Genomic DNA, 288,358 nt, shown 5'->3' with positions numbered 1-288,358 from the left:
TGAGTGGCAGGCACTGGATCGTCAGGCTGAGTGGCAGGCACTGGATCGTCAGGCTGAGTGGCAGGCACTGGATCGTCAGGCTGAGTGGCAGGCACGGGATCGTCAGGCTGAGTGGCAGGCACGGGATCGTCAGGCTGAGTGGCAGGCACGGGATCGTCAGGCTGAGTGGCAGGCACGGGATCGTCAGGCTGAGTGGCAGGCACGGGATCGTCAGGCTGAGTGGCAGGCACGGGATCGTCAGGCTGAGTGGCAGGCACGGGATCGTCAGGCTGAGTGGCAGGCACGGGATCGTCAGGCTGAGTGGCAGGCACGGGATCGTCAGGCTGAGTGGCAGGCACGGGATCGTCAGGCTGAGTGGCAGGCACGGGATCGTCAGGCTGAGTGGCAGGCACGGGATCGTCAGGCTGAGTGGCAGGCACGGGATCGTCAGGCTGAGTGGCAGGCACGGGATCGTCAGGCTGAGTGGCAGGCACGGGATCGTCAGGCTGAGTGGCAGGCACGGGATCGTCAGGCTGAGTGGCAGGCACGGGATCGTCAGGCTGAGTGGCAGGCACGGGATCGTCAGGCTGAGTGGCAGGCACGGGATCGTCAGGCTGGGTGGCAGGCACGGGAACGTCAGGCTGGGTGGCAGGCACGGGAACGTCAGGCTGGGTGGCAGGCACTGGAACGTCAGGCTGGGTGGCAGGCACTGGAACGTCAGGCTGGGTGGCAGGCACTGGAACGTCAGGCTGGGTGGCAGGCACTGGAACGTCAGGCTGGGTGGCAGGCACTGGAACGTCAGGCTGGGTGGCAGGCACTGGAACGTCAGGCTGGGTGGCAGGCACTGGAACGTCAGGCTGGGTGGCAGGCACTGGAACGTCAGGCTGGGTGGCAGGCACTGGAACGTCCGGCTGGAAGGCAGGCATCGAGACGTCCGGCTGGAAGGCAGGCATCGAGACGTCCGGCTGGAAGGCAGGCATCGAGACGTCCGGCTAGAAGGCAGGCATCGAGACATCCGGCTGGAAGGCAGGCATCGAGACATCCGGCTGGAAGGCAGGCATCGAGACATCCGGCTGGAAGGCAGGCATCGAGACATCCAGCTGGAAGGCAGGCGTCGAGACATCCGGCTGGAAGGCAGGCATCGAGACATCCGGCTGGAAGGCAGGCATCGAGACATCCGGCTGGAAGGCAGGCATCGGGACATCCGGCTGGAAGGCAGGCATCGAGACATCCGGCTGGAAGGCAGGCATCGAGACATCCTGCTGGAAGGCAGGCGTCGAGACATCCGGCTGGAAGGCAGGCATCGAGACATCCGGCTGGAAGGCAGGCGTCGAGACATCCGGCTGGAAGGCAGGCATCGAGACATCCGGCTGGAAGGCAGGCATCGAGACATCCTGCTGGAAGGCAGGCATCGAGACATCCGGCTGGAAGGCAGGCATCAAGACATCTGGCTGGAAGGCAGGCATCGAGACATTCGGCTGGGAGGCAGGCATCGAGACATCCGGCTGGGAGGCAGGCATCGGGACATCAAACTGGGTAGCAGGAGCAGGTTGGGTTACTGGCAAGATGGTGTGGGTCGGGAAGAATTTTTGTTTCTTTTTTGGTTTAGCCCGTGCAGTTTTGCATTTAGGTGCAGGGCTGTAAGAAAAGAAAGTAGCTGGATCGAAGGAAGACCAAGGAACTGTAGCTAGAGAAGGGTTTTGTGGGACTGTTACAGGTGGAGGAGAAGAGACAGGTGGATTGAAGACAGGATAGGTACTACACTTGGAGACTGGGTGGTAGTATTTGGTAGGGGGCTGATTAAACTGGGCTGTAGCTGAGGTTGCCATAGGCGACGGGGAGATACATTTTTGGGAAGACAGATGATTAATGGCAGAGCTGGAATATTGTGGCTTAGCTAAAGACAGGAGATCTGACCATGCCTGCAGCACAGGTTGAACAAACGCTGATTCACACACAGCCTGACTAATCAAGGATTGCACCGACTGGATGCAATTAGACAACACTTGCTGTGAACAGGAGGAATAATGTTCCATAAAATAGGCTGGATCATCCTCTAACAACCAAACCAGGGATTCAACTTGGCCATAATTGAAGGGGGGCGAAAAATCATCACTTCCCTCGGGAATGCATGACAGGGCTGGTTTTGCACATAACTGGATCAGGGGCTGAACATCTTCAAAAGACATATACCCCTGATCCACTAGGGAATGAGCTGATTGGATAGTTTCCATCAGCTGGTCACTAGTCCACCCTTTTAAAATCTGGCGACAATATTCACCATCCTCTTCTGTTAGCAGAGAATAATAAATGATTTCATCGAAATCCATATTAGCAGACCCGATAAACCAGGATGGTTTCCTCAATGCAGCCACGTCTGGTCAGGGATGGCCTTGGTATACTGTCAGGGGATCTAATTGACCAGACTGTGTGGACTGCACAGAGGAGACCAGAAACACATGTAAGTGAAATAATGGTGTTTATTAAACAAGTGACAAGTAAAAGGAATATAAACAGTGCAAAACCAACACAACAAACCCACTACAAACAACAATATATACAAGTAAATGGAGATACCGGAATTGTAAACAAAGCCAGGCCAAGGTCATACACAGGGAGGTCAGCAGATGGGTAAGGACGGGAAACCAGCAGGAAAGGGAGAGGATGGATGGTAAAGCTGCAGGGCAGGGATCCAAGGGAATCAGGGGGGACAGGGACAAGAACAGGATGGGCCTGGGATAGGGATCAGATCAGAGCAGAGCAGAGCAGGACAGAACAGGTTCACAATCAGGATACAGGCAGCAAGGTCAAGGCACAGGGAGAAAGATACCAAGGCAAGCCTATGAGGGCTTGCCGGGTATTTATAAGGCTGTGGTAATTGACCTCATGTCACAGCTGAGCGCAGTGTGTGCTGTTTGCTCCACACTGCCAGAGTGCACCCGCTGGTTGACACCGGTACTACGGCCCAAGGATGCAACAGTTCCACCAGCAGGAGAGACCTCTTACTGCAGGTCCCAGGTGTTGGAAGGCACCTGCTGGTGGACACTGGTACTGCGATCCAAGAGACCGATAGCGCCACCAACGGGTAAACCCTCTCATGACAGCAGTATTCCAACATAACGACCCCAACACATCTCCAAGACGACCACTGCCTTGCTAAAGAAGCTGAGGGTACAGGTGATGGACTAGCCAAGCATGTCTCCAGACCTAAACCCTATTGAGCATCTGTGGGGCATCCTCAAACAGAAGGTGGAGGAGCGCAAGGTCTCTAACATCCACCAGCTCCGTAATGTCATCATGGAGAAGTGGAAGAGGACTTCACTGGCAACCTGTGAAGCTCTGGTGAACTCCATGCCCAAGAGGGTTAAGGCAGTGCTGGAAAATAATGGTGGCCACACAAAATATTGACACTTTGGGCCCAATTTGGACATTTTCACTTAGGTGTACTCACTTTTGTTGTCAGCGCTTTAGACATTAATGGCTGTGTGTTAAGTTATTTTGAGGGGACAGCAAATTTACACTGTTATACAAGCTGTACACTCACTACTTTACATTGTAGCAAAGTGTCATTTCTTCAATGTTGTCACATGAAAAGATATAATAAAATATTTACAAAAATGTGAGGGGTGTACTTACTTTTGTGAGATACTGTATATATATATATATATATATATATATATATATATATATATATATATATAAATGGCGGGACACGTTCTCCAATGCAAATTTTTTTTCTTTTTATCTATGAGTAATCTTCATATCAAGACAATAAAGTGCAATGCGCTACTGTACAATTACGAGCATACCATGCTCTTCATCAGGCTTTAAGCAATGATCCATACAAAAAATATATATAGACACACACACACATGTACATACTAGACTGACTGTATATATCTGTCAAATACACTGCCACTAACTGAATAACCTGCCTGCTTAATCTAACTCAAGCTATCTCTCTGTCCACATCAACACTACACACGGCCGCTATGTAAGCAGCCTTATGTAGTGTTGGGCCCTGCCTTTGGCCAATTATGGCTCTCTCAACAGAGCGGCCAAAGCATGCAGGTCAGGTGCATGCTTTGGCCAAACATCATACATCAATGCACTGCGACCTCGCAGTGCATTATGGGGCGTTCCGCAGCCCTCGAATTTCCCGCTAACATTATGCCGTTGCTGCGGGAGCTCCAGGAGAACAATACAGATGATTTTTCGGAATTATCTCCGGATGATGGACCCCTGCATTCACCAACTCTTGGCATTGTTGACCCCCATATGCCTTTGCTGCAGGAGCTCCAGGAGAATAATACAGATGATTTTCAGAATTATCTCTGGATGACGGACCCCTGCTTTCACCAACTCTTGGCATTGTTGACCCCCTATTTTAAGAAGCAGGACACATGCATGAGGCTTTTATTTAATTTTTTGGTTGAATAATGATTTGATTTGGTATATTTTCTATATTTTTGGATGCATAGAATGCACTTTTTGGATAAGTTCTATTGGCAGATAGCATGTCTAATTTTATTTGTTTTCTTTTTTTAATGCACAATAAAAAAAATTGTGTAGAATAATACTTGGCTATGTGTTTTACTTCAAATGACATTTTGGGAGTAGGCAGTTACATTTAAAATAATACAATGTAAAATTGACAAGGGACACCAACATAGTTGTATCTTTGATCTTAAAAACTACGGGATAATGGTGTTGTGGTAGCTTGCCCAAAAAAAAAAAAAAAAAAAAATAAGCATAATAATATTATTCTTGATATCACTAGAAAAAAAAGCCTTTAAAAACACTGTTTGCAAAAACTCCATCAGTATCACCAGCAAAGCAGCTTCATTATTATCCCATTAAAGAAGAAGAGAATTGTGCGCTGCATTTCAAGATTTCATAATTTGCCAAGTCACGAATGTTAATTCTCCATTATGTACGCTAGTTTACAAGACCGTCCTTGCTTCCGAGCATGCGTGTTTGTACTTTGGACTTTTGTCCGGCGGACTTGTCTCTGAAAATCCGACAACAGACATTTGTCCGTGGAAAATTTTAAAGCCTGCTATCCAACATTTGTCCGCGGAAAATCCAACAATTGTCCGATAGAATATACAAATGGTCGGATTTTACGCCAACAGCCTGTCATCATACATTTCCCATTGGAAAATCCGATCATGTTTACGAGGCTTTAGAAAGGCCCAGTCAAAGTCCAGACCTAAATCCAATTCAGAATCTGGGGCAAGACTTGAAAATTGCAGTTCACAGACGCTCCCCATCCAATCTGACAGAGCTTGAGCTATTTTGCAAAGAAGAATGGGCAAAAGTGTCACTCTCTAGATGTGCAAAGCTGGTAGAGACATACCCCAAAAGACTTGCAGCTGTAATTGCAGTGAAAGGTAGTTCTACAAAGTATTGACTTGGGGGGGATGAATACAAATGCATGCCACACTTTTCAGATATTTATTTGTAAAACATTTTGAAAACCATTTATCATTTTCCTTCCACTTCACAATTATGTGCCACTTTGTTTTGGTCTATTACATAAAATCCTAATAAAATACATTTACGTTTTTGGTTGTAACGTGACAAAATGTGGAAAATTTCAAGGGGTATGAATACATTTTCAAGGCACTGTACAGTGTCCCTGATGACCGCTGCAGTAGTGAAAGTGTTACCATAAGGACTTTTTTACATGTGCTCTCTGAAGAACTCTCCATGTTCAGATTGCTCTTCAGAGAGCATTTTAATGAAAAGGAGCATAAGTTCTTCACAAATACAAGATATCCCCGAGGGGTGGGATGTCACTGAAGGAGATAGATTAGCTATGATTATTTTTCCTCAGTATGGGGTGGCTCAGGCAGTGCAAATGCTGAGGAAAACGTCAATAATTATTGAATATGCGTTCAACAAAATGTTTGATAGTATTGATGCTCTTACAAAAGAGGTTAGGCAAATGAGATTGGTAGTACCACAAAATATCTGCTCTAGATTTTATTCTTGCTGCCAAAGGAGGGTTATGTGCCTTAATCTGGGATTATATATTTCAGATAGTAGTGAAAGCATTGAGTCAGAGCTTGTCAAGGCTTGGAAAGCTGTTAGTAAACTTAATTCTATCTCTAATGATGGAAAATTTGCTTGGCTTGGTCAATGGGGTCAACAAGTTGTTATATATATTGCATGGTTTATTTTATTAGCATTAGGTTTTTTTCATTATAGTTAAAATTGTTTTTGTATGTATTAATAAATGTACATTTACTTTTGAGGCTTTACCTATACATAAGTCTAATGCCCCGTACACACGGTCGGACGTTGATCGGACATTCCGACAACAAAATCCTAGGATTTTTTTTTGCGTACACACGGTCGCACAAAGTTGTCGGAATTTCCGATCGCCAACAACGTGGTGACGTCAACCACGTACGACGAGACTAGAAAAGGCCAGTTCAGAACCAAGCGCGGCACCCTTTGGGCTCCTTTTGCTAATCTCGTGTTAGTAAAAATTTGGTGAGAGACGATTCGCGCTTTTTCAGACTCGTGGCTTTCAGATCGTTTTCTGCAGTTCAGTTTGTGCTTGTGGGTTTGTATCTGCTCTTCAGTGCGTCATTGTGTTCTTGTTCGTTCGTTACTGTTTTTCAGGTCGCTCTTCACAGGCCTTGCTGTTCTTCAGTGCGTTCTGTTACTTCGTTCCTAGCAGCCGACCGTTTTCTAGCCATGTTGCGTATACATACTCCTCGTAGAGTTCGTGCTGTGCGGGGGCTTGGTGTTGGGGTCCTTACCTTGACACAAGTCCAGTCCATGAAGAGGGTGGGGAGGACTTCATGGACCAAGAATTGGTTGCTTCAGCGTGACCAGTTCTCTCATATGCCTTTGCTCCGTGAGATCCGTGAGAATAATCCTGATGATTTCAGGAACTTTCTTGGGATGACGGACCCCGTATTTCACCGTTTGTTGGCTTCGCTGACCCCCTATATCAGCAGGCAGGATACCTGCATGAGGCAAGCCATCACTCCGGAGCAGAGGCTCATCGCTACCCTGCGGTACTTGGCGACAGGGAGAAGCCTGCAGGACTTGAAGTTCTCAACAGGCATCTCCCCCCAGGCTCTGGGGATCATTATCCCAGAGACCTGTTCTGCCATCATCCAGGTCCTGCAGAAGGAGTATATGAAGGTAAGATTTTTATCCTTTAATATCACATTTTATTATATTGAATGTTTGCTAATATATTGTATTTCTTTCCTCATTCCCTAATTACCATGATTGTAATATGCTGTGAATGTCCCCTTTTTCCTCATGCATGCTGGATTTTTATGTAATTATTTTTTTGTCCTTCATACATATTTGCCTTCACTTACCTCCCCAGCATGCTCTCCTGCCCTATATTCACCTCATGTAGTCACTTAACAATGTATTTTTATCAGCTCCATAGTAGTGTTTTACCCCAAACAACCCCTAAAATGTTTAGAAATGTGATTTGTGCTTTAAATTCAGGCATAGTGCCAGAGTTTTTTTTGTGGTGTCCCCAAATCAGTATTATTAACCCTCCCTCCCCCCAACTGCTAAGTCAGCTGATCCCAATTCTCTATCTATCCTCAATCATCTATCTGCTGACTTTGCCAAACCCATACACACTATACCCATCTCTTTTGTGCTCAGATGTATGGATGAATTCCCCAAAGCATGTAGTGCAAGGGCCTGCCTGTATACTTTCAAATGGTACTGTTTCAAGTTTTTCTATCCTATTATTATCTTGATAGGTAATAGCAGAATGTCCAAATGTGCTCAAATGTTTACAGTGTGTATTTATATCTTTGTATTATGACACTTCTTACCTGTTCAGTGGGCTGCCAATAGTGTAACTAAGGAGGGGCTGTTCCAAGTAATACCCATTATTTAGGCATTCATCTCTCAATGAAGTGGAGAGGGTTACCTGTCCAAGATTACCCCCCCATAATGTTAGAAATGGCCCATGAGAGGGGGGGAGGGGGAATATGATAGGTGTACCTTATACTTTGGTGTTGTAAAATTCCCCTTAATAAATGTTATCTGGATGTTGGCCAAGAATGTTTGTGTCTAATCTGCTTTCCATGTTTATGTGCAAAAATACTAATTTTTTTTGTTTTCCTTAACAGTTTCCTTCCACGCCACAGGAATGGCAGACTGTGGCCTCCCACTTTGCCCAGCGGTGGGACTTTCCTAACTGCGGAGGGGCAATTGATGGGAAACACGTCCACATCGTCCCACCACCCAACTCGGGGTCATACTATTATAATTACAAAGGGTTCAATAGTATTGTGATGTTGGCGGTGGTGTCGGCTAATTAAGACTTCCTGTATGTGGACGTGGGGAAGAATGGCCGGATGTCCGATGGTGGAGTCATCGCCCAGACGGAGTTTTACAGGCGTCTCCAGAATGGCAGCTTGGACTTGCCACCTCCAGAAGACAATGTGGAAGGACTTCCATTCGTCTTCGTTGCGGATGAAGCATTTGCGCTGGGGGACCATCTTATGCGGCCATTCCTGATGAGGACCCTCACCCTGGAACAGAGGGTTTTTAATTACCGGCTGGCCAGAGCCAGAAGAGTGGTGGAGAACACATTTGGAATCATGGCCAGCCGGTTCCGCCTATTTCTGACACCCATCCATATGGCGGAGTATAAACTTAATCATATAATCCTGGCGTGCTGTGTTCTACATAACTTTTTACGCCAACATTCTGCCAACTATGCTGGCTCAGTTGGGCCTGAGGCCAGAATTCTACATGAAACAACCCTGACGGCGCTTGAAAGTGGCCGTCTTGGCTTGCCCTCCCTGAGTGCCCATGATGTCCGGTTAAGATACCTTGAGTTCTTTGCGGGTAGGGGTGCCATCAACATGCCAGACAATTTGTGAAGCCTTTATCAAATAAAAAAAAAAAGCTAATCTTTGGTGACATTTACTGCTTGTGTTTGTTTTAGCTGACCCTGACAGCAATGTGGGGAGTCCCGAAAATGGCATGATTGTGTAACCTTATACAAAGCACTGTTGGGTGTTATTTACTAAAGGCAAAGACACTTTGCACTACAAGTGCACTTGAAAATGCACTGAAACTGCACTTGTAGTGCAAAGAGGATTTGCCCTTAGGAAATAACCCCCATTTTCACAGAAAGCAGCAATTACATCACCACAAAAGTGTTGTAGCGTTGAGACAATAATCCACACATTCTTGATAACAATCTTTTTAATACCTGCACAATCACATGTGCATTTAGAAAAGGTTTTTAAAACAAACCAACATGTTTGTTGTATAACAATTTTTGGGTGGCATTATCAAAAATAGAAATGTCCATTTAAGATAAAACAGGCATGTGTAAAACCAACAAGAAAGACACAAAACTTGAACTTACAAAGTTCACATATGGTAAAACTTGAAGGCAATATCAGACATGAGTATTTAGGAACTGTGTTTGATATTGCCTTCAGATGGGGTGAAGTCACCCCTGGAAAAGCCAAATTTTGAACATGCACACCAATTTCCGAATGTCAACATGTGCTAGCTGCCATCACGGGGGATCAAGGGACGTGTTTTGGGGGAGCAACCCCTTCCTCTCAGCTACTTTATTATTGAGGAAGGGGTTGCACCCCCAAAACACGTCCATTGATCTCCCGTGATGGCAGATAGCACATGTTGGCACACTGTGTGCATCCTCAAAATTTGGCTTTTGGAGGGGTTTTAAACTCGCCCCAAAACATCAATGATGTTATTATTTTTTTGAATAACATCATTGATTTTTTTCTTGAGGTTTTCCAATTCTAAATTACACCCCATGATCTCCCCAATCAGGATCTGGGCACTTTGTGATGTGAAAGGATCTGGATCCACAACATCACGATCACCTAAAAAGAGAGAAACCAAACAAAAACAGGTATCAAAAATCTGCCGGCATCCATCTCTTACCTGAGTCTGTGGTCACAGACACTCACCTGTTGTGGTGTCAGTTTCCACCACATCTTCTTCCTCCTCCTGCTCAGCTTGGGTTGGGGGTATTTCCCCTTCTTCCAGAGGTGGGGGGTCTGTGGTCTCCTCGGATGGGGGGTGTCCTCCGAGTCTTTTCTCCCCTATGTAAAACAAAAATGGTATAATTAGCACACAGATATTTGATGGCCGAAATATAAAGATGAAACATTGCTTGGAAGTGGGGTACAATTGTCTATTTTGGCAGAGTTCCAAGATGTAGCATTTTTATTGTCCGTTGTCAAGCTTCAATACTTTACCTGTTTAGTACAAGCTTCACAGATGGAGACCCCCCTATAGTATACACTGGAGCACCTGTGTGGGCCCCCTAATAAAAAGGGTGTTCTTGTGTCCCACACTAGTGCTCCAGCATCCAGATGTGAAAACAGCTGCTGAGTGTCCTCTCATTACACAGAATCTAGTTTGCATTTCCTTCTAGTAAAACAAACCCATCTATACAACCAAATATTTTTTATACAAGTAGGCCCTAAAAAATGTTGGCAAATGCATATGGCCTAAACAGTGGTGTTTTATAGGCCGAAAGAAAAATGTTTGACACAAACAAATAATGGGCCCATGAACATGAAAGTTGCCATTTTAAACTGTACAACACTTAAGAAAAGCACATGGAGCAGCACGAACGTAATAAAGACAAAAAGAATAGGAACACAGCACAACTACTTTCTTTTTTGCAGCACTCTCCGGATCGTTCGGTACTGCTCGGGCTCTCTTAATTTCAGGTCCAACCACCGCTTCCTGAGCTGATCTTTCGATCATCGTACCCCGAAATTCCGGTGCAGACTCTTCACCACTTTCGCCATGATCTTGGCCTTTCTGATATTGGGGTTGGAGTAAGGTCCATACTTTCTATCATAGTCGGCCTTCTTCAGGATATCGACCATCTCCAACATCTCCCCAAAGGACATATTTGTGGCCTTAAATCATCTCCTTCTGGATCGGGACATTTCCGGATCCAGGCTTTCCTCCTCCTCGTTGCTATAATTAGCACGCACCTGCTCTGACTCCGCCATGTGCTCTTCACCCACTGCGCCGAATGAAAAGGGGCGGGGAATAGACTAGAAAGAACGTCAGGGGCGGGCGGAGTTACACGCATGCGCAGTGTGTATAAAGCGTAACACACGTGCGTAGTACGTACGATCTGTGAGCGGACGAAGGAGTATCGGAGGCGCCGATCGTGATAACGAAGGTAAGAGCCAAACTTGGGCCTATACTGCTTCTAGAATGAGGCCTATATTGTAAAAAAGATTAGGAGAGTTTTGCCTGACATTAGGGTTTGTTTTGTATTGTGTCTTGCAGTGAAAATGGATATCTTGAACGATACCGACTTCATGGCAATCTTCATTGACATGTTCAGGGAGCTGCCTTGTCTGTGGGAGATCAACCACCCACATTATAAGAACCAAACAAAGAGGAAGGCAGTGCTGGATCAATTGTTGGAAATTGTGAAGCAGGTGATCCCAACGGCAGACATCACCTATTTGAAGATCCTAATTGGTGGCCTGAGGAGCACATATCTAAGGGAGCGCAAGAAAGTCCAGGATTCGCAGAGATCCGGAGCAGCAGATGACATCTATGTCCCCAGGATGTGGTACTATGACAGGCTGCATTTTCTGGCAGGTCAGACTGAACCCAGGTCATCACTCTCCAGTCTTCCTTCCACGCTTCTTTCCCCCCCAGCTGAGGCTTTTGACGCCCAACCTGGGCCTTCCAGGCAGCAACATGTGGAGGAGCCCAGCTTGAGCCAGGTATAGCATTCCTCTAAATAGTTCAGGTTGTCCAATCAATGATGTTAACTAGATGTTAGTTTGGAGTACTAATTTATGATTGTGATTGATGATGCAAAAACTAAAACCATGTCCCTTTTTCATACACAGGGAAGTCGCAACCAGGAGGTTGCCGGGCCGAGCAGGCTGCCTGATATGCAGGTCCCTCCCCTACACCTGCAAAGAGAAAGTGGCAGGAAGAGGAGTACCCTAGAGGAGGCTGCCATAGGCCTCTTTTGGAAGGCTACAGAGGCCCTGGGAGCACCACACACTGTGGAGGAGGACTTTGCTGGCATAATTGCGTGTAAAATGCAGCGGATGGAGGAGGGCCAACAACTCATGTGTGAGTCATTAATTTTGGAAGCTCTCAATAAGGGGTTGAGGGACCAAATAACATCTGATACCCACATTTGTGACCTCACACATGGTCCTCCTCCTCCAGGTCCTACTCCTCCTCCTGCCACATCTCCAACAGCAGAGCCACAGCCGGGAATGAAGCGTGGAAGGAAGACCAGAAAGTGATGACCCTGGATCCTGGGACTTCTGGACCAGACTGCACTCCCTTAAATAAGGACTCCTCAGGCCACAAATTTTGATGTTCAAAAATTGATGTCTGCCCTGGGGGTCCAAGGCTTCGGTAATTTCTGCTGTTTCTCCAGCGTTGCCTCCCTCTTTGTTTGGTTCTGAGCCCTTAATAAAGGATTTTTGGTTTCAATTATACTTGCCTATGTGTTTTTTATTTCAAAAAAGACAGTTTGTTTGTGAGGATTCAGGTACATTTCAAAAATACTATGTGAAATTAACAAGGGACACCAACACCAAGCAATCTCCTTGAGATTAAATAATACAAGATAATAATGGTGTTGTGGTAACTTGACACACAAAACACACACAAAAATATTCTGGAGTAAAACTAAAAAAATAATAAAACAAAGATCTGCCTTGGAAAAAATACAAACCTAAAATATAAAAAAAAACTGCCTTTAAAAAACAAAAACTACATAATAAAAATATTTTTGTCAGATGTGACAAATCAAAATATATTAAGGGAATCTCGATAAATAATAAAGAAGTAAGTTTGTGAGAAGTCTGTGTGAATATGAGCAGCAAAACTACTTCATTCTTCTCACATTTTAAAGAAGAAGAGAGTGCGCTGTATTAAACCATTTTTAACTTTGCACCTTGACGAAAGTGTTGTCTCCATTGCGAACGCTAATTTTACCCGATCGAGCTGTTCCGTCTCGGAATTTCTTCTGAGCATGCGTGGCACTTTGTGCGTCGGAACAGGCCACACACGGTCGGAATTGACGCGATCAGATTTTGTTGTCGGAAAATTTTATAGCCTGCTCTCAAACTTTGTGTGTCGGAAAATCCAATGGAAAATGTCCGATGGAGCCTACACACGGTCGGAATTTCCGATAACACGCTCCGATCGGACATTTTCCATCAGAAAAGCCGACCGTGTGTACGGGGCATAAGTACGTAGGTCTAAAGATTATCACATAAGTTCCTTAGTAAATTAAAGGGTGGAATGTAGTATGGGTCTGTATTTAGTATTGATTTACAAAGAACTTGGTATTAGTTCTTATGTTATTAACTATGGTAGTTTGAGGCTGGATTCACACTATCTTCGCATGCGGCTCACAGCAGGGGTGTGGTGTGTCCTTGTTCACCGTTTCAGATCCAGTTTCAGCCTGAATTTTTGGCTGAATTCGGACCTGAAAACGGACTAAAAAACTCACAGGGCTCCTCTGCAAATTCACACCAGAGCCCCAGCGGAGATATGTGAACCGGCTCCATAGAGAGCCGGTCAAAATCTCCTGCTTCAGCTGACAGGTGGGGATGGTGCTGCACTAATCCTAAAATAAACTCTAATAAATAGGTGTACTAGATATCCTAGGGTAGGGGGCTTAATTCTTGCCTTCACTGAGGCATATGGTGGTGGTCTTAAACACAATGAAGAGTGTAACACTGTGTAAACGTGCAAACAGTATGTGCATAAAAAACTAAGGGGTAGAGCCCACCAAAAACAGACTATACATATATATATCTCAGCTTGAGTAAATAAAGTGAAACCATAATTAAATCTGAAATCAATTATAACAAAAAGTGCAGTAAGGCAGTGAATGCCACTAGAGCATCTAGTGCCAGTACAAAGTGCTGTATATTAATATACGAAAATTATTGTAATTAGATTGACCGTGATTCATACAGATAAATGAATTGCTAAAAAATAAATAACATTAAAGCGAATAGTGCCAAATAGTACAGTGTTACATTGAATGTCCAAAGTGATCTTAATAACTGTGCAACGTGCAGTACAGTGTCCAGGGGGTGCTCAAACTTAAAAGGACAATAATAAAGGTGACTTGGTGCAGCAACAAACAACTTCAATGCTTCATTAGTGATGGCAAACAATTGAGTCGTGCAGACAGCAGCTGGATTTAGATATCATTTGCTTAGAAGAGTAGTGGATGTGAAGTGTATAGCGAAATCCTCTCCGTGCAACAATCCTCCAGTGGTAGATAATGGCCCCTTACCTCACTATACTGAGGTTACAGCATAAAGCAGACAGCGCTTGTGGTGTCTCCTGTGCAGGGGGGTCCTGGGTCATGGGCTGTCATATATTAGACCTCAGATCCATGGGGAACATCATAGCAAACGGAGAGATAAAGATGCCATATAGTGTAGTATTTAAAGGATGTTTATGGCTTTTTTAGACAATAGCAACAAACAGGGTACTCACACAGTAAAAAAAGGAAAGGTACAGTGTATCCAGATGAGCGGCGAGCTCATACACTGCTGACAGTGGGCGGTGCCTGTCCCTATGCGTGGCGTCACGGGTCACGTGGCTTCATCAGGGGATGCTATAGGGCACATTCCACTGTCTTTAAATAGACCAGGTAAAGTGTATGGACGGCGGCCATTTTCTCGAAGTTGTATGGGGATTTGCAATAGCGGCCATTTTCCTGAGGCTCTGTGGGGGCCACCATTTTACTGGTTGTCAAAAATAATTAAACACATCAGAAAAACTACTGAGCGGTGTATAGGGATTTGCCATAGCGGACATTTTCCTGAAGCTTTATGGGGGCTGCCATTTTACTGGTTGTCGAAAATGGTTAAAAACATATCAGGAAAAATACTGAGCGGTGTGTACACGCTCGCTGCTATGTGCGCCTATTGGAATCTTGTCATGATTGGATATGAATACAAGAGGCATAGTATTAGCGAGAAGTACTTCAATGTATTCTTATTATCAAAGTACATAGCAGCTGATATCGGGGGTCAGAGTTTGATGTAAAACAGTGAGTGACAGATGGAGCAAGGGGGGGAGGATAATAATGCTTCCCCCTGGTCATGCGCCTCCCACTGTAAACAATGTACTCTCGTACAGTAATTACACACTTAAATATCCTAATAATTTTCGCCACTCATAATATATGCATAATAGTAATAAAAAGAGAGATCAGGTAAATTATTAAAATAATAAAAAAAAATTAAAAAATTGTTTTTAATAAAAACGATAAAATCACAGCTTAGAATAAAACGCCCATAAGTTAAAATCTAATATGAGATATAAAAACGGAATAGTCGACAGGTAGAATGAGGCCTAACTGCGGCCTTAGTAGTTGAAAAGATTAACTTGGAAACAACTACAGATCATGGTACCATGCATAAAGGTCACAGGTTTAAGCTGAATCCGCAATCGGAATATTTGCAATCTGGACTTGAGATAATGGAGTCAGACAGCGGCCATAATAATTAGAAAAAATCTTCGATCGCAGGAACTGGTACCATAAATATAAATGAGGGACAGGGAGCATAGCAAGAAGAGAGGGATTGTAGGGATAACTCGGGTATACTCCACCAAAGCAGATATATGTCCATAGAGATTTAAAAGTCACTCAGGAAGCAATTCAAATCGAATTCTATGTTGAGGCCACGAGGTGCAAATGTATCCAAGGTAAAGATCCATCTGGATTCGGCCTGACTAAGGGACCTAAGCTTGTGTCCCCCCCCCCCGCCAGTGTCTGATATAGGGTTCAATCCCCCAGAATCTCAAGTGAGAAGGATCCTTATTGTGACATAGTAAAAAGCGCTTAGAGACGTTGTGCTTATCATTGCCTTTCAGGATATTCTTCACATGTTCTTTTATCCGTACCTTCAATGGTCTTTTTGTCCGGCCAACGTACTGGAGCCCACAGGTGCATTCTAGGGCATATACGGCCCCTTCCATATTGCAGCTGATGAAATTATTAACTTTATATATGTTTCCAGTACTTGTTGATGTGAACTCGAATTTTCTTTCGTTTGGTCTTTTAGTTTTCAAGCAAGCAAAACACCTCTTGCACGGGAAGAAACCTTTCCTGGTAAAAAAGGTATAAGTTCTTTTCGGTGGATCAATTACATTTTTTACCACCTTATCACGAATGGTCGGTGCTCTTCTATAAATAAAGTGCGGACGTGCAGGTTGAGATCCTTGTAACTGTTTGTCTGCTAGGAGGATATGCCAGTGGCCTTTAATAATCCTTTCCACTTTCTTATGCTGCGTGCTAAAATCTAGAATTAAAGGTGCTCCCCCTAGTGGCTGTTTGGATTATTTGGTCTCCTTAATCAATTCTTTTTGATCCATCCTTGAGACCTCTTCCATGTCCTTTGTTAAGAGTTGACGATCATAGCCTTTATTTGAGAATCTCAGAGCTAGTTTTTCAGCTTGGTCTAGATACGTACCAAGCTGCGTGCAGTTTCTTCTTAATCTTATGAATTGGCCTTTCGGTACATTGAAAAGCCAGTTCTTGTGGTGGCAACTCTCGATAGGCAGGAAACTATTTCTGTCTACGTTTTTAAAGTGCGTTTGTGAACTGAGTCCTGATTTGTTTTGAATAACTTCAAGATCTAAAAATGTTACTTTACTATTGCTGATTTCCCAGGTCAGTGTAATGTTCTTGTTGTTTATATTAAGTCTCTCCAAAAAACCAGTAAGACGGTCTGTATCCCCTTTTCATAGGATGAAGATAACGTCAATATATCTTTTATACAATACTAATTCACTTGGTGTATTTTCAAAGACGCTATACTCCTCCCATTGGGCCATGAAAAGTCCAGCTATGCTGGGGGCAAATTTCGCCCCCATTGCAACTCCTGTATGCTGTCGGTAATACTTATTATTTAAAAGAAAAATTTGCACTAGGTGTGCAAAAAAAATGTGACTGGAAACTGTGAGTTCAAAACTCTATAACAGTGAAGTGTCCTGCAGCTGAACACTGTAACCCTGATCGGGGGCACAAACAAAATATATATACAAGAAAGTGCAGCGCTGGATGTCTACTCCACAGTAGACAATAAACTGTACTAAACGACAAATAAGACCATGAAAAACAAACAAATCGTGCACATGGTATAACTACCAATTAACCTAATAAGAATCAATGGATATTGTCCATAGGTGAAAAAATCCGTGACTTCCACCGCTGGTAAAAACCATCACCACAGAAAGATTAAAGGCTTACCAGACAGCCATTGAAAGACAGCATAAGATATCCTCCACTTTGGATGTTGTCCTCCCCGTAGATGGCTCCTATTTGAGAGCGCTGGAAAGGTGGTTTGCAGACTGCTTCTCAGTAGCAGAGGGAGGGGGGAGGGGAAATCCCCTCTCAACGATGATAAATATCCAAAAAAACGAAGAGAAAACACTCCAATAGTGTAAAAAAGTTTCAGCTTCTTTTTATTTTAGATCGCCATACAGGCATCCATAAAAGTTCCTTACAAGGAGTTTTAAAAACAGCTCTGATGTATACAGAAAGTCCGCACAAAACCACAAGGTGCTACAGCACAAGCGAAAATGCCTTACGTCATCTGATACGCCCTGCAGGTCGTGAATGCATGCAATTATGCACGCATTCCCAACCCACACAGGTCCTGCTAACCTAGGCTAAGGGAGAAACAGCAGGGCAGCAGAAAAGTAGACTGGATCTCCAGATGTAGTTAACCAATTTATTGAAAAAAAGGTCAAATAGGCTTTAGCAGGATAATGCTTGCTGCAATGAAGAAATGTAGACCGGTCTCCTATCCTCACACACAGGGTCTCAATAAATAGTGCCATCGCCCGGCACTGAGGGTAGAAAGAATGTCGTATCAAGAAGGCCCTTTGAACCACCTTTAGGGAAGAGAGCCTTGACTGCTGGAAGCATGGCATCACTGTGAGGGGAACCTAAAAGGGAAGTTATCTCCCATTAAAGCATTGGAAAAGTACTCAAGTGACTGGTTTCTACATTGTCCAATAATAAGCTCAACGGAACCCTAGACCTGGTACTGGTTAAATTACAGGTAAAAAGGTGACAGTAACAGCCCTCTAAAAATCAGCAGCTCCACCGTGAGTTAGTGCTAAACTCTCAAATCCAGTGTGGAGATGGGGAATCTTTCTTTCCAATGTCTTGGATGCTCCTCACAAGTTATGGCAGGCTAGGGAGGAGTCCCAGACATCTTGTTGGTACAGGGGACTGGGACCGTGGAAAAATCCCCTATTTTTGATCAACGTTCTGAAGCTCTGGATGGTTTTTTCCCCTACAATGCTGGAAAAACTGGTAGGTCATTTGATTAGTATCTAGTTGGAGAGCACAGCAGTGCATATTTCAACCATCAGAGAGAACCAGAAGTCTTACTATAACAAGGGAGATAGAAGGGATTTTTTCCTGGGCAGAATTTTACATTCTAGCCTTTTCCATTGCTTGCATTCCAGGAGTAGACAATTGGCAGGTGGACATCCTCAGCTGGCAGTGCCTGGATCTAAGGGAAATGGACCCTACACCTGAAAGTTTTCCAGGACCTGTGCGTGGTATGTTGGATGTGGACCCCCTGACCTCTAGATTTGATAACAAACTGGAAATATTTGTCTCCAACTACTGTATTTTGGCGGACACGCAAATGTTCTGGTGGCTCCATGGGATCAGTACAGCCTGATCTATGCTTTTTCCTCTCCTAAAACGTCTTCCTCATCTGCGCTTCAGAATTAAGATAGGTGTCATTCTGTGGTGATCCGCATAGCATTTGAGTAGCTCAGGTGGATGTGGTACTCCAACCCGATCAGACTACTAGCAGACACTCCATGGGGCTTTCCAGATTGTCAGGAACTTCTATCTCAAGGACCCGTTTACCATTCTGCTTCATGAGTGCTGGATTTAACAGCATTGCTGTTGTAGTCCTGTCCTTGAAGAACAGTGTTCTCTCTGAATCAGTGATTCCTTTAATGCTAAAAGCTAGGAAGTCCACTGATCTTTTTTAAAATCCGATCTGCAACCTCATTTGGCCCCAAGTATCATCAAGTGTCAAATCCTAGCCCTTGCTATCATGTTTCAGAGCCCCCTAGCCTCCCATTCATAATTACATAGGTTAAAAAAAGACACTATCCATTCTTTGATTAACAGTTTTAATTAAAATGCCAATTTGTTTTTACATTGTGTCTGTTATGCGGCCTCTCCACCTGTACCTTCACTTGTCTCTCTGTGGGATTTGAATTTGGTTTTCTCAGCAATTCAAAAATTGCCTTTTGAGCCCATGAGGGATATTCCCCTTCTAACTCACAAGGTTTCTTCCTTTGTCATTATCACCTCTGCAAGGCACATGTCTTGTCTTGTAACAAACCTTTTCTGGTCCCATATGATCCCTGCAAAGATCAAGGCACACTCTACTAGATTTGTGAATGATTTTTGTGCTTTTCAGCATCAAGCTACTGTTTCCCAGATTTGCAAGGCGGCAACCTGGTCTTCTGTTCACATGTTCTCTAGGTTTTACTAGGTGGATGTTCTTGCCTCAGCTGATAAAATTAATAGGATAAAATTGAAGGCCCATCAAATTGTTATGGAAATGATTAAGAGCTCCAATCGAGCTCAAGGTTATCTGCTGCTGTCTCTAATTTGAAAAGTGTTGATATGCATGCATATAAAAGTAAACACACTGAGACACGCTCAGTTTCGTTACTGTTACACTTCTAATTTATTCAAGGCGGTGTTAATGTTTTATACACACAAATACGTCATTGCTATGTCAGTCTAATAGGTACATCTCATTGGTCAAGATAGAAAAGAAGATGGATAATTTTCATAACGAGGTTTGGCTCTCTTTGTTCTTATCTCCAGTTCCGCGTTCTTCTGTGTGTGGGAGGTAGGGGGTACACGCCATTTTGAGAAAATATAGGAACAGAGCAAATCTGTATACTTATATAATGAGTAAGGAGAAAAATATGTATGCACATAAGAAAATAGACATTTTCAGATTACTATTATTATTATCTACATCACATTCCTTCACAATCCCCCCTAAAATGACTATTTTCTCTTTTCTGTCCCTAATACTAAAGGTCCTACTTTTTAGCCTGGCCCTTCTCCTCAGCAACTCTTTTAGGCTGTATATAGAATTGGGCAGCAACTGTTCACTTCCCTCCTCGATACAGCTGGAGAGGTGCAGTCAGGCGCTATCTATCCCTATAACCCTATAGGATTGTGAGATTATGGACAGGGAGTGATTGTAGAGGAGTGAAGGGTTTGTCATCTTCCATCATAAGGGGGTCCTCTTCTTCTTGGTGGAGAAATGTAGGTGTGCTATTGTCTACAGCCTTGCTCATTAACTTTTTTACAAAAGGTAGAATACAGCATATAATCAGGGCTAAAAGATCCAGGATTATTAATACCGTTACCCGTATCTGGGCGAGCACCTTCTGCCACCCACTCATCCAGCTAAAATATTGGTCCCATGGGTCTGTGATACCTGAGTTCTTCTTCAACTCTAGTGACAGATCTTCTAATTTCTTTATAGCTAAAGTAACCTTACCATTTGGGCCAGTATTATCAGGAATGTATGTACAACAGGTTCCCGGTTTTTCCTATGATTTTACAAAACACCTCCTTTCCCCACTAGCACCATGTCTAAGGCCATCCGGTCCTGGAATGTCATGTAGGAAGTGGGGGCTAACTGATCAGAAATTCCCTGGAGGGCATCTTTAGTGTAATTTACAAATCTCTGTTGGTTATAATATGTGTAGTGTCAGGTCACCTAGAGGCTGGGTGACAGATGCACACCGTTGGGATCAGGAGTGCACCGCAAGGTAGTAGACCCTACGGCTGACTGCTGCGGATTGTACCCTGGGAGGTTCAGGAATCAGGTCTACTGGATCACTGACACAGATCCCACTGGGAGCTAGAGCATAGATTCCCCAGGGCGCGGAGTCTAAGAGCCAGCGGGTGTTCACCAGAGCCTCTAGTGGTGAGGATGGACTGCGCTGCAGTCTGGCTCCAGGTCGCGGTCCCCAGGGTCTCACAGCTCACGCTCACGGTAGACTACAGGAGATGAGGAAGGAGGGAGCTGGCTGGAACATCAGGGTCACAGGCAAACAGGGATGGTCGGGAACAGGCCAAAGTCGGTAACAGGAATCAGATGTAGGAAACACAGCAAGTACACATAGAGGCTAACACACAGTGGTTGATCAGCACTGCTGGCTTGCAGTGCACAGGTTAATATAGGGTTCCCTGATAGGGCCTGGGGTGGGGTCATGCTTAGAGGGGAGGTTACAAAAGCAGTCAGGTGAGGGTCAGCTGGTCTCTAGAGATGAACACATGGAGACAGGTATGCTGATCGACAAACTCTATTGCATAACCATGACATGTAGTTAATCCAATCTACATTCTTGCTGACAGTTGTTATGGGGATCAAAGACTCAAAACCAGCTTTTACCAGATCCCTGGCTTTAAACTCATCAGGGACCCCCCTTGTAACCCCTATGACATGTATGTATACATGAGGATCAAAGCTTCCGGAGAGAGCTGCTCGCTTCCTCCTCTGACTGTGTGCTGGGTCAGTGTATGTATCAGGGGTATCTTTGGTTAGGATATGGGGGCTTTCTATTTTCATCTTTTTTGTCTAATGCACTCTGTGGTCGCCCATTCTGGCCCTGTGTTCCAACCCACTGGCCCCCACAGAAACCACAACTCTGTCCCCAGTAACTGTCTGTGTGGCATACATATATGTCCTTACCGTCAGGGATATCACTGTACCAATGGCATCACCATGAAGGGTCAAACGGACAAGGTACTATGTCACAGTAATCTAAGGTAAAGGTGGTCACATGTGTACCTGAAGAGTTACACCAAAACGTAATTATGTTATCATTTTTGTGATGGCCACCTCCTGGGCCCCTCCCCCCTAGATCAAACAGAAAAAGGATATGCAGCACCCGAAAACACGCTCTCCTGCAGTGATAAGCGTGCATTCAGGTGTTCTTCCTGGCCAACTTGACTGAGGTGGCTGTGGTCAGCAAAACTTGGAATGGACCATCATAACTTGGCTCAAGGATCTCCAGACAGTAGTTGGTGTGTTCCTGTATCTAATTCAGGATCTGGAATGGAAGAAAACACCTGGACATGCATTCAGGTTAATTCTCGTGATAATGTGGTTACATAATTAGTCAACACATCAGACTGTAACTGTAACTGTTGTGGAAAGTAACAACCAAGTCTGGGAGCTGAACCAAACAAAATTTCATAAGGGGATAGGGCATGTTTCCCCCGGGGGTGTGTCTGACACTAAACAGGGCAATGGGCTAACTGTCTGGCCAACTCATGTTAGTCTCTTGGGCCATCTTTAACATCCTGTTTTTAGTGTCCCATTCATCCTTTCTACCTTCCCGCTACTTTGAGGGTGGTATGGGATGTGTAGTGCCAACTGAACCCCCAGTGCTGCCCAAATCTCTTTAGTAAGGGTTGTTGTTAGGGCTGGTCCCTGATCTCTCAATATCACCTCTGGGACCCCAAATCTACATACTATCTCACTCAGTAATTTCTTAGCTGTGGTCCTGGCAGTCATGACCACTTCCACTAGGGCGTATTCGAATCTGCCACTTCTTGGCACTTGAGAATGATCAATTTGCATCCTCTGGAATGGGGTATAGGGCTTTTGCCAGGTGCTTCTTCTGTGCATTCTGGGTTACATTTGGTGCAGATAATGCATGATCTGCAGAAGCTGTCGGTCAGTGGAGTAACTCTTGGTGCAACACTTGTTGATAAGAGAGTTCATAAAAGTCTTTGTCAAGTGGGCAGCTCCATGTGCCCATTGCACCACGGCTGGGTACATACTCCTGGGTAGACAAGGCTTCTTGTTGCACTCGAATAGTCCATTTCTGAGAGTTGTTCCTCTCCGTTTCCAGCTTTCCTTCTTATCCGGACTTGCTGTTTCCTGTAGTTCTTTTAGATAAACTCTGTCCACTGGGAAAGTCTGTAAGGTAAGCACGGGGTGGTCTTCTTCTACCACCCTGCTGTCCACTTCCCGCGGACCACCAGCTGTCTGTTTGGCAGCTGTATTGGCTCGATGATTGCCTTAAGCTTCTTTTGAGTTCATTTTGTCGTGTGCTTTTACTCAGAATAGTCACTTGGGTTGGGAGAAGCAAGGCATCAATCAATTTTTCACAGGTGTTCCTGCAGCCATCAGGAATCCTCTGTCCTAGATAACACCATAATCATGGGCAATGCTGAAAGCATATCTTGAGTCCATGAATGTTGGCTCTTTTTCCCTCTGCCCATTTACGTGCTGTAGTAAGTGCTTATAGCTCTGCCTCCTGTGTAGACATCACCGGTGTTAAGGCTTCAGCTTGTAGAACAGTGTTTTCAGTGGTGACCGCGTGTCCTGTGCGGTCACGGGGGTAACAAGTCAAGACTCTACTCCTCCTCCTCCTTTCCCCCCTCGAGAAGTGGAAGAAGGGTGGTAGGGTTCAGTGTTTGACAACTTAATAGAGTAATGCTGTCCAGTAGGAGGGAACACAGGAGTCTCAAGTGTCTGGTAGTGGACAAGTGTTTCGGCTGGATCTTGGTTGAATATGGCAACAACGTCATGGGGAACAAGCAGAACGAGGCAGTGTCCGAGGACCAAGTTCAAAGTTTTGTCAAGCAAGTCTTGTGTAGCAAATCCAGCTCGCAGACACAATAGGCCTCCTCTTGCTACCGCATCCAGCCGACAGGAATAATATCCTATGGGGCGTAGGCTGATGCCGTGTGATTGGGTGAGTACACCTGCAGCATGTCCCAGACGTTCGGATACAAAGAGCTTGAGCGTTTTGTCGTAGGCTGGGAGCCCTAGCGCCGGGGGTGGCGCACTCAAGGGTTTCAAACTTTAGATATTTCTTCAGGAGACATCTGGAAGGGTCTGATTGCAGAGCATCAGTAGGAAGGCTTCTGGAATCCATGCTCTGCACTAGGAAATTAGTCCAAGGAAAATGACAGGTGTTGAGCACCACTGCAATTTGGGCTTTGAGGCTCTGCAGCCCTGGTTGGCAAGATAGCACAACAGGCTTTCTGAGGTGACTTCAAGAGGGGGTAAGTCAGCTGCACAAAAGAGAAGGTCATCAACATGTTGGAAGAGAATCACTTCCGGGTGTTCCTTTTGTCATGTGTCAAGGATGATAGCCATAGCTTTTGCAAACTGGCTTGGAAAGTTCTGTGCCCCTTGTGGCACAACTGTTTAGGTATGTTGCCGTTTCTTTCCGTGGATGAATGCGAAAAGGTACCAGCAGAAGGGGTGAGGGTGGACACTGAAGAAAACGTTTGTAAGGTCCACCTCTGTGAGGTATTTTGCAGTCAAAGGCATCCACAGTAGGTACCTGGTTCTCTTTTTAGGATTCTCTTCTTGGGGTTATTGTGGTTTCCGGGGCAATGAAGCGCCCTCTTTTAGCTTGACTGAAACTGGTGGCACCTTTAAGTTACCGTTGTCTCCCGGTCCTGTGGACCATAGGCACGCAGGGATTCTGTCAAGTACTTCCTGCAGTATTGAACTTGAAGTTTTTTTCTTCATTAAGTGTCATCAGGAGAGGCAGAGAACACAAAGCAGATGAGTCTTCTAAAGATAGGGGAGTATGTAACTTCACCCCCCTTCAGGCGTGTCCTGATTGAGGCCTGTAGTCTGGACAACACATCAGCTCCTAGTAGATTCAAGGGACATGTAGAGGACACCACAAATCTGGCAAGCAAATCAGGAAGTGGAAAGGAAAGAATTATTAGGCAGGTTCACCGCTCTCAACACACTTTTGGCTGCACCCCTGTCAATGAGGAAAGTGGTAGGTTTTTCGTCTGGGACATCTTGGGGCTCTGCATTCTTTTTTGAAGTGACCCCGTTTCCCACAGTTGTAACAGGTGATCCTTTCCCTGGTATTGGGCAGTGGTGGTGGACTAGTGTAGGTGGGATCTTCGTCATGGGTTACCATGAGGGGCGTTGGTTTTTTACCTTTTTGATTTTCTATACCTCTGGCCACCAACAATAAATCAGACATTTTCATTGAATAGTATTCAGGGCGGGCCACCATCAGGCCTTTTCTGATATCCTCTCTGAGCCCTGAAACAAAAGCAGTTGATAACATGTGTGTGTGTGCCTTTATGAGTCTAGCATGATACTTCTTCACAGACTCCCCTTTATCTTGGGTAATATCTTGGATTGTGGTCTTCTGATCCGTCAACTTCTCCTTTGCCCAGTCGTGGAGTTGTGCACAGAACTCCACGCCTGCGGTGTAGGAAGTGGCACTTGTCAGGCAGGCATCATTGAAGGCCATCTGCATGACTGGCCAAAAGACATATCCTGCTTTGATTTGGCATAGGCTGATCAAGTCTCTCCAGGCAGCTGAGTAAGTTTCTTGTATTTGCACTATCCTGTGGTAGAAGGGAATTGGCTGCTTCTCTGGGTCAGGCAGACTTGTCACTAAGGCCGCTGCTTGTGATAGAGTAAAAGCGACATACATCACTGGTGCCCCTTCTGGTAACCGAGACTGTTGTTGGGGCGGGGGCTGACAAGAGGCACTGTTCTTTACGGTTGCCAGCATGTGTTTGAAATCCTCTCGGAACTGAGAGTCTGGAGCCGGATTGGGGGTTAAATCAGTGGGTGGCCTTGCTGCCTGCTGTCGGGCTTCCCACTCAGATGCTTCTTCATCATTAACATATCCGGCCTGGGAATGTGATGCTCCCGTATTGGGGAAGACAGGTGTGTGGTATGAACCATCTTGGTTTAAAACAGCGAGGGCTGGGTACAGGCTGTTTAAGCTTACTGGGTGTACCAAGATGGCCGCCGGCAGGAAGTGCACTGGACTGGGTAGAAAGTGAAGGCATGGGTGCACTAAGATGGCCGCCGGGCTGAGTTGTCACAGTGGGTTGTGCTTGGGTAGTGAGAAAGGAGTGGTTGTTAGACGGAGGGCAGTGCTGTCCCTCCCCTCCTTTGTTTCAGGTTCCAACATATTATCAGTTTTGTGATAAACATACATAATACAATCGCCATCTTTCTTAACTTCCTTTATCCAATTTTCTTTATCACACAGGATTTTTTCTCCCTGTCTCTTCAGCAACATAACTTTCACCATTTCTTTCAACTTTGTTAACTATTTCAACATCTTCTTTGCAATATCACTTTCTTTTCCTTTTTTTAAAAGAGAAAAATCACTTTCTTTTTTCTCTCGTACAACCAAGGGGTTAATATTTTTCTCAGCGTTCTTATCAGCAAATTCCTTTGGTGTGGGCACATAAGACTAATGTACAGTTAATCTCAGAACAAGAACAAACACATCAGGGGTAGTGAGGAGCAACGTCCCGCGACCCAACAGATCCCCCGGGCAGCCCCCCTCCCCCTCTCGTGTATATCAAACAATAAACCACAAATACAATCACGACAGGACATTACACCTGCCACTCTTCGAACTGCAAAATTTCAGCAGGCTAAAATGACCACAAGGGCAGACCACCCTGCAAAATAAACACGTTTATAGACGTTTGCCACAAGGGAAACAATCTCATGCCAGAGGCCAAAAGCTCATCTGGAGATGAGACTACCCATTCACACATGTAGCACTTCAGGCTGCAAAGCCAGCAGCTGAAATTCCCCTCAAAGGTTCGTCGAACCTAGAGTAACAAGTCTACAACGTTTGCTACACGGGAAACAATCTCATGCCAGAGGCCAAAAGCTCATCTGGAGATGAGACTACCCATTCACACATGTAGCACCCTTAGACTGCTGAGTTTCGTAGCCCAAAGAATGGCAGACAGTGAACAAAGAATACAGTCAGCAGAAACCCATTGGCAGGTTCGTTAAAACAACCTCAGGCGAGGAAATACCTGCCTCTAAAACAGTCTCAGCATACCGACAGAATCCAGCCGTCAACCGAAAGATAAGAGAGTCGTACAGTGGTAAGAATATCAATCAACTCACCGGTACTGTTAGGGCTGCGCAAACCCCACTCTCATTAATCAGTTAACGCCCGAATGCTTGTCGCGGTATAACTTCGACCGTAGCCTGAGATCCCGGGTTTCGGCACCATCTGTTATGGAAATGATTAAGAGCTCCAATCGAGCTCAAGGTTATCTGCTGCTGTCTCTAATTTGAAAAGTGTTGATATGCATGCATATAAAAGTAAACACACTGAGACACGCTCAGTTTCGTTACTGTTACACTTCTAATTTATTCAAGGCGGTGTTAATGTTTTATACACACAAATACGTCATTGCTATGTCAGTCTAATAGGTACATCTCATTGGTCAAGATAGAAAAGAAGATGGATAATTTTCATAACGAGGTTTGGCTCTCTTTGTTCTTATCTCCAGTTCCGCGTTCTTCTGTGTGTGGGAGGTAGGGGGTACACGCCATTTTGAGAAAATATAGGAACAGAGCAAATCTGTATACTTATATAATGAGTAAGGAGAAAAATATGTATGCACATAAGAAAATAGACATTTTCAGATTACTATTATTATTATCTACATCACATTCCTTCACAAAATCATCCTCTAAGCATCTGCAGAGTTTGGCAGGGAGTGGTCGGTGTTGCACAGTAAGGCTTGGAAGAGGCTGTGATGGCTGTGCAGAGTTCAGCATGGAAGTGCCGCCAGGCAATGCAGAGCTGAAGCAGGAAGTGCCTATGAAAAGGGGATACAGACCGTCTTACTGTTTTTTTGGAGAGACTTAATATAAACAACAAGAACATTACACTGACCTGGGAAATCAGCAATAGTAAAGTAACATTTTTAGATCTTGAAGTTATTCAAAACAAATCAGGACTCAGTTCACAAACGCACTTTAAAAACGTAGACAGAAATAGTTTCCTGCCTATCGAGAGTTGCCACCACAAGAACTGGCTTTTCAATGTACCGAAAGGCCAATTCATAAGATTAAGAAGAAACTGCACGCAGCTTGGTACGTATCTAGACCAAGCTGAAAAACTAGCTCTGAGATTCTCAAATAAAGGCTATGATCGTCAACTCTTAACAAAGGACATGGAAGAGGTCTCAAGGATGGATCAAAAAGAATTGATTAAGGAGACCAAATAATCCAAACAGCCACTAGGGGGAGCACCTTTAATTCTAGATTTTAGCACGCAGCATAAGAAAGTGGAAAGGATTATTAAAGGCCACTGGCATATCCTCCTAGCAGACAAACAGTTACAAGGATCTCAACCTGCACGTCCGCACTTTATTTATAGAAGAGCACCGACCATTCGTGATAAGGTGGTAAAAAATGTAATTGATCCACCGAAAAGAACTTATACCTTTTTTACCAGGAAAGGTTTCTTCCCGTGCAAGAGGTGTTTTGCTTGCTTGAAAACTAAAAGACCAAACGAAAGAAAATTCGAGTTCACATCAACAAGTACTGGAAACATATATAAAGTTAATAATTTCATCAGCTGCAATATGGAAGGGGCCGTATATGCCCTAGAATGCACCTGTGGGCTCCAGTACGTTGGCCGGACAAAAAGACCATTGAAGGTACGGATAAAAGAACCAGAGTGGAATGTAAACAGCGGCTGGAAGCGACCTGGTAGCATGATTAAGTAAAAAAAGTGAGTGTGGCTACGCATTTTTTTACTTAATCAAGCTACAACGTCACATCCAGCTGCTATTTGCATTCCACTCTGGTTACTGCTAGCGAGTCTGCTCCCAGACGCTTCCTGCTTCAGCTCTGCATTGCCCAGCGGCACTTCCATGCTGAACTCTGCACAGCCATCACAGCCGCTTCCAATCGTTACTCTGCAACACCTGATGGCTCCCCTGCCAAACTCTGCAGATGCTTAGAGGATGATTTGACGTGCCTTTACTTTTCTACAAAGGTGAGTGCAATGTTATCCTTTTTATTGTGGTTTTATAAAAATCTACACTTGATGGTTTGTTAAAGGGGGCTTCCAGATTCCAATAAGCCCCCCACCCACAGACCCCGACAACCACCGGCCAGGGTTGTCGGGAAGAGGCCTTTGTCAACATGGGGACAAGGTGTTTTAGGGGGGGGACACAGGGCCCCCCCTTCCCCAAAGCACCCACCCCCATGTTGAGGGCATGTGGCCTGGTATGGTTTAGGAGGGGGGGCGCCCACTCGTCCCCACCCCCTTTCCTGACCTGCCAAGCTGCATGCTCGGATAAGGGTCCGGTATGGATTTTGGGGGGACCCCACGCCATTTTATTGGCATGGGGTTGCCCTTAAAATCCATACCAGACTGAAGGGTCTGGTTTAGTCTTGGAGGGGGAACCCTATGCCGTTTTTTTTTAAATTTGGGGTGGGGTTCCCCTTCAAGATCCTCAGCACAAGCCTCATGCAAAAGTCGGATCAGTTAAGATGATGATCCGACTTTGATCCAACTACAGTGATTTTCAATGGGCTGAAGTAGGATCAAAGTCGGACCAAGGTAGTGCAGGAACCTTTTTCTTTTTTTTTTTTCCAATTGTTTATTTAGATATGGTGATACATATTGTAAACCTCAACAAAATTAAATATACATTGGATCTTTTCCACATACAAGATCCCATGCCCATACATCCCTTTGGTATCAATGGTATAAACACATAAAATGTAGCTCATGCAGTTGGCTTCGAGGGCTAGGAAGGCCGCACAGTTTTTTATTTCTCTATTTTTTTTGTTCCCTTTAAGAAACGGTTAACATAGTGATATTAAGAGAATAGAGAGATCAGGAATACCCCGAGGTGCCAAACAGCAAAAGAGAACAAAGTCAAGAGTATAGTAGCAGAGGGGGGAGAGAAAGAAGGGGGGAGGGAGGGGGGAAGGGGGGAGGACGACCACCGGCCAGTTCCACAATCCACATCCGGGGGAGCCTTTACTCAGGACCCATCTCTTAGGAGACTTGGGTCACCAACTGGGCATGCTCCTCGGAGTAGACAAACTCGTGCCAATAATACCATTTTGTTTCCGTGGCCACCAGATCCTCCATTGCATTGATTTCAGCTACTCTTTTCAGCCATATTGCCATGCTCGGCGACTGTGTCTGCTTCCAGCACAGTGGGATGCAGCTCTTCACTGCTGTGAGCAGAAGAGGCAAGATGGATTTCCTATATATCTTGCTTGGAATCTCGTGGTGATGTAGGAGGAAGAACGTGGGGGTCCAAGGTAGCTCGCGATCTGTAAATTTCTGAACAATGCGGTGAACCTCAGTCCAGTAAGGACACAAAAGGTGACAAGACCAGAAGATGTGCAGGAGAGACCCCAATTCCTCCCCGCATCTCCAGCATAGCTCTGAGCTTTGATGGAACATCCTGTGGATCCTCTCTAGTGTGTAGTACCACCTCGTGAGTACCTTGTATCCTGCTTCCTGGTATTTAGCACACACAGAGGTTTTGCCAGTGAAGAGAAAAATTCTCTCCACTTGCCTCTCCGTGAACTGGATTCCCAAGTCCTGTTCCCACCTAGATATGTAGGAAGGTCTGAAATTCGGGGGTGGTGTCACGAACGTATGTCCCGTTCAAGAAGGCGTGCGCCTATGCGCATGCGCGAGTCACGGACCGCTCGTACGAACGTACGCATGCGCGTTCGTTAAGACGCGCGTTGGCGCCCAATGGCCTTTAAAAGATGCTCAGTGGCGCTGCCTCTTGCGGTTTGATCTGCTTCCATTCCCTGTGTTCCTGATTGTACCAGTACTCTGTTCCTGTGTTCCGACCCGGCTTCCTGACCCTGCTTACGTCTCCAATCCTGACCATGGCTAGTTTGACTCAGCTCTGTTACCTGCCTGATTGCCTGTTGCCAAGACCCAGCCTGGACTCTGACTATTCTCTGCTTGCCGTTTCTGCTGTATTCCCTGATGTGTATGACCCGGCTCGTCTGACTCTGCATCTGTCTGCAAACCCTGCATCTGCTGACCTGCATCCGCTGATCTGCAAACCTGCACCTGCTGACCTGCATCCGCTGCTCTGCAAACCTGCATCTGCTGACCTGCATCCGCAACCACCTCAAGCAGTAAGGACTCAGGCACCTTTACCTCACTGTGCTCTTACCGCCACTGTTCTCATTCCAGTGGTCTTCGAGCCAGGGTGGTACGGGAGGTCTCCCTCCACACGTCAGGCTCACATCCCAGGTACGTTACAGGTGGTGTTAGCAGTAACTGATAAGTCTGGGAAACCAAATGGCCTTCAGGGGACTGTTCCAGGCACAGGAGCTCGAAAGCAGTAAGGCTCCTCCTAAAAGGTTCTGGGGAAGGTAAGGAGCCAATGAAATGCGCTAGCTGTATTTTATGCCAGAAGGAAAGGCCCGATAACGACGGGTCATCCATGATTCACTGTCTGGACATCCACTGTCCGTTTATGAGGAAGTGTCGGACCTGGGATCCGTCGACCCCTTTTAGATTCCGTGGCATGCACCTTAGTGTTACTATCACTAACAAGTTCAAGAATAAATGCTCAGGCTTGTTGGGCTCTCAAGGCCCTCGCTAGGAGTTTGACACATTTATTGCTGTGTTCATAGAATGTCCGTTTGCATTTAGCAATCACAGCCTTGGCCCGCACCAAGGCCAGGGAGCGCAACTGGCTTCTCAGTTTTGTAAGTTCCGTTAGTGCCTGGACAGTTAACGATCTTTTATGAGTGGCCTCTAGGGATCTGATCCTGTCCAGAAGATCAACAGTTTGCTGAGTTCTCGCTTTAAGCCAGGAGCCTATTTTGATCAAGACGCCCCTAATATAGCTCTTGTGAGCCTCCCAGACCATAAAGGGAGCACTATCTGGGGCCACGTTGGAGGAGAAGAAGTTTCTCATCTCTCTGGTCACCCCCTCTATGACCTTTGGGGTCTGGATCAGAAAGTTGTTGAGCTTCCACAACCACTGCTTGGGGATGGGAGGCAGCAAGTCTATCTCCATGAAGACTGGAGCATGGTCTGAGAAGGTAATGGAGCCGATCGAGGCTGATGGCACCCTGGACAAGAGAGATGGGGGCATCATGAAAAGATCAATTCTAGTGTAGGAGTCGTGTGGATGTGAATAAAATGTGTAATCCCTGTGGGTCGGGTTCAACACCCTCCAGACATCTACCAGATGAAAAGCATAAAAACTCTTCTTAAGGCATTTCAGAGCCGCATAAGAGATCTGGGAAGTACCCCTGGAAGAGTCCAGGGTCGGGTCCACGGCAAAGTTCATTTCTCCTCCCAGGATCACTGCTCCCTCTGCAAAGTCCCCTAACATAGTCAGGATGGGCTCCAGAAATGGGATCTGATTCAAGTTAGGGAGGTAAAGGTTCACCAAGGTGACCGTAGAATTGCCCAGGGTACCCTTCAAAAACAGAGCCCGTCCGTCCGCATCGTTCCACTGATCCCGCACTAACCGGTTGAGCTGTGGATCAGGATACTCACCCCCTTTGACTTAGAATCCAGAAAGCAACCATGATCGGCCATCGGGAAGGAGCGATCCTGAAGTCTTGGTGGTTTATCGGCACACAACTGAGTCCCCTGCACGCAGCACACATGAGCTTTCACATGTTTCAAGTTGGAAAGCACCATTGATCATTTCTCTGGGGTATTGAGCCCTTTCACATTGATGGAGATGAAATGAAGAGGCTCTGGTTTACCCGCGGCAATTGCGGGGGCCAGTGGGAGTCGACAGAAGGAGAGAGAGAAAAAGAGGGAGAGGGAGGGGGGGAAGGCAAATAGCCTAGGGACACATCAAGACCCCCATTCCTATGAAAGGTAAACCAGCACCCTGGGCGTCTCACCGCCCACACACGACAGCAATCTCAGAGAGCCATACTGGCCCGACCAGGAGGGATTAGGATACATACCCCCTACAACACATATAGTACATTAGACACATTCCCCCCACCATCATGCCATCACCTCCCAACACTCCCCCCTCCTCCCATGGTGAGACCGTGTTAGAACCCGCTTAGGGCCGATTACTCTGGTGTAGGCAAGCAGTCCATTGCTTCACAGATGGAGCCTTTGTGGCCTCCGTCGGCATCTTGATGAGCAGCGTGGCAGAGCCGGGAGAGGTGCTCGATGCGCTGTACGAGGATCCCTGCCGGGAAGAGGGCACATCCAGTCCTATAGGGGGATTACGTCTATCCCCAGGAACCCGAACAGGTCCGGGAAATCCGCGTGGCGTCTCAGGGTGTACGAGGAACCTTCTTTGCGGATGGTCAGCTGGAGAGGGAACCCCCATCAGTATTGCAATTGCGCGCTGCGTAGGGACTCCAACAGGGGCTTTAACATGGCTCTCCTCTGCAGGGTTGCCCAGAATATGTCTGGGAAAATGGAGGTAGCCACCATGTCAAAGTCCACTGTTCCTTTATGCTAGGCAGCTCTCATGATCAGCTCCTTCTGAGCTTATCTGTGGAGCCGGCAGATCACGTCCCGGGAACAATCTCGTTCCCCGGGTCTGGAACCGATCGCCCTATGCACTCTGTCAAATTCCCAGCTTGTAGGTGGGTCAGGCTCCATTAACTTGTGCAGGATCACCCGAACGGTCTCCGGGCCGGTTCTCAGGACCCGTAGCCTCCAGCAGCCCCTGGATCCGCAGGTTGTTCCGGCGGCTCTGGTTATCCAGGTCCTCCATGTGGAGCTGTACCTCAGCAAGCTGATCTTGGCTTAGCAACTGTGCCCGCTCCAGCTGGGTGACCCGAGTCTCTAGGGCACTCACCTTTGCCTCACCGCTGGTTAGTCTGTCATCAAGACCGTGAACCTCCGCTCTAATTTGTTGGAAGTCACAGTCGTGTTGCTCTTCTACCCTCAGCACTAGGGCTTCCATATCCAATTTGTTAGGGAGGGCCCGCAGTAGGGCCCTGATGTCAGCTTCGTCCCTTAAGAGTTATGTGGATATCCTCGGGCTGCTCAAGGTGCCGGGTGAGGAGTCCAAGAGGGGCGGTAGACCCGCCAGTGAGCTTGGCACCGAACATTGCGGGGCCACCATTTGAGGGGAGAGGGTTGGCGAAGGCCTGTGGGCGTCACATGTCTCTCTAGTGGGTGCTGCCAGAGCGGATCAGGGTAAGTCTCTGAAGTATCGGCTGATCTGAGCCGCTGCAGCTGCTGTAGACAATCCCCTGTTCCTCCGTCCCTTACGGTAGCTCATGGCCGGCAAAGAGATTGCTGATGAAGGGCATATCAGCAGTGCTAATTTGGTCAGGAGTCGGAAGCTCTAGAAATGCACGTCTTTACTCCGCCATGTTCAAGCCACACCCCAGCGCAGGAACCTTTTTCAAAGACAGACCGACTTGTGTCGGACCAGTTAAAGGGGTTGTAAAGGTAAAATTTTTTTTTTTAAAAATAACAAACATGTTATACTTACCTTCACTGTGCAGCTCGTTCTGCACAGAGTGGCCCCGAACCTGGTCTTTTGGGGTCCCTCTGCGGCTGTTTCAGCTCCTCCCCGCAAGCATTAACCACCTTAATGCGAGCTCCCTCGCATGGTGGTTAGTGCTTGCGGGCGCGCTCCCGTGATACAGCCGGCGGCTATAGCCGCTCACTGTATCACTCGGCCCCGCCCCCAGCGCGCCACGTCATTGGATGTGATTGACAGCAGCGCGAGCCAATGGCTGCGCTGTTTCCAATCCATCCACTGTAGCCAATCAGCGGCCAGGGTGAGCGGAGGAATAGATGTCGGGAACGAGAAACTGACTTTCGAGGCGTCAGGTAAGTAAAACGGGGGGGCTGGGGGCGGCGGTATTGTCAGAAGTTTTTTCACCTTAATGCATAGAATGCATTAAGGTGAAAAAATTTTTACCTTTACAACCCCTTTAAGATGGCTCTCATAGGGAACCATTGATTTAGGCCGGGTTCACACTGGTATGACACAACAGTCATACCACTTTGGATCTGACTTTGCCTTGCGTCCGACTTCAATGAACAGGGATGTGACTTTGATCCCCGAAAATCAAAAGGGAACAGCGTTGGGGTCCCCCCCAAAATCCATACCAGATCCTTATCTGAGCACACAGCCCGGCAGGTGAGGAAAGGGGTTGGGCGAGTGCCCCCCTCCTGAACCGTACCAGGCCGCATGCCCTCAACATGGGGGGGTGGGTGCTTTGGAGCAGGGGGGGCCCTGCCCCCCGCCCCAAAGGACCTTGCTACCATGTTGATGTGGACAAGGGCCTCTTCCTGACAACCTTGGCCGTTGGTTGTGGGGGTATGCATGCAGGGGGCTTATCTCAATCTGGAAGCCCCCTGTAACACGAGGGCCCCCAGTTTCAGGCCCCCCACCCTTTGTGAATGAGTATGGGGTTCATTGTACCCCTACCCATTCACCTAAAAAAAATTTCAAAAATAAAACACATTACACATGTTTTATAGGAATTTATTAAGGCAGTTCCATCGTGTCTTCCGATCTCTTCTCCCCTCTCCGGCTCTTCTGCCTCCTCCGTTGACGTCTTCTGCCTCTGCTGGTTCTTCTCCCCTCTCCGGGTCTTCTCCCTCTGTCTGCTGTCTTCTGCCTCTGCTGGGTCTTCTCCGCTATCTTCTTGCTCTTTTGCTGGGTCTTCTTCTGCTGTCTTCTCCCTCTGTTCTTCTTCCGATGTTGACTCAATGCTCTCTCCCGCTCTAATGCTGGGTGCGCGGTGTGCCACTACTTATATTGGCATGGGGAGGGGTCACCGAGTGATGTCATCCAGAGGCCCCGCCCCTTATGACATCACCACCCGGGGCATGTTGAATGCATGCGGCCTGGTACGGTTCGGGGGGGGGGGGCGCTCGCTCGTCCCCACCCCCTTTCCTGACCTGCCGGGCTGTGTGGTTGGATGAGGGTCTGGTATGGATTTTGGGGGGCCCCACAGCTGTTTTTTCAGCATGGGGGTTCCCCTGAAATCCATACCAGATCGAAGGTCCTGTTATGCTCTTGGAGGGGGAACCCATTCCATTTTTTTTTAATTTGGCGTGGTGTTCCCCTTCAAGATCCTCAGAGCGCAATTTGCATGTCAAAGTTGGGTCAGTTAGGACAGCAATCTGACTTTGATCCGACTTCAGTAATAATCAATGGGCTGAAGTAGGAATACAGTTGGACCAAAGTAGTGCAGGGAGCATTTTCAAAGTCGGACTGACTTGTGTCGGACCAGTTAAGACAGCTCCCATAGGGAAACATTGATTTTCACATGTCATGCGACATGTGCTCCCAATGTCGGAGCGTTTGTTGTACCAGTGTGAACCCAGCCTTAGTTGGTATTTTTGCACAGTACAAAATAACAATGAGGGGGACTCTGCACTGGTCAGCAAGTTAAAAATATACAATGTATGAAAATAAATAAACATTTCACCAGAGGGAGATCGTTCTTTGAATGAAAGCACCCTAGAATGTTTTCACAGTTTCATAATATTTCTGTGTACATGTAAAAAAAAAGAAATTCCAAAAAACACCAAAAATAATGCTAAATTTAGGTGATAAATATTGCAAAACATAAATATTTAATGCATTCAGTAAATAACACATTTTTTTTAGTGAACTGACCTCATGAGTTATTTTAAAGAAATTCAATGCGGCAAGCATCGTGCAAATGTGGGAGTTTATGGGTTTTTTTTCCTCACCTGGTTGCCGCCATACACGCTTGACACCATCTGAACCAAATAAGTTTATCTTGATCTCATCGGACCACAGGACATGGTTCCAGTAATCCTTAGTCTGCTTGTCTTCAGCAAACTGTTTGTGGGCTTTCTTGTGCATCTTTAGACGAGGCTTCCTTTTGGGACGACAGCCATGCAGACCAATTTGATGCAGTGTGCAGCGTATGGTCTGAGCACTGACAGGCTGACCCCCCCACCCCTTCAACCTCTGCAGCAATGCTGGCAGCACTCATACGTCTATTTCCCAAGGACAACCTCTGAATATGATGCTAAGCACCTGCACTCAACTTCTTTGGTTGACCATGGCGAGGCCTGGTCTGCGTGGAACCTGTCCTGTTAAACCACTGTATGGTCTTGGCCACCGTGCTGCAGCTCAGTTTCAGGGTCTTGGCAATCTTCTCATAGCCTAGGTCATTTTTATGTAGAGCAACAATTCTTTTTTTCAGATCCTCAGAGTTCTTTGCCATGAGGTGCCATGTTGAACTTCCAGTGACCAGTATGAGAGAGTGAGAGCGACAACAACAAATTTAACACACCTGCTCCCCATTCACACCTGAGAACTTGTAACACTAATGAGTCACATGACACCAGGGAGAGAAAATGGCTAATTGGGCCCAATTTGGACATTTTCACTTAGAGGTGTACTCACTTTTGTTGCCAGCAGTTTAGACATTAATGGCTGTGCGATGATTTACAATTTTACACTGTTATACAAGCTGTACACTCACTTCTTTACATTGTAGCAAAGTGTCATTTCTTCAGTGTTGTCACATGAAAAGGTATAATAAAATATTTACAGAAATGTGAGGGGTGTACTCCCTTTTGTGAGATACTGTATCGACAGAGGGTTTCCACTTTTATATTTTCTATAATTTACAAAATAACCCCATGTTTTGTACAGGTGTATGTGGAAGTAAGCACTTTTGCTGCTCTCTGAAAAAAAACAACATGGGAATGCCCCAGGACACAAGCAGGTACATAATAGAAACAGGTGGTTATATGATTGCACTAAACTTATACATTCACTTTAAGATTCTTTATATTGTAGCCAGGTGCTTGGCTAAGAATGGAGAGTGAGAGAAACACTGGCTGCAGCTGTTCTCTGTGGCTTCTGCCCTGCATGCTAAACTGGTTAACAGCTATATCAGAAAGAGGAGGGAGCTGCTGAGCAGGACGAGTTCAACAGACTTGAGTTAGGCAGCACTGCACTGTGGGAACTGTAGTCCAGAGAAGATATTACTGTAATCAAGAACATTTCAACTGTATTTTCCAAAAAGAGATTGCCAAGAGGAGGGGAAACAGCTGCATTTTCTCAGTCCATAGAGGACACAGGTTCCTCTTGCCATGAGGGTGCACATCACTGTCCAGTGTGCACCATCACTGCTACATAATGGCAGCCTGAGCAGGATTTTGAGTGCTCAGACCAGGTGTGCCAACAGCCAGAGCCACCTGGATGCAGAGCGGAGTGGACTAATTGATGTCTGTGACCAAATGGTGAGCTACTGCTGTGGAGATTTATTATCTGCTACTAGAGAGGTTGAGCCCTTTATGAACCGACCATACAGCCATCTAGTAGCCTTATTGCTGTCTGCAGGCTTAACCGGGGGTCTTCTCATGTGCACCAATGGTACAACTGCATTCCAGGAGTTAGGACAAAAGACTGTTCTTTTACAGCTGCTACACCTATTGCTTATACTAAGAGATACCCCCTTAAGGTACATTGCACTATATCCTAGCCATTCTCCTAAACTGCACTCTAGACTAGTTAAAATATTATTATTCACAGTGCAGTTAATGCTTATATGCACAGTTCTCTGTTGACTTAGCTGATTTATGAGTTAATCCCAGTCTAGCAGAACAGAGCTCTATTCTAAGTTACCTTGGCATAGTGCACTGTGTAGTGGACTGCGTCTCAACCTACTTTCTGTGTGTTCATTTATGCTCAAGCCACCATTTATTCTAACCCATACCAATGGTAATTTACCACTAAACAGTAAGTGTGTATATTTCCTGGTGCTAATTCACAACAAAGTTATGGGTATCTACACTTGTGTTCCTGTGCTTTCAGTAACTTCATTCACCCAGGTATGTCAAAGTGGCTGAGGTTGTTCTTGGAGGTGAGGCACAGAACAGAGAACCCAAATTACCAAATGGCTCTTTGGGGGTACAGCTACAATACTACTCAGCATCTGCAGGGTCTACTTTAAAGTGAACCTCTCCCTACGAAACTCACTAAATTAACATTATATCAAATAGTTATATATGAAGTTTCTGTGCACTCTGGGAGGTATCCAACCTGTAGTTAAGGGCTCAAACCTTGTTTTCTAAGTTGGCATCTAGGCATCCCCTCCTTCCTCATGCCTAAATGCCAAAAAACCCAATAATTGCACAAAGCTTGGGGGCATTTCATAGTGATCCACAACAGCTGCACAACACTGGTAGATTGTGTACTCCTTGCTGCTATTTCTTTTTTACATCTCCTTCCTGGAATATGGAATGTGCTGCGTCCATACCATTTGCCGAGTCACTGACTTGGAACAATATGCATGCTTGTTCTAGCTCTGTTACTAAAAGTAACAAAGTCAGAAATTGCCAGCAACTAGTATTCTTAGGAGGAAGAATGACAATGACAGATTCAAACAATGGGGGTGATTTACTAAGAAGAAGGCACTGCACCAGTTCACGCATTAATTGGTGCGCCGGAAAAGTCATTCATTGAACGTGCAAACCGGCGCACATTGAGGCGCAAACAGAGATAATAACTACCCGCTTTCTCATTGATAATAGCGCACGGCCAATACAATTGGTTAATTTCATTTAATTGGATGTGTCTTGTTAGGCAATTAGTAGGTGTTCTCAGTTAATTAACCCTTTTGATGCCAAGCTCATTTCTAATATATCTTTGAAATTAGTTTTTTTTCTTTTTTTACCCAAATCTTTCAATACATTACAAAGAACAGAGAAGTGTTTCTAAACCCAATAAATTAATATTTTCCGATCTTGAAAGGTGACCATACACTGCAATCAGTTAGATCTTAAATAAATTACATTTAGTCCAAGAGCCTGTTTGATTTCCTATAATTTGAATGAACCACTTTAGCCCCGGACCATTTGGCTGGCCAAAGACCAGAGCACTTTTTGCGATTTGGCACTGCGTCGCTTTAACTGACAATTGCACGGTCGTGCAATGTGGCTCCCAAACAAAATTGATGTTCTTTTTTTCCCCACAAATAGAGCTTTCGTTTGGTGGTATGTGATCACCTCTGCTGTTTTAATTTTTTGCGCTATAAACAAAAAAAAGAGCGCCAATTTTGAAAATAAAGCAATATCTTTTACTTTTTGCTATAATAAATATCCCCAAAAATATATATAAAAAAACCTTTTTTTTCCCTCAGTTTAGGCCGATACGTATTTTTCTTCATATTTTTGGTAAAAAAAATAAAAATTGCAATTATTGATTGGTTTGCACAAAAGTTATAGCGTCTACAAAATAGGGGATAGTTTTATGGCATTTTTATTAATATTTTTTTTTTACTAGTAATGACGGCGATCAGTGATTTTTTATCGTGACTGTAACATTATGGCGGACAGATCGCACCCTTTTGGCGCTATTTTGGGACCATTCACATTTATACAGCGATCAGTACGATTAAAAATGCATTGATTACTGTGTAAATGTGACTGGCAATGAAGGGGTTAACCAGGAGGGGGCGCTGCAGGGGTTAAGTGTGTACTAGGGATGTGTTTTAACTGTGGGGGGGTGGTGGGCTATGTGTGACACGACACTGATCACTACTCCCGATTACAGGGAGCAGTGATCAGTGTCAGTGTCACTAGGCACAACGGGGAAATGCTTGTTTACATCAGCATTTCCCCATTATTCCTCTCTGTGAGACGATCGCGGGTATCCCCGCGGACATCGAGTCTGCGGGACCTGCGATTACACTCACGGAGCTCGGGGCAGGCGCTCATGCGATGACACGGCGGTAAATTTAAAGGGACGTACCTGTATGCCCATTTGCCTGTCCGTGCCATTGTGTGGACGTATATGTACATGCGGCGGTCAGCAAGTGGTTAATTGCTCAAGTGTGTCTTCCTATTACCTATTTTGCCTAAATATCGAGTTGTACAGAGATTGGCCAATCAGATTGCATAGTGCATGACCATCTTAAGTGCCAAATTTGGAATGTAGATGTGCCACGACCCACCTGTACTCAGGCCTGTGCTGGCCATCGGGACTACCGGGAGATTCCCGGTGGGCCGATTGGCAGCGGGCCACTACACCAATGACTCTCTCTCTGACTGTGTCACTGTCTCTCTCCGTCCGAGCGTCGCCGGGCGCCGGGCGGCTCCGCTCCAGCACTCGGCGGGCGGGCCGGCCGCCGGCGTCACAAAAGAACAGGCATTGACACTCCCCCAGGCACTCCCCCTAACAGCTATCAATAAAGCCATTTGGGCGGCCTCTTTGTCCCGGCACCGTGACGTCACTCACGGACAGAGGGCGGAGGCGGCCCGGGGACATAGGAGGAGGCGGAGCCAGGGCGATGTCACAAGCAAATGGAGATGGACAAGAAAAGAGGAGGAGGAGGGGCCGCCGGGGGGAGCAGCAGCAGCGTGACATGAGAAAGAACTTACTACAGAGGCTGCCTGTGCTACTCTGCATGTGAAGAAAACAACAAGTAAACGCTGTGCCCTGATGTGCCCTGATTGTACCCCATGTGCCCTGATGTGCCCTGATTGTACCCCTTGTACCCCATGTGCCCTGAATGTACCCCATGTGCCCTGAATGTGCCCTGATGTTCCCTGAATGTGCCCTGATTGTACCTCATGTGCCCTGAATGTACCCCATGTGCCCTGAATGTGCCCTCATGTGCCCTGATGTTCCCTGAATGTGCCCTGATGTACCCCATGTGCCTGATGTGCCCCATGTGCCCTGATGTTCCCTGAATGTACCCCATGTGCCCTGATGTTCCCTGAATGTGCCCTGATGTGCCCTGAATATGCCCTGATGTACCCTATGTGCCTGATGTGCCCTGAATGTACCCTGATGTTCCCTGAATGTGCCCTGATGTTCCCTGAATGTGCCCCATGTGCCCTGATGTTCCCTGAATGTGCCTGATGTGCCCTGATGTGCCCCATGTGCCCGAATATGCCCTGAATCTGCTCTGATGTGCCCTGCATGTGCCCTGATGTGCCCCATGTGCCCTATGTACCCTCATGTGCCCCATGTACCCCCATGTGCCCCATGTACCCTGATGTGCTGTACCCTGATCTTGCTGTGTTGTGTTGCCCCGATGTGTGCTGTGCCCCGATGTGCAATGTACCCTGATGTGCTGTGCCCTGATGTGCTGTGTTGTGTTGCCCCGAAGTGCGCTGTGCCCCGATGTGCGATGTACACTGATGTGCTGTGCCCTCATGTGCTTTTACCCTGATGTGCACTGTGCCCTGATGTGCTGTGCCCTGGGCCATTCTGGATAAAGTCCAGGGCCACATTTTTGTCCCAGTCCAGCCCTGCCTGTACTTTCCAAACGATATTTCTTGGGCATTATACAAGGCACATGAAAAACCACCTTTTTTCAAAGCATGCTAGAGTGATCAGGAATCTTCAAACTACGGCTCTCCAGCTGTTGCGGAACTACACATCACATGAGGCATTGTAAAACTCAGACATTCACAGACATGACTAGGCATGATGGGAATTGTAGTTCCTGAACAACTGGAGGGCCGTAGTTTGAAGGCCCCTGTGCTAGACCACTATTATGCCTCCAGAATTGGGAGTGTGGCATCTACCCAACTTCTCTCTGCAGGTGGACACAAGAACATACATCTATGGATCTATAGATATATATACACATGCACACACACACACACACACACACACACACACACACACACACACACACACACACACACTGAAGCAGGCAGCAATATACATTGTATGAAAAGAAGAAGCAAAAAATACTCTTGCGCACAGGTGTACTGGCTAAAAAGTCCCAAGGGTTCAAGAAGGACTATGGATTTCGGCCTTGCTGCTCTCAAGGATGGGATTGTCCTAGTGTTAAATGAAGAGAAGAAAAAGAGCGCACCAGCCTAGTGCATTATCCTTGACAGATTTATTAATTAAAAACAAGATAAAAACTACTCACAAAGGTCGAAGAAAAAATCGCATAGTATATGGCACAGAGGCAATTATTCCAGTGGTAGCAGTTTTCCAGGTCCCAGGAAGGAGGCATACGGACTTCTGCTGGCTAACGCGTTTCGAAGGTTACCCTTCTTCATCAGAGCCTTAGTAGTGTTGGTCTCATGCTGGCTTTTTATACACATGTCAAACTAAACCAGACTGGTCGGGTTGGTTCTAGGGCTCCTCCCTTAATTGATGGGCGGTCCTCTAGGGAGGGTGGGTCTTGGCTTGGTTGTCATTATTAAAGGGCCATAGTATATTAATTTATTTATTTATTTGATTGATTTTTATTTTTATTTTTATTTTTATTATTATTATTGTTGATGAATTTTGTTGTGTATAATAGAATTTGGGTTATAGTTATAATTTCTAGTCCCTAATTCTAGCTCTAGTATTAATTTAAAATTAAAATTGAAATTGAAATTGAACTTTAATTTTTAAGTTTTTAAGTTTTTGGTTTCTTGACTTCTCAAATATTTTTATATATGCATGTGTATGATCTGAAGTACAAACATCCCACAACAGGTAGGCTGAAAGGGTCATGCCAATGGTTATCTATAGACAAGCCAAGGCATCCCAGAGGATCTGCTCATCTCCCCTCTCATCAATACATTACAAATAACAGAGAACGCTGGACAATGTTTAGGAGTTTAGAATCAGGGATGTACCTTATGGTGTATGGATCAGATGGCATCTCCTCTGCTCGAGTACGTTGTCTCTGTGGGGGCATAGTTGCCAACATTGTAAAAAAAAAATGTGGGACACTTTTGTGGCTGTAGGCGGAGCTGTCCAATAATTAGGGGGCGGGGCATTCGTCAGCAGGCGTGGCCTGGCAAAAACAGACAAGCGCCGAAAAATGGGCGTGGTTTGCGCGAAATTGTGGGCGTGGCTTAGATGGGCGTGGCTCTAGAGGGTGTGGTTAGAGTCTGAAATGAATGAGGGATGGAGAGGGGGAGAGAGGGGGAGAGAGGGGGAGAGAGGGATGGAAAGGGGGAGAGAGAGGGAAATGACGGGACAGCAGCCCCAGATCCTACACAATAGAAATATGTGTATTCTAGAAAGTTTAACAATCAGCAGATAAAGATACTCCAAACACCTGGTGTTAACGCTTCAATCATCCCGGCACCATGGTTGTTATAGTGTCAGGATGATTGAAGCGCATTATTTCTATTATTATATTGTAATATAAAATGAAATCATTCAACTCACCATAATGCAGAATCAGTGGGATCCCTGAGCGTGTCACCAGCCACGTCGCCTGCCACCAGCCGTCCGTCCTTGCTTCAGATGTCCGAGCAGAGTCCGTCCTTGCATCAGGTGCCCCCAGCGGAGCCCCCCCTCACATCAGGAGTCCCCGGCGGAGCCCCCCCTCACACCAGGAGTCCCCGGCGGAGCCCCCCCTCACATCAGGAGTCCCCGGCAGAGCCCCCCCTCACATCAGGTGTCCCCGGCGGAGCCCCCCCTCACACCAGGAGTCCCCAAGGGAGCCCCCCTCACACCAGGACTCCCCGGCGGAGCTCCCCCTCACATCAGGAGTCCCCAAGGGAGCCCCACTCACACCAGGAGTCCCCGGCGGAGCTCCCCCTCACATCAGGTGTCCCCAAGGGAGCCCCACTCACACCAGGACTCCCCGGCGGAGCTCCCCCTCACATCAGGAGTCCCCAAGGGAGCCCCACTCACACCAGGAGTCCCCGGCGGAGCTCCCCCTCACATCAGGTGTCCCCGGCGGAGCCCCCCTCACATCAGGAGTCCCCAAGGGAGCCCCACTCACATCAGGTGTCCCCGGCGGAGCCCCCCTCACATCAGGTGTCCCCGGCGGAGCCCCCCTCACATCAGGAGTCCCCAAGGGAGCCCCCCTCACACCAGGAGTCCCCGGCGGAGCCCCCCCTCACATCAGGTGTCCCCGGTGGAGCCCCCCTCACATCAGGAGTCCCCAAGGGAGCCCCCCTCACACCAGGAGTCCCCGGCGGAGCCCCCCTCACATCAGGTGTCCCCGGTGGAGCCCCCCTCACATCAGGAGTCCCCAAGGGAGCCCCCCTCACACCAGGAGTCCCCGGCGGAGCCCCCCTCACATCAGGAGTCCCCAAGGGAGCCCCACTCACATCAGGTGTCCCCGGCGGAGCCCCCCTCACATCAGGTGTCCCCAACGGAGCCCCCCTCACATCAGGAGTCCCCAAGGGAGCCCCCCTCACACCAGGAGTCCCCGGCGGAGCTCCCCCTCACATCAGGTGTCCCCGGTGGAGCCCCCCTCACATCAGGAGTCCCCAAGGGAGCCCCCCTCACACCAGGAGTCCCCGGCGGAGCCCCCCCTCACATCAGGTGTCCCCGGTGGAGCCCCCCTCACATCAGGAGTCCCCAAGGGAGCCCCCCCCACACCAGGAGTCCCCGGCGGAGCCCCCCCTCACATCAGGTGTCCCCGGTGGAGCCCCCCTCACATCAGGAGTCCCCAAGGGAGCCCCCCTCACACCAGGAGTCCCCGGCGGAGCCCCCCCTCACATCAGGTGTCCCCGGTGGAGCCCCCCTCACATCAGGAGTCCCCAAGGGAGCCCCCCTCACACCAGGAGTCCCCGGCGGAGCCCCCCCTCACATCAGGAGTCCCCAAGGGAGCACCCCTCACACCAGGAGTCCCCGGCGGAGCCCCCCCTCACATCAGGTGTCCCCAGTGCCCCCCCTCACATCAGGTGTCCCCAGTGCCCCCTCCCTCACATCAGGTGTCCCCAGTGCCCCCCCACACTCACATCAGGTGTCCCCAGTGCCCCCCCCACTCACATCAGGTGTCCCCAGTGCCCCCCCACACTCACATCAGGTGTCCCCAGTGCCCCCCCACACTCACATCAGGTGTCCCCAGTGCCCCCCCACACTCACATCAGGTGTCCCCAGTGCCCCCCCCCAGTCACATCAGGTGTCCCCAGTGCCCCCCCCACTCACATCAGGTTTCCCCAGTGCCCCCCCCACTCACATCGTGTCCCACAGCGGTGCGCGCGCTCACCCCCCACCTAGAACCCCCGCCCCTTTCCATATCAGACTGGCAGCGGGGCGGGGGGTAGGCGGGCCGAGGCGGAGCGGGGCGGGCCGAGGCGGGCCGAGGCGGAGCGGGGCAGGGGGTGGGCGGCGACGCAGAAGCTTCGTCTAGCCTCCCCCCAGCCGTCTTCCTGAACTCCAACAAAATGGCGGCCGGCGGAGACAATGTCTCCGCCGGCCGCCGACCTCTAGCGGCGGCGGCGGCGGCGGCGGCGGCGGCGGCGGTTTCAAAAACCGGAACCGAATTTTTCGGGACATTTCCCGGGACACCACAAATCCGGGAATGAAGTCCAAGTCCCGGGAATGTCCCGGGAAATTCGGGACAGTTGGCAGCTATGTGGGGGCTGTGACTGTGTGGGCTTCCATTGCTGACAGGTCCTGGCCAGTAGCACGTTCCTGTGCCCTGTAGGACCTGGTGGAACGCACGCCGCTACTTTACTTTCGGGTTGCGGTCCACAGGGCGGAAGTGCGGTCGTGATGTCATATCCCGTGCGCCCTTCGGCGCACGAGATTGACTCAATATTGTAAACAGTGGCCTCCATTTTGCCGTAGGCATAGATAGAGGCCAAAGTCAGACAGAAACCGTCTGACTTTAGGCTAGAAGGGGATAGACTGATAAAAAATGGATATATGTATATAATATATGAAAAAAATAATAATAATAAGGGAATTAAAAGGGACCAGGGGAGGAGAGGATAAACTAGATGGCCCAATGCTTGACATGGTAGTCTAAAAAGGGACTAGGTGAAAAAAGGGGGGGCTGTTATAAAATCAGGTCTAGAACAATAGCTAGAAGGTGGCAGTATTCAGAACATATGTATTTAGAAGCCAGCAGGAGATACACTAGAATTGATAATAAAAAGTAGTAATATAAAAAATACATATAATACACATTGTATAAAAATATATATATATATATATATATATATATATATATATATATATATATATATATATATATAAAAGAAAACCCTATACACATCCATCTCATATACATATATGTGCATACAGTAATTTTTTAAAAGACAATATTGTTAAAATTAAATCCGTATAAAAGTACAAAGATCTGTGTACTTTGTCAGTATGATAAAAAGGGGGGTTTTTGTTGTAACCTCATATATAAATTACATATAGTGGTTTTGTACATTATTTCGGGTAACCCAAAGGTTACTTAGTAGACATCAGCGAAAGGGATATACAAAAAATATTATTATATAGAAATGAAAATAGAAATAAAAATAAAAACAACAATGAAAACAAAAGTACTAATGGAGATTGTATGTATTAAATATGATATTGAATATTAATGAAAAGTAGATTACGTATACTTAGAAGGATAAAGAGTCAGTCGATAAAAATTAATATGAATATATTATATATTAGATAGAGTCACTGCCTGCAGACCACATACACATACAACCTATGATTGCACGTGTATGTACACATGGGTGTACACATATATAATACCACATGGAGGACCTATATATGCTGTGATCTAGTCATAGGTTAAATGTATATTTTTACTTTTATTTTTATTTTTATTTTCATTTTCATCTCCATTGTCACTTGTATTTGGAATGCAAGATCTAATAGAATATGCCTTAGACAATGAAAATGTAATAATGATACCTTAAAACCTCTACGAAAAGAGTGATATATAGGGCCAGGTAATATATGACTGTCACAGCAATAATAGATTTAATCAATTGAATGCACATAGAATAGAATAAATATAAATATAAAAATTCCTCGGCTCCGAGGAATTCCGGAAGACACGGCAATGGAGAACTTAGGGGAGACGGTGAAAGAAATGTTCCGCACTGTGCTTGAAGACCCAGGCCTTGACATTGAGTTAGACAGAGTTCACAGAGCTCTTGGCCCCCGATCTGAAGATCCGAACAGACCACGGGACGTAGTGTGCAGACTACACCGATACACCCAGAAAGAAAATATCCTACGCCGAGCCTGGGAATATGGTGATGTGGAAGTGGGAGGCAAACAAGCTAAAATACTACCAGACCTATCGAGAGCAACGCTGAGGCGCAGAGCCTTACTGCGTCCTCTCCTAGAACTTGCCAAGCAAAAAGGCTTAACATACAGGTGGGGGTACCCTCTTTCCGTGTTATTCTGTAAAGACTCAAGCTCCTTCTCCTTGCAAAGAACAGAAGACCTCCCGGCGCTATTCAGGTTTATGGACACGGATCCAATACAAGTACCTGACTGGCTGCAGTTCCTGCCGCGGCCACAAGGAAGATCGGGTCCCCTGAGGATGCACGGACCCCTTCCTCCTCGCCACTTCAGGAACAGAAGGAGACGCAGGACGGCCTCAGAGGGAGAGCCACGTGAGTAGGCCTTTGGCCATCCATCCCCATTTAGTATCACATGCCCAGGACAGAACGAGAGGCTGCTAACCCCCGCACACAGGGTAATGAAACATAGACATTATTGCATGCCAGCAGGGAAGATGATCGGATAAACTCTAGTTCCATTTCCTCCAGCCCATCCTCCCCCCCCCCCCCTTCCCTCCAATCCTCGGGACATTTGCTGGACACACTATCAGACAGCGCTGAGAACTGGAGGTCCCTCTGAAGTGCTAGAGAAAACCCAAAGACCTATTACCTAACCATACCCGCCCCTATACCGGACATAAGTCACACCAGATTTAGCAGAGCCAGGGGCCCGGTACTTGCAACCTCCCGCTCATCAGTAAACATATAATTAAGGGGCCCAGTGCCATCTCCTCCGTGGGGGCCTGAAACCATTCATGCAATGCGGATACAAGAAGCTGAGTGGCTTGGAAGTAGCAGGGGACGAAACTCGAACGACACTCAATATCCCTTGCCCTGCACTTCTGGGAAAGCTCACCACGGACCCACGAATGCAACAGGATCCATGACAAGTGATATGAACAGGTCATCGTCAATGGTTAAGGGTACTTACCATACCGCATGTGCACCAGCGGGTACCTAAACGCAAACGTTTTGTGTTGGGGGGGGTGGAGGGGACTCCCCGTTTGTTGGTTTAAAGTGTTTTAATGTTCAAGACCATGATAGATTTTGATCACCTCCACACATCCTGAGGCGGGACTGAACACTGATAGACCTAAGCTTGGCCATGTGCAGAGACGAGCTAAGCCTGGGTTGGCTATGGGCCTCTTCTCACAGTTCATTTTCAGGCCACGTTAATTGGCTGGTCTGTTGGGTGTGTTGCTGGGTGGGGAGGGAAGTGTGACCTACTTTATTGCAATTACTGTGTTACTCTGCTTACGCAGATATGTTCCTCGAGCTCTAGTTATGAGAGCTCTATCTCAGTTTATTTCACTATATTTTATGTTAATTTATGCCTTTTTTGTTGGCTATGTCTTAGGCCGCTAATACATCTGTAACGTTGAAACCCACTAGCCTGCTATATTACTGTCATAGACACACCACATGCACATACAGTTGCCACAGATAGCCGGGGGTAGAAGGGGAGGATTGGGAGCTCACTTCCCAGCCCTGTCTATCCACAATCCCACATAGGACAGCACTCCATTCCCAGTATAACAACTGGGGAGCGTAATAGCCCATTTGGCTAACTTAGTACTTATACTAAGCTGCACTATCTAGTGACAGCTTCTAAGCTATCTCTCTTACTTATACCTGATCTTACTCACTTTTCGCTTGACACCCCCCCCCTCACTCCCCCTTACCTCCCCCCCCCCCCTACCTCAACTCCCTACCCTTCCCCCCCTTTTTCTACCTACCTACTGATTATTAATATATCAACCACCCAAGACCATGGCCTCTCTAAACATAGTCTCGCTTAATGTAAAAGGCCTAAACACACCAGAGAAAAGACGTATGCTGACTAATGACATGAGACGCATGGGAGCAGACATTGTTTCCCTGCAGGAAACCCATTTTAGGGAAGGCTCTCTGCCGACACTTCAGAACAGATTCTTCCCATTGGTATACCACTCCAGATACACAGAAGCCAAATCCAGGGGAGTCTCCATTCTAATTTCGTCCAAAATCCCGTGGACACTTACAGAAGTAAAGTATGATAAGGAAGGCAGATTCCTCTTTTTAAAAGGGAAGATTGGGAACTCCAAAGTAACCTTAGCTAACCTGTACGCTCCCAATACACATCAAGACACATTCCTCAAACGTCATCTAGACCTACTATCACACTTCACTGACGGATACTTGATCGTGGGAGGAGACCTTAATGTACCCCTTGCCCCTACGGAGGATACTTCCAATGGAACATCCTCAACCTCGCGAGACTTGCGTAAACGCAACGGAACGACGCTACACAATTCACAACTGATCGATGCGTGGCGTCTCCTTCATCCGGGGGAAAGAGACTACACTTTCTTCTCTAAACCACACCAGACGTACTCCAGAATCGATTATTTTCTGATCCCCCACAAAGACTTGCATGCGATTAAGGAGACCAACATAGGCTCAATTACATGGTCGGACCATGCCCCGATTACACTACGATACACCCTTCCAGACTTGAGGTCGACACAGAAACCACCGTGGCGACTAAACGAGGGACTACTGAAAGACCCAGAAATTTTAGCTGAGGTAACCAAGGAAATCGGTCACTATTTCACCGCTAACACCACCCCTGACTGTGACACTGGGCTAGTATGGGAGGCACACAAAACCGTAATTAGGGGGATACTGATCAAACATGGCTCACGACTCAAACAGCAAAGAATTGCACAACTGAATACCTTGCTGAAGAAATTAGACATATTAGAAGAGCGACATAAACAGACACCCACCAAACAACTAGAAGCAGAGCTTAACTTGGTCCGTACGCAGATCAATGACCTTTTACGATATAAAGCGAAAGCGGCCATACAAATTTGCAAAAGGAAAAATTATGAATCTGGTAACAAATGCGGAAGACTATTAGCCCAATCACTACGAGAACAAAAAATGGCTTCATATATACCCCACATCATGTCCCCTACGGGCCGGAAAGCCTCTTTGCCACAGCACATTGTGCAGGAGTTTAGTTCATTTTATTCCTCTCTATACAATTTAAAGGAGACACAAACTCCCCCTGAAAACACGACAGAATACATTTTATCCTCCCTTATGCCAACCCACCCAGACGATGCAAAATCCATATTAGAAGAACCTATCACGTTGACCGAACTGCAAATCGCACTAAAAAATACTAAATCAGGGAAAGCTCCAGGTCCGGACGGGCTTACAACCCCCTATTATAAGATCCTACTCCCCTCCCTAGGCCAACACCTGGTTAGACTTTATAATAATCTAGGCTCAGGGGGAAAGTTTCATAAATCCACGCTGCAGGCACAGATCTCTGTCATACCAAAAGAGGATAAAGATCCGGGCCAATGTGGGTCCTACCAACCGATTTCTCTCTTGAACACAGACCTCAAACTTTTCACAAAGATCATCGCCACCAGATTACAACAACACCTCACCACACTTATACACCTCGACCAAGTGGGTTTTGTCCCATCTAGGGAAGCTAGGGACAATACGATTAAAGTTCTTAACCTACTGCATATCGCTAATAGTACCAAATCCCCATGCGTTCTACTTGGAACTGATGCCAAAAAAGCGTTTGACCGAGTAAGCTGGAGGTTTATGTTCGCAACGCTGAAACACATAGGATTAGGAGACAAAATGATACACTGGATTTCCGCAATATATTCAGACCCAACGGCCAGGGTAAGGGCAAACGGGGTAATCTCAGAAGCCTTCCCAATTACCAACGGGACCCGCCAAGGTTGTCCCCTATCACCTCTGCTCTTTGCACTATCCCTGGAACCTTTCCTATGCCACATTAGACTGAACCCAGACATTACAGGGATAGAAGTAAACAAGAAACAATTTAAAGTTTCTGCATACGCCGACGACTTAATGTTCTCCCTCACAAACCCAACCATCTCTCTCCCCAACCTCATGAAAGAATTTCACACATATGGTCAACTGGCTAATCTGAAAATCAACTTTAGTAAGTCTGAAGTGATGGGTCTGGGAATTCCACAACCACAACTCACACAACTTCAAAATAGTTTCCACCTGAAATGGACCACTACAGCTCTGAAATATTTGGGCACATACATACCCCCAACATTTCCCCAACTGTTCAAGCTAAACTTCCCACCCCTTTTAAAAAAAGTCCAACAAATGCTAGACAAATGGAACGGGGGACTCCATTCATGGTTTGGACGTTGCAATATCCTCAAGATGACAATCCTACCCAAATTCCTATATCTCCTACAGACCATCCCCATACATATACCCGCAGGCTTCTTCAACCAAATACGCTCACTATTCATCAAATTCCTCTGGGCAGGGAAAAAACCGCGACTAAATAGGAAAACCCTTTCACTACCCAAACGTTACGGAGGACTGGCAATGCCTGAACTCCAGACCTACTATAGGGCAACACATCTAGGCAGGCTCATCGACTGGTGCCGGCACACAACCACCAAACTGTGGACGCAACTTGAACAAGCACAAAGCGCGACTCCTATACACAGAATCCCCTGGTGTTATGCTAACCTCTCAACAGATCTCAAACATCACCCGTTAATAGGAAACACGGCTCGTGTGTGCGCTCATCTGGTCAACTCATCTCCCCTCTTTTCTCGCGAGTCACCACTTAAGCCCATACTAGGAAACCCTGCATTTGAACCAGGAATGGGAGACGGGAGGTTCCGGGAACTAAGGGAAGAGGGAATCTACCAAGCCTCACATTTCAGTAACAGGGGTAAGTGGAAGACTATTGCAGAGTTGTCTGACCCAGAGGGTTGCTTCCGCCTAGACTTCTTGGGAGCACTACAACTTCAACACTTCCTTAGCAGCATAACACCACCTAGTTTTACCGATCAAACCCTCACATCAATGGAGAACCTGTGCTCGGGAACGGGGCCCATACTACACGCACTCTCTCTAACCTATAGTATGTTAATCACCCCAACAGAGGATTACAAAGTACAGGGCCTCACCAAATGGGAAAAAGAACTAAAATGTACATTTACCACCAGCAAAAAACAACACATTCTGCAGTTCACTCACAAGTCCTCTTTATGCATCAAGATCCAGGAAACAAACTATAAAATCCTTACTCATTGGTACAGAACCCCAGCACTGCTTAACACAATATTCCCCGCGTCGTCAGATTTATGCTGGAGATGTCGAGAAAGGAAAGGCACACTCCTCCATATTTTCTGGTCCTGTTCTCGGATCCAGAACTTTTGGAGAGAAGTCCGCCAATTAACGCAAAAATTCACAGACCGGGCCATACCAGATGACCCGGCATACTTCCTTTTACACGCTAATGACACCCCCCAAAAGATCTACAAGAAATCAGTCATACGTCATTTATTAGATGCAGCAAAAACTTGCATTCCACACTTGTGGAAGTCCACTCAAACACCAACCATAGCTCTTTGGCTCCAAAAGGTAGAAGAAATAAACCAGATGGAGGACTTAATCCTCACAAGCCAAAACAGACAAGAAACATACACCAAAACCTGGCAATTATGGAACACGTTCAAGTACTCAGAAGAGGGGCAGGCACTCCGAGGTTGTTGAGGTTAGAATGTAGCCTGTTTCTAGAAATAATCGCAGATAGACGCAAGTAAACACACATACCCCTGGATCACTAGCTGAACCCCCAACCCCCCCTCCCCCCCCCATGTGTACACCCCCCCTCCTCACACCCATTCCCTCCTTTTCTTCTAATTCTGTCTATATCCATCCCAACTATTCTGTTCTTTTTCTCACTAGATACCCTTCTTCTCTCTTAAAATAATAAAATAAATAGGGAACCGTTCAAACTGGGTTTATGTTCCCCTGCAATTCTGCATTCACATACAAAGCACACTGACAGCACATGCATACAGAAAATTAGACGCCATGCTTCACATTTTATATCTGTGTGCAACACACATACTGTTACTATAACCTATGTATGTACTGTTATTGAATACAATCACAATATTGTTGTATATCCCGGTGAACCGGTTTTCTGATATAAATAAATAATTTAATAAAAAAAAAAAAAAAAAAAAATTAAAAATTAATTAATTAATTAATTAAAAGATTAGCCCTCCACAGTGGCTTAGGGAGAGACGGGAGAATTCACCAAATTAAGCAATTCATAAACTGTGGAACAGAGTATGTGATCTACGGTATAGTATGTCCATGCGGGCGTCTATACGTAGGCCGTACACAACGCCCAATGCGAGTTAGAATTGGTGAGCATAAATGCGGTATCATAAATTTAAGAGACAAATACCCAGTCCCTCGACACTTTGTAGAGGCCCATCAAGGGGACCCCGCAGGCATGAAAGTATTTGGGATTGAGTCTATTGGAAGGGAGCTGGATACAGGAAGGAGACACCAGAGGCTTTGCAAAAGAGAAGCCTTCTGGATCTTTACCCTTGGTAGTCTTGCTCTAGAAGGCCTAAATGAGGACCCAGAAGTACATAAAATAGTATAATGCTGGCACTAAGCCACTGTGGAGGGCTAATCTTTTAATTAATTAATTCATTAATTTTTTAATTTTTTATATTTATATTTATTCTATTCTATGTGTATTCAATTGATTAAATCTATTATTGCTGAGACAGTCATATATTACCTGGCCCTATATATCACTCTTTTCGTAGAGGTTTTAAGGTATCATTATTACATTTTCATTGTCTAAGGCATATTCTATTAGATCTTGCATTCCAAATACAAGTGACAATGGAGATGAAAATGAAAATAAAAATAAAAGTAAAAATATACATTTAACCTATGACTAGATCACAGCATATATAGGTCCTCCATGTGGTATTATATATGTGTACACCCATGTGTACATACACGTGCAATCATAGGTTGTATGTGTATGTGGTCTGCAGGCAGTGACTCTATCTAATATATAATATATTCATATTCACTTTTATCGACTGACTCTGTATCCTTCTAAGTATACGTAATCTACTTTTCATTAATATTCAATATCATATTTAATACATACAATCTCCATTAGTACTTTTGTTTTCATTGTTGTTTTTATTTTTATTTCTATTTTCATTTCTATATAATAATATTTTTTGTATATCCCTTTCGCTGATGTCTACTAAGTAACCTTTGGGTTACCCGAAATAATGTACAAAACCACTATATGTAATTTATATATGAGGTTACAACAAAAACCCCCCTTTTTATCATACTGACAAAGTACACAGATCTTTGTACTTTTATACGGATTTAATTTTAACAATATTGTCTTTTAAAAAATTACTGTATGCACATATATGTATATGAGATGGATGTGTATAGGGTTTTCTTTTCTATATGTATATATATACATATATATATATATATATATATATATATATATATATATATATATATATATATATATATATATATATATATATATATTTTTATACAATGTATATTATATGTATTTTTTATATTACTACTTTTTATTATCAATTCTAGTGTATCTCCTGCTGGCTTCTAAATACATATGTTCTGAATACTGCCACCTTCTAGCTATTGTTCTAGACCTGATTTTATAACAGCCCCCCCTTTTTTTCACCTAGTCCCTTTTTAGACTACCATGTCAAGCATTGGGCCATCTAGTTTATCCTCTCCTCCCCTGGTCCCTTTTAATTCCCTTATTATTATTATTTTTTTCATATATTATATACATATATCCATTTTTTATCAGTCTATCCCCTTCTAGCCTAAAGTCAGACGGTTTCTGTCTGACTTTGGCCTCTATCTATGTCTACGGCAAAATGGAGGCCACTGTTTACAATATTGAGTCAATCTCGTGCGCACGGGATATGACATCACGACCGCACTTCCGCCCTGTGGACCGCAACCCGGAAGCAAAGTAGCGGCGTGCGTTCCACCAGGTCCTACAGGGCACAGGAACGTGCTACTGGCCAGGACCTGTCAGCAATGGAAGCCCACACAGTCACAGCCCCCACAGAGACAACGTACTCAAGCAGAGGAGATGCCATCTGATCCATACACCATAAGGTACATCCCTGATTCTAAACTCCTAAACATTGTCCAGCGTTCTCTGTTATTTGTAATGTATTGATGAGAGGGGAGATGAGCAGATCCTCTGGGATGCCTTGGCTTGTCTATAGATAACCATTGGCATGACCCTTTCAGCCTACCTGTTGTGGGATGTTTGTACTTCAGATCATACACATGCATATATAAAAATATTTGAGAAGTCAAGAAACCAAAAACTTAAAAACTTAAAAATTAAAGTTCAATTTCAATTTCAATTTTAATTTTAAATTAATACTAGAGCTAGAATTAGGGACTAGAAATTATAACTATAACCCAAATTCTATTATACACAACAAAATTCATCAACAATAATAATAATAAAAATAAAAATAAAAATAAAAATCAATCAAATAAATAAATAAATTAATATACTATGGCCCTTTAATAATGACAACCAAGCCAAGACCCACCCTCCCTAGAGGACCGCCCATCAATTAAGGGAGGAGCCCTAGAACCAACCCGACCAGTCTGGTTTAGTTTGACATGTGTATAAAAAGCCAGCATGAGACCAACACTACTAAGGCTCTGATGAAGAAGGGTAACCTTCGAAACGCGTTAGCCAGCAGTAGTCCGTATGCCTCCTTCCTGGGACCTGGAAAACTGCTACCACTGGAATAATTGCCTCTGTGCCATATACTATGCGATTTTTTCTTCGACCTTTGTGAGTAGTTTTTATCTTGTTTTTAATTAATAAATCTGTCAAGGATAATGCACTAGGCTGGTGCACTCTTTTTCTTCTCTTCATTCAGCAATATACATTGGCCCGGATGTGAATCTGTACACAGGAAGTAGGTGTGTGTTTTGAGGCCAAATCATTTAGACATACACTCATCACTTGCTCAGAGAACAGTGATCGGGACATGGTGGTGAGAAGAAATTAGCAGCAGTACAAGCAACTTCCTGGAGGGGCGTGATGTCATTTCTGTGTGCTGGCCACCACTTCCGGGAACCAGATATGCGACACGGGTACCTACCTCTCAGTTGCGCATCTCACATACACAGCGGTCACGCATCTAGATGCATTTGGCGCATCTAGCTGCAGGAACCCAGTTTTTATGGAAATTAATACTAAAGCAGATTTCCAGGACTGGACTAACAAAAGTTTATAGTGAAAAGGCAACCGGTGTTTTCTATTAAACAAGATCTAAATGGGCTATTGACATGCATTACAGTTGAACTTAGGAATGTGTCTTTGCAAAGTTAAACTAAGTGAAATCCTTTCTTATTTTTGCTTGGGGATAGAGTGCAGAGGGATTAGAAGTCTTGTCAGTTTTTGGGGATGTCTGCACCCGTGATAGGGTGAAGACACCACCCAAATTTTGCCAGTTTCTCCTTCAAATGTATTCACTTCCTGTCACATAGCCAAACAGGAATTGAGGGTAAAACCCTACCAATGTCTTTCCTTGGGGACACACAGATCAATCTAAATAGGCAGTCGGGGGTTCAACACACACAGTGCAAATAGTAGGGGTGAAAGCGGGCATCCCTGCCGGGTACCATTAGCCACTGAGAAGGGGGAGGAGAGGGCAAAGGGAGTTTCAACTTGAGATGAAGGGTTGGAATAAAGATGTTGAATCGCTCGCAGGAAGGGACCCCTGAACCCAATGTGATGTAACATGGCAAACAGGAAGGGCCACCCAAGGTGATCGAAAGCCTTTCCGGCATCCAAGCTATTTTATCCACTATAGACAACATTATCTTTAATGGCTTTTACTGTGGTGTGGTGAATGTTGCCTTTTTGTGGAAATCTTATTAATAAATATTTTCTATTTTGTGACTATTAAACTGCTGTGTGTTTACCTTTGGAGTTACTCTCTCGGTATATTTTTATTTCCAACTCCTCCCCTCCTTTTCAGCCTGTTACTGAACTCTGGGATCCCCCACCCCTCAATAGGGGTGAGCCAGTGAATTTCCACTTCCTTTCTAATTCAATCAAGTGTTGATTTTTTCCCTGTTTTAACCAATTTATATATATCCCATATCTGTAGGATCCTCATGAAAGATGGAAATTACTGTAATAGGAACCACTCCTATAGTGATTGCTGCTGGTTTCTGGGTCCTGTGCCTGAGCGGCTACCCTAGGGCTTACTGAAAACAGGAGGTTGTTTACGCGGCACGGGAGCCTTGCAGGGAACATTTTGCATTTTCTCAATGAATGCAAAGTGTTCTTTAATTGGACGCGTCTGATTTTGTCAAAAGCGCGTCTGCAGGATTTTGTCTAGCATACTAACTATCCGCAAATTGTCATTTGACAAACACGATTGTGGTGACGTACTATGAAGAGGAAGTTCATTTCAAGTGCCACCCTTTGGGCCTCTTATGCTAATTTCGTGTTAGTGGAAGTTAGTAGAATTGTGGTGAGCACTGATTCGCGATTTTCAGATCGTACAAAACAAATGCCTTTTAAAATATGTTTGGCATAACTACATCAGTACCACCAGCAAAGCAGCTTCATTATTATCCCATTAAAGAAATTGAAAATGTGCGCTGCATTTTGACATTTCATCAACTGCCGCGTCACAAATTCTAGATTATGAACAGTAGTTTACAAGACCAAACTCTTCCCAGTCGTTCCTTGATTCCGATCATGTGTGTTTGTACTTTTAACATTTGTGTGACGATTTCTGTACTGACCATCCGAAAATCAGACGAGTTCATATCCAACAAAAATTTTATAGCCTGCACATCCAGCTTCTGTCTAATGTAAAAGTCAAATCATCCATCAAATGCACCGTACTAACGATCCGAAAATCCACAGACAGCTTGTCTTTTTTCCTTTATTGGATAAAAGATTTACATAAATTGATAAAGGCTGATCATTGTAAGCACACTTCTTAGTAGTGAATGGTTTGTCTCAACCCTCTAAGGCTTCATGTACACGGGAAGTTGCTCAACCTCTCCTGAAAGATTTAACTTGACAGCTAGAAACCGGCGTCTAAAAACGGCCGTTTAGCCGCGTTTACATGCTGCGTTTAACCGAATTTAGCCACGTTTGGTCTAGAAGCGTTTGAAAAAAAAAATTTATTTTTTTCAAATTAGCCAAAAATAAGAAACGCCTGTAAACGAAACGCAGCTAAACGCGAGTTGCTGCGTTTAGCTGCGTTTGAAATGCCTCTAAACACAGCTTCTGAATGCATTTTTTTGGGTTCCAAAAAAAGCCTCTAAACACAACTGCCTAGAAAGGACTATAAATGAACCAGTGTACATGTACTGATAAGATAACATAGAGGAGGGTCCAGGAGCAGTTGAAAAAAATGCCCAACTGCTCCTAAACGTCCGTTTACCAGCAGCAGTGTACATGAGGCCTAAACTGCTATATCTACAGAACGGCTTATTCTGTTGAAAAACAACAGACTTACTGGCAGTATCACCAGGTGAAAATAAAGGAAAGAATGCCTAAAAAAGAAAACTGTCGCAGCCACCACATCGAAGCTGCAATATAATAAATGTTTGCTTTTGGTTTTAATACCGCTTTAAGTTTTATATATCTGCTTCTACTTGGTTGCCACTGTTTCCAACTCTTGTCTTGACCTTCTGCTTGCTCTGTGAATATATTTTTGTTTGCTATCGAGCTGAATCTCCAGCCATTCCTGACGTGACCTCCACTTTCCTGAGGGTTGCACATTAGTGCTGTCTGCCATGCAAGATCAGTGGCTTTGAAAAAGGCCAGACACTACTAGAGTCGCTTTATTAATACTTTAGAAGGAGGTGTTTACTTCAACACATTATAAATTCAAATTATCAATGGTAAAATAAAAACTTGGTAAACATATAGTGATGTTGAATTTTTTTAATAATATATTAAATCTGCAAAGTGGCACTTAGTAGTTCATTCATTTAATATGTAACATACTTTAATATCCACACTAAAAACACTGATTCTCCCTTCAAGCAAACCTTCATGTAAATATCCAGCCTTCATTTAACCTTTACATTTATATTTCATATTTTAGACCTGTCATACTTTTTCTTTAGTTTTGGATAGAGTGCAGAAAGATTAGAACACCTGTCAGTTTTTATTGCTGTCCACCCCCCCCCCCGCCCTCTTTATTTGTCCTGTTTACCACTGAAAGTAAAAGAAAATCCCAAATTTTGGGTTATCCCCAGAAAAGTAATAGAGGGATAATCTACCAATGTGGACACTAGTTCTGGTGACCTAGGGGTCCCCAAGGAACTCCCTTAATTTTCAAAGTTTACCTCTTACTTCCTGTTTGGTTATGCAACAGGAAGTGAAGGGAAATCTCTGCAACGGGACACAGATGGCCAGAAAAAAACCCTCCCTTAAGCCTCGTACACACGATCGAATTTTCCTCAGACAAAACCTTGGACTTCTGTCCGAAGGAGTGTGCCTGGATTTTGTCTCGCATACAAACAGCAAGGAATTGTTGGCCAACAAACACGAACGTAGTGACGTACTACGTGGTTTTTCAGCTCTTTAGCGCCACCCTTTGGGCTCCTTCTGCTAATTTTGTGTTAGTAGAAGTTTGGTGAGTGTTAATTCATGCTTTTCATTTTGTGCTTTTCATTTAGCGCTTTTCAGTTCGTTTCTGAATGGCCGTTCGTCAACCAGACATTTTGTGGAATCGTAGGAGATAACGTGTTATTTATTATTGGCCTTGGAGTTATTGCTTTGATCCAAGTCCAGTCCAGGAACAGGAGGAGGAGGATTTCTTGGACCAAAAATTGGATGCTTTATTAATCGTGACCAATTAAGTCATATGCCTTTGCTGCGGGAGCTCCAAGAGAATAATCCAGATGATTTTCGGAATTATCTCCGGATGACGGACCCCTGCTTTCACCAACTCTTGGCACTGTTGACCCCCTGTATTAGGAAGCAGAACACATGCATGAGGCTTTCATTTAATTTTTGGTTGAATAATGATGTGGTTTGGTATATTTTCTATATTTTTGGATGCATAGAATGCACTTTTTGGTTAATTTCTATTGGCAGATAGCATGTCTAATTTTGTTTGTTTTCTTTTTTTAATGCACAAAAAAAAATTGTGTAGAATAATACTTGGCTATGTCTTTTACTTCAAACGACAGTTTGGGAGTAGGCACTTACATTTAAAAAAATACAATATAAAATTGACAAGGGACACCAACATAGTTGTATCTTTGATCTTAAAAACTAGGTGATAATGGTGTTGTGGTAACTTGCCCAAAAAATAAATAAAAAAAGCATAATAATATTATTCTTGGTATTACTAGAAAATGAAAGCTTTTAAAAATACGTTTGCCATAACTCCATCAGTAGTTATGCAGCTTCATTATTATCCCATTAAATAAAAAAGAAGAGAATGTGCGGTGCATTTCTAGATTTCATAATTTGCCACGTCAGGAATGTTAATTCTCCATTACGAAGGCTAGTTTACAAGACCGACCGCTTCCAGCTTGTCCTTGCTTCCGAGCATGCGTGTTTGTACTTTGGACTTTTGTCCGACGGACTTGTGTACACACGCTCGGTAAATCCGACAACAGACATTTGTCTGGAAAATTTTAAAGCCTGCCATCCAACATTTGTCTGTGGAAAATCTCACAACAATTTTCCAATGGAGCATACAAACGGTCGGAATTTCCGCCAACAGCCTGTCATCACACAATTTCCGTCGGAAAATCCGATCATGTGTACGAGGCTTTACTTTATCCAAAATGGGAAAAAAAGTTTTGCCTATAGTTCTACTTTAAGTCATTTTTGATGTTCTTACAAAGGAGTTGTTTTCACCATGTCGCTTTTGTCAAATATTACCTTATTGGAGAAATATACAGCTACCAATCCAAAGGCTGCTGCAGAGGCAACATAAGCTATGACTGTTTGTGTCTTTTGTACAATAAAACCCATGAGAAGAGAAGGGACCACCTGTGAGAGCAGACAGGCACTGTCAAGTATGGCTATGTCCAGGCAGATCCCGTGGTTTGGTGCAGCTGATTCTCCAACTGTAAGAGACCCATCACAGGAAGGACCAAGACACAAGGAAGGAGGATTCGAAGAGAAAAGTGCAACACCATTGCTGTCTGTTGCTTCTTTGATGAATGCAGACTTTTTTTCCTTCTCTATTGTCTCGTCCTCTACCACATCCTTATATTTGGGGAGAAACACCTGTTGAATAGAACAACAGGGAATTTTTTCATTTGCATATTATAAATTAGCACAGTATAAGAATAACAAAACATTTTTCCTTGGCATTTTATACAGCAGTGTAAAATATATCTTCTATAATAATTTAAGCCAAGAATTGGGGAAGTGAGAGAAAGCTATCTCCTCACTTTCACTCACTTTTTGGGCTATTAGCAGAAAGCAGAGGTACAATTCCTGCCACACACTTTGGCGATAGCCCAAACAGCCCAAGGCAGAGCTTGCTCACTCTCATTTTATTGGTCTTTGTTTTAAATACAGAACATAGTATAAGGCACAGGCTGGACAGTGAGGTTTATATTTTTTGCCAACACATTGTCCCCAGTAAAATGGAGGATGACTGGGCTGTTGAGAGAGAAATGTCAATTACATAACCGCCACTACATCTATGCAATGCTTACTGACTGACATGACATGTCCCCACTTCACCACTGCACATGTGCACCACACTGACTGCCACTGTACCTATGCACTTCTCACCTGACCACCACTGAGTCTATGTACTTCTTTAATGGCAGCTACTGAATAGTACAATTTCCCACATCCCCCGATGCACTCCTTAATTCACCTCTGCGGCACCCTGCGCTTCTCCACTCACTGTCACTGTACCCCATGCACTTCAAATGACCACCATTGCACCCATACAATTCTCCACTGACCATCACCACTGTAACAGGTCACCACATATAACATATGAGCTGCGCTCTAATATCTAATATAGTGAACAATACAATTATTGCATAGTGACACAAAGGTGACAAAAGTGAACATAAATCAACAAATTTCACAGTGACACAATTATAGTGAGTGGCAATATATGTCAGCAAGTCCCAATGATTATATATAGAACTAAAGCAGATATATCCTTTGAGATGAATAATGTATGGAAAACAGTACACAATGTGTTTAACCCTTTCATGACTAAGCCTATTTTTGAAATTTGGTGTTTACAAGTTAAAATCCGTATTTTTTGCTAGAAAATTACTTAGAACCCTAACTTACTTATAAATTACTTATATATTTTTGCCTAAACGGACAATGGCTGCTCTCTCGCACGGTCCCCTCTCTCTGAGAGTGCGAGAGAGCAGCCATTGTCCGTTTAGGCTCTGAGGAAAGGGGTTCTCCCCTGAAACGCGTCAGACTTCGCTCGATTCACTTGATGTCAAGTCCTGGCTTGTCAGTATCCAGAACCGTGAACCTGCTACATTTTCAATGCCTGTTACCTATGCTCGTTTGTGAGTATGCAATTTGTTGTTTTATGCTTCAATAAAGCTTTACCAGGGGTAATGCACTAGGTCGGTGCGCCTTCCTTTCTCTTTTATTCCTATGGGAATGTTTGACCATTCTTCCAGAAGCACATTTGTGAATTCAGTCACTGATGTTGGACAAGAAGGCCTGGCTCGCAGTCTCCGCTCTAATTCATCCCAAAGGTGTTCTATTGGGTTGAGGTCAGGGCTCCCGTTGCTGTCAAAAGCCAATCGGGAGTGCAAGTCCCCGGAGAGTCAAGGCTCTTGTGAACATCTCTGGATCGAGAGGGGGCTCAGGTAAGTACCGTATATACTCGAGTATAAGTCGAGATTTTCAGCCCTTTTTTTTAGGCTGAAAGTGCCCCCCTCGACTTATACCCGAGTCACTGCCGTCTGCCTACATGATCAGCGTGTCATGCAGACAGACGGCAGCCAGTGTGTAATATTACCATTCGGCGGCCATTCCACTGTTCAAAAGCCGCGCCTCCTCCTCGTCTATGATAGGCAGAAAACTCCATTTCCCAGCAGTCAGTGTACAGCCTATCACAGACATTCTCTCATCCTCGTCCGTAGTATGAGGATGAGAGAATGTTTGTGATAGGCAGAACACTCCATTTCCCAGCAGTCAACAGTCAGCCTATCACAGACGAGGAGGAGGCGCGGCTTTTGAACAGTAGAATGGCCGCCGAATGGTATTATCACACGCTGATCGGTGCAGAGCGGCACACGGAGGCATGCACAGGACACAGGTAGGATGCACACATGCACAGGACACAGGTAGGATGCACACATACACAGGGACACATGCACAGGACACAGGGACACATGCACAGGACATAGGGAGGCATGCAGCTGCAGATGGGCATTGTTGACCCTCTTTTCCACTTACAGTAGCTGCTGCATTTCTCACCCTCGGCTTATACTCGGGTCAGTAAGTTTTTCCCAGTTTTTTGTGGTAAATTAGGGGCCTTGACTTATACTCGGATCGACCTATACTCGAGTATATACGGTATTAGGGGGGGCTGCTGCACACAGAAGATTTTTTACCTTCACGTACAGAATGCATGAAGGTAAAAAACCTTGTGCCTTTACAACCACTTTTACAAAGAATGTGCTGTACTTAGAATGCAGTAGTCAGGAGTAAGAATTGCACAGCTGCTCCATATTCTGTCTGCTCTAGTTTTTTACCTATAGAAGTGGGTGCACAGATCCCTATGCAGACAGTGGGGGTTATTTACTAAAGGGAAATCCACTTTGCGCTGCAAGTGCACTTGAAAGTGCACTGAAAGTGCACTTGGAAGTAAAGTTGCTGTAGATCCGCGGGGGACATGCAAGGAAAATAAAAAACAGCATTTTAGCTTGCACATGAGTGGATGATAAAATCAGCAGAGCTTCCCCTCATTTCAAATCTACCCCTTAGATTTAGAGCAACTGCACTTCCAAGTGCACTTGCAGTGCAAAGTGGATTTGCCTTTCGTAAATAACCCCCACTGTGTTTTCGGATACATGCATCCCTTCCTGGTTGCAGGTCAGATTTTGAAATTCGACTATGTCCAGCTGCTGCGTTCCAATTGACTTTAACTGGACTGCCTGCACAGGAATGCACAGAACATCATGCATTCCCACATGGTACATGACCATCACACTGGGCATGGACCCATATGCTCCATGGGAATGAGGCCTAATTGTCATGTGGGTCAGATGGCAGGAAAGAGGAGCTGTTGGGTAATTAAAAGGGAAGCATGGGATTTTTTTTTAATCATACTTAGCTAGGTGGATCTGTCCCCGCCTGCTCTCCAATTCATAATTTTTATTAACACCAATTTTAGTTTACAGCACTTAGGACAAAAACAACTAAATACACATTAAAAAAAATCAAATAAAATAAAACAAACAAAAAACAGTAAACAAACCAAGAGGCCAACACACATACACCGCCTTAGGCCCCATGTACACTGAGGCTGTTAAACGGATGTTCAGAGGCAGTTGGACGTTTTTTTCAACTACCCCTGAACTCATTCAATGTTATCCTATGTGACCATGTACACAGTTTCGTTTACAGTCATTTTTAGGCAGTTGCGTTTAACAGTCTTTCTTTGAAGGCAAAAAAATGAGTTCAGACGCCAAAGATTTCCACGTTTCAGGCGCCAAACGCGGCTAAACGCGGTACTGACATTTAGCTGCGTTTTCGTTTATAAGCATATTTAAAGGTGCCCTATTTTTTTTACATTAAAAATCTCAAAAACGATGGCAAATGATGAAAAACCATTAAAAAAATATTTTAAAAACTTGTAATTGCTTGCAATGATTCATAGACATTCTAGACCCAAACGAGGCTAAACGCGGCATGCAAACGCGGCTAAACGGGCGTTTTAAATGGCGGTTTCAAGGTGTCAAAAAATCGTTCAGAGGACTTTGCCTCAGCGTCCCGTGTACATGGAGCCTAACTTTCTCTTAATTACATCAACACTATTATTCGTGTAAATAACTTGTCCCTTTCCCCCCATCTTCTCTCCCCGTTTTATCTACCTGTCAGGAAAGTCCTGTCAGTATCAGACGCCCTGTGCGGGCAGTTGCGCGCATGCGCGCGCGCGCCAGGCGGGCTATTTAAACCGATCTGTCACATGACATTCTTGCTGTCTGCTCTACAGCATTACGTGTGCATTTCCTGAACCTGTTTCCTGTACTAGACCCGGCTTGTTCCTGATTATCCTAGCTGTCTGCCTGCATCTGATCCCGGCTTGTCTCTGACCATCCCTGTTTTCTGCCTGCATCTGACCCCAGCTTGTCTGACCACTCTTCTGCCTGACCCTTCGGCTCATCTACAGTCCGCTTGGCTATCGATCCGGCTTGTCTGACCTTCCAGTCTGCTGCACCAGTGTTCCAGTCTGCTGTCCTGTGTGTTCCAGCCTGCTATCCAGTTCCAGTCTGCTGTGTGGTTCCAGTCTGCTGCACCAGTGTTCCAGTCTGCTGTCCTGTGTGTTCCAGCCTGCTGCACCAGTGTTCCAGTCTACCTACCAGCTCAGCTTAATCTCCACTGCACAGTGTTTCCAGAGTTCCAGACCTACCTCCTGCTGTTGATCCTGCCAGGCACTCGTGCCACTCCTGACTCTTGTGCTTCCTGTATACCCTACCAGGGTCCTCGAGTCGGAGCCGCAAGAGAGGCCATCCCCTGCAAGTCGGGCTCGTCCACAAGGTACGTGACAGTAGCAGACAGCATGACCGAGCCCGAGCAGGGAGCCTCTCCTATGGAAGAACTTTGTATGCACCTGGCTGGCCTTACACAGGCTGTTAAGTGTCTCCAGGAAGGATATACACGTCTGGAAGAACGGGTCCAAGTACTGTCTGGTCCCACTGAGGCCCAGGGATCTTCTCTGCCATCTACCTCTGCTAGCAGTACTACTTCCCCTACAGTAGTGATGCTGCCCCCTGAACCAAGGGTTCCCACTCCTGAAAAGTTTTCTGGAGAACAAAGTAAATTCAGGGCATTCCGGAATGCATGCGAACTGTACTTCGCCCTTCAACCTCGCACCTTCTCGCTTGAAGCCACCAAAGTAGGTTTTGTGATCTCACTACTCCTGGGTGACCCCCAAACATGGGCTCACCGCCTTCTGGAACTGAAAGCCGAGGTGTTGACCAATTTAACCACCTTCTTTGATGCAATGGCCCAGCTATATGAGGACTCACAGCTTTCTGCAACCGCAGAAGCTGCCCTGCACACCCTTCAACAAGGGCGTAGGGCAGTAGAGGACTACGTTGCAGAATTCCACCGATGGAGTGCAGACACGGACTGGAATGATGCTGCCCTCCACTACCAGTTCCGTATGGGACTTTCCGACCCTTTAAAAGATGAACTGGCCCGAGTGGGAATTCCTCTGACTCTGGATGCCTTGATTAATCTTGCCATACAGATCGACCGACGGTTGAGGGAGCGAAGAGCAGAAAGAGGTGCTGGGCCTACTCGCCCAACATGGATATTGCCTAGGGTCCCCAGCTATACCCATCCTGCACCCACCTCTAGTCCTGCTGTTACACCTGATACCTCTGAGCCCATGCAACTTGGAGTCCTCCGCTCATCTCTCACGACGGAGGAACGCCAACATCGCCGGGCTAACAACTTGTGCCTGTACTGCGGGGAACCCGGACGCTATGTCAGGAACTGTCCTAACAAACTCCGTAAGTGCCTGTCTGTCTCCTCTGGTGATGTGACTGCTTGGCCTAAGACTTCTGCTCACTTGACTCTTTCTATATCTTTGCAGCTCCCAGGAAAGACTTTACAGGTTCCCGCTATCATTGACTCCGGGGCTTGCAGCTGCTTCTTGGACTCATCCTTTGCAGCTAAACACCAGATCCCACTGCGTTACAAGGCCCATGGACTCTCTATTCATCTGGCCGACGGGTCTGCAATAAAATCTGGGCCAGTTATGCAAGAATCCCCTCCCCTTCCAGTCACCATCTTCAGCTTGCACCAAGAACTACTTCGCATGGACATCATCGCTTCTCCTTTATTTCCTATTATTCTTGGCATGCCGTGGCTACAAGCCCATAACCCTACTATCAACTGGGTAACAGGAGAAATTACGTTTTCCTCTCAGTACTGTCAACGGTTCTGCACTTTGAAGGACTCTGGTGAATCCCCTGCTCTGTTATGTCTCAACACTGATTCTGAGTTATTCCAGGCGGCCCTCAAGGTCTATCATGACTTTTTAGATGTCTTTAGTAAAAAAGGGTCTGAAACCCTTCCTCCTCATCGGGCTTACGATTGCCCCATTGAGCTCCTTCCCGGAGCCGAAGTTCCCTTTGGCAGGATATTTCCTTTGACCGAGCTGGAGCAAGGAGCACTAAAAGCATACATCTACGAGAACCTAGAAAAGGGTTTCATCTGGCCTCTACATCCCCAGCAGGTGCAGGCATCTTTTATGTTGAAAAAAAGGATCACTCTCTTCGTCCTTGTATAGACTACCGCAAACTCAATAAAATAACTGTTAAAAATCGGTACCCTCTCCCCTTGGTACCAGAATTATTCCAGAGACTGGGGACTGCTACTATTTTCACCAAATTAGATCTCCGAGGGGCTTACAACCTAGTTCGCATCAGAAAAGGGGATGAGTGGAAGACAGCTTTCCACACTCGCTGCGGGCACTTTGAATACATGGTGATGCCCTTTGGACTATGTAACGCCCCTGCAACTTTTCAGTAGGTCATAAATGATGTTTTCCGGGACTATTTGGATCTATTCGTCATAGTCTACTTAGATGACATTCTCATCTTTTCTTCTTCCCTGGAATACCATCGCAGACATGTTAAATGTGTTTTAGCTCGACTCCGGCTACATGGCTTGTACGCTAAGGCTGAAAAGTGCGAGTTTGAGCAAGAGAGTATTCCATTCTTGGGGCTAATTATCTCCGTGGAAGGGATCAAGAGGGATCCCCATAAGGTTGCTGCAATTCTTGACTGGCCAGCCCCTGCTGACAAGAAAGGAGTCCAACGTTTCATTGGCTTTGCCAACTTCTATAGAAAATTCATTAAGGAGTTCTCAGCCATCATTGAGCCCATCACTCAATTGACCAAACAAGGGGTGCGTTTTCATTGGTCGCCCGAAGCTCAATCCGCCTTTGAATCTCTCAAAAGACTGTTTACCTCTGCTGCTGTTTTGAAACATCCCGATTCCTCTTTACCATTTGTCCTGGAAGTGGACGCTTCTGAGAGTGCTGTTGGTGCGATTCTTTCCCAGCAACAAGGGACCAAAGCTCTGTTATACCCTGTAGCCTTCTTTTCTCGCAAACTATCATCCGCAGAAAGGAATTATGATGTAGGAGATCGGGAACTACTAGCCATAAAATCCGCTCTGGAAGAGTGGCGGTGTCTTTTGGAAGGAGCTGCTCATCCTATTCTGATCTACACAGATCACAAAAACCTGGAATATCTGAAATCTGCAAAGAGGTTGAGACCGCGACAAGCCAGGTGGGCCTTGTTTTTTTGCAGGTTCTCCTTCCACGTGACCTATCGGCCAGGCTCCAAGAATATAAAACCTGACGCTTTGTCTAGGATGTTCCACAAGCCTCAAGAAACCTCACCTCCAGATACGATCCTTTCTCCTGGAAATTTTTTCCTGTTGCAAGAAGACCTACTTTCCCGGATTAAGCAAGCTTCAGTAGGGTTGGTACCTGCTATGAGAACAAAACTACAAGAAAAGGATGGTCTGCTTCGGTTCGGGAGTAAGATCTTTGTACCTGAAGGCCTACGGGTCACAATTTTAGAACTTTGTCATGATCACGCACTAGCAGGACATTTTGGTGTTACCAAGACGGCTGATCTTGTCCTGCGCACCTTCTGGTGTCCCCAAGTGCCTAAGGACTGTAAGAAATATGTGGAATCCTGTACCACCTGTGCTCGGAATAAAGTCAGTAGAACCAGGGCCTGGGGATTACTGAAACCTCTACCTGTCCCAGACAGGCCATGGAAGATGCTGTCTATTGACTTCATTGTCGAGTTGCCTCCGGCTGAAGGGCACACTGCCATCTTTGTGGTGGTAGATCGGTTATCTAAAATGGCTCATTTCATTCCAATGAAGGGTACCCCCTCTGCTCCTGAAACTGCACAAACGTTCATTAGAGAAGTGATTAAACTCCATGGAATTCCGGCTAATATCATTTCTGACCGAGGAGTACAATTCACTTCCCGATTCTGGAGAGCCTTGTGTAAAGCCCTAGGAATTGAACTATCATTTTCCACCGCCTATCACCCCCAGACGAATGGCCAAACGGAGAGGACCAACTAGACTCTCGAGCAATATCTTTGTTGTTTCTCTTCCTTTTCTCAAGATGATTGGCTCTCGTTGCTTCCCTTGGCTGTATTCGCCTATAAAAATGCTGTCCATTCTGCCACAAAGCAAAGTCCGTTTTTTGCCAATTACGGGTTTCACCCTTCCTTTTTGCCCAGCTCCATTCCTGAAAGTTCCGTACCAGCAGTCCAGGAAACAATAAATTTTATTACAGGAAACCATGACGAAGTCCCAAAAACGTAACAAGGTAACTTTCGACAGGAAAAGACGAGGGGAATTGCTACTCAAACCAGGTGATCTTGTATGGTTATCCACTGTAAACCTGAAACTGACTTGTCCCTCCAAGAAGTTGGGTCCTAAATTCCTGGGTCCTTTTCCTGTAAAAAGGAAAATAAATGAAGTAGCTTTTGAATTGGAACTCCCGGACTCAGAATTCATCCTGTTTTTCACGTTTCCCTCTAAATAAAAAAAAATACTGCGCTATCCCTCAAGTCAAAATAAACCTTCAAATAGTGCGTCTATGAAAAACACACAAAAAAAACGTTTCCTGGTTGAAACCTTTTGTCTCCAATCCTTTTCCTGAACGAAATCTGAATCCTCCAGATCCTGTAATAGTGGACGGAGAGGAAGAATTTGAAATTGAAGCTTGACTGCAGGAAAAGGAACAATCAAGCCCAATTCCTGATCAAGTGGAAAGGGTATGGCCCGGAAGAGAACTCGTGGGAGCCTGAGGAGAACATCCATGCTAGAAGCTTAGTTCAATCCTTTAAGAGAACCCATCCTGAGAAATGGGCCCGGTTGGGCATCCGGAGGCTGCCCCTTGGGGAGGGGCAATGTCAGGAAAGTCCTGTCAGTATCAGACGCCCTGTGCGGGCAGTTGCGCGTATGCGTGTGCGCGCCAGGCGGGCTATTTAAACTGATCTGTCACATGAGAATCTTGCTGTCTGCTCTACAGCGTTACATGTGCATTTCCTGAGAACCTGTTTCCTGTACTAGACCCGGCTTGTTCCTGATTATCCTAGCTGTCTGCCTGCATCTGATCCCGGGTTGTCTCCGACCATCCCTGCTTTCTGCCTGCATCCGACCCCAGCTTGTCTGACCACTCTTCTGCCTGACCCTTCGGCTCATCTACAGTCCGCTTGGCTATCGATCTGGCTTGTCTGACCTTCCAGTCTGCTGCACCAGTGTTCCAGTCTGCTGTCCTGTGTGTTCCAGCCTGCTATCCACTTTCAGTCTGCTGCACCAGTGTTCCAGTCTGCTGTCCTGTGTGTTCCAGCCTGCTATCCAGTTCCAGTCTGATGTGTGGTTCCAGTCTGCTGCACCAGTGTTCCAGTCTGCTGTCCTGTGTGTTCCAGTCTGCTATCCAGTTCCAGTCTGCTGCACCAGTGTTCCAGTCTACCCACCAGCTCAGCTTAATCTCCACTGCACAGTGTTTCCAGAGTTCCAGACCTACCTCCTGCTGTTGATCCTGCCAGGCACTCGTGCCACTCCTGACTCTTGTGCTTACTGTATACCCTATAAGGGCCCTCGAGTCGGAGCCGCAAGAGAGGCCATCCCCTGCAAGTTGGGCTCGTCCACAAGGTACGTGACACTACCTCATCCTATATCCATCCACGGGAAAAAATCCCCCCTGCAATAAGACCAACAGTCATATACAGTCAGGTCCATAAATATTGGGACATCAACACAATTCTAATCTTTTTGGCTCTATACACCACCACAATGGATTTGAAAAGAAAAAAACAAGATGTGCTTTAACTGCAGACTTTCAGCTTTAATTTGAGAGTATTTACATCCAAATCAGGTGAATGGTGTAGGAATTACAACAGTTTGTATATGTGCCTCCCACTTTTTAAGGGACCAAAAGTAATGGGACAATTGGTTGCTCAGCTGTTCCATGGCCAGGTGTGTGTTATTCCCTCATTATCCCATTTACCAGGAGCAGATAAAAGGTCCAGAGTTCATTTCAAGTGTGCTATTTGCATTTGGAATCTGTTGCTGTCAACTCTCAACTCTCAATATAAGATCCAAAGAGCTGTCACTATCAGTGAAGCAAGCTATCATTAGGCTGAAAAAAACAAAACAAACCCATCAGAGAGATAGCAAAAACATTAGGTGTGGCCAAAACAACTGTTTGGAACATCCTTAAAAAGAAAGAATGCACCGGGGAGCTCAGCAACACCAAAAGACCAAGAAAACCATGGAAAACAACTGTGGTGGATGACCGAAGAATTCTGGTGAAGAAAACACCCTTCACAACAGTTGGCCAGATCAAGAACACTCTCCAGGAGGTAGGTGTATGTGTGTCAAAGTCAACAATCAAGAGAACTCTTCACCAGAGTGAATACAGAGGGTTCACCACAAGATGTAAACCAATGATGAGCCTCAAAAACAGGAAGGCCAGATTAGAGTTTGCCAAACAACATCTAAAAAAGCCTTCACAGTTCTGGAACAACATCCTATGGGCAGATGAAACCAAGATCAACTTGTACCAGAGTGATGGGAAGAGGAGAGTATGGAGAAGGAAAGGAACTGCTCATGATCCAAAGCATACCACCTCACCAGTGAAGCATGGTGGTGGTAGTGTCATGGCGTGGGCATGTATGGCTGCCAATGGAACTGGTTCTCTTGTATTTATTGATGATGTGACTGCTGACAAAAGCAGCAGGATGAATTCTGAAGTGTTTTGGGCAATATTATCTGCTCATATTCAACAAAATGCTTCAGAACTCATTGGACGGCGTTTCACAGTGCAGATGACAATGACACGAGGCATACTGCGAAAGCAACCAAAGACTTTTTTAAGGGAAAGAAGTGGAATGTTATGCAATGGCCAAGTCAATCACCTGACCTGAATCCGATTGAGCATGCATTTCACTTCCTGAAGACAAAACTGAAGGGAAAATGCCCCAAGAACAAGCAGGAACTGAAGACAGTTGCAGTAGAGGCCTGGCAGAGCATCACCAGGGATGAAACCCAGCGTCTGGTGATGTCAATGCGTTCCAGACTTCAGGCTGTAATTGACTGCAAAGGATTTGCAACCAAGTATCAAAAAGTGAAAGTTTGATGGATGATTGTTAATCTGTCCCATTACTTTTGGTCCCTTAAAAAGTCGGAGGCACATATACAAACTGTTGTAATTCCTACACCGTTCACCTGATTTGGATATAAATACCCTCAAATTAAAAATGAAAGTGCAGTTAAAGCACATCTTGTTTGTGTCATTTCAAATCCATTGTGGTGGTGTATAGAGCCAAAAAGATTAGAATTGAGTTGATGTCCCAATATTTATGGACCCGACTGTATATCTATAGGTACGCCTATCTATACAATCCATTTATATCCTAAACGTATCCCTCTAATGCCCCGTACACACGGTCGGACATTGATCGGACATTCCGACAACAAAATCCTAGGATTTTTTCCAACGGATGTTGGCTCAAACTTGTCTTGCATACACACGGTCACACAAAGTTGTCGAAAAATCCGATCATTCTGAACGCGGTGACATAAAACACGTAGGTCGGGACTATAAACGGGGCAGTAGCCAATAGCTTTCATCTCTTTGTTTATTATGAGCATGCGTGGCACTTTGTGCGTCGGATTTGTGTACACACGATCGGAAATTCAGACAATGGATTTTGTTGTCGGAAAATTTTATAGCCTGCTCTCAAACTTTGTGTGTCGGAAAATCCAATGGAAAATGTGTGATGGAGCCTACACATGGTCGGAATTTCCCACAACAAGGTCCTATTACACATTTTCCGTCGTCCGTGTGTCCGACCAGGCATTACTCTTCCTTTCTCTTTTTCCACCTTTCTTCCCTCTTTTTTTCCCTTTCTTCTCCCTCTCCCTTTCGTTTTCCTCTTTTTTCCACCTCCTCTCTTTCCTCTCCCTTTCTCTCCCCTACCTTTTTATTTACTTTCCCTTATTCCACTCTTTTTCACTTATCCTTCCCCACATTTTCTATAATTTGAAAAAGAACCATCCACCCCTGGAGTTCCATCTGTTGCTATTATAAAAGGAGTAATCCTGGGCATTCCCAGCCACAAATCCCATATTTTATGAAACTTTTTTATTGACCCCCTATTTCGACAAACCTGCCATTCTTTTAATACAGTGTCATTAACCTGTAGGCGCCATTCCTTGTATGTTGGTACATTCGAGGAAATTCATTTTTTGTGCGATTAGTTGAATGCAATAAACAACATCTTATTAATTGTTTTCCTAATTGTTGGTATGTATGTTTCTTTTTCACGGCACCCCAGCAAACTTATTTTAGGATCCCTTTGTACCTGTATTTGATTTACCCGGTTAATAGTATCAATTATTATTTGCCAGTACCTAAATAATTTGGGACAATGTCATAGCATATATATTAGGTCAGCTGAGGTTCTCTTACATGTGGACAGTCAGATGTATCTCGTCTACCCAAGTAATACAATTTAACTGGGGTCCTATACACCCTATGAATTATGTATAATTGTGTTGCTGGGGTGAAACTGATACTGGATTTGTATAGACAGCAGTGTGATCACATATATGAAGAGTATCACATGTACATGGAATTAACCGCTTCAGCCCCGGAAGAATTTACCCCCTTCCTGACCAGAGCATTTATTGCGATTCGGCACTGCGTCGCTTTAACTGACAATTGCGCGGTCGTGCGACATGGCTCCCAAACAAAATTGGTGTCCTTTTTTTCACACAAATAGAGCTTTCTTTTGGTGGTATTTGATCACCTTTGCGGTTTTTATTTTTTGCGCTATAAACAAAAAAATAGCAACAATTTTGAAAAAAAAACGCATTATTTTTTACTTTTTGCTATAATAAATATCCCCAAAAAATTATTAAAACAACATTTTTTTTTCCTCAGTTTAGGCCGATACATATTCTTCTACATATTTTTGGTAAAAAAAAAAAATCGCAATAAACGATTGATTGGTTTGCGCAAAAGTTATAGTGTTTACAAAATAGGGGATAGTTTTATGGCATTTTTATAAATTTTTTTTTTACTAGTAATGGCGGCGATCAGTGATTTTTTTTTTTGTGACTGCAACATTATGGCGGACACATCGGACATTTTTGACACATTTTTGGGACCATTGTCATTTATACAGCAATCAGTGCTATAAAAATGCACTGATTCCTGTGTATATGACACTGGCTGTGAAGGGGTTAACCACTAGGGGGCAGAGAGGGATTAAGTCAATACTAGGGAGTGATTTCTAACTGTAGCGGGGATTGGCTAGCTGTGACACGTCACTATCTCTGCTCCCGATGACAGGGAGCAGAGATCAGTGACACTGAATGGGGAGATGCTTGTTTACATCAGCATCTCCCCGTTCGTCCTCTCCATGAGGCGATCGCGGGTATCCCCGCGGCGATCAAGTCCGTGGGACCCGCGACCCGACTCACGGAGCTCCCGGCCGGCGCGCACGCAATGGCACAGCGGGGAATTCAAATGGGACTTACAGGTACGCTCGTTTGCCCAGCCTTGCCATTCTGCCGACGTACATCGGCGTGCGCTGGTCGGGAAGTGGTTAAAACACAAAAAATAAGTTGATGAACTGTTTATACATCGTTTGCTATTGTGGACCAATTGCACTTTGGATTTTGTGAAGACTACACTAAGTTTTAATACAGACTACTATGGGCAGTATAAGATGAATTTATAATTAGATGATTTGTATATTGTGCATAAGCACAACAAGTAGGGAACCTAGCAAACCACTCTCTAAGATGGTAATCTGTTAATAATTTTCAAATCTATATTTATGACTCTCTACAATATGTCATTTTGCTAATTAATAAAAACCCTATTTTTTTTTTCTAAATTTCTTCATAAATGCTAAAATAAAGCACATGCAGTTCAGTACCTGGGACAATTACAGAACAGAAGAAACATTCTGCACTCCACCATTAGAGGTTGTCCAATGATAGCATGAAAGGAGAAAATATACCATGAAGAATAATATATATGGAAAGAAATATACACTAAAACAATATAAAAAATGGACCATTTAGAGCAGTGGTTCTCAACCTGGGGTCGAATGATGATTTGCCAGGGGTCAGTCAGTTCACGACATGGCTGGGGGGCAGAGACTAGAGGTCAGCTGACTGGTGAGGAATGTGAAGTGCTGATTTCAGCATAGGTGTCACTGCTACGAGACACCGGTGAAGCCAGAGACACAGTAAGTAACATTACCTGTGAGTCTAGTTGCCATTAAAAGTCCCCACTACAGTTCTCAGATCAGCAGATGACCTTGATCAAGGGCACCTTAGTTGGCTGATCAGAACTCCCCCCAGCGGTGCCACTGATCTCTCCACCAGCCCTACCTCTCATCCCAACTCCCCGCCAGCACTGCCACTCTTCCCATCCCCCCCCCCCCCCCCACTAAGGAGTAAGACAAGGAATAAAAATAGAGAATACATGGAAGGGAGAGGAAAACAGGGGAGGAACAAAGAAAAAGGGAGAGAAAGAATAAGAGAAAGAACAAGTAAGATGGCTAGAGAGAGGGATGGGGAAAAGAAACAAGAAATTAGGCCAGAGAGAGATAAAAGGGAAAGAAAGGAAAACAAAGAGAAAGAGTGGTACAGCCTCAAATGTACCATAAGGGGTTTTAATACTGTAGGAGTGGAAGGGACTCAGGGAGTGCTAAATGTCCGTGGGTTAGGGGCTTGCCTTGGGTGCTAACAACCCATGCTACGAAAATAATTTTACTGTTAGGGGTCCCCACAACTTGGGAAATGTTATGAAGGGGACATGGCTCTACAAAGGTTGAGAACCACTGATTTAGAGAAACCTCACGAACAAGCATTTACATCCTAAACATTTTATCCTAAACATTAAAATTGTCAGCAAGCGCCACCCAGACCAATGCTATTTTGTTCTCGTCTTGCACCCAGAACACAGTGCTGTATACTGTATGTAGCCTCAGCTATATACAAACCATACAGCACACCCAGCAGCTGCATGTGCTAATGAGGAAAATAGTTAGTTATTTAAACTGAAACTAAAGCTGGAGATCAGCTTTAAGTTTATGGGTCTGTGCTGACCAATGGAGGGAGATCCCACTCTTCCCACTGGATGTTTTTTTTATCTTATATTAAAAGGAAAGTCCTAAAAGACTTACTGAAACATGCAAAGGTGAAATGAACATCGAAGACCTGAAACAAAGACAGAATACAGATCTTTCTAGAAGCAACTCACCAGCCTTTACCAATAACTAATAAACCTAATTTTGGTGAGCTGACCTTTTAAAACAAAATTGCAGTCAAATATTTGTTTATGTATTTTTTTTTTTTGGCTCTGGATAGCCTTGGAAAAAGTAAATAATTATGAAATAATAAAATAAATTATGAAAACTTGTTATTGCTGCCTGTTTCCCAAAAGAAAATAGGGGAGGAGATAACTTCAGGCAGAAAAAAAATTATAATCTGATAGAGCTGTTCTTTTGCAGTCTGTGTCCTCACTGTAGAGATTTCCCATCATTTCCTGTCCTGAGGGAAAGTGAGGGTAAATTTCCCAAAAAGCTACACACACTGGAATAAATTCTTACGTCTTACCTACTTTACCCAAAACTAAAAAGTTGGGCTTTGACTATTTCAACCTGATTTATACAGTATTTCCTACTTGATCTGTGCTGTCGTGTTGCATCACTAAGCTGATGTGCATCATATTGTTAAAAAATCCGTGGCAGTCACATGCATTTCTATCTGTTCATATATAGAAATGTCTAAATAAATAATGATGTTCATTTGGTAGTTTGCAATATTCTTAGCCAAAATTATGTTTGCTGTATTTGATTGTTCTGAACCACCAGTCTTTTAAATGTATTAGATATAAAGGATGGATAAAATGTGCCTGTAAATGGGATATATCAAGGATGGGAGATGACAGATCTTCCACAACATTTTGAATTCATGGAATAAAACTCTATGAGCTATAAAAATGATTTACATGTCTAGATTTTCCTAAGTGGTGCTGGGATTGTTTTTTTCTGATGATATTTGTATGACCCTAATTTGAAAGGCAAACAATGAATTATTGGCCTTTGAAAAGTACAGCTTCATGAGCACAGAGACTTGGTGTGATGTGTTGACTTACCTGACGGTTATGGTGATATAATGAAGTGAGAGTATAGGGCAGGATCTGAAGCACAGAGAATGGAATTCCTGTTATGGCAGCTGATGCGGTTACTATGATAACATTACTAGAAAAGCATATGACCAGTGCAGCAACAGGTAGACAAGAGACACCAGCTACGTAGACAAATCTTGTTCCAAATGTCCTAACCAGGTAATCCATAGAGGCTGAAAAGGCTATTGATATCACAGACTGAAGAAAGAGGCCCAGACTTCCCATTCTGACTCCTGGTTGAGATTAGAAAAAAAAATAAAATAAAGCAAATGCCATGCTGCTTTTGAGAATTAATATATACTGATTTAAGAGCAATTTATAGAAAAGGTAATGCTACAGGATGAAGAGGAAATGAGTAACAAAGATTAACTGAGATTAAGAAAATTTTGGTTTTTAAATATTTGTTTCTGATTAATCATTTTACTGACCTTCATCATATCGAAGTCTAGCTTCTGTGCCTGGTTCTGCTGCTGGCACACCATGATACAGTCCTTCTCCAACAAAGTCGGTATAAAACAGTATAAATGTCATAAGGCCCATCCAAGAGCATAGTTGTGCCACAAATAGGCGCTGCAGAGCAATGGGCACCCCGCAACAAAATCTCCTTAATCGTGGAACCAAGGCACATGCACTTCTGAATGCAAGAAACATACGAGAAAGATTGTATGGCAGAGTCCAAAGCTGACACACTTTCAGGGAACTCCCCCACCTTCCTGTGTGCTCCAAAGAGATATCCTGATGTACTGAATTTGTCCAGATCTCTTCTGAGACAAAGAATGTAGCAAATACACATCCAGAAAATATAGTAAGCAGGAGTGTAAACAGACATTGTTCTGGCCCTCCTAACTGCTGTGCCAGCCAGCTGCCACGCCAGTCCACAGATGGTATTAAATAACCGATGCATGCACCTACTCCAACTGTTAATGCATAGACTGAGAATGCCTTCCTGCAAGCCTCTCCTTCTGGGAAAAGGTCAGACAGTAAGGCTTCCAAAGGAGTAAAACAGAGCTGTCCACAGGAATCCAGAAGGACTATTCCGAACACTAGGAAGGCCACCTCCATGCCAGCATGATGGCGACCAGTCAAACTGGCCAGATGGCTCGAATATGGGATAATAATGAGACTCAACATAACTCCAAAGCAAAGAAGCCAGATGAAGGGACGACGACGGCCATATTTGCTGTTCCACCGATCACTGGCTGAACCAATCAGGTGTACAACGAAAAGACCAAAAATTGGGCCAATACCTAAAAAAGAAAATTGTATGCATCACTTTGCCACAACTAAGACAATATATAGATCAATTGCAAATAGTAATTAAATATTTCCATAAATATCAACAAAAAAATTACATTGATTTGGTACTATTTAACATGTAGTTAAAGCCAACTTTAGCTTTAGTGTTGCAGCATTAGAGCCGAACCCTGTCATGTTTTTATTGTTATCTGTGTTTCTGCTGGGAGAGTCACCCTCTCTATTTGCTCTGGTGACCATTGTCTTTGGCACAGAAAGCAATGGAAAATACAAAGTTTTACTAATGTCACCAAAAACCAGAGTAGAGGGGAATATTTTCAATGGGGAACTTGTTTCTAAGACAACTGTCTAAGACAGAATTTCCCCTCCCTTTGATGTAAATTTTTCTCATTTCCTATTGTGCCTCTGAGACAGGAAGTGATGGGAAATGTTGCCAATGGGAACGGAAAAAAAGACAGGGGTTTTAATCCTTCCCCAGTCTGTCGAAAACAAACAAAAAAGGTTTTGGATTTAAATGAGCTTAAAGTTTAAGTGGTCAATCCAAACATAACTGACTTTATAGGCTATCTTAATCAAATTTCATGTGTATCTCTAAGACTTACTCTCAGAGTAGTTGGATCTCTTTAAAGTGGTTCTAAAGTCACAAGGTTTTCACCTTAATACATTACCTGCAATAAGGTAAAAAAAAAAAATGTATCGAGACCTTTATCGATCTAGTGATGTGCCTGTCTGCAGCAGCGCTGCTCTTTATCCCTAATCTAACAGGGCAGATTGATGGCAGTGGAAGCCATTGGCTCTTGCTGCTGTCAATCAAATACAGTGAGGAGGGAGTGGGGTGACGGGCCGAACTGCACTCTGTTTGTCTTTTATGAATAGTTGTGTCACTTAGCCTTGTTTGCATGTTGAAGGTATGGCTTTTTGGCTGCAATTCTTCCATGAAAACCACTAGTGGCCAATGTTCTTGGACAATAGATAGGTGTATCTGGGTCCTACTAGTTCCTGGTAGTTCTGTGCTGATGGCACTGCTGGACATCTGATGTCAAAGGGAAGTAAGCATGATGTGTATTTCATCTGCTGCATTAAGTTTCCTTGGCCGACCACTGCGTCTATGGTCCTCAACGTTGCCCGACAATGGTAACAGAAAGATTTGAAGAAGCCTACATCCACAGAAGACCTGTGGTTATTTCTCCAAGATGTTTGAAACAACCTGTTTGCACAAGCACTGAGTGTACCTAAAAGAATTGATGCTGGTTTGAAGCCAAACCACCAGCCTTAGATTTTTCTGTTCGCTCACTTTGCAATTTGTAAATTGATAAAAATAGACAATTAGAATATAATTTTTTTTAAAGCATTCTTACTTTACAGGATTTCTTCACACCTGCCTAAAACTTTTGCACAGTACTGTATTACTAGTAAAAAAAAAAAAATCAGGTATGAGTAAGGTCCCTTTCACTTCACACTGAAGGTATTGAATTTATTTTTCTCCTCGGTCTTCACGAGGGAATCAGAGGGCGTTAGTAACCAAAACTGCAGTGCTTATCCTCATGACACATCACAGGAAGCAACCTCATGGCTAACAGAGGACAGAATTAGAATTAGACTTGGGAAACTTAACATTAATAAATCACCGGGACCGGATAGCTTGCACCTGAGGGTACTTGGAGAACGCAGTCAAGTAATTGCCAGACCATTGTTCCTAATTTTTTACTGAAAATCTACTGACTGGAATGGTACCAGCGGATTGGAGAAAAGCCAATGTAGCACCAATATTTAAAAAGGGCCCAAAATACATCCCTGGGAATTACAGACCAGTTAGCCTAACATCAATAGTATGCAAGCTCTTGGAGGGGATGATAAGGGACTATATACAAGATTTTGGTAATGAAAACGGTATCATTAGCAGTAATCAGCATGGATTCATGAAGAATCGTTCTTGCCAAACCAATCTTTTAACCTTCTATGAGGAAGTGAGTTGCCATCTAGATAAAGGAAGGCCCGTAGATGTGGTGTATCTGGACTTTGCAAAAGCATTTGACACAGTTCCTCATAAACGTTTACTGTACAAAATAAGGTCCGTTGGCATGGACCATAAGGTGAGTACATGGATTGAAAACTGGCTACAAGGACCAGTTCAGAGGGTGGTCATAAATGGGGAATACTCGGAATGGTCAGGGGTGGGTAGTTGGGTCCCACGGGTTCTGTGCTGGGACCAATCCTATTTAATTTATTCATAAACGACCCGGAGAATGGGGTAAACTGTTCAACCTCTGTATTTGCGGACGATACTAAGCTAAGCAGGGCAATAACTTCTCCGTAGGATGTGGAAACTTAAAGGCAATCTATACACTAGGGCGAGAACCTCTGGGGGGATCTAGGATGGAAAAGGACCTGGGGGTCCTAGTAGACGATAGGATCAGCAATGGCATGCAATGCCAAGCTGCTGCTAGCAAAGCAAACAGAATATTGGCGTGCATTAAAAAAGGGATTAAGTCCAGGGATAAAGCGATAATTCTCCCACTCTACAAGACTCTGGTCCGGCCACACCTAGAGTATGCTGTCCAGTTCTGGGCACCAGTCCTCAGGAAGGATGTACTGCAAATGGAGCAAGTACAAAGAAGGGCAACAAAGCTAATAAAGGGTCAGGAGGATATTAGTTATGAAGGCACTGAACTTGTTCTCTCTGGAGAAGGGACACTTGAGAGGGGATATGATTTCAATTTACAAATACCGTACTGGTGACCCCACAATAGGGATAAAACTTTTTCATGGAAGGGAGTTTAACAAGACACGTGACCACTCATTAAAATTAGAAGAAAAGAGATTTAACCATAAACTACGTAGAGGGTTCTTTGCTGTAAAAGCGTCCAGGATGCGGAATTCCCTTCGACAGGCGATAGTCTCAGCGGGGGGCATCAATAGTTTCAAAAAACTATTAGATAAGCACCTGAACGACCAAAACATACAGGGATATACAATGTAATACTGACTTATAATCACACACATAGGTTGGACTTGATGGACTTGTGTCTTTTTTCAATCTCACCTACTATGTAACTTGTGCGACCTGAAAGTTGCGTGAATTTGCCGCAAATTTTGCCACGACTTTGCCGCGACTTGAAGCAATTCCTGTGTAATCTTAAAGTCTATGGACCTCAAGTTGCATCAAAGTTGGACCAAAGTAGTGCAGGGACTACTTTGAAGTTGCACATATATGAATAATACTCATTGGAAATCATAGGGTACGACTTGTCCTGCAACTTTGCAGTCGCATGACAAGCCGCACAAGTGTGAAAGTGGCCTAAGTAGTCCTCTTACAAGATAACTTAGAGTTGGTGACTGGAGACAAAGATAATGCAAATCTATTAAACACCTTGTTCAGCTCAGTGTATATGTAGGAAAATGGTAGCGCTTAAGTCCATATCGGTGATAGGATTGCCATAGCCTAAAATGAACCACAATGGCTCAAAATTTATATGATACAGAAACAAACAAAATAAATGTGAATAAAGCACCTGGACCGCAGATTGCTTACACCCATGTGCCCTCAAAGAGTTGAGCTCTGTTATTTCAAAGCCATTGTTTCTAATTTTTGGAAACTCTTAAATATTTGTCTTGGTACGACTAGATTGGTGCAAAGTCAATGTGGTGCCTATACAGTGTTTAATAAGGGATCAAAATATTTACCAAGTAACTACAGACTTGTTAGTTTAACTTCTAAAACCAGGAAGATATTTGAGAGTTTGATAAAAGACCACATAGAAGAGTTTTTGCTAGAAAAACAATATTATAAGCCAGGGGTAGGCAACCTCTGGGAGGTGAAGAACTACCCGAACAGCATGAAAGCTATCAAAGATCACTAGGGTTGAGTATAGTCCTATATGGGGAAATGAGTCCTACCCAGAACTCGCTAAATTGCAACATGCGGAAAGATGGAAGAGGTTTGGCATTCTTTACCTAAAACAAATCATAAATGAGGGCAAACTGCGTTCATTTGACAATTTAAGGGACTTATATAGTCTTCCGTCCTCCATGCTTTTTTATTATATGCAACTTAGACACGCATTTGAAGCACAGTCAAAAACCTCTGATTGGCATATTAGCTCGAACCCTTTGGTCGATTTGCTTAAGGGGGCGGAGACCTCTAAAGGATTCATTTCCCAGAGTTATAGCACCCTGCTCCACAAGTACCTTCTAAAGCATCCTCTGACAGTAAAGGGGAAATGGGAGTTGGATGTTGGACCCTTAGATGAGGATCAATGGGAGGAGGTCTTGCAGTCAGTTTCCATATGTTCATTGAATGTAACGCAAAGACTAACGCAATTATATACACTTCTGAGAGCGTATTATACACCCCATAGGTTACACAATATGGGACTTCTTTCCACCCCAACCTGTACTAGATGTAAGAGAGATCACGGAGATTTAATACATATGCTATGGAGATGTCCCAGACTGCATGTGTACTGGAAGGGGGTGGTGGACACGCTGGGCGCAGTGTTTGGGGTCTCAATTCCGCTGGACCCTAGGCACTGCGTTTTGAATGTGCTAGATGAACTAGAATGGGAACACCACGTCAGGGAAGCTTTATCTAGAGCCCTTTTTGTAGCCCATAAGCTAATCATGGTACACTGGAAATCTGAAACGCCTCCCTCAGTTAAGGAATGGATTACCGCACTAGGACATACATTGAGAATGGAGAAGATTATACCAACACAGGGGATGTTCAAAAAAATTTGAAAAACTATGGGAACCATGGCTGGGCACTCCTGGGTTAGCTCCGGAGGACCTGGTCATGGATAGATTACTGCGCTTTAATAACGGCTGAAGGCATGGTGCACCCCGCATTAGCCCTGATTGGAGCTCTGAGCTCGGGATGGTTACAGATAGAGGGTTGGAACTTCCATGAGTAGGAGACAGTGATAGCAATTCCTATCTTATTTTCTAACAGTGGGATGTACTTTATACTTTTGTATGAGTCTGATTCTTCTATGGTATTATGTCTGACTAGGCTACTATGTACAATTTAATTGTGGATTTCTTGGACTGTATGTACTTGTTTTTCAATAAAAACTTTATCTTGGATAAAAAAAAGATCACTAGGGTTCTGCACCCTTTTTTGAAAATAAGAAATTAACTAGCAAGGCCTAACTGAGACCCCATTCACACTGAAGGTGCTTTTCAGGGGTTTTAGCGCTAAAAATAGCACCTCTCAAGCCTCCCCAGTATGAAAGCCTGAGTGCTTTCACACTGGGGCGGTGCACTTGGAGGACGGGAAAAAAATTCCTGCAAGCAACGTCTTTGGGGCAGTGTGGGAGCGGTGTATACAAGTGCTCCAAAACCGCCCCTGCCATTGAAATCAATGGGCAGTGCTGTCGAAGCGCCTGCAAAGCGATTCAGCAGCAGCTGCGCTTTTCGGGCGCTTTTAACCCCTTGTTAACCCCTTCTTTGGGGTTAAAAGCATCTGCTCCTGCCCACACAGAGCTAAAACGAGCGGCGCTTTACCGCTAGCACGGGGCAGTTTCAGTGTGAAAGGGGTCTAAATAGTAAGGGAAATGTAGAAAAATATAATAAACCAAATGCCACTGTAAAAATATAAACTCAGCCTACCTTAAAAGTAGACAGTGTCAGTCAGTAGAGTAGTGGACAATGTCAGTAGGGCAGTGGATGGTGTGTGGACAGTATCAGCAGGGCAAAGGATGGTGTCAGGAGGGCATAGGACAATGTCAGTAGAGCAGTGAACAATGTCAGCAGGGAGGTGGATGGTGTCAGTCAGTAGAGCAGTGGATGGTGTCAGGAACAGCAAGAATAGCGCTGTACAGAGCTTCCTGTTTATTCACAAATGGAAGCATAGAAAACACAGAGATCCACTGCTCCCTGTCATCGGGAGCAGTGATCTTTGTCATGTCCTAGGTAGCCCATCCCCCCTACAGTTAGAACACACTGAGGGAACACAGTTAACCCCTTGATCGCCCCCTAGTGTTTAACCCCTTCCCTGCCAGTGACATTTATACAGTAATCAGTAGCTATTTTTAGCTCTGATCGCTGTAATAAATGTCAATGGTCCCAAAATAGTGTCAAAAGTGTCCGATCTGTCCGCCACAATGTTGCAGTCCCGATTAAAAATCGCAGATCATTGCCATTAGTAGTAAAAAAAAAAAAATAATAAAAATGCCATAAATCTATCCCCTATTTTGTAGATGCTATAACTTTTTTGCAAACCAATCAATATACACTTATTACGATTTTTTTTTTTTGCTAAAAATATGTAGTAGAATATATATTGGCCTAAACTGAGGAAGAAATTCGCTTTTTTATATATTTTTTGGGGATATTTATTATAGCAAAAAGTGAAAAATATAGCTTTTTTCCAAAATTGTCGCTCTTTTTTTGTTTATAGCGCAGAAAAAAAAAAAAAAACCCGCAGAGGTGATCAAATACCACCAAAAGAAAACTCTATTGTGGGGAAAAAAGGACGTCAATTTTGTTTGGGTACAATGTCGCACGACCGTGCAAATGTCAGTTAAAGGGACACAGTGCCATATCGCAAAAAATGCTTTGGTCATTAAGGGGATAAATCCTTCCGGGGCTGAAGTAGTTAATGAATAATGTCAATTTAACCCTGTCCACCTCAGATCAATGATTTTGGATATCCAGCATCTTTCATTGATTTAGATGAACAATTTGCCAGTTTTTAATCTACAAATTGTTGTTTTTTGAGTTATGCAAACTGATAGTGTGCTAATTTTACAGTTTGCACCACCTAGTTACATAGTTAGTAAGGTTGAAAAAACAAAAACAAGTCCATCCAGTTCACTTAAAAAAAAAAAAAAAAAAAAAAGAAGAAAACTAGTGTTTTTCTTTTGTTTGTTAAATGACAGATGACAGCCTCTTGGCGAGATAGCTCAGGTGGATTTGGGCTAGGATCTGAACATGCCGAGCCCATCCCTATTGCCGCGGACTTTACAGCAGACTTTGCCCGGCGGATGGGATTTCGTCGAACAATTCGATCGTGTGTGGGCTCCAGCAGACTTTGTTTGCTCAAAAGTTGGACGGACTTAGATTTGAAACATGTTTTAAATCTATCCATTGAACTCAAGTCCGGTCGAAAAGTCCGCTCGTCTGTATGCTAGTTCGACGGACAAAAAGCCACGCTAGGGCAGCTATTGGCTACTGGCTATGAACTTCCTTATTTTAGTCCTGTCGAACGTCATCACGTACGAATTCGACAGACTTTGGTGGATTGTGTGTAGGCAAGTCCGTTCATTTAGAAAGTCCGTCGTAAAGTACGTCAAAGTCCGCCGGGCAAAGTCTGCCGTAAAGTCCGACTGTGTGTACGCGGCATATTTCTTCGTTTTTGATAATAAAAATCAGGTCATTAGCCTAGCTCTAAGGTCTGGATGGGTTGTATAAATATCAGAACTGTGTGGAAATGCAAAATAGCTTTTACAGTAAAACATTTCCCACACATGCATTTGATCTGTGTAACCAGTTTTTCAAGGTTCTTTTTCTAATTGTATTTTACCTAATGCATATCGGACAACTTTGTTACTGTGACCAAGGTGCAGAAGCTTATGTTTTTCAACATACACTTTTTTCGCCTTTTAACTACTTATTTAGACATTTGTAAATTTTATTATGTTTGCTTTATTTTGTGTTATCAGTAAAAAGGGAACATTACTTTTTCATCTACCAAGGACTAGACTCAATAAACTCAGTACACTTCTTGGTGGAACATCACTACTTATTTTGAATATGTATCATACACTTTTTCCTAGTTCTTGCATTCTCGGCTTCTATGTCAGGGTAGTATAAGGAACAGTATCAAATATATTTATGGATGAATCTGGAAAAAAAATTTTTTTAATCACATTTTACCGTTATTTTCTAAAATAATTTTTATAATGCTTATATATTAAAGTGACATTAAAACCAAATAATTAAAAAACTGTCAATATATGCTGTGTTACATTCTGTTCATACATACTCAGGCACTAGAGGATTATTTTTCTGTATGCTGCAAAAACCTGGTTGATCCTGCCTTTTGCTGTCCCTCCCACCCGTCTGTGTCCTTGCGACAGCCTGTGATTGTGCACAGCAGCCGTTGCTACAGCTAGTTTGCATGCTCCCTTTCTTTAACATAAGTAAGGAAATGCCCTAACTGTATTTCACAATTGCCTAGCTGGGGTCGGGGCTAAGCTAGAGCGGGTCACATGTCCTGTGAGGTCACCAGGCCTCCACCCCAGATTGTGCAAAGTGGATTGGAACTGTCAGTGAAGGATTTTAACCACCGTAAGGCAATGGTGGGTGGATTTGTTCCTTGACTGACAGCTCCACTCTGCATTTGCATGCCCTGGGGCAGGGCCTGTTGACGTCACAAGACATGTGACCCGCTTTAGCTTAGCCCAGCCCAAAGCTGGTCTGTGCTGCAGCAAAAAAAAAAAAGTCATGTGACCCAGATTAAAAAAGGAGAAAAAGGTCATGTTTGCTTTTATTTATAAAGCAGTTTGCATGTAATGAATGCCTGCTGGTATGCCCTGTTGGTGTGATGCTGTAATAGTATCAGGGTTTTGAATCATTTTATAGAAAATTCATATTTTTATTAGGCAATGTATTAAACTAAGTTTGTTTAGTAAATTAACCCCTCGGTTTACAACACGTTACGTTAAATCATTCATTATTGACAAGTAGTCAGTGAATCATATATTTAAAGTAGAAGACAGGCCTTCACAAACTCCCATCCATCAATATATCACTAAATTTGTAATTTGTACTGGTATTCAGCTACCCATGATTTATATTTAGAAAACCCTTGTAAATAACTTTGAATCTATTAAATTGTCACATGAGCACAGAAACCTTTGTTACTCTTCTTCCTGTCAGGGCAGTGGGCAGGATCTATTGATACTGAGAGGCTAAGAGTAGCAAAAGCAGCAAGTAATGTATCTCTTGGCCAACAACTGCTCTGCAAATTTGGACATGGTGACGTGACAACATTACTGTATAGGTAAATGGGGAGAAAGGAATTGGTAACATGCTACTGTGCAGACTTATGCCCTGTACACACGATCGGACGTTGATTTTTTCTGATGGAAGTTGGCTCAAACTTGTTTTGCATACACACGGTCGCACAAAGTTGTCGGAAAATCCAATCGTTCTGAACGCAGTGACGTAAAACACGTACGTCGGGACAATAAACAGGGCAGTAGCCAATAGCTTTCGTCTATTAATTTATTCTGAGCATGCGTGGCACTTTGTGCGTCTGAATTTACGCAAACGGATTTTGTTGTCGGAAAATGTTATAGCCTGCTCTCAAACTTTGTGTGTTGGAAATTCCGATGGAAAAAGTCCTATGGAGCCCATACACGGTCGGAATTTCCGACAACAAGCTCCGATCGCACATATTCCGTCAGAAAGTCCGACCGTGTGTACAGGGCATTAGAATTTAACTAGAAATTACAAGTTTGAGATTTATAAGTATAATAAGGAAAGCTTGATCTTTATTTAGGGAACTTTTGTATTTTACCTGGATTTCGAGTGTCAATGAATGTGGACAGCAACATCTGGATGTGTTTAATGTTTCATTTACATTACTTTGAAATTTCATTGTTTAATGTTATAGCTAATGAAAACTAATTGGTTAACAGGAAGAATGCAAAAATTGTTCTTCATCCACTTGTGATAACACATGTCCAAGGCGGGGTGTGACTTCACTCTACAATTACAAATTGTACATAGGTTATCTGGTCTGGTTTACATACCTAGTACCATGGTCATGAATTTTTCCTCCACTCCAGCTTCAAGAAGCAATGGTGGCACAAAGGTGATCCCAGCTGCCAAACAAACTTCCAGACCACATGTTAGAGAGTTCACCAGAAGAAGTTGTGCTTGAGGACTCTTCAGGTAGTCCCTGAAACCAGTCCTCTGCATTATATCTTCTGCCGTGGGGAGTTTTTATATGTTAATTCTGCTGAAAGCCCCAAATACACATCTTGCAAGTCTTCTGCAGCTCTGTTCTTGCTGATATAAACCCATTTCTGATGCAGGAATCCACACATTAAAATATGGTTGTTCTTATGCAGTTTCCCATCCTGAGGTGAGACTTTTTTCAAACCTTCACAAGCTTATATGTAATATATGTACATTATCACCTGAAAAAAAAGAATGAGAAACCTTATAAACTTAAACTTTCTGTATGTTTTTCACAAAAACAGAGATGCCAGCTTTTTAAATAATTCAGTGCAAATATTATTATTATTATACAGGATTTATCATGAGATAATCATTGTCCGACCATTGCCATCCCATGCCGAGTGGTTGACCCCCCAGTGTTCATTATGTAGCATGACAGCTGCTTTGCACAGGTGCCATTCAGGGAATCTCTGATTAGATAGGGTGGAGATCATGATGTCACCGCCCCCACCTCCCCACTTCGTCTAATCAGAGGACGTTTTGCATTCATTGAGAAATGTACGCTAATGTAGAGCAAGCGAAATCCAGTGTTCATGTAGCGTCAGAGCAACTTATGACCTGGAAGCTAGAAGCTACCACTGTTGTAGCAGTGTTTACTACAATGATTTGCAGCTTCCATAGGGATCGGCCAGGTATGGACACATACAGTACATAATTACATAAGTTCAAGCTGGACCAATGTAACTATGCAAAACTATTCATAACTAAACTTCAGTTTTAAATACAAGCTGCAGGCTGTACTTTTGCCATGTATCTTCTTTAGTAAATATTGTTGAAAGCACACCAACATCAGTAGTGCAGCCCGCATCTCATGCTTTGGGCTTCCAAGGAGTGAGATGTGTATCTGTTGGACCTTGTGCACCCACAGCCAGGCCCGGATTTACTCCCTTTGCCGCCCCAAGGCCGGGCCCCTCAATGCCGCCCCCCCCCCCCCACACCACACCACCAGAAAGAGCCCCCAGACATAATACGGTCAAAGACTGCAGACATGATACAAGAGATGGTCAGAGACTGCAATCATAGTACAGGAGATGGTCAGAGACGGCAGACATGATACAGGAGATGGTCAGAGACTGCAGTTCCTATGGACATTAGTAGATAATGGCCGATCGGCCCTCTCACCTGACCCAGCGATACAGCAATGGTTCCTCTGATCAGGAGTCAGCTCACTCTGAATTGCCTGTGGCGACTCCACTGGGTAGCACCCAGATCTGTATTCCTGCAATGACTCCATTCCTTTCTCTGCCAGGGATGGCGCCAGGCTGTGTGGCTTTCCCTCTGGTGGTGCAGGGCAGCGGGGTTCTCTCTCTAATGGTGTTCCCTCAGCACTGCCCTCTCCCTCTGGAGCCCTGGGTGTACTTTCCTGGGTGTAGACCCCCCCAGGACAAACCACCCCCTTCCATTAGTACAGACCCTCCCCCCCAGGACAAACCCCCCACCATTAGTACAGACCCCCCAGGACAAACCCCCCTCCCTTCATTAGTACAGACCCCCCCAGGACAAACCCCCCTCCCTTAGTACAGGACCCCCCAGGACAAACCCACCCCCCTTCCTTAGTACAGACCCCCCAGGACAAACCCCCCTCCCTTAGTACAGACCCCCCCAGGACAAACCCACCCCCTTCCTTAGTACAGACCCCCCCAGGACAAACCCCCCTCCCTTAGTACAGACCCCCCAGGACAAACCCACCCCCCTCCCTTAGTACAGACCCCCCCAGGACAAACCCACCTCCCTTCATTAGTACAGACCCCCCCAGGACAAACGCCCCTCTATTAGTACAACCCCCCAGGACAACCCCTCTCCATTAGTACAAACCCCCCCAGGTCTACCCCCCTCCATTAGTACAAACCCCCAGGACAACCCCCCTCCATTAGTACAAACCCCCCCAGGACAAACCACCCCTCCCTTCATTAGTACAGACCCCCCCAGAGCAAACCACCCCTCCCTTCATTAGTACAGACCCCCCCAGGACAAACCCCCCTCCATTAGTACAAACCCCCCCAGGAAAACCCCCCTCCATTAGTACAACCCCCCCCAGGAAAACCCCCTCTCCATTAGTACAAACCCCCCCAGGTCAACCCCCACCCCCTCCATTAGCACAGACCCCCCCAAGGACAAACCGCCCCTCCCTTCATTAGTACAAACCCCCCCCCTTCACTAGTACAGACAACCCAGGACAACCCCCCCTCCATTAGTACAAACCCCCCAGGACAACCCCCCCTTCACTAGTACAGACCCCCCAGGACAACCCCCCCTTCACTAGTACAGACCCCCCAGGACAACCCCCCCTTCACTAGTACAGACCCCCCAGGACAACCCCCCCTTCACTAGTACAGACCCCCCCAGGACAACCCCCCCTTCACTAGTACAGACCCCCAGGACAACCCCCCCTTCACTAGTACAGACCCCCCAGGACAACCTCCCCTCCAAGTGTGTACAACAGAACAGATGGAGACAGGCACAGGCTTGGGCGGGAGTGAAAGACAGAGGAGAACACGCCCCCCCCGCCCGCCGCCGCACAGAGACCAGCCGATTCGATCTTCGGCGGCTGCTCTCCTTCTCTGACAGGAGGAGGGAGGGGGGACGGGCTTGAGCAGCGAAAACACAACGGTGGCGGCGGTGACCTGCGGAGGGAGCCGCCTCAGTCTGAACACAGAGAGGAGGAGGAGGGAGAGGAGCACTCTAGCGCTTCAGCGCCCCCACCTCTCTGGCGCCCGGGTGCACTGCATGCTGATGTTAGCACTGCTGCCCCGAGGGCTGGCCTCGGTGGCCTTGTGGGAAATCCGGCCCTGCCCACAGCTTGTCCATGAACCAACCATCCGCACAGCCTGGGATCAGTACCACTATTTGCTCATTTGGATTGGTTAAATGTCTATGCATGTGTATGGGTCTATGAAAACACTGCAGGCTCTGCAGCTACATTATCCTGGGGAAAAACACGTGTACAGAATACATTTCCAGACCAATTGCTGTTTTTTCTCCACTATAAATGTCTCTGCTCAAAGTGCCGAATTACCAAATAGGCAGAGTTGACCTATGGACCCCACATTGTTTAAGGGCCCCACAACAACTAATCTAAATAATATGAAAAATTACTAATGCGCTACCAACAGTGTATCAATGCAAAAAAAGTGCTAATTAATAAAGTGCATACATATAAAGTGCTAAATGAAAAAAGCAGCTAAACTTATAGGCACTAAGCACTATAGTGTAACCAACACCTCTAAAAATGTACAGGGCCGGATTTCCCACAAGGCCACCGAGGCCAGGCCTCGGGGCGGCAGTGGTACAGGGGCGGTGCCACCGCCCCCCACACTAACATCAGCATGCAGTGCACCCGGGCGCCAGAGAGGTGGGGGCGCTGAAGCGCTAGAGTGCTCCTCTCCCTCCTCCTCCTCTCTGTGTCCAGACTGAGGCGGCTCCCTCCGCAGGTCACCGCCGCCACCGTTGTGTTTTCGCTGCTCAAGCCCGTCCCCCCTCCCTCCTCCTGTCAGAGAAGGAGAGCAGCCGCCGAAGATCGAAGCGGCTGGTCTCTGTGCGGCGGCGGGCGGGGGGGGCGTGTTCTCCTCTGTCTTTCACTCCCGCCCAAGCCTGTGCCTGTCTCCATCTGTTCTGTTGTACACACTTGGAGGGGAGGTTGTCCTGGGGGGTCTGTACTAGTGAAGGGGGGGTTGTCCTGGGGGTCTGTACTAGTGAAGGGGGGGTTGTCCTGGGGGGTCTGTACTAGTGAAGGGGGGGTTGTCCTGGGGGGTCTGTACTAGTGAAGGGGGGTTGTCCTGGGGGGTCTGTACTAGTGAAGGGGGGGTTGTCCTGGGGGGTCTGTACTAGTGAAGGGGGGGTTGTCCTGGGGGGTTTGTACTAATGGAGGGGGGGTTGTCCTGGGTTGTCTGTACTAGTGAAGGGGGGGTTGTCCTGGTGGGGGTCTGTACTAATGGAGGGGGGGTTGTCCTGGGATGTCTGTACTAGTGAAGGGGGGGGTTTGTACTAATGAAGGGAGGGGCGGTTTGTCCTTGGGGGGTCTGTGCTAATGGAGGGGGTGGGGGTTGACCTGGGGGGGTTTGTACTAATGGAGAGGGGGTTTTCCTGGGGGGGGGTTTGTACTAATGGAGGGGGGTTTTCCTGGGGGGGGTTGTACTAATGGAGGGGGGTTTGTCCTGGGGGGGTCTGTACTAATGAAGGGAGGGGTGGTTTGTCCTGGGGGGGTCTGTACTAATGAAGGGAGGGGTGGTTTGTCCTGGGAGGGTTTGTACTAATGGAGGGGGGTTGTCCTGGGGGTTTGTACTAATAGAGGGGGGTAGACCTGGGGGGGTTTGTACTAATGGAGAGGGGTTGTCCTGGGGGGGTTGTACTAATAGAGGGGCGTTTGTCCTGGGGGGGTCTGTACTAATGAAGGGAGGTGGGTTTGTCCTGGGGGGGTCTGTACTAAGGGAGGGGGGTGGGCTTGTCCTGGGGGGGTCTGTACTAAGGGAGGGGGGTTTGTCCTGGGAGGGTCTGTACTAAGGAAGGGGGTGGGTTTGTCCTGGGGGGTCTGTACTAAGGGAGGGGGGTTTGTCCTGGGGGGTCTGTACTAAGGAAGGGGGGTGGGTTTGTCCTGGGGGGTCCTGTACTAAGGGAGGGGGGTTTGTCCTGGGGGGGTCTGTACTAATGAAGGGAGGGGGGTTTGTCCTGGGGGGTCTGTACTAATGGTGGGGGGTTTGTCCTGGGGGGGAGGGTCTGTACTAATGGAAGGGGGTGGTTTGTTTACAACTAATCAAAATAGTATTGATTTGATCTTGAAAGAAAATTACACTGAAGCTTTCTTAAATTGTTTAGAACAGATAGAAAAAATGAAACATCTCAAAGAAATGAAAACGCTACATTAAAGGCTTTAGAGAAAATACTGAATTAATGTAAAGTACCCAATAACATCTTACAGTAATAAACCATACACATCAGGTTCACATTACAATTTGTCTCTTAAAAGCTCATCTCCTTTCAGCTGTAATGCCCCGTACACATGGTCGGATTTTCCGACGGAAAATGTGTGATAGGACCTCGTTGTCGGAAATTCCGACCGTGTGTAGGCTCCATCACACATTTTCCATCGGATTTTCCGACACACAAAGTTTGAGAGCAGGATATAAAATTTTCCAAAAACAAAATCCGTTGTCGGAAATTCCGATCGTGTGTACACAAATCCGACGGACAAAGTGCCACGCATGCTCAGAATAAATAAAGAGATGAAAGCTATTGGCCACTGCCCCGTTTATAGTCCCGACGTACATGTTTTACGTCACCACGTTCAGAATGATCGGATTTTCCGACAACTTTGTGTGACCGTGTGTATGCAAGACAATTTGAGCCAACATCCGTCGGAAAAAATCCTAGGATTTTGTTGTCGGAATGTCCGAACAAAGTCCGACCGTGTGTACGGGGCATAAGTCTGTAAATTTTTTTGATGTCTCCAAGATTTTAACTGCCTAGGGCCTCCACGGAGTTTAATATGGCCCTGGCTCAAAGCATGGATGTCTGCTCAAACCATAAACATGCATGTACAACCAAAACCAAAAACATTTAACAAATTTACATGAATAATTTTTGGAGGCCAGAGCTGCTTCCAACTGCTATAAGAAATAACATTGTAGATTGTAAAACCAGGGAGCATCTAATTGCCTTTGGAGATCATAAAGAATATTTTATCCCATTAAAGAAAACTGGACCACACTTTTTAAGGGTTTTTTGCCTTCGTCTCAATCAACTACGAGTTTAGAGTTCTGAGGATGCCAACTGTATGAATTGCATTAGTGCGTAGCATTTTGAACTGATAAATCGGTCACTGGGACCCACTTGTAAATTTTGCACTCTCCACCTAACTTATTTTATAATAGCTTTTCTGGACATTCATACAATCAAAAGTATATTTTCAGTTTTGCTATACATTTTTATTAAAAATCTGTGAGAACATTTATGACAAATTAAAGAGGATTTTTCCATGATACAGTAATTGCAGAGCATCATGTAATTGTAATTAGAAATGATGAGGGTGTGTTCCTATTCTGAATGTTCCACTATCTGTACATACTACGTACAGTAGCTGTTCAAATTTTAGCTTATTCCTGCCGCCTGTATGCAGTAAATATTAAATATGTATAAGTAATATTTTATGTTTAACAGAAAAACATATATATTCATATATACAGTGCCTAAGTATTCATACCCCTTGACATTGTCCACATTTTGTGCAAAATTATAATTGTGAAGTAGAAGGTAAATGATAAATGGTTTTCACATTTTTTTTACAAATACATATCTGAAAAGTGTGGCGTGCATTTGTTTTCAGCCCCCTTTACTCTGATACCCCTAACTCAAATCTAGTGGAACCAATTGCCTTCAGAAGTCACTTAATTAGTAAATAGAGTCCACCTGTGTGTAATTTAATCTAAGTATAAATACAGCTGTTCTGTGAAGCTCTCCGAGGTTTGTTAGAGAACCTTAGTGAACAAACAGCATCATGAAGGACAAGAAAAACACCAGACAGGTCAGGGATAAAGTTGTAGAGAAGTTATAAAAAAATCCCAAGCTTTGAACATCTCATGGAGCACTGTTTAATCTATCATCTGAAAATGGAAAGAATATGGCATGACTGCAAACCTTCCAAGACATGGCTGTCCACCTAAACTGACAGGCTGGGCAAGGAGAGCATTAATCAGAGAAGCAGCCAAGAGGCCCACGGTAACTTTTAAGGAGCTACAGAGATCTACATTTCAGGTGGAAGAATCTGTCCACAGGACAACTATTAGTTGTGCACGTTACAAAGCTGGCCTTTATGCAAGAGTGGCAAGAAGAAAGCCATTGTTGAAAGAAAGCCATAAGAAGTCCCGTTTGCGAGAAGCCATGCAGCGGACACAGCAAACATGTGGAAGAAGGTGCTCTGGTCAGATGAGAACAAAATTGAACTTTTTGGCCTAAAAGCAAAACGCTATGCTATCATTGGCACCTTAAAGATTGATAGGCACATGCCACCAAAATTATTTGATACTTCTCATTATTGTTATACAAAATCTTGTCTGTAGTGTATTGAGCTTACCAACCAAAATCTTATGTTTGCAAAAGGTGGCTTTTCCATTATCTCTGCATTTAGATCCGCATACACTCTATGTGTAAACCTGAGGACAGTGTTAAGTCTATCTCAAAGCCATCTTATAGCAGGTGATTCAGAAGCATGCATACAGCTAAAATTTACATCCTACAGGCCAGACATAGCACAAATAAGCCATGAAACACAGGGACAGGGATCACACAAGATCAGTCTAGTTTACTAATCAGTACACGGTAAAGTATCACCACAGATTAAAAATCTTTTTGGTCAACAGCTTGCTCCCTCTCCCCCCAACTCTGTTTGACCACACTGTTATCATGAAGATGAATAGATAATTAGGTGAGTGACAGCGTTCGTCTCTGGAAGAAGGCTCCACTGGAGAAGGGCACGGTCATTCACTATAGCGGGGTGGAGGGAGCCTGTCCACATAAGTATTAGAAGGGGTGACTTCAGAGCTGGGGGCTGGATGTCCACATGAGTGTGCAGCTGGTGGGGAAGATGGAGTGGGACATGTGAGACTGAATGAGGATATGTGTGCAGCCGGCCGAAGAGCAGAGTGGGTCATGTGAGACTGAAGGGGAGATGTGCGCAGCCACCAGATGGCTGGGGAGACAGAGGGGTAGGGGAGAGGAAGAAAAGAGGATAAAGGAAGAGATGATGACAAGATGTGAATTATCTGATGACACAGAGTAATGTGCCTATTAGGTTTGGCCCTTCATGGACCTCAAAAGACTAAACTTCTTCATGAGAGTCTGCAAACTCAGGATAGAGTCTGATCAGTGACATAAGGGGGCAAACAGGTCCCCCTTTGTTCATGAGGGGGACCTGTTTGCCTTAATCAACTTCAAGGTTGGTTACTTGAATGTACTTATTTGCCCTGGTCACTAGCGCATCCTCCATTATGCAATGGAGAGGACTATGATCAGATTGTGGTCCTTCTTTTCAACTTGATGTCTACCCCCTGGATAACAATCAAAGTGTTAACCCATGTTCTGGCTTCACTGAGACTATAAAGGAATCTCAAGTCTGTTTTAGCCCTGGAATGAAACTCATGATTCATTGGACCTTGGGGGAATTGGCTTTTCAAGAAATCCGTTCTTGTCACATCTTTCCTCCTGGAGTACATGGATCTGCTCCTTTTTTTCTCTGTCAAATAAGTCTACATACTCCCCAAACAGGGAGATCAGCCGAGCTTTCTACCAAATTATCAAATTCATCTCTACTTTGGTGGCTTTGCTCACCACTCCTGAGTGCTGGGAAGGCCTGCCCTCCATTTTGATGGAAGATTGTGAGATTGGATGCCAGCCCACTGGGTTGGGAAGGTGTATTAGATCATCACTTTGTTCAGAGTCTCTGGTCTCAGAGGGAGGATCACCTTACTATCAGTGTGCAATTAGACTGTCATTACAGGACTAGACAGGTCCTTGGGAAGGACATCCAGTATAGGTGCAATTTGACAGTGATGGTGGTGTACATCAACCAACAAGGAGGAACAAAGGGTAACTGCAGCCCTAGAGATGTCCCGCATCTTGCACTGGGTACCAAATCACTCCTTCTATGTTATACAATCTAGTTGTGAAATATAGGCAGTATGACTATCTAAGTTGCCAGAGCCTGGATCAAGGAGAGTGGTCTCTCCACCAGAAAATTCTTCACTAATTGTTTTTGTGTTGGGGAGAGTCGGATGTGGACGTGATTTTGTTTTGCCTCAACAGCAAGGTGGACAGGTTTGTGGCCAAGACTAACTATACCTGGGCGGGGGGCAACAAATGCACTGGTGTCTCTTTGGGATTGTTACTCTCCGATTTATGCTTTTTCTCTGATAAAGCTTCTAGCCTCACTGCTCAGCAGAGTCAAAGTCAAAGGGATTCTGGTCATTCTGGTAGCAACAAAATGACCTTGTTGGTGTCAGGGCTGGGCTCAGCCCTTCCTTCTCAAAGCTGGCCGCTCAGCAGTCGGCTAATTTCCAGCTCCTATCTATCCACAGTGACTCACCTGTTGATGATATCCTGCTCGTCAGTCCAGCCTACTTAAGCTGTCCAGTCCAGTCTCTGCTTTCGCCTTGGTCACATCTCTAGAGACGCTCTCCTGTGTTCCTGTTAAAGACTTGCTTGGCTGACATTCCTTCTGGCTCCAGATCCTGCTTGCTGTTCTACTACACTCATCTCTGGCTCCCTGATATTTTGGCTTGTCTGACTATCCATTCCGGTTCCTGAACTCTGGCTATGTTTTGACTACGTTTACTCTGTTTACCTTTTTTTATTATTAAACAAGTGCGATTTAACTGTACTTCTGTCTCAGTCTGATTCATGGTTTCTGACAGTAGGAAAAGGCCATGAATTCAGAAGATACAGTCAATCTACTTGTTGGTAATATTTTTTCCAGATTGCATGAGCAGGATCACTGCATGGATCAGTTTGCCATGGCGTTACAAACGCTCCTGAGTCGCACGGCTCACCTGGAATCTCCCACTGTGGCCGCTTTGGTACAACCTGTGTTGCAGGCCATCCCTGTTGCTGCTCCAGTCTCTGTGCAGGCACCCGCCTCGAGTATTACCTCTATAAGAGCTATGTCTGGTTCCGCTCCGCTTCTCCAGCGATTTGGGGGCGAGGGTTTCTCAACCAGGTTGAGATATACTTTGAGATGCTGCCCCAGACGTTTCCCACAGCTGAAGAAGTTGATCATGTTTGCCATCCTCACTGACTCCAGACTCAGAGAAAGACTCCCTTTTTAAGGAGCGCTTGTGGAAACCTCCTGTACATTTGTCTCCGAACTTTGCAGTCCCACCCTTGCCTCCCTCACCTCCCATGCCTCCTGGTACCGAGTCGGTCTGTGAAGATGAACCAATGCACTTGGGCTTCACGCGTCTCTCTGCGGATGAGAGAACCCTTAAGAGGAGGGAGAGATTGTGCTTTTTTTGTGGTCAGGCAGGTCACTTTTTGAAGTCTTGTCCTACTCGTCCAGGGAATGCCAGAACCTTGAGGTCCTGTCATGGACAGACCTTAGGTGGCGCTGTTTCATCCCACAGTTATCCAGAAGGATAAGTCCCTGGTTTCGGTTACCCTTTTTTGGGCTGAGTCGTCCATTGAGATACAGGCTCTAATCGACTCTGGGGCTGCAGGCCTGTTCATTGACGCTGCCTTTGTATTGAAGCACTCGATTTCGCTGCAGCTGCGTGACACTCCACTTGCCATTGAGGCTCTTGATGGAAGACCTCTACAGTCTGCCCATGTGACTCATGAGACTGTTCCATTGTCCATGGCCGTAGGGGCTCTTCACCACGAGATAATCCAATTTCAAGTTATTTCCTCACCTAAGTTTCCGCTGGTTATTGGTTATCCTTGGTTACAGAACCCCTCTTTTGATTGACTCCATGCTGAGGTTCTCTCCTGGTCGCCATAATGCAGTAAGACATGCTTCCAGAAGGTAGCCAAGGTCCTGTGCACCTCTTCACTCTCCTCCCTGCCGGAGGAGTACCGCGATTTTAGCGATGTCTTTGACAAAGGTCAAGCTTGTAGTTTGCCACACCAGTCGTATAATTGCGCAATTGACCTTCAACCTGGTGCCATACCCCCTCGTGGCCGGGTTTACCATGTTGCAGACACACTTTCTCGAGGTTTCATCCAAAAATCTTCATCTCCTGGTGGTGCTGGTTTATTCTTTGTGAAGAAGAGTGGTGAACTGAGACCTTGTATTGATTATAGGGGTCTCAATCGTTTCACGATTAAGAATGCCTATCCGATTCAGTTGATTACGGAGTTATTTGACCGCCTCAAGGGAGCAACGGTTTTCACAAAGGTTGATTTGAGAGGGGCATACAATCTTGTGAGGATTAAGGAGGACAACGAGTGGAAAACTGCGTTTAATACCAGAACGGGCCATTATGAGCACCTCGTAATGCCTTTTGGCCTTTGTAACGCCCCGGCAGTTTTCCAGGAATTTATTAACAGTGTCCTCCGAGATTTGTTGCAGTTATGTGTGGTGGTTTAGCTCGACAATGTCCTCATATTTTCCAAGTCCCTGGAGAGCCACCACACAGATGTCTGCCGTGTGCTTCACAAACTAATAGAGAACAATGTCTATTGCAAATTGGAGAAGTGCTAATTCCATCATGAACGGGTTAAATTCCTGGGTTATGTCATTTCCACTGCTGGTTTTTTGATGGACCCAGAGAAACTTTCAGCAGTCCTACAGTGGCCCCGACCCGTGGGTTAACGTCCTCTGCAGCGTTTTCTTGGCTTTGCCAACTATTATCGAAAGTTTATTTGTAACTTCTTGTCTCTGGACAAGCCCCTGACTGATATGACCAGAAAGGACGGTAACCCAAAGAGTTGGTCTCCAGAGTCCATTAAAGCCTTTGAGAGTCTCAAGGCTGCCTTTGTTTCTGCTCCTGTGCTGGCACATCCTGAACCTACGTTACCTTTTATCCTTGAGGTTGATGCGTCTGAGACTGGAGTTGGTGCCCTTCTGTCTCAACATCCTACCTCTGAGAGAGCACTATGCATCCTTGTGGCTGCTTTTCCAAGAAATTGTCACCTGCGGTGTGCAATTACGAGATTGGTGACAGAGAGCTGTTAGTGATCATTTTAGCCCTGAAAGAATGGAGACATCTCCTCGAAGGTACCACTGTGCCGGGTTCTCATTCTTACTGATCATAAGAATCTCACATTCTTGTCTGAGGCTAAACGCCTCTCTCCCAGAAGGGCGCGATGGGCTCTTTTCTTGTCTAGTTTCAATTACATTGTCTCATTCTTACCGGGTACTAAGAATGTAAGGGCTGACACTTTGTTACGACAATTTTCCTCCACTTCCAAGATGGCGTTGGTTCGGTTCCTGTGATTCCTCCTGATCGTATACTGACTACTGTTCGCACCAATCTCACTTCTCCTTTGGGTGACAAAATTCTTGCTGCTCAGGTCCATGCTCCTCCTAAGAAACCTTGTGACTGCTGCTTTGTCGAAGAGAGTCTCTGTACTGCCGTGCTCCAGACTTACCATTCTCTCAAGGCTGCTGGCCACCATGGGAAGAATCAACTCTTTTAGGCCATTTCCCAACAATTCTGGTGGCCTAGTCTACGTGCTGATGTAACTGCCTTCGTAGCTGCCTGTTCCGTGTGTGTTCAGAGTAAGACTCCACAACACCTTCCAGTGAGTCTCCTACAACCCATACCCAATGGAGAGAGGCCTGGATCCACCTGTCTATGGAATTGATTGTGGAGTTACCCAACTCCCAGGGCAACACAGTTATCCTTATGGTGGTTGACCGTTTTCTTGAAAATGTCCCATTGTATTCCACTTAAGAAGTTGCCCACTTCTAAGGAACTGGCTTCCATTTTTGCTCGGGAGATCTTTTGCTTACATGGGTGACCCAAGGTGATTGTCTCGGACATGGGTAGTCAGTTTGTGTCCCAGTTCTGGCGACCCTTTTGTGCACAGTTGAGAATTCAGCTTGCTTTCTCCTCTGCGTATTACCCGCAGTCTAATGGGGCCGCAGAATGAGCCAATCAGCACTTGGAGCAATTCCTATGTTGCTATATTTCTGACCATCATAACAACTGGTCAGACCTCTGGGCAGAGTTTGCACACAATAGTGCCTTGAATTCTGCTTCCCGACTGTTCCCATTTATGGCGAACTATGGTTTCCAACCTTCCACGTTGCCTGATTTATTTGTTCTGCAGAGTATTCCTGCGTTAGAGGAGCATCGCCGTGGTCTTTGTTACACTTGGGCACAAGTCCAGGAGGCTTTGCGACATGCTAATGATAGGTACAAACTCCATGCTGACCGCAGATGCCTGCCTGCGCCTTCCTACCAGGTTGGGGACAGGGTCTGGCTGTCATCTCGCAACTTCCGAATTCGTGTTCCCTTTCTGAAGTTCGCACCTCAGTTTATTGGGCCTTTCCGTATTCTTCGCAGGATTAACCCAGTGGCTTACGCATTAGACCTTCCTTCTAATATGCGTATTTCAAATGTATTTCATGTCTTCTTAAAACCTTTGGTCTGCAACCGCTTTACCACATCAGTGCCTCGTCCTCACCCTGTACAGGTTGAGAACCATGAGGAGTATGAAGTACAGTCCATTGTTGACTCCCGGAGATTCAGTGGGCGCATACAGTACCTAGTGCATTGGAAAGAGTACGTCCAGAGGAATGCTCTTGGGTCTTATCCTTGGACGTACATGCCCCTGTCCTCCTCTGTGATTTCCATAGACGTTTTCCCCTCAAGCCTGGTGGTCCTCCGAGGGGGAGGGGTCATTGAGGAGGGGTACTGTCAGGGCTGTGCTCAGCCTTTCCTATTTAAAGCTGGCCGCTCAGCTGTCGGCTAATTGCCAACTCCTATCTCTCCACAGTGACTCACCTGTTGATGATAACCTGCTCGTCAGTCCTGCCTACTTAAGCCGTCCAGTCCAGATGATCTCTGCTTTCGCCTTGGTCACATCTCTAGAGATGCTCTCCTGTGTTCCTGTTAAAGACTTGCTTGGCTGACATTCCTTCTGGCTCCAGATCCTGCTTGCTGTTCTACTACGCTCATCTCTGGCTCCTTGACGTTTTGGCTTGTCTGACTATCCGTTACGGTTCCTAAACTCTGGCTATGTTTTGACTACTTTTATTCTGTTGACCTTTTTTTATTATTATCAAACAAGTCTGATTTAACGGTACTTCTCAGTGTGATTCATGGTTTCTGACAGTTAGTTTGGTAAATAGGCCTAGTTTGTCTGGTCTTAGATGCTCCCTGGCCCCTTATTCTACATACAGCCCTGTTGTCATCACTATGTTGACTTGTTCCCAGATAGCCCTGCCTTGCTAGCATCTATATTTGGTCTTGCATAAGAACAAGCTGTGCTTTGCCTAAAGTACTTTTTCTTTCCTAAGGTGATGTTCTCTTTTCACCAAAATGAAGTCCTGCCATCATGCTATCCCAAATCAGTTCCTTTTAGGAGATAGCTTTAGCTTTTATGGGCTGATCAAGAAAAATCCAACCATGTATGGGTAGCTTTATAATGCTGTGACAAACTTCCTGCATGTTTGTATGATATGGAACAGAGGGATGACCTGGGCCACTGTGTACACGAAGCCTCCAATCAATGGACAGCTTCATATGAAGGAAGTGGTTAGGAAGATGATTAGATGGTGTGACAGAACCGCTTGGCACCCCGATTAGGTGCTTCCTTCTGCCAAACAGCACCATCTGCCCTCCAAATCGTCCCGAGCAGCCCGAGAGCTAGTACCTGCCATTTTTATCTCAAACATCGTACAGGCAGTCCCCGAGTTACGAACACCCGAGTTACGCACGACTCCTACTTACGAATGGGCCGCAAATGCCGGCCAGTTGTGCTCCACGCTGGTCCTGGATACCTCTGGACACATCCCATACTGCAGTACTACATGTACTGCATGGCCAGAAGAGCCCCAGATAACATAACAAGCGCCCGGAACATCCCACATCCATGCACAGGCGGACCTTACACTTATGAATGCAGTGTTCTGACCGGAAGTTACACTTACAAATGCAGTGTTGCGACTTACGAACAACTTCAAATTACGAACAAACCTACAGTCCCTATTGTGTTCAAAACTCTGGGACACGGACAAGATGTAAGGTAAAATTCTAAGGAATTACTGTTTATTGTAACTCAGACACATACTTTATACCACACAGGAAGACATTCTTCTCTTGAGGATATTAGCATGACAATGCAAACTTCAAACACCAATCCAATTAACAGTTAACAATGATCTTAAATAGTAAATCAATTAGTTCGTTGATTAAATTAAGTTAATTTGGTAACAAGTTAAAGTGGTCACCAGATTAATCTCATCTCCAAGAGATGATCAGACAGACAGAAACAATAGAACAAAGGGAATACACACCGAGGAGACACATAATGGTGAAATGATACAGTGGGACAAAGACACATAACACCTTACACAGATTATATCAGGAGACCTCAAGAATCAGGTTGCTATGAGGTGATGACATCTGCTCTAAGTCTCACAGTCTGACCTTAGTCATTGTTGGTAATGAGGCATCTAGGCCCTAAATATGAATCCCGGGCCTAGATTCCCAGAGTCTGTGTGTTTGGGGAGACATGGACCTAAATCAGAAAAAATACCACTCCAAGGATCCCCCAGGCACACACACCTCCAAAGGAGCAGTGTTCCTTTAAAAGCCAGGGCGCATAGTCCATAGGCAAGAGGCCACCCCGCAGTCCCCTCAAAAAGCCCTATGTTCTGGCTAGCTCTGTTACAGATGTTAACTAGCTGGCATTTAGATTTTTTAAACCAAACTACAGGGCCTAGGTAAACTATGACACACCAGCTGTTACAAAGTGCAGGTCCCAGAAATCAGAACCTAATGTGACACCATGACCCTGTGACTTGTAGATCTACAATAAGTCAGTATGTCAAAGAAAAACCCAAAAGCCTCAAAAGGATTTATTTATGGTGTTTAAATTGGTGACATGTTCCAAAGCACATTAAAAAAAAAAAATCACACTGGCCCTCCCCCAAGGGAAGCTTACACTTTAATGTCCCTTAAACAGAAGTTTATTTACCTATAAAAATATTATGGGATCGGGTGAGGACATCCGCACAGCCAGAGGAATATCAAATTCCATTGTGGATAGTGTGAATAGTGGATACTCAAGGGCAGGGGCATATCTGAGGAGCCAGAAGAAGCAAGCTGGGTGACAGAAACTTCAACCCATCCGCAGCCACAACAGGTATATCACAGTGTTCAGTAGAAAGGTCAGTGTCAAATTATGTTTTCTACATTTTTTTTTATGTCCTACGTGTTTGCAGTGTAATTGGTGTTTATGTATTCTTTGAAAGTGCTGTTGGGGTTGCCGCACTTTAAATAAACATTCTTTACCTACAATGGCTTGTTGGACACACAGCAAAAAAAAGGTGTCCCTAGAAAATGTTTAAAACTATTGGCAACTATGGCATTTTAAATTCTACTAAGCAACTCTTAGCTAAGCCAGCAGGGCAGTGCAGGGTAAAGGCACTGTAAGAACTAACTCAAGCAGAGAATTTACAGTGAGTACTTAAAACTTCGTTACATTCAAAGTATGCCAGGGTGCAAAGGGTTTGTATGTCTTTGTATGCTCTTTTTAAATGATTAGTGCTTCAAAGGGCTTTTTTTTAAAGCAGAGCATAAATTTGTGAAACCTGTGAAGCCTATTTTATTTAGTTATCTGCATCTACACCAGGGTGATTTCCACCGCTTCCTGTGCCGCAGAAGCAACAGCGATTTAGTGGAAGTCTCATGTGTGGTGAAATCACTGCTTTGACAATTGTCACTGCAAGAGGAAATCTCCCAGTGGCCCTGTTCCAGTGACCACTAAAAATTATGGCAATAGTCACTATGGCAAATATTGAGGGTGGATACCTCCAAAGACAGAAAATAAAAACTTGACAAATTTTAAACTTACATTCTAATCAAAACTAGGAAAACATTTTTTTTCTGGATCTCTGTTTCAAAACTGAGCTGCACATGGTATTCATAAACTAAAGTTCAGATTGACTCCATTTACATTGATCCTGAGTCATTAATATGAATAAAGTTTGTTCTTTGCCTGTTTAATACTATTTCCATTCCTTTTCTAAGTATTTCAAACCTGCTTGCAGAAAAGTGAACAACTGCCTCCTAGTGGTGATCCTCCAGACAACAGCCATAAAAGTAATGCAGTTTAGTGCCAGAAGATGTTTACTAATGCTTTTGAATTGTCTATACAAGTAATATCAATGATTAACAATCCAGCAGTTGACATATATTTGCTGTAAAAGATTTCTGTCCATGCAAGCTCCAATAGTAGTCAGAATCTTTTGGACCAAGGAGCAGTTTGACTATATGTGTGTATCATTAAAGTGACACTAAACTCTGGTTAAAAAAAAATGTATTAATGTATGTATTCTTAACTAAAGTGTAGCTACAGGTCTGGCTTACCAAGGGGTTTATTTTTCTAAAAGCAGATTCAAAATTTTAAAATTTGGGCTGAGGGTTTATTTGGGCTTTAATACTAAGGATACTCATGGTTATCAGGATATTAGTATTTTTAGAAATAGATCATGAATGGCAGCCTCTTAATTTGTCCCAGGACAGGCTTTCTTTGAAGTGATTTCCTTTTGAAGCAAATAATTTTTATTCTTCTAGTATACAAAATAAATTCTCTTGCTGCAGTCTCTTCCACCCCTTTACATATTTTTAACTAAAAATCAACTTATGGAAAAAATTTCCAGCATGTCAGCTGCTGGAGCTTGAGGGCGACCTTTGCTGTCCTACTGTGGCATCGGGTAACTTATATAGACATTTCTCTTGATATCTGGCTAAACTGCATTGCTATGGCATTGTAATCTTTATATTCATTTCTACATTGATATTCAGTTGGACTCTAGTGAGGGTAAAGTATAATGGCTTCAATTGACAGGTCTAGCTTACATGGATTTAGTTTGTTAGAGTGGATGAGTCCCGCTTTTCCTTGCTGGCTCGATTTCCTTTTGTTCAGCATGTTTCTTGATAGTTACTAGGTGACTCAGGATGTCATTGCTCTGATGCACTAATTGTGTTCAGTACAGTTGTATGATTAGTTCTTACATTGCAGTTAAATGCTAGTGATCTCCTTCTATGCATACCTATATTATGTAAATATGGCAATATATTATGGTGGTTTATTTCCATTTTCTTGTAGTTACCCAAGTTTTATTGCTGATTGTTACCGCATCACGATTAGGCGCCCTTGTATTGTTCCTTTTTAAACTACATTTCAAGTAAGTAAGATTATGAGGCTAGGTGAGCCCTTGAATGGACATACTGGTGGGTTGTCCAATTAATTTTTGCTATACTGAAAGTCAACTTATGTATTGTACTTTTTATTTTAGCTTGGCCCTTTTGTGCCCCCTGTGGCCGCACAGTGCCCCCCCTCCCTTGCAGGTGTGGACGAATTTGGTGACTCTCATTGGTGATTTACTGGGTAAGCTTGAAGTGGACTGGACAGAGTGAATAATTAGCTAAAATATATATCAATGGATTTGTATATATTATTTTTTTATTTTCTTGCATGTACTTATAATTTTGTCTCTATTATAGACCATTGACTAGTGGTGGACCGCTAATCCCCTAAAAAAGCCAATCTTGACGAAACATGTTGGGATCAAACATTATCTTATGACCATCCACACCATGGAAACCAATGATGAATGATGTGATATATGTATATCATTTATTGAATAGTATAGTTATTAATAGTTCCTTACTGTTCAGAATCGGACTTGAAAAACTTTTGAGTGGAACTGTATTTGCCCGTTTATTGGATGAAAACTCTCTTAAAGGAACAGGAGTGCTGCCCTTGTTCTCTTGTCCGCTTGATTGTATAGGAAATAAACAACTGCAGATAGGCAACAATACTATGGTTTTCTATCCTTTGGAAACCACAGCTGATAAAGTGATAATGTAAATGAGAATCAACTGATTTGGTATAAAAAAAAAACACTTTTTTGTATACCTCCAGAAGCCTTATGATAGAACATGATTTCACTGGATAATTCTGTTAATTCTCTACTGAGGATCTGCAACTGCTTGGGGAATGGCTACATATTTATTCGTATCAGACATAAGATTGTTCCACTGGTAGGCATTTGAGAAAAAAGATATTTCCGGGGAAAAAAACATGTTTTCACATTTCTGTGCTTAGAAACACCTCACTGATTTTCCAGGATGAGAGAAAAGTAAATATCTTTGTCTACACTCCAGGATCTATTACTTTGGCACAGGGTCCTTACTGAATTGGTCACATCACACAATAGCTTATCTTTTGAATATATTTGCTATGTCACCCTGAGCCATATAATACAGAAAGGCTCAGGGCAGGTCAGCTGTCAGTTTCTCTGTGACAAAGCACCTGAAACTGAAAGGGAGGGTGCATTGTTCTATTCTTTTTGAGAGCGGCAGGTATTTCTACATTCCTCTGCCTTGCACCCAGTCTGTTCTTCAAACTTTGCTGGAGAGGAGGAAGCTTTTCTATAACACAAATCACTCCTTTAATCTTAGGTTACTTTTCTAGTTATGCATGTTTGATTTATTTTCTATTTTTTCCTCTGACGTTCACACCACAATACAAATGTTAGAAATTCTATATTTCTCTATAACTGCACCTCTGTTTATTTAACAATTACAGTAATTTAACTCCTAAACACACTTATGTCATACTATGACAAGTGTAGGAAATCAAAGCAGGAAACGTTAAGATGTCACCTTACTCAAGTCATGGTACAATACATTTTGCAGTATCAGAAGTTAAAAAGACAAATGTGCACTGCATTCAGATCCGTAACCAATAATAAAAAAAATGCATCTGAGGACATGCATTTTATGTGCATATGCATGTAAATGCGTGTGAATGCATATTTATGCATATACATAGTTGCAAAAATTGCATTCTGGTATTGCAAAAAAAGCAGAAGGATATAGAACTACAATTGTATGTATTTAAAACGTATCTAAAGGCAAGAATTTTACTGATCATTTACGCAGGAACTTTTGTTCCAGAAAAACCTTGCCTATATGATCAGTAAAATTATTTTTTAATCAAATACTTTTTATTAAGAAACACACAATTATTTTCCATTTTGCACAAAAATACATTTGTCCCTTTTGGCCTGATTATCCTGTTTCTTTTCTTTTCTTTCTCTATCTTTGCTTTAATTTTTTTTTGTTCTTTCCTGAGGGTCACCCAGAGGTTCTCTTGGCTTTTCTGGATCTGGAAGTTCACGGATCGGTGGGTGAGTTTGCTTGTAGATGTTGTCTGACTGTCTCCTATGCCTAATATAATGACCAACTTAAGGCCTTCTCACATTATCGATCTATGGGGGCGGACATTGTGTCTCTTCAGGAGACGCACTTCACTTCCCTATTTACCCCTAGGTACCTCCATAGAGACTATCCTCTTTGTTATTATGCGAACGCGTCAGCAAAAGAGGGGAGTGGCCCTCTGCTTTTCTAGACGATTATCGTTCACCGAAACCAAAGTCCTTAAGGACAAGGAAAGGTGCTACCTTTTGGTTAAAGGTCACTTGGGGGAAACATTAGTCACGTTCCTAATCTACTATGCCACCAATACAAATCAAGTGGCAACATTATGACTTAATAGATGCCTAGGGAAGCCAATCCCACCTCTAGAGACTACTTTCATTATTCCAGAGCACATGGCCATTACTCAGGTATAGACCACGTGTTTCTCCTCTCGGGACTGCTGTCTAAATTAAATTCCGCCAAGATACTATCTACTTACTGGTCAGACCACGATCCAGTTATGGTTCAGTTATCAGATCTTGCCAATAGGATAGCAAAATCACACTGGCATTTAAATGAATCTCTTCTCAGCGACAAATCTCACTGTCTTGAGATTTCTAATCATTTGAAGTCTTACTTTGATACCAATAGGCCAGAAGACACTTCCACTGCAATTAATTGGGCCGCACACAAAGCGTCTGTCAGGGGAGCCTTTATTCAACTGTCCTCCAGACTCAAAAAAGTTTGCGATGAGTTGATCTCTGCCAAAACTAAGGAGTATGAAGCTTTAACTAAACAACATAAATGCTCTCCATCCCCTAATCTATTTGTTAAAATGGAGCAATCCCGCTTGGAACTTAATATTTGTCTTACCACAAGGGCTGAGGAACAATTACGTTGGACGAATCACAAGTTTTTCACCTGGCGGGATCGCCCAGGTTCTCTGTTAGCACGTAAGCTTACTCCTAGACACTCACACATGGCACTCCCTAAAATTAGACTTTCGGGAGGCCATCTCTCTCAAGACCCCCAAAGGATTCTTGGGGAGTTTCATAAATTGTATGCTGAATTATATGAAAGCCCCCCCGGTGAAATGATGAAAATAAGGCTTATATCAGTGTTATTCCTAAACCCAACAGGGACCCTAATGACGTTTGTAATTACCGCCCAATTTCGCTAATAATTTGCGATTTAAAGATCCTAACAAAACTTTTGGCCTCTCGCCTTAATACTTTCTTAGCACAGTACATACATAAGGATCAATCGGGATTTATAGCAGGACATCAGACATTGGATCAAATTCGTAGATCCATAACATTGATCTCAGCGGTGCGTTCCGATTGGGATGCTCCACTGGCCCGGAAACTCTTGCTTCTTTCACTGGACCTTAATAAGGCCTTTGACAGCCTAAATTGGAACTACCTTTTAATTACTCTAGAGACCCTAGGGTTTGGCCCTTTGTTCCTTTACCTGCTGAAAACACTATATAGCACCCCAGTAGCCCAAGTTTCCATTAGAGGTCATAAATCATCATCGTTCCCTATTAAGCGCGGTACAAGGCAGGGGTGCCCACTTTCTCCTCTGCTTTTTGCATTGGCAATAGAACCCCTAGCTATGGCGATTCATTCCCACCCTAAAATTCACGGAATTTATTGTGGACAACAGGAACATAAATGTGCATTATTTGCCGATGATGTCCTTATGTACGTCACTAACCCCCACGTAACTTTGCCTAATTTACTGTCCCTATTAGATCATTTCTCACAACTTTCTGGCCTGTCTCTGAATAACCAAAAACAATAGCGTTTAACATCTTGCTACCCCCTGCTATAATACAGACTCTTCAAAATACTTATAGCTTTCAATGGACTCACCACTCCCTCCCATACTTAGGGGTCCGGTTGACATCCTCTATTGACACTATTTATAAGGCAAATTACCCTCCACTATTTAAAAAACTTAGGGAGGATCTTCGTTGCTGGGCAGATTATTCCCTCTCATGGTTTGGCAGAATCAACTCAATAAGAATGACGTTCCTACCTAGGCTCCTTTACTATTTTAGAACTCTACCAGTGGCAGTCCTGAGGGGAGACATGCAACGTCTGCAGGCTGAAGTCCTGTGCTTTGTGTGGGGTAACAAGGGGCCTCGGATACAAAAACGAACGCTTTGTTCACCTAAACCTATGGGTGGGCTTGGTCTTCCCAATCTACAGGCATATTTTCAAGCAGCCCAGATAGCTTATACCACTGCTAAAGGCTCAGTCCCCCTATGGGTCTCCTTTGAAGCACTCTCCTGCCATCCCTTTGCTATAGGATCCCTAATGTGGCTTCCTATTTGTTTACGCCCGCCTATATTATGCCCCGCTTTATCACATTCTTTAGCAATCTGGGACAGAACACGCCACCACAGTCCTTTATCATCCCTACATACACCACTAGCTCCCATCTTTTGCAATCCGGAGTTTCCACCTGGCTTGACTCCACGACTGCTCCAGTGGTGGCTTAATAAGAGGTTACTAAGAATCGGCGACTTCCTTAATGGAGATCAGATATATGCTATGCAGCATTTTAAAGACACGTTTCAAATGCCTCCTAGTGAAATATTCCGCTACAATTAAATAGCATCCTTCACCAGATCTAAACTTAATCTAAGAGTGGGACCCCTTACACTCACAACATTTGATTTGTCATGCCAAACCAGAGGCTTACAGAGGGGGCGGATATCTGTGATATACGCTTCTCTTACTCAGCCAGATTCAAAACTTACTTATATGGACCAGTGGGAGAGGGATTTGAACCTTTCCTTTGATTTGACTGAGTGGCAAGATATCGCTTATAAGCTATCCAAAATTTCCATCAATACCACCCTTATAGAGGCCATAGAGGTGTGGGTTCTCCATGGCATAGATGACATCCTCCTCCCATTTGGCCATGAACAGGTTGGCCAGGCTGGGAGCAAATTTTGCTCCCATTGCCACCCTCCGACACGAGACATAAAAGCAGCTGGAAATTTGTGTCAGGGAGGTAACTTAGAGATAGATAAGCAGGGATCTTGTCTATTCACAGTACAGCTCTGCAAGTTTCTTCATTCCTCTGCCTATGTGGAGGGGGGTGTGTGTCTTTCCTCCAATCAGCTCTCACACAGAGTATGTCCAGACTCCCCTCCCACTGCTGAAACAGGAAGAAAACTTTCTAACACGATGTGCACTTTCTAAAGAGTCTAGAAAACTGAAGACAGCAGATATATATATAAAATGTATGTATGGAAATTTTGTTCATCTCTGTGTATCATGTGAGGCTTGTTCACTTCACTGGGTATATGTGAGGGTTTACATCCACTTTAAGGTTTTCGTCTATATGTCATCCATTTAGAGCTTAGATTTACTTTAATACAACCTTTATTGCCCTCTATTTTATTACCAGCCAAGTCTAGTCTGCTGTCCTAAGAAGCTCATAAAAGGGCAGCACAGTGGCTTAGTTGTTAGCTCTTCTGCTTTGCATACTGGGGTCTTTGTTTTGAGTCCCAGTCAGCACACTGTTTGTATGGAATTGTGTGGGTGTCTTCTGTGTTCCTCCCACACTACAAAGACATGCCAGTAGGTAGATTGGCTCCAGTCTAAAAATTGGCCCTAGAATCCAAGATGGCTGTCTCAATGTCTCCCCCAACAGCAGATGAAAAAAAACTCTGAGTACCCAGGGAGAAAGTACATTATTTAAAAGTGATTTCATAATTAGCACGGGCATAAGCATGTTCCTGGCCACAATACCATTAACGGTACCTGAGACAGCTATCAAGATGCCCTTGCACTGCCATGTGAGTTAACTTGTGTTTGCAAAGCCAATCTGGGATGCTCTTGGTGATGCTATGCAGGTACAATTAGTAAGCCTAATGGTATGTCCTGACACATTCTACTATCAAGAAGTGTTGTGTAATACATTTTTATGTTAGTATAGGCCCAGTTTAAATACATACTATATTGCATTGTAAAACAAACAGACAATATGAATTTGGTTATGGTTTAATGGATATTATATGGGATTTAAAGTATATCTAAACCCAACAACAAAAATATAAAATATTGCAACTTACGAGTCCTTAAATGTGGTAAAATAAAACCAAAAAATTTCCAAGCTCAACTTACCAACCAGCCTGCGACCAACCAAATTAACCTGCCTAACAATATGCGTTAAAACAGGGGTTTAGTTGCACACATTTGCAAATACATGCATAAGTTGCAGGCCACGGCAAGGCACCCTGTATCCTGCAGACCCTAACTCTAACTTTGAAGAGTCTCCACAGTGGGAGCACATGTATTCTAATGGATAGATGAAGGGCAGATGAATGGAGGGAGCCCAACCCTCCTTAAAGGCACAGGAGCACACTGAACACCCAGCACATTGCACAATGGCAGCAAAGGTGTCAGTGCGTTGCCTGATCAATATATCAACAATACAAAAAAAAGGTACTGCCCCCAGGGGTTTTTAACGCATACTGTTAGGTAGGATAATTTGGTTGGTCGCAGGCTGGTTGGTAAGTTGAGCTTGGAAATTCTTTGGTTTTATTTTACATGCGTTTGCCCTTCCAGTGCTCCTTGCTGTGAAGACCTGTTATAGGTGGGGGTAGTGACCTTTTTTTGTATTGTTGACATATTGGTCAGGCAACGCACTGACACCTTTGCTGCCATTGTGCAATGTGCTGGGCGTTCAGTGTGCTCCTGTGCCTTTAAGGAAGGTTGGGCTCCCTCCAGTCATCTGCCCTTCATCTATCCATTAGAATACATGTGCTCCCACTGTGGAGACTCTTCAAAGTTAGAGTTAGCGTCTGCAGGATACAGGGTGCCTTGCCATGGCCTGCAGCTTATGCATGTATTTGCAAATGTGTGCAACTAAACCCCTGTTTTTAACGCATACTGTTAGGCAGGCTAATTCGGTTGGTCGCAGGCTGGTTGGTAAGTTGAGCTTGGAAATTCTTTGGTTTTATTTTACATGCATTTGCCCTTCCAGTGCTCCTTGCCGTGAAGACCAAAGCCTGGTACACACTATGAGCTTTTTTTCTGTTCTACCCAGGGGGTTGAATGAAAAAAAATCTGTCAGCTCTGGTCAGAGCCGCTGTACTAAAGATCCGGCGTTAGTACAGCGATCTTCCCCACTGAGCTGTTGTGTTCTGACAGGGGGGCGGCCCCCCGCCAGAACACTCTGGTCAGTGCTCTCAGTCATTGGCTGAGAGTGCGGATTGGGAACCGGATCGTTTGACCGGCTTGTGTCGGACCGGCTCCCATACACATGGGCCAAATATCGGCCTGTTTTTATTGAACCGGCAGATGTCGCCCAGCATTCTGCTCATGTGTACGGGGCTTTATTAAATTTTCTACAAGTGCAGATAAAAAACATGTTAATCCTCATCGAAATCAAGTATCCTTGTACCCTCCTGCGCACTGAGCTGAATACTTAAATGTTAACAGCTTTCCCAGTTCTATATGAACTACAGAACCTCCCTCCCCCCTGCCTGAAGGAGTGGGAGGTGTTTATACTCTAAATCTGGAGTAAGCAGCCTAGTGCGACAACGCTGCTCCTCCATAGATACATAAGTGAGCGCTGTCACCTTAGGTCAGAGAGTTTGTTATTGGCAGGATCATCAGGTGAAAATCAAAGGAAAAAAGCATGAAAATGAATGCAGCCATCACATCTACAGAATTGTAAGCTTCAATAAATTACATTTTTGTTCTATGGTTTAGATACCCTTTAAATATCAATGATGAATACACAGCATTTTTATTTACTGCTGACTGTAAACTCTACAATGTGAATCTGTGTGGTTTTATTTAGCTCGTCTTCCCTGCCCATCCTTGTTTTCCTTGTGCGTTATCCATTTTCTGTTTGCAGTAGCAAAGTTCACAGCTACTAGATATGCAAAAGATTTAAAGGTAACAGATGTGGGTAAGTGAGGAAATAAACTCTCTTGGAGAGTCTCTAGTAGCTGCAACATAATCCGCTGCAATCATCACACAAGTCTATTTGCATCTCTGATTTTAATGGCATGAGTGGTTGATTGTGTAGCCACAATGCGAACACCCGGAACTAAATCTGATAGGTCCTCCTATAATGCACACTTGGTTTGCCTGTGTGTGTATTTTAACTGGGGAGAAGGAGTGTATTACATTAATTATTTCTGCTGCCACTTTTGTTGGAAGTGAACAATATAGATCCAGCCTGCTGAGAACAGTTAGCAGGGAGTTGTTTGATGCTGACACACACATGAAATAATTACTAAATGTTGGATTGAGATCTTATGTCTATGGCCTGCATTGGAAAGGAAAGGTAAATAGTAAAAACCACATAAGTAGCTTAGTACAGTGGTTCTCAACCCTGTCCTCAAGTACCCCCAACAGGCCATGTTTTGGGAATTTCTCTTAGATAAAATAGCTGTCCAAAATACCAAGCCATTGACTCTGATTTAACCTCCGGCGGTATGATTATGTATAATTTTTGAATATCATAGCGGTACATTTGTTGTTTTTATATTGTAGACCTGTAATTCTTAGGAATAACTCACTTAAATCTGTCCAAACAAGAGTCTAGTAGACATCCTAGGTATGATAAAGTTTGAAACACAAAATCATAAATTCTAATATAATAAATAACTATAAATAATTCTAAAAAATAATAATATATTTTATTCAACAATGTAATCAAATTAAAAAAACACTGAAATTTGTCCAAACAAGGGTGCAATATTACTAGACACTGCATATTGGTTTAGTAAACATTCCGGGTATGAAAAATTTTGAAACATGGGACTGCACAAAGTCAGACGTCACAATCAGGACAATAGAAAGCATCCCTCTACGTCAAAAGCGGTTTTAGACCAGCTAGAAAACAGCGATATTGAATTAGAATCACTTGCAGAATTGAGCGATAGTGATTCGTGGGGAGATTCGTCATCAGGCACTGAAAGTTAAGAGAGCAACGATTCTGCGACTAAGCTCAGTGCTGCGTGATCTGCACCACAGTCAATAGAGCACTAAGTTCGCACATCACTGAGCTAAGTCGCAGAATCGTCACTGTCGTCACTTTCAGTGTCTGATGACGAATTTCCCCACAGATCACTATCACTCAATTCTGCAAGTGATTCTAATTCAATATCGCTGTTTTCTAGCTGGTCTAAAACTGCTTTTGACGTAGAGGGACGCTTTTTGGATGCCATGGACGTTTTCAAGTTTCCAGGCAGAAAGAATGTAAGAAAGAATAGTAAAAGTGCAGGCAGGGCACTGGACAAAGCATTAGGGACAAAACTGAGGTGAAATAATTTGATAGAGTAATGTAATCTACAGATTACAATGTATTGTGTGTGTTATGTTTTTTGTACTTTTTTTAATTTGCAGCCGGTTCTGCCCCCATGCATTGCGACGCTCACACGAAATGGAGCCCAGAACACTGATACATCGGGTGGAGAATCCGGCCGGAGGATACAATGGCAGGTCATCGCAGGATCCTAGGGACAAGGTAAGTACCTGTACTGTAATCCTGAGTGTGGCTCGGGGTTAGCTCTTTTGGTACTGAAGATTAACCTCGAGCCACACTCGGGATTAACGCTAGGGAGGTTAAAGCACCTGTGCAAGATAAAACCTGCAAACATGGTCTGTTGGGGGTACTTGAGGACAGGGTGGCTTAGTAGATACAGTACAACCAGCCCATCATTCTATGGGCTAAAATGGAGTTTAATGGATAACTGGAAAAGCATTAGTGTTCATGGTGTCTGTTTATGGAATATGTATGGCTGAAACTTGCAAACATCGAACTAGCATATATGACAAGCTTATAGGGTTATAGATATTTTATTCCATTAAGAATTTTAACACCTTTCTTTAACATTTCAGTGTACATCTACACTTGGCTTGTGTGTACTAAGCTATTTAGCTTAATACACTATTTATACAAGGAGTGCTGGCTTTGGTTGTAAGGAATGCGTGCCAAGCCCTTTTTAACCTATGTGTATACAAGGTTTAACAAAGAAAACCTAAACAGAAAAATGTACTTTTAGAAAAGTGTATCTTGAAGGAAACACATGAAAACACAGTGCTTGCAAAAGTATTCACCCCCTTGGCTTTTTACCTATTATGTTACATTACAGCCTTTAGTTCAATGTTTTTTAATCTGAATTATATGTGATGGATCAGAACACAATAGTCTAAGTTGGTGAAGTAAAATTAGTAAAATATATACAAAAAACAATTTTTCAGAAATTAAAAACTGATAATTGGCGTGTGCTTATGTATTCACTCCCTTTGTTATGAAGCCCATAAAAAGCTCTGGTGCAACCAATTACCTTCAGAAGTCACATAATTAGTGAAAAGATGTCCACCTGTGTGCAATCTAAGTGTCACATGATCTGTCATTACATATAGACACCTTTTTGAAAGGCCCCAGAGGCTGCAACACCTAAGCAAGAGGCACCACTAACCAAACACTGCCATGAAGACCAAGGAACTCCCCAAACAAGTAAGGGACAATGTTGTTGAGAAGTACAAGTCAGGGTTAGGTTATAAAAAAATATCCAAATCGTTGATGATCCCAAGGAGCAGCATCAAATCTATCATAACAAAATGGAAAGAACATGGCACAACAGCAAACCTGCCAAGAGACGGCCACACACCAAAACTCACGGAGCGGGCAAGGAGGGCATTAATCAGAGAGGCAGCACAGAGACCTAAGGTAACCCTGGAGGAGCTGCAGAGTTCCACAGCAGAGACTGGAGTATCTGTACGTAGGATGAAAATAAGTCGTACGCTCCATAGAGTTGGGCTTTATGGCAGCGTGGCCAGAAGAAAGCCATTACTTTCAGCAAAAAACAAAATGGCACGTTTTGAGTTTGCAAAAAGGCATGTGGGAGACTCCCAAAATGTATGGAGGAAGGTGCTCTGGTCTGATGAGACCAAAATTGAACTTTTTCGCCATCAAAGAAAACGCTATGTCTGGCGCAAACCCAACACATCACATCATCCAAAGAACACCATCCCCACAGTGAAACATGGTGGTGGCAGCATCATGCTGTGGGGATGTTTTTCAGCAGTCGGGACTGGGAAACTGGCCAGAGTTGAGGGAAAGATGGATGGTGCTAAATACAGGGATATTATGGAGCAAAACCTGTACCACTCTGTGTGTGATTTGAGGCTAGGACGGAGGTTCACCTTCCTGCAGGACAATGACCACAAACACACTGCTAAAGCATACCTCCCAACTTTTTGAGATGGGAATGAGGGACACCTACTAGCAAAAGCATGTAGGTATAGGACATGCCCCCTGCCACACCCCCTTAAAGGAGAATTAACCTAAAAAAAAGATTAGATAAACCTACAAGGGCTTTTTTTTACCACTACTATTCCTTTATATTGGCTTTTGAAATTTACAAATGCAACAATTTAGATTTTGGATGAAAGGTTTAGCACTGGGAAACACTTTTTAAAAGATAAAAAGTGCATTTTATATAAAACTATATCGATTAGACCAAAATGAGGGACAAATGTGGAGGACAGAGGGACAGAGGCACATTGCTCCAAATCAGGGACAGTCCCTCCAAATCAGGGACAGTTGGGAGCTATGGCTAAAGCAACACTTGAGTGGTTTAACTGTTTCCGGACCAGCTGCCGCAGTTATACTGCGGCAAGTTGGCTCCCCTGCGCAAAACCATGTAGCTGTACATTGGCTCGCGGGGTCTGGATAGCAGGCGCACGCCTGCTGCATGGCGGGGGTGCCGATGCTCGTGGCTGATGGTCGCGATGACCGCCGGCCACAAGCAATCATGAGCAGGAGACACAGAACAGGGACGAATGTGTGTAAACACACACTTCCCTGTTCTGTTCTGACAAGAATGACAGATCGTGTGTTCCTAATAGCTAGGAACCACGATCCTTCAGTTAAAATCACCTCCCAGGGACCATAGTTAACCCCTTCACCGCCCCCTAGTGTTAACCCCTTCATTGCCAGTGACATTTTTACAGTAATCAATGCATTTTTAATCGCACTGATCGCTGTATTAATGCCAATTGCAAAAATGTGTCAAAATTGTCCGATGTGTCCTCCATAATGTCGCAGTCACGATAAAAATTGCAGATCGCCGCCATTACTAGTAAAAAAAAAATAATAATAAAAATGCTATAAATCTATCTCCTATTTTGTAAACGCTATAACTTTTGCGCAAATCAATTAATATACGCTTATTGCGATTTTTTTTTTACCAAAAATATGTAGAAGAATACATATCGGCCTAAACTAAGAAAAAATTAGCTTTTTTTAAAAAAAAATGGGGATATTTATTATAGCAAAAAGTACAAAATATTGTGTTTTTTTCAAAATTGTCGCTCTTTTTTTGTTTATAGCGCAAACAATAAAAACCGCAGAGGCAATCAAATAACACCAAAAGAAAGCTCTATTTGTGGGAAAAAAGGACGTAAATTTTGTTTGGGTACAACGTCTCACGACTGTGCAATTGTCAGTTAAAGCGACGCAGTGCCGAATCACAAAAAACGCTCCGGTTAGGAAGGGGGTAAATTCTTCTGGGGCTGAAGTGGTTAAGGGGAAACATGTAAATGTATTGGAATGGCCTAGTCAAAGCCCAGACCTCAATCCAATAGAAAATCTGTGGTCAAATTTAAAAGATTGCTGTTCACAAGCGAAACCATCCAACTTGAAGGAGCTGGAGCAGTTTTGCAAGGAGGAATGGGCAAAAATCCCAGTGGTAAGATGTGACAAGCTCATAGAGACTTATCCAAAGTGACTTGGAGCTGTGATAGCTGCAAAAGGTGGCTCTACAAAGTATTGACTTTAGGGGGGTGAATAGTTATGCACATTAAACTACGTAGAGGGTTCTTTACTGTAAGAGCAGCAAGGATGTGGAATTCCCTTCCACAGGCAGTGGTCTCAGCAGGGAGCATCGAAAGTTTCAAGAAACTATTAGATAAGCACCTGAACGACCACAACATACAGGGATATACAATGTAATACTGACATATAATCACACACATAGGTTGGACTTGATGGACTTGTGTCTCTTTTCAACCTCACTTACTATGCAATACATTGACTTTTTCTGTTATTTTGTCCTATTTGTTGTTTGCTTCACAATAAAAAAAAAAAATCTTCAAAGTGGGCATGTTCTGTAAATTAAATTATGCAAATCCTCAAACAATCCATGTTAATTCCAGGTTGTGAGGCAACAAAACACGAAAAATGCCGAGGGGGGTTTTATCTTCCAAAGATTTAGTCATTTTGTTCAGCTTGTCTTATGATTTAGGTAGCCCTCACACCTTGCAGAGCCAGGCAGATAACAACCCTATTTGCTGGTTTAGCTTTGTAGCATCCAGCTCTGCCTCTCTCCACCTCCAGCCAGTTCACAGGAAAAAATAAGTCAGGATTTTCACCAAAGTTCAATTGGCAGGCAAGCATCCAAGGGAACTGTAATGCTGAATCAAAAAATGGTATGCCTAGCTATATGAAATTAAAAAAACCTGTTCTGGGATGCGATTCACAAAGATATTTTCAAAAATATTTTTATGTCTACCTAAAGTTCTTCTTCAAATTTATGCATAACACAGTAAAACATAACCCTGCTGAGAAATATTTTAAGTTAAGCGTTAAAAGAATGAAATGTGACCTAAAAGAGATTTCAAAAAGAGAGAAAGTCCACCTTAGGCCTTTTCCACATGAAGGACGCAAGTCCATTTACATCCGCCTGTCCATGGTCAGGTCCGCCTGAAAAACTGACAAGCAAGCCTGATTAGAATGCCCATGTGAAGGGGACCTAACTCCCTGTAGGATCTCCTTACTGAAGTTCCTAGCTCTGCCTTCCGTTATACAGGCACAGAGAACTCCCACTCCTCTAGCTGTATATATTGAAAAATAAAATAATCTAGTCCAGGGAAGAGAGAGACTTTTACTAAAATGTGATAGATGGGTGGAACTGGGAAAAACAGCTCTAGCGGTCATGGGGTGTTATTTACCCTTTCAGCATCCACCTACTACAGAAATACTGTATATAGCTGACTAATTTAACCTAATTTGCCTTCTCAAACTATTACCACTAATTTCAGTTACATTAAATATTTTATGATAGCTCCCAAAGTACAAGTAGATATGACATGATAGCACCTGAAAGATCTGGTCCTTTTTATAAATCCATACAGTACTAAAAACTGGAATCTAACTAAAAAGTAACTATATTACCAATGATTTCAGTGAAAATCTTTGTTTTGTCAACATAATAGCAAACTTATTAACAGAGCATTCTATAATGAAAATTATATTCGAGATTTGAACTGGCCAATGGAATTTCTCCTCCCATGCAAAGTTAATACCATGCATTCCAGATGCCTTCAACAGAGATTACTAAAATACTTGCATACCTGCTGAAAGTAGCCAGGTATTATGAACATCAGCATTATTTATCTACCTACAAACATTGCTGGAGGCACTAAGTCAGTCTTCCACAGAAGAAAGAAAGCCTCGGATATAATTTCTATCTACCTGTATTTTTCACCTAGCCAACATTTCAGTGGAGCCTTCCATTTAAAGCAGGCTCTAAAGCATTAAATGGCAGACTCCGTTCCGGACACGGACCAAGTGACAGTCCTGTCCGGACTGCGGCTGCACCACTTAGCACCACTTAGTTAAAGCTCATAGCATGACAAAGGTAGGGAGGACACCTTATGTATGTACTCACCTGCCTGCCGCCGCCACTGCTGCTGTTAAACTCACAGCAGTAAAGAGGGCAGGAGATATGGTAGGTTCACACGAGGAGCAGGAACTACCCTACCGTTCAAATTAATAAGCGGTTGATGGGTTGCTAGGACACAAGGCGGTTCTGACAACCAATCACTTGCTTATTAACAAGAAGAGTTGGTCAGCTCCCACCCTCAGTGTAGACCTTCCGTATCTCCCACTCGTTTCTCTTCAGTGTTCAGGGCTGTACAACTGCATCCACATGCCTGTCAAATTAGGGCCTGCAGCTGTGCTTGTAGAGCCACTGTGTCCCCATAGAATAGAGTAACTTATCCTGCCTACACAGAGCTCCAGCCAATTAAAAAAAAACACTGATTCAGTCTGTACAGGGCATAGCACCCATGTGAATGAACCCGAAGACCTTATTCACACACAGAGTTTTATTTATTAAGTCATTACAGTTTTATGTTTTAGATTTAGCAGAAAGTTATTTTGGGTTTTCGTCCACTAATAATGATTTTAGTGTATTTTTAGCTAATATATTTGTTTTAATATTTTGGGGGGGCTCTGTAAGGTAGGCTGTATGGGGCCCCATGATTTCTAACAGCAGCCCTGCTCAATCGTAACAGTATTACTATTTATGCAGAGATCGTGTCATGATTAATACTGAATAGAATAACCACAGCTTATGATTCTTATTACTAGAAATAAAGATTTTTGATCAATAAACAATAAAACATTTAACTTTCAATAAGTGTGTCCCATTCTTTCCACACAGCACATAAAGAAAGCAGGAGACAGTGTAGTGTATTTTCAGAAACCTGAACTATAGGTCATCAGTATTTCTCAACATCAAAGAGGTTCGGAGCCTGACACTATGTATGAACATAGTAATGAGGACAGTTACTGTATATCAAGAAGAAATAACAGTCATAGGAGATGATAATAGGAAAGTCTGCATGCGGTCTCTCTCTAAAGCCCGTACATGCGGGACGAGTACAGGCCGGTTCAAAAGAAACCATCCAACATTCGGCCCGTGTGTACACCAGTCTGTCTGACAGAGGCCAGCTGAATGGCCAGCTCCTGTCAAATGGGCATGCTGGAAAACCAGCATCCAATCGGCATCTGGTCAGCAAGCTTTGACTGGCGTGTTCTGGGGGGGGGGGGGGTGTGGGGGCAATCCCCCTGTAAGAACACAATAGCTCAGTGGGGAAATTGCTGTACTAACATCTGATAGCTAGTGCAGCGAGCTCCTCCCAAGCTCTTTAGTTTTTTTTCTGTTCAGCCCGCTGGGTTGAACGAAAGAAAATTATAGTGTGTACTAAGCATTACATAATATACACACACATTACATCACACACACACTGCACCTTCCAGAGAAAAAACTTAAAGTGTTACTAAACCCAGGACCCTGCATTCACTATATCTGGTATCCCACAGTACAGTAAATATAAACTGCTAAATACATTTTTTTCATCAGCAGTTAGAGCAGTATTGTGACTTCTATTAGTGTCTGGTTAAAGCTTGCAGGAGGATTTTTCATTCTCCTCTGACTGTCCTATGAGGCTGTAGGACCCCTGACCCTCTGTCTGGACAGTGCTGATTGGCCCTGTGCTGATCACATGCACCCTCCCAAGAAAAAAAAGAAACTCTCTAGCAATACACACCAAACTGAGCATGTGAAGCTTGTCCCCAATGCTCTTCCACAATCCCCAAATCAGGAGATGATTTGGGGAATGTGGAAGAAGGGGAGGATCAGAAAAGACAGGATCAAACAGACTTTTTACACAATGCAGAGGATTGATTCCTAAAGCCCCATACACATGGGCCGAATGCCAGGCGACATTGGCTGGTTCAAAAAAACTCGCCTGACATTCGGCCTGTGTGTATGCCAGCCGGTCCAACAGAAGCTGGGCGTTTGGCCGGCTTCTGTCTGATGGGCATGCTGGAAAACCAGCAGCCAATCTGCTCCTGATCAGCGCTTTCAGCCAATGGCTAAGAGCGCTGCTTGGAGTGTTCTGGTAGGGGGGGGGGCATGCCCTGACAGAACACAACAGCTCATCGGGGGAGATCGCTGACAGATTTTTTTCGTTCAACCTACTGGGTTGAACGGAAAAAAACGAATAGTGTGTACCAGGCTTTAGGTTCCACAGTAAGTATAACAAGCATGCTTTACTGCATATACAGACTGATTTTACCGTTGTGGGTTTAGTAACACTTTAAATTATACCCCAGGTGGGGAAAAGGGTGTGACCAGTATCTAACCCCCTCTGCACACTGCTAGACAGCCCTTCTCCTTCAACCTTTCTATCTATTTCTATCTATTTCTAGCGATCTTCTATCTTTTAAAATGCCACAGTCCAGGCCAGCCTTTCTCAATCTTTTTATCCTAGAGGATCCCCTAAAATAATTTTTAGGAACCCTTACTAAAGCCAATTCGTCGGGGGTCAAATGGAAAAATGCCCCTAAGGCTGGCCATACATGGGTCGAATTTCGAACGAATTTTCTTTAGAAAATCTTATCTGAGAATTTTTGTTTGAATTTAGTGGGCTACAGCAACAGCCGATTTGAGTAATCAGGCATGCTTGAAATTTTTGGAAAAGCAAATGATTTTCTAATCAATGATGGGAGAATCCTGCGAGAAATGTAATAGAAAAAGTAATGCACATGAGTGCAAGAGAAGAAAATTCCTGGAAAGAAAAGAAGGATCACGGCCACGAAATCTCTTTTCTGTAGCAACATGAGGTGAAATTGAAGGCTTGGTTGGTCGAATTTTGAAAATCAATGGTGGCACCATCGGATCAAAAAACGCACTAAATTACTGATTTTGAAAGGAAAATTTGTTCGGAATTCGACCATGTATGGCCTGCCTTAGATTGATAGTCAAGAGAAAGAATGCAACCCTTACAGTGGTGGTCAGAATGCCCCCCTAAAGACAGCTAAAGAGATCATTGGTATCATGCTGTTACCATGCGGGCACTATCAAACAGGAGGCCAATCAGCTACAGCTCCAGGAACCCCTAGCAAATAGCAACCTCTGGAGGAACTCTAAGGTTCCACAGAACCCTGGTGGAGAATGTATGGTCTAGGTGGTCTGGGTGGCAGGTAAACCCCCCCATGATTTTGCCCTGGACCCAAAGGGGCTGTTTGTCACAACTTATAATAGAAGCAGTTGACCTCTGCAATCATAGGCTGAGGTGCACAGGCTTTGATCTAGCAGTAATGATTAGAAGAATCTTTTACAGCTCTAATGTTTGTTTGCACCTCTATACCTACAGTCTACAAGTTTTGGATGTCTGGTGTAAAAATCTGATGTAGGGTCATTCAACAGTACTGTGGTTTATCTTTTTATTTGCTCCCCAGGACACATACACAGATAAAGTTGCTTCACACATTAGAAACATTCTTCTAACACTACATTTTTGCTTAGTGATGAAAAAAAGGGGGTGGGATTGATTTACTAATACTGGAGAGTGTAAAATCTGGTGCAGTTCTGCATAGAAACCATTTAGCTTCAAGGTTTCAACAAGCTGAAGTTAGAAACTGATTGGTTACCATGCACAGTTGCACCAGATTTTGCACTCTCCAGTTTTAGTAAATCCGAGCAACCCGAGTGTGCCTCCCCATGAGGAACTGGATCAACTTAATGCTGACCTGAATTGTGATTTCTCTCTTCCATCACATTAGTGTGGTGGAGACTGTTTCATTCACAAAGTTGCTCAATGTAGTTTTTCGTAAATCTAATCAATCATTCAAATCTATCTACTGATCTAATGGAATACACCAGGAGAAAGCATTGCATATCAAACCCTTTTTCTGCCTTGACATTTCTTATAGCCTCTCTGCTGTGTGTGATCATGACGGTGGTTTAAATGTTAAAAATATTACTTCACATTAACTCTACCACCTCATATTGTAATTTAATTTTACATTTTAAATGACACTGTTTGAATAGACTCTACAACAAATATGGACATGTAGCAATGTAATGTGGGAATTTTAGGCTCCGTTCACATCTCATGTAGCGGGAACCAGCGCTCCAGCTCAGGACTTTCTAACTACGATTTTCATGCGTTTCTGTATGTCGTGCAAAACGCAGCCCTTTCACTTCATTGGGTTGCCCTATGTGCGTTTGTTGCCCAAAAGAAGCTCCTGCTCTATTTTTGGCAAGGAGCTTCACGTAATTTTTAAAGGCACATTTTGCCGTGATTTCCACACGATTCTGTTGCGCAACAATCATGACAAAATCACAACTTGTTTGAGGTGCCATTAGGAGTGAATGTCACTCAAACAAGTGTCATGCGTTTTACTGCAATTTGGAGTCGCAGCCAAAATTGTGGCAATTCTACGGGTGATTACAAATCACCAAGTGTGAATGGGGCCTAGATGGCCATGTTATGTCTTTTGCATTAGTGTCAAAATTTGTGTATATTAGAGCTCTGAGCATTCCTTTTAAAACAATAAAATACAAGATATTTGAATGTCCTTAAAAAATGAATATAGTAATAAACTACTTTCCTTTAAAAATTGTGAGCTATTTCAAGACCTATAGCCCAGTGCTTAACAACTTAAACGGGTATTAAACCCAAAAGCAAACATTTATTTTAATGCAGCTTACCATTTCTTAGATGTGATGGCTACATTCATTTTCTTTTGTTAGGCTTTTTTTCTGCTATTTTCAACTGCTGGTCTGGCCAGTAAGTCTGTTGCTTTTCAAAAGAAGAAGCTCTCCAGCAGAATCTACCTGTTAAAGAGATGAGGCAAACTATTTAATACTGGCGGGGGTGATTAAAATGATCAGCTTTTATTTATTTATGTAAAGCCATTATCCCAAAAGGAAAAAACTGTTTGCTGTAACTGCATAGAATGTATTAGCTGGAGTTCAGCTTCAATTTGTTAGTCTATTTAAATATACTAGTACATCTAAAACTACCATCCCCCAAACTAACAATGCAGCTAAAATTGAAAAAATAGGAAGAAAGTGCACCAGCCTAGTGCATTATCGTAAAGGACTTTAATAAATAATAGTAAAACACTCACAAAGAGAGAGAATTCACAGGTGCAACTGATGCGCTTCGAGGGACGTGCCCGTTTCGGGGGACTTGCCCATTTTCTCAGAGCTAGCCTATTGGACCGACATGCGTCTGATTTTATGCCTGTGAATTTTCTCTCTTTGTGAGTATAATGGAGTATTTTACTATTATTTATTAAAGTCCTTTACGATAATGCACTAGGCTGCTGCGCCTTCTTCCTATTTTTTTACTTAAGTTTGGTGTCCCTATACTGAAGAGCTCAGCAAAGCCGTGGTGCATATATTTGTGGTCACAGTTGTTGATGATCCTAGGTTGTCCTATTCAGTGGTGCATGATGGAAGTTCTATCCTTTTTGGTTTCCAGGAAGACAGGGCCGCCATGAAGAGTATTTCATCTTAGCACAAATTTTGTTTTTGACAATGCTGTTGTCCAAATGTGCCCCCTATGCTCCCTCATCCAGAGTGGGGGCACTGTTATACAGGCACTGTTATACAGGAGCTGTGTTACTGGCCAGATCACCAGGGGAAAAGCCTAAAAAAAGAAAACAAATGCAGCCACCACGTCTAATAATTGGAAAGCTGCAAAATACAATAGTATTACATTTTTGGTTTTGGGTTTAATACCACTTTAACGATGTAAGGCGTATGGTGTATGCCAGAGATATGCAATTAGCGGACCTCCAGCTGTTGCAGAACTACAAATCCCATGAGGTATAGCAATACTCTGACAGCTAGAAGCATGACACCCAGAGGTAGAGGCATGATGGGACTTGTAGTTTTGCAACAGCTGGAGGCCTGCTAATTGCATATCCCTGGTGTATGCCCTTGAAAATGTCAACAATGTCCCCAGGAAAAATACATCAAGTTTACTTCTCTGATTTTTCTTTAGTATGGACACAAGTACATATTGCAAAGAATAAATACAGGATGTGTCAAATTAATTTTTACTGAGTTGACCTACTGCAGTAAAAGTAAACATTCAGTCTGCCAGTATGTGTGATGGCATTCACAACAGGATGTCAGCTACACAAACCTTCTCTCATTAACTCTCGATAACTGTAAAAACTACTATCTGGACTTTGTAGCAATCATAACAATTTGGGGTACCTGCAAGTTGCTAAATGACTGGTGCAATATCTTATTTTGGGCCCACGTGCCCAATGTTGGGTGTTGCTAGGGTAGGGGTGTAAGGAACTTTGAAGAAAAAGCTTTCCAGCTAGCTAACGCATGGTTTGGGGGGGGGAAGGTGCGGGCAAGAAACAGTCACAAAATGCATAAAACTCATTGTAGTGAGCAGAGGGCAGTAGTGTTGTACAAGGAAGACGTGACAAAGCAGAATGTTAATGAATACAGAAGAAACTAAGAGGCTGGGAGGAAATATGGGGAAACTATAAGGTATATTCACTTTTTTATGTCATACTTATTCACAAAACATGTATCTCACACAGACTCAGACACATACAGTAATACATATTTAAACCTTTATTGCCATGTTAAGATGAATGTTTTATTAAAAAACAACCACAACACTGAAAGGGTCCCACAATTTTCCAATATACATTTTCTATAAAAAAAAAAATCTCTAATGTGTTTTTGCAATGGAGCAGGGAGAAAACAGCCTAACTCTGCAATTCGCAGGCTGTGGGTGGAAAGAACACTGGTGTCATCCACCTGGCTGTGCAGGGTTTTTATGTCCTATTTTCACTACTCTCCTGTGCCACAGAAGGCAGTTCTCCATAAATTACTGTGGAGAATCTGCTATAGGGCAGAAACATATTATATCATGTGTCTTTGATGCAATATATTTTTATATATTTAGATTTTATATTTTTATATTTTATTTTATTAGAACAATTAGGTAAATTGATAGTAACTGATAGTAACTTTTGAATTAGGGTCCTTATGATGCTTAAAACTATACAGATGTGATCAAGGAAATATAGATTTAATTTATAAAGTAATTTAGAAAAGGTAAAAACATATGCTAAAAGAAACACTTATGAATATGCATGGCATTTTATTTGGCCCATATGCATAGTTACATAGTTAGTAAGGTTAAATAAAGACACCAGTCCATCCAGTTCAACCTGCATGCATGTGAATGTATGCCTAAAGGAGCACACACACAACTAAATAAAAAATATATTAAACCAACTCTGATGCTAAGCTGAATATGTAAAATACAGCTGTACCTTTCAAGAAGAATGTAAATACTTACCTCTTCTGCTGACCACCCCGCTGAATGCCGCTTTGATCAAAAGGAATACCTGGCAGAAGTCTGTGCAGAAACCAACATTTCTGAAGTATCAATCTCCTGTGTCCCCCTCCCCTCCCCCTGCACTCAGTGCTTACCCCCCGCCAATGATACTAATGCAGTGGGGAGAAGAATCACAATATTTCTATAAAACACATGTTTCTCATATAGTCATATTTAGGCTCCATGCACATTAGCATCTTTTTTCTGCTCCTAGAAGCTAAATAGTGTTATCCTATGTGTCCATGCACACTACTTTAGACTATTAGCATTTTTTGAGCTTCAGCGTCTAGTAGCAGGAACAAAATTGTTATTGTAAAGTTTCTTGGAGCGTTTATCCAGCATAAACGCTCTTAAATGCTACTAATAGCGTTTTTGAGCTTTTTTACCCCTTTTTTTAAAGGAACCGTAAAAATGCTTAAACACTCCTAAACGCTACTACAAAACGTAAATACCAGCAATTTTTAGTGCAGCATTTTTCCAGCATTTTTTGTTTGCTTAAAAAATGCTAGTGTGCATGGAGCCTTAGGGGTTAATAGACAGTAGATCAGTAATTGTCCTTTTCTAAAGAAAAAGGCATCATTGTTTAACCATAGTCTAGATGATTTCAGCCAACAAATAAGATGTAAAATTGATACGGTTTGTACTGAAATTTCAGGCAGCTGTTTGAAAAATAAATTCAAGGGGCAGGAGGCGGAGCCTAGCGGAGCAGACATGCATTGTTAGAGCTCCACACCGCTGAGGAGAGAAGAGAAGGACAAAGCGGAGCCTGCAGGCTCAAAAGGTATCCATTTGAACCTTTTTGCCCCAGGGAACAAACTGTGAAAGTTTGGGCAGGAAATATGGTACTGGGAGGAAACCGTGGCAGAAATAAAAATCACCTCACAAAGAGCTCACAGGCACTCACTGCAGCTGAAGCAGCTCCAGTCACCTCACAAGATACAGCATCAGGGCGCTCTCACAGACAGAAAATGTCACAGCAAGACTCTCCATTTGAGTCAGATACAGAACAAATCCTCTCACAAACTTCTCCACAAGCCTCCTCAGTATCCCCAGTAATATTATTACAATTTGAAAAGATGCTTCATAAGGCTTTAAAACAAACCTCAGACCAAATAACAAAAAGCCTAACCAAAGAAATAAGAGAGCTGGGAAACCGCACCGCAGCCTTAGAAATAAAAATGGATGAAATTAAAATTACAACCCAAGAAAATATAACAGAATTGGAACAATTAAAAAAAGAGAATTTAATACTTCAAACTAAGCTCGAAGATTACGAAAATAGAGCCAGACGTTCAAACATGCGCATAAGGGGAATACCTGAAACTGTGACAGACCTGCAATCTACTATTACTGCTCTATTACAAGAACTAAAGCCAGATATCCCTATTGAACGTTTAGAACTGGACAGAGTACACAGAGCCCTCACAGCCAAAAAGAAAGATGGACCCCCACGTGATATAATCACAAAATTTCATTATTACAGAACGAAAGAACAAATACTAATTGCTGCAAGAGAAAAAAAGGAACTTAATTTTCAAGGACACAATTATCAAATTTTTGCTGACCTATCCCAACTTACTATTACTAAAAGACGATCCATGAAACCCCAACTAATGGAACTGCAACGCCACAACATTATGTATCAATGGGGCTTCCCCTTTTCAGTCAGATTTAACTACCAAGGTACAATTTACAGAAGCAGATCAGCAGATGAACTACAACAAACCCTTTTAAAATTAAATCTGACAGAACCCACAAGCAGCAACACTCCCACACGCAGAAGAATGGCGTCATCTTCACCTTCAGGCAGCACCCAGAAAATTTCAGAACAAAATGGGAATCATCATTCTCACAAAAGAGGCCGTTATGCCACATCATCCATGGACCAAGAAGATTCAATGGACTGACATCCTAATTCCTGATATCTCTTCATTTATTATACTAAGAGATGGTTCTCTATAAAAAACCTATATTTATAACTGAACGTAACTGCATTCTGATAGTCACACACTGTGTGGGATCATGTTACATTCCAGTTATATTTCTTATTACTTCTGATTCATATAGCCTTAGAATATATAAGTGAAATAAGGAAATTCTTGTTCAGTTATATATTATCAGGTAATAACAATAGATTTATTACTTTTTAGGACAAATATGTTCAATAATCCAGAAGTAATGGAAGCTTTTTCTTTCTTTTCTTAAAACAAATATATTATTACCTAACTAGTTCCTAGAATTATGTTTTTGTTTATTCTAATCTGAAGCAATACAACCTCAGTTTTATGAGTTAACATATCTAAACAGTTGCATATGAATAAAAAATGTAATTGTTTACTCTAAAAGGGTTAAAATCCCAAAATAATTCAAACTATCTTCATCAATACCAAAGTTATTAACAGTACCTTTCTAACTGAATTATTTAGCCTAGGGCAAGACTAACCATATACAACCACCCTGGAATAAATAATTTCAACAAAAACTATATTCTGCACTCCAATTAATGAAACATCATTTTGATGTCTTTTGACATAGCACTTCTCTCCTGTAAGCGGAAGATCCGTGTACCCCCATTAGCCCTCCTCATTCTCCCAACCATATTATGTGGGAGTGTGACGAAGGCACTTATTCCCCTGAGAGAGATATTTATTCTCTTTCACGGGTAAATTGTGATTACTTGCAAAAAATAATTTATACAATGTATCATCTAATCTCATATGTTTTTTGTTTACTCTTTACTCCAGAATTCACTGGTTTCTTTTCTATCTATTCATCTCTTCAGTCCACACAGGTTGATCTGCGCAGTCAGCTCTGTATAACAAAAAGTAAGTCAAAACTATTTGATCTATTGCCATGGCACCACTGAATATACTTTCCCTGAATGTTCAGGGAATAAATGTCCCTCAAAAAAGGACCAAAGCCTTCCGTACTTTCCATAACAAGAAGGCTCACATAGTATGCCTCCAAGAAACACACTTCACCAAAGATTCTACTCCAAAATATATTTCTCCTTTTTATCAACAAATTTACACGGCTTCTGCCTGTACCAAGCAAAGGGGAACTCTAATTGCATTTCACCGATCCACACCATTCACCTTATCATCAGAAATTAAAGACCCAGAAGGTAGATACCTGATACTCATGGGTTATATAATGGATACAGCAATCACGGTGATTTCCTACTACGCTCCTAACAAACAACCTACACCATTCCTCTCACATATATTACAAGTGATTAATACACACAAAATAGGAACAGTAATAATGTGTGGGGATTCGAACCAGGTCCTCCTCCCATTTCTAGATAAATCACCTTTTACACCATCCAAAATAACCTCTAGATTACCTTTTTCTCAACTTCTTTCCAAATACAATCTGGTAGATTCATAGAGAGAAAGTAACCCAATGAAAAAGAAATTCACTTATTTCTCGCACCCTCATCAAACCTTCACCAGAATAGATCATATTTTTCTAACAATAGGAATGATACCAGAAATTATTGCATCAGATATAATTCCGATTCCGTGGTCTGACCATAATGCAGTATACACTACTATAGCCTCAGCCATACCAAAAGCGCATGACCCAACGTGGTACTTACCAGACATAATGCTCAAACACCCACTACATCAGATGGCCATTGAACAAGCTTTAAAGGAATACATATCAATTAATAATACAAAAGACATCTCCCCAATAACACTGTGGGAAGCTCATAAGCCTGTCTTGCGTGGTACAATACAAAGACAAATGGCACTATTTAAACGGGAACGCAAAAATCTAGCAAAAAAACTAGAACTCAATTTTAATGCAGCCTACATATCATTTCAAGATAATCCATCTCAGAGTACAAAATCTCATCTGGAAAAATCTAGATTGGAATACGATCTATTTCTTGATAAATCCCTCAAACGCTCCAAACACAATTTCTACATGAATACAAACAAACCAGGTACATATTTGGCTCGGGCATTAAATTCAACTAACAAATCTTTCAAACCAATACGTTTGAAATTATCAAAAAATGTTTACACTTGTAATCCAGTTAAAATAGTCCATAAATTTCACTCACATCTCGCAACTTTATACAAGACAAACAATGAATTTAATCCTACAGAAGCTGAATCCTTCATCTCAAAAATAACCTTACCTGAGTTATCTCAGAATCAAAAAAGCAGTTTGGATGAGCCTATAACTATAGATGAAGTTGCTAACGCCATAAAAGACCTAAAACTTAACAAAAGACCAGGCCCAGGCGGCTACTCGGCTTTATACTATAAAACATTCTCAGAAATACTCTCTCCCATTCTCACTGAAACTTTTAACAAACTTCTAGATGGACATTCTTTTCGGCAAGAAACACTAATGGCAATTGTTTGTATGATCCCAAAACCCCTTTCTGATGATACTTCCTGTGTGAATTATCGGCCTCTCTGTTAAACCTCGATATTAAATTATTAGCAAAAATAATAGCAAAACGCCTCAATAGCATTATAGGAAAATTAATACATAAAGATCAAGTAGGCTTCATGCCAAATAGACAGGCAGGCGATACTATACGCAGGGCAGTGTTATTGGCACATATTGCTAAAAAACGGAAAATCCCTTTATGTTTTCTATCTCTCGATATTAAGAGGGCATTTGACACAGTATCCTGGCAATATATGCAATATTCATTACAAAAATGGGGTTTTGGACCCCACTTTTTAACATGGATCAAAGCATTATATAATAAACCCAAAGCCTATATAAAATATGCTGGATACAAATCTGAAGCCTTTAATATCGAAAGAGGTACCCGACAGGGTTGCCCATTATCTCCCTTATTATTTGCCCTTATACTCGAACCCATGGCCCAATACATCAGAACAAACCAAACTATAACTGGCATTGAAGTAGGAGGTATTACACACAAATTATGTATATTTGCAGACGATATATTACTTTTTCTATCATCACCACAGGTCTCTGGTCCTAACTTAATACCAGCTCTTGATGGATTTGCAGCCCTATCCGGCCTTATGATTAATCCTAAGAAATGCCTAGTGCTTAATATTTCACTCACAAACATGGAATTGATCCCGGCTAGGGCTGCACTCCCATTCACATGGGCAGAAAAATCAATCCCATATCTTGGAATTCATTTAACAGCATCTCATTCTGACTTATTCTCAACCAATTATCCTCCTGTATTAAGACAGATCACAAATCTAATAAAACAATGGTCGCAACTTCCTTTATCCTGGATAGGGAAGATTAATGCAATCAAAATGACTATTCTACCCAAATTGCTTTATCTATTCAGAGTCCTCCCTATTCCAATTCCTTCCTATTTTTTGAGAATAGTACAAAAAAGAGCAACTTCGTTTATATGGGGCTCTTCTAAACCACGTATACCTATACACACACTACATCTTCCCAAAAATAAAGGAGGCCTAGGATACCCTAATTTTACTAACTACTACAGAGCAGCACATTTGGCCAGTCTGTCCAAATACCATGCAAAACAGGAAATCCCATTATGGGTATTTATAGAGGCTTCAGAAAATGACCCTCTATTAATATCAAATTTATTATGGCTTGATCCTAAAGACCGCTTTAAAATTCATAATCCCATAACTAAACACTTCTTATCTCTCTGGGATAAACTAAAAACCAAATATCAGTTACAATCTCCACACAATCCTCTCCTTTCTTTTATCAGAAATCCGGCCTTTTATCCGGCATGGATCTACCCAAATTCTTTTAAAGCTTGGACAACATCAGGCATTCAGACACTAAATGACTTCATAGCATCTAAATCATTCCTTTCATTCCCATCGCTTAGAGAAAAATATGATCTACCAAACTCTGAGATATTTAGATATCTCCAAATCAAAAATTTCTATACACCATTCCTAAAGGGGGATACACCATTATCCCAATTATCCATTTTTGAATCAATCTGTACAAAACATCCATTTGCTAAAGGTACAATTTCATCACTTTATAATCAATTATATGGAGTAGCAAATCTTAATAGACCCTCTTACGTTCAGAGGTGGGAGGAGGACCTGGGACAAACTTTAGAAGACACGGACTGGTCTAACATATGGCTCACATCTAAGTCATTTTCACCCAACATCTTAGCACTGGAGACAAATTATAAAGTCCTAACTCGCTGGTACCTTGTACCCGCTAGAGTGGCAAAATATTCACCTAATACCTCAACTCTTTGTTTTCGAGGATGCCCAGAAATAGGCACATATTTACACATATGGTGGACGTGCCCAGTAATCCAAACCTTCTGGAAGGAAGTCTTCGTGATTGCATCTAAAATATTTAAAAAAATAATACAACCAGATCCATATTTAACTTTACTTAATCTAAAACCGGAATGGTTAACACTCTCTCAATTCAAACTTATGATCCAACTAATAACGGCTGCAAAACAAACAGTGGCCAAGGCATGGAAATCTCCTACATTGGTACTAGCAGAAACAATTCACAGAATGAATAATACAATGTCCCATGCTAAGATGGTAGCCATCGATCAAAATCAAATTCCAAAATTTGAAAAACTTTGGCATCCTTGGATAAAACAACAGTTCCTGTCAAACTTCAATGACTCTGTCCTGTTGCCATGGTAACAGATTAAATGACTTACAGAGACACCCATTCTAAGGCTTCAAAGAGAACTAAAAAGAATAATAAACTGACGAGCGGGACAACCTTGTGGACCATACCTCTACCTTTCAACCCTTTTTCTTCTTTCTCTTTCCTTTTCTCCACCTTACGATTAAAGCTCATTATCAGAATTTATTTGACCTATATACACTCTACTTGTAAACAATATGTATAGTAGGTATAAATCATTTAAATACCTACAAAAGTAACTAAGGAAATGATATATATCTTTAATTTAGGTTTACGTGAACCCAATGTTTAATATTTGAAATTTCATGATATTTACCTATATAAACCCTACTGTAAAACAATGAGCTTACTTTATAGATCCTTGTAAACTTACTTTATGTATCTTTATAACATTGTATACTCAATAAACTTCTTTTGACAAGGAAAAATAAATTCAAAAATGCTGTTGAAATTTTGTAATAATAAATGCTCATCATGAGTAAAGTTCATGTGGCAGGCAAAAAAGAAGGGAACAGAAAGCTGTGGGAGGGTAAATAAAGTTTACAAATGAGATGTGAAACTATTGTTGTACACATCATTTTGGAAATAATAACAATGTATTAGATAAGGTTTTGCTAAATTCCAGTAATGGGGTTTTTATTTACTGTATGTAGCCTTGCTTTAAATATACAAGTTAGAAAAAGTTACTTCTTTTTCAAATAATCAGAGTTTATTTTTGGCTTCCACAGAAACATTTAAAGTGGATCTTTAGTTAGAAAAAAGTCCTGATAGATGACTGCATGATGGCCCCTTTTGCAGGTATAGCTATGTAAAACATTTAAAATAGGGTCCTATACTGTTTAAAATGCAAGGCACTGTTTCACCCTGCTCTGCACAGCCTTGGTTGTCCTGTATTCTCGGCACTGTGCCGATAATCGGTGAGTCACTAAAGGCTGATCTGCTGATCGCCTCAAGATTTACTGCTGCAGGGTGTTGAGCAAAAAAAAAAAAAAAAAAAAAAAGAACCAATCGCTGCCGCTGACCTATTGTATTCTGCCAGTGGGGAGCCTTAGCTAAAACCTGAAAAACTAACAAGGACAGTGCCTTATCTTATCTCCCTAATATTCTCTCCTTTCTCCCTCAATAGCAGTCTGTGAACTTCAACACTTTGAGCTTCTGTTGGCCTTCCTTACTCACCAAGCCACCACTTACAATAAAGGCTGGAAATGCGCACATTTTAATCGCAGAAAGGGACATTTTATTTTTGAGACTAAGGAGAGGGAGAGCGTTTCTAATAAGGAAATGACTGCTTTGGGCTTCAACAAAATGGTGGCTTCCAACAAGAAGAAACCTTAGCAATGCTGGAAGCAATTTACAGCACATAGTAATTTTGGTAGCATAATGAATAATGTAGAATGTATGTTGTTATTGAACAAAAAAAAAAAAAAAAAAGATTAAACTTTAATGGGTAATATTCTGCTTTAAGGAAAACAATCTCTTTCCAAAGCCTAAACAAGAAGTAAAAAAGGTACCTTGGGCAACGGCAAAGAGAAATAGTATTATATAGAATAATCAAATTGAAATAAAATCGACGGATAACAGAATGTGGTGAAAAGCATTGTGTCATTTCTCAAAAATGTCTATATTTTGCTATAATAAATATGAAATCTCAGAATAAGACACAGTGGGCTCCATTTACAGAATCAGATCGCAAGCGGTATGTAGTCGTCTGGACACATTTTCCCTAAATATCACATGTGATTCTGCAACTGTCAATTCACTATACCATTTTGCTACCATGTGTCTACATGTAATTACATGTTCTTTTTATTTTTGGTTTCACTTTTTAAACTGGGCAGCACTGTAATGTAACAATATCTCGCAAGATTACAGGCAGCCCACCTCCTTCTATACAGATCTCACCCATTTTTAGAGGAAAAACTTCTCCTCTGTGCTCCAGTTGACAGCAGAAGTTTTCGGCTTCATAAACAGGCTGCAGAGATAATTTTTTGAGAACTGAACTGAGAAAAAAACATCTCAGTTTAAGAAACGTATTATATATTTCCATATATACAGTATCTCACAAAAGTGAGTACACCCTCACATTTTTGTAAATATTTTATTATATCTTTTCATGTGACAACACTGAAGAAATGACACTTTGCTACAATGTAAAGTAGTGAGTGTACAGCTTGTATAACAGTGTAAATTTGCTGCCCCCTCAAAATAACTCAACACACAGCCATTAATGTCTAAACTGCTGGCAACAAAAGTGAGTACACCCCTAAGTGAAAATGTCCAAATTGTGTCAATATTTTGTGTGGCCACCATTATTTTCCAGCACTGCCTTAACCCCAGGGGCGGACTGACCATTTGGGCACTCGGGCACTGACCGAGGGCCCCATGCCACTAGGGGGCCCCATCAGGGTTGCCAGCCTCAGTAAAACCAGGGACAGATTGTAAAAATCTGTGTATTTTTACATCTGTCCCTGAAATGTCAGACACCGACATCATTTTGATGTAAAATCTCGGAGGCTATAGCTGCTCCGCCCCTCCACTACCTCCTCAGCCAATGGGAACACAGTGTACACGCCTCCTTCCCCCGCGCGGCTTCTTTGAATACAGAGCAGGATAAGCCGACAGCTAGAGGAGAGGGGAGGGAGGCAGGGACACAGCTGCAGTGTGGGATGGACTTCAGGCTGATGCAAGGTAAGCTGACTAACTTGGCTGAGTTAAATGTCGTTTTATCAGTGCTTTCTCTGGTGAGCAGAAGGGGAGGCTGTGTTTCCTCTAGCAGAGCTCCTGTCTCTGAGGCTGTTAGATCGTTTTTCTGTGTGTGAGAAATGCACTTCTTCTGGGGGAAGGATGTTGTGAACTTCTCCCCCAATCTCTGCTACACCACCCTACTGATTACCTGCCCACCACTACACAGACACATCATCCTCCTCTCCTGTATTACCACCGAATGTGTGTCTGTGTCTGTATACTGTGTGTCTATCTATGTGTATATTGTGTCTGTATACTGTGTGTATGTCTGTGTGTATATTTTGTCTGTATACTGTGTGTGTGTCCCTATCTGTATACTGTGTCTGTATACTGTGTGTGTGTCTATGTGTATACTGTGTCTATATACTGTGTGTGTGTCTGTGTGTATATTGTGTCTGTATACTGTGTGTGTGTGTGTCTGTGTCCATGTTTGTATACTGTCTGTATACTGTGTGTGTGTCCGTGTCTGTATACTGTGTGTGTGGCTATGTGTATACTGTGTCTGTATACTCTGTGTGTGTCCGTGTCTGTATACTGTGTCTGTATACTGTGTGTGTGGCTATGTGTATACTGTGTCTGTATACTGTGTGTGTGTCTGTGTGTATATTGTGCTTGTATACTGTGTGTGTGTGTCTGTGTCCATGTTTGTATACTGTGTGTGTGTCCATGTCTGTATACTGTGTTTGTGTGTATACTGTGTGTGTGTCTGTATACTGCATCTGTATACTCTGTGCCATCTGATTGGTGAACTGCTGAGCTCGGCCTCAGATCCAGCAGCAGGTCTGGGTACACACCTGTGCAGTGACATCATGGCACACATCAAGCATGGCTTTTATTCACATGCCTCAATGCCCAATCTGTGGCCAACCACAGCAGTTCACTATTCAGCTGGCTCCACGACTCACTTGCGCAGTTCAGAGCCTGCAACAAGTGGATTTTTTTTAAAGCTTTTTCCCACCAGCTGCTTACCACACCAAGCACTAAGGTGCAAAGGTGTGTGTAAAGGGACACTGATAAAAGGTGACACTCTGGGGGCTCTGCCGTAAGTTACTACTCTGGGGATATCATAAGGGGAGATTCTGATGTAAGGGGGGACTGACTCTGCGGACTGTGATGTATAGGGAGAATGTTGGAACTTTGGTATAAGGGAGAAATCTGATGTAAGCGACTGCTGTACTCTATATGTTGTTTTGTTTGTTTTGTTTGTTACTTACTCCTGACCCATGTACTCTGTACATTATACTGTACATAGACCTGACCAAGGTGTTGTCTCAACAGTTGTTGGTTTTAATTAAAAGGATTTTAAAGTCTTGTTTTTTTTATTTATTTTTAAATAACAAGCGTGTCATACTTACCTCCTCTGTGCAGTTGGTTTTGCACAGAGCAGCCCAGATCCTCCTCTTCTCGGGTCCCTCTTCGCTGCTCCTGGCCCCTCCCTCCTATGGAGTGCCCCCACAGCATGCAGCTTGCTGGGGGGCCCCAAAATCTCATGGGGGCCCCATGAGTTGTCAGTCCGCCCCTGATTAACCCTCTTGGGAATGGAGTTCACCAGAGCTTCACAGGTTGCCACTGGAGTCCTCTTCCATGCCTCCATCACGGAGCTGGTGGATATTAGAGACCTTGTGCTCCTCCACCATCCGTTTGAGGATGCCCCACAGATGCTTAATAGGGTTTAGGTCTGGAGACATGCTTGGCCAGTCCATCATCTTTACCCTCAGCTTCTTTAGCAAGGCAGTGGTCATCTTGGAGGTGTGTTTGGGGTCGTTGTGTTGGAATACTGCCCTGCAGCCCAGTCTCTGAAGGGAGGGGATCATGCTCTGCTTCAGTATGTCACAGTACATGTTGGCATTCATGGTTCCCTCAATGAACTGTCGCTCCCAAGTGTCGGCAGCACTCATGCAGCCCCAGACCATGACACTCCCACCACCATGCTTGACTGTAGGCAAGACACACTTGTCTTTGTACTCCTCACCTGGTTGCTGCCACACACGCTTGACACCATCTGAACCAAATAAGTTTATCTTGGTCTCATCAGACCACAGGACATGGTTCCAGTAATCCATGTCCTTAGTCTGCTTGTCTTCAGCAAACTGTTTGCGGGCTTTCTTGTGCATCATCTTTAGAAGAGGCTTCCTTCTGGGTCAACAGCCATGCAGACCAATTTAACCACTTGAGCCCCGGACCATTATGCTGCCTAAGGACCAGAGGTCTTTTTCCAATTTGGCACTGCGTCGCTTTAACTGCTAATTGCGCGGTCATGCAATGCTGTACCCAAACGAAATTTGCGTCCTTTTCTTCCCACAAATAGAGCTTTCTTTTGATGGTATTTGATCACCTCTGCAGTTTTTATTTTTTGCGCTATAAACGGAAAAAGACCGAAAATTTTGAAAAAAAATGATATTTTCTACTTTTTGTTATAAAAAAAATCCAATAAACTCAATTTTAGTCATACATTTAGGCCAAAATGTATTCGGCCACATGTCTTTGGTAAAAAAAATGTCAATAAGCGTATATTTATTGGTTTGCGCAAAAGTTATAGCGTCTACAAACTAGGGTACATTTTCTGGAATTTACACAGCTTTTAGTTTATGACTGCCTATGTCATTTCTTGAGGTGCTAAAATGGCAGGGCAGTACAAAACCCCCCCAAATGACCCCATTTTGGAAAGTAGACACCCCAAGGAAATTGCTGATAGGCATGTTGAACCCATTGAATATTTATTTTTTTTGTCCCAAGTGATTGAATAATGACAAAAAAAAAAAATATTTACAAAAAGTTGTCACTAAATGATATATTGCTCACACAGGCCATGGGCCTATGTGGAATTGCACCCCAAAATATATTCAGCTACTTCTCCTGAGTACGGGGATACCACATGTGTGGGACTTTTTGGGAGCCTAGCCGCGTATGGGACCCCGAAAACCAATCACCGCCTTCAGGATTTCTAAGGGTGTAACTTTTTGATTTCACTCTTCACTGCCTATCACAGTTTCGGAGGCCATGGAATGCCCAGGTGGCACAACCCCCCCCCAAATGACCCCATTTTGGAAAGTAGACACCCCAAGCTATTTGCTGAGAGGCATATTGAGTCCATGGAATATTTTATATTTTGACACAAGTTGCGGGAAAGTGACACTTTTTTTTTTTTTTTTTTTTTTTTTGCACAAAGTTGTCACTAAATGATATATTGCTCACACAGGCCATGGGCCTATGTGGAATTGCACCCCAAAATACATTTAGCTGCTTCTCCTGAGTACGGGGATACCACATGTGTGAGACTTTTTGGGAGCCTAGCCGCGTACGGGACCCCGAAAACCAATCACCGCCTTCAGCGTTTTTAAGGGCGTGAATTTTTGATTTTACTCTTCACTGCCTAACACCGTTTCGGAGGCCATGGAATGCCCAGGTGGCACAAAACCCCCCCAAATGACCCCATTTTGGAAAGTAGACACCCCAAGCTATTTGCTGAGAGGCATGGTGAGTATTTTGCAGCTCTCATTTGTTTTTGAAAATGAAGAAAGACAAGAAAAAACTTTTTTTTTTTTTCTTTTTTCAAATTTCAAAACTTTGTGACAAAAAGTGAGGTCTGCAAAATACTCACTATACCTCTCAGCAAATAGCTTGGGGTGTCTACTTTCCAAAATGGGGTCATTTGGGGGGGTTTTGTGCCACCTGGGCATTCCATGGCCTCCGAAACTGTGATAGGCAGTGAAGAGTGAAATCAAAAATTCACGCCCTTAGAAAGCCTGAAGGCGGTGCTTGGTTTTCGGGGTCCCGTACGCGGCTAGGCTCCCAAAAAGTCTCACACATGTGGTATCCCCGTACTCAGGAGAAGCAGCAGAATGTATTTTGGGGTGTCATTTCACATATTCCCATGGCATGTTTGAGCAATATATCATTTAGTGACAACTTTGTGCAAAAAAAAAAAAAAAATTTGTCTCTTTCCCGCAACTTGTGTCGCAATATAAAATATTCCATGGACTCGACATGCCTCTCAGCAAATAGCTTGGGGTGTCTACTTTCCAAAATGGGGTCATTTGGGGGGGGTTTTGAACTGTCCTGGCATTTTATGCACAACATTTAGAAGCTTATGTCACACATCACCCACTCTTCTAACCACTTGAAGACAAAGCCCTTTCTGACACTTATTTTTTACATGAAAAAGTTTTTTTTTTTTGCAAGAAAATTACTTTGAACCCCCAAACATTATATATTTTTTTAAAGCAAATGCCCTACAGATTAAAATGGTGGGTGTTTCATTTTTTTTTTTCACACAGTATTTGCGCAGCGATTTTTCAAACGCATTTTTTGGGGAAAAAACACACTTTTTTAAATTTTAATGCACTAAAACACACTATATTGCCCAAATGTTTGATGAAATAAAAAAGATGATCTTAGACCGAGTACATGGATACCAAACATGACATGCTTTACAATTGCGCACAAACGTGCAGTGGCAACAAAATAAATACATTTTTAAAAGCCTTTAAAAGCCTTTACAGGTTACCACTTTAGATTTGCAGAGGAGGTCTACTGCAAAAATTACTGCCCTCGATCTGACCTTCGCGGCGATACCTCACATGCATGGTGCAATTGCTGTTTACGTTTGACGACAGACCGCCGCTTGCGTTCGCCTTAGCGCAAGAGCAGGGGGCGACAGGGGTGCTTTTTTTTTTTTTTTTTTTTTCTTTATTATTTTTTTGCTTTTTTATCTTATTTTTAAACTGTTCCTTTCATTTTTTTTTTTTTTAAATCATTTTTATTGTTATCTCGGGGAATGTAAATATCCCCTATGATAGCAATAGGTAGTGACAGGTACTCTTTTTTGAAAAAATTGGGGTCTATTAGACCCTAGATCTCTCCTCTGCCTTCAAAGCATCTGACCACACCAAGATCGGTGTGATAAAATGCTTCCCCAATTTCCCAATGGCGCTATTTACATCCGGCGAAATCTAAGTCATAAAATGCTCGTAGCTTCCGGTTTCTTAGGCCATAGAGATGTTTGGAGCCACTCTTGTCTCTGATCAGCTCTATGGTCAGCTGGCTGAATCACCGGCTGCATTCTCAGGTTCCCTGTTGAGACAGGAGAGCCAGAGAAAAACACGGAAGACGGTGGGGGGGGGGGGGCATTCCCTCCCACGGCTTGTAAAGGCAGTCTAGAGGCTAATTAGCCGCTAGGATTGCTTTTACATGAAAGCCGACCGCTGGCTGAAAAGAATGATACCAAGATGATACCTAAACCTGCAGGCATCATTCTGGTATAACCACTCAAAGTTGTGAATGGCGTACCTGAAGACAAAAAAATGGTTAACAATAAAGCACAGTAAACAGTAAAGTATAAATAATTACATACCTGAAAAACAAACATGATAAAACATAATAACAATAACAATAAAACACTGCAGAATAGAATACAGTAAAAAAAGAGCAGAACAATAGAGAGAGAGAATAGAGAGAAAGAACAATAAAACGACAACTATTTTTTTTTATTTTATATATATATATATTTTTTTTTACACTTTTTTTGTAACTAACTTTTATAACGGTAACCGGTTCCAGGTTCGGGTCTCTCAAAATGCGATGGCATCTTGGGAGACCCTGTGAAAGTGTGCCTAGTCTGTGCAATGCTGTACCCTACGCTAATACTCAACTAGTGAATGGTAGCGTTCAAAACATTCACCAATGCAAAGACCAGGATTGTCAGGACAGGAGGGACAATAATAGCGGGTGTCACGCCTATATTCGCGCTTGCTGCAGACACAACATCTTTTTGGGGGGGTTCGTTGGGTAGGGGTACTCGGGAGGACATAAAGAAAATGCCTCTCATGCAGCCGACTGCATTTGGTTGGGGATGTGAATGAGGGAAGTACGGGCGCTGCAGAAGTGGTGGGTTCCCAATTAGGATTGGCGAATGCAGCAGGAAGGGCACTATGGGCACGACGGGCCTGTGTTTGTCTTTTTGGTGGCAGCGGGACACTACTTGTGCTTGCCACCTCACCAGCTTGAACTGCACTTATGGGACTCGCCACGTCACCAAGTGTTACTGCAGCGCTGGTTTGACTACGACCGGGGTGTACTAGGCCGCTGGTGCTTGCCAGTTCAATAAAAAGCTTCCAAAAAAACTGTTAGCGATCGCAGGGATCAGGTCTGACTCTGCGAACGCTGCAGTTATGCGTTTAGTGTTTTGTAAGTGTCAGTGATCGATCGATACTGCACTTGGGTGGGCTGGACTGGGCCGGGCGGAGGGGCAAAACGCAGGTGCTAGCAGGTATCTGGGCTGATCCCGCTAACACTGCGTTTTTGGGAACCCTAAACTGCTGGGGACGCTAGTATAGATCTGATCGGATCAGATATTGATCCGTTCAGATACTATACCACTAAAGGAGGCGTATGCTGCGTGCGTGGGTGTTAGTGGTACTGGCGCTAACCTGACGCTGCCTGGGGCCGGTGCTTGCTAGTTCACCAAAATGCTACCAAAAAAACTGTTAGCGATCGCAGGGATCAGGCCTGACTCTGCGAACGCTGCAGTTATGCGTTTAGTGCCTTGTAAGTGACAGTGATCGATCGATACTGCACTTGGGTGGGCTGGGCTGGGCCGGGCGGAGGGGCACAACGCAGGTGCTAGCAGGTATCTGGGCTGATCCCGCTAACACTGCGTTTTTGGGAACCCTAAACTGCTGGGGACGCTAGTATAGATCTGATCGGATCAGATATTGATCTGATCAGATACTATACCACTAAGGGAGGTGTACGGTGCGTGCGTGGGTGTTAGCGCTACTGGCGCTAACCTGACGCTGCCTGGTGCTTGCTTGCCAGTTCACCAAAATGCTACCAAAAAAACTGTTAGCGATCGTAGGGATCAGGCCTGACTCTGTGAACGCTGCAGTTATGCGTTTAGTGTTTTGTAAGTGACAGTGATCGATCGATACTGCACTTGGGTGGGCTGGGCGGAGGGGCAAAACGCAGGTGCTAGCGGGTATCTGGGCTGATCCCGCTAACACTGTGTTTTTGGGAACCCTAAACTGCTGGGGACGCCAGTATAGATCTGATCGGATCAGATATTGATCCGATCAGATACTATACCACTAAGGGAGGCGCATGCTGCGTGCGTGGGTGTTAGCGGTACTGGCGCTAATCTGACGCTGCCTGGGGCGACGCATATCACCGCCGGGCGATCAGGGGGCTAAACCTTTATTCGGTAATAAACGGCGGGTGCCCTGACACTATAAAAAATAAACAAACTAACCAGCGTCACCCGTAACGGTTATACGGTGATCAGTGGTGAAAGGGTTAACTAGGGGGCAATCAAGGGGTTAAAACATTTATTAGGTAGTATATGGGGGTCCCTGTCACTATAAAACGCTGACGGCGAACCTAAATATTTACCTCACTAACTAGCGTCACCAGTGACACTAATACAGCGATCAGAAAAATGATCGCTTAGCGACACTGGCGATGGGGGGTGATCAAGGGGTTAAAACTTTATTAGGGGGGGTTAGGGGGGTATCCTAGACCTAAAGGGGGGTAATACTCACTGTCCCAACACTGTAACTGTCACAAACTGACACTATGCAGTAATCAGAAAAAAAAAAAAAAAAACCTGCTGGTGTCAGTTTGTGACAGGGGGGGGAGGGTGATTGGGGGGGGATCGGGGGGGCGATCGGGGGGGGGATCGGGGTGTTTTGTATGCCTGGCATGTTCTACTGTGTGTGTAGTGTGTTGTGCACTTACATTGATGTCTTCTCCCCTCGGCGCTGGAACGGAATACCGAGCCGAGGGGAGATGACATCATTTCCTTTGCTGCTGTTTAGCATACAGCAGCAAAGGAGTGTTCCCATTGGCCGGCGGCGATCGCGAGGGGGGGGCCACGAACGGATGGCCTCCCCCTCATCTCGGATCGCCGGGGAACAGAACGGGACCGCTTCGGGCACCGGGGGGGGTCCGATCGGACCCCCCATCCGCGAGAGGCAAATCACGTACATGTACGTGATTTTGCCTGCCCGTGCCGCCTTGCCGACGTAAATCGGCGTTAGGCGGTCCTTAAGTGGTTAATGCAGTGTTAATTGCACTTAACGTCTTTAGATGTAATGATTGCAAAGGTTTTTAGGCCTCTTTTTTCCTTTATTTTCACCTGGTATTCCTGCCAGTAACATATATATGTTAGGACTGCAGCCCTAACAGTCAGTTGTACAGGAGGTTATCAGTAAGCACAATTTGTGGCAGGATTTTTATGGAAGGTTCACTTTAAACTCTCCACGACCGCACTATAGCTGATTGACAGCTACAGCGCAGTCGCACATTGCTGGGAGGCGGTCATATGATGTCCTCCCGTGATCGCGCTTCCCGCACAACCCCTGAGGCATGCATCTGCAGGCATCTGTGATCGTCGTGACCTTGGAACACAGATGATCACAGATCGTGGTAAAGAGCCAATAACAGCGGCTCTTTACCACATGATCAGCTGTGTCCAATCACAGCTGATCACAGTGTAAACAGGATTTTCCAGCATTTCTCTCCCTGCGCTGACAGTGTGTGAGGACAGGAGAGCCAATAACCATCAAATCCACACAAGGGACATCTACACTGATAATCAGGCATTGATTATCAGTGCCCTGATTATCAGTGCAGCCCCAACAGTACCCACCAGTGCTGCCAACCAGTGCCCATCAGTGCCACCTATCAGTGACCATCAGTGCTGCCTATCAGTGTCCCTCAGTACTGCTTATCAGTGCCGCCTATCAGTGCCCATCATTGCCCATTAGTGCAACCTATCAGTGCAGCCTCATCAGTGCTCCTCATCTTGGCCCATCAGTACCACCTCATCATTGCCCATCAGTGTTGCCTAATCAGTGCCCATCAGTGCCGCCTCATCAGTGCCCATCAGTGCAGCCACATGCGAACATCAGTGAAGGAGAAAAATTACTTATTTATAAAATTTTATAACAGAAACGAAGAAAACCTTTTTTCTTTTCGTTTGCTAGTGTCAGATTGTCTGCCGCAATATTGCAGTCCAGTTATAAGTTGTTGGTCTCCGCCATTAGTAGTATAAAAACATTCCAGTATATATACCATAGTTGGTAGGCACTATAACTTTCATGCAAACCAATCAATATACACTTATTGGGATTTTTTTAAATCAAAACCATGTAGCAGAATACATTTTGGCCAAAATTTATGAAGAAATTTGATTTTTTTAAAATTTATTGGATAAGTTTTATAGCAGAAAGTAAAAAATATTGTTTTTCTTTCAAAATGTTCAGTCTTTTTTCTTTATATCACAAAAAATTAAAAAACCCAGTGGTGACCACCAAAAGAAAGCTCTGTCTCAAAAAAATGATGAAACTTTTGTTTGGGTACAGTATTGCATGACCGTGCAATTGTCATTCAAAGTATGATAGCACTAGAAGCTGAAAATTGGCCTGGACAGGAAAGGGGGTAAAATTGGCCAGTAGGCAAGTGGTTAAATGGTGGCAACAGTGGAATATACCAGGGCAATATGCATCAGAAGCTTACAGTTTAGTAAGGCATGTGATGGGAAATTTACAGTTCACAAAGTCTGGTGCCTCAGTTTTTATGATGGTAATTTGCATATACTCCACAATGTTATGAAGACTGATCAGATGAATTGCAACTAATTACAAAGTCCCCCTTGAAAATGAACTTAATCCCATAAAAAAAAAACATTTCTTCTGAATTTGTGAAGAAGGCTTCAGAGCGCCCATGAAAGTCCAGCAAGCACCAGGACCGTCTCCTACAGTTGATTTAGCTGCGGGATCAGGGCACCACCAGTGCAGAGCTTGCTCAGGAATGGCAGCAGGCAGGTTTGAGTTCATCTGCACGCACAGTGAGGCAAAGATTTTTGGAGGATTGCCTGGTGTCAAGAAGGACAGCAAAGAAGACACTCCTCTCCAGGAAAAACATCAGAGACAGACTGATATTCTGCAATAGGTACAGGGATTGGGGCATCTGGAAAAAACCTTGTCTGGAGAAGACAAGATGAGCGCTACCATCAGTTCTGTGTCATGCCAACAGTAAATCATCCCGAGACCATTCATGTGTGGGGTTTCTTCTCAGCCAAGGGAGTGGGCTCACTCACAATTTTGCCTAAGATCACAGCCGTGAATAAAGAATGGTACAAAAAACATCCTCCGAGAGCAACTTCTCCTAACCATCCAAGAACAGTTTGGTGACGAACAATGCCTTTTCCAGTACGATGGAGCACCTTGCCATAATGCAAAAGTGATAACTTAGTGGCTTGTGGAACAAAACATCGAAATTTTGGGTCCATGGCCAGGAAACTCCCCAGACTCTAATCCCATTGAGAACTTGTGGTCAATCCTCAAGAGGCGGGTGAACAAAAAAAACCCCACAAATTCTGACAAACTCCAAGCATTGATTATGCAAGAATGGGCTGCCATCCATCAGGATCTGGGCCAGAAGTGGATTGACAGCATATCAGGGCAAATTGCAAAGGTCATGAAAAAGAAGGGTCAACACTGCAAATATTGACTCTTTCCAAAAACGTAATGTAATTGTCAATAAAAGCCTTTAACACTTATGAAATACTTGTAATTATACTTCAGTTGAAAATCGTAAAACCCAAGAATAGCGACAGAGTAGAGATGGAGTTGTGGCCAGGACTAATCATGGTGCCCCACACTGAATGCTGGGTGTGGCCACATTGCATTTAATAGTGGGAGAGGTTTAAAGGTCCTGAGTCTTTATACTGACAGCGCAACTGGCTACCATCTATACACAAATCCAATGGCAATGACAGTACACCTGGCTGCCATCTACACACTCATTCACTGACAGTAAATCTGGATGCCACCTATACATCAGCAAAGTGAAACTGACAGTGCACCTGGCTGACACCTACCTACCGCTACCTTTTTGGTGGCACTGCTAGTTTTTCTCATTTCATTTCATTTTTCATTCCCTGGGTCACCTGCTGGCCAGTCCAGACCTTCCACTTGCCCACAATATGTCACTCCTTGGGCTACAGATTTGTATCACTGTGGGTCTCCCTCGCTTACCGGGGCTCTCACCTTGCTACTGGTGCCCTGCTCATCCAGATTATGAAGGGCCACTGATTGCCATGCTCCAGGGCACTCTGGTTTCCTACTTTATCAGGATATAACCAGCAGTTATTTTAACAAAATAGCTAGTATTTAAAAAAATTGTTTCTCCAAGTGATAATAACATATACAAGCTTTTTGGGATTTTAGTGGTTATGTTTATTCTACTTTAACAGCTTTGCTTCAGTTCTTTGATTTGCAGTGCAGAACATTTTCTTATGTGCCCTGCCTGTGCGCACAGATCTGTACAGCAACAGATTCATAACTAGCTCTTCAATTGTCAATTAGATTTCTTTCGTATTATTATTCTTTTTTTAGCCTGTGTGCACAGATTAGTGCACTCAAAAATCCTTCTAAGGACCAAAATCTGCAACTCAACAACTCATTGATAGCTAGCTCTTCAACTGTCAACACCTTAACAACTTTTTTATTAATTGGGACATTATTTTCAGATTATAATTTTTACCTTGGGATGATTAGAGCAGATCAGACTGCTGTTGCTTACAGTCCGTTCAACAGCTGCCTTTTTCACAGGTTCACAACAAACCCCTGCTGTATCCCCATATTCCCAAAAAGTATTTTATTAGTTAAAGCTGAACTCCAGGAAAATGGAAACTACCCTTGCAGTAGGACTCCCCTGCACTGCAAGGGTTGAATGCTCATTTTTTTTCCTAGCACTTTTATGAATCTTATCACTCACTTTCCAGACAGCCAACTCTCACCTCTTCTCTCAGATGCTCTGGCTTGTGAGCAGGCTCTTGGTATCCTCACTTGGAGTGCAGGACTGTTATTCCTGCATTGTGTGAAATGACGTCACATCTGCGACCACCAGCTGGATCGAATCGAAGAAGGACCAGTTGTAGTATAAGGCAAGTGAATGTTATTTCTACTGCTACCCTAGGCATAAACAAGCATTTAAACAAACATTGCAGTGTCAGATGGGGGGTTGTGCACTGTAAAGGCATTTCTTTACAGTTCCGCCTTAAACATATACGAAAAAGTTTTTCTTTGTAACATCTGTAGTGGGTGTTTGGAAGACCCCTGTGACCCAAGTCTGATTCAAATTTCCCCCAAGAGCTGCCTCTCTGACATGACATGTGCAGCAGGGCAGATTAATAGCTTGAGTACATATTGGGCCACCTCCACCCAGTAATACATCCTAGACACCCAGTAGTCCATGGAAATGATCGCTTGAAGCATTTGGTTTCAGCTTTTCCGTTGTTGTCCCAACCTGTGTTTGCTTGACAACAGCAGGGACATCCTTATGAGGAACAAATAAAAAAAAATTAAATGATTAACCACTTCTCCACCATCCACCTGCAATGTACTGTAGGCAGAGCAACGTAGCCATACGGTACTGCCTATTTCCGGGTTTAGGGCACGCGCAAGCAGGCCCCCCGGCAGGCACCTGCTGTGATTGTACACAGCGGGGGCCTGTCAGCAAGTCCCAGCCAATGATTCACGGCTGGGACCTGCTAATTGACAATCAACACAGACCTCTGTACAGGGAGAATGATCCTTCTGTTTCTCATTCCCTGCAATGCAGGGATGAGAAACTTAGAGATCTATTAGTAAAAGCAGCACATTTTACACACATTACACATAGTTAGGCACACATTTAACCTTTTGGTCCCCCTAGATGTTAACCCCTTCCCAGCCATTGTGTGATTAGTACAGTGACAAAGTATCATACTATCACTGATCACCGTATTAATGTCACTGATGAGGTCAGTAGCAGTTAGTCAGTTCCTCCCAGCATCAGTTAGTGTCAGATTGCCCGCAGCACTATTGCAGTCCCAGTATAAGTCGCTGATCACAGACATTAGTAGTATAAAAAAAAAAATAAATAGAAATTTCAGCATATATACACCATAGTTTTTAGGCCCTATAATTTATTGGAATACAATCAATATACACGTACTGTGATTTTTTATTAAGACATGTAGCAATATACATTTTGCACAAAATGTATGAAGAAATTTGATTTTTTTAAATTCTTTTATTGGATATGCCTTATAGCAGAAAGTAAAAAATTTTTTTTTTCATTTTCGGTCTTTTTTTTCTTATATCGCAAAAAAATAAAAGCCCAGCTGTGATCAAATACCACCAAAATAAAGCTTTATTTGTGTGAAAAAAATGATACAATGATCAAATCATACAAATTTTGTCTGGGCACAGCATTGCATGTCCACACAATTAAAAGTTAAAGTAGCGCAGTGTTAGGCCCCTTTCACAAGGGCGGTTTTGTGCAGATAGAAAAAATAAAGTTGACTGCGTCCAGGAACGATTTAACGCAGCTATCTGCATATAACTGCAGATAATCGTAGGCAACAAGGAAAGAAAAACAACAGGAAGCACATCAGAAATAGAAAGAATGTTCCAACGCAGCCAATCGCAGCCGCATGTAAACGCATGTAAACGCAGCTAATCGCAATGTACAACTGCAAGTGAACGCTGTGCCAGGATTCTCTGAATTTCAAAATAACAAAACATGCTTTTAACAGTGGCAGAACAGCCGCCCGTGGGGCCTTAAATAGTAAAAAATGGCCTGGTCATGAAGGGGGTAAAATCTTCTGGAGCTAAAGTAGGTAAAAGAACTAAAATATACAACTAATCTTAAAAAACATAAATGGTAATGATAGGTGGGAAAATGGCTGTGTTTGGACTCAGAACTATCAAAGGTTGGGTTTCTGCTCCTTGTATCTTGTTTTCAAACCTAATCTTGTTTTCTGTGAGCTTCAGAAATCACCTTTTGAACTCATTAAAGATGTTCCTTTCTCTAATCTCACCTGCAAGGTGGTATTCTTTGTAACTGTCACCTCTGCTAAGCAAGTGTCAGCTGACAACCTTGGAAGGAGCCTTTTTTTGTTTTTGCATTGGGATAAGGTGGTATTGAGGCCTAGGAAGTCCTTCTTGCATAAGGTAGTACCCAGTTTGCATTGCCATTCCTGCCTGTGTTTGCTTGAGCAGGAAAGAGATGATAAATAAAGCGCTACTGGATCTACTGATTACCAACAATACAGACCTGATCACGGATGTGGAAATACGGGGCAATTTAGGTAACAGCAATCACAGGTCAATTGGCTTCAGTATAAATCGCACAAATAGGAAACATAAAGGGGATACAAAGAGACTGAATTTCAAAAGAGCCAACTTCCCTAAACTACGAGCCTTGCTAGAAGGCATAAATTGGCATAAAATCTTAGGCACAAAGAACACAGAGGAGAGATGGGTTTGCTTTAAGAGCATATTAAATAAGGGCATTAGCCAATGCATCCCATTGGGTAATAAATTTAAATGAGTGAACAAAAGTCCTGGATGGCTTAACTCCAATGTAAAAATGCATATAAAAAGCAAAGGAGAAGGCCTTCAAAAAATACAAGGTTGAGGGATCATCATCAGCATTCAGACTTTATAAAGAATGCAACAAGAAATGTAAGGGTGCAATAAGGACGGCTGAAACATGAAAGACACATAGTGGAGGAGAGCAAAAAAAATCCCAAGAAATTCTTTAACCACTTGCAGACCGCCGCACGACGATGTACGTCGGCAGAATGGCATGGGCAGGCATAAGGACTTACTTGTACATCCTTGCCTGCCTGCGGGCGGGGGGTCCAAACCCCCCCCCGGTGCCTGCGGCGGTCGGATTATCGTCAGGGGCGATCAGAGGTGAGGGGGAGGCCACTCATTCGTGGCTCCCCCCTCGCGATCGCTCCTGGCGAGTGATAAGATTCCTCGGCTTCTATAATGTAAACAGAAGCGGAGGAAGTGATGTCATCTCTCCTCAAGCCAGTCTTTTCGTTCCGGTGCCGAGGAGAGAAGGCATCAATGTGAGTTTGCACAACACTACACTTACAGTAGAACACGCAGGCATACTTTTCACCCCCCAGTCAACCCTCAATCACCCCCCTGTACCCCCTGTCACAGTGACACCAATAGCAGTTTTTTTTTGCATTGGTGTCAGTTTGTGACAGTTATAAGGGCAGTTAGGGTTAGCCCCCTTTAGGTCTAGGGTACCCCCCTTTAGGTCTAGGGTACCCCCCTAACCCCCCCTAATAAAGGTTAACCCCTTGATCACCCCCCGTCGCCAGTGTCACTGTTTTTCTGATCGCTGTATTAGTGTCACCAGTGACGCTAGTTAGGGAGGTAAGTATATAGGTTCACCGTCAGTGTTTTATAGTGACAGGGACTCCCATATACTACCTAATAAAGGTTTTAACCCCTTGATTGCCCCCTAGTTAACCCTTTCACCAGCGATCACTGTATAAGTGTTACTGGTGATGCTGGTTAGTTAGTTTGTTTATTATAGTTTCAGGGCACCCGCCGTTTATTACCTTATAAAGGTTTAACCCCCTAATTGCCCGGCGGTGATATAAGTACATTTTTTAGGGTCAGATAAGGTCTGCGTCGCCCCAGGCAGCGTTAGGTTAGTGCCAGTACCGCTAACACCCACACACGCAGCATACACCTCCCTTAGTGCTATAGTATCTGAATGGATCAATATCTGATCCGATCAGATCTATACTAGTGTCCCCAGCAGTTTAGGGTCCCCAAAAACGCAGTGTTAGCGGGATCAGCCCAGATACCTGCTAGCACCTGCGTTTTGCCCCTAGGCCCAGCCCACCCAAGTGCAGTATCGATCGATCACTGACACTTACAAAACACTAAGCACACATAACTGCAGCGTTTGCAGAGTCAGGCCTGATCCCTGTGATCGCTAACAGTTTTTTGGTAGCGTTTTGATACAGTCGCTGACAGTCAGGAACTTTTTTTCCTGTGAGTCTCACTAGTGTACCCCTAAATTTAGAGCCCAAAATGGTAAATCGAAGGTACACTAGTGAAGAGGCCTACACGTTTCTGAGCATGACAGATAGTGAAGAGGAAGTCACTGTCAGATTCAGGCTCAGAATACGAACCTGTAGAGGACAGCGGCTCCATGACAGATAGCTCTGACGACGGAGTTGTGGTCCCTGCCAAGGTCAGGCGTACCAGACCCCAAACTTCTTCTTCTGTCCTTGAAGTGCAAGAACCGCAGGGCTCTCGTATGGAGCTGAGCAGTATTAGCGCAGCTATTCCTTCTGGTGAACTGGCAAGCACCAGCGGCCTAGTACACCCTGGTCGTACATCCAGCACTGCAGTAACACGTGGTGATGTGGCGAGTCCCATAAGTGCAGTTTAAGCTGGCGAGGTGGCAAGCACAAGTAGTGTCCCGCTGCCACCAAGAAGACGAACACAGGCCCATCGTGGCCATAGTGCCCTTCCTGCTGTATTCGCCAATCCGAATTGGGAGCCCACCACTTCTGCAGCACCCGTACTTCCCCCATTCACTGGCCAACCCGGAATTCAGGTGGAAACAGTTGATTTTACGCCACTGGATTTTTATTCGCTGTTTTTCACCGAAGATCTCTATAGATCTATTGTGGACCAAAGCAATTTATACGCTGGTCAACACAGCACCACTATTCCCCAGTCCTCCCTTGCCAGAGATTGGAGACCAATTACAGTCTCCGAATTTAAGATCTTTCTGGGCCTTTCCCTCAACATGGGCATAACTAAAAAGAGTGAGTTGCGATTATATTGGTCCACTGACCCAATTCACCATATGCCCTTGTTCTCTGCCTCCATGACCAGGGCACGATACGAGCAGATCTTGCGGTTCATGCACTTCAACAACAATGAACTCTATCGTCCTCGTGGAGACCCTGAATACGATCGGCTCTACAAAATTCGGCCCCTCGTAAACCACTTCAACCAACGTTTTGCAGACTTGTTTACTCCCCATCAAGTTGTCTGCGTTGATGAGTGCCTGAACTACTATACATGTAGTTTTATGGTTTACGAGGGCAAAGATAGTCACGTAGAGCCGACAAACTGCCCTGACTACATAGGAAGCGCTGACAAGATTGTGTGGGACTTGGTGTCACCCTTATTTGGAAAGGGGTACCATTTATATGTGGACAATTATTACACGAGCGTGCCACTTTTTAGTCACCTTTTTGATCATCAAATTGGAGCATGTGGCACCGTGCGACCTAATCGCCGGGGCTTTCCCCAGCGGCTTGTAGATTCCCGTCTTAGGCTGGGGGATAGAGCCTGCTTGCGGTGTAATAATTTGCTCGCTATGAAGTGGAGGGACAATAAGAATGTTTTCGTTCTTACCTCCCTTCATGCAGACACGACGGTCCAAATTACTACGGCGACTGGTGTTGTGGAGAAACCCCTCTGTGTCCACGAATATAACCAAAATATGGGAGGGGTGGACCTCAACCACCAGTTGTTGGCGCCGTACCTAGTTGCCCGTAAGGCCAGACGCTGGTATAAAAAAATGTCTGTATACTTATTTCAATTGGCTTTGCTGAACGCTCATGTGCTATACAGAGCTTCAGAACAGACTGGATCCTTCCTTAAATTCCAGGAAGAGATCGTCAGAGCCCTTCTGTATCCAGACGGTACCAAATGCAGTAAGCCGGCTGCATGAGAGGCATTTTCCTTATGTACCCCTACCCAACGAGCCCCCCAAAGAAAATGTCGCATCTGTAGAAAGCGCGGATATAGGCATGACACCCGGTGGCATGACACCCGGTATTATTGTCCCTCCTGTCCTGACAATCCTGGTCTGTGCATTGGTGAATGTTTTTAGCGCTACCATACACTAGTTGAGTTTTAGCGTAGGGTACAGCATTGCACAGACTAGGACACACTTTCACAGGGTCTCCCAAGATGCCATCGCATTTTGAGAGACCCGAACCTGCTACCAGTTACAGTTAAAAAAGTTAGTTATAAAAAAAAAGTAAAAGAAAAAAAAAGTAAAAAAAAAAAATACACAAAAAAATATAAAATAAAAAAAACAAAAATAGTTGTCATTTTATTGTTCTCTCTCTCTCTCTATTCTCTCACTATTGTTCTGCTCTTTTTTACTGTATTCTATTCTGCAATGTTTTATTGTTGTTATGTTTTATCATGTTTGCTTTTCAGGTATGTCATTTTTTTAAAGTTTACTGTGTTTTATTGTTAACCATTTTTTTGTTTTCAGGTACGCCATTCAGCTGCAGCGCGGATTTATTTATCTTGACAGCAACAGCGTTTGCTCCCACGATACATAAAGCCGTGACTCCAGCGCTGTTGAGTTAGCGCTGACAGTTACATACTTCAGCATATATGCCGAAGCGTGGGGGCAGCAGAGGAACGATTTGCTACTACCTTTTGCGGGAGGATGCCCCCATGCTTCGGCATAAACGGTGCATATATGCCCATCATTAGAAGTGGGTGGATGAAGGGAGGTATTCTAATGGTGGGCATACCCACCGATCAATCTCTTTTTTTCATGCAGCCCACAGGCTGCATGAAAAAAAAAGTTTACAATATATGCCCAACAAGGACCAGCAAGGTACTGGTATGTTGCTGGACTTTAAGTGGTTATACCAGAATGATGCCTGCAGGTTTAGGTATCATCTTGGTATCATTCTTTTTCAGCCAGCGGTTGGCTTTCATGTAAAAGCAATCCTAGCAGCTAATTAGCCTCTAGACTGCTTTTACAAGCAGTGGGAGGGAATGCCCCCCCCCCACCGTCTTCCATGTTTTTCTCTGGCTCTCCTGTCCCAACAAGGAACCTGAGAATGCAGCCGTTGATTCAGCCAGCTGACCATAGAGCTGATCAGAGACCAGAATGGCTCCAATCATCTCTATGGCCTAAGAAACCTGAAGCTACAAACATTTTATGACTTAGATTTCGCCGGATGTAAACAGCGCCATTGGGAAATTGGGAAAGCATTTTATCACACCGATCTTGGTGTGGTCAGATGCTTTGAGGGCAGAGGAGAGATCTAGGGTCTAATAGACCCCAATTTTTTCAAAAAAGAGTACCTGTCACTACCTATTGCTACCATAGGGGATATTTACATTCCCCCTGAGATAACAATAAAAATGCTAAAAAAAAAAAAAAAATGAAAGGAACAGTTTAAAAATAAGATAAAAAAGCAAAAAATATAAGAAAAAAAAAAAAAAAAAAAAAAGCACCCCTGTCCCCCCCGCTCTCGCGCAAAGGTGAACGCAAGTGTTGGTCTGGCGTCAAATGTAAACAGCAATTGCACCATGCATGTGAGGTATCACTGCGAAGGTCAGTTCGAGGGCAGTAATTTTAGCAGTAGACCTCCTCTGTAAATCTAAAGTGGTAACCTGTAAAGGCTTTTAAATGCTTTTAAAAATGTATTTAGTTAGTCGCCACTGAACGTTTGTGCGCAATTTTAAAGCATGTCGTGTTTGGTATCCATGTACTCGGCCTAAGGGTTTCTAAGGCTTTCTATGGGTGTAAATTTTTGATTTCACTCTTCACTGCCTATCACAGTTTCGGAGGCAATGGAATGCCCAGATGGCACAAACCCCCCCAAATGACTCCATTTTGGAAAGTAGACCCCCCAAGCTATTTGCTGAGAGGTATGGCGAGTATTTTGCAGACCTCACTTTTTGTCACAAAGTTTTGAAAATTGAAAAAAGAAAAAAATATATACATTTTTCTTGTCTTTCTTAATTTTCGAAAACAAATGAGAGCTGCAAAATACTCACCATGCCTCTCAACAAATAGCTTGGGGTGTCTACTTTCCAAAATTGGGTCATTTGGGGGGATTTTGTGCTATCTTGGCATTTTATAGCCTACGAAACTGTGATAGGTAGTGAGGAGTGAAAGCAATAATTTATGCCCTTAGAAATCCTGAAGGCAGTGATTGGTTTTCGGGGCCCCGTATGCCGCTAGGCCCCCAAAAAGTCCCACACATGTGGTATCCCCATACTCAGGAGAAGCAGCAGAATGTATTTTGGGGTGCAATTCCACATATGCCCATGGCCTGTGTGAGCAATATATCATTTAGTGACAACTTTGTGCAAAAAAAAAAAAAAAAAAAAGTTTGTCATTTTCCTGCAACTTGTGGCAAAATATAAAATATTCCATGGACTCAACATGCCTCTCAGCAAATAGCTTGGGTGTCTACTTTACAAAATGGGGTCATTTGGGGGGGTTTGGTGCCATCTTGGCATTTTATGGCCTTCAAAACTGTGATAGGTAGTGAGGAGTGTAATCAAAAATTTACGCCCTTCGAAATCCTGAAGGCGGTGCTTGGTTTTCGGGGCACCGTACGCGGCTAGGCTCCCAAAAAGTCCCACACATGTGGTATCCCTGTACTCAGGAGAAGCAGCTAAATGTATTTTGGTGTGCAATTCCACATATAACCATGGCATGTGTGAGCAATATATCATTTAGCGCAACTTTTTGTAAAAAATGTTTTTATTTTTATTTTTTTATCATTATTCAATCACTTGGGACAAAAAAAATTAATATTCAATGGTCCTAACATGCCTCTCAGCAATTTCCTTTGGGTGTCTACTTTCCAAAATGGGGTCATTTGGGGGGTTTTTGTACTGCCCTGCCATTTTAGCACCTCAAGAATGAGGCATTCATAAACTAAAAGCTGTGTAAATTCCAGAAAATGTATCCTAGTTTGTAGACGCTATAACTTTTGCGCAAACCAATAAATATACGCGTATTGACATTTTTTTTACCAAGGACATGTGGCCGAATACATTTTGGCCTAAATGGATTTTTTTTATAACAAAAAGTTGAAAATATCATTTTTTCCGTTTATAGCACAAAAAATAAAAACCGCAGAGGTGATTAAATACCATTAAAAGAAAGCTCTATTTGTGGGAAGAAAAGGACGCAAATCTTGTTTGGGTACAGCATTCCATGACCGCGCAATCAGCAGTTAAAGCGACGCAGTGCCAAATTGTAAAAAGTGCTCTGGTCAGGAAGGGGGTAAATCCTTCCGGGGCTGAAGTGGTTAAGTGTGTAAATAGTAAAAAAGGGAGGACAGACCATATTGGCCCTATAAAGAATGAGGAAGGACATCTGGTTACAAAGGATGGGGAGATGGCGAAGGTAATAAATTTATTCTTCTCTTCGGTCTTCATGAGGGAATCGGGGGGGCTTCAGTAAATAAAGACTGCATTGTTTATCCTCATGACACATCACAGAAAGCACCTCCATGGTTAACAGAGGACAGAATTAAAATTAGACTTGGGAAACTTAACATTAATAAATCACCGGGACCAGATGGCTTGCACCCAAGGGTACTTAGGGAACTCGGTCAAGTAATTGCCAGACCATTGTTCCTAATTTTTACTGACAGACTACTGACTGGAATGGTACCAGCTGATTGGAGAAAAGCCAATGTAGCACCAATATTTAAAAAGGGCCCAGAATACATTCCTGGGAATTACAGACCAGTTAGCCTAACATCAATAGTATGTAAAATGATGGGGGATGATAAGGGACTATATACAAGATTTTAGTAATGAAAACGGTATCATTAGCAGTAATCAGCATGGATTCATGAAGAATCGTTCTTGCCAAACCAATCTATTAACCTTCTATGAGGAGGTGAGTTGCCAACAAGATAAAGGAAGGCCCATGGATGTGGTGTATCTGGATTTTGCAAAAGCATTTGACACAGTTCCCCATTAACGTTTACTGTACAAAATAAGATCTATTGGCATGGACCATAGGGTGAGTACATGGATTGAAAACTGGCTACAAGGGCAATTTCAGAGGGTGGTAATAAATGGGGAGTACTTGGAATGGTCAGGGGTGGGTAGTGGGGTCCCCCAGGGTTCTGTGCTGGGACCAAACCTATTTAATTTGATCATAAACGACCTGGAGGATGGAGTAAACAGTTCAATCTCTGTATTTGCGGACGATACTAAGCTAAGCAGGGCAATAACTTCTCAGCAGGATGTGGAAACCTTGCAAAAAGATTTGAACAAATTAATGGGGTAGGCAACTACATGGCAAATGAGGTTCAATGTAGAAAAATGTAAAATAATGCATTTGGGTGGCAAAAATATGAATGCAATCTATACATTGGGGGCAGAACCTCTGGGGAAATCTAGGATGGAAAAGGACCTAGGGGTCCTAGTAGAGGATAGGCTCAGCAATGGCATGCAATGCGAAGCTGCTGCTAACAAAGCAAACAGAATATTGGCATGCATTAAAAAGGGGATCAACTCCAGAGATAAAACGATAATTCTCCCGCTCTACAAGACTCTGGTCCGGCCGCACTTAGAGTATTCTGTCCAGTTCTGGGCACCGGTCCTCAGGAAGGATGTACTGGAAATGGAGCGAGTACAAAGAAGGGCAACAAAGCTAATAAAGGGTCTGGAGGGTATTAGTTATGAGGACAGGTTGCGAGCACTGAACTTATTCTCTCTGGAGAAGAGACACTTGAGAGGGGATATGATTTCAATATACAAATACCATACTGGTGACCGCACAATAGGGACAAAACTTTTTTGCAGAAGGGAGTTTAACAAGACTCGTGGCCACTCATTAAAATTAGAAGAAAAGAGGTTTAACCTTAAACTACGTAGAGGGTTCTTTACTGTAAGAGCGGCGAGGATATGGAAATCCCTAGACATGTGCACATTGAAATATTTCGTTTCGGAATTTCGTTTTCGTCTGAAAAAAAAAATGTATTTAGTTACTCTCGAAATTCGTTTTTATTTATTTCGTTTTTCGTTAAAAATTGCATTCGTCCGAAAATCCAAATTAAGGTCGAATCTGTCATTAAAGGCTTATGGTGTCTGTCGAATGTTCAAAGAAGATTCGACGGAGCAGCTAAACTGTATGACACCGTATAGTTTACCTGCTCCGTCGAATCTTCTTAGAGCTTTCAACAGACACCATAAGCCAAAGTACGTGTGTACTTAGTTCTAGCTATTTTACTGCTTCTCCTCTTTGGTTACAATCAGCCAATAACATTCATCATCATCATTATTTTTATTTATCTTTTCTCCCCTACGTCGAATCTTTTCTCCCCTACGTCAAATCTTTTCTCCCCTACGTCGAATCTTTTCTCTCTGTGTCAAATAATCTTGGACTAATAGAGTTAAGGTTAGGCACATTCGACCACAGGTTTGATGGACACAGATAGTTATTGTCATCATCATGTCGAATCTCCTATCTATATCGAACTGTTGTAGCAACGAAAACGAAAATAAAGCATTTGTTTATGTCGGATCTTTCGTTTTTCAGATTCTGCACTTTCGTTATCGTTTGTTAAAACGATAACGAAAATGCCTGAAATTCGGACGAAAATGCATTCGGATGAAAACGAATGCACATGTCTAGAAATCCCTTCCATGCTGGTCTCAGCGGGGAGCATCGATAGTTTCAAGAAACTATTAGATAAGCACCTGAACGACCACAACATACAGGGATATACAATGTAATACTGACATATAATCACACACATGGGTTGGACTTGATGGACTTGTGTCTTTTTTCAACCTCACCTACTATGTAACTATGTATATGTCTTACAACGAAAAATAAAAAGTTTGAAATATGTTTGTAAATATGTATATAATAAAATGTGTAACAAAGTGTATATAGCTGTCACAAACAGAACATACCCAACATCCAGTATATGACAGTGGATGTCCTCCTCTAGACTGCCTCTCTTTTGCTTGATCAAAGGAAGAGCAGTCTATGGTTGTAGGTTTCTTTACCCAACTTCACCCTGGCTATAGAAATCCCTGCCCCATTTGCTGCTGCCTGTCCTTCCCCTTACATTGTAAAAGTGTGGGTAGCCTATGACTGTGGGCTTTCCCCTGCAGCTATACCTTCAGTGGCCTGACTATAATGGAATACATATATAAATAATAATATGAAGCCTGCCCCATTTCTTCCTTCTTCTCCTTCTCACCACCAGCATCCTAACCCTTTTCATATTCTAATGTAGTCAACAATCATGTGGTTCCAAAGTTGCCTGTAAGTTCTGCTGGCTGCCAGGTGTGGCCAATGTGGTTGAAAAAAACTCCTTTTGGGTAGCAGAGGATTGTAAGCATATTTGGTCATCAGAGAGGATCCTGTCACCAACAGGAAATACAACAAAGAGGTTCTTATGCATCACCTCCTCCAAGTCCTAAATTTTGTGCTCTGCCTGGGATGGTGGCATAGATCGTCCATTTTACTCTTGTAATAGGGACCTAGTCATGTGCCAACCAAACAGTGGTTCTTCTCTTTGATTACCTGAATACTGTCTGCTTTGTGCAGGCGTTTGAGCATAAAAGCCCCCATGCATCAAATATAGCCTGCATTAGAGGACCATGAGCCCCCCACCACCATCGGCTGTAGGTTGCACCTGTCATTCCTGGCAGAGAAAATACATCCATGTTTGTATACTCTATGGTCATTTGTGGTTATGTGTGTGAAACCTTGAACTGTTTTGCCACTGGCCAATTTGTATGAAGTTGAAGGCTTTAGCCTTATTTTTTTGAGACCTCATTCAGATGGACACTGACACCTTTAGTATGTGAATCAGTGCCTTGTTTATGCAGCTTAAGCTGCCAGATGCTGCATGCAGGCAGCCCATTCATGTCTATTGGGATACAATGACTGCACTGACACAGCTACTTGTCCCAATATGACAGCTGTGCAGAAGCAGGTGAGCGGCTCCAACCACACACTATCTGCACCATGTAGTGCTCTACCACATGTGCATTGTGATGTACTGCAGTCTAAATACATCGATCACGACTGCCTGGGTGCATTGGGGTGTACTTAATGTACCACGGTAAATCCACCCCCCCCCCCCCTTTAATCATTGCGACAATTAAAGTCAGAAGCTTGAATAGACTCAAAAGTTACTAGCCAGCAACATCTGCATGAATGACCGTAAAGATCTTTGGGGGGTCTTTACCAACTTTAAAATACAGTTCAAAGAAAACACAAAAAAAAGTGGTAACCAGCCAAAAAAAGTGACTACACACTGCTTCCAGCTTGCTTCAAGCATCATTTTTAAGATTGAGTGAGAAAAATTTGTATGGAGCTTCTTGGGGGGGGAAGGAGAATCCCAATCTCCTCAACTGTCCTGAATCCTGCGGGACTGTCCCTGGATTTTAACATAATCCTGGGGTCCCGCTGAACCTGGTCTTGTTCAAGCACTTGCCTATTTACATCCATGTACAAGCAGGAAGTGTATTTAGTATCAGTCCCTGACTCCCTGGTGCTCTCAGTCAGCAAGGTGCCATATTTAGTCACTGCGAATAAAGCATACAATCTACACTCAAAATGACAATGCTGTGTATATTGTACTTATCCATTAACAGCCAACTTGTAAAAGTCATAACTAAACCAGTTTGTACAGGTAGGTAATCTCAACTTCTGTATACAGACTTAATATTTGTATTTACCATGCTTTGACAGATCTGTTTTGAAAATAAATATCGTCAGTCTTCACATGTATTTGAAGGCCTCAGTTTGTAAAACCTATCATTAAAAGTTCCACTCACAATAGAGTGAAGAACCAAAACACATTGCAGTAGTAGGAAAACAAAAACAAACTAAACAATACTACTTGTCTGCCATGAAAATTTGCTCCGATCAGTCCTGGACTGCCATCCCACTGGTCCAGACTGTCCCATGGTAGGCCAGGTCCTGGAACGCTCTTTCCTGGCTTCAAATCCATTGCTGTTCTGTTGGATGAAAGGATCTCCTCACAGCTCTCAACTGAGCCTGATTTCAAGGGACTGTCCCTCATTCGGAAAAAAAGTCTCTCTGTCCTTCTCATTTCTCCCTCATTTTGGTCTGATCTATATAGTTGTACATAAAATGCACTACTTATCTATCAAAAAGTGTTTCCCAGTGCTGAACCTTTCATCCAATTTCTAAATTGCTGCATTTGTAAATTCCAAAAGCCAATATAAAGGAAGTAAAAAAGCACTTGTGGGTTTAACCAATATTCTTTTTCCGTACAATTCTCCTTTAGGGGGGACATGGCAGGGGGGTGTGTCCTATGCTGACATACTTTTGCTAATAGGTGTCCCTCATTCCCATCTCAGAAAGTTGGGAGGTATGTCTCCTACTCAACATGAGCACTATAGTTCCAGGAGAGGGAGGCAGTGGTGTGGGGACAGATCAGTAATCTACTGTCCTTCAGCCTAACCTCACTAAGCACAATTCCCCCCTCCACAAAGCATCAGTACTCCCTCATCTCCCCACACAGTAACAGTGTCCCCTTTCCCTACACAGAGCACTAATACTTCCCCTTCCTCCATAATGCACTAGTGTCCCTTCTTCCCCCATGGTGTACCAATTTCCCCCCACCTAGCATTCTAGCATTGGGGCCCCTTCTTCCCTCACAGAATACCAGTGCCCCCCCCCCCCCTCCCTCCACAGAGCACCAGTGTCCCCTCTTCCCCCACAGAGAACCAATGCCCCCTCTCCTTCCACAGAACACCAATGCCCCCCCCCCCCACACACACACACACACAGAATACCACTGCCCCCTCTTCCTCCACAGAGCACTAGTGTCCCCCTCTTCCTCCACAGAGCACTAGTGCCCTCCTCTTCCCCCACAGAACACCAATGTCCCCCCATTGAGCCTCAATGTCCAACCTTCTCCCCAAATGAGCACTATTATTATTATTATTATTATTATACAGGATTTATATAGTGCCAACAGCTTATGCAGCGCTTTACAATATAAAAGGGAGACAATACAGTTATAATACAATAAAATACAAGAGGATTAAGAGGGCCCTGCTCAGAAGAGCTTACCATCTAATAGGGTGGGGCAGGTGGTACAAAAGGTTGTAACTGTGGGGAATGAGCTGATGGAAGTGGTAAAAGATTAGTTGGAGAAGTGATAGGCTTTCTTGAAGAGATGAGTTTTCAGGGATCACCTGAAGGTAGCAAGAGTAGGGGATAGCCAGACAGGTTGAGGTAGCGAGTTCCAGAGGATGGGAGAGGCTCTGGAGAAATCCTGGAGATGAGCATGAGAGGGGGAGACGAGAGAGCTTGAGAGTAGGAGGTCTTAAGAGCGGAGAGGACGATTTGGGTGATATTTGGAGACAAGATTGGTGATGTAGCTCGGGGCAGAGTTGTGAATGGCTTTGTATGTTGCGATTAGTATTTTGAATTTAATTTGCTGGGTGATTGGGAGCCAGTGTAGGGATTGGAGGAGAGGGTTGGCAGACACTGAGCGGTTGGTAAGGTATACAAGTCTGGTAGCAGCATTCATGATAGACTGAAGAGGGGATAGCCTATAGAGAGGCAGGCCAATGAGAAGGGAGTTGCAATAGTCAACGCGAGAGATGACAAGGGAGTAAATGAGGAGCTTGGTGGTTTAATTTGTTAAAGGGGCGAATTTTAGAAATGTTACGGAGGTGAATTCTACAAACTTTTGACAACGATTGGACTTGAGGCTGAAATGACAAGTCAGAGTCTAGGATTACACCTAGTACCATGGCGTGAGGGGAGGGACTGATAGTTGCATTGTTGATTTTGATGGAAAAGTCAAGGAGGGGGGCACAGGCGGAGGGGAATATTAATAGCTCAGTTTTAGAGAGATTTAGTTTAAGGAAGTGGTGCGACATCCATGCTGATATGTCAGTTAGTAAGTTAGTAATGCGAGAGGAGACTGAAGGAGTGAGGTGAGGAGTAGACAGATAGATTTGGGTGTCATCGGCGTATAAGTGGTATAAGTGGTATTGGAAGCCGTGGGCAGTTATCAAGTGACCAAGGGAGGAGGTGTAGATAGATAAGAGAAGGGGTCCAAGAACAGAGCCTTGGGGGACCCCTACAGAAAGGGGCAATGGAGAGGAGGAGGAGACAGAATTGTAGGCAACACTGAAGGAGCGCTGTGATAGATAAGCAGAGAACCAGGATAGAGCAGAATCTTGGAGGCCAAGGGAATGTAGTTTATTGAGAAGGAGAGGGTGGTCAACAGTATCAAAGGCCGCAGAGAGCTCAAGTAGTAGGAGTATGGAGTACAGGCTGTTGGTTTTAGCAGTTAGTAAATCGTTAGTGAGTTTTAGTAAGGCAGTTTCCGTGGAATGCTGCGAGCGAAAGCCAGACTGTAAGGGGTCAAGAAGGTTATTTTCACTGTATTTTCACTGAGGTAGGAGCTAAGACGGTTGTAGACTAAGCGTTCTAGAAGTTTAGAGGTGAATGGGATCAATGAGATGGGTCTTAAGTTGTTCAGGTTGGTGGGGTCCAGTGAGGGCTTTTTAAGTATGGGAGTGATCTGCGCATGTTTTAGAGGGGAGGTGAAGGTGCCACTAGAGAGGGCAAGATTGAAGATGTGAGTGAGGGAGCATAGGATAGAAGAAGAGGGTGACAGTAGTAGTTGTGAGGGAACAGGATCCAAGGGGCAATTGGTTAGCTGGGCATCTGAGAAAAGTTTTGTAACCTCTTCAGTAGTAGCCAATTCAAAGGAGGAGGGTGTTGAATGTGGTATTAAGCAAGGTATGTTAGGTGGGGAAGATGTACGCACAGTGGAGGTGTCCTCACAAATTGCATTAATCTTGTCTTTGAAGTGATTGGCAATCTCTTGGGCAATGAGTGAGTTAGTGGGTAGAGGGGGTGGGGGACGAAGCAGAGAGTTAAAGGGTGAGAAGAGCTGACGGGAACTGGATGACAAGGTATTAATAAGAGAGACAAAGTAGGCTTGTTTGGCAGCATGGAGGCAGGAATTGTATTTTAGAAGGGCAGATTTTTATAGGGTGCAGGCATTTGGTTTTACGTCACAGTCGTTCAAGAGCACGGCAATGTCTCTTGAGATTTCTAGTGTTGTCAGTTTCCCAGGGTTGTAATGGTCTGGGCCTGATTCTGCATGTGGTTAGAGGAGCAAGTGCATCTAGTGATGATGAGAGTGAACTGTTGTAGACAGAGGTGGCCAGGTCAGGAAAGGACAGGGGAGAGATTATGTCATATAGGTGGTCAGTAGCAGAATAGAGAAGAGAAGAGTTAAAGTAGCAAAGGTTCCTACAAGTAATTGTTTGCTGCTTGAAGGGATGGGTGGTTGGAGGCAAGGATACAGTGAAACTAATGAGGTTGTGGTCAGAGAGAGGAAAGGGGGTGTTGGTAAGGTTGCCAGGGTTGCAGAGATGGGAGAATACAAGGTCAAGGGTATTACCATTGCAGTGAGTGGAAGTATGTGTCCTTTGGGTTAGGTCAAAAGATGAGGTTAAGTCGAGAAGTTGAGCTGTAGTTGGGCTGTTACAATTGACAGGAATGTTGAAGTCACCAAGAATGATAGTGGGTATTTCAGGGGAGAGAAAGTAGGGTAGCCAGGCAGCAAAGTCATCAAGAAAGCGCAATACCGGTCCAGGAGGATGATAAATTGCTGCAATCCTCAATCCAGAAATGGAAGAAAACAGACGAATACAGTGCATCTCGAAAGAAGAGAGGGATAGAGAGGGTGCTTTGTGGGGATAGAAGGAATCCAACTCCACCTGCTTTCTGTCTGTTGGGTCTGAGGGAGTGAGTCCAATGGAGGCCACCATGGGAGAAAGCAGCAAGAGAAGCTGTCAAAATTTTGAAGCAGGGGGAACTAGAAATGGTGATATAAAAGATCATCTGGGTAGCAGGGACTTTAACATGATTTCATTTAATGTAAGCTGTAAACAACAAGCACATACTGGAAAGATAAAAACATATAAAAATATATGAAACATATATGAAAAATATATTTCCATGGGCAATAAGTTAAAAAGGCAAAAAATAAAACCTATGTGGCTCAGGACCAAAGTTAAAAAAGCGAATTAATAAGAAAAGAGCATAAAAAATATAAAAATGAAAGAACACTATCATCATCCTAAAGTTATAAAGAATATAACAGTATATGTAAAAAGGAAACCAAGGCCGCAAAAATTCAAAATGAAGGAAAAATTGCAAAAGAAAGAGTAGGACAAACCCCAAAAAAATCTTCAAATACAGGTGCATCTCATAAAAGTAGAATATCATCAAAAAGTTAATTTATTTCTGTAATTCACTTCACAAAGTGAAACTCATATATTTTATAGATGCTTTACACAGAGTGATATATTTCAAGCATTTATCGCTTTTAATTCTGATGATCATGGATTACAGCTAGTGAAAACCCAAAATTCAGTATCTCAGAAAAGTAGAATATTACATAAGACCAATAAAAAAAAAGGATTTTTAATACAGAAATGTTGGCTTACTGAAAAGTATGTCCATGTACAGTATAGTATGCACTCAACACTTGGTCAGGACTCCTTTTGCATGAATTACTGCATCAATGCGGCGTGACATGGAGGTGATCAGTCTGTGGCACTGCTGAGGTGTTATGGAAGCCCAGGTTTCTTTGATAGTGGGCTTTTAGCTCATCTGCGTTGTTGGGTCTGGTGTATCTCATCTTCCTCTTGACAATACCCCACAGATTTTCTATGGGGTTTAGGTCAGGCGAGTTGTCAGGCCTATCAAGCACAGTGATACAATGATCAATAAACCAGGTATTGGTACTTTTGGCAGTGTGGGCAGGTGCCAAGTCCTGCTGGAAAATTAAATCAGCATCTCCATAAAGCTGGTCAGCAGAGGGAAGCACAGTGCAGAGGGACTGCGCTTACTTTGGACTTAATAAATTACAGTGGACCAACACCAGAAGATTACATGGCTCACCAAATCATCACTGACTGTGGAAAATTTACACTGGACCTCATGCAACTTGGATTCCTTGCCTGTCCACTCTTCCCCAGACTCTGAGACCTTGATTTCAAAATGAAATGCTAAATTTTCCACAGTCCATGATGATTCAGAGAGCCATGTCATCTGCTGGTGTTGGTCCACTGTGTTTTATCAATTCCAAAGTCAGAGCAGCCCTCTACTAGGAAATTCTATAGCACTTCATGTTTCCTTCAGCTGACCATCTTTATGGAGATGCTGATTTCATTTTCCAGCAGGACTTGGCATCTGCCCACACTGCCAAAGCTACCGATACCTGGTTGAATGATCATAGTATCACTGTGCTTGATTGGCCAACAAACTCGCCTGACCTTAAACCCCATGAATGCCTCCATACCACGCCGCATTGATGCAGTAATTCTTGCAAGAGGAGCCCTGACCAAGTATTGAGTGCATACTATACTGTACATGGACATACTTTTCAGTAAGTCAACATTTCTGTAGTAACAATCCTTTTTTTATTGGTCTTGTGTAATATTCTAATTTTCTGAGATACTAAATTTTGGGTTTTCACTAGCTGTAAGCCATAATCATCAAAATTAAAAAAAGGAAATGCTTGAAATATATCACTCTGTGTCAGGGTGGATTTGATTTAAATCAAGTCAATTTAAATCACGATTTAAATCATGATTTAAATCACTAGTAAAAAGGCTTGATTTAAATCAACTCGATTTAAACCATAATTTTGAAAGAGCAACTGTCATCTCTGTCCCGCAGCGGCTCCTCCTCTGACTCGCTGTTGACTCACCGACAGTCCTATTCACTTTAATGGTGCAACAAGCTGCCATTAAAGTGCCAGCAGGAACAACGTGGCGGCAGCAGGTGAGTGGATGCCCGCTAACAGGCACTACCACGATGGATCTGAAATGACAGGTGCTCTTTAAATGTAAGGACTTATTCTTGCTGGTAGTTAGAATATTTAATACTTGCAAACAAAATGAAGGTTTTCTATTTAGAATAATAAGTTGTCAGGTTAGTAAAACAGCGATATCAGAACCGATTCAATCATACAGTTTGTAGTGTACATAGATTTGCAAAACAATGGGATAAAGGAATATTCCCGAACTATGTTTTATCTCATGGTTACTGTGCCATTGTGTGAATTCATCAATGCAGTGCATGTTATCTCAGCTTTCAGAGCTTGGATTCATTAAATGAGTTTACCAAAAATGTATATATTGCAGAATATGCAGCCTCATGTTACATAACTAAGATCCATTTCATGCTGAATAGACTAAATTATTGTTGTATCTTAAATAGAAAACTATCTTTAGATTTTTACTCCAAAAGCATTTTATTAAAATAAATTTGAAAAAAATCTGATTTAAATTAAAAAAAAAAACAAAACAGATTTTTTTTAATTTAAAAAAAAAAAAAATCATTGATTTATATCCACCCTGCTCTGTGTGTAACACATCTATATAAAAATACGAGTTTCACTTTTTGAATTGAATTACTGAAATAAATTAACTTTTTGATGATATTCTAAATTTATAAAATGCACCTGTATAATAATAGTAAAAAAGGTCAGGTCTGAGCATGTAGGCCCTTTACAAAATAATTTACTGTATAGTTGGCGACTGGGGACAAAGAGAAGGCAAATTTTTGAAATGCCTTCTTTAGCTCTGTGTATACAAAGGGGCATGGGGGAGCTCATGTCCATAACGGGGATGATACTAACAAATTACTGTATTTATCTGCGTATAACACGCACTTTTTTCCCCTTAAAATCAAGGGAAAATCGTGGGTGCGTGTTATATGCCGATCCCCCACCGATTGTGAGCTTCTTGGCGGCTTTCGGCCGCTCTCGGCTGTTCTCGGTGGCTTTTGGCCGCTCTCGGCGGCTCTCGCAGTCCCGCGTGAGCCGGCAAAAGCCGCCGAGAACAGCCGAGCGCCGCCGAGATATACAGGACACCCGGCTCTGTATCTCGGTGGTGCCATTTTTAAATGGCAAGGTACTGACAGTCTGCAAATGCACAGGGGCAAGGCTGCAATTGACAATGACAAGGATGCAATGATGGACACTGACAAGGCTGCAAGGCTGCAAATGACACTGACAAGGCTGCAAGGCCTCAGATGGACACTGACAAGGCTGCATTGATGGGCATTTAAATGTAAGTTTTTTTTCCCTTAAACTTCCCTCCTAAACTTGGGGTGCGTGTTATACGCCGATAAATACGGTAACCACCATGGCTCAAAATTGATATAGTCCAGAAATATTTAGACAGAGTAAAGGTGAATAACGCACCTGGTCCAGATGGCATCCACCCACCTAAAAGTGTTGAGCTCTGTTTTTTCAAAGCCATTGTTTCTAATCTGTAGGGACTCTTTAAAAAGTTTGTTAACCTAAAAAAAAAAAAAAAAAAAATGAATCCTGTCCCTTTAAAGCATGTTATACAGCACAGTGCTTGTGCTGTGTAATTTGGCCCCCTGTATCACCTGAGATACGTGGCGTATCGTGCCAGTTTCTACCCTCCCCTCTGTAAACTGACCACGGTTCATCATGTAGACAGGGCAGGGTGGTGGGGGTCCCTGGGCTTGAGTCACTTTTGGGCCCTACCTTCTATACATTACTTTAAATAGAACAGAATGTTGACTGGTACCGTAGACAGTGTTACATGTTAAAAAAACATAATAATCTATTTATATGACTACTGATTGAAGCTTGAAAAACTTTTTTTCCAATAAATAAATAATGATTAAAAAAGTTCAAAGTGATTATTATTGCAATGCACAAATGTCTTGGTCAGAATGAGAATAAAACACTTATTGACCTGAAAAACATATTTAAAAACAAACAAATATCTTGTAAGCTTGCAATCATAACAAATCAATTGCAAGAATATAGCAAAATAACTCATTGAACAAAGTGCAAGATAAATTAATCGTGTGTGTGTGTGTACAACGTCGCACGACCGCACAATTGTAAGTCAGTTAAAGCAATGCAGTGCAGTATCACAAAAAATGGCCTGGTCATGGGGGGGGGGGGGGTAAAAGGTTTCGGAGCTGAAGGGGTTAAGATTGAACAAGTCAAGCCTAAAGGGGTATTTTTTTTTCATACATAATGGCACACATGTATTTTGCTTTTTGACTTAACACATGAATTCATTCTTTTTTTTTTTTTTTTTACTCACTTTTAGTCAATTAATTTGGTGCTCTGGTGGGGGGGAGGGGCTCCCATGAGTCCAGTTGGTTGGGTACAGTAATTTCACTGGCAGTGTTCGCAGCCTTCTACTTCTTGTATCCACGCCGCTCTGCAGACTGCAAGGTGGACAGATGGAGGGAGGAGGTGGGTGGAGCCAACACTCACCAGGGGCGGAGTCCTGCAGTCAGTGTGAGTGACTGTATGGATAAGATGGAGGAGGTGCTGCCAGTGGGAGGGCCAATACACTCATGAGCGGCGCGGAGGAGGAAGATTGATGGCCTTTGCCACACAGTGCCAGACTGCAGCAACAACTGCCTATCAGCCCGGGAAAGATAGATACACTTAGGCAGGCTCCACCGCTCCAGGCAACTCCTGTCACGGTCACATCAGCTCTGAGTCTGAGACTCAGAGACCGACGTGACTGACTCAATGATGTCACTCGTTGCTAGACGCCAGGCTGCCCAGGCGCCAACAATGAGTGCAGGGTTGCCAAGCCAACGGCGCAGCTCCATCCACCTCCAGGCTCCTCCTGGTCTGTCCTGCATAATTACACATTAGAGTCTCTCTCTCTGCGCCGCTGATCGGCTGATGAGACAGAGAGAGAGACTCGGGCAGAGCAGCGCTGCAGCCAAGTGAGGACCAGTGTGAGTCACCACTGTTTCATCCGAGCTAGCTGAAGATATATGAAGATATTTAAAACGTAAACGGGTGGGGCCCCCTATTGGGTGGGGCCCATGGGCTTGAGCCCGGTCAAGTCCAATGGTAAGTCCGGCCCTGCATGTAGAGATACAAAAAACACTGTAACTTCCAGCGCTAATAGGTCTTCCAAGGTGTGGAGTAACAGATGTCAAATAAAATGGTGGTATGAAAGGTATATATGGTATCCAAAACTGGGTGGATGCTGCCTTCCTCAGATGGGGTAATCCGAAAGGAACTACAAGAAAAACAGAAATGGAAGGCGCGCACACCTAGTGCATTACCAAAGATAATTTAATAAAAAAAATAAATAATAAAAATGTTCTATATAAAAGTGGGTACTCACAAAATGCAACTGACAAAAGGCCATAAAAACAATGCATGGACATGCATGGACACGCACAGAACACGGGGTACAGCTAATGCGTTTCGGGGGCGCACCCCCTTCCTCAGAGCTAGGCAGCTTACGTGCCTCCGTCATCTGCTGTCCCCTGTCTACTCTACTCTCTGCTCTCCCCCCTCCTTTCCCTACCTGTCAGCTTGCAACAGTACCCACCCCTGCCCCTCCTGCTGCTGAAATAACATGTTTATTTTCATACTCTGCTCTGTGTCCTAATGCTGTGTCCCCCTGTGTGTGGGATTTATTTTAAAAAATGCAGATTATACCTCATTTCAGAGTGCTGCTCGGCGCTCATGTGACCGCCCGGCTCTCTCCTCCTCTTCTCCTGCCTGACGTCAGTGGGGGAATCTCGGTCCCGCTTGCTGCAGCTGTCAGATGGGGAGAGGAGAAAGCTGGCCGCTCACGTGAGCGCCAATCAGGGCTCTGAAATTAGGTATAATTAGCATTTATTTTATAAATCACACACACAGGGGGACACAGCATTAGGACACAGAGCGGATAGTATAAATTAGTCAGAGTGGCTTAACAACCACTTTAATGACTGGCATCAGGCCTAAGTTTAAAACGTTTAGGGATCAAACTCTTTACCAAGTAACCACAGGCCGGTTAGTTTAAAGCGTTTGTTAACCTAAAATAAAAATAAAAAAATTGGGTCCTGTTCCCTTAAAGCATGTTTTACAGCACAGTACTTGTGCTGTGTAATTTGGCCCCCTGTAACACCTGAAATACCTGGCTGATCCTGCCAGTTTCTGCCCTCCCCTTTGTAAACTGACCACGGTATATTATGGCTGCTAAGCCCTTACACCGTGGTCAGTTTAGGTGCCTCGGTCATCCGCAGCCCCGCTCTCTGCTCTCCTCCTCCCCCCTCCCCTCCCTGCCTGTCAGCTCCGTTCACTCCACATATTTCTCCTACTGCTGCTCTCATAATAACACAAGCTTGCAACAATCCCCTCTGCTATATGAAATAATGTCCCCAGTGCATTTATTTTTTTTTTAAATATCGCTGTGTACCTGATTTCATAGCGCTCACATGACCGGCCACCTCTCTTTTCCTCTCCTCTCCTCCTCCCGGCTGAGGTCAGCACAAGAGAGTTGAGAGGCACCTGGTCACGTGAGTGCCGATTGGTGCGATGAAATCAGGTACACAGCAGTATTTAAAAAAAAAATAAAAGTGCACTGGGGACATTATTTCATATAGCAGAGGGGATTGTTGCAAAGTTGTTTCCATTTAGATCAAGATCTAGAGCAGACTGTGGCTCTCCCTGGTTGGCAAACAAAAACCTAATTAAAATGATTGTAATGCGCCAACTTCTATACGTACTCCATAATTCCCCAGTAATTATTCCACTCAAAATATTTTGTGTCATTAACTCCATTTCGATCCCTATTGTGGCATCACAATCCCATTAGAATTTGATTAGAACATTTGCGAAGAGCCAAAACAGATGGAGGACTGGCTTTGCCAAAGCCATGGCTGTATTATCTGGCCTCACAACTGCAGCACCTAGTGCAATACCTGGTGTCACCCGCCAATGCCCCTGCTACCCGCTTAGACTCTACAACTTTAATTATGCAAAATACCATTGGGGTACACAATGTCCCAGCTGCACTGGAGGTGTAGCAAAATTAGAAATAGGGAAGGAAACTGCACTGGAGGTGTAGAATTGTCAGTAAGTGGAAAAAAGTTGGTGTAACACGCTTATACACTTGCTACCCTACAAACTCAATTTACTCTACCCTCCTCCATGCTTTTCTATTTTTACCAGCTACAACATGCAGTGGGGCCACAGGTGACACCACCTATTGGCACCAGTCCTCCACACTTATCTTTAATATGATGCAATACTACCTCCACCAAGGGATTCATTTCTCAATGTTATGCCTTGCTGATAGCTACATTTCTTGAGAGGTATCCCCTTAGGGTGGAGAATCTTTGAGCTAGGAATATCTGACCCTTTGAGAAAGAGCAGTGGGAGGAAGCCTTACAGGCAGTGTTGCCATCCTAACAGATTGAAATTTACTGACACAACACCCAAAATTTACTGGCACAGCCAAGTTTTTACTGGTATTTTCAAAATTTACAAAATTCACTATTTAGGCTACAAACAAGTACAATATGTAATTAGCAATGTGATTTAAGGTAGATAATAAGGCAAAAAACATATTTCTTATTTTATTTTCGATATAGTAAGTAAGTAGCTCAGGGACAGGATTCAGAAGGGCAAGAAATTAGAATGAGCAGCACACACATAAAATTGACTCTCACAGTGATACTGACAGCAGCAGTACAGATTACCGACATGACACGTCCACTCCTGAGTCACAGTGACAGTCTCTCTCCAAGCCAGGAGGTCCCTCCAGTCCAAACAGCACTGATGGTCCCGCTCCTGACCTGCCTTACTCCCATCCCCCAGACCCACACACAAGGCTCTGGCCACTCTGTTTGGCCCCCTTGCACCATGACATCACAGGACATGCTCAGACACCGCCTCCATCAGAACACACTGTAGCAGGCACTCATATGGTCTCGGCTGGCTCCGGGCTGAGCGTCACAGTCATATATTTTACTGGCAACCTTTTCTTTTTACTGGCATTTGCTGGCAGGAGAAAATTGCCTGTTTTTTACTGGCTGCCAGTAAAAATACTAACGGTTGGCAACACTGCTTACAGGCAGTCTAGGAGAGCTCCCTCAATGTAAACCAGAAGCGTATGCAGCTTAATATTCTACTTACACTATACTGCCACAAAACTGTTTAAAAATGGTGATCTGGAGGACCCCCTATGTAGCAAATGCCTCAGGGACCATAATGACCTAATTCACTTATGGTCAGAGGTCCCTCAATTGCTCAACACAGTCTTTCAGGTGATGATCTAGACTGATCCCAAACAATGTGTTTTTAGGGGTTCAGTGTGGTCTTTAACTACCAAAATTTACAAAAGCAGCAATAGCCAGAGCTTTATTTCATGCAAGTAGACTGATCTTAACCTGCTGTAAAGCAGCCAACCCACCCACGAGCAAGGAATGGATAAGGTACATGGGTGACACACGATGGCTAGAAAAGGATATCTATCAGCACTGGGGGTGGCCTGATAAATTTGATTTAGTAACCCACAGACTTCTTTAACCAGCCAGGTCCTCCTGTAAGTGTATTTTTCCACGCCAATTATAAGTATGTAATATCTACTGTAGACAGAGGATTATGTTTCTTTTCATTCAGGTAGGCCATCATTTATTGCCAGATGTGATACTATGTGTATGTGACATGATGATGCACCATTTCTTTATTTTTCAACGAACTGTTGCTGACTGTATACGCTTATTGTCTGATCTAGAAGTGCTTTCAAATAAACATCTTCTTGATTAAAAAGAATTAAAGATCACACAGAATAGTTCTTGCTAGAATAAATATTTTAAGCAATAGACAGCATAGATTCACAAAAGACAGAAGTTGTCAAACAAATCTGATTCCTTTCTATGAGGAAGTAAGCAAAAATTTAGACAAAAGGAGTGGCTGTGAACTTAGTATACTTGGATTTTGCAAAGACGTTTGACACAGTTCCCCACACAAGGCTAATGTGTAAGGTAAAGTCTACAGGCTTAGAAAATTCAGTTTGTAAATGTATTGAAAACTGGCTAAAAGACTGTATTCAGAGAGTAGTGGTTAGTGATTCTTACTCAGAATGGGCTAATGGTTATTAGTGATGTACCCCAAGGTTCAGTGCTGGGACCCTTACTTTTTAATACCTATATAAATGATATAGGGTCTGGAATTAAAAGTACAGTTTCAGGCTTTTCAGATGACACCAAGCTATGCAGTGAATAACATCCTTACAGCATATCTCCAGCTTACAAGCCGATCTCAATGCAATGTTTAAATGCTTCAGCCCTGGAAGATTTAACCCCCTTCCTGACCAGAGCACATTTTGTGATTCGGCACTGCATCGCTTTAACTGACAATTGCGCGGTCGTGCGACGTTGCACCCAAACAAAATTGACGTCCTTTTTTCCCACAAATAGAGCTTTCTTTTGGTGGTATTTGATCGCCTCTGTGGTTATTTTTTGCGCTATAAACAACAAAAGAGCAACAATTTTGAAAAAAAACGCAATATTTTTTACTTTTTGCTATAATAAATATCCCCCAAAAATATATAAAAGAACTATTTTTTTCCTCAGTTTAGGCCGATATGTATTCTTCTACATATTTTTGTTAAAAAAAAAAAAAAAAAAACGCAATAAGCGTATATTGATTGGTTTGCGCAAAAGTTATAGCATCTACAAAATAGGGGATAGTTTTATGGCATTTTTATTATTATTTTTTTTTTTTTTTTTATTAGTAATGGTGGAAATCTACGATTTTTTATCAGGACTGTGACATTAAGGTGGACACGTCGGACAATTTTAAACACATTTTTGGGACCATTGGCATTAATACAGCGATCAGTGCTATGAAAATGCATTGATTACTGTAAAAATGTCACTGGTAATGAAGGAGATCAAGGGATTAATGTGTTCTCTATTGTGTGTTCTAACTGAAAGGGGGAGGGAACTGTGCAGGGGAGATGACAGATCGCTGTTCATACTCTGTATGAACAGACGATCTGTCTGTTCTCCCCTCAGAGAAGCAGAAACTGTGTGTTTACACACACAGATCCCGGTTCTCGGTGTGCCCGAGCGATCGCGGGAGCCCAGCGGTGATCGGCTCCGTGGACAAGCAGGGGGCGCGCACGTGCCCCCTAGTAGCCGAATATGTTACCGACGTAACATGACGGCGATTCGTGCAGCCGAGCCATGTTGCCGCAGTACAACTGCGGCGGCTGGACGGCAAGCGGTTAAAGTGATTCTAAAGCCTTTAGGTTTTTCACCTTAATGCATTCAATCTATTAAAGTGAAGAACCTTCTGTGCTGCAGCTCCAGCTCCCTCCTTTTTTCTTACCTGAGCCTGATCCGATCCAGCAATGTGCACTTCAGGGCTAAAAACATGCATGCAACATACATACTAGGAGAACAGCTGGGAGAATGGTGGAGAAGGATTTGGGTTTTCTGGTAGATCACAGACTTAATAACAGCAAGCAATGCCAAGCTGCAGTTTCTAAAGCTAGTAAAATACAAGAATGTATTAAAAGAGGTATAGAATCCAGAGAGAGCAACATAGTTTTGCCCCTGTACAAATCAAATAGAAAAATCAAGACCTCATCTGGAATACACAGTTCAATTTTGAGCACCAGTCCACAAAAAAAGATATTGGAGAAATGGAGAAAGTGCAGAGAAGGTAACCAAACTTAACAGAGGGAAGGGGGAGCTCAGCTATGAGGAAAGATTAGCTGAACTGAAATTATTCTCTATTGAAAAGAGTCGATTAAAGGGGAGGGGGGGTAGGGGGGGGTTGATCACCATGTATAAATACATAAGTGGTCCATATATTGAACTTGATGCTGAGTTATTCACTTTAAGTTCATCACAGAGGACAAGGGGGCACTCTTTACACCTGGAGGAAAAGAGATTTATTCTCCAAAGACGGAAAGTCTTCTTCACAGTAAGAGCTGTGAAAATGTGGAATGGATTCCCTTTAAGAGCTGGGGTTCTCGCCAGCTCTGTAGATTTAAAAAAAAAAAAAAGGCCTGGATTCTTTTCTGAATTTTTAAAATAAAACTAGATACTTATATTTATAGGTACCAGGGGTATATTTATAGCACTAAGGGTAGCTGATCCAGGGAATATCTGATTGCTTCCTGAGGGATCAGGAAGGATTTTTTCCCCATTGCTGCAAATTGGATAATGCTTTATTAAGGGTTTTTGCCTTGTTCTGTATCAACTGTGGGTATACAATTGTGTATATGAAGGTTTTCTTGTGTGTGTGTGTGTGTGTGTGTGTGTGTGTGTGTGTGTGTGTGTGTGTGTGTGTGTGTGTGTATATACATATTTTTTTTTTTTTATTTGTGTGTGTGTATATATTTTTTTTTTTATTTGTTGGATGGACTTGTGTCTTTTTTTCAAGCAGGTTAATGCTGGGTACACACGGGAATTTTTTTTTCATTCTACCCAGCAGGCTGAACAAAAAAAACAAAAAAAACTAAGAGGTCGCAGTACTAACTAAGCGATGTTAGTGCGGTGATCTCCCCCGCTGAGCTATTGTGTTCTGACAGGGGGACTGCCCCCCCAACCCCCGCACGAACAGAACACAGTGTTCAGCACTTGCAGCCATTGCTCATTGAACAGAAGCCAGTTGTGAGACCAGCTTCTGTCGGGCGAGGAGCTGTACACAGTTCCTGCCGAACTGACAATTTTCGGCCCGTGTGTACTCAGCTTAACTAGGTAAGAAGTGGAATGAAGTATATCAGTATCTCACCCCTTCGTGGAGCACAATGACTGAAGCAGAGAGAGACAATAGAGGTGTTTTGTATAGTCAAATCATGTTATAACCTCTCAGAGATGTTCCAGTAGGAAGAATGTTGTATTATTTGCATGGGCTAAAAAAAAACCAAAAAAAACAAAAACACAGGTAACACATATGCACAATGAACCTCAAGAATTTGTGGCCCCGCTCTGAGACTTTGTCTTTTCTCTTACTTTATCACTGACTGTTGTGATGATTCATCTTCTAATGAAGTAATTTTAGCCAACTTTCAGAGATGGCTTTATGGCAAATATGTTGATGAGAAGAAGAAGGGATTTTGCATGCACTCTTATATATGTCACACTACTGTATCAATCAATACCTGCTATATTGTATATTCTAATCTGTTGTGAGAATGGAAAGATAGAAGATCATAAGGCTCGGTTCACACTGGGGCGACTTGTCAGGCGACCTAGTCGCCTGACAAGTCGCCTCCCGTTCTGTGCTATGGAACCGTTCTAATCGGAGCGACGCAAGTCGCTCCGACTTAGAAAAAGGTTCCTGTATTACTTTGGGGGCGACTTGGGGCGACTTGCATAGACTTCTATGCAGAAGTCGTCTCGCAAGTCGCCCCGGCAGTCGTTTGCAGGTCGCCTCGCTGAGGCGACCTGCAAGTCGTGCCGCCGATGTGTGAACCGAGCCTAACTAGCTGTGTGATTTTGCGCAGATATAATGTTTTTGAAATACAGTATATTTTTAATCAATGTATGAAATATTTGATTATAATATATGGATTTGTTTTTTTTCCCTTCCAATAGTTTTTTATTGTGCATTTTCAAGTTACAAACATTGTCAATGTGTCATGCATATTAGGAAACATATGAACAGATAACATATATATTTATGACAAGGAGATGTTATTAAAGATTGTCTGGATGTACGAATCTTATTAGATAAGCTCAGATTTATAAGTATATGTGGTATATCTTAAACAGTGCTGTAACAGTTTTCTTAATTTATATAAGTAAAAGCTGTAATTTAACAATATTATTTCAAGTTGGGGGGGGGGGGGGGGACCTGCATGAAGAGACAACCAAGTATTTACAAGCTAGTGTGTATCTTATACCAGTTAGACCAGGATTTCCACATTCGCCCCAGCTTGGTGTAAGACCGGTTATTTTTTCGTCAGGAGAGTTTCATAATCATGATGTGTTTGGACCATCATAATGACATCTAGTACAACTGTTGATTTAATATTTTTCCAGAGTTTAGTTATGTTTCGCCTGGCTGCAAGTAGTATGTGGGCAATTATTTTTCTGTGAGCTATAGGTATGGAATCTATACTTAGGTTTAGTAGGGCTAAGTCAGGTGATGGTATTATAATCAGTCCGGTAATTTGTGAAAGAATAGTAGTACTTTATGTTTGGGCATTCCCAGAGGGTATGTAATAAGGAACCCGGTGAACCGCATTTTCTCCAATTTCTCCAGGGGGATGTGGCATTGTCTAATTTGGCTATTCTATCTGGGGTTAAGTATCTCCTTTGAACAATGTTCTGCGTACGTTTCCACAGTGCAGTGCATTTTGTGGCCTCATATGTGGATATGAGAGCTCTTTGCCATTGCTTTTATATATATGATCTTCCTAGATCACGCCCCCATTGATTGAAGGTCAGGGAGTGTTGCAATTGAGTCTTTTCTTGCAGTATGTTGTAAAATAGAGAGAGACCTTTACCTCCAGAGGAATGGGGTGAGTAGTATGCTATTGCTTTTGTGGGAATAGAGATCAATAGTTGTGGGTTGCTCTGGAGACAATGAGTGATTTGCATATATTGGTAGTAAGATTCTGCACTAAGTTTTAGAACTGTTTTGAGTGTGTGGAAAAGTTAGATACAAGCTTTTTGGACTAGGTCTGTCAAGGATAGGGATTCATGTTCGAGCCAGTTATGTATATGGAGGTCAGCAATAAGTAATTTAAGAACAGATATGGGTAATTTGATGGGTGTTGTAGGAGTACCACTCCAGGTGGTGGAAGTGAATTTACGCAATGCTCTATAATATATGGATTTTGTTGTTTGATTCGTTGTCAGCTGTACAAAGTCCTATTCTACCAAGTCGAGATTTTTTTTGGTATTGGTTGAACTAGATGGACTTGTGTCTTCTTTCACCCTGTCTAACCATGTAACATTATCAAGAACTGTACATAAAAAAGGAGATTCACAATTAGACAATCTCATTGACCAGCTTGTTGAAGAGCTCAAGAAACAGCTATAGGCACCTTATCCAAAGAACAAGATAATATTCGTATCTTGACTGACCCTTATGATGTTTTCTGTTGAATTTGCTCTCTGCCCTCAGGAAGATGCCCGGTATTAAGTGTACACAGGTGAAGGCCGACTTATATGCCTATACCATGTAGATAGTGTCTGCTTCTCAAGAGGGATGACAAAATCCTTTCCACTTACCATCTTATCCCACTTGTGAAAATCTGTAATGTAAAATGTTAGTTCACCTTTTCAGAGAAAAGAAAAGGTGAACTGTATACCCTCCCCACCCCCTCAGTCTCTGCTGTACTTACCTCTGTGGATGATGATCTGTCAGTGCTCATGCACCCACCTCTACACTCCCCTTGTCAATATGCATTTTCTCCTGTGTATTTCTTACACTGAACTTCTGCTATGATCTCTAACATCCAGTGAAAAGACAGGAAAGTAACCACATGACTTCAGCATGCCAAATCATGGTGAGGTGTGGAACAGCCAATCCTTGCAGAGCTGCTGAAGAAAGGAGTGGGGGTGGGAATGAAAAAATAATGCATGTCTTAGGCTAGTGCACGAGATATGTAAATCACCTGTCACTCACAGCAAGGGGGAGGATTTGACAAAGTTTTTCTCTGTTTGTCAAGTTTTATCTCACTGAACAAGGATATAGGATTGCTCAGAGCTGGATTAACTCTTTGTGGCAAGACTGGGCTGAAATGATAGGAAATCTTATACTCTACATTATGACATCAAAAAAAAAAAAAATTGGGTTTACATCCACTTTAAGTTGTTCTCCTCTTCCTGAAAATGAATCCCCATCTCATTGTAATAGTCTGAAAATTAAACAAAAATGTATCCCATTCGAATTCTGAAATAGGCATCTAAACAAATATTCAATTCATGTTTTAGTAGAAGTTCTCTTGTCCATAACAAAACAACTTCTGTAAAAAAAAATGTAAAAGTGTATGGAACAAAAAAGTCCACGAGTGTGCGGTATTGTCTACAGTACCATCTACAATAGAGTACACAATGTTCATTACAGAGTACAGAAGGAGACGATGTGCAGTATAGTTTACAGCACAGTGTACAGAGTGGAGTAGTAAAAAGTATGTAATGTACAAGGTAATGTGCAGAGCAGGGTAGTGGGTAGTGTATAATGTACAGAATAATGCACACAAAAGCACAGTGTGGAGTATATATTGTACAGAATAATGTTCAGAAGAGCACAATTTGAAGTATATAAATGTACAGAAAAGCACAGTGTGAAGTATATAATGTACAGAATAATGTACAGAGTTGGACAGTGTGGAGTACTGTATTTAATGTACGTTATAATGTATAGCGTGGCACAGTATGAAGTATATAATGTACAGAGATGCACAGTGTGAAGTATATGATGTACAGGATAATGTACAGAGTGCCCCAGTGTATAACTATACACCGAATCGCAGTCTTCGATCAGCTAACCAAAACCTCCTCACCATTCCCAAATACCGCTACAAAGCAAAGGGAGAACGAAGATTCGCAGTCCAAGGACCTCGACTATGGAACGCTCTTCCTACCAACATCCGCATGGAAGAAAACCACCAGGCCTTCAGAAAAAAACTAAAGACCTTCCTTTTCTGAGAAGTGGACATCAGAGAATGCATCCAGCGCCTTGAGGCGATTCAGTTCGCATTTGCAGCGCTTTATAAATCATTCATTCATTCATTCATTCATTCATTCATTCATTCATAATGTACACAATAATGTCACAGTATAAAGGTGATAGTGCTGCGCAGTGTGAGGTATTATAATGTACAAGATCATGTATATAATACATTTTGGCACAGTGTGGCGTATATAATGTACAGAGTGGCTTGGTATAGAGTATATCATGTACACATCAAGGTATAAAGTGGCACAGTGTGGAATATATATTATACACGGTAAGGTAAAGAGTGGCCCATTGTGGAATATATAATGTATAGGATATTGCATAAATAATACATACTGGAGTATACACCGATCAGCTATAAAACTTTATGACCACTGACAGGTTTGTTGAATAATACTGATTACCTTGTTACAAAGGCATCCTAAAAAGTTGTGGGATTTACAGTGCCTTGAAAAAGTATTCATATCCCTTGAAATTTTCCCCATTTTGTCATGCTACAACCAAAAATGTAAATGAATTTTATTATGATTTTATGTGATAGACCCACACAAAGTGGCACCAAATTGTGAAGTGGAAGGAAAATAAAAATGTTTTTCAAAATTTTTTACAAATACCGGTAAATATCTGAAAAGTATGGTGTGCATTTGTATTGCATTGTATTATTATTGTAAGAGTATGGCACAACTGCAAACCTAAAGACATGGCCGCCCACCTAAACTGACAGGCTGGGCAAGGAGAGCATTGATCAGAGAAGCAACCAAGAGGCCCATGGTAACTCCCGAAGAGCTGCAGAAATCCACAGCTCAGGTGGGAGAATCTATCCACAGGTAAACTATAATGCCGTGTACACACGATCGGAAATTTGGCCAGCAAAAGACCGATGAGAGCTTTTGATCGGAAAATGCGACCGTGTGTATGCGCCATCAGACTTTTGCTGGCCAAATTTCCGCCAGCAAAAGATTGAGAGCATGTTCTCAATTTTCCAGATGGAAAAAGTTTCTATCGGAAATTCTGTTCGTGTGTATGCAATTCCGACGCGCAAATAAACACGCATGCTCAGAATCAAGTTCGAGACGGAGCCGCTCAGTCTGGTAAAACGACCGTTCGTAATGGAGATGGCACATTCGTCGCACTGCAAATTTTTTAATCTTTCAATGCAGCACATTCTCTTCTTCTTTATAATGCTAAAAGAATGAAGTTGTTTTGCTACTCATATTTACACAGACTTCTCACAAACTTATTTCTTTATTATTTCTCGTGATCTCCTGAATAATCTTTTTGGTTTTTAAAGCCAGATCTCCCTAATAATGTTTATAATTAATTTTTATAGTCTTTTTAAAGATTTTTTGGAATCAAGATCTCCTGATGTTTTTTTTTATTATTTTATAGTGATCTCCATTTGTTTTTTTTTAATTATTTTGTCACGTTTCCACAACACCATTATTATCTTGTATTTGTAAATCTCAATGAGGTTGGTTGGTGTCCCTTGTTAATTTGACATTGTATTTTTTAAATGTACCTGCCTAAAAAAAAAAAACTGTACTTTTTGAAGTAAAACACATAAGGAAGTATTTCTGAAAACAAAATATCCATTTATTCTGGGTCATAACAAAATAAAGAGGAAGGCAACGCTGGAGAAACTGGTGAAGTTTGCAAAGCCTTTGTACCCCAGGGCAGATATCAATAATTTTACAATCAAAATTGGTGGCCTGAGGAGTCCTTATAATAGTGAGCACAATCCGCTCCAGGACTACAAGAGATCAGGAACAGCAGCAGATGACATATCTGGCCCCAGGCTGTGGTCAGACCACAGCCTGCATCTTTTGCCAGACCAGACTGAACCAAGGCCATCACTCTCTGGTCTTCCTTAGATGCTTCCTTCAAGGCTGTGGCTGTGGTGTTGGAGGTATGGCAGGATGTGGAGGAGGAGGAGGACCTGGAGGAGGACCATGGTTCAACTCACAAATATGGCTTTGACTTTTGAGTTGACCCCTCAAGCCCTTGTTTAGGGCTTGTAACATCACTTCCTCACATAAGAGGCATTGGCCCTCCTCCATTTTCAGCATTTTGCAGGCTGTAATGTATGCAAAGTCCTCTTGAACACTGTGGGGGGTTCTGAGGGCTGCAGTAGCCTTCATAAATAGGCCAATTGCTGCCTCCTTCACATTACTACTCTTCCTGCCACTTTTTGGTGGAAGGCGAAGGGGAGGGACCTGCGATTCTGGCAGGCTACTGGGCCCGGCCACCTCCTGACTGCCACTTTCCACGGCCTGGCTGAGGCTTTCCTGTGTATAAAAAAGGACATCATTTTAGTTTTTGGTTCATCAATCACACACAATTTTCAACTCATGACTGTTGCAAATTTAATGTTAATAAATAGAAAAGACTATCATTCTGACCCCAGCATTTTCATTCTTGTCCCAATAATTTGTGGCCACTACTGTCTATTGATATGTAAAACACTTTGTGAAATCAGAAATAATGATCAAAATTAGCATATATTAATATCATTAATTTGACAACCAGAAATATTTTGAAGAATGCTATACCTGGCTCAAGCTAGGCTCCTCCACATGTTGCTGCCTGGAAGGCCCAGGTTGGGGAGGAAGGAAGTGTGGAAGGAAGACTGGAGAGTGCTGGCCTGGGTTCAGTCTGGCCTGACAGAAAAAGCAGTCTGTCATAGTACCACAGCCTGGGTACAAAAATGTCATCTGCTGCAGCTCCTGATTTCAGGGAATCCTGGGCCTTCTTGAGCTCCTTATTATAAGTGCTCCTCATGCCACCAATTAGGGCCTTAAAATAGGGGATGTCTGTAAAAGGTTTTATACTCAACAATGTTTGGCTTCTTCTTTCAATGATCAATACCATTTTTTGTGTTAAGTTGGTGTTTACAGTGACAATGGGTGTTATTTAATAATGGAAAAACCACTTGGCACTACAAGTGCACTAGGAGAACCTAGGAGACAGCAAAAAGAAACCCAATGAGTAAATTAAAATCAAGATTTGATCTGATAAAAGAGAAAACGTATTCAAAATGTGCTGCCATAGCAATGGCCCCCCTACCCGTAAAGTATTCTACATATTTTTCTCGCACTTCACGGGCGCTTTGGGGGGAGCAAGCCAGGATGGCCAGCTTCCAGGGCCGTCATTGGAGTTTCTGAAAGTCCGGCCTCAGGCCCAACTGAGGCAACATAATTACATAGGATTATTACACCAAGCCCCCACACAGCACGAACTCTACGACGAGCATGTACCCGCAACATGGCTTCAAAACGGTCAGCTGGTCAGAACAAACTAAACAGAACGCACTGAAGAACAGCAAGGCCTGTGAAGAGTGAGCTGAAAATCAGAAACGAGCAGACAAGAACACACTGAAAAACAAATACGAACTGACTTCACGCACTGAAAACCAGATACAAACCCACAAGCACAAACTGAACAGCAGTAAAACGATCTGAAAAAGTAGGAGTCTGAAAAGTGCGAATCGCCTCTCACCACACTTCTACTAACACGAGATAAACACCAGATTAGATTAGCAGAAGGAACCCAAAGGGTGGTGTTCTCGCTATTGAACTTCCCTTTTCTAGTCCCGTTGTGTGTGTTGTACGTCACCGAGTTCTGGGCGGTCGGACTTTGGTGTGACCGTGTGTATGCAAGAGAAGCTTGAGCGTAATTCTGTCAGAAAAACCATCATAGCTTTTTCGAGAATTCCGATCGTGTGTATGCGGCATTAGTCGTGCACTCCACAAATGTGGCCTTTATGGAAGAGCGGCAAGAAGAAAGCCATTGTTGAAAGAAAGCCATAAGAAGTCCAGTTTCCAGTTTGCGAGAAGCCATGTGGGGGACACAGCAAACATGTGAAAGAAGGTGCTCTGCTCAGATGAGACCAAAATTTTACTTTTTGGTCTAAAAACAAAACGCTATGTGTGGCGGAAAACTAACACTGCACATCACCCTGAACACACCATCCCCACTGTGAAACATGGTGGTGGAAGCATCAATGTTGTGAGGATGCTTTTGTTCAGCAGGGAGAGGGAAGCTGATCAGAGTTGATGGGAATATGGATGGAGCCAAATTCAGGGCAATCTTAGAAGAAACCCTGTTAAGCCTCATACACACGATAGGACTTTGTACAAACTTTCCCTTGGATTTTTGTACAAAGGGTGTTGGCCATAAGTTTGTATTGCATACACACGGCAGAACTTTTTCAGCCAACTTTCACCAAATCACGTGGTTTTTCAACTCTTTACCACCACCCTTTGGTCAACTTCTGTATTGTTGTCTGATATTGTGTCAATCTCGCTGCTTTTATCGGCGAGATTGACACCTTGCGAGGCGGGTTCACACTGGTGCGGGGATCCGAACTGGATCCCCGCTAATGCCAGGCACTGTGTTTGGTATGAATCTTGAGGGGGAACTCCACGCCAAATTTTAAATAAAAAACTGGCATGGGTTCCCCTTCAGGGGCATACCAGGCCCTTAGGTCTGGTATGGATTTTAAGAGGAACCCCTACGCCCAAAAATGGCGTGGGGGTCCCCCCAAAATCCATACCAGACCTTTATCCGAGCACGCAGCCCGGCCGGTCAGGAAAGGGGGTGGGGACAAGCGAGCGCCCCCCCTCCTGAACGGTACCAGGCCGCATGCCCTCAACATGGGGGTGGGTGCTTTGGGGGAGGGGGAGCGCCCAGCGGCCCCCCCACCCCAAAGCACCTTGTCCCCATGTTGATGAGGACAAAGGGCCTCTTCCCAACAACCCTGGCCATTGGTTGTCGGGGTCTGCGGGAGGGGGCTTATCGGAATCCGGGAGCCCTCAGATCCCGGTCCCCCACCCTATGTGAATGAGTATGGGGTACATCGTACCCCTACCCATTCACCTAGGGAAAAAAGTGTCAATAAAAAAAAACAAAAAACACACTACACAGGTTTTTATAGTAATTTATTAGACAGCTCCGGGGTCTTCTTCAGACTTTGAGGGTCTTCTTCCGACTTCGCCGCTCTCTCCGGCCTCTTCTCCTGGTGTCCGGTTCTTCTCCCGTTCTCCGGCCTCTTCTCCAGGTGTTCGGCCTCTTCTCCCGGTGTCCGGTTCTTCTGCCGGCTCCTCTGCTATCTTCTGCTAGCGGTGGCCCGGACTTCTGCGTCGTCTTCTTCCCTCTTCTGATGTTGACACGACGCTCTCTCCTGCTGTAATGCTGTGTGAGCGCTCCGCAATGACTTATATAGGCGGTGACCCCGCCCCTTATGACGTCACAGTCCCGGGGCATGCTGGGACTGTGACGTCATAAGGGGGCGTGGTCATGTCATCTGATAAGGGCATGCGGCCTGGTACGGTTCAGGAGGGGGGGGGCGCTCGCTCGTCCACACCCCCTTTCCTGACCGGCCAGGCTGCGGGCTCGGATAAGGGTCTGGTATGGATTTTGGGGGGGCCCCCACACCGGTTTTTTGGCGTAGGGGGTTCCCCTTGAAATCCATACCAATCCAAACTGAAGGGCCTGGTATTCTCCCAGAGGGAAATTCCCTCTCGCGCCCGCCGCAGTAGGAAAATGTGTTTTTCCTATTGCAGCCAGCGCAAGATGTACAGTACCCTATCTCCGAGAACCAGCGCGATGGGATCACGCTGGAAACATTCTCGTGGCTGCGTACTGTAGTTTGTACAAGAGTCCGATGGTTTTGTGTACACACGATCGGACTTTGCTCCATCGGACTTTTGTTGCCGGAAAGTTTGTGCGTTCGCACAGCCAACAAAAGTCCAATGGAAACAGAAAAAGTTTGTCCGATGGAGCGTACACACGGTTGGATGTTGCTCCAAAACAGCTAATTTGCATGTTTGTTGTCAAAAAGTCCGATCGTGTTTACGGGCCTCTGCAAAAGACTTGAGACTGGGGCGGAGGTTCGCCTTCCAGTGGGACAACAACCCTAAACATACAGCCAGAGCTACAATGGAATGGTTTAGATCAAAATATATTAATGTGTTAGAATGGCCCAGTAAAAGTCCAGACCTAAATCCAATTGAGAATCTGTGGCAAGACTTGAAAATTGCTGTTTACAGACACTCTCCATCCAATCTGACAGAGTTTGAGCTATTTTGCAAAGAAGAATGGGAAAAAAGTCACTCTTTAGATGTGTAAAGCTGGTAGAGACATACCCAAAAAGACTGCAGCTGTAATTGCAGCGAAAGGTGGTTCTACAAAGTATTGACTCAGGGGGGCTGAATACAAATGCATGCTACACTTTTCACATTATTATTTGTAAAAAAATTTGAAAACCATTTATCATTTTCTTTTCACTTCACAATTATGTGCCACTTTGTGTTGATCTATCACATGGAATCCCAATAAAATACATTTACGTTTTTGGTTGTAACATGACAAAATGTGGAAAATCTCAAGGGGTATAAATACTTTTCAAGGCACTGTATTTGGCAGCAAGTAAACATGTTGTCCCTAAAGCTGAGGTGTTGAAAGCAGAAAAATCGTGTTTTCTTTTACATGTGGGTGGCCAGTTGCGCGTTCGTCAGTTATCTGAGGAAGATGCAGGATGCAGTACGGGAAGAAGGCAAGCCAGTGGAGAAAATGTGATGCTTTGGGCTAGGAAACTTTGGTCTTGCCATTCATGTGGGTAGTAATTTGACATGTACTATCTATCCAAACATTGTTGGTGACCAAGTACACCCCTTCATTAAAACAGTATTCCCTGATGGCAGTGGCCACTTTTGGCTGGATAATGTACCTTGCCACACTGCAAAAATTGTTTAAGAACAGTTTGAGGAACACAACAACAAATTTGAGGTGACCAAATTCTCCAAATCTCAATCCAATCAAGTATCTGTGGACTGTGCTGGAAAAACAAGTCCGATCCATGGAGGCCCCACCTCACAACTTGCAGGACTTAAAGGATCTGCTACTGATAGCATGGTGCCATATACCACTGCATATCTTCAGAGATCTAGTGGCAACTGTGCCTCGATGGCTCAGGGCTGTTTTGGCAGCAAAAGAGGCTGTTTTGAGTCAAAAGGACGACCTATTCAATATTAGGTAGATGGTTATAAAGTTATGGCTTATCGGTGTATAATGTAAAGCAATGCATACCGGGTGGAGCAGCATGGAGTATATCATGTACAACACAGTATACATAAAGATATACCATGCAACATATAATCTACAGAACAGCATACAGAGCTGAACAGTAAGAGTCCTAATATTCAGTTTGTGGCCTCTAACATTTTCAGAAAAATTACATTTTTCACACTATTTCTTATTCCCTTAAACATCAAAGTCATTTAATGTCATATGTTTTTTTGAAAACAGAGATCACTTTTGTGTATCATATTTTCCAAAATGTGCAGCAGATTTCTGACATTAATAGGTTAACTTGAGAACATGGAAGTTAAGACTTTATAAAGGTAGAAAAAATAAAAAATAGGATCCTAAGTATTCATTTCATGTGAGTCACAATTCTCTTTTGGAAGCTCAGAGAAAGAAGCTGCACCAGAACAGGAAGAATAGATGGAAATAAAAAATAGAGGGTGGATGTAGGCAGCCACAATGTCGTCCTTTCCACTGTCATCTTCATTTGACTAACAAGTCAGTGACAATGAGAGAGCGCGTCTTGTATAATTTAAATTATTACAAACAAGCCTATTTCCCACCTAATACAGCATAGCACCACCGAAAAGTAGATGGGGGTTTCATTTTCAAACACTAGCAAAAATATATGACATAATAACTAGCTGTAAGCCATAATCAACAAAATTAAAAGAAAGAAATGCTTGAAATATATCTTATATCATATATATATATATATATATATATATATATATATATATATATATATATATATATATATATACACATATGAGTTTCACTTTTTTTTTATTTAATTACTGAAAAAAAATTAACATTTGATGATATTCTATTCTTTATTAAGATGCACCTGTATAGTTAAAATCTATAAGGTCAAATACCATATACTTCTTCACTGGTATTGATGGTCAGAAGCAGTGCCAGGACAAGGTCATCCAGAGCCCAGGGCAAAGATTCCAAACCGCGCCTCCACTTAGGGATCCTACGTAGACCCAACAGTCACTTGCCTGTCAAAATCACTCTCACTACTTCTGTCAGCTACTCCTGTCAACCTTGCAACGGAAGGGAGGTAAACCATTGCACCTATGGTAGCCGCCCCATCTGCACACCCCTTGTCCCTGGTTATAAAGGTTTAATGTATATGTTTGATGGCTAAAATGCTGTAAAAATACAAAGCAATGGCATGATCCTTGTGTTTTTTGATACACTGTTGTACTAATATGTTATTCTTTTTTGCTCTTTATGCTTTCTGTCCCTCAGTATGTGATATATTTTGACAATTAAAACCCTATCTATTTTCTAGGGGTGTTATGCTGTACCAGCTTTTTGAGGAGGGGGGTTGAAAAATTGCAAACAAAACAATTAAAAAACACCCCCCCCCCCACTTTTATTGTTGTATTATTTCACATCTACTCATCAATAACAGCGGTTGGCCATAATATAGTAGATGCCTCATTGAATGGCAGACCATGATACAGCTACCCATTCAAATCATGTCTGCATTGCTAGAACCCATTCTTCTCCCCAACTTGGCCAACGAATGTCAATTGATTTTTTCCATAGAAAAGAGACTAACCACTGCCCAAATAATCTTTGGACATCTACTATTTAATGGTCCCATAATCTATTTTTCATGAAATTGTTTCTTACTGTATTTTTGTTGTCCCATTGTAATGTCCTCCATGAGCTCCTGAACCTCTCCTTTCCCTCTCACTTCTGTTTGTTTGAAATGAACAGTGCAGGTCAGTAATGGTCATGGGCACTTTTCTATGCAAACTACAAATCCCATAGTCCATAGCTTCCACTTCATTTCGAGAGCAAGAAAGGGTGGCTCTATTCCTACATACAGTGGGACCATGGAGAAAGAACGTGGCCACCAGATCAGATCACAGAAAGGCAAAAAATAAATAAATAGAATTCGGAGATTTTAGAGGAGGCTTAGAAAAATAAACTGTTCTTTTCTGAGTTAGGAATACTTGACTAGAATTACATTTTGAATCAGAGTTTAGTGTCACATTAATTAAATGCAATAACACACACATAGTACATATCACACAGAAATAGAAGATTTCACATGACGTATTTTCATAATTGTTCAGAATTATGCACATTTTATTCTCCTACAAGTGTATGAATATGCACCAAAGTAAAAATAGTTTTTAGCTCTGGCCTTGTTCACACTGGTGCGACTTTTCCTGCTGCAATACACAACAATGGAAATCACATTATTCTCTTTGATGCCTGTTCACATCAATGCAACATGGTGAGGTGTGATTTTAAGGCAGGAAAGAAGGTACAGGTGCATCTTTCCCATGAAAAGTACAATGGTTTTTGGTGAGTTTTTGGCTGGGTTTTTTGTTTAAAGTGGAACTAAAATTCTGCTGTTGTTTGCATCAGCAAGACAGTTTTTTTATTGCAAGAGAGACGTGCAATGTCTTTTGTAAATAACCGTGTCGCTTCTGCAATAAATTACACTGAACTGCCTGTTTGCAGCCTCCCCTGGCATGTAAAGTGAGCTGCGCATGCACAGCTCTGCTCACAGTGGTCATCCTGATCCCTGTGTGCCGGAATGACAGCCTCCTACGCATGCACAGGAGTGACATTGTCTCTCGCTGGCCAATGAAAGTGGCCAAAGACTGGCACACAGAAGAAGATGCACCAGCCAGCCAGGGAGGAAAGGTGAGTATAAATTGCCTTTAGCTCCAGTTTTAACAACCAGTCACCTCCTCCTACAAAGTAAAAGTTACACATCAAGGTGCATCGAAAAAGGGGTTTTAAGGCTGCAGTCACATCTTTGTGTTCCGGGAACACACAATAAACACGTGAAAAATGTAAATTGCGTTTGCGGTGCCATTCATTCTTAAGGGTACCCCAAACCTGGCCAGCAGATGCACATTTTTTGCAAGCGTTAATTAAGGCCCTATTTGATGCATTGTGTATTGGTGCATGTGGGAAGCACACTACAGTATGAGCTGCTACACTAATTACTTGAGTAAACAGGATTGCTCTAATAATTTAATTATTGTAAGCACCAATTGGGTTATATTGTAAACATTTTGTTTGATTATTTTTTGCAAGCGGCTAAATAATCGACAAATACACTACAAACATGCCAAAATGCGTAGTAAAAAAGCGCCATGCTGTATGCCTGAAAAGGAGCATGGGGTATAGTGCGTTGTGGCGCACAGGGCGGCCCATGTGTATAGGTGGATGCGGGAAGCACATTACAGTATAAGCAGCAACACTAATTACTTGAGTAAATTGGATTACGCTATTAATTCAACTATTGTAAGCACTAATTGGGTTATATTGGGAATATTTTGTTTGATTATTTTTTGAAAGCAGCTAAACAAGCGACAAATACACTACAAACATGCCAAAATGCGTAGTAAAAAAGCGCCGTGCTGTATGCCCGAAAAGGTGCATGGGGCATAGTGCATTGTGGCGCACAGGGTGGCCCATGTGTATTGGTGGATGTGGGAAGCACATTACAGTATAAGCAGCAACACTAATTACTTGAGTAAATTGGATTGCGCTATTAATTCAACTATTGTAAGCACTAATAGGGTTATTTTAGGAATATTTTGTTTGAGTGTTTTGTGCAAGCAGCTAAACAAGCGACAAAGGCAGGACAAACATGCCAAAATGCACAGTAAACCTGAGATGTTCTATGCCCAAAAAGGTGCAGGGGCGAATGGGCTGCCCTATGCGTGTCACGTGAAAACATGCAAAAAATGTGTGTAGAAGCGCACATTGTGAAAGGGGAATATAAACACACTTTTTCTTATTTAGTGTGACTTTAAAGCAGTGAACTGTCCAGCACAGCAAAGGAAGGGTTAAAGCAAAATGCTCTGATGTCCCCTTCTTTGTATTTCAGAGGGGCAGGAGGACTTCAGACTGGAACTTTGAGGACAATCAGCAGCCATACATTAGAAGGAGCCCTGCAGAGAGCAGCACAAAGCAGCCTAAGATCGAGGAGAGCTCCAGACAGGAGGAGGGGGGAGAGTCCTATAGAATCCACAATCATGGGTGACTCTGCTCACCTGTCCCACTGATGGCTGTCAGGTGTTGTCACCCTGTGTAGGCGTCCTAGGAGATGGCTTGTCCCCAGCTCTGCGCTGTGATGAGTGTCCAGGAGGCAGGAAGAGTAGAGAGACCTGTGTCAGGGGGAGTGTCACAACACGACTGTCACTTGCTGCTGTCACTTCCAGAACTTTAACCTGTCACCAACTGGGGCTGAGCACAGGAACGGCTTTCATTGTAGTGGGTGGGTGGAGTTTCTGGGAGAGGCTGCATAATCTCTATTGGAAATGATCTAGCTGAGGATAACTTTAACCCCTTGGCTGCCAGGGCACTTTGCACTCAATGCACCTCTTGCATATTTATGGCATACCAATAAAAAGCTGCTGAATACTACAGTGTTAAATGAGGAGCACAGGAAAGAAAGAGAAAAAAAAAATCATACTCACCGGGATGGCTGCAGCATCAATCCAAGCTGTATCTGTCTCACCAGCTATACACTGAGAACTGAGCAATCAAACACCGCTGATCGCTGAGTTATTGGCCCACTCTGAGTGGAGAACAGTGACTGTCAGCCACCGGCTCTCTGATCTGCCCCTCCAGCGCTCACTGGAGCGTCGGGCTGTTGAGGGGGCAGGAGCTGCTGGCTCAGGCTCTAAGCAGTGCTCTGAGAGGCTGAACTAGCTGCCAGTCAGGCATCTGGGCAGATCACAACATTAATGTCGGGATCCCTGCAGTGCCTGGACGAGCTCTGTGACATCATCGGACAGCTAACCAGTGGAGGCCAATCCATTAGGGGTGCCGCCCTCCCTAATCCATGTGCCCGCCCCCTAACCTCCATGCAGGTTGCCGGATGCATGGATTTCAATGTGGGTTTTTTTTTTTTTTTTTCTTGAAGTATGTGATTTGAGGCTTGAAAAAGGGTGGGCAGAGCACTTTTCCCCCAAATTAATATTCGCTACTGTCTTCCTGCTTCTCCTCCCAGCCAATCTGGAAGCGGGTCCTGAGACCCAATTGTCCGGGAGTCTTAGGATGGTAGTGCGTGTGTATCGCTACAAGTGGATCGAGAGCCGCGGCGGTGGCGTTAGAGCAATAGGATCGCCGTGAGTGGACCGAAAGGCACGTGGGGGGGAGGGGGTGCGAGTGAGGGGGTCAGGTCTGTTTGCCTCCCCCCCCCAAACTATTGACCACCAGCCAACACTGCAGTTGACTTTAGCCTGCTGTCAGCTATATCTGGGTCAGGAGAAGTATGGCCAAAAAAAGCTTTGGCCATACTTCTCCTTTACATTAGAACTGATGGCAAAACTTTTTTTTTTTCATGTTGGATAGAGTAAGGGAGGGTTATATGGTCCTATGTCAGTTTTTTTTTGCCATCTGTGTCTCATTGGGGTGATTTTCCTTTACTTCCTGTCCCAAAGCCACAACAGCAAATGGTAGGAAATCCTTTCAAAATGAAGGAATTCCTGGTAAGCACCAGAGACACTAGAAGGAGTGTCCCCATTGGAAGATTTTCCCCCTATTTCTCTTCTGGTGACAACACAGTTTCTTTCACTTTTAGCTTAGGGTGGTGCTGCTGCATAATTGTGCATTTTTCAGTGTGTTTTTGTAGAGCATTTTTGCACATTTTATGCATGTTTTTGATGCATTTTCATGCTTCATACTTTTTTTTGTAGGAAAAGGAGACTGACTGTTAAAGAGCAATTTCACCTTTTCAGAAAAAATGAAAAAGTGAACTAACACCCCACACCCTCCCTGCCCCCTTCCCCACTCCATGGGCTTGTTTGTGCACATGCCCATACAGTGCTCATTCAGCCAGTATAGAGATTTAGGCTCGATTCACACCTATGCATGTTGCTTTTGAGCGTTTTTGGAGGGTTTTTTTTCATGCTTGCCACGTTTTTGAGCAGCGTTTTTGCAGCGTTTTTGCGGCGTTTTTGCCGCGATTTGCGTTTTGCGTTTTTTTTTTTTTTTTTTACAGTTTTTTTTACAGTCTTAAAAAAAATTTAAAAAAACGGCAAAAACGCATCAAAAATGCTGCAAAAACGGTGCACATGCATTTTTGATGCTTGTCCATTGAATTGTATTACATGCAAAACGCTGCATTTTGCATGAAAAAAAGTCCCTGACTCTTTCCAAAAATGCAGAGATACAAAAAGGCATTGATGTGAACATGTTCCATAGGAACCCATGTTAAAAAATTCCCATGCATTTCTGCAAAATGCAAAATGCATCAAAAAACGCGCTAGTGTGAATGGAGCCTTAGAAATCCCTTCTCTTTTTCCCCTTCTTTTCTGAAGGGCTTGTGGGGGATGGGGCCTACTCGCCCTGAACGCTCATCAATGCCCGGGATCAGGCGGAGATTGCGGTCATGTGAAAAATCAAATATTAAGGCAGTTCCCCAACTTAGAGATGATCCTTCACTTTGTGCAGCAATTAAAAACAGAGTTCCTCTGAAAAGCAACTTGTCCCATGTCACTACACACTGTCATACAACACTGTACCCAAATGAAATTTTTATCATTTTTTCCCCACAAATAGAGCTTTCTTTTGGTGGTATTTGATCACCTCTGCATTTTTTTTTTTCTTGTTAAAAAAATTGAAAAAGCCCGAATTTTTAAAAAAAAAATATTTTTTTTTAATATTTTGTTATAAAATTTTGCAAACAGGTAATTTTTCTCCTTCATTGATGTACGCTGATGAGGCGGCACTGATGGGCACCGTTAGGTGGCAGTGATGGGCACTGATGGGTGGCAGTGATGGGCACTGATTGCTTACACTGATGGCAGCACTGCTAGGTGGCACTGATTGGCACCACTGGTGGGCATTGATAGGTGGCACTTGTGGTCATTGATAGGTGGCACTTGTGGGTATTGATAGGTGGCACTCATGGGCACTGGCAGGTGGCAATGGTAGGTGGCACTGGCAGGCACAGATGAGGCAGATGTGCCTCCTTCCTCTTCCGGACCGATGTCCCTTTAACATAAGCCGGTGATCGGCTGTTAGCCTGAGGAGGAAAAAAAAAACGATTACTGAGCATTTGTTTGCATCATGTGATCAGCTGTCATTGGCTGACAGCTGATCACATGGTAAGGGGCCGGGATCGGCTCCTTACTCGGATCGGTGATCACCCGAGTCTCCGTGATCACATTTTTTTGTACAATTCTCCTTTAAAAGAGGTGTGGCAGGAGGTGTGTCCAATGCCTACATACTTGTGCTAATAGGTGTCCCTCATTCCCATCTCAGAAAGTTGGGAGGTATATGACTACATGACACCTCACACTCTTTTCCTAACACTTGGTGAGGTTTTTTTGTAGCCAACAGAGATAGCTATAAACAATGATAATTAATTACTGTCCGCAGAGGAAGAGTGTACAGCAAGTCATCAGCTCACAAGATTTATGGCTGGATGAACATATTTTATTTTTTTTGCACTTGTCAATGTAACCAAATGCCTTAACCACTTCAATACCAGACACCTTCACCCCCTTCCTGCCCAAGCCAATTTGAATGACAAATACTCAGGAATGCAGCACTGTATCCAAATTAAATTTTTATCATTTTTTTTAGACAGATAGTGCTTTCTTTCGGTGGTATTTAACCACTTCAGCCCCGGAAGAATTTACCCCCTTCCTGACCAGGCCATTTTTTGCAATACGGCACTGCGTCACTTTAACTGACAATTGCGTGGTCATGCGACGCTGTACCCAAACAAAATTGATGTCCTTTTTTACCCACAAATAGAGCTTTTTTTTTGGTGGTATTTGATGAACTCTGGAGGTTCTTTTTTTTTTTTGCACTATAAACAAAAAAAAAAAAGAGTGACTGGTCCGGAAGCGGTTAATCACAACTGGGTTTTTTATTAAATGAAAAAATACTGAAATTTAACCTTGCCGTCCAGCTCATGCACATTTTGTCGCCAAGTTTTCTCGTGAATCAACGAACGGGTAAATCGGCTCCTTTAAAGAGGAAGTAAACCCTGATGGATTTTACTTCCTCTTTATTCCTCTGCAACGTAAAAGCATAATGGGCTAGTATGCATCACATACTAGCCCATTATGCGCCACTTACCTGCTAACGAAGCCCGCAATGTTCCCGGTGGAGGAAGCACCCCTCTTCCTTCCGGGCCATGGACTCCGGCTCTGTGACTGGCCAGAGTCGCATGACGTCACTCCCACGCATGCGTGCAGAAGCCGACGGTCACAGCACGGGCACTAATGAAAAGGTGCGATTGTGCCCTTTCTATAGTGCGCATGTGCCGATGACGTTGGCACAATCGTATATGGTAGATATCTCCTAAACCGTGCAGGTTTAGGGGATATTTCCAGTACCTACAGGTAAGCCTTAATGTAGGCTTACCTGTAGGTAAAAGTGGTCTAAAAGGGTTTACAACCACTTTAAGAGCCATAGCAGGCGTGCGTCTGCTGCACTGTGGGGGACCCGATGCATGTGGCTGGCAGCTGCGATGTCTGCCAGCCACCCGCGATGGCGGGCACGAAAGCCTGAACGGGGATTTGTGTGTGCAAATAAAATCCCCGTTCTGACAGGGGAGGAGAGACAGATCTGCTGTTCCTAGTAACTAGGAACAGCAATATGTCTCCTCTTCCAGTCAGTCCCATCCCCCCACAGTTAGAAACACTCAAGAGGGAACACATTTAACTCCTTGATCGCCCCCTAGTGTTAACCCCTTCCCTGCCAGTGACATTTACACAGTAATCAGTGCATTTTTATAGCACTGATCGCTGTATAAATGTCAATGGACCCAAAGATGTGTCAAAAGTGTCAGATCTGTCCGTTGCAATGTTGCAGTCCCGCTACAAATTGCTGATCGCCACCATTACTAGTAAAAAAAATAAATAAATAAAAAATGCCATAAATCTATCCCCTATTTTGTAGACGCTATAACTTTTGCGCAAACCAATCAATATACGCTTATTGCGATTTTTTTTACCAAAAATATGTAGAAGAATATATATCAGCCCAAACTGATGAAGAAATGTGTTTTTTTAATTATTTTTTGGATAGTTATTATAGCAAAAAGTTAAAAATATTGTTTTTTCTTCAAAATTGTGTTTTTTTGTTTATAGTGCAAAAAATAAAAAATGCAGAGGTGATCAAATACCCCCAAAAGAAAGCTCTATTTGTGGGGAAAAAAGGCATCAATTTTATTTGGGTACAGCGTTGCACAACCGCGCAATTGTCAGCTAAAGCGACAAAGTGCCGTTTCGCAAAAAATGGCCTGATCATTATGGGGGAAAATCTTCCAGGGCTGAAATGGTTAAAAAAAACAAAATGTTTTTCTTATTTTCTGTTATAAGATTTTGCAAAGAAGTAATCTTTCTTAATAAATTTAGGCCAAAGTTTGATCTGCTACATTTCTTTAGAAAAAATAACCCAAATGAGTGCATATTATTAAGCCTGTGTGAAAGTTATAGAGTCTACAAACTACAGTACATATATTTGAAAATTGATCAATCCTAATGTACTAACTGCCTGTCTTATTTCTTTAGGCCATAAAACAGTACAAATAACCCCCAAATAACCCCTTTTTGGAAAGTAGACTCCTCAAGGTATTTAGTAAGAGGCATGGTAACTTTTTAAAATGTTATTTTTCCCCACAGTTCTTTGGAAAATGATGAAATCAAATAAAATTTTTATTTTTTCACAAAATTGTCATTTTACCAAGTAATTTCTCACACACAGCATAGGCATACTTGCAATTACACCTCAAAACACATTCTGCTACCCCTTCCAATTAAGGAGATAGCACACGTGTGACTTTTTCACAGCCTAGATCAATGGTTCTCAACCTGGGGGTCGAATGATGATTTGCCAGGGGTCACCGAATCCTGGGCTGTTCCTGAAGCCCACACCGCTCTCCCAGCCTTTTTTGCGGCTGCCCAGCAGGGCTGTCCCTGGTGTCGGTGGCCGCCCAGCTGGGCTGTTCCTGGAGCCCACGGCCGCCCACTCAGCCTCTTCGCAGCCGCCCATTCAGTTCACGGCATGGCTGGGGGACAGAAACTAGAGGTCAGCTGACTGGTCAGGAATGTGAAGTGGGATGGGCTGGAGGAGACCCTATCTCCTGATTTTGGCATAGTTGTCACTGCTATGAGACACCACAAAGTCGGAGACACAGATCACAACTCCCCACCAGAACTGCCACTCATCCCCCCCCCCCCCCACTAAGGAGTAAGAGAAGGAATAAAAAAAGAGAACACATGGAAGGGAGAGGAAAAGAGGGTGAGGAACAAAGAAAAAGGGAGAGAAAGAATAAGAGAAAGAACAAGAAAGACAGCTAGAGAGAGGGATGGGGAAAAAACAAGAAATTAGGATAGAGAGAGATAAAAGGGAAAGAAAGGAGAACAAAGAGAGTGGTATATTCTAAAATGTGCCATAAGGGGTTTTAATACTGTGGAAGGGACTCAGGGAGCGCTAAATGTCCGTGGGTTAGGGGTGCAAATGACTTGTCTTGCCTTGGGTGCTGACAACCCACGCTACGAAAATAATTTTACTGTTAGGGGTCCACACAACTTGGGAAATTTTATTAAAGGGTCACGGCACTAGACAGGTTGAGAACCACTGGCCTAGTTGCATATATATTACACATAAATTACAGATCTGATTTCCTGACTACCTACCACAATTTTGAAGTCCCTGGAGCACCAGGACAGTGGAAACACCCAAAAAATAACCCCATTTTGGAAAGAAAACACTCCAAGGTATTTTCTATTATGCATAATGAGTCTTTTGAATATGTCTTTTTTGCCACAAGTTTTTGGAAAATTAAAACGTATTCCTTTTTTTACACAAAGTTGTCAATTTCTAAGATATTTCTAACACATAGGACATGGACATACTAATGGGGCGTACACACGGTCGGACTTTTCAGCTACAAAAGTCCGACAGCCTGTCCGACAGACTTTCGACGGACTTTCGACGGACTTGCAGCGGACTTTCTAACGAACAGACTTGCCTACACACGATCACACAAAAGTCCGTCGAATTCTTACGTGATGACGTACACCGGACTAAAATAAGGAAGTTGATAGCCAGTAGCCAATAGCTGCCCTAGCGTGGGTTTTTGTCCGTCAGACTAGCATACAGACGAGCGGATTTTTCGACCGGACTCGAGTCCGTCGGAAAGATTTGAAGCATGTTTCAAATCTAAAGTCCGTCGGATTTGAGGCTGAAAAAGTCCGTTGAAAGTCCGGAGAAGCCCACACACGATCGGATTACCAGCCAGCTTTAGTCCGTCAGCGTCCGTTGGACTTTTGTAGACGAAAAGTCCGACCGTGTGTACGCGGCATAAGAATTAGACCCCAAAACACATTCTGCTACTCCTCCTGGGTATGGTATATGGGTATGGCAATACCACAAGTGTGCGACTTTTTCACAGCGTAGCAACATGGAGGGGCCCAAAATCCAAGAAGAACCTTTGGGTTTTAAAGGAGCATAAATTAGGCATTAATTAAACATCTAATTTCCTGTCTACCTAAAACATTTTTGAAGACCCTGGAGCACAAGGACAGTGGCAACACCCACAGAAAGACCACATTTTCTAAAGCAAACACACCAAAGTATTTTCTTTGAGGCATAATGAGTCTTTTGAACGTGTCATTTTTTTGACACAAATTTTTGAAAAACGTGGAAAGAAAATGAAAACGTATATTAAATTTTTAAGATATTTCTAACATATAGCTAGGACATAGTTAGAATTACTCCCCAAACTACATTCTACTACTCCTCCTGAGTATGGCGTTCCATGGGTTCATACTCAGAACCTGAATCGGACAGCGAGAGCTCCCCGCTGCTCTCATCTGTCATGCTGATGATTTGAACATTTGTTGGACAATGTAACATTTTTTTGGACATGGCTGGCTCTGGTGACACCATACTGCTGTGATGGTGACAGTGGGGCATATATGGTTGAATCAGGGTGCTGACGACAGCCACACTGGTGTGTTTAATCAGGACACTGATAAGGCTGCATTGGCGTGGTTGATCAGGACACTGATGAGGCTTGCACTGGTATGGCTGATCATGACACTGAGGAGGCTGCACTGGTGTGGCTGATCAGGACACTGAGGAGGCTGCATTGGTGTGGCTGCACTGGCGGTGCTGATGAGCACACTGGGGAGGTTGCACTGGCATGGCTGGTCAGGACACTGAGGAGGCTGCACTGGCATGGCCAATCAAGAAACTGATAAAGCTGCACTGGCGTGGCTGATCAGAACACTGATGAGGCTGCACTGGTGTGGCCAATCAAGAAACTGATAAAGCTGCACTGGCGTGGCTGATCAGAACACTGATGAGGCTGCACTGATGTGGTTGCATTGGCATGACTGATCAGGACACTGATGAGGCTGCACTGGCATGGCTGATCAGTACACTAAGGAGGCTGCATTGGTGTGGCTGATCAGGACACTGAGAAGGCTGCACTTGGGTGGTTGATCAGGACACTGATGAGCCTGCACTGGCATGGCTGATAACACTGAGGAGGCTGCACTGGTGTGGCTGATCAGGACACTGAGGCGGCTGCACTGGCGTGGCAGGTCCAGACACTGATGAGGCTACACTGATGTGGTTGCATTAGCATGACTGATCAGGTCACTGATGAGGCTGCACTGGCATGGCTGATCAGGACACTAAGGAGGCTGCACTGGCATGGCCCATCAGGATAATGATAAAGCTGCACTGACGTGGCAGTTCAGGACACTGATGAGGCTGCACTGGCATGGCTGATTAGGACACTGGGGAGGCTGCATTGGCGTGGCTGATCAGGACACTGAGAAGGCTGCACTTGGGTGGTTGATCAGGACACTGATGAGGCTGTACTGGCGTGGCTGATAAGAACACTGAGGAGGCTGCACTGGTGTGACTGATCAGGACACTGAGGAGGCTTCACTGGCGTGGCTGATCCAGAAACTGATGAGGCTACACTGGTGTGGCTGATCAGGACACTGATGAGGCTGCATTGGCATAACTGTGCTGGCATGGCTGATCAGGACACTGATGAGGCTGCACTGGTGTGGTTGCACTGGCATGACTGATCAGGACTCTGATGAAGCTGCATTGGCATGGCTGATCAGAACAGTGAGGAGGCTGGACTGGCATGGCTAATCAGGACACTGATGAGGCTGCACTGGCATGGCTGCACTGACGTGGCTAATCAGGACACTGATGAGGCTGCACTGGTGTGGCTGATCAGGACACTGAGGAGGCTGCACTGGCATGGCTGCACTGACGTGGCTATTCAGGACACTGATGAGGCTGCACTGGCATGGCTGATCAGGACACTGAGGAGGCTGCACTGATGTGGCTGCACTAGAGTCACTGATCAGGACATTGATGAGGCTGCACTGACATGGCTGATCAGAACACTGAGGAGGCTCCACTAGTGTGGCTGCACTGGCGTGACTGATCGGGATACTGGCATAGCTGCACTGGTTTTGTTGATCAGGACATGAAGGAGGCTGCACTGGCATAGCTGATCAGGACACTGATGAGGCTGTACTGGCATGGCAGCACTAGTGTTGCTGATCAGAACACTGATGAGGCTGCCCTGCCGTGGCTGCACTGAGGTGGCTGATCAGGACACTGATGAAGCTGCATTGGCGTGGCTGATCAGGACTCTGATGGAGTTACATTGGCATGGCTGATGCCATGACACTGATGAGGCTGCACTAGTGTGGTTGCACTGGTGTTAATGACTGGCATGGCTGATCGGGGCTCTGATGTGGCTGCACTGGTGTAGATGACTGGTGGCTGATTAGGGTTGCTTGCTTGGCACTGCTTCTATTATTAAACGCCTTTTATTTTTAATGAATTTGTAGCACCCTCTAGTGTACAGTCTAGTGTGAGGAAAATGTATTTTGACTCACAGTAGCTGTGTAAATCTGGTTAATTGGTTGTAGGTCAGGCTGGAGGGTTCTACAGGTCAGGTCTCTGGCACCTCCCCCTGATTCTATAAGCTGCTGGAAATTTCTAGAAGCTAGTGGGTGGAGGTAAGGAGGTCATAATCTGCATATTTATGGAAATCTAGCCAATCCCCAGGCAGGAGGCTTGGCAGGGTGGATGAGTCAGCCCATAAAATATTGTGGAGCCTTGCCAGTAGGGGTGTTGGGTGGAAGATGGAATGCTGAGGCTGTGTCGTGTAGCCTTGGAGGGGACCCTGGGGCTGAAGGGGGCTCTTCCTTCAGGCTGGGAGCCGAGGAAGGAAGGAAGAAGGTGTCAGGGCTGGGCTCAGCCCTTCCTTCTCTAAGCTGGCCACTCAGCTGTTGGCTAATTGCCAGCTCCTATCTCTCCACAGTTACTCACCTGTTGATTATATCCTGCTCGTCAGTCCTGCCTACTTAAGCCGCCCAGCCCAGAGGATCTCTGCCTTCGCCTTGGTCAACATCACAGAGACTATCTCCTGCGTTCCTGTTTAAAGACTTGCTTGGCTGACATCCATTCTGGCTCTAGATCCTGCTTTCTCTTCCACTACACTGATCCCTCACCTTCTGGCTTGGCTGACTATCAGTTCCGGTTACCGAACTCTGGTTATGTTTTGACTATGTTTGTTCTATATACTTTTATTATTAAACAAGTGTGATTTAACTGTACTTCTGTCTCGGTCTGATTTCATGGTTTCTGACAGTAGGCAAAGCCCATGAATTCAGAAGATACAGTCAATCCACTTGTTGGTGATATTTTTTCCAGATTGGATGAGCAGGATCACTGCATGGATCAGTTTTCTATGGCGTTACAAATGCTCCTGAGTCACACGGCTCACTTGGAATCTTCTACTGTGGCTGCTCCATTACAACCTGTGTTGTAGGCCGTCCCTGCTGCTGCTCCAGTCTCTGTGCAGGCACCCGCCTCGAGTATTACCTCTATGTCTGGTTCCGCTCCGCTTTCCCAGCAATTTGGGGGTGATCCAGTCCAATGCAGGGGGTTTCTCAAACAGGTTGAGATATACTTTGAGATGCTGCCCCAGGTGTTTCTCACAGATAGAAGCAAAGTAGGTTTTGTGTTATCTTTGCTTTCTGAAAGAGCCTTGGCCTGGGCAAACCCTCTATGGGAGACACAAAAATCTGTTGTCTTGAGTTACCCTGAGGTTGCGGCTTCCTTTAAAAGGGTATTTTACATTCCCACACGCTTCTGCCACCAAGTGCCTCATGTCCATCAGAGTACGAGAACTGTTGCCGATTATGCCATTGAATTCCGTACTCTGGCAGCAGAGGTTGCTTGGAACAATGAGGCCCTCATGGCTGCTTTTTCTCATGGTCTCTCGCATACCATCAAGGATGAGATAGCAGCCCGAGATATACCCACTGAGCTGGAGAAGTTGATCACATTTGCCATCCTTATTGACTCCAGAGAAAGACTCTCTTTTAAGGAGCGCTTGCGGAAGCCTCCTGTATGTTTGTCTCCGAGCTTTGCAGTCCCACCCCTGACTCCCTCACCTCCCGTGCCTCCTGGTACCGAGTCGGACAGTGAAGGTGAACCCATGCATTTGGGTTTCACACGTCTCTCCACAGATGAGAGAACTTTAGGGGGAGGGAGAGATTGTGCCTTTATTGTGGCCAGGCAGGTCACTTTTTGAAGTCTTGCCCTACCCGACCAGGGAACGCCCGAACCTTGAGGTCCTGTCACATTGTTTCGCCCCCAGTTATCCAGAAGGATAAGCCCCTGGTTTCGGTCACCCTTTCTTGGGCTGAGTTGTCCATCGAGATACAGGCTCTAATCAACTCTGGAGCTGCAGGCCTGTTCATTGATGCTGCCTTTGTTTTGAAGCACTTAATTCCGCTGCAGCTGTGTGACACTCCACTTGCCATTGAGGCTCTTGACGGGAGACCTCTACAGCCTGCCCATGTGACTCATGAGACTGTTCTGTTGTCCATGGCCGTAGGGGCTCTTCACCATGAGATAATCCAATTCCAAGTTATTTCCTCACCTAAGTTTCCGCTGGTTATGGATTATCCTTGGTTACAGAGGCATAACCCCTCCTTTGATTGGCTCCATGCTGAGGTTCTCTCCTGGTCGCCACAATGCAGTAAGACATGCTTCCAGAAGGTAGCCAAGGTCCTGTGCACCTCTTCACTCTCCTCCCTGCCGGAGGAGTACCGCAATCTTAGCGATGTCTTTGACAAAAGTCAAGCCAGTAGTTTGCCTCCATACTAGTTGTATGATTGTGCAATTGACCTTCAGCCTGGTGCCATGCCCCCTCGTGGCCAGGTTTACCCTTTGTCGGTCTTGGAGGATAAGGCCATGGAGGAGTATGTTGCAGACGCAGTTTCGAGGTTTCATCCGCAAATCCTTGTCTCCTGCTGGTGCTGATTTCTTCTTTGTGAAGAAGAAGAGTGGTGAACTGAGACCTTGTATTGATTATAGGGGTCTCAATCGATTTGTTGCAGTTATGTGTGGTGGTTTATCTCGACAATATCCACATATTTTCCAAGTCCCTGGAGAGCCACCACACAGATGTCTGTCGTGTGCTTCAGAAACGAAGAGAGAACAATCTCTATTATAAATTGGAGAAGTGCGAATTCTATCGTGAACAGGTTAAATTCCTGGGTTATGTCATTTCCACAGCTGGTTTTGCGATGGACCCAGAGAAACTTTCAGCAGTCCTACAGTGGCCCTGACCCATGGGTTTACGTCTTCTTCAGCGTTTTCTGGGCTTTGCTAACTATTATCGGAAGTTTATTCGTAACTTCTCATCTCTGGTCAAGCCTCTGACTGATATGACCAGAAAGGACGGTAACCCACAGAGTTGGTCTCTGTAGTCTATTAAGGCCTTTCAGCGTCTCAAGGCTGCCTTTATTTCTGCTCCTGTGTTGGCACATCCTGATCCTACATTACCTTGAGGTTGATGCTCCTGAGACTGGTGTTGGCACCCTTCTGTCTCAACGTCCTACCTCTGAGAGCGCTATGCATACTTGTGGCTACTTTTCCAAGACGTTGTCACCTGCGGAGTGCAATTACGAGATTGGTGATAGAGAGCAGTTAGCAATCATTTTAGCCCTGAAAGAATGGAGACATCTCCTCGAAGGTACCACTGTGTCGGTTCTCATTCTTACTGACCATAAGAATCTCACATTCTTGTCTGAGGCTAAACGCCTCTCTTTCAGAAGGGCGCGATGGGCTCTTTTCTTGTCAAGTTTCAATTACATTGTCTCATTCTTACACAGTACCAAGAATGTAAGGGCTGACGCTCTGTCACAACAATTTTCCTCCACATCCAAGATGGAGTCGGTTCCAGTTCTTGTGATTCCTCCTAATCGTATTCTGGCTATGGTTCGCACCAGTCTCACTTCTCCTTTGGGTGACAAAATTCTTGCTGCTCGCGTCCATGCTCCACCTGAGAAACCTTGTGACCACTGCTTTGTCCCAGAGAGTCTCCGTACTGCCATGCTCCAGACTTACCATTCTCCCAAGGCTGCTGGCCACCCTGAGAAGAATCAACTCTTTTGGGCCTTTTCCCAACAATTCTGGTGGCCTAGTTTAGGTGCTGATGTAACTGCCTTCGTTGCCTGTTCAGTGTGTGTTCAGAGCAAGACTCCACGACACCTTCCAGTGGGCCTCCTACAACCCATACCCAATGGAGAGAGGCCCTGGACCCACCTGTCTATGGATTTTATTGTGGAGTTACCCAACTCCCAGGGTAACACAGTTATCCTTATGGTCTCATTGTATTCCATTTAAGAAGTTGCCAACTTCTAAGGAACTGGCTTCCATTTTTGCTCGGGAGATCTTTCGCTTACATGGGCTATCCAAGGTGATTGTCTCGGACAGGGGTAGTCAGTTTGTTTCCCCATTCTGGCAAGCCTTTTGTGCACAGTTGGGAATTCAGCTTGCTTTTTCCTCTGCGTATCACCCGCAGTCTAATGGGGCCGCAGAAGGAGCCAAACAGTCCTTGGAGCCATTCCTACGTTGCTATATTTCTGACCATCATAACAACTGGTCAGACCTATTACCGTGGGCAGAGTTTGCTCACAATAATGCCTTGAATTCTGCTTCCCGATTGTCCCCGTTTATGGCGAACCATGGTTTCCAACCTTCCATGTTGCCTAATTCATTTGTTCCGCAGAGTATTCCTGCATTAGAGGAGCATCTCTGTGGTCTTTGTTCCACTTGGGCACAAGTCCAGGAGGCTTTGCGACATGCTATTGATAGGTACAGACTCCATACTGACCGCAGACGCCTGCCTGCGCCTTCCTACCAGTTTGGGGACAGGGTTTGGCTGTCATATCGCAACCTCCGACTTTGTGTTCCCTTTCTGAAGTTCGCACCTCGGTTTATTGGGCCTTTCCGTATTTTCCGCAGGATTAACCCAGTGGCTCATGCATTAGACCTTCCATCTAATATGCATATCTCAAATGTATATCATGTCTCCTTATTAAAACCTTTGGTCTGCAACCGCTGAACCACCTCCATGCCATGTCCTCACCCTGTACAGGTTGAGACCATGAGGAGTATGAGGTATAGGCCATTGTTGACTCCCGTAGGTTCCGTGGGCACAGACAGTACCTGATGCATTGGAAGGGGTACGGTCTGGGGGAACGCTCTTGGGTCTCATCCTCGGACGTACATGCCCCTGTCCTCCTCCGTGATTTCCATAGAGGTTTTTCCCTCAAGCCTGGTGGTCCTCCAAGGGGAAGGGGTCAGTGAGAAGGGGGTACTGTCAGGGCTGGGCTCAGCCTTTCCTTCTCTGAGCTGGCCACTCAGCTGTCCGATAATTGCCAGCTCCTATCTCTCCACAGTTACTCACCTGTTGATTATATCCTGCTTGTCAGTCCTGCCTACTTCTCTGCCTTTGCCTTGGTCAACATCTCCTGCGTTCCTGTTTAAAGACTTGCTTGGCTGACATCCATTATGGCTCCAGATCCTGCTTGTTGTTCCACTACACTGATCCCTGACCTTCTGGCTTGGCTGACTATCCGTTCTGGTTACCGAACTCTGGCTGATGTTTTGACTACGTTTGTTCTATTTACTTTTATTATTAAACAAGTGTGATTTAACTGTACTTCTGTCTCGGTCTGATTTAATGGTTTCTGACAGAAGGACAGAGGGATCTCCACTACCCCACAGTCTCTTCTAAGAGACATCTTGGTTAGCCTGGGAGGACCTGGACAGCAGGAGTCCTGAATAGCAGTCATCTCAAAAGCAGCAGGGTTTCTAGGGACAGTGTGAGTACCCCTACACCCCAGGGCATAAAAGGGAGATGCAATATCCAGCAAGCTTTTCTAGAATCGTGCCATCAGCTAAAGCCAATCCCTTGTTCTGGGATACTTTCCCAAGCAGCTAGGTGGGCTGGTATTTTCAAGAGAGGGGGACATAGAGCTCCTGCCAGTTTGGGACTTTGCTAAATTCTTTTAAGGGGACACAGAGCTCCTACAAAGGGAATTTTCATTACCCATTCCTGAGAGACTGTTGATGTTCCAGAAGAAGTACACTCATGGATTTGTCAGTTTTGTGGTGTACATAGTGAAGGAAGTTGTCCTCAAGTCATTAATTGAATCAAGTTGGGCATCTCATAATCCCTCTACCCCATCCAAGTTGTTTTCCCCAATACAACAAAAACAAGCCCATGGACTGATTCTTTATCTTCGTGTGAGAGTTGGGGAAATTCATTTTGCCTGGCTGTGCATGAATAGGGGGGAACAAAATCCAGCAGCCCTCTAGGAGGTACCGCTACACGTGGGGGCTCATCATTGGGATTTCCCTATAGAACCTGCATGGCTGTTGCCCATAGCAACCAGCTGCCATCAAACAAGAGGATTGTAAATTGTTGCTGAGCAAGCCAAAGAAGCCCTATAGGGGGTATTGCTACAAATACAGGGTATTCTATGAATGGATAAGTTGGGGCAGTGATGGCATGGTCTCTACTTCATCCAATCAGAAAACACCCTGTATTTACTCATTTTGTGAATAGCACCAGTGCCAAATGAATGACCCCCCTGTAGTCACCCACACTGTCTGCAGCCTCCTAAGATAACATCACACATCTTAGGAGGCAAAAAAACACAATCTGTTGGCAGTCCACCATCTCATGCATGTGCAGTGGGGGGGGGGGGGGTGTATGAGTAATCAGGGAGTGACAGCTGACTCCCGGAGCTAAGATACCTGCACGAAAATTAAAAAGCCCTGAGAAGAATTAGCAGTGTGGAAGACAGCACTGGGCTGCATGGGCTGGTAAGTATGTTTTTCTTAAAAGTCAGCAGCTAAGGTACTACACTAGCTGCTGACTTTTAATTTGCCCATGTCTGGGTGAATTTGCTCTTTAAAATGACACTAAACGATATCCTTATCTTCCAAATATGATCAATACATATCCACTGCTTAATGGCCCTCTATCTATTTTTCATCAAATTGTTGCTTAATGTGTTTTTTGCCTTTTGTAACATCCTCCATGAGCTCCTGGGCCTCTCATTTTCCCACTCACTTCTGTTTGTTTTGCATGAGCAGGGCATGTTAGTTGCGGTCATAGGCACGGCTCAATACACACTACAAATACCATAGCAAACAGTCCATATTCCCTAATCCCGAATCAGCAAGGTGTCCACACACTAGGGAGGAAAGTGCAGGAAAGTAAAGTCAAACATGATAAGAGTATGTTCACTTCACCAGAGCTTAGCCCTATTTATTGTTGGGCTGACACCTGGATCTCCTTCTCCACTGTCAAAGGCTGCCTGATCCCTCTTATCTTCTGTTATCAGCGAACTGCTTGTGGAATGTGCCTCCAATTGCCTAAATGAGGGAGCTGTCAGCATAGAATCATAGACTGTGTATCACCTTACACTGTCATCCTGGTTGGACATCAGGCTGAACCTTCTGTCATCATGTGAAGAGATTTAACACTTTACTTCCCTGCATGCTTTTACTTGGCTACTCTTAGGGCTCCTTCACATGTGTGGAAGTGACTGTTGCTTCCCTGAAAAGATCCATGTTTGGATCGCTTTTCAGAGCTGTTTTAGCCACATTGAACTACATTATTCTTTTTCACAGCACCACCCACTAAAAGCAACATGCCGTTTAACAAGTTCTATCAGTGCTGCCAATCAGTGCCACCTGTCAGTGCCCCCTATCAGTGACCATCAGTGCCACCTCATCAGTGCAGCCTATCAGTGAAGAAGAAAAACTACTTAGTTGCAAATTTTCATAACAGAAGCTAAGCAAAACTTATTTTTTTTAATTGTCAGTCTTTTTTGTTTGTTTATCAAAAATTAAAAAACCCAGTGGTGATTAAATAACACCAAAAGAAAGCTTTATCTGTGTGAAAAAATGATAAAAATGTTACTTGAGTACAGTGTTGCTTGACCGCGCAATTGTCATTCAAAGTGCGACAGCGCTGAAAGCTGAAAATTGGTCTGGGCAGGACAGGGGGTGAAAGTGCCCTGTAGGCAAGTGGTTAAGCACAGCAACGTAGCATAAAGATGTTATTGCACCCATAAAGCTGCTGTTGTGCCCATAAAGATGCTATTGTGCCCATAAAGAGTTTAAGATCCCCACTGGCTTAAGCCAATGCTATACCATGCAGGTTTAGATTGCCTAATTGTATGTTTATTTATACCTTCGCTTGCTGTGGTCGCAGCATATTTTGCATGGTTTTGTACATGGCTTAAACGTGGCAGTGGAAGGGGGAGGGTTATCATGTTTTTTGTGATAATGATAAAGCCCCTCCCATTTATGTAATTGTCAAAAAGGGGCAGAGCATGGGTGACCTTAAAATGATGCCCCCCCGAAAAAAGTTCTGTGTACGCCCATGGCTGAGAGCAATATAAGGGACTTTTCTAGGTTAAGAATACATACTTGAATAGAATATAGATTTTTTCAAACCAGAGTTTAGTGTCAATTAAAGCGGAACTATACTTAACTATACTTACCCTCAGTCCAGCGATGCGATGTCCTGGAGCTCCCAGCCAGCCACTGACATCTTTGGGTGGACAGCTTTTAGGTCTCGACCACCGGCATTGGTTGGACCGAGATAATGTAACTCTGAGTGAGTTCGCTCAGCTTCGGCATTGCCGAATCGGTACAATGCGCAGCTCACTGTACAGGAGCATGTCTCTACTGCATTAAAATTATGCCTGTTCCCCAATTTTTTGTTTTTTAGCATAAAGTTTTGCTTTAAATAAACGTAATAACACACATACCCACCACACACACACAGAAATATCAAAAGATTGCACAAATGCCATATTTTTATATTCATTCATAATTATGCACATGTTACTGCCCTCCAACTTGTACATGTAGCGGGGACACATTTTTGATGTAACTTAATGTTAATGTTATATCTTATCCTCTGGCGCCATCTAGTGGCCAAAGTGTAAAAGGACTGAATCTTTATTTTCTTTTCGCTTTTCAAGTTGACCTGGAAGTTTTTGTTTGTTTATATCTGGATCTTAACTTGACCTGCCCACAATGCTCCTTGGGGAGCAGAACTGCATTGTGGGAAGCTTATAAAAAGGCTGGGTGCGGCCATCTTAGGTCTCTTGGAGAGGCATGGCTAGCCTGGGAGGATCTGTGTGAGGTCCCCAGCCCAGTGCGGCCTACCCTGTGCGGAGCAGAACAGCAGCCAGCGATCCTGCCTTAGATCACAGCGTGCTGGAGCAGCAGTGTGATCAATCCAGAGACCCTTAAAGGAGGTAACCGAGGAATCCCGGTCGTCTGTGAAGTGGTACAGCGTGACGGCGTGGTCGCAGCGAATGAACTGAGATACTGTGGAGACAGAACTCTGTACATCAGAAATGAGTCTTCTGACATCACTGTCCTGGTTGGGTGAGAGGGCTGTTGCCCACAAGTTCCCTGATGCACTTTTATACACACGTGTACACAAGACAGAGTTGCTGGGTCAAGAGGAATTAGTACTGAGTCCTTGGCATCAAAGTTAGTTAAAGTGCCACAGCACCAGAGCCTGGCTTTCATCTTTTCAGCATAACTTTGATAAGGAATCATTAACCCTTGGATTACAAAATTACCTTGTTGCTAGCAGAAGAAAAGAAGATAAAGAAGGACTGTTCAGTAACACATAAGGCCTTGGGTTATTTTACTATATCAGGGCGGTGTGATATAAAAGGAGGGAGCTCCCTAGTGTTGTATTATACTAAATCAAAGTTAAACATTTGATTTAGTACAGCTTTAAGCGCACAGGAAATAGGATGGTGCTTAGAGTGAGATACACTCACTCTGACGGTATCCTATTTACTTTGTTATACCTCTCATATATTTTTTCAGACATTATACACCTGTATTGTACCTTTGTAAAGTTTAGTTGTCTGTCAGACTATGTTGGTCTAACAGTACAAGCATTGTAGTTTAACCCTTCTAATACAACTATAGTAAATACGGTTATTATTTAAGTACAACTGTGTGAGTGTTGTTTTACTCTTCGTCACCAGCCAAGAGGAGGGTAAGGTAACTACAGACAGGTATGCTATATTGAGTATTGTGAACTTGCCTTTGTGATTTCGTTCTAACTGCACACTAACACCACAGCTGTGTCAGGGGGACTGAGATATTCAAAGGGGTATAAAGCAGAGTACAGGCCCAAATAACTCAGCAGCTCCTTCGGGAGTCAGTGCTACATACAGTATGAATATACAACAATGTAAAATTTGTTTTTAGCTAGCATACCGAAAAGATACATTAAACCTAATATGCAAATTCTAAACACCCCCCCCCCCCCAAAGCCATATATTTTGAAAAAGAGGATGCATGTTCACACAAGATTAAAGATTCCCTTCAATTATCCAAGTATGTACAGATGAAACAACTAACTAAACAAGAATTTCACAAGCTTTTCACATGGTTGGATAATTAAAATTAAATTGGATAATTTAAATTACATAGTTACATACAGTAGTTGGTCAGCTTGAAAAACAAGTCCATCTTGTTCAACCATCCGTAAAAACAAACAAATATAAAACCTCCATATACACAATCCTATACCCACAGTTGATCCAGAGGAAGCCAATAAAACCCCAAAAAAGCATGATCTAATTTGCTTCAGTGGGGGGAAAGAAATTCCTTTCTGATCCCCCAGTAGGCAATCAGGTATTCCTTGGATCAGCTACAGTGGGTATAGAAAGAAATAACCTCCCCTTTAAAATAATCACATTGTGTTAGTTCAGCAAAGTTGGCCCCCCTACAATCAGCACAAATAAAAACTCAAGTGTGTTTCTTTAGTGCTACGTTTGTGCTGTTTTGCGCCATAAAAAAATTACATTTGTGCTGCTTTTATTTGTAAGATATTAGCAGTTGTTTTTTCCAGACTATAACATCACCTGGCCCCCCTACAACACCCAAAAGATACAAAATTGGTCTCACTGGTTAGTTCTACATTTGTGCTGGTTTGTGCTGTTTAAATTTCCGTTCTATCTTTTATCGTTTTTGCGTTATTAGCGATTTATTAAAGGTCACCAAAGGTCACTCAGCCCCCCTACAACACCCAAAAGACACTAAACTGGTCTTGTTGGTTAGTGCTATGTTTGTGCTGATTTGTGCTGCTATAATTTTTATTTGTGTTGTTATGGTTTTTTAGTTATAACAGTTTCTTTTTTTAATCAAACCCCACCCAGTTTGCCACCCTACAATCAGCACAAATAAAAACTCAAGTGTGTTACGTTTGTGCTGTAAAAATTTACATTTGTGCTGCTTTTATTTTGAAGATATTAGCAATTGTTTTTTCCAGACTATGACATAACCTAGCCCCCCTACAACAGCCAAATGACACGAAACCGGGCTGGTTTGTTAGTGCCGCGTTTGTGCTGGTTTCTGCTGTTTACATTTCCATTCTATCCTGTATCATTTTTGCATTATTAATGATTTATTAAAGGCCACCAAAGGTCACTCAGCCCCCCTACAACACCCAAAAGACACTAAACTGGTCTCGTTGGTTAGTACTATGTTTGTGCTGGTTTGTGCTGCTAAAATCTTTATTTGTGCTGTTATGGTTTTTTAGTTATAACAGTTTTTTTTTAATCAAACCCCACCCACTTTGCCCCCCCTACAATCGGCACAAATTAAAACTCAAGTGTGTTTCTTTAGTGCTACGTTTGTGCTGTTTTGTGCTGCTTTTATTTTTACAACATTAGCAAATGTTTTTTCCAGACTATGACATCACCAGCCCTCCTACAACACTGTCTCACTATCAGTGGCCCCCGAGCTGGAGCTCACTAACAAGGTACGTGACAGGAGGGTGGGGTGATGTAATTGTCTGGAAAAAAATTGCTATTATCTTAAAAATAAAAGCAGCGCAAATTTAAATTTTTTTATGACACAAAAAAGCACAAACATAGCACTAACATATGGTATGTTTATTTTTAAGATTTAATAACATTGGGTGCAAAGTGGGTGGGGTGTGATCAAATAAAAACAAGCTGTAATAACTAAGAAACCATAACAGCACAAATAAAAATATTAGCAACGCAAACGTCTTTTGGGTATTGTAGAGGGGCTGGGTGACTTTTGCTGACCTTTAGAGATGCGCCAAACGACCCCCTATTCGGTTCGCACCAGAACTTTTGAACATCACGAAAGTTCGGAATTGAATAATGAACCCCATTGACGTCTATAGGGCCCAAACGTGAAAAATCAAAAGTGCCCATTTTGAAGGCATATATGCAGGTAATTGGGCATACAATGGTTATGGGGGTCCAGGTACTGCCCTGGGGGACATGTACAGTGGGGACAGAAAGTATTCAGACCCCCTTAAATTTTTCACTCTTTGTTATATTGCAGCTGTTTGCAAAAATAATTTAAGTTAATTTTTTTCCTCATTAATGTACACACAGCACCCCATATTGACAGAAAAACACAGAATTGTTGACATTTTTGCAGATTTATTAAGAAAGAAAAACTGAAATATCACATGGTCCTAAGTATTCAGACCCTTTGCTGTGGCACTCATATATTTAACTCAGGTGCTGTCCATTTCTTCTGATCATCCTTGAGATGGTTCCACATCTTAATTTGAGTCCAGCTGTATTTGATTATACTGATTGGACTTAATTAGGAAAGCCACACACATGTCTATATAAGACTTTACAGCTCACAGTGCATGTCAGAGCAACTGAGAATCATGAGGTCAAAGGAACTGCCTGAAGAGCTCAGAGACAGAATTGTGGCAAGGCACAGATCTGGCCAAGGTTACAAAAATATTTCTGCTGCACATAAGGTTCCTGAGAGCACAGTGGCCTCCATAATCCTTAAATGGAAGACGTTTGGGGTGGCCAAAACCCTTCCTAGAGCTGGCCGTCCAGCCAAACTGAGCTATCGGGGGAGAAGAGCCTTGGTGAGAGAGGTAAAGAAGAACCCAAAGATCACTGTGGATGAGCTCCAGAGATGCAGTTGGGAGATGGAAGAATGTTGTAGAAAGTCAACCATCACTGCAGCCCTCCACCAGTTGGGAGCCTCTCCTCAGTGCAAGACACATGAAATCCCGCATGGAGTTTGCTAAAAAAAACACCTGAAGGACTCCAAGATGGTGAGAAATAAGATTCTCTGGTCTGATGAGACCAGGATAGAACTTTTTGGCCCTAATTCTACACTGCACTGCTCATCACCTGTCCCAACAGTGAAGCATGGTGGTGGCAGCATCATGCTGTGGGGGTGTTTTTCAGCTGCAGGGACAGGACTTCTGGTTGCAATCGAGGGAAAAAAGAATGCGGCCAAGTACAGGGATATCCTGGACGAAAACCTTCTCCAGAGTGCTCAGGACCTTAGACTGGGCCGAAGTTTAACCTTCCAACAAGAGAATGACCCTAAGCACACAGCTAAAATAACGAAGGAGTAGCCTCACAACAACTCCGTGACTGTTCTTAATTGGCAAAGCCAGAGCCCTGACTTAAACCCAATTGAGCATCTCTGGAGAGACCTAAAAATGGCTGTCCACCAAAGTTTACCATCCAACCTGACAGAACTGGAGAGGATCTGCAAGGAGGAATGGCAGAGTATCCCCAAATCCAGGTGTGAAAAACGTGTTGCATCTTTCACAAAAAGACTCATGGCTGCATTCGATCAAAAGGGTGCTTCTACTAAATACTGAGCAAAGGGTCTGAATACTTAGGACCATGTGATATTTCAGTTTTTCTTTTTTAATAAATCTGCAAAAATGTCAACATTTCTGTGTTTTTCTGTCAATATGGGGTGCTGTGTGTACATTAATGAGGAAAAAAATGAACTTAAAAGATTTTAGCAAATGGCTGCAATATAACAAAGAGTGAAAAATTTAAGTGGTACATCTGTACTGTGTATAGAAGCTACTGCAGCAATAATTGCAATTATAAAACCCCCCAAAAAATGACATTTTCCCTGCAAGCTTTCTTTATTTTGTAAGTAACGGCTTGGGGAGCTAGTCTGTATGATGAGGCCACAATGTAGTGCACTGGGAACAAGATTGGAGATTTTTTGGATGAATGTTGGTGTCTCTACCTCAGACTTTGGAAAGAAGTAACAGGTGGGGAAAAATTGGTCTTTGGGTGTCGGTGGTGCCGTCACACTGTAACCCTATAGAAATACTGTTAATAAAAGCATGAATTGGCCTTGCTGTCAAAAATTGCAAGGATATGCACCTGTCAAACAGGTGTTGAAAAATTGGTCTTTGGGTGTTAATTATGCCTATGAAACCTACACTAAAAACATTCTTCCAGATGAAATCAACACCCACAACACTAGGCAGCCTAGAAGTCCTGCAGAGATTTCACACTTAATCGGCGACATCGGCATGAGAGGCTTCATAGTGGCTGGTAATCCAGGACTGATTCATTTTGATAAAAGTCAGACGGTTCACGGAGTCTGTGGACTGACGCATTCTATGGTCCGTAACAAAACCTCCTTCAGCACTGAATGCCCCTTCGGAAAGCACACTGGATGCAGGGCAGCCCAGCAGCTCAATAGCATACTGGGCAAGTCCTGGTCAGTGGTCTATTCTCATGACCCAGTAAGCTAGTGGATTGTCGACTGGAAAGCTCCCCATCTCTGTTTTTCGCCCCTAGATAATCGTCCACCATGTGATGCAGACACTGCCGATGGGATGTGGAAGCTGAAAGGACTAAAAAAATTGAGAAATGCATCACTTAGGCGGCCACTCCTCTCTTGACCAACAGAAGCCTCAAAACTACATTTTCCATGACACTATAACCTACCAGAGTCAGGAAAAGCATTCGATAAACTCATCTTTAACCGCTTGCTCATATGACGGCCAGGTGGCATGGTGTCAGGATACCATTGGCACCGAACCGGGGCGTCGGCGTACGCCTATGCGCCGGCGCGCTCCGTTGCGCGCTGTTCAGCAAATCCCTGTTGTTCCCGGGCGTCGGCGCGGCGCTAGGGCGCGCGCGTGTGCACGTGCGCGCGTACGGGCGTGCGCGCGTTCGCGATAGCGCCGGCTTGGCGCCAAAGTGCACATAAAAGTCCCCCTGTGCCTCTGGCACATTGCTGCTTCGTCTCAGCTTCGTGATCCTTGTATTTGAACCCGGCTTGTCTGACCATCCGTCCTGCTCCAATCCGACCCGGCCTGTCCGACTATTCTTCCACTACCTGCCTGATACCATTGCCGATCTCTGCCTGCCTACCGACTCTGCCTCTGCCTGCTGTTTTTGCCTGTCTCATATCCTTGCTGACCTGGACCGTCTGACCCTCCTTGTTCCTTGTTCTTGTTTAGTCCTTGCTGTTGCACCTTCAGCCTCAGCTCCAGAGACCTCTGCATCTCCAAGTGTTCCAGTTTGCTGCCTCCAGTCTCACCTGATCTGCAGTCCAGCCATCCCTGTGGGATCTCTCATCACTTCAGCATCAGAGACTCAGCTCAACAGGCACTCCTACCCCACTGTGCTCAGGAGACCACTTTCCCCACTCCAGTGGCTCCTGAACCAGCGTTGTATGAGAAGTCTTCTCCTACAAGTCAGGCTCTACTACCAGGTACCTAACAGTACGAAGCAGCCATGTCTGAGCCTGCAGGAGATACCTCTCCATTGAAGGAGATATGCACACACCTGGCAGCTCTCACCCAAGCAGTGCAAGCCCTTCAGGACAATTATAACAGACTGGAGGGACAAGTTCAGAATCTTGCAGGGTCTAACCCTTCAACCTCCTCTTCAGCTGCTGCCCCAACACAGACTGTTCCAGGGCCTTCACTGGTAATGCTCCCGCCTGAACCACGGGTCCCCATTCCTGAAAGGTTCTCCGGAGACCGGGCTAAGTTTCGGGGTTTCCGCAATGCTTGCCAGCTCTTTTTTGCCTTACAGCCCAGAACCTTTTCGCTGGAAGCCACTAAAGTTGGATTTGTAATTTCCCTCTTACAAGGGGAACCACAGATCTGGGCACATCGTTTACTTGAAGGGGACTCTGCTCTAACACAAACCTTATCCGCTTTCGTCGAAGCCATGGCACAATTATATGAGGATCCTCAACAGACTGCCACAGCCGAATCTGCTCTGCTCGCGCTCCAACAAGGCCGCAGACCTGCGGAGGACTATGTTACTGAATTCAGACGTTGGAGCGCGGACACCCAGTGGAATGACGTGGCTCTGCGTCATCAGTTCCGCATTGGACTGTCTGAAAGTTTAAAGATGAACTTGCTCGAGTTGGTATTCCAAATACCTTGGAGGCCTTGATCACCCTAACCATTCAGATCGATCGTCGCCTCCGAGAACGCCGATCTGAACGATCAGTTCAACCAAACCGCCCGACCTGGATGACACCACGAGCCCCGATTCCTGCATCACGCTACTTACCTGTGCCCAGTCCAAATTCAGTCAATACCACACCAGATACCTCCGAACCAATGCAGTTAGGTCTGATGCGACCTGCCCTGTCTCCCGAAGAACGTGCCCGACGTCGACAATTAAATCTGTGTCTTTACTGTGGAGGAACCGGGCATTATGTCCATAATTGCCCAGTCAGAATAAGTAAGTGTTCATCTCCTATACTTACCAGTCTCTCTGCTTTATCTACAAATCCTACCCACCTTGCCATTCCTCTCTCGTTACAGCTTCAAGAAAGGACACTCCAAGTCAATGCAATTATTGACTCCGGGGCATGCAGCTGCTTTATAGACTTAAACTTTGCCAATCAGCACAACATCCCTTTACGGACTAAAGCCCATGGACTTTCTGTCTTTCTTGCCGATGGCTCCCGTATTAGATCTGGACAAGTGACACAAGAGACCCTGCCATTATCCGCTACAACTTCTTCTCAACACAAGGAATTGCTGATCCTTGACGCCATCACCTCCCCTATGTTTCCCATTATCCTGGGCATTCCCTGGCTACAAGCCCACAATCCACACATCCACTGGGCATCAGGAGAAGTAAAATTTCTGTCATCCTACTACCAGGAACACTGTTTGGCGAAAGATTCGGATCCCCAAGCTACCCTGCTTTGCCTGGACTCCGACCAGACAAATTGTCAGGTCATTACCAAACACTATCATGACTACATTGATGTCTTCAGCAAAAAGGGGGCAGATTCTCTTCCACCTCATCGTCCTTACGATTGCCCCATCGAATTGCTGCCAGGATCCGAAATTCCCTTTGGACGCATCTTTCCCCTATCTGAGAAGGAACAAAAAGTGTTGAAAACATATATGGATGAAAACTTGGCCAAAGGATTCATTCGCCATTCTACTTCTCCAGCAGGTGCGGGAATATTCTTTGTTACTAAGAAGGACAAATCTCTCCGCCCGTGTATTGACTACCGAGAACTGAATAAAATCACGGTCAAAAATCGTTATCCCCTACCCTTGATACCCGAACTGTTCCAGAAATTAAGGACTGCCGTCATTTTTTCTAAGCTTGATCTAAGAGGGGCCTATAATCTGATCCGCATTCGGGCTGGGCATGAGTGGAAAACAGCTTTTCGGACCCGATTCCGGCATTATGAATATTTAGTCATGCCTTTTGGACACTGCAATGCCCCTGCGACCTTTCAACACCTAATTAATGATGTGCTTAGAGACTTTTTAGATCTGTTCGTGATCGCATATCTAGACGATATTTTGATCTTTTCAGAATGCCTAGAGCTCCATCGGAAACATGTTTGCCAAGTGTTGGGTCGTCTCCGCTTACACAGACTTTATGCAAAGGCGGAGAAATGCGAGTTTGAACAACAGAGCATCCAATTCTTGGGCTTGATTATCTCCTCAACTGGCATCAAGATGGACCCACAGAAGGCTTCTGCCGTTCTGGACTGGCCGGTACCCCTGGACAAGAAAGGGGTTCAGCGATTCATCGGGTTCGCAAACTTTTACAGGAAGTTTATCAAGGGTTTCTCTGCAATAATCGCACCAATCACACAACTGACCAAACAGAACACCCGTTTTTCCTGGAATCATCTAGCCCAAGAGGCTTTTGAGAACCTCAAGAGACTTTTTACCTCAGCACCTATTCTCAGTCACCCTGAACCATCCTTGCCATTCATTTTAGAAGTGGACGCTTCGGAGATAGCGGTTGGTGCGATACTCTCGCAACGAAAGGGCAGTAAGGATGATATGCACCCCGTAGGGTTCTTCTCCCGAAAACTCTCCTCTGCGGAGAAAAACTATGATGTTGGTGATCGGGAGCTTCTTGCTATCAAGACTGCATTAGAGGAGTGGAGGTACCTGTTGGAGGGGGCTGTGCATCCAGTGCTAATTTATACTGATCACAAGAATTTAGAATACTTACGATCTGCTAAAAGACTAAAACCCCGTCAAGCCCGTTGGGCGCTGTTTTTCTCACGCTTTTCCTTCCACATTACGTATCGGCCAGGTTCAAGAAATGTCAAACCAGACGCATTATCACGAATGCATGACAACCCAAGGGACTTATCTGCTCCGGACACCATTTTACCTGCAAACAATTTTTTGCTCATACAAACTGATCTTCTCTCTCAGATTAAGGAAGCATCTTCTGAATCAGCCAGACCCACAGGGTTTACCTTAAGTAGCAAGAACGGACTGTTCTGGAAAGGTAGCCAAATTTTTGTTCCTGAGGAGGTTCGGGTCAAGGTCTTGGCACTCCTGCACGATCACCCACTGGCAGGTCACTTTGGGGTTCGTAAAACCCTGGAATTGGTACAGCGTACCTTTTGGTGGCCCAATTTAAAGGACTTTTGTGAGAAGTATGTCAAATCTTGCCCTATCTGTACCCAGAATAAGACTTCCAGGAGTCGAGCTTGGGGCCTGTTAAAACCTTTACCAGTACCCGATAGGCCCTGGAAGATGATATCCATGGACTTTGTTGTAGAGCTTCCATGTTCTGAGGGGTGTTCTGCTATCTTCGTGGTAGTAGACCGTTTTACCAAGATGGCCCATTTTCTTCCATTAAAAGGAACTCCGTCAGCTATTGAAACGGCTCACATCTTCATTAAGGAAATCATTAGACTTCACGGAATCCCTGTAAACATAACCTCTGACAGATGGGTACAATTTACCTCACGTTTCTGGAGAGCCCTGTGTGAGTCTTTAAAAATTAAACTGGCCTTGTCTTCGGCCTATCACCCTCAGACCAATGGTCAGACGGAGAGGACCAATCAGACTCTTGAGCAGTATATCAGATGTTTTACTTCTTTCTCACAAGATGATTGGGTATCCTTACTGCCTTTGGCAGAATTTGCCTACAACAATGCCAAACATTCAGCCACCGGTCAATCCCCCTTTTTCGCTAATTATGGTTTCCATCTAACCTTTTTACCCGATTTCCTTCCAGAGTCCTCAGTCCCGGCAGTACAGAGTACGGTAGACTTCATCAATCATAACAACCAGATGTTGCAGGAAGCAGTATCCAAGGCTCAGGCGGACAGCAAGAGGATCTTTGACCGAAAGAGAAGAGGGGAATTGAAGCTTCAGCTTGGCGATCAGGTATGGCTATCTACAAGTAATATCAAACTAGCATGTCCTTCTAAGAAGTTGGCACCTAGATTTATGGGACCATTTCCGGTTAAAAGAAAGATCAATGAAGTTTCGTATGAACTAACTTTGCCTGACTCTCTTAAAATACACCCCGTGTTTCATGTGTCATTGCTCAAACCTGCTGTACCTGATCCCTTCCCCGGTAGAGGAACTAGACCTCCTGAACCTATTGTGATTGATGGCAACGAGGAATTTGAGGTCGAGGCTATCCTTGATTGCAGGAAAAGACAAGGGCAGATCCAGTTCCTAATTAAGTGGAGGGGCTACGGCCCAGAAAGTAATTCATGGGAACCAGATAGTAATGTGCATGCTAGGCGTTTAGTGCGAGCCTATTTTTCTAACCATCCGGAAAAGAAAAGGCTTTTGGGCACCCGGAGGTTGCCCCTTGGGGGGGGGGGCAGTGTCAGGGTACCACTGGCACCGAACCGGGGCGTCGGCGTACGCCTATGCGCCGGCGCGCTTCGTTGCGCGCTGTTCAGCAAATCCCTGTTGTTCCCGGGCGTCGGCGGGTACGCGGCGCTTGTGCGCGCACGCGTGTGCACGTGCGCGCGTACGGGCGTGCGCGCGTTCGCGATAGCGCCGGCTTGGCGCCAAAGTGCACATAAAAGTCCCCCTGTGCCTCTGGCACATTGCTGCTTCGTCTCAGCTTCGTGATCCTTGTATTTGAACCTGATTGCTTGCTACCTATCTGACCCGGCTTGTCTGACCATCCGTCCTGCTCCAATCCGACCCGGCCTGTCCGACTATTCTTCTACTACCTGCCTGATACCGTTGCCGATCTCTGCCTGCCTACCGACTCTGCCTCTGCCTGCTGTTTTTGCCTGTCTCATATCCTTGCTGACCCGGACTGTCTGACCCTGCTTGTTCCTGTTTAGTCCTTGCTGTTGCACCTTCAGCCTCAGCTCCAGAGACCTCTGCATCTCCAAGTGTTCCAGTTTGCTGCCTCCAGTCTCACCTGATCTGCAGTCCAGCCATCCCTGTGGGATCTCTCATCACTTCAGCATCAGAGACTCAGCTCAACAGGCACTCCTACCCCACTGTGCTCAGGAGACCACTGTCCCCACTCCAGTGGCTCCTGAACCAGCGTTGTATGAGAGGTCTTCTACAAGTCAGGCTCTACTACCAGGTACCTAACACACGGCTCTTGTTCTGGGCAGGCGTCATATGACGTCTGTCCATTTAAACAGGGCATACGCGCGATTGTGTGCACGCAGCCCTGTACCTTTGGTGGCGGCATGTCACGGAGACACCGCTCACCATCGAGGGGGGTGGACAGCCATTGGCCATGGATGTTTACCACGTGATCGGCCGTGACAAAGTCACGCCGATCACAGATGGTGCCGCCCCACTTTGCACGGCGCATGCATGTGAACGCGAGCGCGCTGCGCGTGCACGTCAGTGGTGGCGTATTCCTGGGAACACTGCTCGTCACTGACGCTGGTAAACAGCCATTGGCCAGTGGCTGTTTACCATGTGATTGGCTGTGATCTTTTCACAGTCGATCACTAAATCTAAATACAGAGAGGTAACGAGATGTTACCGGGTTCTCCTCCTCACACACCGATCGTGCGTGAGAAGGAGATTGCGGTAACATCTCATTACCGCTTACAGTGTACAACAATCACACTGATTGCCCCCCCAATAAAGAGGACCTGTCACCACCCATCAAAGTACCTGTCACCACCCATCAAAGTACCTGTCACAGTTCATCCGAGTACCTGTCACAGTTCATCCGAGTACCAGAGTTCCTGTCACAGTTCATCTGAGTACCCGAGTACCTGTCACAGTCCATCTGAGTACCCGGGTACCTGCCCCAGTTCATCTGAGTACCCGAGTACCTGAGTACCTGTCACAATCCATATGAGTACCAGAGTACCCGAGTACCTGTCACAGTTCATCTGAGTATCTGAGTACCTGTCACAGTCTGAGTACCCGAGTACCTGTCACAGTTCATCTGAGTATCCGAGTACCTGTCACAGTCCATATGAGTACCCGAGTACCTGTCACAGTCCATATGAGTACCAGAGTACCTGTCACAGTCCATATGAGTACCAGAGTACCCGAGTACCTGTCACAGTCCATCTGAATACCCGAGTACCTGTCACGGTTCGTCTCAGTACCGGAGTACCTGTCACAGTTTATCTGAGTACCCGAGTACCTGTCACAGATCATCTGAGTACCTGTCACAGTTCATATGAGTACTGAGTACCTGAGTATCTGTCACCACCCTTCAGAGTACCCGAATACCAGTCACCAGCCCATCAGAGCCTCCAAGTACCTATCTGTAGCCCATCAGAGTACCCGAGTACCTGTCACCAGGCCATCAGAGTACCTGTCACCAGGCCATCAGAGTACCTGTCACCAAGCCATCAGAGTACCTGAGTACCTGTCACCAGGCCATCAGAGTACCCGAGTACCTGTCACCAGGCCATCAGAGTAACCGAGTACCTGTCACCAGGCCATCAGAGTACCCGAGTACCTGTCTGCAGCTCATCAAGTTACCCGAGTACCTATCTGCAGCCCATCAGAGTACCCAAGTACCTATCTGTAGCCAATGCCTTGTAGAATATATGTTGGGGTGTTTGCTTTCCAAAATGGGGCCATTTTGAGGGTAATTCCACTGTCCTGCTGCTCAAGGACCTTCAAAAATGTGATAGGTCCTGAAGGTACTACTTCAATGTTGAGCCTCTGTATGTGGCCAGGCTGTGTACAAGTCTCACATATCACCATACTTGGGAAGAGTAGCAGAATGTATTTTGGGATGTCAATTTTGCTATATACATACTATGTGTTAGAAATATCTTATAAATTGACTTTGTGTAAAAAAAATGCGTTTTCATTTTTTTTTACGCATTTTCCGAAAACTTCTGGAAAAAAATGAACCATTCAAAAGACTCATTATGCCTCATAGATTATACGTTGGGGTGTTTGCTTTCCAAAATTGTGGCATTTTGTGGGCAATTCCATTGTCCTGGTGCTCCAGGGCCTTCAAAAGTGTAATAGGTGTTTCGAGAAATGAGATGTGTCATTTATGCTCGTAGAACGCCTGAAGGTGCTACTTCAATGTTGGGCCTTTGTATGTGGCCAGGCTATGTAAAAGTCTCACACATGTGGTATCGCCATACTCGGAAAGAGTAGCAGAATGTGTTTTGTGGTGTAATTTGTTGTATGCATATACTGTGTGTGAGAAATAACCTGATAATATGCCAATTTTGTAAGAAAAAAAAAAATTTTAAATCCCGCAATTCTTTGCAAAAATCTTCATTTTGCAAAGAAATGTGGGAAAAAAATACAACTTAAAAAAACTCACCATGCTACTTACTCAATACCTTGGAATGTTTACTTTCTAAAAAGGGGTCATTGGGGGTATCAGATGTGATCAATTTTCAGTGATTGGCACCATAGTTTTTAGACTCTCTAACTTTCACAAAGACCAAATAATATACACTAATTTGGGTTATTTTTACCAAAGATATGTAGCAGTATAAATTTTGTCCCAAATTTATGAAGAAAAAATACTAATTTGCAAAATTTTATGACAGCAACAAAGAAAAAGGCATTTTTTTCACAGAATTTACAGTCTTTTTTTATTTATAAGCACAAAAAATAAAAAACCCACTAGTGATTAAATACCACCAAAAGAAAGCTCTATTTGTGTGAAAAAAGGGACGCAAATTTAATATGGGTATAGTGTTGCATGACTGAGTAATTGTCATTCAAAGTGTGAGAGCGCTGAAAGCTGAAAATTGGTCTGGGCAGGAAGGGGGTGTAAGTGCCCTGTATTGAGGTGGTTAAGGTGTCATCAAGAGATTTCCTCTTCTGAACTCTCTGTGGTAATGGGGTGAGTTCTGAGACTTTCCCCTTATAACAGGGGTCAAGGAGGGTTGTCCTTTTCCTTTACGCAACATATTCTTGGGTCCTTTCGCAGGCTTTGAAACATGAGGGAGTCCATTTACCGCAAATTTACGGAGGCATGAGAAGCAGACTTCTCGGAGTCACTGAGGATAACAGTATCTGGAACTGCTTCCTCCCTGCCACGTACTATTTCAAAGGGTTCTGGGGATGGAAAACCATCTCTTACTGTTTGACATAGGTCTTCCTCTGCTTCAATGCCTCTGAAACTGCCAGAATCCCCCTCCTCCTCTCTCTTCTCTTGTGTGCTCTGTGTCATAGGAACAATGGTGTCTGCATAAAGTGGGCCTTGAGAGGAAAGGAAGTACTCCTCTTCATCCCACTGCTATGCCTCCAGTGCCCTGTCCATAATGCCATGCAGAGTCTTCTCCAGCAAGAACACAACAGGGATTTTGTCCCTGATGCATGCATTGTCATTGCTCACCATCCTTGTGGCCTCCTCAAATGGCTACAGTACAGTGCATGCATCCTTTATGAGCAGCCATTGGTGTGGGAAAAAAAAGCTGAGCCAGCCTGAGCCTGTCATAGTGCCATACTCACACAGGTACTCCTTGACAGCCCTCTGCTGCATGTGCAGCTGCTGCAGCATTGCCAAAGTTGAGTTCCACCTGGTGGGCATGTCACAAATCAGGCGGTTTACGGGCAGGTGGAATTCCCGCTAAATGTCAGGCAACTAAGCACTGGCTGTGTATGATCGCCTGAAATGGCTACAGACTCTTCTGGCCTGCTTTAGTAGATCTTCCAACCCTGGGTACCTATTTAGGAAATGCTGCACCACCAAATCTAGGACATGTGCCAGGCATGGCACATTGTCAACTTTCCCTGTCTAAGGGCGGACAGGAGGTTTGTGCCATTATCACACACACCACTATTCCTGGCTCCAGATGGTGTGGCCTGAACCACCTCTGGGCCTGTCCCTGCAGAGCTGCAAGAATCTCTGCTCCGGTATGGTTTCTGTCCCCTAGACACACCAGCTGAAACACTGCATGGCACCTTTTAGCCTGATTCATTGAATAGCCCTTTGAGCACTTAGGGGTTACTTGAGGTTCATAGGACAATACGTCAGAGGAGGGCACGGAGGAGGAGGGGGTAGAGCTGACAAATCTCGTATCATCACTAGCTGTATGGAGATGTGGGGGCACAACAAGCTGCAGAACTGAGCCCTGTCCTGCATCCTTCCGAGTTGCAAGTAGAGTTACCCAATATGCTGTGAACAAAATATATCGCGCTTGCTTGCTTGCCATGCTTGCTGTACCACGTGTCAGCAGTAATGTGGACTTTGCGGCTGACTGCCTTGCCCAACGATGCCACAACATTGCCTTCCACGTGGTGGTAGAAAGCTGGAATGGCCTTACATGAAAAGAAATTGCGACTGGGAACCTGCCGTTGTGGTACAGCACAAGCCAGCAGCTTTGACAAGCTTGCATTTAGACGCTGGGCATGTGGGTGGCAAGGACTGTATTTTTTTTCCGCTGCAGCAGATGGGGCAGAGAAATTTGCCGACTATAGTCTACAGCTGGTGGTGTGCTGCTGGCAGATGTGCTGCAAGGACCTGGGGCACCCTGCGCTATACCATCATCCCTGTCAGTGGAGGCTGCTGAGAGGTCATCAGGTATAGCAGGGTCAGACTGAGGTGCGTAATGAGGAGGGACAGATTTGTGCCCCTTTTGTGTGGCTTTTAGGTGCTCCTGCCAATGGGCTGAGTGGTCTGAGGTTAAATGCCTTATCAAGAATGTGGTACCTAAATGGTTGGTGTTTTTGCCATGCTTGAGACAAAGTTTGCAATTAGCAACAGTGCGATCGGCTGCACACACTGTACTAAAAAATGCTCAGACAGCTGAGCTGTGGGAAGTGGGCTGGGAGATAACAGCTCCACAATGTGATGGAATAGGGTGGTTGCTCTCTACTCTTCCATGATGGCTGCCTCATTGGGGTTGTGCCCACTTTCCTCCTCTGCTTTATCCAGGACCCAAGTTGAGTCAGTGACCTCCTCCATACTCATTACCACTGGAGACAACTTGGCAATATGTTGCGGCTGGGGAAACATGAATGCCAATTTGTGTACCAGTGTTCTCCCCTCTCTGTAGGCACATGTTTCTGCCTTCCTCAACCTCAGAACCAACATCTGAATCGAGTAATGGCTGTGCATCATCAAGGAGCAAGTGGCTGATGCTGTGTTCAAATAACTCAGCTGACTCCTCCATGCCTGATGCTGGGGCTATGGCAGGACTATCTGTGGACAAGGAGGCAGGTTTAACCACTCTGGCAGCTGCAGTGGACTGTGCACTAGTCTCTGCTTGGGTGATGGAGGATGAGGAGGATGAGGACGGTTTCATAAGCCAGTCCACCTCCTCCTCTGCATGCTGTGGCTAGATAGCACGGGCAAAATCACTAAACAGAGGAAATGATGCCCTGCCTGAGGACTGACCACGTCCACCTTTGCCTGTGGACACATGCACTGCTGGCCCCCTTACAGTGCCATGGGAAAGTCTGCTTATCCTTGCTGTCCTCCCAGACATGCTTATTAACAAAATGTAATAAAGATTTGTAAATGTGTACGTGGATGCACTTTAATCAATGGAAAGTGGTGTTTGGTGCACTTTAATTTGAGTATTCACTATACAGACACACTCCGTGGATACACTATAATATACTGCAATATACTGCGTCCAACGTGTAGTAGCGCAAAGAACTATATGGCGTTAAACTTACAGTAACGCAATTAAATATATGGCCTTAAACTTGCAGTAAAGCCATGAAATATATGGCGTTAAACTTGCAATAACGCAATGAAATATACGGAGTTAAACTTGCAGTAACGGTGACCGGATGAGGTGCTGAGTGGAAGCACTATAGAGAGCGCACCTGTCATCCTTACATGCTCCTGCAATATCTGGTATATCTGCTCTGGTGACTGGAGGTTGGAGATACCTGGAGATATCCGGGGGTTGCCGTGGCCTGCTAGCGGGCAGCTCGAAAGCTTGACTGTGGCTGGATAGTGGACAGCTGACTCTGGTTGCAGGTCGGAGGATGGAAGATCAGGTGATCATGGAGTGGGTTGGCTGCAGCGTGGACAGACCAAAGGAGAGGTGCCATCTTGCTCTACCCGGTTCTACTCGGCTCTACCCAGCTCTACTCAGTCCCCTGCTTAGCCTGCTTGTAGTCTGCTCAAGCTTAACCCGGTCTCCTTTCTGTTGCAACGCTGCCTATTATAATTGGTCTGTGTTGCAGATAAAGGTATAGACTCAGCAGTGTGTGTGCAGCAGCCATCTTGCTACACCTGTGGTATGTCCATGATCTTTTTTCATCTTTTACTCACTTGCAACTTATGACTGCGTATGTGAATATGATTGATTTCGATCATATCAAGCCCAGAATCAACTGGAGTATTGCAAACTATAAACAATAAATAATGAATGGTAGTAGCTTGATGGATTGAGATTTTTTTCTAGCTGAAGACATAGGATGCAAGATACAAGTTGGCATTTTCTTTAGCGGTACAAGTTACAAATTGTAATTTTAAGCCGCAATTGTAGCTCCAGACCTTGAGCCAAGTGCAGCTGCTGGTTCGCTACTGGTTCCAACATATCCTGATCTTTATACTGTCTTTACAGAGATGAAGCTTGGTTTGTTGGGTATTAACCACTTCAGCCCCGGAAGATTTGTCTGCTCAATGACCAGGCTATTTTTTGCGATACGGCACTGCATCGCTTCAACTGACTATTGCATAGTCATGCGACGTTGTACCCAAACAAATTTGACATCCTTTTTTTCCCACAAATAGAGCTTTCTTTTGGTGGTATTTGATCATCTCTGTGGTTTTTATTTTTTGCGCTATAAGCAAAAAAAGATCGACAATTTTGAAAAAAACACAATATTTTGTACTTTTTCCTATAATAAATATCCCCAATTTTTTTTTAAAAGCTAATTTTTTCCTCGGTTTAGGCAGATATGTATTCTTCTACATATTTTTGGTAATAAAAATCGCAATAAGCGTATATTGATTGGTTTGCACAAAAGTTATAGTGTCTACAAAATAGGGGATTGATTTATGGCATTTAAAAATTTTTTTTTTAGAATTTATTTTTTCCCCAAGTGCCCATAAGCAGCGTTAAATATTATTTCATCGAAATACCTTGATTATGAAATATCGTTATTTAAATTTTTTTTTTTTTGGACAATAAATGGCTTTTTGGCTGGAGATAGATGTCTCAGCCTCAGACTCGCTCAGTGACATCCAGTAAGCCAGTATCTGCTATTGTCTCCGCCTCTGTGACAGCCATTGTTTCTGCAAGGAAATCAAAAATAGTTAAAACAGGGATGATTACTATTCTACAACCATACAATGATGTATTAGTCCCCGCTGTGGAGGATATCACTTCAGCTGCAGCTATCCTGGCAGGAATTATGGAATGTAAAGACTCTTAAAGGAAAAATGGATCTTTTAGCCTTGGATGTTAATTAGATCCATCAGGACCTAGATGGGTTCAAAGTCAGGGTCTCTGAGGTCAAAAGTAGGGTCTCCACATTGGAGGACTCGTCTCAATCAGAATCTAAAGAGCTGCAGGCCTTGCAGCTGCAGGTTAGACGACTGCAGGAACGGGCTATTGACACTGAAAACTGACTCAGACGGTTAAATATTTGTATCCTAGGTTTACCTGAAAGAGCTGAGGGGATCAAATTTGCTGAGAAACTATTAACTACTGTATTGGATATAGATAACGTGCCAACTAGTCTTATGGTGGAGCGAGCACATAGAGTACCACCTAAACATGGCGCTCCCCCTAGGACTTTCTTGTTACGACTATTGAATTCCCGTGATAGAGATATAATCCTGACGGCTGCTAGGTCTAAACCAGAGATAACTTTTGAAAATACCAAGTTATTATTTTTGCCGGATTACTCTCAAGAAGTTTAGCAGCACCGCAAGTCCTATACAGGGATCTGCAAGAGACTTTGAGAAAAAAGCATAATGTTTAGTCTATTGTTTCCAAGTAGATGGCGGTCAGACATTTTTTTTTTTGATACCCCGGCTGCTACGTCCACTTGGTTGGATGCACACTAAGGGAACTATTATCCTTTATCAGGAGCCGCAACAAGTATCCCCTCAGACCTTACACCTTACTGGGTTGGTAGGAGGGTAGCTGTTTTGTGGGGTCATTCCCTCCCCCTTTATATATATATGGTGGTATTTGATCATCTCTGTGGTTTTTATTTTTTGCGCTATAAACAAAAAAAGATCGACAATTTTGAAAAAAACACAATATTTTGTACTTTTTCCTATAATAAATATCCCCAATTTTTTTTTAAAAGCTAAGTTTTTCCTCGGTTTAGGCAGATATGTATTCTTCTACATATTTTTGGTAATAAAAATCGCAATAAGCGTATATTGATTGGTTTGCACAAAAGTTATAGTGTCTACAAAATAGGGGATTGATTTATGGCATTTTAAAATTTTTTTTTTAGAATCTACCTTGTCATGGAATGTATATGGCCTTGATTCAAAATTTAAAAGAGCACTGTTATTTAGGTATTTGAAAACTTATTCTCCACATATAGTGCTACTTCAGGAGACCCATCATATGGGTAGTAGGTTTTTGGCACTTAAGAAGCCTTGGGCGCAGAAGGCTTATCATGCTACATATTCTACGTTCTCTAGAGGGGTCTCATTGCTGGTAAGTAAATCTTTACCATGCATGGTGGAAGATTTAATTTTCAGATCCTCAAGGTAAATATGCTTTGGCTTTATTTCTCCTGTAGGGCCAGAGATACATAACTGTCAGTGTGTATGTCCCACCTCCTTTCTCACGGACTGTATTATATAGTCTCTCAGAAAAAATCTCTTTATATGGCCCAGCTAAGTTACTGATAATGGGAGATTTCAATGCTATACATGACCCTAGCTTGGATAGACCAACTCCTCCTAAATATTTTTCCGGAGAGGTCTCGACCTGGGCACAGATGATGGGCCTGGTAGAGGCTTGGCGATGGAAAAATCCATTAACTAGATCATATTTTTGTTTTTCAACTTCATACAAGACTGCTTCCTGTATAGATCTAGCTTTCGCTAATTCGGCTATATTAGCAGATGTGGCAGATGTTAAATACTTATACTAGTGGGCTATCTGATCATGCTCCATTAATGCTCACACTTCATCTCCATCATTTTCGGGATCCAACCCAGTGGAGATTGGGGACCCACTGTATTTCACATTTAGTTGTGGTAAATAAAATTCCGCCCCTTCTAACATAGTAAGGGAACTTAATGTAGGGTCTTTCACTCCAGCAGGAATGTGGGATGCTTTTTAGGCCTATACCAGAGGACAATATATATCCGTTATTAAAGCGGTTAATAGGGCCCAACGAGCAGTGGTCATTTGCAGGCCACAGTTGATGAAAAAACAGCCCAATATGCTGCAGATCCCCCAGATGCTAATTTTAATGCTCTACTTCATGGAAAACGGCCCTTCATACGTATATGGCTGAGGTTACGAAGATGGATCTATATAAAAGTAAGCAGAAGTCTTTCGAGCAGGGGGATTGTAATGGCCGTTTTCTTTGGCACAGATCCAGAAAGAGGAAAAGACACAGGAAGAAATCAGAGAGAGCTCAGAGCCAGCACACCCAGGAAGTAATTGGAGAGATTAGGACACCCTGTAGAAATACGGGTGAAATGGATAAGGGAGATATGAAGATAGTCAATTTGACAGATTTTCCCCTCAATCAATATCACATCTCTCTACTTAAAAAGGGACTCTCATTTTCTCCAAAATTGGCCATGAATGAATTTGAAGTTTATAAGGATGTCGGCCTTTTTTGCGCAAAGTAAAGCATACTAGCCACAATAACAACAATGCGGCAAGTCCAGACAACAAAGAGGAAGCTGAAGCACTTAATGCATTGGTATCTTTACTTCAAGAAAATGCTGACTCTGAATCCGATTTAGAACCATCCACTTATACACTTGAATGCCCTCAAGCATCAAATATTATCATTAGATCAGTCAAAATGCCCCCCCTTTCTAAACATAAGTGGATCTGTCTGTTCCTTGATCAGGTTCAGAAAGATCTGGTCAAGATCAACTGGAATTGGAGGGGAATTGACAATTTAACAAAGGAAGAAAGAATGGCCTTAAAAGAACTTAAGGAATCTACTAACCTCGTTATTAAGGGGAGTGACAAGGGTGGGAACATTGTTCTTCTTTCTGAAAACCATCATGAACAAGAGACGATGCGCCAACTGTCAGATGTAACTACATACTGAAGACTGACTAACAGTCCCTTTCCAGGAATACGGGTGGACTGAACCATAAGCTCAATCTAGCACATGAAGCTGGATTGGTTACTAAAAAGGAACTAAATTATCTAAAAGTTAATGAGTTCAATGTACCCACTTTCTACACTATCCCCAAACTTCATAAATCTCTGGTTAACCCCCCCCCGGGCAGGCCTATAGTGTCTGCTATTAAGGGCCCCCTGGAACGATTGGGTAAATTCTGCAATACCCTCATCAAGGAGCTTGTTAGAGATCTGCCTTCCTTTGTACAGGACACTAGAGATGTCCTGCAAAGACTGGATTCCATTGTGTTTCCAAGAGGAGCCCTCATCGTTGGGATTGACGTGGATTCATTGTACACGTCAAACCCTTGCGAATGGGGACTACTGGCAGTTTAACATTTTTTGGATAAGAAATTCCCCCTCCTAGGTTCTCAGAATGAGTTCATAGTTGAGATCCTGCAGTTTATGTTGGAGCACAACTGCTTTCAATTTCTGGGAATTAACTATCAGCAGATTAGGGGGACATCAATGGGAGCCCCCTGGGCCCCATCCTAGCATGCTTACACCTGGGTTTCTGGAAGGAGGAGGTCGCCTATTCATCGCAATTGTACCTCAGCCACAGCAGGATGTGGCTGAGGTACATTGATGATGTGCTCATGATTTGGGGGGGCACTACTGAACAACTTTCAGATTTCATGGAGGAACCTAATTCCAACAATAGAAATATTAAACATACATATACCTCCCATCATGAAACTCTGCCCGTTCTGGATCTTATTGTGGGGACATGTGGTGATCATATTATCACTAAAACTTACCAGAAGGAGATAGCGGAAAACACGCTCCTTGAGGCAACTAGTGACCACCCACGTTCACTTATCCAAGGAATTCCAGTGGGACAGTTCCTGAGGATCAAAAGGAACTGTACACTGGATAAAGACTTCTCTACTGAGGCAATCGATATGTACAATCAGTATAGAGAAAGGGGTTACTCACACAAATGTATCAGGCAAGCTAAGAAACGGGCCCACAACATTGATAGACACAAATGTTTAGACACAACACCAGGTCCCAAACATAATGAAATGCATAGTTCCCCAATTAGGATCATTAACAGATTTGAGGCACAATGGGACCAGGTAAAGAGAATTCTCAATAACCACTGACATATCCTATCAGGATCGACCTCTCCTAACAGCAGATCCCCTAATCTTGGAGACAGTCTAACCCACTTTGAGTATCAGAGATCACCAGTCACTAACTGATTAATGGACCTCCCACCTATAAAAGGTATGCATCCCTGTGGGAAATGTATGATCTGTAAATTTGTAGACAGGATGGATGTGTTCACCAGCTCTGATGGGAAGAAGAGATTTAAGATACAGAGCTTTATTTACTGCTCATCCACACAGACAATATACATGTTGACTTGTCTGTGTGGCAAGATCTATGTGGGAAAAACCAAGAGACAGCTAAAAATCAGAATTGGTGAACACATTCAAAGTATTCAAAAGAAGGATCATGACCGCCCCCTAGCACAACATTTCATTAAGTTTCATGGGGGTGATCCCAGGGGTCTCCTTGTAAAGGGCATCTATAGACCTAACCTCCCCCAGAGAAGGGGAATAGAATAGAATAGAATACTGTTACAGAAGGAAAAAATGTGGATCTTCAATTTGGGGAGTCTCCAGCCCTTGGGGATTGAATACGGAATGTAATCTATTAGTCTTTTCTGGAGCAGTAATTACTTGATCCACTGATATCCATTGCTTGGGAAGAAGAGAAGAAGAGATTATTCTCTACTAAAAAGAGTGGGACAAACCATTTTACAGTCTCTGAGTGATCATCTGGAACTACAATTCCCCTCCCGACCCCACTCATATATTAAATGCTGTACACTATCTGACTTACTTTTGTTTGGTATCTGTGTGGCAGAGAAACTATTCTACTTAAAAGCGTGGGGTAAATTATTTCCCAGCACTGGGGTTATCTTTTGGAAATATAATTCCCTTCCCCGCCCTATACAAAAACTAAATGCTGCATATATCTCTCGTCCCCCCCCCCCCCCTTTTTTTTTTTCATTGTTACAACACTATGTAGGCCATGTAATATATTTCCATACATAGTGTCTTCTGATATCTTAATTTGGATTTCGATAAAATACTACTGCAGAGAAGGGAAAAAATTTGGGTTTTCAACTTGGGGAGCCTCTACCCCTTGGGGTTGAATACAGAATGTAATTTAACAGTCTTTCTGCAGCGGTAATTATCTGATCCATTGATATTCAGCATCTGGGATGAAGAGAATTTTTTCTCTATTTTTAATTAAAAAAAAAAAATGTGAGAAATTATTTGCAGCTTTGGAGTTACCATTTGGAACTACAATTCCCTTCTTCGCCCCACATAAAGACTAGATGATATACACTTTCTAGACCACTGATACTTAGTACCAGGGAGGATGAGAACCTTTTCTATCTAAAAGCGGGAGATAAATTCCTCTTCCCCCCCTACCTTTTTCATTCAGTAGGGACATTGTTTCCATCCCGGTGTTCTATTGAGAAGTGCCCAGGACAAACGGCAAATGTGCCATACGGAACAGCACAACAGTTGATTTTACGATCAGCTGTTGTGACGGCGAGACGGCGCCTGTGCACAATAGCCGACGGAAAAAAAAATTTCTGTTAGATTTTGCCTTGCGCTCCCAAGGCGTGTTCATGTCGGTGAGGGGCGGATTTGTACATGTTGGGGGCGGATTTATAAATGATGTCCAGTGCTGCAAAGATGGGGGCGGAATTTTTAAAGATGGCCAGTGCTGCAAAACAAAACTTTTTCTTCTATTCTTCCTGGACGCTTGTGGGCGTGTTTAGTCAACTAAAGGGCGGGTTTTTCTATGTTGATGGGTGGGTTTACAGGCCATATCTAGCTAGCTAACACAAGCCATTTGCCACAGTATCAGTGCTGATTTTGATGTGGTGCTGCAGCTTTGTTGCAGGACCCTCTAATTTGCACATAGTTTCAAAAATATTTTTTTTTCAGCACTGACCATCTTTAAAAATTCTGCCCCTATCTTTGCAGCACTGGCCATCATTTATAAATCTGCCCCCAACATGTACAAATCCGCCCCTCACCTATATGAACATGCCTCGAGAGTGCGAGGCACAATCTGACAAAAACATTTCTTCCGTCAAGTATTGTGCGCAGGTGCCGTCACAACAGCTAATCGTAAAATCAGCTGTTGTGCTGTTCCGTACGGTGCATGCGCCGTACAACCCGGGCACGTCTCGATAGCGGGCACTATCCGACAGAACACACATGACAGGTTGAGAAAGGTGAGCTTTTCTTTTTTCTTGTTCCTGCAATTTATTGGAACCTGATCTCTTTATCACCACAAATACTAAACAGACATATACCACTTTACTACCCGCTGACTACAGTAAATGCCGAAGACTCTGTTTCTCAAAGGGAGTAGGAACCTGCACTAGCTGCAATTACTACAGCGCTTTATACACATTAGGAGGATCCCATATTGCCTCAGCATGGGGACTTTGCTCTGGGGAACAACCTAACCTCAGATTGATCAAATGTCCATTACTGGATCACACTTCTCTATCCTACACTGAAGACTTAAGATGGACGCTGTGTCTTATAACATACTGGGCTGTGTCCTAGCTATTTGAGCAGTCGTTCTTGCAACATAACAGATATCAACTTTACCATATAAGTCTATTTCTATCTAGTTGTTTAGGATGAGTGTGTGAAGTTTGAATGAATGTGGTAGCTACCTGTATCTTGAAAACGTTGCCAAATTTTAAACGAATATGGTGGAGGTGCAATTTTATCTAATTGTTGAATTTGAATTTGTTTTTTTCAATAAAGTTTTTTTTTTTCTATCACCGGATGTTTCTCTTTGAAGAATCACCTTGGATTCTTATCCACGTTCTATATATGTTGCTTTTAGATCTAGAGAGACACACCTCATGGCTATTCACTAATGAGGTGGTGGTGTTTTGCTGCTGAATTGAGAAATTACAGTTGAATATTCCTCTTCAGCTTTTTCACACTATTGTGGTGTAGCTCCTTTGACTGTTTTTATTGTTATTTTCTGGCTAAATGTGAACAGCCTAATATTCCAATTTCGGAAATACGTACACCCTCAGGAGATATGGTTTTTACACAGCCTAAAATTCTTGACATTTTTTGTCAATTCTATCAGACACTATATTCATCCCAGTCGACTCCTGATTTCCAGCCAACAGATTTGGCAGCTTGGCTGGATTCCGTAGCACTGGCTTGATTATCGGATAAAGAGAGGGAGACATTAGTAAGTCCTATAACACCAGAAGAAGTCCTTTCGAACCATTGGATTCTTTCCCATGGGAAAGTCACCGGGACCGAACGGCCTTCCAATTTAATTTTACAAGGCTCATGGAGATCTACTTGCTCCTCTACTGGCCACACTTTTCTCTAATTGCTTAAAAGAGGGAGCCTTGCCGGAGTCAATGAGCCATGCCCATATAGTCTTAATTTATAAGCCTCCAAAAGATCCATACTCTTATGCCTCATATAGGCTTATTGCGCTCTTGAATGTAGATTTCAAGATTTTGACAAAACTTATTTCCAGACGACTACAACCTATGATGTCTAGCATTATTGATCCAGACCAAACAGGGTTTATGGCTGGTAGAGCCAACAATGTGAATCTGCAAAGATTATATACTAATATCCATGCTTCACTTTCTAATATAGGTTCTAGGGTGGTTGCCTCTCTAGATATAGAGAAGGCCCTTGACACTCTTAAATGGCCCTTTCTGTGGGAAGTGCTCCGCAGAATGGGCTTTCCAATGGTATTTATAAAATGGATGCAGGGCCTGTATAGACATCCCACAGCTGCAGTGAAAATGGGGGGAGGATTGTCAGCCTCATTCTTGTTATTTAGGGGAACTCGGCAGGGCTGTCCTCTGTCTCCAACCCTCTTCGCTATTGCTAAGGAACCGGTGGCAGAAGCGCTTCGAACTTCGCCCAAAATTAAGGGGTTGCGGATTGGTTGACTGGAGGAGAGGGTATCACCGTATGGAGATGATCTCTTATTATTTTTGAATGATGCTGGGCCCTCTCTTCAAGGAGCTTTACAGATATTGGATTATTTTTCAACCATCACTGGGCTGAAGTTAAATTGGACTAAGTCCTTGTTGTTCCCAATAGATATTGAGGCCATAATATGGCTTTAAATGATATTCCATTGCAGTGGGTGGAGATCTTCAAGTACTTAGGAGTAATAATCTCTCGCCAAGCCTCTGAATTTATTTCCTTGAAATTGACTCCGATCCTAGTAGATATTGGATTAAAGCTGAAGGTGTGGATGTCTCTACCATTATCTTTATTGGGACATATTAACCTTTTAAAAATGAAAACTATACCAAAACTTATTTATCTTTTTTAAACATTCTCCTCAGTGGCTCCCTGGCTATTTTTTTAAAAGATTAAATCAACTTTTTTCAGCGGTTATGCTGCATTATCCCAACAAAGCCATGTACGGATTTTAATCATGTTATTACTTTTTCAATAAAGAGGATTTTATTTTTCACTTTTCTAATCCGGAGTGCGGCTGTCCAGATTTTTCCATCACACACATACCAACTTTTTTCATCCTTCATATGGGGATTGAGGAACTCCAGATATAAATTAACCACCCTGATGCGCCCTTGTGATCAGGGCGGTTTAGCGTTTCCGGATCTACATAAATATTTTTTAGTCACTCAGCTGGTTACGGCCTTATGGTGGTTAAGCCCGGATTTAACCAACTCTTCCACCTGGCTGGAAGCAGCGGTGGTGGGCTCTATAGGGGCACTTAAGGTACTTGTATCTAGGGGGCATAGGGCACCCTACCAATCCTCAACATTATTCGAGCTTGGGAGGCTGGCCTTAGATGTGAACATTATCCCAACCTTCCTCAATTTTATAAATTACCAGAGCCTATTAGATGGACTAGTAAAAGTATAATGTTAAACTACTTTCTCAGGTGGTTAGTGATCAGAAAATATCCCCTGAACACGTGCCTCAACCTTTAGCCTGCCTGGCTCTCACCTTTTTGGTTCCCCTTCAGCTTTCTCATACATTTCACGTCCCGTTTCCACAAGTCTAATGATTACACATTCCACTTTAGAATCAATGCCTAGGTCTGAATGTACGGCGAGGTCCACTTCGAGGTTGTATTCCCATCTTAATATAATTTCTTTATTGCCATTGGAGGGTCTTAGAGCTAGGTGGGTGGGAGACATACCAGATCTGGACGTGGAAAACTGGAATAGTGTGTGGGATTTCCCTTTACGATCTTTGGTGTCCTTGAGAGACGATATGATCCAATTTAAATTGGCACACAGAGCTTATCTTACACCAGCTAGACTTCGGAAGATAAAGCCTGAGTGTTCTTCGGAGTGTTGGCGGTGTGGAGTGGTTCGGGGGATTTCTTACACATCTTTTGGACTTGTCCACATATAGCTCTTTTTTGGGAAGAAGTGGTAGATATCTTAAATTCTATTACCTCAGTTCCCTTGTCGGTTTCAATGTCCTAATGTTGGGTCTGGTGGAGGCTATTCTTCCTACAGTGTCAGAGTGAGTGTTTGTTAATAGTACATTATTTTATGCGAGAAAAGCTATTGCTTTGTATTGGAAGAAACCCTTTTCTCCTACGCTCTTATACTGGAAACAACTGGTAAATAATAATCTTCCACTGTATAGAGATACCTATATGAATAGGGGCTGTCCCAGTAAGTTTGATAAAATCTGGGCAAAGTGGCTGGATAAGCCATATACGGCATCTAGTGCTTATGGGGGGACTTAAGTTTAGTGCTGTATAATTTATTTGATAAACGGCATGGTTTAGATTTCATTTGAGTCGAAATATTCCTCTTTTTCAATAACTAATTTTATTGTTATTTTGAATTGATGGCTACTAAATCACATTATGGAATGTAAGTGGATTTTGAAGCTGCGTCATTATTTTTGATTCAATGTGTATGACGTTTATTTTGTTTTGTTTTGTTTGTCTGTTTATTGAGAAAATAAATAAAGTTTTAAAAAAATAAATAAAAACTTGCAGTAACACACAGAACTATACTACGTTAAACTTGCATTAATGCACAGAACTATATGGCGTTAAATTTGCAGTAACGCAATGAAATATACAGCGTTAAACTTGCAGTAATGCACAAAAATATATGGCCTTAAACTTGCAGTAACGCACTGAACTGTATGACGTTAAACTTGCAGTAACACACCTAAAATATACTGCGTTAAGCGTGCACTAACGCACAAAAATGTACTGTGTTAAATGGCACGTAGCCCACTGAAATATACCACGTTAAACTTGCAATAACACAATAAAATATACTGTGTTAAACGGTCACTACACTCACACTGGCTGAACTATCCTTACATTCACACTAATGTAAAGATGAATGGTGGTCACACTACAGTCACACTGACTGAATTACCCTAAGATTCACACTAAACTGATATGCCGCGTACAGACGATCGTAATTTCCAACAACCAAACCATGGATTTATTTCCGACGGATGTTGACTGAAACTTGTCTTGCATACACACGGTCGCACAAATGTTTTCGGAAATTCCGATCAGCAAGAACACGCTTACGTACAACACGTACCACGGGACTAGAAAAAGGAAGTTCACCACCCTTTGGGCTCCTTCTGCTAATCTTGTGTTAGTAGAAGTTTGGTGAGAGACGATTCGCCATTTTCAGCCTTGTGCTTTTAAGATCGTTACTGCTCTTCAGTTTGTGTTTGTGGGTTCGTATCTGTTTTTTAGTGCGTGTAGTCAGTTCGTATCTGTTTTCAGTGCGTTTTTTTATAGTTCGTATCTGTTTTTCGCCTTTCTGATTTTCAGTGCGTTCTGTTAGTACGTTCTGACTATCCGACCTTTTTCTAGCCATGTTGCGGGTACATACTCATCATAGAATTTGTGCTATGCCGGGGCTTGGTGTTGGGGTTCTTACTTTGACCCAAGCCCATGAACAGGGCAGGGAGGAGTTCATGGATGAAGAATTGGTTACTCCAGCGTGACCAATTCTCTCACTTGCCTTTGTTGCAGGAGATCCGTGAGAATAATCCTGATAATTTCAGGAATTATCTCCGGATGACGGACAACGTTTTTCACCGTTTGTTGGCTTTGCTGTCCCCTTATATTACAAAGCAGGACACCTTCATGCGGCAAGCCATCACTCCCGAGCAGAGGCTCGTCGCCACCTTGCAGTACTTGGCGACGGGGAGAAGTCTGCAGGACATCAAAGTTCTCCACAGGCATCTCCCCCCAGGCTCTGGGGATCATTATTCTAGAGATCTGTTCTGCCATCATACAAGTCCTGCAGAAGGACCATATTAGGTTAAGTTTTCTCCTTTAGCAAACATTCCATACATAGAATGTGATGTTAATGTATTGTATTGATTTCATAATTCCAAATTTACCATGATTGTAATATGCTGTGAATGTCCCCTTTGTCCTCATGCATGCTGGAAGTTTTTAAAGTTCCTTTTTTGTCCTTCATGCATATTTGCCTTCACTAACCTCCCCAGCATGCTATCCTGGGCCCATATACACCTAGCCTAGTCACTTAACATAGTAGGTGAGGTTGAAAAAAATACACAAGTCCATCAAGTCCAACCTATGTGTGATTATGTGTCAGTATTACATTTATATCCCTGTATGTTGCGATCATTCAGGTGCTTATCTAATAGTTTCTTGAAGCTATCGATGCTCCCCGCTGAGACCACCGCCTGTGGAAGGGAATTCCACATCCTTGCCGCTCTTACAGTAAAGAACCCTCTACATAGTTTAAGGTTAAACCTCTTTTCTTCTAATTTTAATGAGTGGCCACAAGTCTTGTTAAACTCTCTTTTGCGAAAAAGTTTTATTCCTATTGTGGGGTCACCAGTACGGTATTTGTATATTGAAATCATATCCCCTCTCAAGCGTCTCTTCTCCAGAGAGAATAAGTTCAGTGCTCGCAACCTTTCCTCATAGCTAAGATCCTCCAGACCCTTTATTAGCTTTGTTGCCCTTCTTTGTACTCGCTCCATTTCCAGTACATCCTTCCTGAGGACTGGTGCCCAGAACTGGACAACATACTCTAGGTTCGGCTGGACCAGAGTTTTGTAGAGCGGGAGAATTATCATTTTATCTCTGGAGTTGATCCCCTTTTTAATGCATGCCAATATTCTGTTTGCTTTGTTAGCAGCAGCTAGGCATTGCATGCCATTGCTGAGCCTATCATCTACTAGGACCCCCAGGTCCTTTTAACAATGTATTTTGTCTGCTCCATTGTAGTGCTTTACCCTAAACACCCCCTAAAATGTGTACAGATGTGAATTTTGTCCTTAAATTCATGCATAGTGCAAGAGGCTTTTTTTGGGGTCCCAAACTCATTTGGAACCAACCCGCCCCCCAACCGCTAAGTCAACCAATAACAATCCGCTATCTGCTGACTTTGGCAAACCCATACACACTACACCTACCTCTTTTGTGTTCATATTTATGGATGAATTCACCAAAGCATGTAGTGCAAGGGCATGTTTCAAGTTTTGTTCTCCTATTATCTTGATAGGTAATTGCAGAATGTAAAATTGTGCTTCAATTTGTACAGTATGTATTCATATTTTTGTATTATGACACTTCTTACCTGTCCAGTGGGCTGCCAATTGCGTAAGTAAGGAGGGCCTGGCCAAAGTAACACACATTATGTATGCATTCAGCTCTCAATGAAGTGGAGAGGGTTACCTGTCCAAAACATCTACCCCTCACCCTAAAATTTTTAAATGGGCCATCAGAGGGGGTGAGGAATCTGATAAGTGGACCTTATATTTTTGTCTTTAAATACTCCTTAAAATAAATGTTATACTGGTGTTGGCCAAGAATGTTTGTGTCTAATCTGCTTGCAATGTTATGTGCAAAAGTACTAATTTGTTTTTTTCTTGTTTGACTGCCACAGGAATGGCAGACTGTGGCATCCCACTTTGCCCAGTGGTGGGACTTTCCCAACTGCGGAGGGGCAATTGATGGGAAACACATCCACATCGTGCCACCCCCCCAACTTGGGGTCATACTATTAAAATTATAAGGGGTTTTATAGTATTGTGATGTTGGCGGTGGTGTCGGTGATATACAAGTTCCTCTATGTGGACGTGGGGAAGAATGGCCGGATGTCAGATGGTGGAGTCATCGCCCAGACCGAGTTCTACAGATGGCTCCAGAGTGGTGGCTTGGGATTGCCACCTACAGAAGACAACGTGGCTGGTCTAACGTTCGTCTTTGTCACTGATGAAGCGCTTGGTGAACACCTGGTGCGGCCATTCCCCATGAGGACCCTCACCCCAGACCAGAGGGTTTCTAACTACCGGCTGGCCAGAGCCAGAAGAGTGGTGGAGAATTCTTTCGGCATAACGACCAGCCAGTTCTGCCTATTCCTGACGCCAATTCACATGGTGGAATACAAAATAAACCATATCGTACTTGCATGCTGCATCATGCACAACTTTCTAAGGAGAAATGCTTCAAACTATGTGGCTTCAGTTGGGCCTGAGACAGGATTGCCAGATCAGTCAAACCTGATGGCACTTGAAGCTGGCCGTCCCGGGTTGCCCTCCCCCAAAGCGCCCACGAAGTCCATCAAAATATCTATATATTTTTAAAATATTTTTTTTAAACTGAAATAATATTTCATTTGACTTATTGCTTGTGTTTCTTTTAGCTGTCTCCTAGGTTCTCCAATGGGCTTTTCTTTTTGCCCATTTTCTTCAACAGTGCAAACGTAATTTATTTGATACATGAGGTGACAATCTCTTCTTCAGCTAACTATTATGTTGTGGGTCTGCTACACACACACCTTGTTTTTGTTTTAATGTATGTAATGCATTAGTGCTAAAAAACACATCCTTTTCAGCACCATGAATTAAGAATTGTTTTGAGTCCAGAAAATGGCCTGATCGGTGCAAATTTTAGAGCACTGTGGGGGTTATTTACTAAAGGCAAATCCACTTTGCACTACAAGTGCAGTTTCAGTGCACTGCAAGTGCACTTGCAGTGCACTGAAACTGCACTTATAGTGCAAAGTGGATTTGCCTTTAGTAAATAACCCCCATTGTCACTGTAAACACCAACTTACTCCAAAAACTGGTATTGAACATTGAAAGAAGAAGCCACACATTGTTGAGTATAAAACATTTTACTCAAAGCACATTCACATGTGCGTTAGAAAACCAACATATTTGTTGTATAACATTTTTAGGTTTGACAGTACAAATAGCCTTTTTTTGGTTAAACAGGCATGTTTAAAACCATAAAACATACACAACTCGGGAACTTACAAAGTTCAACTTTGACAAAGTGAAGGCAATATTAGACATTAGTATGTTAAAACTGTGTTGATATTGCCTTCATCAGATGGGGTGATGTCACCCCTGTAAAAGCCAAATTTTGAAGATGCACACAAATTGTCAGAGTCAAAAGGTGGATTTCCCTCCTGATCCCATGCCTAATGTCAACATGTGCTAGCTCCCATCATGGGGGATTAATGGATGTTTTTCGGGGGTGCAACCCCTTCCTCTCATCTACTTTAGTTGTGAGGAAGGGGTTGCACCCACAAAACGCGTACATTGATATCCCGTGATGGCAGATAGCACATGTTGACACACTGTGTGCATCTTCAAAATTTGGCTTTTAAAATACTTTAAAACTTAATTTAAAAGAAAAATTTACACACCATGTATTATAAATATGCAGGCATATATCTATTACCTATGGTCTCAAACACTCACCTGTTGTGGTCACTATTTCACCCACTTCATAAACCTCTCCTTCCTCCACATTCTGAGGTTGTGGTGTGGGGACTTCCCCTTCTTTATGAGGTTGGGGGTCCCTGGTGTCCTCTGATGTTCCAAATTGTTTCTCCCCCATGTGAATTAAAAAATAGGTATACTTAGCACACAGATATTTGAGGACAGAATTAGGAATATGAAACATTGCTTGGAAGTGACATACAATTGTCTGTTTTGACAGAGTTCCAAGCTGAAGACATTATTTTTTTCCCTTTCTAAAGCTAGAATACTTACCTGTTTTGTGCAAGTTTCCCACATGGAGACACCCCTAGTATCCACTTGGAGCACCTGTGTGGGACACCCTAAAAGGGTGTTCTGGTGTCCCACACTAGTGCTCCTGAGTCCAGATGTGTAAACAGCTGCTGAGTGTCATCTCCTTACACTGAATCAAGTTTGCATTTCATTATAGTTACAAACCCATCTAGACAACAAACTTCTTTTAAGACAAATAGGCATGAACAAATATAGTTAACCTGCATCTGCCAAAAACATCATATTAGTGGGCGAACGAATGATGTTTACTACGAACGATTACTGTGCCCACTAACCTGAAACTTGCCGTTTTAAATGCCATTTTAATCTGTACAACAGTAAAGAAAAGCACATGGAGCAGCATGAACGTAATAATAATAATAGGAACACACGACAAAATACTTACTTTTTTTGAAGCACTCTCTTGATTCTTCTGTACTGATCCTGCTCCCTCAATTTGAGGTATGACCATCATTTCCTCAGTTGATCCTTGGATCACCGTACCCCAAAATTCTTCTGCAGACTTTTCACAACTTTAGCCATGATTTTGGCCTTTCTCACATTTGGGTTTCTGTACGGTCCATGCTTCCCATCATGGTCGGCCCTCTTCAAGATGTCCACCATCTCCACCATCTCTACAAAGGACATATTTGAGGCCTTAAATCTCCTGGATCGGGACGTTTGTGGCTCCGGACTTTTGTCGTCCTCCTCCTTGCTGCTCTCCTCTGCATGCACTTGCTCTTTCTTTGCCATGTGCTCTCCCACTGCGCCGAAAGAGAAGGGGCGGGGAATATACTAGAAAGAAGATCAGGGGCAGGCAGAGTTTCACGCATGCGCAGTGTATATAAAGCGTAACACGCGTGCGTCGTACGTATGATCTGTGAGCAGAGGATGGAGTAGCGGAAGCGCCGATCATGCTAACGAAGGTACCATTTTAACTTGGGGCATCAGTGGCCTATACTGCTTATAGATTGAGGCCTAGATTGGGAAAGATTAGGAGAGTTTAGCCTGACATTAGGGTTTGTCTTGTGTTGTGTCTTGCAGATAAAATGGATAGATTCAATGATCATGACTTCCTCCCCAACTTCATTGATAAATACAGGGGGCTGTCCTGTCTGTGGCAGGTGAAACATCCTTTTTATACTAATAAAATAAAGAGGAAGGCAGCGCTGAATCAATTGCTGGAATTGGTGAAGCCGGCGATTCCCATGGCAACCATCCCCTATTTGAAGTGCAAAATTGGTGGCCTGAGGAGCACATATATTAGAGAGCACAAAAGGGTCCAGGATTCCATGAGATCCGGAGCAGCAGCAGATGACATTTATGTCCCCAGGCTCTGGTACTACAACAGACTGCAGTTTTTGTCAGACCAGAGTGAAATCAGGCCATCACTCTCAACCCTTCCTCCCACACTTACTTCCACCTCCGATGAGGCTTCCGACGTACAACCTGGGCCTTCCACCCAGGAAGATATGGAGGAGCCCAGCTTGAGCCAGGTATAGCATTGTTCAACATATTTCTTGTCCAAAAATTGAATGATGTTAACTAGATGTTAGTATTGATCACTAATTTCGGAATTAACAAAGTGGTTTACATATCAATATACAGTAGTAGCCAAAAATTATTGGGGCAATAATGAAAAATGCTGGGGTCAGAATGATAGTCTTTTCTATTTGTTAAAATTCAATTTGCAACTGTCAGGGACATGTCGGTGGTCGTCGGGCTAACATGCATGCACATAGGTGCACGAGGGGATTTTCCAGAGCAGTTCGGCTGAATTCTCCATTGGGGGCGCTGGCGCGCTTCCGCGAGCGCCCGCTCGTGCTAGTGCTGTTTGGCGCCAAAGGTCCTTTAAAAGGGTGTCAGATACTTCCATCAGGTGCTGTTCGTCTGCAGCTCTGCACCTGAGTTCCTGTATCCTGCCTGTTATTACTATTTGCTATTGACCCGGCTACGTCTGACCATTCTACTGTCTCCTGTCCTACCCGGCCTGCCTGACCTTGCTGATATCTTGTGACCTGTTGCTGAACACCTGCCTGCCTGACTATTCTGTGATCATCCCTTCTGTCATATACCTGCCTGATCTCCTGCCAATACGAACTGTTTGACTCTGCTTTGCTTGTGTCCTGTGACGCTGCTCACCACCTGCTCTCCCAGCTCCAGGTTCTGCTGCTGCAATATCCTCCACCTGCCTGCTTACGGATCCGCTTCAGCTTACCTGTATCCGCAGTATAGCTACTCCAGAGGAAGTCTCCTCAGCTCCTGTGTTGGCCATCGCAAGAACCTGCATCAGGCACTCCTACCCACTGTGCTCAGGAGACCACTGTTCCCACTCCAGTGGCTCCTGAACCAGCGCTTAAGAGAAGTCTCCTTCTACCAGTCGGGCTCAACTACCAGGTACCTAACAGTACAAACAGCCATGACTGAGCCCGCAGGAGAGACCTCTCCCATCAAGGAGATCTGTACGCACTTAGCGGCACTCACACAAGCCGTAAAGACTTTTCAAGACAGTTACACCAGACTGGAGGGTCAAGTCCTGAACCTCAGTGGCCCAGGAGGTGCGTCTTCTGCCTTCGGGCTCAACTACCAGGAACCTAACAGCAACAGTCATGAGCTCGAACTTGTGTGTGATTGATGACCAAAAAACTAAAACTATGTCCCATTTTCATACACAGGAAAGTCTCAGCCAGGAGGAGGCCGTGGAAAGTCACAGCCAGGAGGAGGCCGTGGAAAGTCACAGCCAGGAGGAGGCCGTGGAAAGTCTCAGCCAGGAGGTGGCCGTGCCCAGTAGCCTGACCGAATCCCAGGTTCCTCCCCTCCGCTTTCCAACAAAAAGTACCAGGAAGGGGAGGAACGTGGAGGAGTCAGCACTTTCTTTGATTCGGGAGGCTGCTGCGGCCCTCAGAACCACCCCCAATATTCAAGAGGCCTATACCCGCATGGTAGCCAGCAAAATGCAGGAAATGGAGGTGGGCCAACGCCTCATTTGTGAGGAAGTGATCTATATGGCCCTAAATGAGGGGTTGAGGGGCAAACTCACAAGCAAAATCCACCTGTGTGAGTTGGACCATCCTCCTCCTCCTCCACCTCCTGCCACAACTCCAACACCAGAAGCAAGTGTGGAAGAAAGCATGCAAGGAAGTCTTGAGCATGATGGCCTGAGTTCGGTCTGGTCTGACAAAAGAAGCAGGCTGTTGTATGACCACAGCCTCGGGACATATATGTCATCTGCTGCTGTTCCTAATCTCTGAGTCCTGCACCGGATTGTGCTCCCTATTAAATGGACTCCTCAGGCTACCAATTTTGTCTGTCAAATAGTTGGTGTGCCCTGGGGTACAAAGGCTTTGCCAATTTCACCAGTTTATCCAGTGTTGCCTTCCTCTTTATTTTGTTATGACCCCTAATAAATGTCTATTTTTTTTAGCACAAATACTTGGCTATGTGTTAGTTCAAAAAGGACAGTTTGTTTGTAAGTAGGCAGGTACATTTCAAAAATACAATGTCAAATTAACAAGGGACACCAACCAATCTCCTTGAGGTTAAAAAATACAAGATAATAATGGTGTTGTGGTAACTTGACACACAAAATGAGAAAAAAATATTATTGAGATCACTAAAAAAAAAAAAAAAGGAGATCTTGACCAAAAAAAAGGTAGATCACTATAAAAAAAAATATAAACATTATTATGGAGATCTGGCGAAAAAAACAAAAAAAAGGATTCAGAAAATCACGAGAAATAATAAAGAAACCAGTTTGTAAGAACTCTGCGTGAATATCAGCAGCAAAACAACTTCATTATTCTAGCATTATAAAGAAGAAGAAAATGCGCTGCACTAAAAGATTAAAAACTTTGCAGCGTGACGAATGTGCTATCTCCATTACGAACGATAGTTTAACCAGAACGAGCGCTTCCATCTCGTAATTGATTCAGAGCATGCGTGGAATTTTGTGCGTCGGAATTGTCCACACACGCTTGGAATTTACGACAACGGATTTTGTTGTCGGAAAATTTGAGATCCAGCTCTCAAATTTTTGTCGGAAATTCCGACAGAAAATGTCCGATGGAGCATACACATGGTCGGAATTTCCGACAACAAGCTCACATCCAACATTTGTTGTCGGAAATTCCGATCGTGTGTACGCTGCAATATTCTACACTGACAATAGAATCTGAATAGTACACTATAGCACACTAACTGTCTAATAGCACTGAACAGAGCCCTGTTCTACCTCTCTCTCCACCGCTATCACACTACAAATGGCTGCTATGGAAAGAACACTTTCATAGTTGAAAAATAGAGGAGCAGGGGATTATAACGGTGCTAGAGTGAGAGGTATGACAATGAGAAGGAGATATAAAATTACAGATATGTTATTTCACAATAAATACATAGATAGAGCAATAAAACAATAAACAACAAAAAAACATAAATATTGCGTGTGACCCAAATGCAGTAGGGTGGGCCAGATGGAGAAGGCCTTTGAAGTAAGGGCTCGGTTTCCTACATGTTTCGCCAAGGCATTGGCTTCCTCAGGGAACAAGAGCTCTAATGCAATATCAAAAAAATCTATACATTGGGATACAAAAAACATTGTGTAAGTAGATAAGAACACTAAAATGGACAGTTATAAATGTTACTAAATAATGGCATGTTGTGGCTGGACACCTTCACATAGGGAGGCAACCACGTGCAAACCCCGGGATCCCAAACATACCTGAGCAACAGACACCCAGGGGGCACGCGGCAGGAGACCCATGGAGGGGGGAAGGGCAGGCTGCGCTGTGTATTGTGCTCCTTCAGAGTCCAACCCCAAATCCACAAATTCCAACACTAGTGACCAACGAAGATCATCCACCCCTGATGTAATTAATTTAACTTCCACTTCACTAAGTCCAGATCAGATCCGGGTACTACAACTCGGTCTTACTTTTTGTCCGTCTCACGTTTTTGACAAATTTTCTTTTATTAAAGATATTCACCTTTTCGCACGTAAACTGCTGTTCAAGGTAATTTATGACAAACCTTCCTCCCGTGCAATTTCTTCGGCACCAATTACTTCCTCTCAAGAGGTCCCTACTTTGGCCGAATTACAAGCCCTTGAGGAGCTGATGTCACTTTGGGAGGAGGGCGACACTGACGGTGACGATCCCTCGGATCTCTCTGACCCAGGTATCGCTGCCCTTGGTGTCTCCTCCCCCCCCCTGTTTCCTTTAAACCCAAATCCCGCAACTTTCCCAACTTGTCCACAAACCCCAACATCTGGGCTTTTGTGCAACAAGTCACTACAGCGATTGAAGAATTCAATCCTATTTCTTCCTTTCCTTCTAACCTATCCCCTGCCTTGACCAAAGCAGTAAAATCTCTTCAAAACCATCCAGAACTAGTCATTAAGCCAGCCGACAAGGGCGGCAACGTGGTGGTGATGGATGTGCCCTTTTATGAACAAATGTGCCTGGACATTTTAAACAACCCTGACTGGTATAGACCCATATCCAAATCACTTATTGATCATTACATTTCCGAATACAATCAGCTGATTTTTTCAGCATACCAAAAGGGCACTATTGACTCTAATACATGGAACTTCCTTAATGTTAGGGAACCAAAAACTCCCACCTTTTATTCCCTACCTAAACTTCATAAGTCTTTAATTCATCCACCAGGCCGCCCTATCGTTTCTGGACGGCAGTGCCTCACAGAACACGCTAGTGCATTAGTCGATAAATATTTGGCGCCTCATGTTACCTCCCTGCCTTCCTATATAAAAGATGTTATCCACCTTCTACGTATCTTAGATGGCCAATCCCTACCAAAAAACACCTGGTTGGTAGCCCTAGACGTTGAAAGTCTATATAATATCATTCCACACAAGAGAGGCATTTTAGTTATTGAAAAATTACTCCGAGAGAGAGGCCCAAAATATGATGCGTACGGAGATTTGTTCTTCAATTACTCAGTTTCATATTGACACGCAACTATTTCATGTTCGGCTCCTCCCACTACCTCCAGGTACAGGGCGTGGCTATGGGGACCAAATGTGCCCCTGCCTACGCCAACCTGTACCTGGGGGGGTGGGAGAGAGAATTGTTTGACACGGCCCATTCCATTCCTCTCCTGTCCAAGGTTATATCTTGGTACAGGTATATAGACGATATACTACTGTTTTGGTCAGGCACTAAAGATCAACTCATGCTCTTCGTTGAGCATCTAACCCAGAATGTGTTTAATCTTAAATTCACCATGGAATGCAGCCAGTCGCAGATCCACTTTCTGGACCTCCAGATTAGTCTACACTCCAATGGCCAGATACACACTGCCCTATATCGTAAACCCTCATCGGGTAATACAATTATGCACGCCAGTAGTGCTCACCCCAAGTCTTTGCTGAGAAGCATTCCGTTCAGCCAATATCTCAGACTAAAAAGAAATTGTACTCTTGAGGGAGATTTTCTCGAGGCAGCACAGGAACTTTATAGTAGACTTCTGGATAGAGGTTATAGTCACTCTCTTTTGAAAAAAGCCTTTAACAAGGCGAAAAAATATAATAGAAAGGACCTCGTTTTCTCTGAGAAATCCCCAGACACTAGACAACCTGTACAACTAATTACCCAGTATTCCAAACAACACACCCAAATTAGACACATTCTTAACCAATTTTGGCCCCTTTTAATGGCAGATCCCAGAATTTCAAAATATGTCAAAACTTGTCCCGAGATCACATATCGTCGATCTCCTTCACTTCGAGACCGACTAATTCAAAGTCATCATTCAAGTGACTCTCCACATATGCCTACTGGCACTGAAACATACCAGTGTGGCAATTGTGACGTTTGCGCCTTTGTAACCAATTCTAGGGAATTGATCCTGCCTAATGGAAGAACTCACACCATTAAACACCGAGTCACGTGCATCACCGTAGGAATCGTATACTTGGCCCAATGCCAATGTGGCTCGTACTACGTCGGAAAAACCAAGTGCCCCTTTCAGGTTCGCATTCGAGACCACATTAAACCATTATACAAAAAGATTACTACTACAGCCATCAATCGGCATATAGCCGCTCATCACAATTCTGACCCTTATGTTATCCAATTCTCCGCACTCGAGCATGTTCCTCTACATGCCAGAGGTGGGAGCATTGATAACAGATTATTACAATTGGAAACCAAATGGATCCACACGTTACAGGCTACAAAATTCCCTGGGCTTAATGAACACATAAGCTTCAAACCTTTCTTGTGAGTCATATACTCGCCAGTTAAAGTCCATTCCATCAATCCCAATATCCCATGCATCTAGGCTCTACATGTCCTTTTCCTACTCACGCCATGTATAGTATTTTTCTCTTTTCCTTCCATCTTCTCGTTTCTCTTCTTTGCCCTTTTTTTTTGCCATGGTTTGTCGCTGTCCTTTCCTTGCATAGTTCTTGACATTTAACTATAGCAACAACAGTGGTCTTCTACATAATATGCTTATGTTAACATTTATCCTTGTACTTGCACTTTATGACATTGTTGAATTGACATTTCTTTATATTCCTTTTTTTGTTTGCCTTGTTATACATATTTTATTTGTATCAGTGTTATAATAATTTGTGTCCTTGTTTGCATCCAATTCTCATTTTTTGTTTAACTTGGACCCTGTTTCATATGGTCTTTGTGGCTGTATACTGCGGATTGAGGCGCAGGGATACTCCCTCTGCCCCCAGAGACCCCTGGGGACTTTCGGGCTGTTTTGGGAATCTTCCTCTCCCCCTGCGCCCCTGCCCGTGCTTTACTTCACTATTGGGGGGTCCCACCCCTGGATTGCTTCCATTGCCTGCTCCTCATTCATTCCGGGGGGTTGGTGCTGTTTTGGCCCCCTGTCGGGCTGGACAGAACTTGCGCTGTTGGTGCTTGTACGGACGCCCGGGGCAGTACATCCCCTGTCTGCCCCTAGGTGTCTGCGCAATGCTCACGCCGCCCGGCTTCCTGCACATTGTTGTCGGATGGGGGCTTGGTTTCGCCTTGGGACCGCCCGTTCCGTGGTGTCTCCATCCTCCCATTGGCCGTGCGGGGCCGATCTGTCTGGGCATGCGCGCGCGATGCATGCCGGAGCTTGTAGTCTCCCGGGTGCTTTCTAGTGTGCACGCGCGGACGCCTCTCTTCAGCGTCCACACACCTGATTATTATCTGATCAGATGTGGGGGGCATATAAGTAGCCGGCCAGTCCTGGATCATCACGCTGGACGTAGGAAACGCCTGTCTCTACTCTGCACACATTAGCCAGGTAATTTTGGATTATGACCCATGTTCTCAGCCACCCCTAACAAATTGCCCCTTTTTATTCTACTTAGCTTTTATCCATTTCTCTGTAGGATTCTTTATTCTTTGCCAGTGCTCAACTTGTGACTTCTGTGGTAATTCTGTGAACACTGATGCCTATATCGTTATATGTTTTTTTTTTTTTCTTCAATAAGTTTTTATTGAGTATTTCAAGAAATGGGTACAGAAAAGGATAAAAAAAAAGGGAGATGGAAGGAATTGGTTGTATAACATAAAATAGGGTAGTAAGTGATATACATCTTATAGTGATATACATTCAGAAGTTACAATCGTACGAAAGGTAAATAGGTATAGTATTAGACCTACTGGTTCTGTTAATACGTTACATTCACCTCGAGTAGCATGTAAGTTACAGCTTATATGGCCATATAGACCAGGATTTGTCAAAAGTCGCACATTGTAATGAGTTTAGTGCAATGAGGCGTTCAAAGGTGTAGTTTCTGTTGACAGCTTTGACTATATCTGTCACATTCAAGGCTGTAGTGGATTTCCAGTTACAAAGAATCATTGATCTTGTCTCTAGTAGTATGTGTGTCACTACAGGTCTGAAGTCCTTATGAAGTTTGTCAATGTTTAAATGTAAGATTGCTAATGCAGGGTCTGGGGGTGTGAGCATTCCCGTTATGGAGGAGATTAGTCGAAATATTTGGTTCCATGTACTTTTAATTGTGGGGAAATGCCATAGCATGTGTAGTAAAGAACCCGTGTGCCCGCAAGCTCTCCAACAAAGCGGTGATGTGCTGGGAAAGTATTTTGCCAACCTGTAAGGTGTGTAATGCCATCTATTGGCTAGTTTGATTGCTAGTTCCCAGTGCTTAATGCAATGAGAGGCTTTATGTATTTCTGTGAATGCCTGTCGCCATTGTTCTGAGGAGAACTGTTTGCCCAATTCGCCCTCCCATTTTGTCATTGCTGTAGTTTTGATGAATGTATTTTTATCCCTTATTTTATGGTAGAAAAATGATATACCTTTAGTGTTGCTGTTGGCGTGTGATTAAAATTGCCATATTGCTTTCGGTATGTGGAGAGACGGTCTGGAGTGGGATTTAAGAAAATGTGTGATCCTCATGTGCAAATATTTCCCTTTATTGGTGAGGTTGTATTGGGACATGACTTGGTCAAATGTTTTCAATTGAGTTCCGTCATAGAGGTCCAGGATATTATTTACTCCTTTGTTTATCAAATAAGTAACTTTCAGTAATGAAATCTTTGTTTCTAGTAGCGTCATAGGTAGTGGGTATGGTAGTTCTTGATTATCCTGATGTGTTTGTTTGAGAAGGAATCTCCATGCTTTCAATGAGATCTGCATAGGAGGAGTAAAAGCGGATATTTTCCATAGCAACCACCCATCACTTAATAATAGTAAAGTTAAATCTTTTGTTGGGGCTAATGCTTTTTCAATGTCTACCCATAGTGGTGTATCTTCAGTTTTGAACCATAGTTTAGTCTGATCTAGTCTGACTGCGCAGTAGTAGTCATATAGGTCCACTAGGCCTGCCCCGCCTATTTTTTTATGGAGTGTGAGGTTATTTCTGGAGCATCTAGCTTTTTTACCATTCCATATGTATTTCCAACCTATTTTTGACATTTTGTGAATATAATGGATAGGTATGTGTATTGGTAAGGAACGGAATATATAAAGTATTTGAGGTAGCAACATCATCTTATATGCTGTGATTCTACCAAACCATGATATTTCTTTGTTAGACAAGTGTTTGATTTGGGCTTCCAGTGTGGCCATCAGTGTTTGCATATTTGCTCTAACAAGTGTGGAGGTTTTGTTAGTAAGTGTGGTACCAAGATATTTTATGCCATTTAAGCTCCACGTATAAGGCAGTAGTGTTTGGAGCATTGTACGTTCGTGGGGCGGGACACCCAGGTCTAATATTAAAGATTTAGTAAAGTTGACTTTATAGTATGATATTTCTCCAAATTTGTTAAGGATTGTGTGGGCCTGTGGTAATGATGTGGCAGGATTTGTCAGGAGAAGGATTACATCATCAGCAACAAGGTTTATGGTGTGCAGACTGGAGCCTAACTGGAAGCCCGTAATCAGGGGGTGAGATCTTATGGTTTCAGCTAGGGGTTCAATTATTAAGTTAAAGACTGTCGGGGATAGGGGGCACCCCTGTCTTGTCCCGTTGGTAATAGGGAAAGGTTTGGATAAGAACCCAGAGGAATAAACCTGTGCCGACGGTTGTGAGTATAAAGCCAGAATGGCTTTCAGTATGGGACCTTGGAACCCAAATTTGTTAAGTGTCATTCGCATGTATGTCCATTGGACTCTGTTGAACGCCTTCTCTGCGTCAATGGACAACAACAGAGAAGGCGTTCGGGTTTTTTCAGCAACATTCATCACATTTATAATTCTTCTGGTGGCGTCAGAGGTTTGTCTCCCCTTCACGAAGCCCATCTGGTCGCGTTTTATAATGTGTGGGATTATGTCTGTCAATCTTTTGGCTAACAACTTGGCATAGATTTTAATATCTGAGTTTAGGAGAGAAATAGGCCTGAAGTTTGCTGGTGTGGTAGGATCTTTGCCAGGTTTTGGTAGTGTTACTATATAAGCTTTCAACATGTCTTGGGGAAGGTTTGCGGATTCAGCAGCTTTATTGAATATGGTTGACATATGTGGTGATAAAGTGTTTGCAAAAGTTTTAAAATATTCGTTAGAGAAGCCACCCGGCCCTGGAGACTTACCATCGGGAAGAGTGTTTATTATCTGTGCTATTTCCCTTGCCGTGATTGGTGAATTTAATGATTCTAGCTGGTGTGTAGAAAGAGTGGGGAGATTGATGTTCTTTAGGAATGTCTCAATCTGTTCCATTGTTGGTTGGTGTGTGTTGGGATCTGAGTGCAGATTGTAAAGTGAGCTATAATAGTCCGCAAATTGGTCAGCTATAGCTTGAGGGTTTATTATTTTGTGTGGTTGTGTAGGATGCTGTAGGAAAGCAATTCTCGTTTTGGTTCGAGCCGCTTTTAATCTGTTTGCTAAATACTTGCCTGCTCTATTAGCATTGGCGTAATAGTTCAGTTGAAGGCGTCTGAGATGTATGTCATACTGTTGAGAAAGAGTATGCCTAAGTTTTTCTCTGAGGGAGTTTAATTTGTCAGTAAGTGGTAATGTAGGGGTTTTTTTGTGTTGAGTGGATATATCGTGAATGTCTAACGGGATAGTGCGTAGCTGCTGAGTCCGTTTTCTTTCTCTGGCCCCTATTTGAATTAAGACGCCTCTCATGAAGGCCTTGTGTGCATTCCATAGAATGTATGGGTCATTGACTGATCCCACATTATCAGCAAAAAAGAGGTGTAATTTCTGCGATAGCAGTGATTGGAGTTGTGGGTCTTGTAATATGCGTGTGTTACATCGCCAGATGGGGGGTGAAGGAGAGATTCCCCTCTCAGCCACAGACATAGAAATAGCCGAGTGGTCTGACCACGTGATATCATGTATAGTGGTTTTTTTCATTTTGTAGCAGCCATTTATCTGTTAGGAATAAGTCAATACGGGAGTATGAGCAGTGTCTGCTGGAAAAAAAGGTGTAGTCCCTTTTGTTGCCGTGTAGACATCTCCATGTGTCGAATAGCTCCTCTTTGTGTAGTAGTGTTTGGAGGGACAAAGATCCCTTACCTGACGATGTATCTAGGAGTGGGTCCGGTGTCGCATTAAAGTCTCCACAAATCAGGAGGTTACCATGTTGCAAGGCTTTTGCTTTTTGGATCACTTTGTTAACGAATCTAATCTGATGCGTGTTTGGAGCGTATAATGACACTATGGTGTAGGGATTAGAATTAATGTTCCCTGTGGCAATGATGTATCTTCCTGCGTCGTCGATAATGATTTCTTTGGGTTCGAAGGATATGGAGTTTTTGAAGGCTAGGAGAACTCCCCCTGTTTTGCGATGCGGCGTACATGCCACGTAGATGAATGGGTAGTCCTTATGAGAACATTGGGGATTGTTGTGTAATTGGAAGTGCGTTTCTTGGACGCTTAATATGTCCGCCTTATGCTTGTGAGCTTCTTTCCATAAGCTAAAGCGTTTAGCCGGGTGATTTAAGCCCTTGGCATTGATTGAGAGGCAGGTTATCGTCATTTAAGAGACGTGGGCAGGTTATGAGGCTGTGTTGCGGGGGGTACTCACTGCGGCTATAGGTGATAGTCTGTGCTGCGGGGTTACTGGTGAAGACGGCGTATTGGAGCGAGTCATCTGCTGGTTCGGAGGTGAAGTTGGTGCTTTGTATCTGTGTATATCACTTAAAAAAGAAGATAAAAAAAAACTGTAAACCAAACGGAAAGTCAACATGAGTAACATAAGAAATGGATCTCACAATTGATCCTCGTGCAGTCGTAGCTGCTATTGGTGATATAGGGGAAAGGGAGAGATTCTAGAGTAGAAACTCAGCCCTGGAGATAAACCTGTAGTAACTTGGTTTTCATTTATGAGCTTCCACCTGTCGGCTTCTTGATAGACCTCTTGTAAGACACTACCTGCCAATCATTTTGGAGGAGAGATGGCTCTGCTGGGTGAGCCTGATGGATAGGCTGGTCCAGAATGATGTTCCATCTCTTTAGGGCAGCGAGCCCTTCTTCCAGGGTATTTATTGAGATGGTGACCCCGTTATGGGTAATAGAAAGTGTGGCTGGGTACTTCCACTTATGGAGGATTTTGTGGTTTCTCAACGCTTTAGTAATCGTTAATAGATTGCGACGGCGTTGCAGAGTGTGTCTGGAAAGATCTGGAAGCAATCTGATGTTCGCATACTGCTGGGGGATGTTTTCTTGTTTGCGTGAGGCTTGGAGGACCCTGTCCTTAATATGATAGAAATGCATTCTGAGCAGGACATCCCTGGGGATTTCAGTGGGGAGAAAGGACGGTTTAGGTACTCTGTGTATTCTATGCACAAGCAGGTCATGAGCTGAGGCATCGGGCACCATTGTGGAGAATAGGGTCTGGGCGTATTGTAAGAGCTGGTTAGGGGGGATATCTTCCGGTATTCCTCTCAGTTTGAGGTTGTTCCTCCTGGACCTGTCTTCTAAGTCGGCCATTTTGTCTTTGAGCCAAGCGATATCTTCCCCCTGAGCTGTATGGGCCTCCACCATTACATTGTATGCTGAGGTGTATTCCTCCATCTTGTTTTCCACCTGATGCACTCTGTGGCCTATGGCTTGTACCTCCCTCTGACACTCTGTTATTCCCCTGACCATGTCTGCCTGTAATGAGGAACGTAGTGACAGGAGCATTTCTTTAAGTAAAGTGTCCGAGACCGGCCTGTCTGCGGTGGGGAATTCCCTGATAGGATCCCCTTCAGTGCTGCCCTGGTGTGTGGGGTTGCTGTGAGGCCCGCTTACCTCCATGCACTGTGTGTTTCCTTGCCTTATGGGTGAGTCCCTCCGCGGCTTCGATTTGGCCGGGCTTCTCGTGGAGGGGCTGGATGGGCTTGAGGAGGACACACTGGGTGGGTTCGGGGAGCGGATAGAGACAGATACCGGGCCGTGCGCGTTGGGCCTAAGCTCCATCCTGTCATCTGCCGTTCCGCCGCCATTTTGAGGATCGCGAGCCGTGTAATAGCTTGTCATCTTTTGCGGCTGTTGGGGATTTTTGCGGCGTCTGGTCATCCCCGGTGTGTGCAGCGGGCACCGACTTGTTTGAGGGTAGGTCTGTCAGACTTTAGGAGTGCTGTAAAGCTCTGATGGCTGTGGATTATCTCCTGAGGCGAGCGGAGCTCTGGGATTACACGTCCATCTTAGAGCCCGGTTGGCCACGCCCCCCCGTTATATGTTTTTTGAATGGCTTACTAGGTAAGCTGTTTTTGCTATTCATTTTAGTCCTTATTTCCAACTAAATTGCTTCTTCATTTCTAATCTAGTTCCTTTTCAATCATTCCTTTCTAGGACCTAACAATTTTTTGCCATCTCTCAATTCTATTCCTATTCTCATGCAAATCATGTGAACACTGATGTCTGGTGTTTGTCACATGTTTTGCAAATAGTTCATTAGGTAAGCAATTTTTTGTTCCTTTACCTTTCTACAAAATCATTGCCAAAAACACCTACAATGCCAATTTGTTTATGTCCTTCCTTAGGACATTATCTAGCATTATTCACCATATGTTCCTGTATATCCTGGCATCCATCTACAGGCGTTTTCCCCTCGATTAATCAATTTGCTTTTAATAAATAGTGTAAGTTCTTTAAAGGCCTCTATGCCCCATGTAATTATAATTATTCAATATTCATATACTTACTATTTATCAATATATCCAATTGCCAGGTTTTCTGTGTGCCCCCTGCAAGCACAATATACGGCGCAGCCTGCCCTTCCCCCCTCCGTGGGTCTCCTGCCGCACGCCCCCTGGGTGTCTGTTGCTCAGGTATGTTTGGGATCCCGGGGTTTGCACGTGGTTGCCTCCCTATGTGAAGGTGTCCAGCCACAACATGCCATTATTTAGTAACATTTATAACTGTCCATTTTAGTGTTCTTATCTACTTACACAATGTTTTTTGTATCCCAATGTATAGATTTTTTTGATATTGCATTAGAGCTCTTGTCCCCTGAGGAAGCCAATGCCTTGGCGAAACATGTAGGAAAACGAGCCCTTACTTCAAAGGCCTTCTCCATCTGGCCCACCCTACTGCATTTGGGTCACACGCAATATTTATGTTTTTTTGTTGTTTATAGTTTTATTGCTCTATCTATGTATTTATTGTGAAATAAAATATCTGTAATTCTATATCTCCTTCTCATTGTCATACCTCTCACTCTAGCACCGTTATAATCCCCTGCTCCTCTATTTTTCATTTATTTAATCACTTTGGGATGAGGTACCATATCTAACACAACCATCTAGCCACACCTGCATTCTTTCAACACTTTCATAGTGTGGGGCGGGCAATGAGCCATGATTGAATATAGTCATCATGACAGCGTCCGATCATGGCTCTGACAGTGCTCAGATACAGCAAAGCTTTCATTGTTTCAGCCCAGTGGCGTTGTGTCCATTAACCACTTCAGCCCCGGAAGATTTTACCCCCTTCCTGACCACAGCACTTTTTGCGATTCGGCACTGCGTCACTTTAACAGACAATTGAGCGGTCGTGCAACGTTGTACCCAAACAAAATTGACAACTTTTTTTTTCCCACAAATAGAGCTTTCTTTTGGTGGTGTTTGATCATCTCTGTGTTTTTTTATTTTTTGCGCTATAAACTATATAATATAAAAACTAAATAAAAAAACAGCGACAATTTAAAAAAAAAACACAATATTTTTTACTTTTTGCTATAATAAATATCCCCATTTTTTTTAAAAAAAGCTTATTTTTTCTCAGTTTAGGCCAATATGTATTCTTCTACATAATTTTGGTAATAAAAAAATCGCAATAAGCGTATATTGATTGGTCTACACAAACGTTATAGCGTCTAAAAAAATAGGGGATAGATTTATAGCATTTTTATTATTTTTTTTTTTTTTTTTACTAGTAATGGTGGGGATCTGCCATTTTTATCGGGACTGCAACATTATGGTGGACACATCGGACAATTTTGACACATTTTTGGGACCATTGGCATTAATACAGTGTTCAATGCTATAAAAAAAATGCATCGAGTACTGTAAAAATATCACTGGCAGTGAAGGGGTTAACACTAGGGGGCGATCAAGGGGTTAATGTGTTCCTTAGTGTGTGTTCTAACTGAAGGGGGGGAGGGGACTGACTTGGGGAGATGACAGATCGCTGTTCATACACTGTATGAACAAACGATCTGTCACTTCTCCCCTCAGAGAACCGGGATCTCTGTGTTTACACACAGAGATCCCGGTTCTCACCGTGTTACGAGCAATCGCGGGAGACCGGTGGTCGCATAGCGGCCGCCTTGAGGGGGGAAGTAACATGACGGCGATTCACCTGCCCATGCCATTCTGAAGCAGTATAACTGTGGCGGCTGGTCAACAAGCGGTTAAGGGCGCATGGGCGCCGCCCCCTCTCTCCAGCCACCCCCTCTCTCCAGCCACCCCCTCTATGTAAAATGGATAGATTCATGTGTTGCATCAATCTATTCATGGCCGCTGTAGCCACCCCCTATTCAGGTGTCCGGACCCTTTTTTGGAATTCCAGCAGCGGGGTTTTTTTTTTAGCACCTGATTAGAGCCATAGGCTCTAATAGGCTTCAAAAAAGGTTAACTGCGATCGCAGACCATTGCGCTCGCAGTTCACCCAGGTGTGTTAGCAAAGCAAATGAATAGTTGCTTTGCTAACACTGAACCGCCTCTCAGCCAATCAGGAGGCGCGGATCTAATACCCGTCACCCGATAGGCTGAAGGCACAGGCACCCTGATTGGACACCCAACGGAACAGAAGAACGGGAGGACAGAGAGCCATAGAGGACACAGGAGCTCGCCGCCATCACCTGCTGCATGTCCCACAGCTCGCCATCACCCACCACCAGGATGGGGTGTCGGTCAGGCGGCGAGCGGAGGGGGGTCACAGAGGCTACATATGATGGGCACAGAGGCTACATATGATGGACACAGGCTACATCTGATGGGACCAGGCTACATATGATGGGCACAGAGGCTGCATATGATGGGCACAGGCTACATATGATGGGCACAGAGGCTACATATGATGGGCACAGAGGCTACATATGATGGGCACAGAGGCTACATATGATGGGCACAGAGGCTGCATATGATGGGCACAGGCTACATATGATGGGCACAGAGGCTGCATATGATGGGCACAGAGGCTGCATATGATGTGCATATGATGGGCACAGAGGCTGCATATGATGGGCACAAGCTGTATATGATGGGCACAGAGGCTGCATATGATGGGCACAGAGGCTGCATATGATGGGCACAGAGGCTACATATGATGGGCACAGAGGCTGCAGATGATGGGCACAGAGGCTACAGATGATGGGCACAGAGGCTACAGATGATGGGCACAGAGGCTGCAGATGATGGGCACAGAGGCTGCAGATGATGGGCACAGAGGCTGCATATGGTGGGCACAGAGGCTGCATATGATGGGCACAGTGGCTGCATTTTATGGAGCACAGTGGTTGCATTTTATGGGGCACTGTAGCTGCATTTGATGGCACACTGACTTAATTTTATGGGGCAAAGTGGCTGCATTTGATGGGCACAGTGGCTGCATTTGATGGGCACAGTGGCTGCATTTGATGGGCACAACGGCTGCATTTTATGGGCACAGTGGCTGCAATTGATGGCACAATGAGGCTGCAATTCATGGGTTTTTTTCAGTATTTTTCTGAATTTATCAGTTTGTTTGCGCCCCCCCCCCCCCCAAATTTTGAGCACCAGCCGCCACTGCTTCAGCCAATCAAGGCTTTCAATGTACTGTGCGGCGGCGCAGTGCATTGTGGTCATTCGGCGGGCCGAACAAACGGTCGAACAACCCGATAATTTGGTTGTTCGGCGAACGGCCACACAGTCAAAGTTCGGCCCGAACTCATGCTCGGGCCGAACTGTTCGCCCACCCCTAGTGACTTTTAATAAATCATTAATAAATGCAAAAATGATAAAAGATAAAATGGAAATTTAAATGGCACAAACCAGCATGGTTTTTTGTGTCTTTTGGCTATTGTAGGAGGGCTGGGTGATGTTATTGCCTGGAAACAACAATTACTAATATCTACTAAAAGGAGCACAAATGTAAGTTTTTACTGCACAAAACAGCACAAACGTGGCACTAAAGAAATACATTTGAGATTTTATTTGGGCTGATTGTAGGGGGCAAAGCGGGTGGGGTTTGATACAAAAAACAAAAACTGCTATAACTAAAAAACCATAACAGCACAAATAAAAAATGTTGCAGCACAAACATAGCACTAACCAACAAGACCAGTTTTGTGTCTTTTGGGTGTTGTAGGGGGGCTGAGTGACCTTTGGTGACCTTTGATAAATCATTAATAATGCCAAAACGATAAAATATAGAACGGAAATTTAAACAGCACAAATGCGGCACTAACCAACCAGTCCAGTTTCGTGTCATTTGGCTGTTGTAGGGGGGCCAGATGATGTCATAGTCTGGAAAAAACAATTGCCAATATCTTAAAAATAAAAGCAGCACAAATGTAAAATTTTATGGCACAAAACAGCACAAACACAGCACTAAAGAAACACACTTGAGTTTTCATTTGTGCTGATTGTAGGGGGCAAAGTGAGTGGTGTTTGATAAAAGAAAAAAAAAAAAACTGGTATAACTAAAAAACCATAACAGCACAAATAAAAGTTTTAGCAGCACAAACCAGCACAAACATAGCACTAACCAACAAGACCAGTTTTATGTCTTTTGGGTGGTGTAGGGGGGCTGAGTGACCTTTGGTGACCTTTAATAAATCATTAATAAAAAAATTGATTTTTGATCAAAATAAGGTGCTCATGGATGAAGGTTGTGATTGGTTGCAAGCTAGGGAATGGCTTGAATGTTAACAGTAATGTTAACAGTATTTTTCAAAATGTACCAACAAACTGACTTCTTTGGAAGCTAAGAAAGAATTTAGTGAGATGATTTGAGTTGCTTGTAAGTATTTATGGAAGTTGGAAACTCCAAAATCCCCCTGGTGTTTATCCATATGCATTGTGTGTTTGGTAATGCAAAGTTTTTTTGCTGGACCATAGAAGTTTTGAGAGGGAATGTCATTTTGATAGCACTGATCCTTCCAATCCATGACAGTGCTTGCATTGACCAGGTAGATATTAGGTTTTGAAGAGTATGAAAGGTTAGGTTACAATAAATATAACTTTTGGTAAGACTGGGTCAGGTTGATACCTATGTATTTGATTTGAGAGGTTGACCATTTGAAATTAAAGTTCTGTTTGAGTATGGCAACTATATTAAGAGTGGATGATTTATTCTCGTTTATGGAAAAGAGGAAAACAGGTTAGGGAGATTCATAACTAGTTAAGTTAAAGTTAGAAGTAGACCATCAGCAAAGAGAGAAAGTATTGTGCCCCAAGTTGACTATGTAGATAAAATAATTAGGTCTAATGAAAAATATTAGCCAGAATGCATAGGATAGGGTGCAACAGGCAGCGTTGCTGGATTCCTATTGCATTAGGAAAGATATCGGAATAATGGTTAATCTAGTTCATTTTTGGCAATGGGTTGATTTTATAATCTTTTATCCAGGAAAGGAGGTGGCACAATGCTTTACATCTTGATTTAAAAGGAACATCTGCTACCGTAAGCTCTGGCAGAGTTACAGTGCCTTGAAAAAGTATTCACACCCCTTGAAAATTTTCCACATTTTGTCATGTTACAACCAAAAATGTAAATGTATTTTATTGGGATTTTATGTGATAGACCCACACAAAGTGGCACATAATTGTGACGTGGAAGGAAAATGATAAATCGTTTCCAAAATGTTTTACAAATAAAAAACTGAAACGTGTGGGGTGCATTAGTATTCAGCCCCACTGAGTCAATACTTTGTAGAATCACCTTTCACTGCAATTACAGCTGCAAGTCTTTTTGAGGATGTCTCTACCAGCTTTGCACATCTAGAGAGTGACATTTTTGCCCATTCTTCTTTGCAAAATAGCTCAAGCACTGTCAGATTGGATGGAGAGCGTCTGTGAACAGCAATTTTAAAGTCTTGCCACAGATTCCCAATTGGATTTAGGTCTGGACTTTGACTTTGCCATTCTAACACATGAATATGATTTGATCTAAACCAGGGGTCCTCAAACTATGGCCCGCGGGCCACATGCGGCCCGCCGAGGACATTTACCACCCCACCCAGGGCCGGATTCCCGACAGGCCAGGCTCGGGCCGGGGCCAGGTCGGCTCAGCTTGGGCAGGTCCACTCTGCTTCGGCAGGGAGCATATCCGCTCCGCTGAAGCCGCCTCCCCCACCCCAGTCATTGATGGATGGCTCCGTGTGCTGCGCTGCATGCTGGGAAGTGTAGTTTCCAGCACAGTCCCGCGCAGATTCACGTCTTCCTCACGTGGCAGATAGGAGGCGCGGAGGGTGACAGTGAGACAGGAGGTGCGAAGAGTGACAGCGAGAGCGGAGGCTTCAGGCAACAGCCTACTAACAAGTGAGGACCCCTGTCCACCCCACTGTCCCCCTGTCCACCCTACTGTCCACCCCACTGTCCCCCTGTCCACCCCACTGTCCCCCTGTCCACCCCACTGTCCCCCTGTCCACCCCACTGTCCCCCCCTCTGTCCCCCTGTCCACCCCTCTGTCCCCCTGTCCACCCCTCTGTCCATCCCACTGTCCCCCTGTCCATCCCTCTGTCCCCCTGTCCACCCCTCTGTCCCCCTGTCCACCCCTCTGTCCCCCTGTCCACCCCTCTGTCCCCCTGTCCACCCCTCTGTCCCCCTGTCCACCCCTCTGTCCATCCCACTGTCTCCCAGTCCACCCCTCTGTCCCCCTGTCCACCCCTCTGTCCATCCCACTGTCCCCCTGTCCACCCCCCTGTCCACCCCACTGTCCCCCTGTCCACCCGTCCACCCCTCTGTCCCCCTGTCCATCCCTCTGTCCCCCTGTCCACCCCTCTGTCCATCTCACTGTCCCCCTGTCCATCCCTCTGTCCCCCTGTCCACCCCACTGCCCCCGCCTCTGTCCCCCTGTCCACCCCACTGCCCCCGCCTCTGTCCCCCTGTCCACCCCACTGTCCCCCCCTCTGTCCCCCTGTCCACCCCTCTGTCCATCCCACTGTCCCCCTGTCCACCCCTCAGTCCCCCTGTCCATCCCACAGTCCCTCTGTCCCCCTGTCCATCCCACAGTCCCTCTGTCCCCCTGTCCATCCCACAGTCCCCCCGTCCATCCCTCTCTCCATCCATCTGTCCCCCTGTCCATCCCTCTGTCCATCCCTCTGTCCCCCTGTCCATCCCACAATCCCCCTGTCCATCCCTCTGTCCCCCTGTCCATCCCACAGCCCCCCTGTCCATCCCAGAGTCCCCCTGTCCATCCCACAGTCCCCTCTGTCCCCCTGTCCATCCCAGAGTCCCCCTGTCCATCCCACAGCCCCCCTGTCCATCCCAGAGTCCCCCTGTCCATCCCACAGTCCCCTCTGTCCCCCTGTCCATCCCAGAGTCCCCCTGTCCATCCCAGAGTCCCCCTGTCCATCCCACAGTCCCTCTGTCCCCCTGTCCATCCCTCTGTCCCCCTCTCCATCCCACAGTCCCCCTGTCCATCCCTCTCTCCATTCATCTGTCCCCCTGTCCATCCCACAGTCTCCCTGTCCATCCCTCTGTCCCCCTGTCCATCCCACAATCCCCCTGTCCATCCCTCTGTCCCCCTGTCCATCCCACAGCCCCCCTGTCCATCCCACAGCCCCCCTGTCCATCCCAGAGTCCCCCTGTCCATCTGTCTATCCCAGAGTCCCCCTGTCCATCCCAGAGTCCCCCTGTCCATCCCTCTGTCCATCTCACAGTCCCCCTCTCCATCCCTCTGTCCCCCTGTCCATCCCACAGTCCCACAGTCCCCCTGTCCATCCCACAGTCCCCCTGTCCATCCCACAGTCCCCCTCTCCATCCTACTTTCCCCCTGTCCATCCCACTGTCCCCCTCTCCATCTCACTGCCCCCTGTCCATCCCACTGTCCCCCTCTCCATCCCACTGTCCCCCCTCTCCATCCCACTGTTCCCCTGTCCATCCCACTGTTCTCCTGTGCATCCCACTGTCCTTCTGACCACTCTACAGTCCCCCCTCCACCCCACTGCCTTCTTTGGGGTGCTGTGGTTAGGGTGGTCCACTTTGGGGTGCCTTAGATATGATGGACTGATTTGGAGTGTTGAGATAGAATGAGCCACAAGCTGGTCTAGGTAGGAGGAGGGCGGGACTTTTATCACAGCGCGTCCGAACTATAGTCCGGCCCTCTAACAGTCTGACCGATAGTGAACTGCCCCCCTGTTTAAAAAGTTTGAGGACCCCTGATCTAAACCATTCCATTGTAACTCTGGCAGTACGTTTAAGGTTGTTGTCCTGCTGGAAGGTTAACCTCCACCCCAGTCTCAAGTCTTTTGCAGACTCTAACAGGTTTTCTTCTAATGCCCCGTACACACGATCAGAAATGCCGCCAGCAAAACTCCGATGAGAGGTTTTGGTCGGAAAATGTGACCGTGTGTATGCTCCATCGGACATTTGCTGGCAGAATTCCAGCCAGCAAAAGATTGAGAGCAGGTTCTCTATTTTTCGGTCGGAAAAACTTCCTATCCGAAAATGCGATTCCGACGCGCAAAAAATCACGCATGCTCAGAATCAAGTACAAGACGGAAGCACTCGGTCTGGTAAAACTAGCGTTCGTAATGGAGATAGCACGTTCGTCACGCTGCAAATTATTGGATCTTTTAATGCAGCGCATTCTTTTTTGTTCTTTATAATGCTAGAATAATGAAGTTGTTTTGCTGCTGATATTCACACAGAGTTATGACAAACTGATTTCTTTATTATTTCTCGTGATCTCATGAATAATCTTTTTTGTTTTTAAAGCCAGATCTCCATAATAATGTTTAGAATGATTTTTTAGAGTCATCTTTTTTTTATTTTAAATCAAGATCTCCTGTTTTTTGGATTTTTAAATTCGTTTCTAGTGATCTCCATTTTTTTTTTGGTGTGTCAATTTTCCACAACAACATTATTATCTTGTATTTTTATAAAGCTCAAGGAAGTTGGTTTGTGTTGGTGTCCCTTGTTAATTTGACATTGTATTTTTGAAATGTACCTGCCTACTCACAAACAAACTGTCCTTTTTGAAGAAAAAAAACATAGGCAAGTATTTTCATATAAAAAAATCTCCATTTATTCTGGCTCATAATAACAAAATAAAGAGGAAGGCAACGCTGGAGAAACTACTTGAATTTGCGAAGCCTTTGGCCCCCAGGGCAAACATCAATTCTTCGTAAATTAAAATTGGTAGCCTGAGAAGCCCATATTTAAGGGAGCACAATCTGGTCCTGGACTCCCAGAGATCAGGAAAAGCAGCAGATGACATATATGTCCCCAGGCTATGGTACTACCACAGCCTGCGTCTTCTGTCAGATCAGACTGAACCCAGGCCATCACTTTCTTGTCTTCCCTGCAGCCTCCCCTCTACGCTTCCCTGCAGCCTTTCTTGGAGGCTGTGGCTCTGGAGGTGGACTTGTGGCAGGAGGAGGAGGAGGAGGAGGATGGGCGAGCGCATATAAGTGCATGTTTTCACTAATTTGGCCCCTCAACTCCTTCCGACGGGCATGAAAAATTAGATTCTCACACATGAAGCGTTGGCCCTCCTCCATTTGCTGCAATTTGGCAGCTACATAGCAGCCATAGGCCTCTTCAGCATCTGAGGGTTTTTCCAGGGCCGCATTAGCCTCCTTAATGAGGCACAGTGCTGCCTCCTCCATGTTACTCCCCTTCCTGGCCCTTTTTGTTGTAAGGCGGAGGGGAGGCACCTGGGATTGGGTGAGGCTACAGGGCCCCGCCACCTCCTGGCTGACACTTACCCCTGCCCCCTCCTGTGTGCCACATACCAGAGCCTCGTTCTGGCTGAGGTCTTCCTGTGTATGACAAAGGGACATAGTTTTAGTTTTTGGTTCATCAATCATGCACAATTTTCAGCTCATGACTGTTGCAAATTGAATGTTAACAAATAGAAAAGACTCATTCTGAGCCCAGCATTTTTCATTCTTGTCACAATCATTTTTGGCCCCTACTGTCTATTGATATGTAAAACACTTTTTGTTAAATCATTCATTTGTTATCAATAATAACATCTAGTTAACAACAATCATTTTTGGACAAGAAATATGTTAAAAAATACTATACCTGGCTCCAGCTGGGCTCCTCCACTTCTTCCAGGATGGAAGGGCCAGGTTGGTCCTCGGAAGCCTCAGCTGGGGTTGAGGGAAGGGTGGATGGAAGTGTAGAAAGTGATTCCCTGGCTTCCATCTGGTCTGCCAGAAACTGCATCCTGTTGTAGTACCACAGACTGGGTACATACACATTCTCTGCTGCTGCTCCTGATCTCATGGGAGCCTGGCCCTTATTAAGCTCCTTCCTATACGTGCTTCTCAAGCTACCAATTTTCTTCTCCACAAACTCGATGTCTGCGTCGGGGACCTGTGTCTTCACAAATTGCAGCAGTTTCTCCAGCGATGCCTTCCTAGCTGGTTTATTGCGATATAAGGGGTTTTTAACCTCCCACAAATTTCTCATATCCCTGTATCTGTCTATGAACTGGCCCGTGAATTCAGGGTTATTAATTTGTTTCATATTTGCTGCAAGACAAAACACAAGACAAAAACACTAATATCAGGCTAAACTCTCCTAATCTTATCCCAATATAGGCCTCAATCTAGAATCAGTATAGGCCACTGATGTCCAAAGTTAAAATGTTACCTTCGTTATAACGTTCGGCGCTTCCAGTCCTCTTTCCTTCACACACAGAACATAGGTACAACACACGTGTGTTAGCATTATATACACTGCGCATGTGTGAAACTCCACCCGCGTCGCCCGCCCCTGACGTTCTTTATAGAATATTCCCCGCCCCTTCTCTTTCGGCGCAGTGGGAGATGAACATGGCGGAGACACAGCAGATGCGTAATAGCAGTAACGAGGAGGAGGAAAGCCCGGAGCCCGAAACGTCCCAATCCCGGAGGAGAAGATTTAAGGCCTCAAATATGGCCTTTGTAGAGATGGTGGAGATGGTGGATATCTTGAAGAGGGCCAACTATGACGGGAAGTATGGACCATACTAGGGTTGTCCCGATACCACTTTAAGACCGAGTACAAGTACCGATACTTTTTTCAATTACTCGCCGATACTGATTACCGATACTTTTATTTTTAATGTCACGTAACAGTGTTTTTTGTTTTTTGTTTTTTTTTACAATGCTTTCTTTTTTTTCTGGGGGGGGGGGGGGGGGTGGACAGTGTCTGTCTGTTTTTTTATTTCAATTTTTATTATTTTGTATATTTTTTTAAAAATTATTTATTGCAATACTTTGTGTGTTTTTTTTTTTTAATCAGCCCTGTTGGGGGGCTTTGGTGAGATATCAGGGGTCTTAACAGACACCATATCTCCCCCTTGAGACAGAGAAAGAGACCGAGGATAGAGATTCCCCAGTCCCTTTCTCTGCAGCCTCAGCTGCACTGAAATTTAATGGAGAAAACACAGCGGCTCCTCTCCATTCATAAACTGACATCGTAATCACAGGAGGTTACAATGTTTCAGTTATGTGAATGGACAGAGTCAGCTGACTCTGTCCATACAGAAAAAGAAGGAGGAGGACATGGAGGGGGACAGTGGAATGGAGGGGGACAGTGGAATGGAGGGGGACAGTGGAACGGAAGGGGACAGTGGAACGGAAGGGGACAGTGGAACGGAGGGGGACAGTGGAACGGAGGGGGACAGTGGAACGGAGGGGGACAGCGGAATGGAGAGGGACAGCAGAATGGAGGGGGCATGGAGGATGCAGTGACAGTCAGTGGTGATCGCGTGTGGGGGAGTTACAAGCACCGATCACTGCTGTATAGATTTCACTAAAGCAGCTGAAAGCCGCGGGGGAAGACGCTTGTAACTCCCCACGCGCCGATCACTGCTGATTGTCCAGGTATCAGGTGAAGCATCGGGAGCATTCGCCCGAGTACAAGTACTTGGGCAAATGCTTGGTATCGGTGGCGATACCGATACTAGTATCGCTATCGGGACAACCCTAGACCGTACCTAAACCCAAATTTGAGAAAGGCCAAGATCATGACTAAAGTTGTGAAGAGTCTGCACAGGAATTTTGAGGTACGACGATCCAAGGAGCAATTGAGGAAACGCTAGTCAGACCTGAAATTGAGGGAGCAGGATCAGTACAGAAGAATCAAGAAATTGCTTCTAAAACGTAAATAGTTGTCGTGTGTTCCGATTATTATTATTATTACTTGCATGCTGCTCCATGTGCTTTTCTTTACTGCTGTACAGTTTAAAATGGCTACTTTCAGGCTCGTGGGCACAGTAATCGTTCGCAGTAAACATCATTCGTTCGCCAACTAAATAAGATGTTTTTGGCAGATACAGGGTTAACTACATTTGGTCATGCTAATTTGTATTAAAAGAAGTTTAGGACATTTTTGTCTAGATGTGTTTGTAACTAGAATGAAATGCAAACTTGATTCAGTGTAATTTAAGGAGAGGACACTCAGCAGATGTTTATACATCTGGACTCAGGAGCACTAGTGTGGGACACAAGAAAAAACTTTTTAGGGTGTCCCACACAGGTGCTCCAGTGGATACTTGGGGCATCTCCATGTGTGAAACATGTCCAAAAAAGGTAAGTATTCCAGCTTTGTTAAGGGAAAAAGTCATGTCTTCAGCTTGGAACTCTGCTCAAACAGACAATTGTACCCCACTTCCAAGCAATGTTTCACATTCATATTTCTGGCCACAAATATCGGTGTGCGAAGTATACCTTTTGTTTCATTCTCATAGGGGAGAAAAGACTCGGGATGTCTGAGGACACCAGGGACCCCCCACCTACTAAAGAAGGGGAACTTAGCACACAACCTCAGGATGTGGAGAAAGGAGAGGTGGTTGAAATAGTGACCACATCAGGTGAGTGTCTGACACCACAGATTCAGGTAATAGATGTATGCCTACATATTTATAATACATGGTGTGTATTTTTTTTTAGGTGATGTGCATGTTGTGGAAGAACAATCTACTGTACTCATTTCGCCACTGACAGTGCACAAAGACTAATCCGGGACATAATGTGGTGTATTCGGGATTTAGACTTCATAAAGGAAAAAAACAAGGTGATTGAACAAAGAATGAAGAACACGATTGATGTACTAGGATAAATCTAAATCCAAAAAATGACACTTTTTTTTTTTAAATAAAATTTAAACTAAAGTTTTAATACAGTTTAAAAGCCAAATTTGGAAGATGCACAGAGTGTGTCAACATGTGCTATCTGCCATCAGGGGATATCAATGTACACGTTTTGCGGGTGCAACCCCTTCCTCACAACTCTAGTCGATGAGAAGAAGGGGTTGCACCCCCAAAACACGTCCATTGATCCGCCATGATGGGAAATAGCACATGTTGACATTAGGCATGGGATCAGGAGGGAAATCCCCATTTTGACTCCCAATTTGTGTGCATCTTCTAAATTTGGCTTTTACAGTGGTGACATCACCACATCTGATGAAGGCAATATCAACTAGGCATGTGCAATTCGTTTCGTTCTGAATTCGTTTAACGAATTTTGACAAATTCGTTAATTCGGAAATATCCGAATTAACGAAAACCCGTTTAACGAATTTTCCGAATATTCGTAAATTCGAAAAATTTGTAAATTCGTAAATTCATACATTCGTAATTTATGAATGTACATTCGTACATTCGTACATTAGTAAATTAATGCTGTATCCAAACGAATGGAACGTAATGAATTAATAATAATAAATAAAAATAATTATAAAAACGTTTTATTATTATTATTTATTTTTAATTTGTTCCGTTCCATCTGTTTAGATGCAGCATTCGTTATTTCGGATAATTCGTAACATTGGATAAATTCGTATTTGTTACGTTCACTGACAGCCAAATTTGAAAGGAAATTACAATACCTATAATTTAATAGTTAGTTACTATTTCAGATTTTCAAATTTTCGGGTTTTTGGATTTTCAAATTTCAAATTTACGAATGTACGAATGTATGAATTGCGATCATAACGAATGACCTGAAAAAAAAAACAAAGAAAAAAAAAACAAAAAAAAAAAAAACCTAATGAAACGAAAAATGAACAAATTTTTTGGCTGTGCACATGTCTAATAGCAACACATTTTTAACACTATAATGTCTGATACTGCCTTCGGTTTTTCAATGTTGAACTTTGTAAGTTCTTGAGTTGTGTATGTTATGTTTTGAAACATGCCTGTTTATGTAAAAGAAAAAGAATTTTCAAGGTAAAAATGTATAAAACCAAGATGTTGTTTTTTTACCAAAAAAGGTTTTACAATGCACATGTGCACGGAGTAAAAGGTTTTATACTCAACAATGTGTGGCTTCTTCTTTCAAAGCTCAATACCAGTTTTTGTATTAAATTGGTGTTTACAGTGACAATGGGTGTTATTTAAATAATGGAAAAACTACTTGGCACTACAAGTGCATCAGGAGAACCTAGGAGACAGAAACACAAGCAGTAAATCAAATTAAAGATTTTATCATATCAATTTTTTTTTAATTTTGACAATATTTAAAAATTTGCTGGCATAGCAATGGCCCCCTACCTGTAAAATTGACATTTTTGACGCACTTCACTGCGCTTTGGGGGGGGGGGGGCAAGCCAGGACGGCCAGCTTCCAGGGGCATCAGTGTTGTTTCATGAAGTCCGCAAAAATTTGCTCAGTATGCAGCATAATACAATGTGGTTAAGTTTGTACTCCGCCATATTTATTGCCGTTAGAAATAGGCAGAACCGGCTGGCCATTATTCTCCACACCTCTTCTGGCTCTGGCCAGCCAGTAATTAAAAACCCTCTTCTCCGGGGAGAGGGTCCTCTGGGGGAATGGCCTCATCATGTGATCACCCAGACCAAATGCTTAATCAGCGTTAAAAACAAATGGGAGTCCTTCGACATTCTCTTCCACAGGTGGCAATCCCAAGCCACCACTCTGGAGACGTTGGTAGAACTTGGTCTGGGCAAAGACTCCACCATCCGACATCCGGCCATTCTTCCCCACGTCCACATAGAGAAACTGGTATGTCGCCGAGACCACCGCCATCAACACGATACTATTGAAACCCTTATAATTAAAATAGTATGACCCCGAATGGGGTGGTGGGACGATGTAGATTGTTTCCCATCTATTGCCCCTCCACAGTTGGGAAAGTCCCAATGCTCGGCAAACTGGGATGCCACAGTCTGCAATTCCTGTGGCGTTGAAGGAAACTGTGGAGTCAAACCAGAAAAAAACAAATTAGTACTTTTGCACATAACATTGCAAGCAGATTAGACACAAACATTCTTGGCCAACATCAGTATAACATTTATTTTAAGGAGTATTTAAAGACAAAAAAATAAGGTACTCTTATCAGATTCCTCACCCCCTCTGATGGCCCATTGGAAAAAGTTTAGGGGGGGTTCTAAATGAGTTTGAGAGCCAAAAAAAAAGCCTTGTCATGGTTATGCAATAGAGTTTTATTCGTCAGCTTACCTGTCTCCATGTGTTCATCTCTAGAGACCAGCTGACTCTCACCTGACTGCTTTTATAATCTCTCCTCTATCATGGCTCCACCCCAGCTCCTATCAGAGAACTCTATATTAACCTCTGCACTGCAGGCCAGCCCTGCTGATCAACCTTTGTGTGTTTTGGCTTCCTGTTTCCTGCCTGCCGTTTGCTCTATGTTTGTTCCTGTTACCGACCTTTAGCGTGTTCTCAACTATTCCTGTCTGCTTGTGACCCTGACCTTTTTGGCGTGTCCTCGACTATCCCCGTTTGCCTGTGACCCTGATCATTGGCGTGAATTCTGTTGTCCTTGTCTGCTTGTGGCCCCGACCTTGGCTTATTCCCTTACTATCCCTATCCTCCTGTTGCCTACTGTGGGTGTGAGCTGGGGGACCCTGGGGGGTCACGACCTGGAGCCAGTTGCAGCCCAGTCCATCCTCACCACTAGAGGCTCTGGTGAACACCTGCTGGCTCTTAGACTTGCACACCCCAGGGAATCTTACGCTCTAACCCCAGTGGGATCCGTGTTGGTGTTCCAGCAGCCCTGCCTTCCTTACAACCCTGACTCCCATCAGCAGTCAGCCGTAGGGTCTACTACCTTGCGGTGCACTCCTGATCCCAACGGTGTGCATCTGTCACCTAGCCTCAAGGTGACCTGACAAGCCTCTTGCACTCTGCCTGAATTTAAGGACAACAACAACATTTGTTCACATTTTAGGGGGTGTTTAGGGTAAAGCACTATTATGGAGCTGACAAAATACATTGTTAAGTGACTAGGCTAGGTGTGTATGGGCCCAGGATAGCATTCTGGGGAGGTTAGTGAAGGACAAAAAAGGAGCATTAAAAGCTTACAGCATGCATGAGGACAAAGAGGACATTCACAGCATATTACAATCATGGTAATTAGGGAATGATGAAAGAAATACAAAACATTAGCATACATTAAATACATAGAATGTGATGTTAAAAGGAGAAAACTTACCATAATATAGTCCTTCTGCAGGACCTGAATGATGGCAGAACAGGTCTCTGGGATAATGATCCCCAGAGCCTGGGGGGAGATGCCTGTAGAGAACTTGAGGTCCTGCAGACTTCTCCCCGTCGCCAAGTACCGCAACGTGGCGACTAGCCTCTGCTCTGGAGTGATGGCTTGCCACAAGCAGGTGTCCTGCTTCGTAATATAGGGTTACAGCAAAGCCAACAGATGGTGAAAAATGGGGTCCGTCATCCGGAGAAAATTCCTGAAATCCTCAGGGTTATTCTCCTGGATCTTTCGCAGCAAAGGCATATGAGAGAATTGGTCACGCTGGAGCAACCAATTCTTGGTCCAAGAACTCCTCCCCACCCTGTCCATGGACTGGGCTTGGGTCAAAGCAAGAACCCCAGCACCAACCCCCCACATAGCAGGAACTCTACGACGAGCATGTACCCGCAACATGGCTTCAAAATGGTTGGTTGGTCAGAACGAACTAACAGAACGCACTGAAGAACAGCAAGGCCTGTGAAGAGCGAGCTAAAAATGAGAAACGAGCAGACAAGAACGCACTGAAAAACAGATACGAACTGACTACACGCACTGAAAACCAGATACAGACCAACAAGCACAAACTGAACAGCAGTAACGGACTGAAAAGGACGAAAGCTAAAAAGCGCGAATCGTCTCTCACCAAACTTCTACTAACACGAGATTAGCAGAAGGAGCCCAAAGGGTGGCTCACTGGCTATTGAACTTCCTTTTTCTAGTCCCGTCGTACGTGTTGTACGTCACCGCGTTCTTGACAGTCGGAATTTGGTGTGACAGTGTGTATGCAAGACAAGCTTGAGCGGAATCCCGTCGGAAAAGCCATCATACCTTTTTCCGACCAAAATTCCGGTCATGTGTACGCGGCATAAGATTGCCCTGTATTTGGCTCCATCCATCTTCCCTTCAACTCCCACCAGCTTCCCTGTCCCTGCTGAAGAAAAGCATCCCCACAACATGATGTTGCCACCACCATGTTTCACAGTGGGGATGATGTGTTCAGGGTGATGTGCAGTGTTAATTTTCCGCCACACATAGCGTTTTTCTTTTAGGCTAAAAAGTTCAATTTTGGTCTCATCTGACCAGAGCACCTTCATCCACATGTTTGCTGTGTCCCCCACATGGCTTCTCGCAAACTGCAAACGAAACTTCTTATGGCTTTCTCTCAATATCCTGCCCACTCTTTTACTCACACCATCCCCTTGGGGCACCCCCTTCTTTTTCTAATTATAATTGGGATGTGGTAAAAGTTGTCAGGATTTCCTTATTGGTTGGTTTCCTCTCTTTTTTTTTTTTTCTATTCTTTGCATTTTTGGATGATGGATTGAACAGTGCTCCATGAAATGTTCAAAGCTTGGGATATTTTTTTATAACCTAACCCTGCTTTAAACTTCTCCGCAACTTTATCCCTGACCTGTCTGGTGTGTTCCTTGGCATTCATGATGCTGTTTGTTCACTAAGATTCTCTAACAAACCTCTGAGGGCTTCACAGAACAGCTGTATTTTTAAAGGCAATTGGTTCCACTAGATTTTAGTTAGGGGTATCAGAGTAAAAGGGAGCTAAATACAAATGCACGCCACACTTTCCAGATATTTATTTGTAAAAAAATTGAAAACCATTTATATCATTTACCTTCTACTTCACAATTATGTGCCACTTTGTGTTGTTCTATCACATACAATGCCAATAAAATACATTTACATTTTTGGTTGTAACATGACAAAATGTGGAAAATTTCAAGGGGTATGAATATTTTTTCAAGGCACTGTAAATCAGAAGTACCAGAAGTTGCAGTGTATGGAAGTCACATCAGCAAATCTTACTAATCATCCATTATCCATTCTGATAATTCAGCAGCTTATAAATATTTATGACATATTGTGTTCATGTCAGTGACTACTAATAAGTAAGATGCAAATTTCTGAATGCACAAATTTCCAGTATGATATTAAAGAGGAACTGCAGTCTGCTCACATAATTTTTAATAAAAACATCTTTCCTGACGCCACCACGGCAGCATACTAGTGATAGGCTCCGCCTCTCTTGCACTCCCTCAGGACCAGTGAATAGCATAAATTAAAGGGCTAGTTAGGCCCCACCCCATTCATCTTTTTTTACTCATACCTCCACACACCAGTGAAGAGTAAGCAGTACCATGTCCCCACGTCTGCCTCCGTGCAGCATCCGGCCCAGTGTGAAGTCCCTAAATAGCACTAAACAGCCTGGGAACCCCTTCTGTGGGTCTTGATGTGGTCCTGCAGTGTTTGCTCTTTAGGAACGAAATCTGCCAGTAAGTGTCTGCAGGCTGAGGCTGGGGGGGGGGGGGGGGGCAGCTAGTTCATTCATTTCACTCCTCTGGTCCCTTGTACCATCTCACAGGGCTGCCTATCGCTTTTTGTTTTTCTTTTCTGTCTCCCTATATGTTTCCCCTTTTTTACCTTGATCTTTTCCTTTTCTGTGCCTTCTTTGGCTCCATTTTTTGATTATGTTTGCCCTTTTGCTTGTTTTATTCTGTGCTGGACTGTTTTCTCTGTGCTGGAGGCGCTCTTGATGACATCATCGGGCTGCGCCGGTCTGCACATGCACACTGGCTGGCGGGTGTACCGAACACCATTTTTCTTTTGGGAAAAGCTGCCCTCTTGTTAATAATGAGGGTCAGAGTCACAGGGTAGATCTATAGATCTCCAGGGATAATTACAACGGCTCAAACGGCCCTGGAGGTTTGGTCAGGCAAAGCCTCCTTTGCCTGTCTCTGGATCATTCTTCCCACTGCTTACTGGGACAGGCAAGCTTTCCTTCAATGGTAGCTTCAATGGGTTTTCCTTCAATGCTAGCATCACTTTAATCCCCTTCTACAGTAGATACGATGTTTGAAACTTTGGGCTGCATTTGTTTTCTCAGACAAGTTCAGTGTAAGATACCTTATAACAGGAAATCTCTGTGTTGGTAGAAAACTTAACACAGCCATACCAGGAGTAACAGGAAGTCCATCCTGCTCCTGCAAGATGGGAAGCAAAGGGGATAGGGAATGTTCTTCCTCTCAGCAGGTTCCATTCTTCTAGGCAGATGGGCTGTTATAATACATACATTCATACATATCAGACCTAGGGGGGTTTTTCGTCCTGATTCCATTCACAAAAATAATATACAGGCTTCAATTCAACCCTGTATGTAGTTTGCAAGGGATGGTGGCTAGTGTCTGGTTGTAGATCTGAAGACATTAAACTTTTTTTATCCCCTTAGAGATCTTCAAGATGGAGTCCATTAAACCAGCGCAGCCAGATAGCAAAATGCTATTTTTGGATCTTCACAATGATTATCTAAACATCCCAAAATATTTCTTTCATGCTTACCAATTATGAAAGAAAGAAATATTTTTCGGCTTTAACAGTTTAACAGTCTGCTGTTTGGCCTATGCAGGTCTCCTAGACTGTTCACGAGGGTTCTCAGTGCAGTGTTAGCTCCACTCAGAGAACAAGTTCTCCGGGTGTGCCGCTACCTGGACAACATTATTCTTTTATCCACAGGTCTGAAACAATTGCTGATGCACCAAGAGATTCTCATAAACACCTTGCAGGGATATGGCTGGTTTATTAACTCTCTAACTTAACAGTTAGTATGCCGGGAGGTACTCTGCCAACTGCTCTGTTCTGCTTCCACCAGAGAAAACAGTGGCAGTCAATAAAGAAATGCTGAAAATAGTAATTTCCACTTGTTTGACCATTTCTCAGTACCTCAATCTTTGGAGCACAATGTCATCATACCAATAATCCCTTTGAGCGCTCTGACTTCGACAGTTTAGGCTGGAAATCTTAGCACAATAGAAGAAACAGATTCTGGCACAGTTATCAACTGTCACTCAGTATGAGTAGGAGTATACAGTGGTGGCTGAAGAGGGAGAATGTGATAAAGTTGCCCCGTTAGAACCATTAGACTAGATCACAATTACTATTCATCTCGGCAAAGATATCCTGGAAGGCACACTGCGAGAAACCGTCAGTTCAGTCCAATGGGAGATTCCCAGCCAAGTGGGGTAGTCTTAAATACCCTAGAAATCCAAGCAGCTTCTTTAGCACCTTTTGCCTTACTACACAGAATCAAGGGAAGATCAGTCTCTCTGGAGTTGAACAACATGGCAGCAGTTGCCTATATTCATCACCAAGGAGGAACTTGTGGCAATATACTATTAAGAGAGGTGAACCCCACGCTGTGGAGTGAGGAAATCACCTGCAAATTCCGAAAGCAGTTTACCTCCTAGGGGACTTGAACACACAGACAAACTGACCCTCATGCAAACTTTCCAGAGCATGAGTGGGCCCTACACTGTAGGTCTTCTATGACAGACTGACAACATTGCTTCTCACAGCAATTTCAAACTTAGGAGGGTGTCTGAATCAGTTCCGCACCCCAAGGCAGAGGGGACAAATGCCTTGATTTTCTCCATGGATCTGCAATCTAGCCTATATATTTTCCAACATTTCTCGTAATGAGATTCCTCTTGAGGCTGTCGAGAGTGAACATGGTAGTTATATCCATTCCTCCATTTTGACAATGAGAGCCTTGAGTTCTCATGGCCATTCATCTCATGAGACATAAGCCAATTCCCCCTTGTACATACGCACGCCGTGGCTGCAAACAGGACTACTGATAGGGAAAGCTTGAGAACCTAGCCTGCTCCAGGATGATCTCTACCTTGTGGAGTGTGAGAAGGCACTTTACTAACAACATCTATGCCAAAATCTGGAACAAGTTTGGGTTATTTCTCAGCAGGGCGAGATATTGATACTACTGCACCTCCGGTGACAGCTGTTCTAGACTTCTCGTAGACCAGATTAGACATGAGCCTTATGCCGCATACACATGAGCAGACTTTACGGCAGACTTGGCACGGCGGACCGGAGTCCGTCGGACAATTCGATCATGTGTGGGCTCCAGCGGACTTTTTTTCCCCCAAAAGTTTGACGGACCTAGAAATGAAACAGGTTTCAAATCTTTCTGACGGACTCGAGTCCGGTCGAAAAGTCCATGTCTGTATGCTAGTCCGACGGACAAAAACCGACGCTAGGGCAGCTATTGGCTACTGGCTATCAACTTCCTTGTTTTAGTCCGGTCGTACGTCATCACGTACGAATCCGTCGGACTTCGGTTGATCGTGTGTAGGCAAGTCCGTTCATTCGGAAAGTCCGTCGGAAAGTCCGTCAAAGTCCGCCGTACCAAGTCTGCCGTAAAGTCCGCTCATGTGTGCACGGCATTAGCCTAAATTCCTCAAGATTGCAAGTGTCAACTAGGTTGGCAATAACAAGGCTTAAATGTGCCGGATGTCCTTTTGTTTGCACAAATTTTGAAGACAGTCAGGAGGTCACGACCACCACGAAAGAGGATCTTTCCCACTGGCATCTATCGGTGTTGCTGGATTTCAAATCAGTTCAACCATTTGCTCCAACAGAACAGTGTTTAGTTTGTGACATTACCAACTAGGCAGTATCCTTTCGCAAGATCTTCAAGCAGAAGGATTTCTGAGATTCAAGCTCGGAGAGCTTCAGAAAAAGGTATTGTTTTCTTTCCAGAAGGAGTAGACTTGTGTTCAGTAGATCATCTTGTAGCAAGGGTAGCGACAAAACTCCATCTAATGCCACGTACACACATGATCAGACTTCTCGTCGGAAAAAGATATGAAGGCTTTTCCGACGGGATTCCGCTCAAGTTTGCCTTGCATACACATGGTCACGCAAAACTTCACTGAACTTATGACCGCCAATAACGCGGTGATGCACAACACTACGACAAGCCGAGAAAATGGAGTTCAATGCTTCCGAGCATTCGTTGAATTGTTTCCGAGCATGCGTAGGAATTTTGCGCGTCGGAATTGCCACAGACGATCGCATTTTCGGATAGGAACTTTTCCCGACCGAAAAATTAAGAACATGCTCTCAATCTTTTGCTGGCTGATGGAGCATACACACGGTCACATTTTCCGATGAAAAACTCTCATCAGTCTTTTGCTGGCCGAAATTCCGATCATGTGTACGCGGCATTACAGTCATCTCGGCATTGCCTAACTTCCCAGAGGAACACTCAGGAGGGTCACACAAATTGGACGTGTACAGAACTTGAAGTCCCTATCCATAGCGACATCACGGAGCTGGTGGGTGTTAGAGAGCTTGCGCTCCTCCACCTTCCATTTGAGGATGCCCCACAGATGCTCAATAGGGTTTAGGTCTGGAGACATGCTTGGCCAGTCCATCACCTTTACCCTCAGCTTCTTTAGCAAGGCAGTGGTCATCTTGGAGGTGTGTTTGGGGTCATTATCATGTTGAATACTGCCCTGCGGCCCAGTCTCCTCAATGAACTGTAGCTCCCCAGTGCCGGCAGCACTCATGCAGCCCCAGACCATGACACTCCCACCACCATGCTTGACTGTAGGCAAGACACACTTGTCTTTGTACTCTCACCTGGTTGCCTCAACATACGCCTGACACCATCTGAACCAAACAAGTTTATCTTGGTCTCAACTGACCACAGGACTTGGTTCCAGTAATCCATGTCCTTAGTCTGCTTATCTTCAGCAAACTATTTGCAGGCTTTCTTGTGCATCATCTTTAGAAGAGGCTTCTTTCTGGGACGACAGCCATGCAGACCAAATTGATGCAGTGTATGGTCTGAGCACTGACAGGCTGACCCTCCACCCCTTCAACCTCTGCAGCAATGCTGGCAGCACTCATACATCCATTTCCTAAAGACAACCTCTGGATATGACACTGAGCATATGCACTCAAATTATTTGGTCGACCATGGCGAGGCCTGTTCTGAGTGGAACCTGTTCTGTTAAACCACTGTATGGTCTTGGCCACTGTGCTGCAGCTCAGTTTCAGGGTCTTGGCAGTCTTCTTATTGCCTAGGCCATCTTTATGTAGAGCAACAATTCTTTTTTTCAGATCCTCAGAGAGTTCTTTTCCATGAGGTGTCATGTTGAACTTCTAGTTACCAGTATGAGAGAGAGAGAGCGATAACACCAAATTTAACACACCTGCTCCCCATTCACACCTGAGACCTTGCAACACTAACGAGTCACAAAATGTGGCCACTTTGGGCCCAATTTGGACATTTTAAATTAGCGGTGTACTCACTTTTGTTGCCAGCGGTTTAGACATTAATGGCTGTGTGTTGATTTATTTTGAGGGCACAGCAAATTTACACTGTTATACAAGTTGTACACTCACTGCTTTACGTTGTAGCAAAGTGTCCTTTCTTCAGTGTTGTCACATGAAAAGATATAAAAAAATATTTACAAAAATGTGAGGGGTGTGCTCACTTTTGTGAGATACTGCATATATGCATATAGTGGGGGTGTAGGATGCTCCAATCTTAGATTGAGCTTTCATTTAATTGAAAAATGTAAATTACCTAAAAGTAATCAAATTTCAATATCTTTATAGAAAGCTTCCAACATGATGGAAAATGTCTGTTTTTGAGAGTAAAGTTGTGTTAAATAGCATTAGGCGGAGTGCCATGATCTATGCGGCTGCGTTCAGGCACATTTTGCAGTGCATTTTGCGTTTTTAAACCCTCGGTTTTTTATGCGTTTTTACATGCAGTTTTCATGCATTTTGCGTTTTACGTTTTTTCTTTCTCTTTAAAAACACTGTAAAACACACTGTATATAGCTGGTTGCTAAGGAGGGGGCCGGGAAACCGGCCGCCGCGTCCTTAACAACTGATGAGTCATCAGCTATCAGCGTGGGGTTCCCCCAGGTCCATACCAGGCCCTTTGGGTCTAGTATGGATTCGGTGGCCCCCACGCTAAAATAAAAAAAAAAAAAACAAGGGGCCCCCCAAAATCCATACCAGACCCTTATTCGAGCATGCAGCCTGGCAGGTCAGGAAATGGAGGGGACGGGCTCTGCCCCCCCAAAGCACCATACCCCCATGTTGATGGGGACAAGGGCCTCTTCCCGACAGCCCTGGCTGGTGATTGTCGGGGTCTGCTGGCTTATCGGAATCTGGAAGCCCCCTTTAACAAGAAGGGGCTATGCTTCCTAAGATTCTATGGTGTTGGGTTACTCCTGACATTCTCTATGGAACAATGGAGAACAAGACAAAATTGTCCAAATATGAAGCTACTGCAAGAAGGGTATTTCGTTTTTACTATTTTTGATCTTTATCTCCACATACAGCATGAAGCTGCCCATAGATGAATTTAAATTTGGCCGGTTCAGAGACCGGCTGAATTTCCATGCATCTATGACGTTTCCCACTTAACAGAAGTCAATCTAACGACTGACTTCTGTCGAACGGGACTGTTGGAGAACTTTTGTCATTCAGAGGCTTGCAGCTAACCAGCTGAAGCTGCTGATCAGTGTATTCTGATAGCAGAGGAGTCTTGCTGTCAGAATGCAATGGCACAGCAGAGAGGATTCCTCCATCCACCTCGCATTTGTGGATGGGGGAATCAATTTTTTATTTTTATTTTTTGTTTAGCATACCGGCTAATTGGAAAAAAAAAAAAATGAACTGTCTATGGCTCGCCTTGGTCACAAGCAAGTTGTGCTAAATTGGTTTCTACTAATCTCTACATTCTTGGATGTCTTTAGTAAACTGGAATCCACAAGGTGTTTACCAATGTGTGTATCTGAATCTTGCAGTCCCTAATCAGCCAGAGAATAACATAACATGTTATTTGGATGCTTGTATTATTAAAGGGTAACTTCACTTTTGTGGGGAAAAAAATAGCAGACAAAAAATAATATAGCGTTTACAATTGCGACACAAATCACATTGTAATGGAATGTTATTAAAAATTACCTTTCCTTTTCAATATGCAGCCACTGTAATTTTCTGAAAATGCAATATGGCTACCTGGAGGTGTTCTGTACACAGACTGTGTACAGAATGCCTCTCAAAAACATAATTTCCTGCTTGTGTATTTGGCTCACTGATTTTCCCAGAAGTCTGCATGAAAACGCAAGTCAGATTTCAGGAATCCCCTACAACAAAAATGTCATGTTTGGTGAGATACTCCCAATAGGAACACGCCTGAAGGGATGCAGGCCCAGCAGGTGCGCAGCTGATTGATAATTATGAAACAAAATAACAAAAGGTAGAAATCTGCAAAAAAGTTTGGTGGCCCCCCTGGCGGTTTTCCCAAGTGCGGCTCGGGGTTAAATTTCAGCACCATTAGCGATAACCCCGAGCCACACTCAGGATTACATTTTAGGATCCTGGTGCGGTATACTTACCTTGTCCCCAGGTTTCTGCGTTGTCCCCCCGCTGTGTCCGCGGGCTCTGTCCTCCTCCCGAAGCCTCTCTGTGCTGGGCTCCGTTCCCTGCGAGCGTCGCGACGCACGGGGGCGGAGCCTGGCGAAAAATTCAAAAAAGTGAAAATTCATAACACCTACAGTACACTGTAATCTTACAGATTACAGTACTGTATGAAATCATTTCACATCCCTTTTGTCCCCAGTGCTTTGTCCAGTGCCCTGCATGCAGTTTTATAGGATATATACTGTTCTTTCTGCCTGGAAACTGGAAATTGTCCATAGCAACCAAAAAGTGTCCCTTTATGTCAAAAGTGGTTTTAGACCAGCTAGAAAACAGCAATAATAAATTAGAACACTTGCAGAATTGAGCGATAGTGAATCGTGGGGAAATTTATTTTATTATATTAATATTTTTATAATTATTTATATTATAATTTATGATTTTGTGTTTCAAACTTCATCATATCCGGGATATCTACTAGACTCTTGGTGGACAGATTTAAGTGGGTTATTGCTAAGAAATACAGGCCTACAATATAAAAACGCCAAATTTCTATGTAAAATAATTGTACCGCTTTGAAACGCAAAAATCTGAAATAATCATACCGCCAGGGAGGTTAAAATCCTTGCAACGTGCATAGATCACCCAGAGGGGAATGTTTTTTTTCTCAACAAAAGTGGAGTAATGCCCCGTACACACGATCGGACTTTCCGCCAACAAAACTGTGGATTTTTTTTCAAAGGATGTTGGCTCAAACTTGTCTTGCATACACACGGTCACAAAATGTTGTCCAACAATTACGAACATGGTGACGTACAAGACATACGACGAGCCAAGAAAAAGGAAGTTCAATAGCCAGTGCGGCTCCTTCTGCTTGATTCCGAGCATACATGAACTTTTGTGCGTCGGACTTGTGTACACACGATCAGAAATTCTGACAACAATGTTTTTTTGAGATCCTGCTAGCCAACATTTGTTGGCAGAAAATCCGATAACAAATGTTCGGTGGAGCATACACACGGTCGGACTTTCAGCCAACAAGCTCACATCCAACATTTATTGTTAGAAAATCCGATCGTGTGTATTGGGCATTACACTTTAAGTGATGGCTAAATATCATGAAATTTCAGAATCTCATGCACAAAGTTTAAAGCTGAAAAGACTGGTTCATGGAGACTTTAGTCCTTTATAGGGCGTACACACGGTCGGACTTTGTTCGGACATTCCGACAACAAAATCCTAGGATTTTTTCCGACGGATGTTGGCTCAAACTTTTTTTGTCTACACACGGTCGCACAAAGTTGTCGGAATTTCCGATCGCCAACCACGCGGTCACGTACACCACGTACGACGAGACTAGAAAAGGCCGGTTCAGAACCAAGCGCGGCACCCTTTGGGCTCCTTTTGCTAATCTCGTGTTAGTAAAAGTTTGGTGAGAGACGATTCGCGCTTTTTCAGACTCGTGTCTTTCAGATCGTTTTCTGCCGTTCAGTTTGTGCTTGTGGGTTTGTATCTGCTCTTCAGTGCGTGCAGTCAGTTCGTATC

The 288,358-nt window shown here is 43.8% G+C and overlaps 1 protein-coding gene across 2 annotated transcripts; it reads right to left on the bottom strand.

Annotated features, from left to right (window-relative positions):
* Nucleotides 1–59,611: 59,611 nt before the first annotated feature.
* Nucleotides 59,612–195,052, bottom strand: SLC45A3 (solute carrier family 45 member 3). Of its 2 annotated transcripts, XM_073615791.1 has the most exons (6): nucleotides 194,848–195,052; nucleotides 126,567–126,692; nucleotides 89,159–89,548; nucleotides 78,575–79,393; nucleotides 78,114–78,379; nucleotides 59,612–61,936 (listed from the first exon to the last, which is right to left on the bottom strand). In XM_073615791.1, exons 3-6 carry the CDS (start codon nucleotides 89,325–89,327, stop codon nucleotides 61,541–61,543), a joined length of 1,650 nt encoding a protein of 549 aa, XP_073471892.1. In that variant the 5' UTR covers nucleotides 89,328–89,548; nucleotides 126,567–126,692; nucleotides 194,848–195,052; the 3' UTR covers nucleotides 59,612–61,540. The 2 variants fall into 2 exon arrangements, with proteins under 2 accessions (XP_073471892.1, XP_073471893.1); XM_073615792.1 differs by lacking the exon at nucleotides 126,567–126,692.
* Nucleotides 195,053–288,358: the final 93,306 nt, after the last annotated feature.

Source organism: Aquarana catesbeiana, linkage group LG02, assembly GCF_042186555.1.
Source record: "Aquarana catesbeiana isolate 2022-GZ linkage group LG02, ASM4218655v1, whole genome shotgun sequence".
Classification (NCBI taxonomy): domain Eukaryota; kingdom Metazoa; phylum Chordata; class Amphibia; order Anura; family Ranidae; genus Aquarana; species Aquarana catesbeiana.
Note: the sequence above shows the minus strand (reverse complement) of the source record. Positions and strands in the feature narration are given on the sequence as shown.

Bases quoted from the DNA above. Each gene is read 5' to 3' on its own strand.
- SLC45A3 (XM_073615791.1), bottom strand. From the start codon at position 89,327: ATGCAGAGGACTGGTTTCAGGGACTACCTGAAGAGTCCTCAAGCACAA. The intron at 79,394-89,158 runs GTATGTAAACCA...TTTCTTTTTTAG, and splicing joins ATTCATGACCATGGTACTAG to GTATTGGCCCAATTTTTGGT. The intron at 61,937-78,113 runs GTAAGTCAACAC...TCTATTCAACAG, and splicing joins TATATCACCATAACCGTCAG to GTGTTTCTCCCCAAATATAA.